The sequence below is a fragment of the Carettochelys insculpta genome, chromosome 2 (genome assembly GCF_033958435.1).
Source record: "Carettochelys insculpta isolate YL-2023 chromosome 2, ASM3395843v1, whole genome shotgun sequence".
NCBI classification, from domain to species: Eukaryota; Metazoa; Chordata; order Testudines; family Carettochelyidae; genus Carettochelys; species Carettochelys insculpta.
This window is the reverse complement of record NC_134138.1, coordinates 230150466-230400990: the sequence shown is the minus strand read 5'-3', so window position 1 is coordinate 230400990 and position 250525 is coordinate 230150466. Positions and strand designations below refer to the sequence as shown.

General features: G+C 44.8%; 2 protein-coding genes across 6 annotated transcripts; one reads left to right on the top strand and one right to left on the bottom strand.

Moving 5' to 3' along the window:
* The first annotated feature begins 39739 nt into the window (after positions 1-39739).
* C1GALT1 (core 1 synthase, glycoprotein-N-acetylgalactosamine 3-beta-galactosyltransferase 1) lies at positions 39740-55307 on the top strand. 4 transcript variants are annotated; one of them, XM_074984704.1, is made up of 5 exons: positions 39740-39909; positions 44632-44871; positions 49062-49729; positions 50622-50734; positions 52425-55307. In XM_074984704.1, exons 2-5 carry the CDS (start codon positions 44649-44651, stop codon positions 52501-52503), a joined length of 1083 nt encoding a protein of 360 aa, XP_074840805.1. In that variant the 5' UTR covers positions 39740-39909; positions 44632-44648; the 3' UTR covers positions 52504-55307. The 4 variants fall into 4 exon arrangements, with proteins under 4 accessions (XP_074840805.1, XP_074840804.1, XP_074840803.1 ...); XM_074984703.1 differs by having other exon boundaries at positions 39744-39980; positions 50622-55307; XM_074984702.1 differs by having other exon boundaries at positions 39744-40450; positions 50622-55307.
* Positions 55308-75190: 19883 nt separating this feature from the next.
* COL28A1 (collagen type XXVIII alpha 1 chain) lies at positions 75191-223988 on the bottom strand. 2 transcript variants are annotated; one of them, XM_074986210.1, is made up of 36 exons: positions 223852-223988; positions 222969-223131; positions 221854-222413; positions 215985-216005; positions 214616-214672; positions 212482-212535; positions 211568-211609; positions 210773-210799; positions 208546-208590; positions 201571-201615; positions 195471-195524; positions 185057-185125; positions 183186-183254; positions 178300-178368; positions 171862-171930; positions 169202-169270; positions 168367-168435; positions 165321-165389; positions 164549-164620; positions 161605-161673; positions 160632-160703; positions 159774-159842; positions 156087-156155; positions 126258-126326; positions 124248-124316; positions 113037-113105; positions 107543-107611; positions 104489-104557; positions 102315-102395; positions 102188-102223; positions 100778-100814; positions 88126-88677; positions 84921-85108; positions 82871-83120; positions 79846-80022; positions 75191-75916 (listed from the first exon to the last, which is right to left on the bottom strand). In XM_074986210.1, the coding sequence occupies exons 2-35, from the start codon at positions 223093-223095 to the stop codon at positions 79850-79852; spliced, it is 3528 nt and encodes a 1175-aa protein (XP_074842311.1). In that variant the 5' UTR covers positions 223096-223131; positions 223852-223988; the 3' UTR covers positions 75191-75916; positions 79846-79849. The 2 variants fall into 2 exon arrangements, with proteins under 2 accessions (XP_074842311.1, XP_074842313.1); XM_074986212.1 differs by lacking the exons at positions 75191-75916; positions 82871-83120 and having other exon boundaries at positions 79854-80022.
* Between the last annotated feature and the right edge of the window lie 26537 nt (positions 223989-250525).

Genomic DNA, 250525 nt, shown 5'->3' with positions numbered 1-250525 from the left:
AAGGCAAACCGACTTATTTTTTTACTTCTCTGCATTTAGGTGGCTAACAAACGGCTTTATTGACTTCAGTAAGGCAACAGATGAGCCAGACCAGACACTGGTAAAACCAGGTCCAGCAAGGCTGCTTGATGCAGCTAACTCCAGTATTTTATACCCTTACACAAACAAGTCCAGTGCCAGAGGCAATTAGTTTGAGAAATGTAAATCATTTTTCAAAGAGAAACCGTTAGCAGCAAGGAGGAAGAGGTACCAGGGAGCTGGAGCCCCAAATCCAAACAGTTCATTAATGTATTCCATGGAGCTCATCCTCTCTGCTATTCCCAGATAGATCAGGAAGAGTTCAGGCTCTTGTGTATGTGCAGAAGTAAGATATGTGAAATGGCTTCTATATAAGATGGCTTTCCCCCAACACGTGCGCGCACACACACACACACACACACACGCGATAAAATAGGGCTTAAGGAGGAGGGATGGAGGTTGGGGTAAAAGCCCAGCTGCCGTTGCACCTATCAGGTTCAATTAAGGCAACCATCCCTCCGGCATCGGGCAGGACAGTCCTGTATTTGAGATGCCAAAAAGGCATCCCGACTTATTTTTTAAAAGGGACTCATTGTCCCGTATTTGGGCCGTCGTCCCTGCCACACCAACCTTTTCCGCCAGCAGGAGTCACTTCCCTGAGCCTCCAGGAAGCAGGAGGAACGTAGCAGGGCTCTGGAGGAGGGCTGGTGGCTGCTGGTTCCCCGGAGCTTGGGGAATGCTGGCAGCTGTCATTTTCCCAGGCTCCCGGGCAGCACTGGGAGTTGCCACTTTCTCAGGGCTTTGGTGGAGGCCCAGCAGCTGCAGCTTCCCCGCGGCTCTAGGGGATCACCGGCAGCTGCCACTTCGTTCCCGGCTCTCTGGGACTTGGGGGAACCAGCCCTTCACCCCATATCTCCCTGTCCCGTATTTGGGTCAGGGAGATATGGTTGCCCTATATTAAATACAAATATTAAAACAATAGTATTAAAAAGTAACGATCAATGAACTGACCATGCTAGGGAGAGATCCACAGAGAACGTAGTCAGCTAATGGTGCCTCCCTTTATAGCAACAAGAGAGGCTATAAATATCCCAGCCAGAGCCATGTGGTGTTATAACAGGGATAAAGGAGAGGTGACAATTGAAGAAGGGAATCAGTATCTTAAAGGTCTGTATACTAATGTGAGAAGTATGTGGAATAACTGGGAAGAGTTAATGCTAGTAAACAATGGCAACTGGTGACAGGACTTCTGGGGGAAGCAACAGGAAACTGGCCATGTGCCCATGGCCTGTTCTGACCCTTCCTGCTCTGCTTTGTCCCCTCCCTGTTCTCTCCCCCATGCTACACCTCCTCCCACCTCTTCTTCTGGAAGCACTGCAGTGCTTCTGGTGAGCGCAGCCACAGTCTTGCCCCCACCCTCACCGGAAGCCCATGGCACTGACGGTGAGTATGGGTGTCAGGATATGGCCTTTTTCTGTAAAGCAGGGAGTCATCTTCACATTGCATCTAAATTGCACTGAAATAGTATAATACCCAGCGGTTAAGGAGACCCTGTCCTAATTGCACTCAGTATCACCAGGGCTGTGTCTACACTAGCCAAAAACTTCGAAATTGCCATGCAAATGGCCATTTCAAAGTTTACTAATGAAGCACTGAAATACATATTCAGCACCTCATTAGCATGCGGGCAGCCGCAGCACTTCGAAATTGATGCGGCTCGCCGCCATGCGGCTTGTCCAGACGAGGCTCCTTTTCGAAAGGACCCCACCTACTTCAAAGTCCCCTTATTCCCATCTGCTCATAGGAATAAGGGGACTTTGAAGTAGGTGGGGTCCTTTCGAAAAGGAGCCCCGTCTGGATGAGCTGCGCGGCGGCGAGCCACGTCAATTTCAAAGTGCCGCGGCCGCCCGCATGCTAATGAGGTGCTGAATATTTATTTCAGCGCTTCATTAGTAAACTTTGAAATGGCCATTTGCACAGCCATTTTGAAGTTTTTGGCTAGTGTAGACATAGTCCAGATAGAGGAACCGGTCTTAAGATAGTTAAAGAAAACTTAGGCTGTTTATACTAGGCAAAGTAAGGTGATTACAGATATACAATTCTAGCTACATTTCTGCTGTTGACCTCCCTTACTCCATGTCTCTCATGAGGAGTACAGGGATCGACTGAGACCCCAGAGAGGTTGATTTCGTGCATCCTCACTCGGTGCCTGAAATGAAACCCTAGAAGATTGACCCTGAGTGGGTCGATCTTCTGGGCTAGTGTAGACGTAGCATTAGTTTGATAGCATTTCATCTGGCAATAAACTCCTTATCAATGATAGTTGGGGTAATGGATTCCTCATTCTGTGATTCTGGCCCTCACTTTCCTCTTGTTTGTTTGTGAGGTCTCTGTTTGATTTGTAGTTGTATCTGTCTGCTGTGCAATTAATTTTGCTAGGTGTTAATCAGTTAAGGTGGTGGGTTATGATTGGTTAGATAATTCTGTTACAGTATGTTAGGACTGGTTAGTAAAACTTTAGTAAATAATTGGTTAAGTTATAGCTAATTGGGACTCGAGTTTCACCATATACATTGGGATCCAAAAGAAAGTTCTTTGACAACCAACTTCAAGACAGCTCCAAGATCAGAGCTGCCTGACCTTAACCCCATGCCAGTGATATTGTGCAGAAACTGGAGTCCCCCCAAGTGGATCTGATACTGACTGGCCATCAAGACAAATTCATCTGTCTTATTGGGAGTGGTGAGTGTTGTATGCTTAGCATATGCATTGTTTGTTTTTTAAGATGGTTAATAAATAAGAGATTAAGTGGGATATTACTGTGTAAGGCTCTTTGAATGGTAAAAGACCCCACAAACCTGCAAGATGTAAAGATATCCCTGAGCCCTAGAAATGGGTGAGGGTGGGTACCCCTAGAGCTTGTGAATGACCAAGAATTTTGTGTAGGAAACATGAGGGGGAGATGCTTTGGGGCGGTGCACCCACCCAAGTCACTCTTGCTAATAAAAACACAACTATAACATTGCTGGCATCATGGAGACTTGGTGGGATAATATACATAACTGGAATATTGGTATGTGTACAGCTTGCTTATGAAGGACAGACAGGGAAAAAAGGGAGGAGGTGTTGCTTTATATATTAAAAATGTACACACTTGGACTGAGGGTAGAGATGGAAATAGGACACAGACTTGTTGAGGAGTAAGGATGAAAGAGGTAAAAAGCAAGGGTGATGTCATAGTAGAGGTCTACTAGAGGTCACCTAACCAGGAAGACATGGATGATACCTTTTTTAAGGAACTGACGAAATCATCCAAACACAGGACTTGGTCATGGGGAACTTGAACTACCCAGACATCTGTTAGGAAAATAACATCGCAGGGCATAGAATATCTAACAAATTCTTGGATTGTATTGGGGGTACTTTATTTCAAAAGGTGAAAAAAGCTACTAAGGAAGAAGCTGTTCTAGCTTTGATTTTGACAAATAAGCTGTCTCTGCACTACAAAGTTATGTCTACAGAAGAGGCCTTCTGTCGACAAAACTAAGGAACGTGCACATTACAAATGTGTTCTGTCTAGAATCTGTTGACATAACACAGACTTTTTTCCCCGTCAGAGTTATGTCTTGAAAGTTGGAGACATAGCACCTCTGTAGACAGATTCGGTTGACAGAAAAATAATGTAGATGCTGGTGGGGGTGTGGGGCTCTGTTGACAGAGAGAGCTTCCAGTTCACTGGGCTATCTTGTTTACAGAACTTCCGATTGGCTGTTCTGTCGACAGAGGGCTGGGCTATCTGGCCACTTTCTGTTGACAGAGTGTTGACAAGGGGAGCCTGCATTAGGTGTGGACATGTTCTGTAGACAGAGGTTCTGTTGGCAAAACTCTGTCGACAGTGACTTCTATAGACAGAACTTTATAGAGTAAACCCAGCTTTAGAGAGAAACTGGTTAAAAATTTGAAAGTGGAAAGCAGCTTGGGTAAAAGTGATTGCAAAATGATAGAGTTATAAGGAATTATAGGAAGGTATACAGCAAAATTAAGACAATGGATTTCAAGAAGTTTGGCTGTAACAAACTCAGGGAATTAGTAGATGAGATCTCATGGGAAGCAAGTCTAAGAGGAAAAACAGTTGAAGACTGTTGGCAGTTTTTCAGAAACATTGCTAAGGGCACAAGAGCAAACTCTTCCACTGAGTAGGAAAGATTGGAAGTCTGCAAGAAGCCACCCTGGCTCAACCACGAGATTGTGAATGATCTAAAAATCAAAAAGAAGTCCTACAGAAAGTGGAAACTAGGCCAGATTACAAAAGATGAATACAAACTATGAGTACATATGAACTCAAACTAGCTAGAGATATAAATAGTAACAAGAAAACGTTTTACAAATAAAACAGAAGCAAGAGGAAAATGAAGGATGGGTAGGCCCTCAATGAAGAGGAGAAAACAAGAATAGAAATGTGGTAGTGGCAGAGGTGCTTCATGACTTCTTTGTTTCAGTTTTCACCAAGAAGGTTGGTAGTGATTAGACACCTTCCATAGCGAATACCAATGAAACTTGGTAGGTTCAGAAGCTAAAATAGGGAAACAAACAAGTTAAAAGATACTTAGACAAGTTAGATGTCTTTACATCACCAGGGACTGATAAAATGCAATCTAGAATAGCCCAGGAGCAGAATGAAGAGAGATCTGAGCCGTTAGTAATTATCTTTAAAAGTTATGGAATATGGGAGAGATTGACAAAGACTAGAAAAGGGCAAATTTTGTGCCCCTCTATAAAAAGGCAAATAAGGATAACCCAAGGAATTACAGATCAGTCAGTTCTGTACCAGGAAAGATAATGGATAATTATTAACGAATCAATTTGCAAGCGTGGAAGATAATGATGTGGTAAGTAACGGTCAACATGGATATGTAAAGAAAAACACGTCAAACCAACTTGATAGCTTTCTTTGATAGGGTAACAATCCGTGTGGAGCGAGGAAGTGGTAGATGTGGTATATCTAGACCTTAGTAAGACATTTGATACAGTTTCATATGCCATTCTCATTAACAAACCAGGAAAATACAACCTAGATGAAGCTGCTGTAAGGTGGATGCATAACAAGCAGATAACCATTCTAAGAGAGTAGTTATCATTAACTCACAGTTGTACTGGAAGGGCATTACGAGTGGGGTTCCACAGGGATCACTTTTGGGACTGGTTCCAGTCAATACCTTCATGAATACTTAAATAATGTAATAGCATACTTATCAAGTTTACAGATGATACCAATATGGGAGGGGTTTGCAAGTGCTTTGGAGGATAAGATTATAATTCAAAAAAATTATCTTGACAAATTGGAGAAATGGTCTGTGGTAAATAGGATGAAATTCAATATGGACTAATACAGAGTTGTCCACTTAGGAGAAAAAAGCAATCAGTTGCACACAAAGGCTGGGTCTACACTTGAGAGTTTTGTTGGCAGGAGGGGCCTTCTGTCGACACAACTCAGGGAACATCTACACACTTAAAGCATTCTGTTGACAGAGTCTCGACAGAACTCTGCATTCTCCTTGACAGCATTATCCCTCAAAAATGTGAGGCATAACAATCTCTGGACAGAGTACTGTCGACAGATAGAGCTTCCAGTTCTTCACTGTATACAGTAACTTCTGTCGACATAGAAATCTCAACAGAACCTCTGTCAACAGATTGCATCTACACACAGCTTGCTCTGTCGACAGAGGACTGCCAGACTGCACTGCCCTCTGGTGCCAGAAAGGGGAATGGCAGCTCTGCAAAGAGGGCTGCCTGGCAACCCGAAGCCGTCTCTGTCGATAGAATGTCCACTCTCCACTTTTGTCAACAGTACAACATCCATAGATTTTTATGCCTAGAATTTTGAGAGAGAATACTGTCGAGGCAAATGCAGAATTCTGTCGAGAATTGAGGCCCCTTCTGTCGCCAAAACTCTCTAGTGTAGACCCAACCAAAGGGAAAAGACTGCCTAGGAAAGAGAATGGTGGAAAGGGATCAAGGGGGTCACTGTGGACAAGCTAAATATGTAGAGCCCTGCATATTCGCAGGTATCCACAGATGATGGAGTAGATCCCCTGCAAGGTTCTCCTCCCCACTTCTGCCCAGCCGCCAAGATGGCGGGAGGCAGTATGGGGTGTGGATACCAAAGGCAATATCTGCACTACCGTCAGGGAAAGGACACAAGAAGCTTCAACCTAAATCTCCTTGCAGGAAGGGCTGAGTGCTGGCCCCGCCTCTTCCCCTATCTACTGAGCACTGACCAATGGAGCCGTGGCCCTGGGTCACTGCTGCCCCTTACCCCGGTCCCTACTGCTCTTTACACCCAATGCCTGCTTTTGTGCTGCCTGCCTCTTCCCTACACAATCCTGCTCCTTCCGCTTTCCTCTCCAGATGTGTGAATGTTAGGTAAAATTGGGACTGCAGGTTAGAAGAAAAGTTGAGCCTGGCCAGTACGGAGGCAGATGCACATTTTGAATCCGTACAGGGCTCTGTAAGCATGAGTCAACAGCATAACACTGGGTCAAAAAAAGCAAACATCATCATTCTGGGATGCATTAGCATACATAAGAAAGTCATGAGAAGTCTATAAGCAAGTCATGAGAATTCTACTCCACGCTGATTAGGCCTCAACTGGCGTATTGTGTCCAGTTCTGGGTGCCATTTTTCAGGAAAGATATGGACAAATTGGAAAAAGTCCAGAGATGAGTAACAAAAATGATCAAAAGCCTGGAAAACATGGCCTATGAAAGAAGATTGAAAGGAATGGATTTGTTTAATCTGGGAAAGAGAAGACTGAGAAGGGGGCATGATGACAACTTTCAAGCACCTGAAAAGTTGTTAGAAAGAGGAGGGAGAAAAATTATTCTCCTTCAGCTCTGATGATAAGACAAGAAACAATGGGCTTAAATTGCAACAAGGGAAGTTGAGTTGGGATATTAGGAAAAGCTTCCTACTTCCTGCCTGTCAAGGTTGTTAACCACTGGAATCAATTGCCTTGGCAGGTTGTTGGAATCTCCAGCACTGGAGATTTTTGCCAGTTTGATAAACACCAGTCAGGGATGGTCTAGATCAGGGGAGGCGAATCATTTTTGATGGAAGACCACTCCCAAAATGTTGGTAAGTTCTCAAGGGCCACACTTTCCTATGGATGGGATGCAGGGTCTGGGACAGAGATTGGGTGCAGAAGGGAGGCTGGGGTAGGGGACTGGGTTGCAGGAGGGGGAGAAAATTTGAGAAAAGAAGGGGCTTGTGATCTCAGGCAGAGGATTGGGGTGCAGGAGGGGATACAGGATCTGGGATAGGGTTTGGCTGCATGTGTGGATTCTGATTTGGAAGAGGTATGTAGAAAGGGGTGCAGGATCTGGAAGGCAGTTGTGGCTTGTGACCAGGAGCAGAGGTGCAGGAGGAGGGGTATAAAATAGTAGTTAATATACATCTGGAGCAAGAGAGGGCTGTAACCTGGGGCAGGCGTGTAGGAGCGGGAGCAGAGGGTTTCAGTTGTGATCTGGGACAAGGAGTTGAGATGCGGGAGGAGCTGGGGTACGAGGTGCAGGTTCTGGCTGGCAGGCGCTTATCCTGGGTGGCTCCCAGCCAGCAGCCCAGAATGATCCTGGGGCAAGCCTCCTGTCTGATGTGCTCCACACGCTGCTCAAATCAGCTGGCTGCTAGGGCCATATGCATTTTTGTGCCACTCGTCATGGAGAGGGGCCACCATGAGCTGCTCATACCTGCATTTGCAGCGCAGACAGCTTCCATTGGCTCATTTTCCTACTGTAGATAAGAAATTTCTCAGGAGCTCAGATGTATAGGTGATACAGTGTGTGTTGCAGACATGGTAGGTGTCATAGCAAATAGCTCTAGTGTAAACAAGGGCCTAGAGTGAAGAGATTGGAATCTCTAATGGTGGTGTCCAAATAAAAGGCTTGTCTTTATGGAAAAGTCCTAGAGAATTAATAAAAAGCCTCTTTTGTATAACTCTCTTTAATTTAATCACTATCTAGATTATAGTAGAATCCGTAGCAGATATTTTTTTCTCTCATTTAAAAACCCGAAAAATTATCATATATTTGATACATCTTTAGAGTAATTTCTATAGATCAATATTGGGCTCATGCCTATTTAATTCTATAGTACTCTTTCAAAATGGTGGGTAAGATTTGCAGCCCATCTGGATGAGCGTTTAGAATAATTATTTCACATCATATGGGAGGATTAACTTCAAAATAGAATATCTTCAATTCACTACTCCACTGCAGCTGAATGCGCCATTGCCTTTTGAAGTTCCACTCATTTGTGTGGATATGCTGTTAAAAATTAACTTTCGCAGCTGGAGAGACAAAGTTAATTGGTATAGGCCTGTGACTGCTGAATCAATATTACAATTGTGTAGCAAAGAGCCAAAGATACACAGAGCCAAATGCAAAAGTGGCACAATGGGCACAATTCCAATAAATTTAGGCATCTCAGTCCTGCATCTATTTCCATTAATGGCAAAATTCACAACAGCTTCAGTGATGCAGGAAAGGACTTCTAAAGTGTAAGGGATGCAGTTACTCCTTACCGTCACAAGGTACAGCTATAGTCTCAGAATCAGAAGTTAGTTCATAAACAACAAGAAGTCCTGTGGCACCTTATAAACTAACATGTTTTGGAGTGTAAGCTTTCGTGGGCAAAGACCTGCTTTGTCAGCTCACAGTTAAATGAACAGTTCATTAGCAGCTACTAGTCACAGGCTACATCTACACTGAGATAAAATCAAATTTAAAGCAGTTAGCTCGGTATTACCACAACTGTCTTCACTGTAAATAACATTAGCTCGATTTAGGGAGCACTAATATCATTATCATAATATTGTCAGTACCAGCTGTGTATAGCGTCAAGCTTGAATTCAAAAGTTTGAGTAAAGGCCAGTGTGGAAGTGCCACATCTTAAAATCAAATTTATTAGCCTCCAGAGGTGTCCTGGATGTAACCCACAATGCTCCTTAGTGCTCTGCTCTGGCCACTGCTCTCCAGGTGTGCAGGAATTAGGTAACAGGAAGACCGTGAATTTCAAATTGGGACCAGGAAGCCTGTGGCTGGAGAGTCATGTTTGTACGAGAGCCTGAGAAATGTCTTTCTTTCTTTCTTTGCTATTGGCTATGTGAGCGCATCTACCTATTACAAAGAGCCCCAGCATAGAGGTCATGGTTCTGTCTCTACATCTGGTATTTTTTCTGTGCTGCGTGGTGCCAGCCACTGCCACGTCACACCAGGTGGCAGCAAGATTGTTGTGGGGGTCATGAAATTTCTTCTCAGCAGTTTACATTTGTGCATGGCCCCTCCTTCCTTCCCCCACAGGAACCACGCTGTTGGGGTCTTTCCCACGCTCAGCCACATCTCGTGAGTAGCCTCCAGCCCAATAAAAGGACGTGCCTGCTGTTTGGTGCTGACCATGCTGCCAAACAGCACCATGTCCTAGTGTGCACGCAGTTAGGGCGCCAATGGCAGGAAGGAATTTTGGGGGCTTGCAGCCACTGGGGGAAGTCTTCCCTGGTGGCTAAGATTTTCAGGGGCTTGCTGCCGCATGAGGGGACTACTTCAAATGGCCCCCCCACCAAAAATATTCTCAGGACCTTTCTGCCACTGGGAATAAGTCTTCCTCTGCGTCTAAGATATTCAGGGGGACTACTTCAGCTGCCCCCCCCCGAAACCACCCCATGCCCCAACAAGGACCAGGGGGACTTGCTGCCAGCATGGGGAAGTCTCCCCACCGGTGGCTAAGATTTTCAGGGTCAGGGGCACATTTCAACTGGCTCTGCAGCCACAGATCACAGCTCCTCTCACCCCACCAAAAATATTTTGCAGACTCCTGCTGCTTTTTGCAAAATCTTTGATATTTCATTTATTAAATCTTTTCCTAACCTTTCCTATCCTCTTTCTTCATGGTTTGACCCTCCCCAAAAACACAAGTAACAATGGGTGGAGGGCAGGTTGAGACTCCTGTGTCCATTATAAGTTGAGTGTGTGAAATTTCACTGCCATACCCCATGTTGGTCATTTCTGTGTAGTGAAGGGGGAAGACAAAAATTTTTCTTGACAGCCTTTTCTATCCTCTTTCTTCTAACTTTGCACCCCTTCGTGCAGGGAAGAATGGGTAGAAGGCCGGTTGAGAATACAGACTGTGCACAGAAGCTGTATAATGAACTGGGAAGCCAAATGCCCTCCCCTCAGCAACTCTCTTTTTTCAAAAACTTTTCTATCAACTCTTTCTTCATGCTTTTCATTGTTCCTGTTTTATTTTCAGGGATCAGATGCAGTCAAGGGACAGGGGACAGTCAGTCAATGGCCAGCTGAGAAGACACACGCTGATTTTTATGAAATCCTTCATAATTCAGTTACATAAGAAAGAGATTTCTGTTAACTTTGCCGTCTTTGTTAATGCCCTACTTTTCCTTCCTTCCAACTGGAAAAATGGCATTTGCTTAACACCGGTGCGGAAATGACTGCAATGCAATGTGAGAAGATGATGTCAAAGATCAGCGAACATACTCAGAATGCTATGGGGATGAGGGAACTGTGGGATAGGTTCCCACAATGCACTACTGCAACAGTCGATATTTGCCAATTGAGTGTGGCAGCAAGAATTTGACTTTGTGAGGAGCGTGTGGGGAGGTGAGGATAGTCAAATTCAAATTTATAAAGTCCAGAGTTACAAAATCAATATTAATAAATTCAGTTTTATCTTGTAGTGTAGACGTAGCCACAGAGAGGCAGCCACGTTAGTCTGTATCCTAACAAAATGAAAAGGACTCCTGTAGCACTTTAAAGACTAACAAAATCATTTATTAGGTTAAGTGCTTTTGTGGGACAGATGCACTTCTTCAGATCTGGAAGATCCTGAACAATGTGGCTAATTGTCCTAATACGAACTATTGCCTAATGTACATCTAAGGACACATCTGCACTTACCAGAAGGTCAGGGTCAAGCTTTTAGGGTTCAGTTTTTCATGCATAGTGGGGACATGTGAAATCAATATATCAGGGGTTGATATTTGTCCCCTGTACTCTCCATTCTTGTGAGATTAAGGAAGCTCAACAGGAGAAACTCTCCCATTGACCTCCCTCAGTGAGGACAGCCAGATAAGCCAATTCTAGACACATCAATTCCAGCTACGCAATTGCTATACCTGGAATTGCATATCTAGGATGGACTTTAATGTCTAGTGTACACATGCCCTAAATCTACTGGGAATGGTAGGGGAAAAACCTGTGGTGAAGGCTTCTCAGCTAATGAGTCATTAGCAGAGGCGCAAAAAGTACCCAAAAAGCAACTTGAGTAAAAGTGCAGTTGCTGGGGGAATGTACTTAAGTACAAGTCACTAGTCTCCATCTCGGAAACCACTCGAGTAAAAGTACACGTGCCTGAGCACACATCTGCACCAGTGCGTGCACACACACATCACACCTTTATTGTACGCAAGGGCCGTGTCTGCACTTACAAAAAACTTCGAAATGGCCATGCTAATGGCCAAATTGAAGAATACTAATAAGGTGCTGAACTGAATATTCAGCACCTCATTAGCACACCGCCAGCCACGGTTCGCTCGCCCACAGCTCATCTACACGGGGGTCCTTTTCGAAAGGACCCTGCCAACACCGAAATCCCCGGGAATAAGGGGATTTCAATGTTGGCAGAGTCCTTTCGAAAAAGACCCCCATGTAGACGAGCCATGGGCGAGCGAACCGTGGCACTTTCCAAGCGTGGCAGCCGACGGCATGCTAATGAGGTGCTCAATGTTCATTTTCGCACCTTTTTAGTATTCTTCGATTTGGCCATTAGCATGGCCGTTTTGAAGTTTTTGTTAAGTGTAGACATAGCCAAGTATGCAGAAGTGAAAGCAGATACGCTTTTACTCAAGTAACTTTTTGGGTACTTTTCCCACCTCTAGTCATTAGGGTTATTTTACAGCGTGGAGAATAGCTAACCAGCATTAACATGTAAACTGGAATGGTTGTTTTAAGTGAAGATATGTTAACAGTCAAAATCCAGCATTTTTACAGACATATATACAGGTTGAACTTCTCTCATCTGGCACCCTTGGGACCTGACTGGTGCTGGACGAGAGAATTTGCCAGACCATGGGAAGTCAATATTGTCTAGCACATGATCAACCAGTTAAAAGTGAGGAGGTCCAGGAGCTGTCTTCCTCAGTCCCTGATGTGTGTGTTTGGTCCTCCCTTTGCAGGTCATGACAGTCATGAACACAGTCCTGCTGTGGAGGGTCATCTGTCTGGCAGAGGTGGACCCCTCCCACGGTACCCCCAGCGGGGACCTTGGGCCCACAACCTCTCCTTTTCCCCTTTGCCCCTCTCTGACCTCTCCCCAATAAACAGGGATGCAGGGGTGGGTGTGGGGAGAGCTGCAGAGGTGGGGGTATGGTGGCAGCAGCCACAGGTGGCTTGTCCAACAGATTGCAGCACATGCTGGTGGCAGCATCAAAGCGGGACAGCAGTTGGTCCCAAGCCTATGACTTCCATTCCTGGTCCCACGACTGCCACTCCCAGTCATCATGCAGCCACCACTCAAGAAGGCCAGTCAGCCTCCAGAAGGAGGCAGTATGGACACTCTGGAGGTCATCATTGGCCCAGCAATGTCATCTTCAGCTGTGGGCCTGCCCTCTTGGTAGGTGAAGGTGTTGGCTCGCCCCGGTGCTGCCTCGGGGCTGGCTCCTCCAGTGCTAGGATGCAGCTGGCTAGCTCTGGTGGGGAGGTGAGGCTGGCTCAGCACTCACTCAGTGCAGGTCTAGCTGTAAGAAGGATGAGGGAAGACAGCGAGTTATTCACTCAATACAACCCCTAAGGCCCTGCCCCCCACCGTTAGTAGCAACCAACACCCGCCTGGGACATGGGACTGGGATGTCTTGGTAGCACAGGCACGTGTGGCCTGCACAGCAGGCCCTGGTGCACTTTAGGTGCTATAGATATTAAATAAGGCTTCATGGGACCCCCAACAATGTAGGTCCACTAGCCTGTTTCTGTGACAGCGAGTGTCTGACACCTGGTGATTGTTGCCTTAATAATAAGTAAGAGGATTCAACTTCATGTAAACAGAAGAGGTGAAATTTGTTAGGGGTAAATTTACAAATAAAGGGAAGTAAAGGGGTTATTGAAAACTACATAAAATAATAAACTGAATATGGTAGTCCGTCCCAGAACCTAATATATATAAATCCTCGCCTAAGGAAATGAATAAGGTAAGTAGAAAAACAGTTCATAAAAACCTTCTTCCTAGTTCCTGTAGGTTGCTCAGGACCTCAAATGCATTGGCTTGTGGGGAGCCTAATGAGAGGAACTCTGAGTGATCCAAGAATGGAAAGTTGTCTCAAGAGTGGCAAGCTGAGTGGTGAAGTGGCAAGCTGAAACGGAGTCTACACTTGGGTGGATGGTTAGCTGGAGTCTGTGAGGTGATCTTGAATGAAGGCCTGTGCTATTCTGCCCCTGGGATGGACAGCATTTGCCTGCTTTATAAACATTTTATGGCACAAAAACTCCTGACAGAAACCCTATGCAATTTGCCTCTGCAAGGAAACCCCATAGGATTTCTGCTTAAATCTAGCCTGAACTGTAACTTGTTTAGTAGGCATCCTAACTTGTTTACTACGAAGAAAAGGCTGGAAAACATAACGGACAAACAGACAGTCTCATGACCCAGATGCCATTTTGTTTTACAAAATAGATTCCCTGCATTAACATGAATTCAACAAATTTTAACAGGAAAATCCTAGCATTTACAGATTTACCAATCTCCTCCTTGAAGGATGATGACTGTAAGGAAGAAATCCTTCACAATAGAAGAACCCATCAATCCTAGTGTGTTTTGCTCTAACACAGATTTAACCTCTTGAGTTGTCTTTGTTTTCATTGGTTACAAAATACACATCCAGTTAACACAAATAGGTAGATCTTGAAAAGCCCTGAATAAGTAACAATACAACAATGGGATATAATAACATTACCCAAGCAGATCTTACTTCCCCTAAGATGCTGGTGAAAATAATTTCCCACTACTGAGAAGCCTTAGTTTCCGCCTTTATTTTCTTAGCAATACTTATTCCTTCCATTGCATGTTGTACTGTAATTAGTGTACTGAAACCTTCTTGCTCGAGTGCTTGCAAATACTTGGCAAGTTTCTTATGAATTAATAACTTTTTTAAGTCTTCCAGTTCAGCACTTGTATGCATTGGATATAAAGCATTGTACAAATTGTATACCTTAACAGCATCATCTGCCTCCACACTATGCACAGATTACATTTACACTGCATCCTGTACTGATAAAACCTTACATAAATAAAGATTTCCCATTTCTGTGTTGGAGACATTATAGCATTGGTTCACAATGAAATTATTACATTTGCTTCATATACAAAAACAACTGGTAGCTGTTTGGAGCCCAGCGGATACAGAAGATACAGGGTTGTGAAAGCTTTCATATGTGCAAATGCCCTGTGATGGATTCACGTGTGAACCTTCCTCTTCCCAGACTTGAGTGGTACAAGCATAGTCTAGTTTTTTGACTGGTGTACACAGGCTTGCAAATTAACAGGAGTACAATTTTCATAATGCCCTATGTGAACCCATTTATGTTTGATAGGCATGAACACTGTTTCTTTGGAAAACATCCCAAAGGTTATAGTAGGATAAATTTGTTCCATTTTAGCAAATGTCAAAATCAAGATGGCTGCCACCATAGTATGGTTATGGGTAGAATATTTGAATGTGAGCATTTCCCACCAATCTGAATACTTTTATTCAAATTGAGAGACATGATCACATAGGAGCCTTTTTTTTTCATTTGAGATTTTCTGGTTAAAACCATCCCTAATAATTCCTTTTGATACTGATGGCAGCCATTGTTCACCTTGAATACACAATAAGGCCTCAGAAGTGTTTGCTTGTAACACTCTGCTGTCTCCATGAGCCCCTTCCTTTCGAAAGGGACATGTTAATGGGCATCATTAGCATAATGGCGACTACGGCGATTTGAAAGTGCAGCTTTTCAAATTGTGTGCCACCCGTGGAGGCGGGACCTTCCGAAAGAACCCCCCCAATTTTCGAAAGCCCTTCTTCCTATCTGGTGTTAGGAAGAAGCACTTTTGAAAGCGTGGGGGGGTGTCCTTTCAGAAGGTCCTGTCTCCACGCTGCATATTCATTGCAGCGCCTCATTAGCATATTTCAAACCCGCTCATTAACACGCCCCTTTCAAAAGGAAGGGGCTCGTGTAGAGACAGGGTAAGTGCATTCACAGTGCTGAAGTGGTCTTATTGATCATTTTGGAACCAAAAAGGTAAAATTTCAGTAGTATCTTCTGTAGTTCTATATATACTCTTAAAAGTAGAATCTAGTGGTTCTGAAATACTATTAATATTATGATATTAATACTATTAATATTATGACCAACTGTCCCTTTGGGAGAGATGCCATTAAGCAATCAAATTGATCATTCCCAGGCTCATTCTACTCTTCCCAGGAGTTTAGCCCCTACATCGCTTCACTTTCTAGAATAGACTGATGGCAATATTCCTAACAACCACCTACGCCAACCCAATATTACCTGTGTAACGTAAAAGAGCACATGAATTCCTGATTTTTGCAATTGAAATTTGCAGTTTCATCCTCTTTATTCAATGTTGGCGTTCTATCATGAAGGTGCAGACTACAACTCTTTTGATCATTATTGGTACTACCCAATAAATAGATGGAGGCGGGCCCACTTGAATTTCTTTAACTATGAATGTTTGGTGTGGTCCTCTGAACTTCCACATCCCTATATGTTAAGTGTGAGGTTTAGGGTTATGCTACTTGTGCAAGATATATTAAAAACATCAGTAGGTTAGTTTAACATACAAAACTCAAATTTAGTATAGCCAGAGGAGGTAGCATTATCAATATACCTTCTGGGAGCACATAAAGTTAAAGTTATTATGGTGTTATTTGGCAGGTGAATGGATATGGGCACCTTTCTTAGGCTGCTGGTGGGGGGCTCTCTCTTCTGCAGTGTTCGCAGGGGCAGGCGGAGGATAGGTGTCATCACCCCCCACCCCCAGGAGGTGGTGGAACTCCCTGTAGTAGGGGCAGATGGCCAGTCCTGCCCCTGATCTGCACTTTGTGGCACCAGCCTGGGTGTAGCCCTACCTCAGTTTTTTAACTTTTGCCTTGCCCCTGCTCCATGGTGTGGGCGTGATTGTTCCCAAACAGTGCGATTAAGGGCTAAATCCTGCCCAGGACACAGGTTCTGCACCTGTCCTGTATCTCAATCATCAGGCAGTAACCACAACACTAATTAAAGCTAAACAAAACAGTTATGAATTTATTAAACAGAAGAATAAACACGACAACACTTATAATCTGGTTGTCATAATATGAAAATAAACTAAGGTAAGTAATCAAAACAAAAAGCACTCAAGTAGCACTTTAAAGACTAGCAAAATAGTTTATTAGGTGAGCTTTCGTAGGACAGACCCACTTCTTCAGACCATAGCCAGACCAGAACAGACTCAATATTTAAGGCACAGAGAACCAAAAACAGTAAGCAAGGAGGACAAATCAGAAAAGATAATCAAGGTGAGCAAATCAGAGAGTGGAGGGGTGGATGGGGAGGTCAAGAATTAGATTAAGCCAAGTATGCAGACGAGCCCCCCTATAGTGACTCAGAAAGTTCCCATCCCGGTTTAAACCACATACCAAACCCCCTGATGTGACAGCTCTACTCCCCTCCCCTCCCCCGCACCAAATTCCATGCTAATATTTCAAGCCAACAAGAATTTGGAACACAGAGAAACTTGGTGGATTATTCTCAGGCATTTATTACTACAAACTTCTTTTCTCCTTCATTTTCCAAAAATACAATCATTTACACAAACCATATATGTTTTCCAGAAACAGGAAAAAATACCCCGTTTGACTTACTCACTTTCTTTTAATAGAAAGTCCACTGAAATCCATTAAAAGATTGACTGCAATGGGCTTTTGATAGACCTGTACCTGAGATGGAAACTGTCTGAGAACAAATTTTCATTTGAGGGTTTCCAAGCATCTTCTGGGTCACATATATCATACTCCATTCCCATTGATATTTCCAGCCTATGCCAAAACCAGAAAACTCAGGCTCTGACAAAATAAATAGCAAACAAAGGCTAATTCTTTCAAATTTCAAAAGTTCTTTCTTAATCTCTTCTTATTCAGCTCAGTCTGCCTATCCCAAATAATTAAATATTTATATAGCTAGAGGTTTAATAAATATCCAGTATTTATTCTAGTACACGTACAATATTTATCATGGTTTTGACACACATTAGGTATTTATTCAGTACTCCACAATGGCTTGATTACAGTAATTAATCAACCATGAAAAGGTTTACTACAGCATGAAAACTAATTTAGAAATTGCAGGTTTACCCACAGATCAGTGACCTGCAGGTATTGTGACATGGAATTCCAGTCTGATGCGAATCTTTAGATGGCAGAATGCTTTGTGCAAAAAACCTCATTGACAAGTTTCAGCCTGCAGAAAACTTTTTATGCATAAATTGAAAATGGAAGCAGAAGAGGCCATTCAGACAATAAGAACATTGTGTTAATTTTGATGGAATAAAAAGGGGCACTGGTAATCAAAAAGTTTAACATGACTCTGTTACCGTACAATACTAAAGAGTAAAACAATGGGTGGTGTTTCAAATGCAGAGACCAATGCCTGCTTTGTTCCAGGCAAGAACCATCAATATTTTTTTGGAAAATGATCTTTCATTACAGACACAGAAAAAATAAAAACAGCTAAAACATTTGAAATGTAAAGTGATAAGTAAGGCTCTCATTTTCACAATATTCTTTATTCTATTTCCCTTTAACTGTAGACAGGCTCCAACAATCCTCACCACCCAATTGTGAGTGTTTCAAATGGTATTAGGGAGAGTTATAACTGTCCCTTTTTGAAAGGAAGAGGAAAAAGTTAGTTGAGATATGGATGAGTGTTGTTAAAGTCAGATCCCATTACCTGGAAGACAAAACAAAACAAAAGGGGTGAGAAAAGAAATAGTCACTTACAGTAACTGTCTTTCTTTGAATGATGCAGACCTGTATTCCTTTTAGATGTGTGCACACCCAGGGCTTCAGAGCTAAAAGTTTTTGACTAGCAGTACCTATAGAAGGGCAGTGTCCATGCCTTGTAGCTGTGTCCCCACCCTTGGCTATAAAAGGTGATGGCTCCCCAGCCTTCCTCCCCTCTACCTCTCCCCCACCCCTCTGCCAGATTCTTTAATTCAAAAGACCACAAGAGGAGACTCTGGCTATGTCTACACTAGGCTAAGAAAGTCAACTGCAGATATACAATTCTAGCTACAGCAATTGTGTAGCTAAAAATCAACATATCTGCATTTGGCTAAGTTGTCTGTCTATAGTGGGGAAGGTGACAGGAGAGTTTGTCCCATTGGCCTCTGTTACTCCTTACATCTTCAACTGCCACCTGAGAGGTTGATTTTACTCTTCCATACTAAACGTGCAAAACTGAACCCCAGAAGATCAACCCCCTGAATGGGTTGATCTTCTGCGGTAGTGCAGACCTGCCCTCTAATACAAAGGAGGAAAGAGACTGGATGGTTAAATCTACATCCACATCACATCTCAAACAACCTGTTACAGTAAGTACCTCTTTCTTCTTTGAGTAGGTGTACTCTGCTTAGGTGATCCCCAAGTCCAGGAGTGGAGTCTCAGAATCCTCCCAAACGTGAGCTGCCCTTCCAAGGACTGTCTGTTCTGAGAGATAAGGTAATAGAATATTGACCTGTAAATGCATGTATGGATGACCCTGTGACCATGCAACACATCCCATATGGAAATGTTGCTGATGAATGCTATCAACATTGCTTATACTCTCATAAAATGAGCTCATATCTGCTAAGGAGGCAAAGCTGAAGATATCTCTTATGCAGTGTTAATACAGGATGTTATCCACCTAGAGAAGGTCCTTGCAAAGACCACTTGCCCATTCGTGCAGTCTGAATAAGACATGAAGAGGCAAGGCAAAGCACAAAATGGTTCAGTCCTATCTGGATAAAAGGCTAGACATTGCCCTGACACTCAAAGTATATGAATGCTGTTCCTGAAGGGATGAATAAGGCTAAAGGAAAAAACAGTAAATACACTGCTTTGTTCAAATGAAATGGAGAGACTGCTTTGAATAAAAATGTTGGGTGTGGTCATAAAGTTACCTTGTGTTTGGGGAGCTATGTGTAAGGAGGCCCTGCCCTCAAAACCTGAACCCACACCCCTCCTTGCAGATGTAATGGCTACCAGGAACACATTTTTCTGACACAAGAGGGGCAGTGGACTGGTCCTTAGGTGTTCAAATGGAGCCTCACTAGAACTACCAAAAGCGTGCTTACATCCAACAAGAGCTCCAGTTCTCAGACAGGAGAGTGTAAACACGGAACGCTTTTCAGAACTCTCATCACCATTGCATTGGCAAAGACCAATTTTCTCTGAACAGGGGGATGAAATGCTGGTATTAGAGCCCAATTCATGATCAGTGAACTGAGCATAAGTCCAGATTTCTGTAAAAGTGGCAAGTACTCCAAGGTGTCCTGAATAGTAGTTAGAGTTCGCTGGATCTCACAGACCAAGGACCACACTGAAAACCTCTTCCACTTTGCTAAGGAAGTCATCTTGGAAGATGATATCCTACTATTGAATAGGACTTAGAATTACAGAATCATAGAATCCAAGGGCTAGAAGGGACCTCACGAGGTCATCGAGCCCAGACCCCTGCCTAAAGCAGGATCAACCCCGTCTAAATCAACCCAGCCAGGACTTTGTCAAGCCAGGACTTAAAAACCTCTATGGATGGACATTCCACCATATTGCTAGGTAACATATTTCAGTGCTTCAATGCTTCTCCACCCTTCTGGTGAAATAGCTTTTCCTAATATCCAGCCTATACCACCTCCCCTGTAACTTGAGACCAATGCTCCTTGTCCTGTCATTTGTCACCACTGAGAACAGTCTCTCTCCACCCTCTTTAGAGCCTCCCTTCAGGAAGGTGAAGGCTGCTATCATTCTCCTCTGAAAACTAAATAAGCCAAACCCCTCAGTCTCTCCTCATAGGTCATGTGCTTCAGCCCCCTAATCTTTTTCATTGCTCTCTGCTGGATCTCTACAATGCAGCCACATCCTTTCTGTACTGGTGTAGCGGGGCCAGAATTGGATGCAATAATATAGATGTGGCCTCACCAGTGCTGCATAAAGGGGAATAACAACTTCTCTAGATCCGCTAGAAATGCTCCTCTTAATGCTCCCCAATATGCCATTAGCCTTCTTGGCTACAAGGGCACGCTGTTGACTCATATCCAGCCTCTCATCCACTGTAATGCCCAGGTCCTTTTCTGCTCCACCGCTACTTAGCCAGTCAATCTCTAGCCTATTACAATGTGTGGGATTCTTCCATTTTATGTGCAGGACGCTACACTTGTCCTTTTTGAACCTCACATTTCTTTTGACCCAATCCTCCAATTTATCTAGGTCACTCTGGACCCTATCCCTATCCTCCAATATATCTACCCTAGCTTAGTGTCATCTGCAAATTTGCTGAGGGTGCAATCCATTCCCTCATCCAAGTAATTAATACAAATGTTGAACAATATTGGCCCCAGAACTGATCCCTGGGGCACTCCACTTGTAACTGACTGCCAACCAGACACTGAGCCACTGACTGGGCCCGATCATGTAGCCAGCTTTCTATCCACTTTACAGTCCATTTATCCAATTCATACTTCCTTAACGAGAAGGCACGAATATTGTGAGAGACTGTATTGAAAGCTTTGCTAAAGTTAGAGCCAGTTACCTCATCATAGAAGCTAATCTGATTGGTCAGGCATGACTTGCCCTTGGTGAATCCATGTTGACTACTTTTGATCACTTACCCCTCTTCCAAACACTGCAAAATGGATTCCTTGAGGAGCTCCTCCATGATTTTTCCAGGGACTGAGGTAAGGCTGACTGGTCTATAGTTCCCCTGGATTGTACTTTTACTTTTTTAAAGATGGATGCTATATTTGCCTTTTTCCAATCATCCAGGACCTCTCCTGATCTCCATGAGTTTTCAAATATAATGGCCAAAGGCTCTGCAATGACATTTGCCAGTTCCCTCAGTACTCTTGGATGCATTAAATCCAGAACCATGGATTTGTGCATGTCTAGCTTTTCTAAATAGTTCTTAACCTGTTTTTTCTGGCTCCACACCTCCTTCCCATAGTGAATTGCCCAGTGCAGTAGTCCAGGATTTGAGAGAGGCAGAAAAAGCATTGAGTACTTCAGCTTTTCCCACATCACCTGTCGCAAGTTTACCTCCCTCATCTAGTAACAGCCCCACACCCTCCCTGATTACCCTCTTATTGTTAACATGCCTGCAGAAACCATTCTTGTTACCCTTCACGTTTCTTGCTGGCTGCAGTTCCAGTTGTGCTCTTGCTTTCCTGATTATTCCTCAGCATTCTCAAGCAATATATTCACAGTAAACCCTTGATTTAATGGATGAATGGGGGAGGGGTGTCCATTAAACCTGAAAGTCCATTAAATGCCAGGTTTTACCGCCCACTGACTTCCGCCAGGCTCCCCCAGCCCCTTCAGCCCCCTCAAAAAATGCCAGTGACTCACCAGAGCAGCTACCATTGGAAGAGCCACTGGGGTTCATTATCACACATGGCTGGAGAGGCTGGAGCCTACCACCATGCAGGGCTGGAGCCATCTAATCCTGCCGTGGCTGAAGCTGTTAGAGTGGTCCTGCCTCCGCATGGGGCTGGAGCTGCCGGAGCCCACCACCATGCGGGGCTGGAGTGGCTGGCCCACTCTGCTGCTGGAGGATCCACCCCACGCACCTCCTACTAGTAGTGGGGCACTTACATGAATGCCATCAGCCTGCATACATGCCCCAGCCCTGGTGAGAGGAGTATATGGCAGCTCCGGTGGCAGTGGTCCAAGCCACGGTGGAGGACTCAGCAACAGTGGCTCGGGTAAGTCGCCTGACTTTTTGGGGTGGAGTGGGGTGTGGGATTTAGGATTTTATGCGCCCTAATTAAGCAGGCCTAGGGAACAACGGAGGGGCTGGCAGATGCTCGTTGTTCCCGAAGTCTGCTAAATCAAGGTCCGTAAAATTTGAGTGTTTACTGTATACTTCTCCTTAGTCATCTGTCTAAGGCTACGTCTACACGTGAACGCTACATCGAAATAGCTTATTTCAATGTACTGACATCAAAATAGGCTATTTCGATGAATAACGTCTACACGTCCTCCAGGGCTGGCAACGTCGACGTTCAACATCGATGTTGCGTAGCACCACATCGAAATAGGCGCTGCGAGTGAACGTCTACACGCCACAGTAGCACACATCGAAATAAGGGTGCCAGGCACAGCTGCAGACAGGGTCACAGGGCGGACTCAACAGCAAGCCGCTCCCTTAAAGGGCCCCTCCCAGACACAGTTGCACTAAACAACACAAGATCCACAGAGCTGACAACTGGTTGCAGACCCTGTGCATGCAGCATGGATCCCCAGCTGCAGCAGCAGCAGCCAGAAGCCCTGGGCTAAGGGCTGCTGCACACGGTGACCATAGAGCCCCGCAGGGGCTGGAGAGAGAGCGTCTCTCAACCCCTCAGCTGATGGCCGCCATGGAGGACCCCGCAATTTCAATGTTGCAGGACGCGCAACGACTACACGGTCCCTACTTCGACGTTGAACGTCAAAGTAGGGCGCTATTCCTATCCCCTCATGGGGTTAGCGGCTTCGACGTCTCGCCGCTTAACGTCTATGTTAACATCGAAATAGCGCCCAACACGTGTAGCCATGACGGGCGCTATTTCGAAGTTAGTGCCGCTACTTCGAAGTAGCGTGCACGTGTAGACACAGCTTAAGTTTCCACTTCTTATACACATCCTTTTTGAGTTTAAGCTTACCAAGGATTTCCCTGGTAAGCCAAGCTGGTTGCCTACCATATTTGCTTTTCTTACTGCACATCAGGATCATTTGTTCCTGTGCCGTGAATAAGGCTTCTTTAAAATACTGCCAGTTCTCCTGGACTACTTTCCCCTTTGTGTTGGCTTCCCAGAGGATCCTGCCCATGAGTTCTCTGAGGGAGTCAAAGTCTGCTCTTCTGAAATCAACCGTCTGTATTTTACTGCTCAGTTTTCTGCCTTTTGCCAGGGTCTTGAAATCCACCACCTCATGACCGCTGCAGCCTAGGTTGCCACCCACTTCTGTTTCTTGTACTTGTTCTTCCCTGTTTATGAGCAGCAGGTCAAATTGTGCATGGCCTCTGGTTGGTTCCTTCAGCACTTGTACCAGGCAGTAACCCCTAACATTCTCAAAAACTTCCTGGATTGTCTGCATGCTGCTGTATTGCTCTCCTAACTTCTCCTCTCGAATCATTGTCAGGGTGATTAAAGCCTTCCATGAGAACTAGGGCCTGTGGTCTTGAACTTTCTCTTGGTTGTCTGAAAAAAGCCTCATCTACCTGATCTAATGGTCTATAACTGACACCAATCACAACATTACCTCTGTTGCTTCTACCTCTAAGCTTAGCACAAAGACTCTCAACTGGCTTTTCTCCCTCCTTATACTGGATCTCTGAGCAATCATACAGCTCTTACATACAGTGCAACTCCTCCTCCTTTTATCACCTGCCTATCCTCCCTGAACAGTTTATACCCTTCCATGACCACGCTCCAGTTACATGAGTCAGCCCTCCAAGTCTCCATTCTTCCAATCACCTCACGCTCCTTTGACTGTGCCAGTGCTTCTCATTCTTCCTGTTCGCTTCCCAGGCTTCTTGAATATGTGTACACACACCTTAAATTAGAGGATTAATCTAACTTCTCCTTTCAAAACAAAGGTCCTCTTTTGTTGTTCCTTCTTCCTTGGCTATGTCTACACTAGACCAAAACTTCGAAATGGCCATGCAAATGGCCTTTTCAAAGTTTACTAATGAAGCACTGAAATACATATTCAGCACCTCATTAGCATGCCAGCAGCTGTGGCACTTGGAAATTGTCGCGGCTCGCAGCCACGCAGCTCATCCAGATGGGGCTCCTTTTCGAAAGGACCCCGGCAACTTTGAAATCCCCTTATTCCTATCTGCTGTTAGGAATAATGGGATTTTGAAGTTGCTGGGGTCCTTTCTAAAAGGAGCCCCATCTGGGCGAGCCACGAGGTGGTGAGCTGTGGCAATTTTGAAGTGCCGCAGCAAGTTCGAAGTGCCACAGCTGCCGCCATGCTAATGAGGCGCTGACTATGTATTTCAGCGCTTCAGTAGTAAACTTTGAAATGGCCCTTTGCATGGCCATTTCAAAATTTTGGGCTAGGGTAGACACAGCTCTTGTGTTTCTTCCCAATACCCCACTTCTCCTCTCACCTCAGAGCTTATGTCACCATCCCCCAATGAACCTACTTTAAAGCCCTCCTCACTAGGTTTGCAAGCCTGCCTGCAAAGATGCCCTTTCCTCTTTTTCTAAGGTGGATCCCATCTCTTCCTAGGAAATTCCCAAAACAGAATCCCATGGGCAGAGAAACCAAAGCCTTCTTTCCAACACCACTGTGCAATAGCGCATTTACTTCCATGATTCAGCGATCCCTGCCTGGACCCCTTCCTTCAACAGGGAGGATGGATGAGAACACCACTTGCACTCCATGTTCCTTGATCTTCCTTCCCCGTGCTACATAAGCTGCAGTGATCTGTTCAAGGTCATTCTTTGCTGTGTTATTAGTTCCTACATGTAGCCGTAGGCAGGGGTAATAATCCTAAGGTTTGTCACATCCTGGATTCTAGCTCCTGGTAAGCACCATACTTCCTGAGATTCCAGGTCTGGATGGCACATCCCTCTCAGGAGGGAATTCCCAACCGCCACCATCTTTCTTCTCTTAGGAGTGGTGGTCATAGAACCCCCATCCCTAGGACTATGCAACCCATGCCTTCCAGTCAATGGGATCTTCTTCGGATCCCTTCCCTGAGGGGTCTCTGCCACAGCACTCTCCACCACAGTGCCCATGCAGATATCCTTAAAGTGGTTACTTACCTCCACCAGAACTGGCGATACCTGAGTTGGCTTTCTTCTCCTGAAGGTTACATACTTCCAATTTTCTTCCTTGTTCTGTACTACCTTCACTGGTTGCCCAGCCTGCTGTGCCTGCAGTATTAAATGCTGCCTTCGATCAAGGAAGTCTTCATCTTCTCTGATGGGCCAGAGGGTTGATATTTGAGCCTCACGTCCTCTCATCTTTTTCTCCAAGATGGCAACCAGCTTGCACTTGGTACAGACAAAATCCCTTCTATCTTCTTGGGTGAAGACAAATATGGCACATGCTATGCAGGTCACAACAGCTGACTTGTCACTATCCATTTTCCCCTTTCTTCAGAGAGTTCTCTCAGATAATTTAATTGCCCCCTTGAAGGGCAGGAGAGAAACAAAACTATAAGAAAGAGACCAAACAGTATGGGGATCCCCCAGGGCAAACTCACAGGCAAACTACCCTGTTGGCCACTCACATTGTTCACAGTGGCTGCCTTTTTATAAGGCAGCTGGCTAGGCCTGGCTCAGAGCCTTGCATCCAATCCAATCAGCCCTCAAAGGACCACCTCTAACAAAGCACTCCCAATTCACACATTTCAAACTGCCGCTCTTTCCAAACTGCTAAACAAATGCTCACACGTAGACACTTGGACAGTCACCCCACCAGTTAACAACACAGCCTTCCAAAATCCAAACTTACCCGAGCTCCTCTTGGATGCTTCCCAACCAAACTGCTCTGTTGGCTGCTGCCTTGGACAGCTGCTGAGTGCTGCTCTTCTTCCTCATTTAACCTTGCAGCAGCCATGCTATGAGGTGCAAAGAATTGAGCACAGAATGGCAAATGCAGCCATGGATCTAGCTGAATAAGTCAGGATGGGAAAGAAACAGTACAGGAGGCTTAATCAATAGCATAAAGATGTCACAGAACCAGCACTGTCTCAGCCACATCAGGGCTATGAGGATAAGATTGGCCCTATCCACCTTGAGCTTGAAGATGACCAGATGAATAATGGGGACAGGGAGAAGGTATCTGAGAGATTTGACTGCCAGTTGCAGTGGATGGCATTGGAATGGGACGCCCCACCCCACACCCTTCCCCTGGAGTACTGCCCTACTGGAAGGCCAGGAGCATCCAAACCTGCTGAAGGGGGCTTGCTTCCCCCGTGCCCCCGCCTGGGACTTGCCTATTATGAGACTAGCTTGGTAAGTGGAGACCCCTGCCTTTGGATGACCCAAGGCAGCGAAAGGGCCACTGTGAGTCTCTGAGGCACACTAGAATCTGCCAGGAAGCACAGAACCCAGAGCGGGACTGCCAAGGGACTTGTCAGTGCTTAGGAACCCTTCTTCTTATCTCTTTTCTGAGAATTCCTGAAGGCTCCCATGGCAGACTTTTTGCAGTTTGCAGTTTCATGACTCTTCCATGATGTGATTTGTTACTTTAATAAAAGTGAAAAGGCTTCCAGCTTCTCAGCCCTATTCACATAATATTGAACATGTGAAAGAGACATTAACTGGCTAATGAAGCTATTTAGCAGGCATGTATCAATCCTGAATTTACTGACAAAAGCAGTTGTCTATTACTATCTCTGCAGGACCTTAGTTTAAAATTTGCTTTTTTTCCTCTAGTTTGTGACGGACGCTTATGAAATCACATCTCTAAAAATTCTTGTATAGATATTTAGAGGCACAATCTGAGTATTCAGCTTTAGCCTTAAATGCTTGGATCTGCAGACATTTTCTTAATAGCCTTCAAAAGATCACCCTTATATAAAATATATATTTTTAATTACTTTTGAAAAATTTGCTTCTAAAAGTCATCTTGTCCTCTCTATCCATCCCTCCTCCTCTTTTACCTTTCCTCTTGAAGAGAGCCCTTAAATGAACAATATTCCTTTCCTTTCAGATAGCTGGACAAATGAGTTTCCCTTTTACTTCTATTTGGTGAACTAGTTTTAAGAAAATCACCAAAATCAGTACCTGAGATATAAAAGAATTTGTGTCTAAAAATCTTTGACAGCATTTTAATGTAACCCTTCTATTAATGCCAGATGCCTGCCAGAAGGGTCGGGTTCAACTCCTGTGGGGTTTTCCTGTCAAGGATACAACCAACCAGCTCAAGCTCCCACCCAGTGGCCGGGGACAATTTCACCCCCGTGCTGGGTGCCTGTAAGGCGGTTCTCCCCCCCGCCCCTCGCAAGCACAGAGTCTGAGATAGAAATGGCTTGTTTAATGACCATAACCTACCCCAAGGTTACAGTGACAGATGCAGTATATCTAAGCAAAGAAGAGACAAACCCCTTTACCAAGATACCATCCCCATGTGCAGTAGAACCAAGTCTCTTGTTGGGGCTCCTGGCCCTTTACCCCACACACAGTTACAGGGTGTACCTTCTGCGGTGCACTCCCAAACCCAAAGCCCACAGATACATCACCAGGGCAGTACTAGCTGTCCACTTGTCTGCAGTCTCCCCTTGCTGCCACTGGCCGCCCGCCAGTCGCCGTCATCTGCCGCTCCTCCTACCAGCCGCCGTCATCCACCGCTCCTCCTACCGGCTGCCCGCCGGTCCGCCACCGCTCCTACCAGCCACCCACCGGCCACCATTGTACACTGCTCCTCCTACCAGCCACCGTCATCACTCCCAACCCCACTGCTTAGGATCGCCCTGAGGCAGAACCCTGTGATTTCAGCTCTGCATGGCCCCAGCTGCCACTCTGTGATTTCAGCTCTTGATATCTCTAGTGTGGGGTTTCACAAACACCCTAGTATCCAGCTCTATCTTTCAACAGGTGAGAAGGGTTAGTCAAGTCAGTCTTATAGCTATATGGCCAAGGCACTCAACAAGCTGGCTCAAGCAGTACCCTTCCCCTCCTCCCTTACAGTGCTTTAAACCAGGGAGCCTTGTGTAATCAATATCTTATACAGCTATGGCGACTTCCCTATCCCCCCGCCCCCCAACAACCCAGAGCATTCGTGAGATCCCACAACTCCTGCACTGTCAGCTTAAATTGTGATTTTACAGCTAAATGTTTACAATAGACCAAATCTTATGGCTTACTTGCTACCCATTAGGCTTTGCCTGAAAAGGTATCACACATGCACACCTTTGCATTCTCATGCAAATGATCTCTGGGAGACACAATCCTCCCAGCCTCAGTATCACACCTGCAGCCCTTTGCATTCTCATGCAGATGACCTCTGGGAGACACATTCCTCCCAGCCTTCAGCAGCATTGCGTTCCTTCTGCCACATTCCCTACATTAACATATAGGCTGTGTCTACACAAGCCCCAAACTTCGAAATGGCCATGCAAATGGCCATTTCGAAGTTTACTAATGAGGCGCTGAAATGCATATTCAGCGCTTCATTAGCATGCGGGCGGCCGCGGCACTTCGAAATTGACGCGGCTTGCCGCCGCGCGTCTCGTCCCGACGGGGCTCCTTTTCGAAAGGACTCCGCCTACTTCAAAGTCCCCTTATTCCCATCAGCTCATGGGAATAAGGGGACTTCGAAGTAGGCGGGGTCCTTTCGAAAAGGAGCCCCATCGGGACGAGACGCGCGGCGGCAAGCCGCGTCAATTTCGAAGTGCCGCGGCCGCCCGCATGCTAATGAAGCGCTGAATATGCATTTCAGCGCTTCTTTAGTAAACTTCGAAATGGCCATTTGCGTGGCCATTTCGAAGTTTGGGGCTCGTGTACACGTAGCCATAGTGAAATTTCATAAACTTGTCTGATTATGACAAAAAATCACACAAAATAAATTAGTGTTCCCTTTTCCCAAAAGCACAGTGAGCTTTGTTAATGAACAAACTAAACTGCACTAATTAATTTAAAATAATGTCTTTGTTTCAGTGAGTTTAAATATGTAGTAATCTGGAATGATTTCTTTATAAAGAGCTTAAGAGTATTTTTAAAATATAAAATCAGTTTAGAAAAACTGAAAAAGATATAAAACAGAGAAGTGCTGCATCATGTATTCCATAATATTTAATACTGTATTCAGCTGGACAACTGTCTTGCTCTCACTACAGAGTCTTTGCACATAAATTTCTGACAAACTTCAAGATATATCAATAAACCTCTGACTGAGAATTTTATTTCCCAAAGTAGTACTTTTAATCAAATACCTTCTGAATGTCCATTCATTGTACATTCGTTACAATCCAGCATGCAGTGGAAACCAGGCTTCAATCTCTTCAGAAAATCTATAAGAAGTTTCTCCCTCTCCCCGCTACCCTGCTGCAATGTCATTTGCTGCATTTGGGTTCAGGGATTTGGTTGTAATGGAACAGCAGAGAGAAATGAGAGAGTGGGAAGGGAGTGGGGCAGTGAGCAGGGTCTGGGCAGAGCAGGGGTGTAGAAATGAACAGGGCCACAGGCTGGAGAGCTTGCCTCCCCAAGCAGCAGCTTCACTCCTCATCCATGGGCTCAAGCCTGCACTGACACTGTGGAGTAGAGGAATACCATGCTGCAAAGAACAGTTTGACCATACTCAGGTAAGTATTAAACCTTCTGTAAAACTTCCTCAATACTTTTGGAAATGAAAACAAGCCTAAAAAAATTCAGCCAAAAGATCTTTTTCCCTAACCAGGCATAAATCATCTGAAAACACAGGAAAATATGCCAAACTATAGAAGCATTAATGCAAAGCTTTATCCGAAGTGTTCCTAAAACTTTAACGGGAACAGTTCACATAGTATGTACTTGAATAGGTCAGTAAACAAAGCCACTCTCTATTTGTCGAACTGTTCAAATAATGGCAATTCATCTGTGTGAACGTGAGAACCTTTAAACTTCAGTTACTGTTTAAACACCTGCCTCCCTCTATTCTCTCTGTATATCTTGTTGTTCTTAACTGAGACAAATCTTTGTCCAGTCTCTGCCAATTTCACATGCCGTGACAAACTAAACTCACCTTCTTGATTTCATCTTGGGCCTCAAACATTTTCTCTTGTAAGATTCATTTCTTTGGGAGCAAATAAGCAGCAGCCAAAGCTCAGTTTGAATCAAGAGTTCAAAGCAGAGCATATTGGTTAAATAAAGTTGTTTTCATTTGAAAATCTGTAAATATGGTCAGAAAAAGATTGTTGGGAGAAGGGAAGATGTTTTCCTTCCTAAGAATACGAGAGTGATTTTTGGAGCAATACCATAGAGGCTGCAAAATAACCCCCCCCACTGTGCACTTCCACACAAGCAGCCTCAACACAGCTCATCTCTGCTCCATGCACAGCTGCCCTCAACCCCAAACTCCTCTCTTACTGTGCAGTGAAACTGCATCATACTGTTGCTAAGACAGGGGAGAGGTGCATGTAGTAAGGAAGATAGTGGATATCTGAGAGTACAGTTGTGGTCAGTGTAACCAGCCAGGCTCGGGTTCCCCAGAAACGAGGCTGCACCCAGAAGGCGAGTGCTATATTTGGTTTATTGAAAGCGTGACACCCACAACGGGAGCCCCCGAAACGCCGCAGTCACCAGTGGGGGAAAACCCAACGCGTCGGAGCTTCGCTCAGGGGAGAGGCTCTGTAACGGGCCTCCTAACACTAACTAATAAAGCTTGAACTCATTTACATAAAATTGCTTATGCACTACTCTTACTATCTTTTGTGGCCTACTGCCAGCGTAGCCTTGAAGTTTTGGCAATCGTACTTTGTTTTGCAGTTGTTCACCTCGGCAGGATTACTTGTTTTGCAGCTTTCCACCTTGCACAGACTGGTCTGTTTGGAATTCTCCTGAGAGTTCACAGAGGGGTCGGACTGCACTCTTGACCATCACAATGTCTTCTCGCACCCTACACTCCTCCCCACGACCCCTTTGTGAACTCCGAGGCTAGTAGGAATCGAGTGAGGTGGTTGATGCTCTTCTGGCAACACAGCGTGCACCCGTGGAACAGACTTGACAACAGCATATGAGACCGATATACCCGGCGCGGAGGCATAAGAGTCCAAGGAATAGGATTTGCACCAAATGGGCTGCCCAGCCCCTCCGTAAGCCTAACCAGGACCAAAGCCAGTTACTTTCCTGGCTTTGTTGGATGCCCTGAGCCAGGGCTTCCAAACGATTTAAATTGGTCTCCACTGTGTTACTGACATTGGTGATACTGAAACAACACATACCTTCAAACTCAGAGCACTTGTGTCCATGTCGCAAAAGGAGATAATCTATAGGCATGCGGTTCTGTATCACTCCTTTGCGCACCTCCCCAAGTTCCTGATTGAGGGCCGCAATGAGAATGGAGGTGAGGTTGATAGTTTTAGCGAGGCACACGCAAGGTGGGTTATAGCATAATAGTCATGGCCCAAGAGACCGGAAGAACCTCCAAAAGCGAAGATTAGGGCTGCTGCCTCTTTTTCGGCAGCCAGTCACCCTCGGGTCGCATGTGGGTGGCAGGGGCAGGGTTGGTAGGTCACGTGCCAAACGGCGTCGGGCCCTGCGTTGCGACAGATAAGGGCTGATAAGGGGCACAATTCTGCCAATGGTACAAGGGCCGCCTGAGCTATTCATGGGTATGTATGTGCAGGCCACACAGCCACATAACAAGAACCACCCTGTCTGCAGCAAAAGGGGTTTACGGGCATACGAGACAAGCTGGGTCTAAGTACATTGTAACTCAGTGTTGTTAAGGTCTACTTGGGGTCCTGATGCATTAACAAAAAGCATGCAATGTGTAGCTTGCATTACGTTTGCTACGCGGAACGCATAAGTGCGACCGTCTGGGGCTGCTAACACAGTCCCCATATCATAAAGATTGGCAAAGCCAGCAGTGAAAGCAAAGTTTTGCAAAAGGGTATAGTTTTGCAAGAGAGCAGGAGTAGCACTGACACCTATAAAGCATGTGTCCATGAGCTGTCCCATGGCCATACTGTGGGGCAGACAAAAGGCAGACATGTTGATGGCAGTTTGTGCCAATGTTACCCATACGTTGGAGCTGTCACTGATGGGGGGGGCCCCACTCTGAGGCCGTTGCTACAGCAGTCCAGAGGTACCAGCGCCACAGCCAGGCCATGGTTACAGGGTCCGTAGCATCAGTCTGCGGGAAGAAACACATTGAGGATAGTCCTCTCCTTCAGGGAGGACCACGGCCATGCCCGAGCCTTCTGCTAGGATAGTAACTGCTTGTATAGCCCCCAAGGGCGCACCACGGTGCCAGGCACTAATCAAAGGTGCACTGGTCGCTGGTGCGAGGGCACATTCTACGTGTGCCGTCATGGGTGTCACAGGGACCAGCTCAACTAGGGCTTTCCCCGCTTTCCAGACACCCGGCTGGTCGGTGTGGTTGTAACACTGTAGTTCAGCCAGTGGTGGGCCAGGGACTGACCAGTACATTGGGATCCAACTCAACCCAGGTACTCGGGTACAAACAGCAAAGAGGATCTCGGGGGTACACTCAAGTACGTCCGCTCCTGCCCAGGGTTCGGCAGTGGTTAGGGGTGCTACAGTCTCCAGACTCCCAGCAAGGAGCACCACCCGGTGTCCCTCCACTTGCACCTGGCCCAGGAGTGAGGCCTGCCTGACACGTAATACAACTCCTTGCTCAGGAGCAAGGCGCAGGCGCTCATAGGGAGTAGTGGGTCCAACAGCCCGGTTGTTAAGAAGGAAAACAGCACAGTGCACCGCTTCCCTTCACCCTTTTAGGGAGTTCGTGGGCGTCAGTTTGCATATTTGCTCTTTCGGGAGTCCGTTCATCCGCTCAATTAACCCACTCGCAGTGGGGGTATATGGCATGTGGAACGTCCAGGTTACCCATAGGTCGGCCGCCCAGTCACGGACACATTGGTCTGTGAAGTGTGTGCCCTGATCACTTTGTATTGCCAGGGGGATGCCATACCGTTCACTGAGCTGGGTGAGTGCTGTAAGCGTAGCAGCAGCGTCCGCATGCTTGCAGGGATGTACAAACAGCAAGCCAGTATAGGTATCCACGGTGGTCAGCACATAGAGCCACGAGCGCGATGGAGGTAGTGGTCCGATATAATCTATCTGCCGCTCACTACAGGGCAAGTGCCCGCGGCATACGCTTCCTGTGGCTAACGCTAGTGCTACTGGGGCCAGTTTGGTGCAGACAGTACATTTCAGTCGGGCCGCCCAATACACTACCGGGGGAGGTTCCCACCCTTGGTCAGGCCATATAGGTGGGCTGCGTGGGCGCCTCGGTGCCCTGACTCCACATGTAAGGCCACGGCGCGTTCTGTGATCGTATGTCCTGCCATCTGATCCATGGCTGCGTTGAGTTGCGTCTCCCAAGTCGTCTGTTTGGTATGGGCGTCAACATGCCGCACCGACAGGGGCTGCTGCTGAGCAAAAGCTAAGAGTTGTTTCCATAAGTCGGCGCCCCAGAGGGGGCGATCCTCTATCTTCCATTCCTTGGCTTCTCACATCGCCACCCAGGTGCACAGATTCTTGTAGACTACCCAGCTGTCAGTATATATAAAGGTCTCCACTTGCCCAGCTTCCACCGCCAGCATTGCTGCCCGCAACTCTGCCCATTGGCTCAAGTTACCTGTTCCCCAGGCAAAGGCGATTTCATCCTTATAGGAGGCATATGCTACTGCTCGCCACTGTCTCTGTCCCGTCAGGGTGTACATAGCGGACCCATTGGTTACCCAGATGCTTCCTCTCCTCTCCTCAGGCACGGTATCCGACGGAGGTGCCTCCGCTACCGGCGAGGGGGCTACTGGCGGGTCGACGGCGGGTAGCTCATCCATTAGCTGGGGATCATGCTGAAAAGTAAGGGTTCCCAGGAGAGGGGTGTGTGGAGCAGTAAGTGTGGGGGCTCCCAAGCGCATGCGCTACTGTAAGTAATGTTTCCACTTGAAGCAGGTAGCTGCTTGGGCCATTCCCATATGGTGCATGCTCAGAGGTATCTGTGACCCACCCCATTAAGGGGATCGGGCTCCGTACAGTAACAGGGGTGATGCCCGTGACCCGCTCAATGTCCTGCAAAGCCCACACCACTGCTAGGATCTACTTTTCCAGGGGGTTATACCCACTTTCAGCTTCACAGAGGGTTCATGACCAGAATCCGATAGGTTCTTTTCGCTGGGTTCCTACCTGCTGCCACAGACTCCAGGACGCCACGTCACCGATGGTTGTTACCTCCAGTTCAAACGGTTGGCTCTGCAGCAGTGCAGTGAGGTGGGCGCGTGCCACCACCACCTCTTTGCAGAGGTCAAAAGCTCGTTGGTGCTTCTCTGTCCAGTTCCACAGGGTGGCTTTCTGCACAAGCTCCTGTAAAGGACGCATAAGAAAAGCAAGGTGCGGAATAAAAGCACGCCAGAAACCGAGAGGGCCCAAAAAGGTTTGCAACTGCTGTTTAGACGAGGGTGTGGGGAAGGCTTGGATGGTATGCTGCACTTTTGGCAGAATGCACTTTTCCATACCCATCCACAGTACACCCAAGTAGACCACACTAGTGGCTGGCACCTGCACTTTCTTGGGATTAATAGCCCACCCCCGTTCCTGCAAACCTGTTACGATGGTGTCTAGGTCAGCTTGAACAGTTGGTTCATCTGGTCCCGAGATCATAACATCTTCAATGTAGTGGTAGCAGGCCATTCGGTCGGGGAGGTCCAGGCGGTCCAGATCGGCCTGCACTAGCTGATGGCAGATCGTTGGGGAGTGCGTAAAGCCCTGTGGTAACACAGTAAACGTGTACTGCTTTGTTAGCCATGTGAAGACAAACTGTTCTTGACTCTCGGGATGAATGTCAATAGAGAAAAACGCATTGGCCAGGTCTATGATGGCATGCCACGGCAAGGCTGCCACAGTGATGTGCTCCAGGATAGTAACCATGTGCAGAACTATAGCCATAAGCTCCGGGCTCACCTTATTGAGTTCCCGATAGTCCACCGTCATGCGCCACGATCCATCCGGCTTCTTCACTGGCCAGATGGGGCTGTTGAAGGAGCTCAGCGTGGGGTGAATAATCTCTGCCTGTAGCAATGCAGCAATAGCGTCACTAATCTCGTGCTCTCCACCAGGAATGCGGTATTGCTTGAGTGACACCAGGGTCTGGGGGACTGGCAGGTGCACAGGGTCCCATCTGGGATGTCCCCGCAGTAGGGGTTCCACAGTCCTGATTGCCCAAATGTAGCGGGGCTGCCCCCAGGCAAACAGCCCATACCGCGTATCCACACACCAGCAAGGCAAGACGTCCATTCCAATGATATATTCACCCAAAGGTGCAGCCAGCACAGTTGCCCGAAAGGGAGGGGCTTTCCCCAGTGTTAGGGTGATCTCCACCGCATAAGCGGTGGTCTCCGCTCCTCCGAGGCCCTGCACAACCACCGCACGACCAGCAGTCTGGGTAGAATGCAGAATGGTCACCTCAGCTCCAGTGTCTAACAGAGCTAACACATGCTGCTCCCATCCCCAGGGCCACTTTATGGTTAATGGAACAAATGGGCGCCGGTCCCCTGCTACCTGTCGCACAGCCACAGCCCGTACTGCAGGGGACCCGCCTCCCTGTCACTTCCTAGGGGGAAGGGTCCAGTCAACGGGGGTGCTGGGCTGTGTCCTCCCCCGGGGACCCATACCTTTTTGTGGTGCCTGGGTCTCACCCGCCCTCTTGGAGGCACTCTCATCCTCGCTCTGCTGGGTAGGTGGCAGTTGTAACCAACGTTTGTACAAGTTTGGTGTTGGTAGACTATTGATCTCCTCACGGGGGACTCCTGCCTTCAGCAAGTCCATCCACATGGTTCTCCGGGTCACCCTAGCGTGCCCTTTTTCCTGCCCAGGTGCTCCCGCCCGACCACCTTTTCCTTTTGTAGCGTGGACCACTTTAGCGTCTATGACAGTCTCTAATTGCATCAACGTTCCAACCAAGTCACCTGTGTGCCCATCCGCCGCCATGACCACAGAAATAAAGGAGGCCTTCAGCTCGGGGGGGCAAGGCGTAACAGAGTGGCCTTCATGGATTTGTGGACCCCTACATCGTCCGATCCCGTCTCTCCCCCGAGAGCCACAGCCCGAGCCATGCCCAGCTGCCGCAGTGCACTCACCCCTTCTGGGATCGTACGCCAGGGCCTCACCAGTGCTTCCAGTTCCCCCGGAGAGGGTTAGACCATGTCCACTGCCGCAGTCAACCAGCGGTACAGGGACGGCGCTTCCTCGGCGTTTCCCTGTGCATCGGTAAAGCCTTGCGAGTTCTGCAACGCCTGTCGGACCTGTGAATCCTGGGACAACACGCCCATCTGGCGGAGTTCCTCAAGCAGCAGCAACACAGTGTTGCCCACGTTGTCCCACACATGCATCAGCCAGGCCAAAAGGCCTTCCCCTGGCTCCTGCTTAAAACTCTTCACCATCTCCTGCAACTCACTTGTCTTAAACGTCCGCCAGACCTCAGGCCGCAATTTGCCTCCTTCTAACCTCATCTCCCGAATGGAGCGTGCCTGTCTTGGGACGGTTTGCACAGCCACCCCGTTCACCTCCTCCTCCTCCTCCTCAGACGAGGAAGAGCTCCAAATGTTACTATCCCAGGTCTCAGGGTCCCCAGTGGTTAGCGCAAGGACCGCACACACTTGGGCCATCAACACCGGTTCTTTCCCTAGCTTCGCGTGCCACTGATTCACCACTCTCACCGTCAATACCTCACAATGATGGGTGAACTCTCGCGTCCTTTCGGACTGCGAGGTAACCACCTCCTGCGCTATTGCGCGTGCATCCGCCAAATCACGACATTCCTGCTCCTTCCGCGCCAGCACCTTCTGCAAGCGGAGAAGCTCATCATCCAGGACCCGGAGGGCAGTTAGGAAAAGCCATGCTACCTCTCCCACCGCCCTTTTCTCCGTCCCTGGCCAGCAGCTCAGCCGCAGCTGACGCAACGCCCCTTCTACCTGTACTGGCGTCACGCCTGCCGCCTCCCGCAACTCTGGCCAGTCTGCCGGGGCTGCCCAACAGGCCACCATCCGCGCTACTGGCCCCCATCACTCCGTTGAGGGCCATCCTGGTATGCGCTGCAGGGCCAGCTCTGGCTTCCCTGCCTCCCCCACTTTCGACCAAAAAGGCATCATACCTGGAGAACCCTGCTCGCTGTGCCAAATGTAACCAACCAGGCTCGAGTTCCCCAGAAACGAGGCTGCACCCGGAAGGCGAGTGCTATATTTGGTTTATTGAAAGCGTGTGACACCCACGACGGGAGCCCCGGAAACGCCGCAGTCACCAGTGGGGGAAAACCGGACGCGTCAGAGCTTCGCTTGGGGGAGAGGCTCTGTAACGGGCCTCCTACCACTAACTAATAAAGCTTGAACTCATTTACATAAAATTGCTTAAAATTGCTTATGCACTACTCTTACTATCTTTTGTGGCCTACTGCCAGCGTAGCCTTGAAGTTTTGGCAGTCGTACTTTGTTTTGCAGTTGTTCGCCTTGGCAGGATTACTTGTTTTGCAGCTTTTCACCTTGCACAGACTGGTCTGTTTGGAATTCTCCTGAGGGTTCACAGAGGAGTCGGACTGCACTCTTGACCATCACAATGTCTTCTCGCACCCTACAGTCAGGATTTGCCCCTAAAACACCTAGATCTTACATGGTGCATTTCATCGGAGTATCACAAAGCACTTTTACAAAGGAAGAAAGTATTATTTCACAAATAGAGAAACTAAAGCATATTTCCGATAATGGAACAGGAAACGTATCCTGGATTGAAAAACCTGGATGAGGCATGGTGCTGCTAAGCACACACAGGTTTACATGTAGATTAACATTCATATTTTCTAGAGGTGCCTAAACTTCTTCATGATCCAGCCCCCTATACACATCTCTTGACACCAGTAGAACAGTATAGCTGCAATGAATATGCAGTGCCTCATTAGCATAACGGCAGCTGTGGTAATTCAAAAGTGCCACTTTCAAATTGCATGCTGCTCATGTAGATGGGGGCCTATCTGGTGTTAGGAAGAAGGGGCTTTTGAAGACTGGGGGTCCTTTTGAAAGGCTCCCATCTACACAGGTGGCACGCGATTCGAAAGTGGCACTTTCGAATCACTGCGCCTGCCATTATGCTAATGAGGCACTGCATATTCATGGAGTGCCTCATTAGCATCTTCCGACCTCGCTCATTACCATGCCCCTTCTGAAAGGAAGCGGCTAGTGTATACACAGCTTATGTGTTTAAATTGTGGTGTCCTCACTGTATTCAAACTTATCATTTCCTGTACTAACACAAAGAACAGAAGTCCCGTAACACTGGTCCATGGTCTTCTAATGCAAGTAATGCAATAAATAAAGTGACTACAAGGGAGATGCTCTCTAATAGACACCTTACTCATGATTCATATGAAAAATTCTTCATATGCCATGAAGGCAAACAGGATCTTACTGGAGTCCAGGGTACCTGCGTTTGGCTTCAAGAGCCAAGGAAACAAGGGGTAAGCAGCATCACCATGAGTCACTGTGGGCATTTCAACACCTTCAATATTTATTTTCTGGTCTGGGAAGAAATCTCCACTCTGGAGCCTTGTAAACAGACCAGAATTCCTAAAGATTCAAGTGTCATGCACCCTTTCCAATCACCTCATTTTGATGTCAGTGAAATGACCACTGTGAACCACCAATGCCTGCAACACCATAAGGAAGTACCCCGATGGTTATTGTACTGTGGTCCGGTGCCAGGATGGGGGGGTGTGTTCCATCTGTGACCCCACCACAGTTAGGGAACCCCATGGCAGCAAGTCTGTCCACTATGTCTTGAGAACAAGAAGTCTTGTGGCACCTTATAGACTAACAGATATTTTGGAACATTAGCTTTCGTGGGCAAAGACCCACTTCATCAGATGCATGAGTGGGGGAGCAGCTTCAGAGGAGCATTTAAAGAGTGGGGTCCCAGTAAAAGGGAGGGCCAGAGCTGACAAGGTCTATTCTGCAAGGTGGAAATGGCCCATTATCAACAGTACCTATCAAAAGACAAAAAAACAAGTCAGCTCAGAGAGGGGGATGTGAGCCTTTGTCAGAGTCTAATGGGGAGATATTTGCACCCAAAGCAGAGAAACTGCCTTTGTAAGCTGCGAGCCACTCCCAGTCCCTGTTTAACCCATGGTTAATGGAGTTAAATTTGCAATTAAATTGCAGCTGTCCTGGTAAAACCAGATTAGCTACCTGGTCTAGGTGTAGGAGCTCTAGCTTCTGATTAAATTACAGTGTGACGTGTACATACCTATTCTGTCTGCTCATTCAGCTGTTCAAAAGCAAGGAGGAAATAAAAGGCACGTTTAAAGAGGGAGTAGAGGTATTTTCAGCACATTCAGATAGGGGATGAAGGGCTTGCTTGTCTGCAACACAGCGAATATGGCAGTACTCTCTGACCTGTGGCACCGCAACACTATCCGAGAGCAGCAGGACATTAGGTTTGGCAGCTGAGGTGCGCTAGGTCAACGCACTGACACGAACAGACTGAACGAGTGACGACTGCTTACGCCCCAGCCATTCAGCCCTGACCCCCTGCTCTCCCGCAGCCCAGGGGCGTGGCGCGCTGCCGCTCGAGCAGCCACGCGACAGGCACGCGGGGCGGGGCCACCCGCGGCCGCTCGGGGGCTCCACAGTGGCGCTCCGCGCTCAATAACGGCAGAAAGCAGGCGCACGCGCGCCCGTCCCCCCCCCCACTCCCCGCCCAATGAGCGCGGCCGGGCTGGGGCCGCCCTTCTAGAGGTGACGTACGCGGGGCCCCGTAGGCCTGCGGAGCTCAGCCCGCCCGGGCCTGGCGCTATGGTGCCGGCGATAGCGGCTCCGCGGGCTGCTTCGCCGCGCGACTAACAGACGCCTGGGAGCCGGGCTCCGCCTGCGCTGAGCCGCGCCGGTGAGAGGGGTCCAGGCCTCGCGGTCGGTGTCTGCAGAACAGGGGCGGAGGCCGACGGGGCCCGAGCCTGGGTAGGGCCCGGGCGCCGTAGGCTGGGTCCAGCCGAGGCCGCGCTTGTAAGCCGGCGGCAGGCCGGGCAGGGCGCTGGGGGCTCGGACCGGGTTAGCGAGCAGGTGCCGCTCGCTCCCGCACGCTCCAGGCCGTTCCCGTCTCACCACCTGTGCGTGGGGAGAGGGGGCGAAATGGGTCCCAGAGACAGGCGGAGGCCCCGGCCGCGGGCCCGCCCCCAGGGTCGCTCCCGGATCGATCGGGTTCAGAGAAAGGCCTGAGGCGTTAATGGGGGTGAATTTCCTGCCGAGAGAAAGATGCCAGAGTTAGGTCGATGGAGGAGCAGAATGTACCTAACCAGTGGGGATTAGTCCCAGCGAGGTAGGCGTGTTAGTCTGTGCCTTCGTGGAACTGAAAAGCAGCCCAGGGCCACCTTAAAGACTAACTATCATTTATTAGATGATGAGCTTTTCTGGATCAGAGCCACGTCAAGGTACTGCCGGACTCTTTTCTGAAAAGTGGGGTTACATTGTGGGTGGTTATAGGCTGTTTATTTCTGTAGACTTTTAGTTCTGAAAGCAGTTTTAAAATAAGTCTCAATTTTTTTAATTCTGATTCTTCGTGTTTATGTCAGGTATGACTGTCAGCTACCCACATTTTCTTAGAAAATTTATCCTCAGATGATTTTGAGTAAAGCTTTTTTCATTATCCTATGATTCGCTCTGAGACTTATTGCAGATGACTAAATGTTGTGAGTTAAAGTGATTACACACGTGGTGGAATTTGTGTAATTTAATTCTAATATTTTATGCTTCTGTATATACAGTGTTGTAGTTTTTTAAAATAATGAGATGTTTGATAATACAAACACTCAGTTAATCTTTATTTAAAAATGAAATCCTGTTCATTATTATTTTGGCATTGACAAATGGCAATATTGACCATTTGCATTTGAAAGTATGCTACACTTAAGCAGAATTATCTCAGGGTTAGTTGTGTGGGGGTTTTTTGTAGAAATAACATCAAAGAGAACCTATACGTGTATATAATGTTTGTTTTTTAAGTTGCTTTGGTCCATTAATTAAATAGTAAGTTGGATTTAATGTTCCAGCTAGTCATTAACCGTTAGGAGATGCCCAACTCAGAGGTCCTCATTGTAGTTATAAGCTTAATGGAATGTCTTTTTTCTATTTCATCTCAAGTTATGCATTGCTAACATATTTTTGTTTTCATTGTCTTTTTTTTTTTCCCTAGCAGTTTATTAAAGAAACTTCAAGATTGTATTAAGTAGCTGTCTAGTTTGGTAGGAACCCAGTGAAAAACAAAACCAAACATACAATAAATCTTTTTTCTAACATCATACATATTTTCAGTGATTATAAGTTGCTGATTCTGGAAGCCGGAAAAGTGTGACACTCCTATATGACTAATAAGTTATAGTTTGCATCCACATTAAAAAAACAGGTTGATCGTCTGTAATCTGGAACTCTCTCATCTGACAAAATCTGTAATCTGATGTGATTTTAATTAACCAGATGACTGCTTATCATGGTTATGACACATATTCCCATGGTCCTGTAAAATTTGTTTACAGCATCAGTCTTGCCTCTCAATGTTCTGGGCTGTACTTTGCTTTAATTTACCCGTGTAAGTCTTTTAAGAGCCCAGTAGTAAGCAGTACAAGTGTTGGTGATGCTGCTAGACAATATTGACATTCTGTGGTTCAACAAGTTCTCTTGTTCAGCCCCAGTCAGGTCCCAAGCATGCCAGACTAGAGAGGTTCAAGCTGTATTTTATTAGTTTTTTCTAATGTCTTTTATGTTAGTTTACAATAGTTGCTGCTCATAGCTCTCTTAGGCTGTGTCTGCAGGCCCCCCCCCCCCTTCAGAGGGGGCATGTAAATACAGCAGTTCTAAAATGCTAATGAGGTGCTAATGTGAGTATTCAGCATCCCATTTGCATAATGGCAGCCATTTGCTGCATTGAAAGTGCTGTTTTCGAAATGCAAATTAGCCATGTAGACGGGGATTCCTTTGAAAGGATGTCTTGCTTTTGAAAACACCCTTCTTCCTGGAAAAAAAAAAAGAAGATTAGGAATAAAGGTGATTTCAAAAGCCGTGCTTCCTTTTGAAAGAACCCTGTCTACACAGCTAGTTTGCATTTTGAAAGCAGCATTCATGCATACTTTTGAAAAGCATTTTGAAAGCAATGTAGACGCAGCCTTATGAAAAAAATCACAAGCTGTTGTATATAGTTGCTCATTCTTACAAAAAATTCAGCTCTGTATAATTTAATGTTTAGTGTCTTTTTATATTTTTAGAACTCTGTTTTTCTGTCAAGTTGACCAAAATACAAGGAATTGAGGTTGCTTGTACGAGATCATAGTAAATGGCTCACATAGTCCTTCCAAGTGTTGCACATATGTCTAACTTTATATACACGAATAAACCTAATGATGTCAATGGGACTACTCAGATTGTAAGCTCTCTTGGGAAAACGGCATCTTTATGTGCTGTATAAACAGAACAAATACAGTGGGGTTCTGGTCAAAAACACAGTATGCTACAATAATGCAAATAATAACCAATAGTTTTGCAGGATCAGAAACCCCTTGTATTCTGCTTCTCTAGTCAGTTGTGTATAAATAGTAATTATAAACAACAGAGCAATCACTTTAAATGCTGCTCCACTGTAAGGAAAGGAAGTGGCACAGAACCACCATTGCTAGGGAACTGCTTGATGCCATGTATTTGCTGTTCAGAGTTCTACATTTGCTTCCAATTGAATTGTTCATCCTTACAGTTTGGGCTTAGACTATAGCACATTTAAAATTTGCCTTGTTTTGAAGTGAAGTCACATAGAAAATTTAACTTCTTAACAAAACTACGGATTTCCATACATCATCTTTCTGTAGGCTAAGCTTATCAAATCTAGTTGGGGCTCCTTGCATTCTTCCGTAGTCCATCATGTGCACTTTGCCTGCCACCTTCATATTTTCCCTTGTTTCAGGTATTCCTTGAAATCCCTTCCTCATTCTGATCTCTGTGTTCCCTATACACCTTCTATCACTTGTATTTTTGTTTTTTAATGCAGGTTGAACCCTTCTAGTCCAGCATTCTCATGCCTGGCAACATCCATCATCCAACATGATTTTAGTTAGCCAGCTGTCCACTTACCATAATTGTGGCCTAATTTCCCATGGTCCCATAAAGTTTCCAGCTGTCTGTCCTGGCTCTGTGTTCTGTGCTGTTATTTACCTCTAATTTACCCCAGATGTCTTTTTAGAGCCTAGTAAGCTGTGCAAGTGTTGGTAATGCTGCTAGACAATATAGACCTTCCATGGTTTGGAAAGTTCTCAGATTTGGCATCAGGGAGGTCCCAGTAGTACCATACTAGAGAAGTTCAGCCTGTATCTACAACTCACATTGGGGCAAAAAATATTTCTTAAAGGTTTGGTTGTGAATTAAGAGCTGTTATAAAGTTGGCCTGCACATTGGGATCATCTAGGAACTTCTATAGCATTTATGAACAGCTGAGAAATAGAAGCCATTAACCTTGTGTTTGTAAGAAATGGCGGGTGGCGGGGTAAGGAAATTTTTCAGAACACCTTTACAGATCTCAAGAAGGTGGGGAAAAATACACTTACACATATACACAAGGATTTCTACTCCAGGACATTTTGCTATTTAATCTCCCATTAATTGTGTTTAAATGACATACACTAGTTTATTGGGAATTGCATGGTGATATTACATTTATTCATAAATAGTTATCATGCTTGCTTTTAGGAATTTTATTTATGCTTGCATATAAATATCATATACCAATTTTGTTAGTCTTTAAAGTGCTACATGACTGCTTTTTTGTTTTGATATACCAATAGGGTTTTTAGACTTTAAAGTTATTTTAATAAATAAAGAGACATTCAAGTTGATCCTGCAAAGAAATAAGCACCCAGTAATCTACTAGGTGAATTTCTGCAGATGCACTATAGGGTTGATTTTGTCTTGTAAATGACAAAGTGGACACCTGAGCCCCACACTGGCGGGGCCAGCTGCCATCCTGAGCAGCCCCGAGCCCTGTGATACCGAGGCCAGCCACCCGAGCCCTGTGAGTCCTGCAAACCAGCTGGCCACCTGAGCCCCGCAAGCCACCAGCCTGAACTCCTTCCCTCCCACAAAGTCAGGCACAACCAGCCCCCTGCTCTTACCCTATCCCCCTCACCTGAGCCAGGCACCCCCAGACCCCCATCGAAATCCCATCCTCCTCTTCCCCCCCAAACTCACGCTCATTCAACTTCGCAGGAGGCAGCTAGCTCCACATGGGCCGCCTTGCTCCACATGGGTCTTTTGCTGGCCGCCTGCTTTTTATAGAAGCTGTGCTGGGTCACCCACGTAAAATAGCAGGGGCTTAGAGCCGGAAGCAAAGGCCAGCTCTTTCTTCGGGTGGGGGGAATGATGTGGGGGGCTGGATCACCTCATTGCACGCCCCCCCCCCAAATTTCTTTACGTGCTGCCCGGTTTGGGAAACCATGATTTAGATAATGGGAATGCTGTGTGAGTAAGGTTTCTAGAATCAGGCACTGAGTTTGTCACTTGTCATCTCTCTCTCTTCTCCTTATGTTCCTTACTTTGCTTAAAAAACAAATTAGTGTTTTTCTTTCGTTCTTGACAGAACTCTAGGTTCAGGAAATGGCCTTTTCTAAATCTTTGCTGAATCTTCTAACCTTCACATTTGGATCAGCAACTGGATTTTTTGTGTGTTACATGCTGTTTAGCATAGTGTTGGAAAAACAAGTTGAGATCCAGCCTCATGTTCTTCACAATGATCCCCATGGTGAACACTTGGAAGAAACTGGAAGTGACCAGCTAGAAGGACAAATGAACTTCAATGCAGATACTGGGCAGCATCAAGGTATTTATGTTTGTACAATGTAAAAGGAGAAAGAACATAGTGTTCCAGTTAACTTTTCTCTTTCTTCAGAACCAAGTATTTATACACAAACGTTTCTACTTAATTTTATATTCTGGATGTGGAGATGGGGGACGAAAAGTGTGTGTATAAATACTTTGGTTATGAACAAAGAAATATGTTAATTAGTCCAGCATGATTTTAGTTAAATGGATGACTATTTATCATGGCTGTGGCCAAGTTTCCCGTGCTTCCTCAAAGTTTAACAGTCACCAGTCCTGGCTATTAGTGTTCTGTGCTGTTATTTTGCTGTAATTTACTCAGTTCTTAGAAGACATTTAAGGGTAAGCAGAAGCACTTGTTAGGTCCTGAGGATGCTGGACTAGTGAGGTTCAAATTGTACATGCTGTGTGTTGTGTCCAGACTTAGAAATGGAGGTAGTGGTTTAGAATTTGGCTCCTGGAGCTTCTTAAGTGGTAAACTGGAGCAAATACTTTTTTGTTCATTTGGCACACTCATAATACACTCATCCCTTTAGTTACAAGTATTCGCTAAAACGAGGGACACGTATACCTATGCTTGCTCATTAGATGAGTGAACTTTCCCCCGCAATAGTAGCCTTACCCCGCTCCTCATGGCTCCAACCTGCCACAGCCTGACCCTGTCGCCAGCTCCGTGGCCCCAACCCGCCGCAGCCTTAGGATCCCCCCCACCCCCGCCAGCCCCACAGCCCCAACCCGCCACAGCCTGAGGACCCCCCGCAGCCCCAACCCACTGCAGTCTGCCCCCATCCCTTCACCACCCCCCCACAGACCCAACCCACCTCAACCTTGTCTGTGCCACGGACCCAACCCGCCACCAAGTTCTAACCCTCCGTCCCCCTCATGGCCCCAAACTGCCCCCAGCCTTTAACCCTCTCCAAACCCCCCACCCCCTCCCAAGGTTCACTTACCTTTCAAAAGCAGCGCTGCTTGCTGCCACTTTTTCACCGAATTAGGAGCACTTGGAACCAATCAGGGACTTTTACATGTATTTTAATGGGAATTTAGTGCCCCTTTTATGAGTTTTTGGCTACGAGCAGAAAGCTGGGAAGCAATTTGCTCCTATAGCAAGGGATGGGTGTACTTCATAGGCACCCAAATAGCTTAAATAAAACTAAAGAGCAGATTAAGGAGCTTCTCTAAGTTGTGATTAAGCTTTTGGAATCAAAATGAAACTTTAAAAGCAGCCCACTATTCTTTAAACCTGATGAGTCAAGCTGTTTACATTTTGGCAGGGGAAAATATCTGAAACATAGTACTATAACATTATATAATTGTTGAATATTCTTGCTTGAAAACTTCAGCGTAATTTCAGAGTGCTTCATAAACATTAAAACGCTTAAATCCTGAGGCAGATAAATGCCTATTTTCAGCTATTAATACTTAAGCATAGAAAAGTTAAATGACCGGATTCAGCTGAACTAACTGTAGTGTAGACCAAGCCCATGCAGGCACTGGGGTGCATCTCCTTGAGTCTAGCTGCAGAATTGGTACATGAGTTTTAAAAATGTTAAAATCTGCACCTTAAGTAAGTGTAGCTCAGGTATCTCAAACACCCTGTTATGGGATCACATGCGGACATACTGCCTTTTTTTTTTTTGTGGCCCACCAGCTACATGGTAGCGAAACATCTAAATACAGCCTGCCAGGCCACTCACAGACAGTCCAAGGACCCCTGCCACTCATATGGAGAAGCATGGGGTCTTGGCAGGGGGCTGAACTGGAGGACCACCTGAGGTACCTTCCAGCCCTAGATTCTATGATTCTGTGAAAGCCGCTTGCTGCCGCCACGCAGGCTTTCCCCATGCTGGCAGCAGAGGTTACAGCGGCCGGGGGTAGTCAGTGAGAAGCAGTTGTATGTGTGTGTTTTCTCTTCCCAGCTGAACCCTGCGTGTGTTACTGTGCCCCCCTGTCCCTGCCCCCCAGTGAGAGGAGCAGGTGTTGTGTTGGTTTTGTTTCCTGGGAGCAGCCTGGGGCCAAACCCCCTGCAGCCGAGGAGCACCAGGGTACTTCTGTGGGGAGGGGAGGGACAAGTCTCTCTTCTCTCCCACAACCTAGCACTGCCCACTCGACTTCCCCCTGCTGCTTATGCATTCCAGGAAAGGCTATGGGACTGCTCTGTGGAGCCCAACTTGAAACACACGCTGAGGTGGAGAGGGATATCTGCCTGTGGCAGCTGCAGGTACAGGAGCCGTGGTGGGTGGAGCAAGGGGTGGAGGAGGATGAGGCAGAGTTATATGGTTGGGGGGGTGCAGTTCAAGCCTCGAGGGACCTAAGGTCTAGTGCATGGAGGATGAGCAATGCAAGCCTCAAGGGGCCAGTTCATGGAGAAGGGGATGGTGCAGGCCTCAAGGGACCTGAGGGCCAGTGCGTGGGGGTGGGGTGGGGAGCAGTGCAGGCCTCAAGGGGCCCATGGAGCTAGTGCATGGAGGGAGAGCAGTGCAAGCCTCAAGGGGCCTCTCTCCCTGCTTCCTCTATGCAGGGAAAAAAATGTTGGATTGTGATTTCTTTGTTGACCCACTGAAAGTGGCGGGGGGAAAGGGGAATCTATTGGGGAGGGTTTTCTCTGTTCCCACCCTGTACAAAGGGGAGAGGGAAATGCATAACATCAGCCAGAGCTTGATTTTATCAGTAGTAATTAGAGTAGTATCGTCTCAAAATAGCAAAACAAACATGGAAAAATTGGTATCGCAAAAGTTGTGTCAGCTCTCTTGAAAGAGTGCTCGGGATTGAAATGCTGCCGGTTTTAATTTAGTGCTATTTTGTTTTATTCCTGTGTTACTGTAGTATTTGCTGCTTAATGCTGCATTGTAAAAAATGTGATTTAATATTTTGTTTTTATTTATTCCCAAATAAAATCACAAACTGTATATTATATTTATAGCAATTAATGTCCACTTTTTGCAATCACACAAATAATTGCTTATGAAAAATCTCAAACTTAAAAAGTGTCTGATTTTCACACAAGCCTATTCTATTTGATTAACCTATGCTTTTTTCTATTCGGCAAAGAAGTTACGTATTATATAACAATTAAAATACCTTAAATTGATGTTTAAATTAAAAATTATTATATGAGCAAATACCTTTACATGTCAAACTTCATGAACTATTAATAAAATTATAAAACAATAACATTCATATTAAGTGTTAAATTATCAGTTAAAATTATTGTATTACATTCAAACTAGACCTGAGAAAATATTATAAAATATATCTAAAACATAATCTATAGTCAAAAATAATTACGACTTTGGTAGAAGAACGTTTTCTTTGGTGGCTCTGAAAGCTATCCGTTTTCATTTGTGCTCTCTTCAGTAGGCTTTGAGTTTGACATGCCTGGTGTTGCTGTGACAACTTAATCGGAGAATCTAGAAAATACAAGGATTTCAGATACAGCAATGACTGTTTTTATTTTTGTAGTGCAGAACCTGTTTCTTCTTTCCATTCAATAAATATTTTTAATTTGGTTTCTGGCAAAAAGTGGCCTTTTATAGCTTAGTGGCTGCTTTTAACTTGAAAACCACTTTTAGTAGTTGATAACGGTTATTTTAAAATGCAAGTTTAATTCTTAACAGTAAGTATCAAACATTTAAATATCTAATTTTCTTTTCACCATTAGTAGGGCATGGTTTTTTTATCTAAGATTAGACTATAAAAATTAACTGGCCTTGAACTTTCATATGTAGTCAAATCTTTAAATAATTTTCATTAGCTTCAGAAGATTACCAGAGAATTTATTTATAAGTAAGTTTGAGTCAAATATTTTAAAATTCATGTTAGGTTTTGTAAACCATGTTTTTTAATGAGAAAATAATAGTCTCTCTTTCACTTCTTTTGTAAAAGTAAGTAGAAATAAGTATATGGAAACTTTTAATATTTTTTCATTCCTGAATCTCACTGACCTAAGAAAATAAGAGGCCAGATGTTGGTTACCACACTTCATGTAGCCTGTCTTCTATTACATATGACAGAAAAAAAAGTTATTCAAAACAGAAGCCTCATTTGATTTGCATATATGCTGTACTTTTTCCCATTCATCTCTACACTTCCGTTATGACTAGCAAAACATTCTTTCATATGCTTAGCTGAATCTTTTATGATGTACTCTTCCATTTTATATTAATACATTGGATTTTTTTCCCCCTGTAGATGAGGACAAAAATATTGCAGAAGAACTGTATCAGAAGGTAAAAATACTTTGTTGGGTTATGACTGGTCCTCAGAATCTGGAGAAAAAAGCTAAGCATGTTAAGGCTACTTGGGCCCAGCATTGTAATAAAATACTGTTTATGAGCTCTGAAGAGAATAAAGACTTTCCAACTGTGGGACTAGAAACCAAAGAAGGAAGGGACCAGCTATACTGGAAAACTATTAAAGCCTTCCAGTATGTACATGACCATTATTTTGATGCTGCTGATTGGTTTATGAAAGCAGATGATGACACATATGTTATTCTGGACAACTTGAGATGGCTTCTTTCAAAATACAGTCCTGAACAACCTATATACTTTGGAAGAAGGTTTAAGCCTTATGTGAAACAGGGTTATATGAGTGGAGGAGCAGGATATGTATTGAGCAAAGAAGCTCTAAGGAGATTTGTTAATGCATTTAAAACCAACAAATGTTCTCATAGTTCTTCTGTTGAAGATCTAGCACTCGGAAAATGCATGGAGACTATTAATGTAGAAGCTGGAGATTCAAGGGACACAAATGGTAAAGAAACTTTTCATCCCTTTGTGCCAGAACATCACTTAATCAGAGGATATCTACCCAAAACATTTTGGTATTGGAATTATAATTATTATCCTGCAGTAGAGGTAAGTTTTTTTTTTGGAAAGGCTATGTCTATTGCGAATTACATTTCTAAAGTTTTTTAATATGTACAATGATTTTAGGCTGTTAACTGACCATTATCAAAATGTTCTCGGAAAATAAAATTTTGTAGTGGATGCCTGAGACAGACTTATGGATGAAATCATTAGCTAGTCCATTTATAAATTAAAACTTGAAAGCAAATACCCTGTGTTCAGTGAAAACTTATTTATCTGAAATTATTTTTACTGTACTTACATTGTAAAAGATGGACTGGATACCGTAGTGGGTCTCTTCTACCTAGCTCTTGTGCTGTATGGGGAGCTGGTTTACCGCAGGATGCTGGCCACTTTTTGTTTCTTGCAGCTAAATCACATTTAAAAGGCAACTAAAATACAAAAATATTGTTTCTAATGTTACCTTTTTATGTAAACTGTTACAGTAGTTGCAACAGGGTGGTTATACATTTATGAGCAAGAGGCAGTAAGTGATTCATCAAACAATTTAAGGTGTGGTTCATCCTAGTTTGAGTATCCCTACAAAGGGTTTTTCTGTAATTTTATAGAAACATGATAGAACACTAGAACAGAAAGGGACCTTGAGAGGTCATGCAGTCTGGTCCCCTGCCACCAAGCACTGTGTAGACCATTTAAACCTTCCTGAAGAAGCTAATTTCCATTTGGGAATGATGATCAAGCAAAATGTTACGTCTGGGTCTGAGAACTTTTTATTTTTGCCTGACAGATGTAGGCTTTGAAATACATGAATTATTTATGAAAGTGAATTGTTTTAGTGAAGCCAAGTATGTATTATTAACACTCAGTTAATTGTGTTTAACATTCTGAGCACATTTTGAAATATTCTTTAAGAGTTTTTGTTTTATTACTTCATTTTTAGGGTCCTGGATGTTGTTCTGATCTGGCAATTTCATTCCACTATGTTGATTCCACAACTATGTATCAGCTGGAATACTTGATTTATCATCTCCGACCATATGGTTACCTATACAGGTACAAGCCTGAGTCACTTAATAGTCTAGAAGAGCAAATCAAAAACAAAGCAATGAATAATGATGAAAAAGCTAAAGCAGAAAGCTCCTGAAACTGAATCAGACTTCTATTCAAAAATAAGATGTGGAACAATGCACTGAAAGAAGTAGCATGGCGTGATGGACTGCTACGCCTAGTTTGGACAGGATTCTGGAACTGCCACTAGTAGTTCTTTTATGTATTGAAAGTTCTATTTGTGGGTCTTTCTCCATGACTACAAACTATAGGGTTTTATTGTGCAGTTCTTGTTGATGGAATGTGTTGTGTAGCTTTTCACCTGATTTGGGGCTGCAGAATCAGGCCCTAAGACTTGTACGTGATCTGTGAATTCTACTGAGGTTACTTGATTACAGTAATACAAATATGAAGAATTTATAGTAAAACAAATGGATTGTGATGAAGTTCCAGCATGATTACACAGTATTTTGTAGTCATTTTCCTTTGTGCCCTTGTTCCCTTCCTATTGTGTTTGGTAAATACAAGTGTTAGACATTTGTAGCCCATTATTTCTATCACTTTGCGATGGCGATGATGCAAGAGAAATTTGACATGAAGTAACAAGGCTGGAAAGAGGAAAATAGGTCTTCAAAACTACTCCTGTTGTAAAGACAGACATCAGACTATTTGGCTTAATTAATAATACCCTACCTATTTAAATGTAGAAATCTGAATTATTTCCCACATGAAGTGAACTTGTTACTCTTGATCTCAGCATAAAGTTCCTCCTAGATACCGTCGCACAAAATCACCATTTAGTTGGATTCCTCTGTTTTGGTGAAAAGCCCAGGAATAGCTAAATTTATCTTGAAGTATGTTGAAGATGTGTGGAAACTTGCATACTTGTCCACTCTATACCTCATACTATCTCATGGCTTCTACTGCTTTTTTTGAATGAGCACAGCATTCACCGAAGAGCTTTTTAATGTACATGTGACAGAAATAAACCCCCTCTCATAAGTGCAGTTTCCTCCCTTTGCGTTCATTCTGTAATCCAAAAAAAGTTTGTGATGAGTCATACAATAAACACTTGTTGCAAACAAGAAGGCATTAATGCATTAGCATACAGTGATTGACCCAGCATTACTATTAATTTATTTCTACTTAATTTACACATTACTATACTTCAGATTTTGGGGAGGGAAGGGAGGAAGGGGGTTTATATTGTTGTTGAAATGATTTAGCACCCAAACAGGTACTATTTTAAAGCAAAGTGTAGGTTCTCTTTCTATGATGTTTAGAATGTTCCCTAAAAAGGCGTTTGTTTGCCTGTAACACGTAGTTTCACTTCGAGGGTTTTGTCTGGCTTACGGTGTAGTTTTTAATCTGTCTTCAGTTTAAGATTTTCATGCATTTTAAATGCTTGTGAGTGTGTTATGCAGTTATTCAGGTAAGCCAACCTGAATGCAAGGAGCTCTTCGAAAAGTGCATTTATTTCATCCAGTATGTGGCTATGGGGAGCAGATCTATGCCTAATTAATGAAAAGGATCCACTTACTATCTAATGTGACACTATGAAAGATTATCAATATGGTAATATACAATCAGTGATTAATAACTAAATTTTTTGCTTAGAATAATGATTCTACCTATCATTAGACAAGTTTTTTATGTTTTGCTGAGCTTGACACATTTAGCTCTTTTTGGTCCCCAGCTTTTCAGAAGCCTCCTTATCACTCTTTTTCATCTTCATAACATTGGTGAATTCGGCCAAAACCTGTCTGTTGTCTTAGCCATTATTTTGATGAAGGCATGTTACTGGGTCTAAATTGCCTCATTAAAACAGTTACTACTGTTCTCAAGGATGTTACTAGAAGATTTTGGAAGACTCTGAAGTAGTATGCCTGACTTTGGGAGAAACTAAACGGGATTTGCCAACAAACATAATGACTTCTCTATTTTCTTCTGCCTTGTGACATGATGTAAAGAATCACGTTCCTTTGTTGGTTGATTTTCTTAGAACATACCTTTTGAAGTGCAGGGATACAGAATGACTTATTCCACAGTGCTTATTCATGGAGCGACTGGATCATCTTGTTACTGGATCATTATGTGCAGTTGTTCCACGAAGACATGAGAGGAACCATCCAATATGACGGCGCATTATCGGATGCTTCCAGAATCAGAAGCAGCGTCAAACAAGGGTGCGTGCTTGCTCCGACATTGTTCGGGACCTTCTTCCCACTCCTCCTGAAGTATGCCTTTGGATCTTCAACAGAGGGCATCTTGCTGCACACAATATCTGATGGGAAACTGTTTAATCTTGCAAGGCTGAAAGCTAAGTCTAAGGTGTGGGAAGTCCTCATCAGAGACATGCTGTTCGCAGACAATGCTGCTGTAGTGTCTCTCACAGAACACCAGCTTCAAAAACTGCTGGATCAGTTCTCCAAAGTGTGCAAGGACTTTGGGCTTACCATCAGCCTATAGAAGACACACGTACTCGGTCAGGATGTTGCTGAATCCCCATCAATCAGCATTGACAACTATACATTAGAGGTCATCCATGAGTTTGTTTACCTCGGGTCCACCATCACTGACACCCTGTCGTTGGACACTGAGCTAAATAGGAGGATCGGAAAAGCGGCCACAACTCCGTCCAGACTCAACAAAAGAGTGTGGAATAACAACAAGCTGTACCCTCACACCAAAATGCAAGTCTACAGAGCCTGCATCCTCAGCACCCTCCTTTATGGCAGCGAGACTTGGACCCTGTATGCCCGCCAGGAAAAGAGGCTGAACGTCTTCCACTTGCGCTGCCTCAGGCACATCCTTGGAATATCATGGAAGGACAGAGTGACCAACACCGCCATCCTCGAGCAAGCCGGAATCCCAGCCATGCACACCCTCCTCTGGCAGCGTCGACTCCACTGGCTTGGCCACGTCCACAGGATGAATGATGGAAGGATTCCAAAAGACATCCTGTATGGTGAGCTAGCCTCTGGCAAAAGACCTCCCAGACGCCCCCAGTTGCACTACAAAGATGTCTGCAAGAGAGACCTCAGAGAGGTAGACATTGAGCTGGACAACTGGGAAGAGCTAGCAGATGACCACAGCAGATGGAGGCAGGGGTTACACAAGGGCCTTCAGAAGGGCAAGATGAGGATCAGACAACTAGCAGAGGAGAAGCGAGCGCATAGAAAGCACACTAAGGACTTGCCAGACACCCACCACATCTGCAAGAGATGCAGCAAGGACTGTCGCTCTCGTGTGGGTCTTCATAGTCACAGTAGATGCTGTAAATGAAGTCCTCAATTGAAACTATAAAGGGCGCGATCCATAGTCTATGCAGACTGAAGGATGCCTACTACTACAGTGCTTATTACTCTTAATTGTTTTTAATTTTAAAAAAACATGATAGGTTTCTGTAGCTACAATGCAGTGAGTGAAACAACCCAATCACCTAATTCTACTCTAAATTTCTTCTTCTTCTTTTACAGTTCCTGTGGTTTGTATTGAGAATCAAACATATGGGTTTTGTTCTTTCATAGTCTTAATGTTTGAGGAGCTTTGTTTTTTTAGAACAATCCATTAGACATGCATTCATTTCCAGAAGCATGAGAATATCCTCAAATAATCATATTCTCTAACCTCTTATTTGCGCACTGGTATTGAATATTCATTTTGAGAGGAATGACTCAATTGAACTTTAATCTTTTCTCTTTGTTTTTCCTAATTCAGTTTAGCAGTTTTTATTTGCGTCCAACATGCTAGCCACATATGGCCAGTTGAATATGGCTAATTGTTTTAAAAATATATTTATTGTTCAAGCCAGTATGGCGAATTTGCAGTAGTAGTAGCCTCTATGGCGGCTACTGCTTCAAAACTGATTGAATACCATGGGGCCACTGGTGCCTTGTCTGTGCTTTTGCTCAACTTTTATTTTTCCCTTTTGATTTATTTTTCCTGACCTTTTTGGGAGTGGTTGTGTACCCTCACCCAGCAAAGCAGTGTTGAAATAATCTTTTCATATGTTGTTAGTAGCTCAGTTAAGCTTTCATAAGTGAAAGTCTCAGTTACTTCATTTGAACAGGTTACTTCCAGTACAGCTGGAGGCCACTTTTTTGTTTACTCTGATAATCTTGGGAAGACAGGTAGTGTCTTGATAACACACTACCACTGATATTCATGGTTTGTGGGTGCACACAGCACGATGAGGATGATCAGAATAGTCACCTTAGGAAATTAACTTTGACTCTGGCAAGAAATAAAATGTGTGAACCCCAACGGATGAAGCAGATCTTCATCTTGTTTCGGAATACTCTGCTAAATGAACTGCAGGTGTTGGTTTACGAAAAATAATTGAAGGAAGACTTATGTTGCTGCTGAGCAGTCTGTTCCACTAAAATCAGTGAATGTTCTGGAATTTAAGAGACTAGAAAATAGTTCCAGTTGTGGTAGACAATGTGTGGTAACTTGTTTTAAAGTGATCAACATAAACAAGTTATTTTTCTATAACTTTTTTGAAGTGCCTTTGACCATTTTTCTACTAATGAATGTAAAATGAGAACTGCAGAAATAAAATGATCACACATATGAACTTGGCTTGTGTTCATCTACTCATTCAATACAGGTGAGCTTGATAGAGGCACAACTCTACTTATTTAGCTGCTTCCTTAAATTTCTTTCAATTAAGTAGATACAGAAAGGCTATTTTGAAAAATGAAAACCATCTCACTTTGCTCTTGTTGCTCATCTGTGTTTTTGCACTGCATAAACATACATGTGGGTATTTTCTTTACAGAATAGAAAAACTTGGTTTTGTATGCTTCAGAGTGTGAAGTTAGGCCCCAACAGGCCCACATAAGCAAACCTTTGTTCCTGCAGTCCCGTTGACTTGATTATCATTGTGTGCACGCAAGTGCTTGTCTTCCGTGATTCAGGTTATAAGACCCAGCCCTAATGTTTGTATATAATTATCTCAACCTTAGACTAGAAATGTTAGCAAATAACACCCCCTTTTTTTTTGTGAAATGTCCTGTGTTTTTGTTTCCACGTGTTTGAGTTCTTGTAATTATATTTTCACATAAAAATACCTACAGTTTGTGCTTTAAATTCTAAAGATCTGCATGTTTCATCTAAGAAAATGATCAGTTTAAATTGACCACTTTTCACTAAGAGCTTTCTAGATTCAGCAGAAAACCCTTAGAGCTTTTTTTATTACATGGAGTTTCATTGTCACAGACTAAGCAAGAACAGTCTGGTCAAACAGCAGGTCTGGTTGAACAGCTGTACCTAATTTGTTCGTGGAGCAGGACTGCAAAGTTAGGTAAGCCATTACACAGAGTAGGGAAGGAAAGCAAACAGGAGGGTGAGAAGAGAGGGTGTTCTTCCCTGCTTGTGCAGGAGCTGTAGGCTCCTAGTTCTGTTAGAGCAAAGCTTTGCATATATTTAGGGCCCTAACAAATTCACAGTCCATTCTGGTCAATTTCATGGTCGTAGTTTTAAAAATCCTAAATTTCATGATTTTATTTATTTAAATCTAAAATTTCTTGGTGGTATAGGTAGTAGGGGGTCCTGACCCCAAAAGTTGTTGGAGGGAAGGAGGAAAGTGGTACTGTTACCCTTACTTCTATGCTGCTTCTAGCACTTGCTCTGCCTTCAGAACTGGGCAGCTGGAGGATGGAAGCTACTGGCCAGGAGCTCAGCTCTAAAGACAGAGCCACCTTTACCAGCAGTGCAGAAGGGAGGGTGGTACTACTATGCAGGCAGCACAGAAGTAATGGTGCCATTATTGTGATCTCCCTGAAATAACCATATGGTGCACACACACCCAACAACTCCCTTTTGGGTCAGGACTCCCAATTTGAGAAATGCTAGTTCCCTTCCATGAAACCAGTATAGTGTAGGATACAAGGCAGAAAAAGACTGGATTTTGGGGGGGGCAGAATTTCACTGTCCATGATCATTTTTCGTGGCCATGAATTTGTTAGGGCCTTATGTACATCTCCTGACAAAATCATAGTGCTGCTGCCTCCTCCCATATCCAGTGACTATTTTAAATCCCTCCAAGAATTTAAATGTGTCTCACTCCCAAGGCATTTCCCTGGCGGAGCTGCTAAGAAACAGAACAAGATGATGTATTCTGTCTGCATCTTTTGGTTCCAAGATTGCACTGCCAGTAAAAATCATCTGGCAGACGCCAACTACATCTCCACCTCCTTGCAGAAGATTAGCTAAGAAGTATTATGTCTCAGCTAAAGGAGCTGAAATTTTGTTCAACACCCCACTCACACACACACTCTCTCTCTCTCTCAATCTCTCAATTCACTGGTGATGGAGGGGGTTAATCAAAGAGGAAAGCATCATCTGGCTAGGACTACCCCTTATGACAAAGACTGGAAACACACCTAGACCTCTGGCAGTAAGGCCTGTTCCTCAGCAGCTCTCCAGTTTTGCTTGGCAAACTATTTTGCATAACTAAAGTATGCAAACAATACTTTTGCAAAAATGATTACTTTTATTGAACATCTTCCAACAGATATAAGAAAAGCCCAATATAAAGCTAACAACAGAAGGATTCGTTACACACTCTGCTGATGTGGCAGGCAGCTCCATCACCACATCCATCGTCATATGGAAGGCATCTTAGCATTGGAGAAGGGAGAGTCTTTCAGCTCTCAGTCTACGAGATGCCTATTTCCACATCACTATTCATCCAGGGCACAGAAGTTTCCTTCAATTTTCACTTGGGAGCTTTCTCTGCCACTACAGAGTGCTCCCATTCAGATTGTCCACAGTTCCCTGAGTATTCTCTGAAGTCCTTGCCCTCATTGCATAACATCTCTGCATGGAGGGTGTGATAACACAGATCATCAAAATTGACTGCTTCCTGGAAGCTTCAGCCCACCAGGCTACAGTTGATGCTCTTCATATCCCAACAACCCTCTTCACAAGACTAGGGTTACAAATCAGCTTTCAGAAATCCACCCTAATTCCAGCTAAACAGTTGGACTTTGCAGTTGAATAGGCCGATTATGCAATGGCATTGACATGACTGCCCTCACAAACCTCATTTACAGTGGTAAACAACTACCAACAAATTTCTCTCTGCCAGACCCTACTTACAACTGCTAGGGCACATGTTGGTCTCCAGGTTTGTTGTAAAATATGCCAGACTTCGTGTGAGGTGTCTACAAATGTGGATTAGGACTGTAAGCTTCTCTCAAACATTTCAGCCACAAACCTCTGGCACTGCCCAGCATAGTCAAAAGCCTATTCACTTACATGGTGCACCAAACAAATGAACATTTGCACAGATGTTACATTCACACACACCCTTTGGTAATTATCACCATGAATGTTGCTTTCATGGGATGGGGAGCACGTTTGTCCAAGAATACCATCCAGGGCTGTTTAGTCCTTTGCAGAATCCACTCTTCACATGTCTGTTGGTGCTTAGGGCAGTTTGAAATGCATGCCAACACTTTCTGTACCTGTTATTTAATAAGACTGTACAGTAAACCCTTGAGTTATGTGGGGGTTGTGTTCCTGCAACCCCTGCGTAACTCAAATTTTTGTGCAAGTCAGGGTGGGAGAGTCAGGCTGGACAGTTTCATACCTCCCAGAGTGGTAGGAAGCCAAGAACCAGAGGCAGCCTGGTTCCCCTCTACCCACTGCTTGCAGGACCCAGGAAACTGAACAGCCCAGAGCTGGTCAGTTTCCTGGTTCCTGCCAGTGCAGGGCAGCTGAGATCCAGGCTGCCCCTTAGTTTCCAGCTCCTTGTTACTTGCAGGACCCGGGAAACTGAACAGCCCACCAAGGCTGGTCAGTTTTCTGGCTGCTTCTCTCTGCCTTCCCCCAGCTGTGCAGCTGTCAGTCTGACAATGGTGCCACTGGGGGAAGGCAGGGAGAAGGAGCTCTTAGCCTGCCTAGACGCCTGCAGAGGTGGGCAGCTAGGCAGTCTGACAGCCACAGAGTGGCTTCAAGTTCTGCTTAACGTGCATTAAAGTGTGTTACACACATCTTGAAGCTGCATATTTAGAGGGCTTACTGTACAGATCCCAGCAGACAATTTGGCTGCTATATTTCATATAAATCGCCAAGGAGGGGCTGGATTTTTCTTGCTTTGCACAGAAGTAATCTCTTTTTTCCTCCTTTTTGCTAGTGTTCAGTTGCTTTATATGTCACCCTGGAGCTCTCTCCTGCCTTCTCAGGTCCCAGAGAGACTGTCAGGAGAAAGCAGAACAGAAGTGAAACTAAATGTGCACTTAAGGGACCTCTGTGAAATGAGATACAACTAGTGTTTGCACATTTTCAATACTGTAAAAGTAAATAAAAGGTTGGCTGGCATCAGTAAAGCAGCCAACATTAAGGTAGTATAGATGCCTTGGTAGAAAGGGCAGCCTTAACTGCATTTCTTGGTGTTCTAGAATGTGGCTTTAGACAAGAGCATTTGAATATAACAACAAAATTAGCTCATTCTCAGTGTTGGGTAATCAGCAAAATGTGACAGGAACACCAGCTGCAGATCTGATGTCTTTGTACATTAGTATTGAGATTTGAGTTGAATGAGGCAAACTGAATTTGAGACTTTCCCCTTCCTTTTGCTCCCCTTTCCACACTAACTAATTTTGGGGGTAGCAAAGCCATACCCAGAGGTAACTTTTTTCTTGCCCACTTTTCATGTTTGAAAGGTGTTTTATACCAGACTTCACTGATTCAGCCTTAATGTGTTGTATCTTTTTTCATATAAGATGTGGAACGTAAGGAGCTGTAGCATGAGTTATTAGGTGGTATTCATCATGAGCAACTGCCCTAGCTTTATGTTGGGGGGCCTCCTGCTGAAATATGAAGTGTTTGGGATGCCAGAAAATTATAATCCTGACCACTCATAGCTTATTAAAGATTTTTTGCAGTTGAGACTTTTCTGCCGCACCTATTCCCACTAAATACCATATGGTACCTGACTCATTGCTCCTACAGATGCCATTAAATGCAGTTTCTCTAATCCTATGCTAAAGTGCGTGCGTGATATTACTTTGGCAGTGGTCACTTTTCATATCAAAGTTGGCTGCATTTGACTTCCAGACCCATGTGTATTATATTTTAACTAATATGATGAGGAAGGTTTATTAAAACACTTTAGCAGTGGCTACACTAGCCCCTGCCTTTCGGAAGGGGTATGCTAACGAGCCACTTCAGCACATCCTAATGAGGTAAATGCTGGGATTGCAGGGGAAGCAGTTGGGGAAGGTTAAGCCTGGGGTGGGTTGGGGCTATGGGAGGAGGGAGGCGGGTTAAGCCTGGAGTGGGTTAGGGCTGCAGGCAGGTGAGGGAGTGGTGAGTTGGGGCTGCGCAGCCCTTATGGGGTTTGAGCTGGAGCTGTGCTGGGGCGGGGGGGGGGGGGTGAGCCAGAGCTGCATGTGTGTGTGGGTGGGGGAGAAGCCAGAGCTGGGAGGGGTAGGGGGGCAAACTGGAGTTGCATGTGGGGGTGAGTCAGGGCTGTGGCCACATTACAGGTGGGGGGTGTGGTGAGCTGGAGCCAGATGCAGGGGTTTGAAATGGGGCCATGTGGGCTGCCAGGGTGTTGAGCCAGGGCCGGGGGAACTGGGATTTGAGTTGTGCTTAAGTCGCATTAATACAAGTTAAGAGCAACTCAAAATCACGCATTTTGAGGAATTACTGTAATCGGTTTGCCCATCTGTTATTAGAACAGTGGTTTCTCTCACCATTTGTCAGGCACCTTGAAATGGCTGATAGATTTTTTTTTTATAACTGCAGCTGTGTATGTGCCTTATGCACTTCATTGTCCTAACAGGAAGTTTTAGGTGACGAACTGCTACCGGGTGCCTTATTGTGGCTATACTTGTTAAGGCCAACACAAATAGAAATCATCAGTATTTGTGACCAGTTTCACTGATTTTTTTAAATCGAAATTCCCTTGTCCAACGCTTTGAGAACAGTCACTTAGTGTGTACAGCAGTTAGAGCTAGACAAAGCATTATAAATGTTTGTAAATATAATTGACATGTATCACAAGTTGAATTTGCAGCATTCAAGTTATTCTCTCATAATATCACACAGTGTTCAAAAAAGTCGAGCAATTTAGCAACTGAGTTGGCTATCAATATTGGTTCTTCCTATCTATCAATACCATCCCTGTTACATCTTAATGCTGAGTAGCCAAATGAAATCTGACTCTTAGGGTGCGTCTACATTAGCCGGCTACTTCGAAGTAGCTGGCACAATGTTGAAATAGTACATGTCACGTCTACACATGCTGTGAGCTATTTTGATGTTGAAATCGACTTTAGGCGGGGAGACGTCAAAATTGCTATTCCTATCCGAAGATGGGAATAACGCCCTACTTCGACGTTCAAAGTCGAGGTGGGGCATGTGTAGACTATCCGCATCCCGCTACATCGAAATAGTGGGGTCCTCCATGGTGGCTATCAGCTGAGGGGTTGAGAGACGCTCTGTCCAGTCCCTGTGGGGCTCTGTGGTCGCTGTGTGCAGCAGCCCTTAGCCCAGGGCTTCTGGCTGCTGCTGCTTCTGCAGCTGGTCCATGCTGCATGCACGGGGTCTGCAACCGGTTGTCGGCTCTGTGGATCTCGTGCTGTGCAGGGCGAGTGTGTCTGGGAGGGGCCCTTTAAGGGAGTGGCTTGTGGCTTTGCTGGCCCCTTATTTTGATGGGAGCTCTTGTGTCTGTGGACGCTCCACATTTCCTTCCGGGGCGGCTCCTTTTGATGTTTTCCGTCGCTACTTTGACATTGAACTTCGATGGCACCAGCCCTGGAGGATGTGTAGACGATATACGTCGAAGTAGCCTATTTCGATGTTCTTACGTCGAAATAGGCTAGTCCACATAGTGTGCTAGTGTAGACGTAGCCTTAGTGATAACCCAAAACCTGATGATAAATGTCTGCAAGAATAGATGTTTAAAATTATATACTCTTTAGACTTGGAGCATTGTCATCATCTTTTGTTTGGCAAAGACATAATTTAGTAACTGTTAGGGTTTTTTGTGCCACCAACCTACCATTGGCCATTGAATTACTCTCCCATCAGACCCTTCTGTCTTGATTGATACAAATATCCTTGTTCTCTCTGAAAGATATGAAAATTTGTTTATATTACATTCTGTATGTCTTTTTCCCAACTCCCACAAAATAATGTAATATTAAACACATATTAAGCCAAAAAATATATAATGCAGAGACTTTGGCAACTCAATGTAGAACTTAAAACACAGTAATAACTAATGGGCTTGAATCTGTATATGCACAACTTTTTATTAGACCTCGATCATAAGAGGACTTGATTTGTGAAAAATATTAGATCTGATTCTCATATTCACTTTAATCTAACAGTCCTTCAGTTCTCATGTAGATTGCAGTGATCACAACACGTCTTCAATTCTCTTCATATCCTAGCCTTCCTTCTCCACATGCAGCCAGGCTTCTTCCACAGTAAAATCTTACCAGCTCTTTGGAGATCAGACGTGGTCATTTCAGTTTCTCTGGGTAATGTTTGGTGACCGCTACAGTCCATTGATTTTCAGTGAGCCTCGCCATATACCCGACTCTTTGCATTTGACCATATCTGCTTTCATCAGTGAGGTCCTGCACTCCGTTCTGCTGTCTGAGCTCTTCATTGGGGACTGCTGTAAAATCTTACCTCAATGCCTCAAAGCAGTACAGCAGCGACTCTGGCTTGTCTGACAGCAAGGATAAGAGAGTGTATTTGTCAGTAGGTTCAGCCATGCTAATATGATGTCAGACTGCCAACCTAGGGAGAGGACAGCTGTCCTCCTTGAGGTTGGGTGCTAACTAAGTTGAGGAGGTAAATATGCCACTGACAGCATAGCCAGTGGGTGGAGAAAGAAATGGCTGAATGAACAACATGAATAAACAGGTCATTTTGTTGATATCATTCTAAGACATAAATAACACATATATTTATGCCAATGTAGGAGTAATGTAGGTTAGGTCAGATCCAGGGCTCCAGACTCCCCATAGGCATGTTCAGTCTTGCAAGCTCTTCTATCAGTTGGGTAGCACAATTGACCACCCCACCCCCAGAGATCTTCCCAACAGTGTTCTGATATGTGGGTAGCTCTGCCTGATTCTCCTTTTCCCACCTCCTTAACTAAGAACCGATTAGAACTGCCTGAACTCTACCTGTTTTGACTTTGTACCAGATTCTTTCACATGTTCTCTTCTCCACCGGTGCATTGTTAGCAGAAGCAATCACGTGAATTTAAAGCTGTTAAACATCATCAGTTCTGCTTGCCATAATGTTTATAAACATCACTAGTCAAGATTAATCTTAATTAAGGCCAAAACGTAAGGATTTTTAATGACAACTTCCAACAACTGGGTTAATATTTTTGGAATATTTTGCATGCCTCTGTACTTCAGGGTTCTAGTTGGGATTGGAATTAGGAATACCACAACAATTTCCAGAAATCTGTTGTGTTCAGTGCAACTGGAAGGAGGATATGACAGAAGTCTTGAGAATACTTATTCTTGCTTGATTTATAGCCCAGTTTTGATCATCCAGGACACTCAGATAAACATCTTAAGAGATGTCTCGAGCACCACAATTTTTGGAGTGTTCTCTCAAGTAATAAATACTACTTCCTTTAAGATACACATCTAAAAAATGGTTGATTTAAGAGACAACCTATCTGGGATTTTGTTGATATCGTAACTGAAAGTTATGAGTGTCAAGAATGGATAGATTCATTTATAAATTTATTTCAGGAAAACTTGTGAAACAAAATTAATCTTCCCCCTGTTTCAAAGCTAGTGGCTATCCCATGCAAATAAGTGTCTTTGTTCATATTTGCCAGTGTTGCCTTGGTCTTAAGAAAAGCCAGGCAGTGTCTATTTACTCAGAGTAGAATGTCTGTTGTCAGATCAAATATCAACATCCTGTTTCAGAGAAAAGAAGAATATAAATCTTTATTAATTTGCTTAGAATAGAACTCAGTTCACAAAACTTTCATTAATTTTCAATTCTAATGAACCAAAATTTCACTTCAATTCAAATATGTACTGGACTTCAGAGCCAGATTGGAACTTGCCCAAAATTCAGTGATGTTTGTGGCTTTGAACGTAAATTCAATGACTTATTTTAAAAGTGGACACTTCCAGAGTGGTCAGTGTGACCATTTGGGGTGCACTCCAGAAAAGTGAGTGGTGGTGTCCCTACCTGCCCTGTAACTTGGGATGCCTCCCAACATGGCTGTTCACCAACTGCAGGCAGGGTCACACCCAAGGGTCTGTGTTTGGCCATGGTTCTGGTTCAGAAACTCTGGTTCTAGCAGCCTGTCAGAAAGCAGCAGTGATGTTCTGGTTTCCGCCAGCCTTGATTATTACTTTCAGGGTGAGCAACATGCTCCTAGGCCCAAATTCCCCTTCTGTGTTGGACAGTTCAATATTTTTTTTAGGTCCATTGTTCTCCAAGAGAATAATTTACAAAAACTGACCACCTTAAATGGAGTTACCTGCACAATTCAGAACACTGTATTAATTTAGTTTGTATAATAAAAAAAAGTTTAATTACATTATACATTTTAAGCAACCATTTCTGACTTCAATATGCTAATACAAGATAAAACACTTCCTGGTACTAAAACTTACAAACCAGGCTCAGTGCAAAGTAAAATTCTTACCACATGCTTCTAAGAGCATTCCTGACCAATCTTCAGGTCAGGATCCTTCCCAAAGGCAAGAAGATGAAAGAGTCCAGTTTTTAGGATCAAGAGACATGACTAGGGAAGGAGAATGTGGTGGTTTTGTCCATTTTTGTAGTTCAGTCATCCTTTGGAATGCATTTTCCTAAGAGTGACCCCTACTTCTTTCCAACTGAGAGCAAGGAGATATGGAATTGGATGGGGAGACTGTGTACTCTGATATACGTATATTCTTGGTCTTCTGTCTTTGTTCTTTTGCAAGGACTGTTTCCAGATTATATGCAAATTGAGGTTAACAAATCCCATTGTTTAATAAGACAGTCTTGCTTGGTGAGTTCTACCTGTTTGGAGCTTCTTGAGTTTGAACATTTGTCTTTAGCATATGGGTGGGGAGGGGATTTCATAATTTTAAACATAATGAGTCCAGATCTTTTACAGTGTAAGTGATTTTGAAAGCATAAAAGCAATTACAAGCATCAAACAACAGAGCAGAAGAAATATTGATGCAATGTGCTCCGAAGAGCCACTCGGCATTGATATTACTTTATTGGTACAGCAGTCACAACCTTATTTTATATCTAATGGACTATTTGATAGTGTTAGTGTAACAGAGTGGTACTCACTTCTTTTGCCAGCACTTTCTCTCCCTCTAGCCCTCCTTGGTCTTAGGTCCTTAATTAGTCCTGCATCATATCAAAGATCTCAGTCCTGTTATCAAGTGGTACACTAAGCCTTCCTCTGGAAGCATTATCCTTACCAGGCTGGCTGATGAGAGGGGCACAAGAGAGGCAATTGCCCCTGGGCCCAGCCTTTTAAGGAGGCTCAGAGTTCCAGTTGCTGAGTTGTCAAAGTAGCAGCGGCTGGAGCTCTGGACCCCTTTGAACTGGTGCTGCAGCACAGTTCTGGCTACACGGGGCTGGCGTGAGGGAGGTCAGTGCAACAGTCCTGCTGATGCTAAGGGCTGAATGCTCTAGGCCCCGCCCCTTCCGCCATTGGCTCAGCTCCTTCCAGAGTGTGGAGCCACGTCCTCCCTCCCACCTTGCACCAGAGCCCACAGCAGCTCTAACCAGAGCTGGTCCTGACCCTCTCTGGGCCTTTTAAACCCCATTCTTTTGTTGGGTTGCTAAAGAGTTCAGTTTCCCTTCAGGTGGGCATCAACGTCCAGCCCACTTCCCAAGTGACTAATGGGGAGAAGAGGGAGGTGACAGAGACAAACCCACCCACTACTCCAAGTCACAGCCCAAGTACTCTGTAGATAGCAGCTGTCCACCATGTCACTTAAAGAAATTACTGCTGTGCTTCCCTGGGCCATTTCTGCCTCGCTTGAGCACATTTTGATCCCTATTCCAGGGTCTGGTTCTTGTTGATCCCACAAACAATTGAGATCCTTCTCACTTCCTCTGCCAGTGGTCCTGTAGCTCCCTCCTCCAATCAGGCACACCATCCACACTCCTCTAGCTCCAGCAAGTGCTAAGTGACTCTCCCAGTACAGCTCCTGCTGGATCCTCACTGGCTGCTACCTGTGGCCTCCCTCACCGACTGCTTACCCACAACCATTCTAGGTTGCTTGGAGAAATTCTGACATTCTCCGGAATGGGGTGTGATTTGACTGCAGGGCCTTCTGGAGGGCCTCAAAAGAGTCTGCTACACCCATCACAATTACCTGCTAAAATAATGACACAGTTTGTTAAATAAAGGCCATATATATAGCATTTTCTTCTGGCCACACGTGCCTGAGGCTGGAAGCAGATGCAGAAAAAACAGATGTGCTGCATTTTAGCCAGTTTCAAAACTGGTGTATTATTTCACCTACTGTTCCTAAATAAGGTTACTGGCTTGTCATGAATATCCATAAGACTTTCTTTAGTCTCAAATAAGGGAAAGAACAGAGATTCATCCATGAGTAAGAACTTATGGAAATAACTAAAATAACAGACTTGCTGACAGACCTGAGAATATTCAAACATTGGGCAAATTCAGTTGGGATACAAACGATAATGTATGTTACACATTATCTTAGAATAGTCCAATATAAATCAGTGTAATTGAAATGGCCAAAGGATGAGATTATGGCATGGAAAGCAGCTAACAGAAAGGTGCAAGGTAAAGCAGGCTGTATGAAATTCAACTGGTTCCATTCATTGGGATGCGTACATGGGGGGCTTCTGAATCACAGGAGAGACGTGAAGTTACACAGCTAGACCTACACAACCTCTAGCACAACAGCCTGGGATTGTCACTCTTGGCTGGCGTCGAGCTGGTTGGGCTGAGGGATGTCGTCATAGCTGGACCACAAAGTTATGAGCTCACTTATGCAATTACTGTATAGAGGCCCCAAGCCTTCCCTCCCCCATCCATGAATCAATTCTAAACTGGTTAGTTACTATTCTAACTCAAACTGGCACAGGAGTTATAGAAGGCTTGTGTTGTCCTAGCTACAGCCTGGACAGGTGAATTCAATCCTAGTTTAGTTCTCCAAACAAGTACATGAAGGATTGCTCATCTCACTCATGTAATTAGTTAACAGGACAGTTTGTGCAAACAAATCATGCAAAATACAGAGATCAGTAAATACCACACTATTAATTCTAAAACATTCAGTGGTTTACTGATTTGACCCGTATACAGTAACTCACATAAAACTTGGCCAACTATCCTTTCCTGTATGATTTTACATAGATGTAAGAAGGCCAAGCTGGGAGATCGTTGGTGTTGATCTTGGCTATAAGGCTCAGCTACTCTACTGGAAATTAGAAGCCTAGATATAGTGAAGGATGAGAGCCCAAGATCACATTTTTAACTAAATGGAAAAAATAGAAAATAAAAAGTCAAAAAAAGTTGAAAGTACTATGTTTAGAAGGCCACAAACCAATGTTACCAAGGTACCAACGCAGGTATCAAAGCACAAAGCAAACAGGCATGAAGTTGTTAAGTACTTGATAGCAAAGGCTTTAGTAGTTTCAAATGACATGAGTAGGTGCAAAAGCCATCCAGCCACTCACTCAACTTTCCGGAATCCAAGAGCCCCTCATTACAATTGCTGCTCCCCGCCAGAGAATGACAGAAAGAGCAAGCAAAATATTGGTTTGTTACAGTATTAAGCATGGCTGTTTTTAGGTGCACCTTTCAGGAGAGCACAATTATCATTTTAATACTCTCCTGTAAATCCAAAAAATGGAGAGGTTTCAAATATACACTGCAGCTTTTTTTTACACCTCTGTGTAAGTGCATGTCAGTAGTTGAACCATCTCCACTCAGTCACTATGGCAATCCTCACTGCCATAATGAAACCCACTGTAGCCACAAAATATAGTCAGAAAGTCAAATAAACACATTCTGAAAGTACTTACAGGATGAGAACTACGGGCAGAATCTGGAACCAGTCACAGAGGATGCAGGCATGTTTCCCAGTACAATTTTGCTGGTGCATTTCATTTTTTAAGTTGCAGTCAAAGAGTAGAAATTAGACCAGTTGACTTACAAAACCAACCACACATCACAAATAATAAAAGGCTAATAATTTACATCGTGCAGGCAAATTTCACCCTTTCTCTTTATTGAATGAGTCTGACAAATAATAAGTAACATATGGGTACAAAAATCAGGATTGGGCTGTGAACAATTTATAGACATAAATTCACATCTGTTGTTATTCAGATTTGTTCATCTGGTTCTGTTAAAAACATCCCTGTACAACAAATCTCTGAAAAAGGTAATATTAGTGGTGATCTTGTTGAATATATATTTTTAACTTGCTCCCTTGTGCATTGGACCCAGCAGAACCACTGGGCCCTGGCAAACAGGGGACTTTGAGAGGGAGTTTGCAGAAGGCAGTCCTCGTACAACTGGTATGGGCTGCATCACCTGTTCCAATACTGCCTCCTGATACCACTGCCTGTGCCTATAGTCAGACAGACTGCCTGAACATGAATGCCTCTACCCAGATCCTGGTGTGGTTTTGCACAGCTTCTGGCCTGCATTTCACAGTAATCCAGGCTTGTGGGTGGAGGGTGGGGTTGACCATCCCTTGTGAAAGGTGATTGTTGGTGGAATGTCTCAGGCAACTGGTGGAAAAACAGCAGGAGGAGGTGGGTAGGGTAAGGAGCATCTGGGACCATGAGAAATTCCTTGAGAGTATTCGTGGGGCAACACCCAAGACTGAGGCAGTGATCCAGCTACAGAAAACTGATAGCTCCATCTCAGAGGCGGCGGCATTAACCTCTGATTAGTTATGGCAGCACACAATGCTCCACCCCTGCTCCCAACCCACCCCCCATGGTTTTGGAGAACTTTTATGCTGCCCTATCTATAAGAGATAAGGCATCATGTGAGAAAGAGAAGCTATGTACCCCCAAGGCTGGGAGGTCTGCAGCCCCTGGTCCCAGGAGGAAACCTAGGATAGTGGTGGTTGGAGACTGTTTCTGAGGGGCATGGATGCACCCATCTGTTGCCAAGACATGATATTCCGGGTTATATGCTGCCTGCCAGGAGCCCATACCTGAAACATTACAGAGTAATTGTCAAAGATTATACATCCATGTGGGCAATAATGACACTATTAAGTATCAGCAGATCTAAAGTGATGACAGTGCTCTGGGAGTACAGGTGAGGGAATTTGGAGTGCATGTGATGTTCTCTTCAATCTTTCCAGCCAAAGGAAGGGGCCCAGACAGAGATGTCCTGGAAGCGAAAGCCAGGCTGTGAAGATGTTGTCACCAGCAGGGCATTGGCTTCCTTGACCAGGGGATGCTGTTCCAGGGAGGACGTCTAAGTAAAGATGGTGCCCACCAATCAAAGTAGGGGAAGACAGTATTTCGATACAGACTGGCAACCTAGTGAGGAGGGCTTTAAACTGTGTTTGATGGGGCAGGTGACCAAAGCCCACAGCTAGGTCATAAACATGTAGGCTTGGGAGATGGGTCAGGTATTGGAGGGAGCATGGGCTATATTAACAGGGGTAAAGGAGAGACAAGGTGGAATTGGGGTGAGGGGCAAAATCCAATCAGTATCTTAGTTGCTGTATGCTAATACAAAAAGTATGGGAAATAAGAAAGAAGCATTCATAATGTTAATAAATAAACACACCTGTGACACAGTCGGCATCAGAGAGCCTTGGTGGGATATACTCATGACTGAAATATTGGTATAGAAGATGTGGCTTGCTCAGGAAGGACAGGCAGGGAACAAAGGGAGGAGGTATTACCTTACATAATAAAATAATATATACAATAATAACTTTAAAATATGTACACTTGGACATATATGAATATGTATGCATATGCTGGTTCACTGTAGCTCAGGAGTTCCCAATCTTTTCCACATAGGGACCCATTTTAACAATTCAGGAAGACTTGGTGACCCAAGGCAATTCTAAAAGGGGAGGGGACGAGGGGAGAGAAGAGCCATAACTAGCTAAATTTGCACCTGAGGCAGGAATATAAAATTGTGCCCCCTCGTGTTTATATATTCATAATAGTTATTTCATACAGAAGGGGAAATATACTAATAAAATAATACCATTATATTTACTATGGTTAATCAGAACTGTGGTGATGGAAAGACACATATCCCCAAACTGCTCCCCTGGGTTAAACCCCATAATCAGGGGCTTGAGGAGTCACTCTCAGGGGCTGGAATGGACTGGAGGGGGCTAAGAGAGTTACAATGAAGATCTAGGAGTCACTCGGGCTGCAGGGGGCTAGGGAAGTCACACTCAGGAGCTAGAGTGGGTTGGGGAGTCACACTCAGAGGACGGGAGTCACACTCAGAGGACAGGAGTCACTCAAGCTGAAGAGAGCTAAGGGTGTCTCACTCAGGGTGTAGAGGTGTCACACTGGGGCTGCAAGGGGCTAGGGGAGTCACATTCAGGGGCTAGGAGTCATTCATGGGATGGAGAGAGCTAGGGGAGGCACAGGGACCCCTGTGGCTGCAAGCTGGCTGGGGCACAGAGCTCCAGCTGGCACCGCCAGCTGCGGGAACCCTCCTGGGGCCTGGGGTGACTCCATATTCTGCAGAAGCTGAAAACCAGGGAGCTGATCAGCTCTGCCCTCCCTCCCAATCTTGGACTCATGCCCCGACCTTACCTGAGCTGGGTGCTGCTCCTCAGGTATGTACTTCTCTGCTCTGCAGGTGACATGGTTCTCAATGGAATTGATTGTCTTAACTGCCTGATGGAGTGGTCTGTCCCATGAAAGGTCATCACCAAATAAAGCATTTTGTTCATCTTAAAGTGCTACATTTCTGCTGCTTTGTTTTGCCTAATGGCTGTTAATCCATTAAAGATGTTGAGCACCACTTCAGGAGTGTGAATGGCTTCTTAATATCCACCTGTGTAGGTGCCCAGCCCAGCCAGTGACCCTTTTGAAATGTAATCATGACCCATGTTTGGGTCCCGACCCATATGTTGGGAAACCCTGCTGTAGAGGCATTATCCATTTGTTCTCTCACAAAATATTATAATAGCTTTGTATTAAAATTGTTGGCTAGTTGACAACCATCTTTCAAAGCTAAATTGTAGTTGGTACTTGATTTTTTTTTCAGTATTTCCATTAAAATTTCCTTAGATGGGGAGAGTTAGCATCTTCTTCATTATCAGGAAACATTTATTTCCCTCTTTCAAATTATATTTTGACGGAGGTCTAGTCCAGTCTCATATATACTCCATTATTAAATATCCATTTGGACTTATATGACAATGCAGTGGGTCCCAAGCTTTTCACTAGTGCTGACTCAAACTGTTCGTAGACCTCCAATCACTCCCCCAAAACCATTTGCAGCCCCGCATCTAAGCCAATTCTAGCTATTATGTATACTTCATTCAATGAAAAAGGAAACTCTAACATAAATTTTCAGACAACAATTAATAACATTATTGGAAGATATTTAATTTTAAAATAATAATTGACTTTAAATCTTATTTTCTATGATCATTTTTACTTATCTTTTATTTTTTTCATGGACTCCCTGCAAAACCTTCGCAGACCCCCAGGGGTCTGCAAACCCCACATTGAGAACCACTGTAACAATGTATAAAGCAGAACAACAAGAAGTCCTGTGGCACCTTACAGACTAACATATTTTGGAGCATATGCTTTCGTGGGCAAAGACCCACTTCATCAGATGCATTAACCTAATATATAATGTAGACAGCACATTAGCAGTTACGTTTCAGTTTAATGGAAATCAGGATTTAAAATACCAAGGATACATTTGTAATATGCCATCTTAGTAATAGTTCATTGGTTTCATGGTGTGGTCACTAGGCAACTTGAAATTACCAAAGTATAACATCCAGAACATATGAAAGCGAGCCTGGGAGAGCCTATTTCACGTAAAACAGACAAGATGCTGCCTGCTTGATGTTTTTCAGAACGTAAAAAAATTAACGGCTGATTACTTAGAATAGCGCATCTGTGGGCATTGCTTTGTTTTCACACAAATCTCTGAAGAAAAAGACCGAATAGGCTGGTTTCCCTGTTTGTGCCATTGTGGCAAAGACTGAAGTTTCCTTAATAAGAAGCAGTACTGTAGCACCTTAAAGACTAAGAAATTTATTAGGTAATGAGCTTTCATGGTTAAGAGCTGACTTCCTCAGATTATTGGAGAGACAATTAGAATCTAGGATTTATATGGAAGGAGAATAAAAGGGGTTATCTGTCACTAATAGGGGTTACCTGCTATTTCCTTAGTATTCTTCCACTTGAACTGTATTTTAATTGCTAGCCCTTCACTTGCTGCACAGAGAGAACTTCTTGTCCTCTGTCTTTTTTCTTGATATGCTGCAACAAGAAACTCCTGAACTGGAATTCATATGCAAATTTGACACCACCAAAATGAGTCTGAATAGGAACTTTGAAAGTCTATGTCATTATAATATGTAATCTTCCACTTAGGTATTGTTACCTTATCCACTTTCACCCTGACTGAATTAGCTCTGATGTAACAGTCCTATCTCTGTATCTGTTTCCTTCTTTCCCTTATGCATCTGATGAAACGAGGTACAACTCACAAAAGCTTATGGTATCATAAAATTGTTAGTTTTTAAGATGCCACTGGACAACTTGTTTTTGTAAATCTTGTTCATAGTTGCCTCATCTGGTGGTACTTGAGGAGATGGCATATAAAATAGAGTTCTGTCCTGAATTATTAGAATTGATGTGTAATTGTGCCCTGCTAAGTGTGGTTATTTATCCCATGGGGCAGTAAAATCTTAGTTTCCACAGTTTCTCTATATCATTTGCTGTGCATTTGTTTCCAAAAGAACAGTAGACTTTGGTGGCCTCATTAATACATTTCAATATATTTTAGAATAAGAAATGAAGAGGATTGTTTGCAGAGGGGGGTCGAATTCTGTGAAAGAAAAATAGTATTTGAGCTTTTAACAGCTTAATTTTGTTTTAAATCCTTGACCTCCTGATATTTAAGTAAGCAATACTGTTTGCCTCTCCTTGTTTTTGAATTCTGCACTCTAATCAGACATTAAATTATTCATTTTTCAGGATGAAGCAATCACTAGATCATATTAGTTCTGTACAAATAGAGCAACATTTTGAACATGACTGGTGACTTGGGCTGATTCCTTTTTGGATATCTAACTTGAAACACATTACCAGGGACAAGTTTTCAGAAATGGATGAACATCTTTTTCTGAATATGTCCTGTTGTACATCTCTCAGGTTGGGGACACAAAATCACCAGTCCTTTGCAAAAGTCATGTGCTCCAGCATTTCTTTCAGTGAAGTCTGCTTAACACCTGAGGTAAATAGCAATATCCCTTTTGATATCTTTAGGGCTTAGGTAAGAGGAACTTAAAACTGTGTAAGCAACAAGAAGACCTGTGGCATTTTACAGACTAACAGATATTTTGGAGCATAAGCTTTCATGGGCAAAGACCCACTTCGTCACATGCATGAGTGGGGATTCCAGAGGAGGGTTAAAAGAGGGAGTCTCAGTCAAGTGGAAGGCCAGAGTTGACAAGGTCTGTTCAGTCACGTAGGATGTGGCCCATTATCAGCCGTTAATGTGGAGTTGTGAACATCAAGACAGGAGAAATCAGGTCAGTTCAGTCAGGAAGGATGTGGCACATTATCAGTAGCTAATGTGGAGGTGTGACCATCAAGAGCAGAGAAAGCGCTTTTGTAACTGGCCGACCACTCCCAGTCTCTGTTCAATCCTTGGCTGATGGTGTGAAATTAGCAAATGAATTGCAGCTCCGCAGTTTCTCTTTGGAGTTTGTTTTTGAAGTTTTTTTGTTGTAGGATTGCTACTTTTAAATCTCAGAGAGGTAGCCATGTTAGTCTGTATCTTCAAGAACAAGAAGTCCTGTGGCACCTTATAGACTAACAGATATTTTGGAGCATAAGCTTTCGCGGGCAAAGACCCGCTTTGTCAGATGCATGAGTTTTGCGGGGGCGGGGGTGGGCAGGGATTCAGAGGAATATTTAAAGAGGGGATCCCAGTAAAAGGGAGGGCCAAAGCTTAAAAGGTCTATTCAGTCAGGTGGAAAAGGCCCATTACCAGTAGTATACATCAAGAGAGGAGAAAAAACAAGCCAGATCAGTCAGGGGGGTTGTGGCCCATTGTCAGATTCTAATGTGGAGGTGTGAACTTCCAGAGCAGAGAAACTGCTTTCGTAAGGGGCTAGCCACTCACAGTTTCTGTTTGATCCTTGGTTAATGGAGTCAAATCTGCAAATGAATTGCAGCTCAGAGGTTTCTCCCTCCATTTTATTTTTCAGTTGTTTTTGTTATAGGACTCCTACTTTGAAATCTGTTACTGAGTGTCCAGGGAGATTGAAGTGTTCTCCTACAGGTTTTTGTATGTAACCGTTCCTGATGTCTGATTTGTGTCCATTTAGTCTTTCATGTAGAAATTGTCTGGTTTGGCCAATGTAAATTGCAGTGGAGCATGACTGGCACATGATGGCATATATTATATTAGTAGATGTGGAGGTAAAGGAGCCCCTGATGGTGTGGTTAATGTTAGGTCCTGTGATATTATAGCTGGTGTAGATATGTGAGCAGAGTTGGCAGCAAGGTTTGTTGCAGGGATTGGTTCTAGGTTTAGTGTTACTGTGGTATGGTCTATAGTTGTTGGTGAGAATTTGTTAAAGGTTGGCAGGCTGTCTGTAGGCAAGGACTGGCCTGCCTTGAAAAGATCTGTGAGAGGGAAGGATCATTGTCCAGGATGGGTTGTAGATCACCGATGATGCGCTGGAGAGGTTTGAGTTGGGGGGCTGTATGTGATGGCCAGTGGTGTTTTCCTTGTTGGGCTTGTCTTGTAGCAGGTAGCTTCTGGGTACACGTCTGGCTCTAGCAATCTGTTTTTTCACTTCCTGAACTCTGGCTTTCCCCTTGACTGAGACCCCCTTTTTAAACCCTCCTCTGGAATCCCCACTCGTGCATCTGCCGAAGCGGGTCTTTGCCCACAAAAGCTTATGGTCCAAAATATCTGTTAGTCTATAAGGTGCCACAGGTGGTCTTGTTGCTTTTGAAGATACAGACTAATTTGGCTACCTCTCTGATACTGAAAACTGTGTAAGCAGCTATTTTATCTTCCATTGAACGATAATAAGCATTAAGTCAAAGTCTGGCTTGAATGCCTGTGCAGGTGGAAGCACTGTATTTCCAAATAAATAACAATGCAAGACTGCTTTATAGGTGGTGCTTTCTAATTTAATGAGAAGCTCTTCAGTTTTAGCTTATGTAGTATTTTCAAGTAGGGTTGTGTCTGAAAGTAAAGAAGCAGTATAATAGAAATAAAGATTTCTGTACAACTTCCAGTGCTTTTTCCCTTTTAATTACAATGTAATTAATTTTATTTAAACAGTAGTCCAATTTTTCATTTCATTCTATTACAGAGGGGACCTGAGAAATCAAAATATTTTGCATAGTGTATGAGTTGAAGACTCTCAGATATTACCCTAGCAATATAATAAAAACAATTGACAGAGCTTACCTTTCTTACTGACATTTTTCTAGTGTTGAATCCAAACTAGCTTCAACAGAAGAAAAAAACCACTAATTCAGATATATCCATGGTATTTAAATGCACAAGAGATAATCAATGACAAATTTTAATTTGCTGCTCTCAGTGATGTAAAAAGTAACCATTTCAGTCACCACTAATTTGTTTAAAACTAGCATATTTTACATTGCACACAGATTGAGGCCTCTAGCGTTAGATGCTGAGGTTCAAAGTGTTTGATATCTTAATTCTAGAACTGGAATGATATTTGCCATATACAGTATCATATCAAAGCAACAAAGTTGGCAGAAAAAGATATATTCCTTTTTATGCATAAAAAGTTATTGCTGTTATGAGCTATACAAGATATGCTATACATGAATGTTTCCACATCCTAGTTAACATGACTGTCGTACTGTGAAAAACTCTAAATGGTATGCTAGTGGTGTGTACACTGGCACATCATTCTGGATTATTCTCAAGTGTTCATTCCTTCACACGCTCCAGAAACATTCAGCTTCACCAATTCCAAATGGCAGTTTCTAGAGGTAAATACAATTAATGTAATTATTATATAGCCTTGAGGAATGTAATTGCTGCAGTTCAATGTTGCTTGTTTAAACAAAAGCTCAAATGTAATCTATTTTCTGTGATTTACATGAATATGGAATATGGAAATAAATATTTTCCTAGACTCACAAACAAATATAAGGCAGTTACTTCTGATACCAGACATAATGGCTCAGATGTTACTCTGCTGGATTCTATACCACGTAGTTAATAAGATGTAGCCACAGTTGTTTAACTGTAAATACTTATGCTACTTGCAGCAAAACCTTCATTTTTAAAAATGTGTAAGATATCAAGAAAATATCAAAAACATCAACCTATATAGAGAGAGCTATTATAGAGAGGTTTCTGGAACAGAATAGGCCCACTGCTCCTCCTGTGTGTCATAAGAAGCATCTAAAAGGGGGTTGCCTGGAGACGGATGAGTTCCACCAGGATAGAAATCGGCCCAAGACACACCGTATGTTGAGCAAGTCAATCATGTCCACACTGGACTGTTTGCAGACTGGGTTAACGATGGTTGCACCATTTGTCTCCCACTAGGGTGGACATGACACATATACTACCAGTGTAACCCCTACAAAGACTATCCATGGAACAGCTAACCTCACCTTACCCACAAGGAGTGTAAGAACACTGAGACAAATAGGGAGGTTGAAAGAACTCATGAAATGGAACAATACAGCTGGCACTCTAGGAATCTCTGAAGTCAAATGGAAGAACTTTAGTGAGGCATGAATGGAAGAAAGCCATGTATGCAATTACAGTGGAGAGGACAAACATGTCAATGGCATAGGATTTCTTGTGCATAAAGATATCAAGAATTCGGTATTAAGATGCCACCCAGTGTCTTGCAGGCTTATTTCCATTCATCTAATGCAGTACCATTCAATACAACAGTATTACAAATTTACGCCTAACAATATATTATAATGATATGCTCATCATTGTAAAAATCTTAAATCATAAATCAGCTCCAAGACATCATTGATAAAGGCACACAAAAAATATCCTGATTGTACAGGGCGATTGGTGAGATTTTTGTGGCCCGTTCTCTAATGCAGTAACCAGTGACAGAGGACTGAGATTTTTGGAGTTTGCCAGCTCTAACAATTGCGTTCCTGCAAACATAGTAGGAGCACATACAGCATCCAGACAATCAATGTGGCATGCATCTGATAGTCTACACCACAGACAGATCAGCTACATCATAGTGGAAAACTGACTTTGTTCTGGAGTCAACAAAGCCAAAATAAGGAGCTTTTCCAATGCTGATATTGGAAATTATCATGACTTTGTGATGCTAAACTTTAGGTTGAGGCTAAGGAAAATTTTCAGACCAAAGTTCACAAGCTCAAGTTTGATTTAGAAAAAGTCAGAGACTGAAGCATGGCAGAGTCATTCTGAGCAATGAGCAGTGGAAAATTTGCCCTGCTTCTTGCGGTAGAGGAAGATGTAGAAACACTGGTCAACAATTTTAACACTGTAATGAATGACGCCACAATGGATATCCTCGGGAAAAATTGGAAGATGATAAAACCTTGGATCACAAATGAAACATTGCAAATGTGTGGTATTAGAAGAGAACTCAAGAGAGACAAGACTAGCACCAAGGAAACTGATAAATACACAACAATTGGCAGAAAGATTAAGAAGGGAATGAAGGTGACCCAGGAGATATAGATTGAAAAGCAATGGTCTAAAATTGAAGAGTATCAATAATGAAAATAGTAAATGAGCTTTCCAGGCTCTAAAGATCTGATGAAGGAAAGGTGGATCAGAATTTAAAACAAAGAAGGGGGTTGTCTTACAGAAGAAAGGAATTTCATCAATAGGTGGATAAACTTCTGCTCTAAGCTATATGACCACCAAACAAAGGCAGTTCATAGTGTCCCAGAGAGCCCAAATCAACAGAGGAGGATGACTTTCCAGTACTGCATGAAGAAGAGCAGACAGGTGTGAAATTACTTAAGAATGGAAAGGTTACAGGTATTGATGACATCCTAGCCCAACTGATGAAATACATAGGAGATATAGTAATATATGTACTCATCAAGAACTGCAACAAGATCTGGCAGACCGGGCGATGGCCCTTCATGTGGCCACATCATTAATTACCCTTCTACCAAAGAAAGGCAACCTGCAATTGTGTCAAAATTCTGGACCATAAGCTTAATTAGCTGTTCCACCAAAATGATGATGAAAATCATATTGAACAGATAGAAGCCACAAGTAGAAAATATCATCATTGAAGAAAAATCTGCTTTTGTGCTGGAAGAAATACCACAGAACAGATTTTCAAACTCTGTGTTCTATGTGAGAAGTATTTACACCACTGGCAGGACTTCAGCCATGTCTTTGTTGGCTTTAAGAAAGCGTTTGATAGAGTATAGCATGAAGCTCTCTGGTTAACCATAAGGAAGTACAATGTTGGTGATAGGTTTATTCTTACTTTTAAACAACTATATGCCAAGGCCAACAGTGCAGTTCTCATCAATGGCACAATAGGAGAGTGGTTTTGCATCACTTTGTAGTCCATCAAGGTGCCCTGCTTTTGCCAATGCCATTCAACATATACGTGGAGGGCATAAAGACTGATACCCTAGAAGATCCCATAGGCACAGTCAATATTGAGGTGCATGCAAACAACCTCATATCTTTGGTTCACTGATGACATTGATAGCTTGGAGAGCAGGGAAGATGAACTTGGCAACCTTGTGAAATGATTGGATAAAACCCCTGCAAAATATGGCATGGAAATCAGTTCAGAGAAAACCGAGTAGATGGCAAACTTGACAGGATCATCTCACGTATCATGGTCAGTGGACAAGAGATGGAGACAGTGAAACAGTTCAAGTATTTTGGGGCAGTCGTCATTGCTGAAGGATGAAAGGCAGAAATTCTGGCAAGAACTGAGCAAACAGCTGCAGCTAATTTGGAGAAACAAGAACATCTCCCTAGAATCCAAACTGAAACTGCTGCATGCTCTGGTCGTCTCCATTTTTCTGTATACACATGAGACATAGACCTTTACAGCAGAACTTGAATGGAAGATACAGCTACGACTGAGATGAGATAGTGCTGTAAAATTCTGGGCATCTCCTACTTTAACCATATCGCCAATGAAGAAGTCTGCAACATCATCATCCAATGCACTGGATAATATGAAGAATTCCTGGTGACCATGAAGATGTGCAAGCTGAGGTAGTACAGCCATTTAACAAGCCTATCCGGTCTATCCAAGGAACAAAGCAGGGGAAGGGAGGAAGAGGGAGATATTAGAAGAGATGGACTGGAAACATACAAAAGTGGACAGGAATAGACTTCCTGGAGATTCAAGCACTGGAATACAACCATCAGGGCTCTAGAGACATTCAGTTGACAGCTCATCAGTTATGATGCCCCAACAACCAATGAAATTGTGGTGGTGGTGATGGTAGTGGTGGTGGCTATAGAGCTTTAGCTATGAGATGCAGTTTTTTTTCTTTGGCGATATTAGACTGTGGGCAGTCCTATATTGCCACATGCGCTCCCAAGTAAATTAGGTAACATTACAGCACCTCCATTTACCATGATATGATAATGCTTACTCTCCTGCTGTAAAGCACTTTAAGATTTATGGATGAAAAATGCTACCTAAGGGCTAGAGATTATATTTCTTTGTGGAAGCGCATGTTAAACAGTGTCTGGGAAATATTCCGCGTGGCAACAGAACAACTTAATTACTGTAGTATGTCTATAAATCAAGATTGCATCCTGTTAGAGGGTTGTACTTGGTAGACCAGGTTGAATACCTCTGGTCCCTGCATGCAATATGCTGCACAATTAATTTTCTTGTCTTTTCAGCTTGAAAAATGAATATGGATTTGTGAGTACAACCACCAGTATAAATGTGACTTACTTGTTCATCCATAGACACAGGTTTCTTGACATTCTTTTGCTGTCTTAAACCTATTTCTGTTGCCATTACAACCTCCATACCAGAATTGGGCACAAGAATTGGCATCCTCGGCATAATACCACATCACCTGATAATTTCGACAGTCTCCTGGTGTCAGAGGATCCAAGCACCTAGGATCTGAAAACACAAGCTAAGATGGTTGGGAGTTTTCTTCCATATTGTGACAAATTGACTTTCATAAAAGAATTGTCTTCAGTAAATAGACACCGCTTTCTGTTCCACCCACTTGATCTCTTGGAGTCCCATACAGTCCTCAGTCAAACTCCCATTGATGTTGATGATTGGTATGTGAATGGATTGAAAGCTATATGGACTAATGGCTCGCTTGTCAAATTTGGGTGCTTAAATCCCTATTTTTGAACCTAAATCAGTGTTGAGGCACTAGCATTTGGCTCTTATTCTAGAGAAGGGGGGGGTCTCAACATTTGTCTTTCTGAGCCCTTCCCCCTACCTCAGCATGCTATAAAAACACTATCGTCACAGCTGTTTTTTCTGCATATAAAACTCAAGTTCAACATTACGGGTTAGCAAGCAGGGCAATTGCTTGGGGCTCCATGCCACAGGGGTATCCATGAAGCTAAGCTGCTCAGGCTTTAACTTCAGCCCTGGGTTGCAAGGCTCGCAACCACCACTGTTGTGCTTTGGCTTTTTGCCCTGGTCCTCAGAGAGTATAATGCAGAGTCACCATGGCCGTTTCTACACAGGCCACTTTCTTCAAAAGTAGCATGGTAATACACTGCCCGAAATATGCTAATGAGGCATGGATGCAAATTCCCCACACCACATTAGCATATGGTCACATCATTTGAAGTCCGGAAGACCCTTCTTCCAGACTCCACAACGCAGTGTAGAAGCGCAGCCCCTGGGGAGCTTCCAGAAGGAAGTCCTTCTTCCAGAGACCCCTTCTTCCTGAAAACTTTTGGGAAAAAGGGGCCTCTGGAAGAAGGACTTCCTTCTGGAAGACCCTGCAGGAGCCGCGCTTCTAAACGGCATTTTGGAGCCTGGAAGAACGGTCTTCCAGACTCCAAATGACGTGACCGTATGCTAATGAGGTGTGGGGAATTTGCATCGATGCCTCATTAGCATATTTTGGGCCGTGTATTACCATGCCACTTTCAAAGAAAGTGGCCTGTGTAGAAATGGCCCATGAGGCCAAATGCCAACCCCACAGGACCCTGTTCGCACTTGGAGGAAGCTGAAATATTGCTTCCCGGTCCAAACGAATTGGTGGGGACCCCATCCCCACTCCTGTGGCAAGGGGGATGGAGGAAGGGAGAGTGGGAATGGGCTGGTAGGGAGGGGAGCCTGCTTTCAGTTGTTACTCATTTGCTCCACATCTGTAGCATGGCACTGAGCAGATTTGGAAAATGTGCCAGTGCTCGCTGGCTAAGACAGTGTATTCTGTGGTGGATTTGAAACATGAATGCATTTGACCCTTGTTTAGCTTGTTATATGCACTGCTATGTTGCAAATCCCTTGAGTAAGGCTATAACAATAGTAAATGTAAGTAAATGTGGCATTTATGAGCAATTGGTTCAGCTGAAGAAAGTGGGTGTGCAGTGGAATTGTTTCACTGAAGACAAAAGGTTGGGAACCAATGATGTGGGGACTAGCAAATATTAAGCTTTGTTAATATTGCTTAAACTGAAAAATAGAGGAGGCAAGTCTAGTGAGCAGAGTACCTCCTATAACATTGTGAATGCCATTCATCATTGACTATAAACATCTGCTACAAATCCAGGCCCTAAGTTTGCCTGAGCAGAGGTTGCCAGCTGTTCTCAGTTGTGTGTAGAGCTATCATTTTTCTCTAGGGCCATTTCTACACAGGCCACTTTCTTTGAAAGTGGCATGGTAATACATGGCCCGAAATATGCTAATGAGGCATGGATGCAAATTCCCTGTGCCTCAGCAGCATAACATCACATGATTTGGAGGCTGGAAGACCGTTCTTCTGGACTCCAAAAGACTGTTTAGAAGTGCAGCCCACAGGGGGTCTTCTGGAAGGAAGTCCGTCTTCTAGAGGCCCCTTCTTCCCAAAAATTTTTGGGAAGAAGGGGCCTGCAGAAGAAGGACATCCTTCTGGAAGCTCCCCAGGGCCGTGCTTCTGCATGGTGTTTTGGAGTCCAGAAGAACAGTCTTCCGGACTCCAAATCATGTGATGTTATGCTAATGAGGCACGGGGAATTTGTACCCTTGCCTCATTAGCATATTTTGGGCCATGTATTAGCATGCCACTTCCAAAGGAAGTGGCCTGTGTAGAAACGGCCTAGCTGGGCTAAGTTACTTGAGCTTATGCTTCCATGCATGAAAAAGACTTGTTCACTTAACCCACTCTACCTCCTTATACTGCCTACATTTGGCACAATACAATTTTTAAAATAGTTTGTATTCAAAGTGTTGTGAAAAGTAGTCAGCATGTAAGTGAAAAAAACAATAGCCTTAACAAACCCTAACAAACACCTAGGTTGTGTCTTCACTTGCATTCCTCTTTCAAAAGAGGTATGCAAATGAGGGAAATCGAAAATGCAAATGAGGCACAACTTTGCATATCTGGTGCCTCATTTGCATATTCTAATTTCAAAATATCCTCTTTCAAAATAAGAAAAAACAGTGTAGATGCTGCTCTTTTGAAAGTAAACCCCATCTTTGAAAAAAATCCTTCTTCCCATAAAAAAGAGGAAAGCAGGATTCTTTCGAAGCTGGGGTTTACTTTTGAAAGTGCAGTGTCTACACTGGTTTTCTTCTTTCGAAAGACATTATTTCAAAATTAGAATATGCAAATGAGGTGCCAGATATGCAAATCTGCATCTTATTTGCATTTTTGATTCCCCTTATTTGCATACCTCTTTCGAAAGAGGAATGCAAGTGTAGACACAGCCCTACTGTAAAACAAAAGCCAACTGTAACAAGACAAGAATGAGAGCTTTGTTCTTTCCAAATTCTAGCAGCTGCATTTGCTCCTTACCTTTTTTAGTTGCTATTACTTGAGGCGGCAGAACTGCTGAAGGCCGTTCTACATCTGTGTTTATATGGAATGGCAGAGGTTCATCTCGACTACGAGTTTTAGTTTGCAAGTCATCATGTCTGCCAGAAAGAGAAGAGGTCCCTGGCTGTGTCTGACTATCAGGAATGTTCCTTTGCAAAGGAGTGCTAGCACTATAAGCCAGTATGAAAGGGAACATCTCTGTCTCTCTGTCAGTCCTTGGAGGGCTCAGCTACAAAAGGATTCAAAATTTTACATTAATGATAAAATTCTACTGAAACTCGCATACAAAGAAAAAAATTGAGATGATGTAGGAAGCTAATTCTAACTTTCTCACGTGATGTGTGGCTCTCCTGGCTAGGAATGTCATGCCTCTCTAACGAATTGTGGACCTCCCCATCTTTCTGTTGCTTTCTGCAGATTTAGAACATCTGAAGAAGTTCCAGGGCAAAACCATAGGGGATAGCAGCTAATTCCTGGCTTTTATTCTTGTCTCTGATATTGGCTCAATGGCTGCTGCTGGTTTTCACTAAACAATTTTTAAATCTTTATGGGTGCTGATTGACCAAGAAGACAGTATTATGCTTTCACTTAATTCAGTCACTGGCTAGGTTCAACCTAATTCCAGCTAATCAGTGCTGTAGGAACCTCTGTATTAATTTGTACTTTGGTTTCTGCTCTAAAAATCCTGTCAATTCAAATTTGTAAACTGAAAAAAGGCAAATTGAGTCTTAATAGGAAGGTGCGTAGCTGTGCTCCCTTGGCTGCTTTTGATACAACACTTCATGCAAACAGGTATTTATTTGACAAAAAATTGACTACTTCAGAAATTCTGTACTGAGTCAAGGAGAAAAGTAATCTTGACCGCTTAGCTGTACACATAAGCAGTGACATGACACTAAATAAATCAATGCAAACAGGAGTATGTTAGAGAAAGAGTATTAACGTAAGGACTACATACCAAAAATCCAAATCAGAGGCCACTCAAAGCAATCTGCTGCACGAGGCAACATTTCATCATGCTCATCCTTAACTAAACAAATTTTGCCTGTTTACCCCAGAGTGGAGGGGTGGCTTGACCAAATTCAAGTGAGTGGCATTGTGACTTGGCACACAGGGGCCGTGTCTACACTAGCCCCAAACTTTGAAATGGCCATGCAAATGGCCATTTCGAAGTTTACTAATGAAGCGCTGAAATGCATATTCAGCGCTTCATTAGCATGCGGGCAGCCGCGACACTTTGAAATTGACGCGCCTCGCCGCCGTGCGGCTCGTCCTGACGGGGCTGCTTTTTGAAAGGATCACACCTACTTCGAAGTCCCCTTATTCCTATGAGCTGATGGGAATAAGGGGACTTCAAAGTAGGCGGGGTCCTTTTGAAAAGGAGCCCCGTTGGGACGAGCCGCGCAGCGGCGAGCCGCGTCAATTTTGAAGTGCCGCAGCCGCCCACATGCTAATGAAGCGCTGAATATGCATTTCAGCGCTTTATTAGTAAACTTCAAGTTTGGGGCTCATGTAGACATAGCCAGGGTGCCACATTGCTCAGGCTATGGCTATGCTAGCAACTTATGTCAGTACACCCACAATATTCTATAGATTCATAGCATACATGTGCTACATATATTTTCTTTTCTTACCTAATTCTGTTTTCCAATAGTACTTTTCCATGTAAGAAATTGTTCCAGTTGCATTCATAAAGTGTTGCTGATTTATATAAAATATGAATTAGAGAACAGAGACCCACAAAGTTCACTTTATAGTGTGTCCATACTATGAAAAGTTTGAAATCTCTTCCAAATCTCATTAGATTCTAAGATTCCAGCATCTACTTCTTTTAGTAAACAGCTCTTTCAATAATTAACATTTAAGTTCAAGTTCTACTTTAAATATCCTTTGTTCAAATCTTCTGTCTATTGAACAAATTTATGGTTTGATCATATTGCCTCTTATAAAGATAAAAATTTAAGAAATTACATTTAATGTAAACAAGGGCTTATCTCTTTTAAAAGATCAACAATTATTCTTTACTTACAAAACTGGTAGTTTCTTGCGTTGGTGGAGGGACATAAAGTTCTGGAGTCTGAGTTTTACCAAACTGATCAATATCTTCATTTGGTGTTTCAAATCCAGAGTGAGGAGTTGAAAATGAACTGAGGACTGTGGTGAAATATGAACTGGAGTCATTCTCACAGATTTGTTTGAAGAGATTATTCTCAAGAGCTGAAAAGATTAGCAGAAATAGGAATTTTGTAGAGGCAAACAAAAGAAAAGAGAAACTTGGAACCTGATTCTAGTCATACTTGTACCATGGTATAAAACATGAATCTTTAATTCCAGAGGTTCATGAAACATTGACAGCTAAGGTCATATCAGAATTGCCATGAGAAGGAATAAAACAATGTAGTCTTCAAGATGATATGACTTTGAACCTCAACATTTGATAGTGTTAGAAACATTTAGTTAAAACAGTACAAATGCTTCCAGGACCAGAAACTTTTCCCACTTCGTCTTGGGTCAATGACCAGAAGGAAAAAAGTGTACATGTTAGCGTTTGAAAGAGAGTGAGAGAGATGAAAACTGCCACACCTGACTTTGATTCTGACAGGAAATTCAGTGCATAAGCGGAACAGTTGCCCAAGTTTCTCAAAAGTGATCAAGGACATGAACAAAAAGAAATCTATAACCCAGGGAAGTGGCTCTCACCCTTCTTCTCACGGAAAACCCATAGTGTCTAGCTGGGATCCCTCTCCTGGTTAAGAATATGGAAAAAAACAGCGTGATTATGACACCTGATACCCATTCATGGCCTGAGTTTGAGAACCCTTGCTCCAGTGTCTGTAGCTTTGGTTGGCAGTCACCTATTTGTCTTGAAAGTGTCTACATCTAGCATATCCCTGAAAACATGGTGAATTAATTAGGAAAATGACTTGAAAATTATCTTAAGAGAACTAATATAAAAATGAGTATTTCACATCTATTTATTTTTGTTGCTTCATATAGCAATGATCTCTCCCATTTAATGACTGAATGGAACTACAACAAAGTGCTGGGCAGGGATGCTTTATTAGTATCTAAATAGGGACAGTTAAGTAGAGAAAATTGCTGAATCTGTGTCTCAGTTCTGAAGTCCCAATCCTGCTATGAACGCATCATGGTCTGGCCCCTGACCCAAGAGGGAACACAACTGAGTCACCCCTGACTATAGTTTGCATCAGAGGATAAGAATGATGTTACCATGTACTCAGTAAGGCTCCAGTTCTGCAATGCTATGTTTGCAGGCAAATGTCATTACAAATTCAGGGGCTAACTGAGTACCTGATCATCTGTCACACCCTTCTGATGTAATGATACCAGTGGAGTTGAAAAAAAGATGCAGGCCTACATTCACAAAAGGTATTTACGCTTCTCCTTTCCATTGAAGTCAATGGATCTGGACCATAATATTTTAATTTACCAAAGAATAATCTCAATCTTATGAGTTTGTATCAAGGGGTGCTGGTGCCATCAGGCAGAGTACAGGCCTAGCACAAGCCTTAGAAATTTCAGTTTAGAACACTGGCTTTCTGGAGATTATAGCTCCTGTGGGCTATGGTGACTACAAACGTGAGAGTCAGGCCTGCTGGGAGGTCCTTTATCCCCCATGTGAAAGAGACATTGGTGGGAGCAATATCAGTGAAGACAGAAGGCAGGAGATACTGAAAGTGAACTACTGTCTAGGCAAGTGGTGTCCTATTTCAATTGCTTATGAAAATTAATAAAAGTTAATCACAAAAAATTGAAGAGGTTGTGAGCAGGAAGAAGACCGTTCCTGAGACAAAGCTATCTGGATCACATGGTATAGGCAATGTAAATAATAAACACTCTAATTAAGCAAGCTCAGGATTAATTTCACTTACCCATTTAAAAAAAGACATTAAGGGCAAATAAAACACTCACCAAGCAGACCATCCGTGTCAGGAGAATCAGAACCAAACACCTCCCAAAGCACCCAGCCAGGTTCAGGACAATGATTAGTAAAACTGTATGTCTTCCATGTGTGAAAGTCTGAACAACTTAAAAAGACATTCTATTATTTTTCGCTTTGGTGTTGTGTAATGTATGTTTTTAAATGAAAAGTCAAGATTATAACTGGAATGCGGATTATCAGTTACCAAGTGTTTGTAACTCTAGGAGATTAATCTAGGTATTTTATCAAAGTTTAAGTTTAAGGTTTAAGTCTCAACGGTAGTCAATTATTTTTTGTCAAAGTCTAAATTTCTTTCACAAGGTACAGTCAAAGTCCAGAATGCAGAGACGATAATAATAAAAAGAAAATGATACATAAATAAAAAGATTTTCGAATCCATTCAAAAGTCTCTGGTCCAGATTTGGCCCATGGTCCACCTATTGACCACTTACAGTCTGTAAGTACTTGCAAGGGAAAGCAATATTTGATAAATGGACTCTTCAGTCTATCAAAGAAAAAGATACTAGTATCCAACGGCAAAAAGTTGAAACTAGACAAATTTGGACTTGAAATAAGTTGTAGCTTTTTAACAGTATGGATAATAAATCACGCCACAATTTACTATGGGTTATGGTTAAGTCTCCATCACTTGCTATTTTCAAATCAGTATTTGATGTTTTTCTAAAAGACCTGTTCTAGGAATTATTTTGTGGAAGTTTTGTGGCCTGTGTTATACAGGAGGTCAGACTAGATGATCAGAGCCTGGCCTTGAAAATGTTGAACCTATAGAGGGGAGAGACAGAGAAGAAGTAGTTTGTGGTGGAGCCTATGGGGAGGGGAGTTTGGGAAATGTTGTAAGCTCCTTTATAGCTCTATGTGACACTGTGAGAACTCAGAGTGCGGAGAATCCTCTTCTCTCTCCTGCACAAAGGACAGAAGACTTCACAGACAATGTAGTTTTGACCCAACACTGAAACATTCTGGGGAGTGGTTGACAGTCTTCAATGGAGGGCTGTTAGCCCACAGACCAGAAGAAGCTGGTTAAAGAATATGGGAACTCTCCTTGTTTGTATTAGACATTCTTTTACCCTGGAAAGCATGAAGATTTGATTTGGCCAGAGAACTAAACTACACAGGAAGTGAGAAACTGAGGAACAAATTGCATCTGAAGGTAAGAGGTAAGCCACTTCGCTACAGAAATATACTGAGTAGCTTTAGTTTCAATGTCAAAGGCCTAATTCCATCAATGTCTTATTTTCACGGCCCCTGTTAAAGAGGTAGTTTCTCTTACCTGGAAGTGTGATGAAGTCATCTATCTGGTAAACATGTTCACTGTCAGGGTCTGTAGCAATGAGCTCCAGTTCTTCCAGAAAATCCTTGAAGTTGGGGTCAGTCTTTTGAACCACACCAATTGCAAATATCTCAATGTTGAGAGCATGTGCATTCCTCACAACAACATCCAGCGATTGATCACGAGAATCGGTTTCTCCATCTGTTATTACAACAGCCACTTTTCTTATCCCTTGCCGTGCAACCTGAAATACCTCAATGGCTTTGTCAATAGCACTAGCTGTGTAAGTGCCTTCCCCTAGGTACTGCATGTTATCAACAGCAAGTTTCAGCTTCTCTTTGGTTGTGTATTGCTGCAAAGTCGAAACCAGCTCTACTGTGTGGCTGAAGTTGATAATGCCAATGCGGACTGTAGCTTGGTTGACTGTTACTCTGTCAGTGAGTGTTTTCACAAAATCTTTGACAATTTTGAAGTTTTCTGGTCCAACACTTTCTGAGCTGTCAATCACAAATACAAGTTCCAGTGGAGTTTCTTTACATTTGATGCCACAACCTAAAATATTAACAATTTTTGTCAAATTTTATAAGAAATGCCCTTTCAATTACACAATTAATGCAGCTGAAAAAAATAACGTATCAGATTTTCAGTCATTCAAGCCAAGGGTAGGAATAAGTGGTAAATTTTCACAGTGGAAGGAGGTAACTAGTGGCGGTCCCCAAGGGTCAGTCCTGGGACCACTCTTTTGAACTTATTCATCAATGATCTAGAGAAGGGGATAACCAGTGAGGTGGCAAAGTTTGCAGATGACACCAAACTGCTCAGGATAGTCAAAACCAAAGCAGACTGTGAAGAACTTCAAAAAGATCTCAGCAAACTGAGTGATTGGGCAGCAAAATGGCAAATGAAATTTAATGTGGGTAAGTGTAAGGTAATGCACATTGGGAAAAATAACCCCAATTATACATACAATATGATGGGGACAAATTTAGCTACAACAGATCAGGAAAGGGATCTTGGAATTATGATGGATAGTTCTCTGAAAACATCCATGCAGTGTGCAGTGGCAGTCAGTAAAGCAAATAGGATGTTAGGAATAATTAAAAAAGGAATAGAAAATAAGATGAAGAATATCTTACTTCCCCTATATAAAACTATGGTACCCCCACATCTTGAGTACTGTGTGCAGATGTGGTCTCCTCACCTCAAAAAAGATATATTGGCGTTAGAAAAGGTTCAGAAAAGGGCAACTAAAATGATTAAGGGTTTCGAACAGGTCCCATATAAGGAGAGGCTAGAGAGACTGGGACATTTCAGTCTAGAAAAGACGAGACTGAGGGGCAATATGATAGAAGTATATAAAATCATGAATGGTGTGGAGAAAGTGAATACAGAAAAGTTGTTTACTTGTTCCCATAATATAAGGACTAGAGGACACCAAATGAGATTAATGGGTGGCAGGTTCAAAACTAATAAAAGAAAGTTTTTCTTCACACAGCGCTCAGTCAACGTGTGGAACTCCTTACAAGAGGACGCTGTGAAGGCCAGGACTCTAACAGAGTTTAAAAAAGAGCTCGATAAATGTTTGGAGGTTAGGTCCATAGATGGCTATTAGCAAGGGGTAAGGTATGGTGCCTAGCCGTTTGTTGAAAGCGGGAGATAGATGGCAGGAGACAAATCGCTTGATCATTGTCTTTGGTTCACCTCCTCTGGGGCACCTGGCATTGGCTACTGTCGGCAGACAGGCTACTGGGCTAGATGGACCTTTGGTCTGACCCAGTATGGCCATTCTTATGTTCTTATGTTCTTATGACTTTTCTGAAAATAGAAAACTGAAGTAATCCACTCTTACTGAGATTTTTTTCATAGGAAAAGATAAGCCAGATACAGAATGGAGAGAAATGGATGGAAGATTCTGATTTCCCAAATTTTTGAAGTATTTATCTCTGCATTTTTATTATGAAGGTGCTCTGATTTCTTGTTTACATTTTGTTTATTTACCCAACATCTACTAAACCAACATCTACTAACTATAGATGAGAACATAAGAATGGCTATCATGGGTCAGGCCAACAGTCCACTGGGTCCAGTATCATATCTTCTGACAGCTGCTTCAGAGGCAGTGAACAGAACAAGAACTCCCCTGTCATCCACTCCCACCTTCTGGCAAATTGAGGTTTAGCAGTGCTCAGAGCATGGATTTGTGTTCCTGACCATCTGGGCTATAGCTATTGATAAACCTGTTCTCTAAGAATATATCTAATTACCATTTTTAACCCAGTGATTCTGTTGGTCTTCATATAGGCTTGCCAATTCTGACTGAAGCTATTCTGGGAAACATTTCCTGCAACTTGAAGTAATGTCATTTTCTTAAAATACCCTATTAAAATCTCCAGGAGTCACCAGGAGATTGTGGCTGATTCTGGGAGACTCCAGACTATTCCTGGAGGGCTGGTAACCCTTTACAACATCCCCTGACAGTGTGTGAAGAAATACTTTCTTATGTTTAGTTAAAGCCTATTGCCTATGCATTTAATTGGGTGACCCCGGTTCTTCTGTTACATGCAGACGTAAATAAATAACACTTACCTATCCACGTTCTCTACAACATTCTTGATTTTCACCTCTGTTCTAAGATGAATGATGCCAGTCTTTTAAAACTATTTTCATATGAAACTATTCCATAGTCACAATTTTTGTGGCCCTCCTCTGTACCTTTTCCAATTCTAATATATTTTTGAGATGGGGCAACCAGAATCATAGATGATGTTCAAGGTGCGGGCATACGATGGATTTAGTTAGCGCACTATGATACTTTCTCTCTGATTATCTATCCCCTTCCTATAGTTCCTAACCCTGTTAGTTTTTTCACTGCCACTCCACATTGAGCACATTTTCAGAGAACTAGGAGCTATTGTCTACACAGGAAACAAAGTATTCATAACGATATCAATTTAATAACTTTCAGTGGAATTATTGTTTTAAAATAAATTAATGAATAGAAATGTTCTTATTGTGTTTTGCTTTTATAATTTGAACTTCACTCTGTCTTACAGCACCACCATGTAATTACTGAAACCCTAACATTTTTTTTCCTGACTGTTCAGTTAATATTTTCTGAAACCTTTAAAATAAGACATGCAACTACATTGCTTTGGCCTCAGATCTCCCAGGTTTCCACAGTTTTTAAAGGCAATGTGCCCAAATTCTAGGGCCAGTCACCCCTTCTGCAGACAGTGTGTAGCACAGAGATAAGGGAAGACATCTTTGGCTGTGTCTACACTGTGAGATAAAATCAAATTTCAAGGAGTTAGCTCGATATTAAAATGTCACTGTCTTCACAGTTAACACTATTATCTCAATTTATTGAGCCCTAATACGGAATACAAAATATCAACATTATGGGACAGATGTAGCATTAATTTCAAATTTAAATTTCTAAATCAAGGATAGTGTGGAAGCCCCATGTCCTTAATTCAAATTTATTAGCCTCCAGAAGTGTCCCATATGTATCCCACAAACCTATGCGGTGACCTTCCATGTATGGCCACTTCGTTGTATGCTGCTCTCCATCCGGGTGTGCAGGAAGAAGATTACAGTAAGCCCATAAAGTTTTGACTGAATCTGAACTGGAATTGAATTGGAATTCAGCAGTGCCCAGCCCTGCAAATATAAAGGGCGCCCATTATGAAAAAATTCCTTTGCCTATCACATCACACCGCATCGGTAGCCATCGTACCACATCAGTAGCAATTGCATCATGAGCCATCTACTGAAATCATGAGCACTCAGGGTAGTGATTTGCCTAGTACTTCTCAGGGTCAGAAGAGAGCCCCAGCGTGGACCCACCAGGAGATTCTGGATCTTCTTGAGATTAGGAGAAACCACTTGGTGGTGAAGAGACTTTGGGTGGCCAAGAGAAATGTGGCAGTCTGTGATCAGATGTCACGCAAGATGACTGCCCGAGGTTACTGCTAGGACTCAATTCAATGCCAGGTGAAGGTGAAAGAACTCCAGCAGGCCTATCAGAAAGTCCAGGAATCACAGAATCACAGAATCATAGGGCTTGAAGGGACCTCAGGAGGTCATCTAGTCCAGCCCCCTGCTTCAAGCAGGATCAACCACTACTAAGTCATCCCAACCAGGACGTTGTCCAGCCGGGACTTAAAACCCTCAAGGGCTGGAAAATCCACCACCTCTCTAGGCAACGCATTCCAATGCTTCACCACCCGCCTGGTGAAGAAGTTTTTCCTAATATCTAACCTACACCTTTCCCTCTTCAACTTCTGACCATCACTCCTTGTTCTGCCATCTGACACCACTGAGAACAGTTTCTCACCCTCCTCTTTAGAGCTCCCCTTCAGGAAGTTGAAGGCTGCTATTAAATCACCTCTAAGTCTTCTCTTCTGTAAACTAAACAAGCCCAAATCCCTCAGCCTATCCTCATAGGACTTGTGCTCCAGACCCTTAATCATTTTTGTTGCTCTACGCTGAACCTGCTCTAGCAAATCCACATCCTTTTTATTCTGGGGGGCCCAAAACTGGACACAATATTCCAGATGTGGCCTCACCAGTGCCGAATAAAGAGGAATAACTACTTCTCCAGATCTGCTCGAAATGCTCCTCCTAATGCACCCCAGTATGCTGTTAGCTTTCTTGGCTACAAGGGCACACTGTTTACTCATATCCAGCCTTTCATCCACCATAACCCCTAGGTCCCTTTCCATCGTACTGCTGCTGAGCCAGTTGGTCCCCAGCCTGTAACAATGTTTGGGATTCTTCCGCCCCAGGTGCAGGACTCTACACTTCTCCTTATTGAACCACATCAGATTTCTTTTGGCCCAGTCCTCCAATTTATCCAGGTCACTCTGGATTCTCTCTCTACCCTCCAACGTACCTACCTCTCCACCTAGTTTTGTGTCATTCGCAAACTTGCTGAGGGTGCAACCCAGTCCCTCATCCAGGTCATTAATAAAGATGTTGCATAACACCGGGCCCAGAACCAAGCCTTGTGGCACCCCGCTTGAAACAGACCGCCATCCAGATATTGAGCCATTGACCACTACCCATTGGGCCCGACCATCAAGCCAGCTTGCTATCCATCTTATAGTCCAAGGATCCAATCCATATTTCCTTAACTTATGGACAAGAATGTTGTGGGAGACCGTATCAAAAGCCTTGCTGAAGTCAAGGTATATCACATCCACTGACTTCCTCATGTCCACAGAGCTTGCTCCCTCGTCATAGAAGCTGATCAGATTGGTCAGGCAGGACTTGCCCCTGGTGAATCCGTGTTGGCTACTTTTGATCGCTTTCCCCTCTTCCAAGTGCTTCAAAATGGATTCCTTGAGGACTCCCTCCATTATTTTCCCAGGGACTGAGGTAAGGCTGATGGGTCTATAGTTCCCTGGATTGTCCTTCTTTCCTTTTTTAAAGATGGGCACTACATTTGCCTTCTTCCAGTCATCCGGTATCTCCCCTGATCTCCAAGAGTCTTCAAGGATAATGGCCAAAGGTTCAGCAATGACCTCTGCCAATTCCCTCAGTACCCTGGGGTGCATTAAATCCAGAACCATGGACTTGTGCACATCTAGTTTTTCTAGATAGCTCAGAACTTGTTCCTTCCCCAGAGATGGCTGCCCTCCACCTTCCCATACTGCATCATCTAGGACCGTCATTGGGAAGTTGACTTTGTCCGTGAAGACTGAGGCAAAAAAAGCATTGAGTACTTCAGCTTTTCCTGCATCATCTGTCACTAGGTTACCTCCCTCATCCAGTAATGGCTCCACACCTTCTCTGATAACCTGTTTATTGTTCACATGCCTGTAGAAACCCTTCTTGTTACTCTTCACATCCCTTGTCAGCTGCAGTTCCAATTGTACTTTTGCTTTCCTGATTACTGCCCAGCATTCTCCAGCCGTTTGTTTAAACTCCTCCTTAGTCAACTGTCCTCATTTCCATTTCTTGTGTGCATCCTTTTTGAATTTAAGCTGACTAAGGATTTCCCTGTTAAGCCAAGCTGGTTGCCTACCATGTTTGCATTTCTTACTACGCAGCGGGATTGTTTGTTCCTGTGCCTTCAGTAAGACTTCTTTAAAATACTTCCAGTTCTCTTCAACTCTTTTCCCCTTCATCTTCGTTTCCCAAGGGATCCTGCTTATCCGGTCTCTTTGGGAGTCAAAGTCTGCTCTTCTGAAATCAAGGGTCTGTATGTTACTGCTCACCCTTCTTCCTTTCGTCCGGATCCTGAAATCTACAATCTCATGGTCGCTGCAGCCCAGGTTCCCTCCCACTTCTATTTCTTCTATTAGTTCTTCCCTGTTTGTGAGCAACAGGTCAAGTTGTGCATGGCCCCTGGTCGGTTCCTTCAGCACTTGTACCAAGAAGTTATCCACAACATTCTCCAAAAACTTCCTGGATTGTCTGTGTGCTGATGTATTGGTCTCCCAAGAAATGTCCAGATGATTAAAGTCTTCCATGAGAACCAGGGCCTGTGATTTGGAAGCTTCACTAAGCTGCTGAAGGAAAGCCTCATCTATCTCCTCTCCCTGATCTGGTGGTCTATAACAGACACCAACTACAACATCACCTCTGTTTCTTCCACCTCTAAGCTTAACCCAAAGACACTCAACTGGATTTTCTCCTTCCTCATACTGGAGCTCTGAGCAGTCATACTGCTCCCTCACATACAGCGCAACTCCTCCTCCTTTTCTCCCGTCTGTCCGTTGTAAACAATTTATATCCTTCCATGACCGTGCTCCAGTTATGTGAATTGTCCCACCAAGTCTCCGTTATTCCAACCAGGAAGCTAACTAGCAGTCAGGGGGAGCTCCACATATGTGCTGTTATTATGAACAGTTGCACAAGCTTATGGGGAGTGACCCCACCACGGATCCCAGTCTGAATTCGGACACTTCTGAAGGCCCTGGTATGGAGTTTCAGGTGAGCCAGGGGGAGCTGGGTGGCCTGGAGGAAGAAGGCAATGGAGAGGAGGAAGGGGGCAATGAGCAGGGGCTCAAGGAAGTTCTGCCAGACAGCCCAGAGTACTTCCCCATAGACCTGAAACCAGTCCCCTCCATGGTGGCCCCTCCACACTGGTCCCCAAGACCCCTGGACCAAGTAGTTTGGGTGAGTATTTATTCTGCATGCTCGGAGTGGGTTGTGGGTGGCTATAGCTATATGGTTGTGTATGGGTACAGGTTTGCTAGCTTTGGTTCTGTCCCCCTCAGAACACCATGTTAATGTATTTTGGGATGGAGCACATCTTTCTGAAGATCACCTCAAAAGCCTCATCCAGGCACTCTGGTATATTTTTCATGAGGTTCTTGGGCAGGCCTGACTTGTTGCAGCTTCCATGGTAGCATGCCTTGTCATGCCAGGCAACCAGATAGCAATCTGGTGTCATGGCGCCACACAACATTTTAGCAAATTTTCCAGGCTTTTGGTCACACAGCAGGAGCAGCTGTTCTTTCTCCATATCTGTTAGTTTTAGGAGGGTGATGCCTTCTTTGGCAACCTGTAGAAGCATGGGAATTTGCATCTGTTTTTTCCTTAACGTGCTTCCTGCTCCTTTACATTTGCCTGCAGCAGCTAGCAGGCTCTCTGTTCCCCACCCACCCAACGTGGTTTGAAGGCTCAGTGGGGCTTCTCCCCCACATGTCCTTTTCCAACCACCATTTCTTTTCATTTTTCAGGAACCCCTCATGCCCCATGGCTGCCGGGTTCTGCTGGGTGTTTCCCCTCCCATGTCCCTTTCCCTCTAGAATTTCTTTTGATTTTTTAGGACTCTACGGTGCCACATGGCTGCCATGCTCTGATGGGCGTTTCCCTCCCATATACCTTTCCACCAGTATATCTTTTTATTTTTTAAAACTCCCCAGTGCCAGGCAACTGCCGTGCACTGCTGGGCATTTTCCCTCCCATGTCCCTTCACATCCAGCCTTTCTTTAGATTATTTATTTTAATTTTCTTTACATTACTTTTATTGTACATCAAACCCCCACAAGCAGCCGTCCATATGGATGTAATTGAACCCTTCCCCCCACATGGCTTGATCATTGGGGAGGATGCGCTAGGAAGAGTCAAATTTTTTTTTCCCTGCCACAGGACACCCCCAGGACACCTGGCCGGACACTTGGTGGCTACCCCTCCTCTTCTCCCAGAAAGTGGACAATTGCTTATAGTTTACCATGTCCACAAAGAAATGTGCTGGATAAGTGATGGCAACTGATGTATTGTGAAATGCATGCTTACTATCTCATCCTTAATAAGCCGGCAGTGGCATTCAAAAAGTTAACTTTCCCTGATAGTAGACACAGAGGCCCCTTCATTCCATTTCAAATCACATTATGTGAATTATATCTTAATTTGGACCTTCATTTTCCTGAGCCAGTGCCCAGTGTAACAGAGAGTAGCAGAAGAAGGAAGAAGTGCAAACAAGATTTATTCTGCAGCACATGGAAAAGACTGAAGCAGAGCACACCAAGCTAACAAAGGACACTGATCAGTGGCATCACATAACAGCTCAGTGGCATCAGAGTCAGGCTGAGTTTAACCAGAGAATTCTTGACTTCCTTCAGCAGCAAGTGGCAAAGCAGAGTAAGGCCACAGCAAATCTCTTAACAGCAGTTATGGAGCAAACTGAGGTCCTGCACTCCCTACTGCAGCTGCAGAGGCACTCCCAACACAGCAGTGCAGGAGCCAATACCTGCTGGCCATAGTCCCCTGAGGAGAGGTCGCCCAACCCCTGTCATTGTGCTCCCTGAATGCGGGGTGGGAGGGCAAGGGTAGCCTGCCGCTCCAGCCCCAAGGGCCACTGCAAAAGGCTATTCAATCACCCTTGAGAAGGCTTCTTTTCCCTGCAAATTAAACCTCTCCTCCCCTCAAAATGAAATAATTCCTTTGAGCTTGGTGTGATTTCATGCTGTACAGCAGTGGACAGGGGAAACACAAATCAAACTGGGCAGTTGAGGAAGGGCTCAAGGCACAGCTGCCCACTGATACTGCCTGGTCCACAGTGGACGCATGGCTGAGGGAACCAGGTGGTTGGGGGAGGGCTGAAGGCACAGCTCCCACCACATGCATTCTACTTAGCTCAACTTAACGCCCTTGCACCAAGTAAAAGCATTCATTCATTAAGACATGGTTTGATTTATTGGTATTATGTCAAATACATGGGTAGCATGTGTGCTACAGCTCATTCATGAAGCTATTTTTTACAGCGTTATTTATTGCTTCTGCCTCACAGTGGCTACTGGTGGATGGTTATGTAGGCAGCTGTGAGTAAGCCCTGCCTATGGCCTCTGATTCGGAATTCCAGATGGACAGGAAAGTCTCCCATCTTGATTCGCCTGTGTAGTGCAAAATAGCCCATGCTGTAATCACAGTGGAGATGTTAGTTTCAGAGAGGTCCAAACACATCAATAAGCATCTGAACCTCACTTTTAAATGGCCAAAAGTGCATTCCACCAAATTCTGCACCTGGTGAATCTGTGATTGAAGTTTTCCTTGCTGGGGTCCAGAGCTCCTGTGTAGGGCTTCATAAGGCAAGGGAGCAGAGGGTAAGCAGGGTTGCCCAATGTAACAATAGGCATCTCCACATCACCAGTCATGATTTTCCAGTCAGGGAAAACATCCCATCCAGGAGCTTTCTGTACAATCCAGAATTTAGGAAGATGTGTGCATTGTGAACCCTCCCAGACCAGCCAACGCTGATGTCAGTGAAACGACCTTTGTGATCTATGAACCCCTGCAACACCATGGAGAAGTGTCCCTTTCAGTTTATATACTCAGAGGCCAGGTGGTCTGGCGCCACGATGGGGATATGCGTGCGGTCTATTGTCCCAGCACAGTTAGGAAACCCATGGACAACAAAGCCATCGACTACTGCCTGTATGTCTTCCAGGGTCACAGTCTTCCTGAGGAGATGCTGACAGATTGCATAGGCCACCTCCATCACCATGGACCCCACTTAGATCTGCCCATCCCGAGCTGATTTGCCACTACCTGGTAACTGTCGGGTGTTGCAAACTTCCACAGTGTGATTACCACTTGCTTGTGAACCATTCAAGCCTGCCTCATTCTTGTGTTGCTGCTCTTCAGGGTGGGGGGCCAGCACATCACAAAGTTCCATAAAAGTGGACTTGCGCCTGCAAAAGTTTTGCACCCACTGCTGGTTGTCCCAGGACTCCAGATCGATGTGGTTCCATCTGTATGTGCTGGTCTCACAAGTCCAAAACCGCCACTCCACTGTCACCAATGCATCCAGGGCAGCCAGCAGCTTTGAGTTCTTGGACCGCAGTTGGGAGCCTTGGTCTTCCAAACTGTCTTTGTCATCATCATCATCAGCAGCAGCAGCACCATTATGATACTGAACCAACACTGAGCTTTGTAATTGAAGGAAAAATTGCATGACAGCCAGTGTGGTTGATAAAATGATGCGTGCTTGAAGCATTTGGCATCCATGCTTGTGCTGGAATGCCACAGCAGGAAATGGTGCAATCTCCATCTTGTTTTCGTGCAGTTACTGGTGCTCTGAATTCTGGGACAGTGCTTGGAATTCTGGGATTCAAACATGAAACACCCACAGACAACTGGGGCTAAGGCACTGTGGGATAGGTACCCACAATGCACTACTCACATTGTTGAACTTGCACAGGGCAATGGGGACACAGAGACTTGACATGAAAAAACATAAGAACATAACATAAGAACAGCCATACTGGGTCAGAACAAAGGTCCATCTAGCCCAGTATCCAGTCTGCTGACAGTAGCCAATGCCAGATGCCCCAGAGGACGTGAACCAAAGACAATGATCAAGCAATTTGTCTGCTGCCATCCATCTCCCGCCTTCGACAAAAGGCTAGGCACCATACCATTCCCCTTGCTAATAGCCATCTATGGACCTAACCTCCAAACATTTATCGAGCTCTTTTTTAAACTCTGTTAGAGTCCTGGCCTTCACAGCGTCCTCTGGTAAGGAGTTCCACAGGTTGACTGTGCGCTGTGTGAAGAAAAACTTTCTTTTATTGGTTTTGAACCTGCCACCCATTAATTTCATTTGGTGTCCTCTACTTCTTATATTATGGGAACAAGTAAATAACTTTTCTGTATTCACTTTCTCCACACCATTCATGATTTTATATACCTCTATCATATCACCCCTCAGTCTCCTCTTTACTAGACTGAAAAGTCCCAGTCTCTCTAGCCTCTCCTTATATGGGACCCGTTCCAAACCCTTAATCATTTTAGTTGCCCTTTTCTGAACCTTTTCTAACACCAATATATCTTCTTTCAGGTAAGGAGATCACATCTGCACGCAGTACTCAAGATATGAGCGTACCGTAGTTTTATATAGGGGAAATAAGATATTCTTCATCTTATTTTCTGTCCCTTTATTCAATTATTCCTGACATCCTATTTGCTTTACTGACTGCCGCTGCACACTGCATGGATGTTTTCAGAGAACTATCCACTATAATTCCAAGATCCCTTTCCTGATCTGTTGTAGCTAAATTTGTCCCCATCATATTGTATGTATAATTGGGGTTATTTTTCCCAATGTGCATTACCTTACACTTACTCACATTAAATTTCATTTGCCATTTTGCTGCCCAATCACTCAGTTTGCTGAGATCTTTTTGAAGTTCTTCACAGTCTGCTTTGGTTTTGACTATCCTGAGCAGTTTGGTGTCATCTGCAAACTTTGCCACCTCACTGCTTACCCCTTTCTCTAGATCATTGACAAGTAAATTGAACAAGATTGGTCCCAGGACTGACCCTTGGGGAACATCACCAGTTACCCCCTTCCATTGTGAAACTTTACCACTTATTTCTACCCTTTGTTTTCTGCTTTTTAACCAGTTCCCAATCCGTGAAAGGATCTTTCCTCCTATCCCATGACCACCTAATTTACATAAGAGCCTTTGGTGAGGGACCGTGTCAAAGGTTTTCTGGAAATCTAAGGTGTGTCAAATTTCAAGACGTTCTGTGGACACAATTTGAATTCATAAAGTTGAAATTAAATAATCAAATTTATTAAAAATTGAATTTATGCCCTAATGTAGATGCAGCCTCAGTGAGGTTATCCTTCCAGTAAGTCTGTGCAGAGAACAGGTTCTTAGCCACTTCTGGAACATTCTGCGTGGCTCGGCCACAAACCATGCAGAGCCCAGAGATAAGCAGAAGGCCTGGGCTCTGGTATTTTCTACTTCCTTTTTGCTTCCAGCCCCCATTGCTCATTCCCCTCCCACATTCCCATACTTCTTTTCTTTGACAGTATGGCTATGCTGTCAGGACTTCCTCAGCTGATGTCTGCCCCAGAACCCATTTTATACTGCTGAGATATTTCTCAGGACATACGATACATCCTCTGGATGGCTTATGCTTCCATTGTGAGCTCTGCTGGATTTCTTTTTCATTTGCAAAATTCCTCTTGCTAACCCACATGAGGTGCTTACTTTTCAGCTGGAAGTCATAGCCTCTACCCAACTTTATGCCTTTTCTGTAACATTTTTTTAACAATGTTTTACTGCTGGCACTGTACATGTGTTCCATTACAATTGAGATCATTCCACATGGAGCCTCACTTGTGCCAAGATAGTTTCAATGTGCTTTATTAAAAGTTGACGTTTCTTTTCCATAATATAGATCTTACCACATATTTCCATGATAAGTTTGATAATTTCTTCTTTCTGAAAAAGAGTATTTATTGTTACATTTATTCTAATCCTGAGGCTTATTTTTAATTTTGTTTGAGCTGCTAGTTCTGTCCCTTTCATTAAAGTTTTGCTGTTTTACAGAGCAAATTGTATTGCACTTACAGACAATTATAAAGTGGCTGATCCCCAAATGTCTGACAGGAGGCTTTTAAACAGTAGTCCTAATTGAAGTCAGTTTGTTGGTCTTAAAAATCTGCATAATATGTGGCCCAAAGTATTTAAATTGTTCCAGATACTAATCATCATTCTCAAGGAGTTGTAACCTGTTTTCACATGTCAAGTATTAGGTCCTTTACTGCACATTTAAAAAGAAACTCTTGCAAAGATGATACAGTTTACTCTATGGATGTGTTCACACACGCCCCCTCCTTTCGGCAGGGGCATGTTAGTGAGGCAGTTTGGAAGACGCTAATAAAGTGCTGACATGAATATGCAGTGCCTCATTAGCATATTGGCAGCCACGCATGATTTGAAAATGCCTCTTTCGGAACACACGCCGCTCATGTAGGCCGGGGCCTTTCAAAAGGAGCCCCTCTCCCCAGACTTCAAAAGCCCCTTCTTCCTAAAACCAAAGAGGAAGAAGGGGCTTTTGAAGTCAGGGGGTCCTTTCAAAAGGCTCCCATCTGCATGGGCAGTGGCTTTCTGAAAGCAGCACTTTTGAATCGCGCAAGGTTGCCATTATGCTAATGAGTCAGTGCATATTCATGTCAGCACCTCATTAGCATCTTCCAAACTGCCTTATTAACATGGCCCCTCTAAAAGGAGGGGGTATGTGTAGACACAGCCTATATGGTTATCTCAGAGAGTACACAGTCCTTTATTTTATTATCCTAAAATAACTTGTATATACAAATAAATAAAGAATGTATGAAAGAATATTATGTGCTTTAGACATTACAAAGGTAATTACTACATAACCTACTTTTCCCTGAATACATTTCTATCCACCCCAATGTACGTTCACAGCAAATTTCATACAGAACAATACATGCGTCTGTCTATCACATGGAAAGGTTTGGCAACTCTCCAGTTTGGCCTACGTAGATTCTTCAGGAAATGATGTAGTTAGCAAAGACTTTCTACCATCACAATGAGCAGCAAAAAAGAAAACAGCACAGCTGAACCTGTCCATGACACAAATTCTACCAGAAGATTATCATCTCCTTCCGCACGCCTTACACATATACTGCCAGTGTGTCTCTGGATTCTGGGTCAGCCCAGTTTATAAAAATTTAGTTGAACTCTGTAGCAGCAGGATTAGAATTTCTTCAAATTAGCAAAACAGGCAAAGTTTTTGCAATGGGTAAACTCTTGACTGTTGTATATCCATTCATGTCCATACTTACTGTAAGACTAGGTTCACCTTTTCTTCCTACAGACCCCTACAAATGTGTAGAATGAGATCAATTAGTCAAGGCCACTTTGTCTCATTTCCATTCTGTAAAATTAAATAATCTAAAAAATATATTTTACCTTTAGTCCTGCAGGTCCTGGTTCTCCAATATCTCCTTTGTCACCTTTTCTTCCTTGATCACCTTTCTCCCCATAATCTCCCTGTTAGAATGCAGCAGAATAGTGACACACGACTGGATCGGTGCTTCCCCAGTGTTTGTGCTCCTTTTGCTAGCACATGTACCCCACAGAAGAACTCTACCAGTTCATAAGAGATACTGTCAAAGGATTTACACTTATTTACATAAGCTGTAAACATGATCCACAGTTTAACAGTGGTCACTCTATAGGAGCAGCAGAGACAGAATGCACTACACTACTGTCTATACTAGTGAGTTTTTTAGAAAAAAGCAGGAGCTTTTTCAAAAAATCCCATGGAGCGTCTACACACAAAATGCATTTTTTCGATATTAAATCGGAAGAACGTGGCACTTTTTCCAGGGGCCCTCTGCCACTCCAGAATGAGGAAGAGCACCTTTTTCTGAAAGATCTGTAGATGCCACAGGGGCCCTTTTTTTCAAAAGAGCATTCCTCCATGGCACCAGATTTTCCAATCCACGGCATTTCCTGACCCATTCTTTTGCAAGAGCAGCCGGGATATGGCTGCTCTCTATCAAAAGAGCAGACTGATTTTTCCATCCCTTTTTTTGTGTGTGGTTGTGATCTTTCAAAAGAAGTTTTTTTGGAATAGATCTTCCAAAATAACTTTTGAAGGACTGCTGTAGTGTAGACATAGTCCATGTGTATGAAATAGGCACCAGCTCATTTAGGGCCAGCTTTTGCACCCCTTATACAAGTGAGTAGGCCCTTTCATTTCAAATGTGAGTCAGGACTGCAGGATCAGCCCTACCATTGGGTTTTGAATGAAAATGAACATATAATGCAGCTCTGAAAGGTACCATTAGAATGTTAAGGAACTGAATTTGATATTTCTGCAAGATAGGAATAAGGATAGAGCAATTCCATATAATTGTAGGAAAAATCTGTGCCAGCCTGCATGGCAGGCCCTAGAAGTCTCCCAGCAGGACTGTGATTTATCAATGCCCTCTCACACAACTACCAAACCCATGGAATTTTATTGATAGCTGCGGAATTTGGCAAAGTTTGGATTTGCATGCAGAAATAGATGGTTTTACAAGGTAATTTTTTTAACCCTTTCCCTAAATCGATCTCATGATGCAACAGACAAAGGCTGCATCTACACTAGCGAGCTCTTTTGAAATATTTTCGAAAGAAGGGGGCTCTTTTGAAATATCCAGCAGCGTGTGTACACACAAGAAGTGTTCTCTTGAAAGTAAATCAAAAGAACATGGCACTTCTTTCGAAACCCCTCCTCCACTCCCGTTTCACGAAGACCACCTTCTTTCGAAAGCTTCTTTCAAAAGAAAAGGTGTGTAGATGGTCCACTGGCCCTTATTTTCAAAAGAGCATCCTCATGGCGCCTGATTTTTCAGGCCCCGTCATGTTCTTTTGAAAGAGCAGGGACCATGTGGATGCGCTCTTTTGAAACAGTAGAGCTCTCTTTTGATCTGCTTTTTTGTGCGTGGACATGCTCTTTTGAAAGAAGTTCTTTCGGCAGAGATCTTCCAGAAGAGCTTCTACTGATAGATCTCCGTAGTGTAGACATAGCTAAAGAGTGGATCTGATTAGCTCTCGCTTGAACTGGTACAGATCAGGAGATCTCACCAGGCTTCTCAGCTCCCTGCCAGGAATGGGGCTTCTAAGATCAGGAGCTCGCACACTGGGCTTCTAAGCTCCATGCCAAGGAATGGGACAGCCAAGTCCTCCCTTTCCCCACAGGCTCCCTGCTGCCTACTGGGAGCATGGCTGTACCTGGTGTGGCAGGGGGGTCGGGGGGGTCGGAGGAAGTGTCTGACCTCTTCCAGGCTGGGAATTGGGTTATTGTAGGGAGCTGCCAGTGGAGTTGAGCCTCTGGAGCTCTGTCCCCCAGCTGCCTCTTTTAATTCAGTGTCAGCGCTCCTTGTGAGGGTGCACGCCACCGGTAGGAGGACAGTGTGGACATGAATCACTGCAATAATAACATTGGTCAACTCAAGTTCATGGTGTAGATTTGTAGTATCAGGCCCTTAGACCACAAGTTCTCTGTAAAAGTTGGTCTTTTGTTTATCTGCATAGAACCAGTCAAAGCTTATAAGAAAAAGTCATCTTTAATTAACACAGTGACTAGGATTTACCTTTGGGCCAGGAAGACCATATCCCTCTGAACCTCTAGGTCCTGGTAAACCTGGAATTCCTTGTTCTCCCTGAATATAACATGGAAAGCAAATTTAACTAAAAGTGAAATTAAGTTGTGGAAAGGATACATTCCTGTAGCAGCATTCTGTGTCATAGAGAAAGACAGAGTCTTTTCATTATGCAATGTCACTAACAATTAGAAATTGCTGCACTTAAGTAGCAGTAATAATGCATGGGTTTGGCTATAACCCTTGTAAAGTAGGTGTTGCTGTAGTGTTCATCTCTTGCCCTGCTATATGTATACAATTCTATAAAATGCTTTGTGATGGTGGCACTGTATTTCATATAACTGTAACCATGGAAACAGGACATTAAAAACTTCTAATTTTTAGCTAGATGTGGATTTGCTGAATGCACAGCAAATCCATAACAATCCTTTTAATGCAGGGATGTTAGTATTTTTTGACTGAGCCATCATGTCAAATGCATGCAACAATCCCAGGGCTTAGCCAAGCAGCCACAAATGATTCATAATGGGAATGTTTATATACAGAGCCCAAAGGAATAATAAACACGTCTCACTAGTGCAGCCACACAGAAAGGAAGTAATTTGTCTACTTTACAGCACTGCTTCCAGAGCCACAGGGAATGCTACAATAGTACACAATACCTCTAAGGCCCAATGAAGACTCAGTAACTCATACCTATGTTAGGGTATAGTTATACCACAATCCAAAGAATGACTGCAGCACACGTGCACATAACCATTAGCCATGGCTGAAATTAGTAGGGTGGCCACAACAGTACAGGTTTCAGTGCAGGCTACACAAGCTCTCTAGACACATATGTTAATAGCCTATGCTGAAGGTTTTGCTGCTACATCCACACTGTTGTTTTTCACCATGCTACCATGGATTTGTCAGCTCATGCTACAATCATATGAGATTGCAAGGTAGAGAGTCCCTTAGCCTCTGAAATAATGCTTTACCCGTATAAAGACTAAGACTGGAGCAGGGCTGGCAAACAGAAATTCTGTCCTGGGAAAAACTGAGTTTTCAAAAACATGCTTGGCTGTGCAAGCCTAATACTATATTATTGCACACAGCTCTTGCATTTCATTTTACTATGTTCCTGGAAGTCTTCATATTTGTCATTAATCTAGGCCAGAGGCTTTCAAATAAGGGCCATGCTCCCTTGGGGGATGAGGGAGGTGGAAGAAAGGTTCGGGGGCATGATGCTAAAGGCGTCTTTTACTTTTAAAAATTATTGTTAAGACCTTACTCAATTTGTGATAGTGCAGAAATTGCAGATCCTGCAATATTAGACTTCCACTGCAATTTTGTCAGCCAGGCAGCTGACAGTAGGAGACTCAGCAACAGATTTTGGCAGAACAGCTCTTTTTTCCCCTTACTTGCAAGCTACTCTGAAGGCTCAGCTATACTTATACCCTCCCTTCTCTGATTTTAGCTTCACACTGTGGTGACCAGCTTCACAGCCAATTGAGGGCTGAATGTTACTCTTTATATAACTTGTTAATATCATTCTGAGTCATGTAGACAAAAGGCTAGAGAATTCTGAGAGCTTGTCTACATAACCACTTACTGGGATATAATGTGTTCCTCAAGGGTGTGGATCACAGTCATCACATTAGGGTGTATACTTGTCTTAATCTAATTCTTGACTCCCCCCTCCCCCTTCTACCCCTCTGCTCTCTCATTTGCTCACCTTGATAATTTTTTTCTGATTTGTCCACCTTGATTACTGTTTCTGGTTCTCTGTGCCTTAAATATTGAGTCTGCTCTGGTATGACTATGGTCTGAACAAGTGGGTCTATCCCACAAAAGCTCACCTAATAAATTATTTTGTTAGTCTTTAAAGTGCTACTGGACTGCTTTTTCGTTTTGATAGTATATAGACTAGCACCGCTCCCTCTCTGTTACTAGAGTGAAACTGTTACTGCACATCTCAAAACTACTGCCTGTTCTAAATTTACCTCACATTGGTGTAGCGGCAACATTTAAAATGTGTGTATACATGACTACTGCTCTTCAGAATGTTTTGGCTACCTTTTAGCTATCAGAAAAGAGGACACCCTGAGTTTCTTTCTCCTATCATTGAAAAAGTGTGGCTTTTTCACAAATACTGTGTATTATGATTTTTTCCCGTGTATCTTTAGCTGCATTTCAACCACTGAAACATTTCCACTTGGTTTGGCTGATTCCTTGCTTCAGGGTAAACCCTCTGCAACCACAAGCTTTAATCAGCTGGATTCCACATGCTACCTTCTGGAACTGCTGGTAGCATTCACTACAGCGAGCGGTGGTACTGGCAGGCACACTTCTCAGCACAGCTTTGCCAGTGCACTTCATTGGTAGGGCCTTAATCTTGCAAGATGCTGAACATGCAGCTCTTGGGACAGCAAAGCACTTAAGAATACGCAGAAGCATGTGTGTTGTCCCACTGATTTAGACAATTAAGAGGTACTTGGTGTGATCTCCATTAAGGCCCTAGACCTTTCAAACTTGCTTCCCTACCTTTGTTCTTAACAGCCAGTTCAGCAACCTTCACAGGGCCCTGAAAGGCTCATTTTGCTCCCTCACTCATAAGCGATAGCTAGGGCTTGATATGGAGTGTGTGTGTATGGTGTTGGTGGTCAGAATATTTTCAGAATACCATGATGCGTGCTTAAAGCAGTGAATACCCGCCTTCTTATTGCAGAGCAGGAAAAATCCAAATAAATAAATATATACATAGCATCCATCAAATTGACTGACTTTTATCTATTGGAGAGCAGGCACAATTCAGATTAATATAGGTGACTAATCATGCACCACAGGATACAAAGATAAATAATTAGTAAGTAAATAATTTATAAACAACCCATCAACAAAGAGGTTAAATTCACAGCTAATATTTACCAGGAGAGCTTCACAGGGATTAACTCAACAGGTGACATTAAAACAGCCCTCTCCATTGAATTTATGCACAACAAAAAAAGGAAACAAATAATCTCAGCAAAAGCTCTCTTGGCTCTACATCACAAAATTGGTTACCTTGCTTCCTTGTATGCTATCCCCCTGAGGGCCAGGTGGCCCCGGCAAACCCTTCTGTCCGACAGCTCCCTGTTAAGAGTTGAGCAGCACAGTGAGAAGCAATAGCGTAAGGACTCTCAATTACTAACATTACTTTATCAACACACATTTATGACAAGCAATAAGATGAGTAGAAGCATCTGAAAACCATAAGGGCTTCCACACACTAGCATGCTAACTAGGTGCCACCACAATCACACAGTGGTGTCAATCTAGCAAGTCTGGGATGACACAATGTGTCAAAGGCAGAACACTCTCCTGGCAACTTTAGTACTCTACCTCCCTGAGAGGTGGAAGCAAAGTCAGTGGGTGAGTGTCTCCTGGGCTACGTCAACACGAGCCCCAAACTTCGAAATGGCCACGCAAATGGCCATTTCGAAGTTTACTAATGAAGCGCTGAAATGCATATTCAGCGCTTCATCAGCATGTGGGTAGCTGCGGCACTTCAAAATTGACACGCCTCGCCGCCGCATGTCTCGTCCCGATGGGGCTCCTTTTCGAAAGGACCCCGCCTACTTCGAAGTCCCCTTATTCCCATCAGCTCATGGGAACAAGGGGACTTCGAAGTAGGCGGGGTCCTTTCAAAAAGGAGCCCTGTCGGTATGAGACACGTAGCTGCGAGGCGCGTCAATTTCGAAGCACCGCTGCCGCCCGCATGCTAATGAAGCGCTGAATATGCATTTCAGCGCTTCATTAGTAAACTTCGAAATGGCCATTTGCGTGGCCATTTCGAAGTTTGGGGCTCGTGTAGACACGGCCCTGCTGACATAGAGCAGTGTGGACCCCAAGTTAGGTCAACATAAGCCACTTCACCCTAGAGCAACATAACAAATATCAACTTAAGCACCAGAGTAGACCACGCCTATGATTCTGACTCTGATTTTCCTCTGGTTGACACAGTTTGCACTGAGATAATTCTTGAGTACTGTCGACAGAAGTAGAGTGTAGACAGAGATCTGTCAACATAGGTTCTGTCAAGATTTCCCTGTCGACAGATGCTTCTAGTATAGACGTAGCCCAAGGGGATAACTCATGCTAAAGTTTCAAAGAATGAATTATACCAAGAAAGCCAAGCCTGATTTTCCACTGCTTTGCCTCTTAGGTAGCCAGTTAGGCCAGTACAAAGTGGGTGTAAAATGTTCTGATGGGGTGGCATTGCACACTTGTTCTATACACATCTCAGAGGGGTAGTCATGGCAGTCTGTAGCTTCACAAATAACAAGCAGGCAGACCCAGGAAAGCTCAAGACTTAACAAATGTGTTAAGGTGCTGCAGAACTGCTACAGAACTACAAATCTAAGGTGCTACAGAACTGCCTGTTATCTATACACATGTGCAACTGTCAAAACAAAAAACCAGTCAAGTAGCACTTTAAAGACGAACAAAATAATTTATTAGGTGAGATTTCGTGGGACAGAACCACTTCTTCAGACCATAACCATACTAGAACAGACTCAGTATATAAGGCACAGAGAACCAAAACCAATAATAAAGGAGGACAAATCAGAAAAAAATGACCAAGGTGAGCAAATCAGAGAGCAGAGTGGTAAAAGTGGGGGAAGGTCAAGAATTAGATTAAGCCAGGTGTGCAAATGAGCCCCTATAGTGACTCAGAAAATTCCCATCCTGGTTCAAACCACAAGTTAATGTGCCAAATTTGAATATAAAAGACAGCTCAGCTGTTTCCCTTTCAATAGTGGTGTCAAAATTTTTCTTCAGTAACACGCAAACTCTTAAGTCATGAACAGAATGGCCTGCTCCATTAACACATTGACTAACTGGTTTGTGGATCTGGAGTGTTTTTATGTCTGTTTCGTGCCCATTAACTCTTTGTCTAAGGGACTTAGAAGTCTGTCCAATGTACAAAGCATCTGGGCATTATTGGCACATGATGGCATATATGATGTTAGCTGAGGAACATGAGCATGTGCCTGTGATTCTGTGAATAACCTGGTTAGGTCCAGCGATGGTATTTCCAGAAAAGAAATTCCAGAAAACATGTTTTTTTATTTCTCCTGGTGGGTAATTCATAAACCTGAATTACCCACCAGGAGAAATAAAAAAACAAATCAACAGGGCCAGATGAATATGCAGAGACCAGCTATTCCAGGATAGGCCCAAAAAAGCCAAGAACACCACCGGTCATCACCTATAGCCCCCAACTCAAACCACTGCAATGAATTATTAAAGACCTACAACCTATCCTTAATCAGGATGCCACACTCCAGAAGGCCCTATGTGACATGCCTGTTCTCTCCTACAGACAACCACCCAACCTTATGAGGATCCTCACCAACAGCCACAATCTATACCCCAGGAATACTAGTCCTGGAACCTTTCCTTTCAACAAAGCCCACTGCCAGCTTTGTCCACATATGTTTCCTGGACCTAACCAGGTTATATCATTGAATCACAGGCACATTCTTATGTTCCTCAACTAACATCATATATGCCATCATGTGCCAATAATGCCCAGATGCTTTGTACATTGGACAGACTTCTAAGTCCCTTAGACAAAGAGTTAATGGGCACAGAACAGACATAAAAACAATCCAGATCCACAGACTGGCTAGTCAACATTTTAATGGAGTGGGCCATTCTGTTAACGACTTCAGAATTTGCGCGTTACTGAAGAAAAATTTTCGCACTACTATTGAAAGGGAGACAGCCGAGCTGTCTTTTATATTCAAATTCGACACATTAACACGTGGTTTGAACCAGGATGGGAATTTTCTGAGTCACTATAGGGGCTCATTTGCATACTTGGCTTCATCTAATTCTTGACCTTCCCCCCACGCTTTTACCCCTCTACTCTCTGATTTGCTCACCTTGATCATTTCTTCTGATTTGTCCTCCTTAATTACTGTTTTTGGTTGTCTGTGCCTTAAATATTGAGTCTGTTCTGGTCTGGCTATGGTCAGAAGAAGCGGGTCTGTCCCACGAAAGCTCACCTAATAAATTATTTTGTTAGTCTTTAAAGTGTTACTTTAGTACTTTTTTGTTTTGATAGTATATAGACTAGCAGGGCTCCCTCTCTGTTACTAATGTGCAACTGTATACACAAAGGGCAAAGGAGTGGAGCTATCAGATGCTCTGTAAACATAACTGTAGGCTGATGTGCACTTTAGCCTGTTGTGTGGCACAGCTCCAGATACACCAAAAGTCACTATTGTGCCACCTCTGGTGGAGCTTAAGCATGCTGTTTCAGGGCTCCATTCTGCCTGGTCCTTACACAACGGTGGGAAAGGTGTAAGGGCCAGAAAGAATGCAACCCTTGTGCTCTATGCAATACAAGGGCTATTCTCGCCTTACTCCCCTGGGGCTTCTCAGTACCCCAAATGGGACAGAGGGGCTACAGTGCTGTAACTCTGAGAAGTTGGGGAGCAAACCTTCTAGCGAACCGTCGGATTCCGTGCCTCTGAACTACCCCTTATTATGGGTTTTGTGTGATCTAGATTGTGGGTCTCATGTGCTGCGTTTTCAATTTGATATGTTCAGTAAAATCCCGTCGCTTTTAAATGAAAGCTATTGATTGAATACAAATAATAAATGGTGATTAACAAAGACCTTAGGTCTAAATTGTCTTAGTTCATTTTACTATTTCGTTGTTTCTCCAGTACAGTAAGGCTACATATACACTAGTGAGTTTTTCCGAAAAAACTGGGGCTCTTTTGAAAACTCCCAGGAGCATGTACGCACAAAATGCACCCTTTTGATATTAAATTGGAAGAACGCAGCACTTTTTCTGGTGGCCCTCTTCCTTTCCCAGATGAGGAAGATCACCTTTCTCTGAAAGACTCTTTTGGACAAAAATTGTAAGTAGATGCCCCGGGGGCCCTTTCTTCGAAGGAGCAGTCCTCATGGCGCTGAATTTTTCGATTCCTGACCTGTTCTTTCGAAAGAGCAGGAACAGTGTGGATGCTCTCTATCGAAAAAGCAGATAGATTTTTTTGATCTGCTTTTTAGTGTGTGGACGCACACTTTCGGAAGTTTTTTTTTTGGAGGAGATCTTCTGGAAGGACTTCTTTCGAAGGATCTCTGTAGTGTAGACATAGCCTAAATGAAGTATCTCCAGTGTTGTGTGAAGTGCCTGCAGGCTGCTGATGCTGCTTAGAAGTTCTGTGTAACTTAGGGTATGTCTATACAGCAGCCTTATTTCAAAATAAGCTATTCCAGAAGAGCTATTCTGAAACAGCTCATTTAGAAATAACAAAGCTGCACACAAAATGCATTTTGAAATAGCACTTAGCTATTTCAAAAAACAGCATTTACACCCATAGAGCCTATTTTGAAACAGAGCCATTGGACACCCTATTTTCCCGGTCTTAACAGCCCCTATTTAGAAATAGCTATTTCAAAAAAGGCAATATTGCTCGTTTACCTATTTTGAAATATGCTAACCACTATTTTGAAATTACTTCAAAATAGTGGCTGGGCCATGTAGATGCTGGGATAGTTATTTTGAAATAATGGCTGTTATTTGAAATAACCTTGCTAGGTAGACCTACTCTTAGATATCTTAAGTACCTGTATACACAGCTGTTTAATTCACAAGTCTTCCAGCTGTTAGTAACCAGTGCTTGCTATAGTGTGTGGCAAGAGATGTTCAAGACTGAAGACAGATTTATTTTAGTTTAATTAGGAAAAAAATAGAACATGGTGGTGAACAGATTTCAGAGATAGGTAGGAAATGCATCAATTGTTGGCACAAATTCTTAAAATGATTTTCCTCTTTCCATTGAAAACAATTTTTTTCATTCTGTTACTCCTTTTTAAGTTTACTGTAGGTAGTATATCTTCTTAGGCTGTTTTTTGCTGGCAATTTTTGTTCTCAAGCCATATATCATTATTTTAAACTATAGTTTGCCATGTTGTGGTAGCCTTGTTGGTGCCAGGCAATGTTGTGTGTAAGCTGAGCACTTGGGCGGCCACCCAGGAGAGATTCAGGTGCTGCCTGGCTGATTAGCAGAACACCCACAACCACCCACTTCTAGCTGCATGTGTTTCCATTGGTGGTGCACATCCATACATCCCTCAGTGCATATAACAAAATTTATTCTGCCCATGGCTGGAAGCAATTAGAGGGAACACTTTCCCCAGGATGTTAAAAAGAGAAAGTAGGTAAGAAAATATCTATTATTCATTAATATGGTGATGTGGGTTTAGATTTAATTGTGTGAGAATTGCAGAATGCATATACATATATATTAAGCTCCTCAAAGGAAACTCCTAAAAAGAAACAGTGCAAAAATAAAGGAAAGCAAACACAATCTGTATTATTAAATTTAATTAGGGGCTTAATGTTTGGTTATCAAGGCCTTAATCTTTTGGGCATGATTCGATCTCAATCATGCCAGGGTAAATAGTTTAAAAGTTACACCAGTATAGGAGAGATTAGAGTGAATTCTCGGGCATTCATAAAGATCACTAATCCAAAATATGGACTCTTACAAACCTTTGGACCAGGTGTTCCTATACCCCTAGGTCCAGAAGGTCCTGGTAATCCCCTTGCTCCAAGCTCTCCCTGAAAAGAAAGACATACATTATTTATCATTTATTAACTTATGAACTGATATATGTGAGGTAGAGACCATTCCTTCATTTCAAACTTCATTACTATTTTGTATTTATTATACATTCTTAAAAAAATCCAGGATGACTTAGTCAGTGAAGGTTATACAACATCTTAAAACTTATAACTATTACCTGTGATGTCCCTATTCTGAAATTAAAGGACTTCTGATACCAAGGATGCCAAATCAACACCTTTTATGAGAAATAAATTCATTCATTAAGGCTACGACTACACTAAAAGCATCTGCCAACAGTAACATCTGTCAACAGCATTGTATTGACAGAAACTCTGTTGACGGAATGCATCTACACACAAAGGCCACGTCTACACTAGACCCTTCCTTTCAGAGGAGGTATGGTCATGAGCGAGCTGGGAAAATGCTAATGAGGCACTGTCATGAATATGTAGTGCCTCATTAGCATAATGGCAGCCACGCGCTATTCAAAAGTGCTGCTTTCGAATCGCGTGCCACCTGTGTAGACGGGGGCCTTTCGAAAGGAGCCCCTGGACTTCGAAAGCCCCTTCTTTCTAAAATCAACTAGGAAGAAGGGGCTTTCGAAGTCCAGGGGGTCCTTTTGAAAGGCCTCTATCTACACAGGCAGCACGCAATTCGAAAGCATCTCTTTCAAATCGCGCACAGCCACCACTATGCTAGTGAGGCGCTGCATATTCATGGCAGTGCCTCATTAGCATCTTCCCAACTCACTCGTTACCGTGCCTCTTCTGAAAGGAAGGAGCTAGTGTAGACATAACCAAAAGCAGATCTACAGAGCAATCTGCTGTGACAGAGCAGCCAGACTGACCTGCCCTCTCTCAACAGAATGGCTGACTGGAAGCTTTGCAAACATGGTTGCCCAGTGACCCGGAAGTCCTCTCTGTCAACATAAGTGCCTACGCTGCACTTCTGTTGACAGAACTTTGTTGATAGAACGTTACTCCTCATATTTTTGAGGAATAATGCTGTTGAGACAACTGCAGAGTTGTATTGAGACTCTGTCAACAGAACTCTTTATGGCTATGGCCACACTTGGCCAAAACTTTGAAATAGCCATGCAAATGGCCATTTCAAAGATTACTAATGAAGCACTGAATTGAGAAGAATAAGGGGATATTGAAATGTGCGGGGTCCTTTTGGAAAGGACTCCCGTGTAGCCATGCCGAGCCGCTCGCATTTGAAAGCAGCACTTTCGAAGCGCCACGGCTGGAAGAATCCTAATGCTAATGAGGCACTGAATATTGAATTGAATATACTGAATTAAATATTCAGTGCCTCATTAGTAATCTTCAAAATGGCCATTTGCATGGCCATTTCGAAGTTTTGGCCAAGCATGGCCACCACAGCCTATATGTGTAGATGCTCCCTGAGTTATGTCAACAGACTGCCCCTTCTGTTGACAAACCTCTCTACTGTACACACAGCCTACCTGTTTTCATACAGATAGAAGATTAAGCCATCCATTTATTTTAACATTATTGCTGAATTGTTAAAGGTGACTTATGCACCCCCTCTTCACTATTTGCAAGGAATGCTTTTTACTGATGGATATTGTACATCTTCTTCATTAGTCTGTTTCTAAATCTCAAAGATGTATCTGTCCTGAGACCAACAGTACTGCTTTGTAATTTTTATTAGCTTCACAGAAGAGAAGGAAAGGTAGGAGTTTGGGAGGTTTTATTTAGGATTTAGAGTCTTATTTTGTCAGTCTTTTCAGCATAAGACATCATTGTAAAAATGACAAAATAGCTTTCAGACGCGCAGACCATCACTGGAAAATGCATGCTGGTTTGAAAGACAAATAGATTTTGCACACAGGGAGTGCACATATGGAGCAAATATCAGAACTGATGAATCAAGATTAATAAGTAACCTTTTAAAATTTATAATCTGAGTGCAACTATGTGTTTGTGCATACACACAAGCAACAGAATGGAAGAAAACCTGTTGCTAAGCTACTAATCATTCTACATATTAGCCTCAGAGACTGGAAAAAGATACTGTACTTTTAGGGAAACGAAAAACCTGTGGTAGTCCTATGACTTTCTTAGACAAAATTCAATTAACTGTGTACCAGTTAGAACATTTCAGTCTACTTACAAAAAGTAAAACTGACATGGCCTGTAGAGGGAGCACTTGCATTAGAATAACCAGAAGACAATGTTACACAGATTCAAAAAGTTCCTTGAGTAAAACTGCAGCTTCTTGTGGGGAGTGTACTTAAGTACAAGTTATCAGTGCCCCTCTGGAAAACTACTTGATTAAAAGTACACACACACACACACACACACACACACGCACATCACATCTAGATTATACTCAAGCATCCAGAAATGAAAGCAGCTGCGCTTTTACTCAAGGAACTTTTTGGGTAATTTTTCCACCTCTGATTATTTGACAAACAAGAAACTGATGAAGTTTTTAATTCACCTACCCACCCCCAACACACAAACACATCTGAAATTAAAGGAGGGGAAGCTATTTTTTAAAAAATATTTTGTATATATGAGATCCACCCTTCAGAACACATAGAAATTTCACTCCAGAATAACTCACCACCTTCATCTTCCATTTGTTGACTGAATAATGTAGCCAGCAATGATGACATCAGTTACTATAGTTATCAGACTCATGGCTGTAGTACAATGATGGGTATTAGTTTCTCACCCACCTCTTTTAAAATAATCTTTCTTAGAAACAGTTTGGCTGTGGCACACTACCCCTCCCTTTTGGAAGGGGCATGTCAATAAGGGATTTTGGAAGATGATATGAATATGCAGCACCTCATTAGCATAATAGTGGCAATGGGCAAATAAAAGTGCCACTTTTGAAACGCATGATGCCTGTGTAGCTGGGGGCCTTTGAAAGGACCCCCTGATTTCAAAAGCCCCTTCTTCCTAAAACCAAATAGAAAGAAGCAGCTTTTGAAATCAGGGGGTCCTTTCAAAAGGCCCACAGCTACACAGGCATCATGCGTTTCAAAAGTGGCACTTTTATTTGCCCATTGCCACTATTATGCTAATGAGGTGCTGCATATTCAGGTCAGTGCCTTATTAGCATCTTCCAAAATCCTCCATTAACATGCCGCTCCCAAAAGGCAGGAGTAGGGTGGCCACAGCCTTTGAGTTTAAAGTCCTTCCTTACGTTTTATAAGTGCAGTGCATTTCTTTTCTACGTGAGCAGCAGGTAAGATTCCCTGGGTTGTGTAATTGATTGTGTGATATGTAACATGTTGCAAAAGTTCACTTAGGCACTTCACCTGTGTTTTGTTTTTTTTAAACAAACTTCTGTTGCAGCAGGAGGTGGTGTGGATTAAATGATACCATCATGAAAACAAAATATGCAGAGAGTGCACAGGAGGGAAATAGTCGGTCTCTTCTTTTCTGGATTTATTTCTGAGACAGAGGGGCCAAGGTCTGGATGATATTCTTCCTGCAACTGATTCTGGCTTCATTGTTTGTACACGAGGGACTGTATTGGAGGTACTGGCATTTCCTTTGTTATTTAGTGAGTGGTGGTTTGGCTGTTTCTAATGTTCTGTTGCCTAGGATATTAATTTGTTTAACCTTTCCTTCAGTTGGCAGTAATTCATTTATACCCACTTGTAATAAAATGCCAGCTTTCTGTGCCCACGCTGTCTATGCTATAGAAAAATTCCTGCTGCCTATACTGAATACATTCCACGTTTCCATTGTGTTTTCATGTGAATTAGGCCTCTGTTCCATACCATTCCTGTTCTTTAGCATGCACATATGTAAGCCATCTCTGAAAGCAGGGAGAACAGAGCGGCAATTCAGATGTATGGGACATTCTTATATAATAGTACTCAGTGGAATTTCAGATTGACTAGCATGTTAGTTTATGAATGAGTTTCTTTTGTGAAGCAAGTGTGCTTAACTAGTACATAGAGGTTAGCGTACTATTTGTATGCATTTTTTCGTGTGGAGGGGATTGAGTAGGAGGGCCGTTGTGCCAAAGTTTTATTGCTAGTTTGACATTTTAAAAAAATTATTAACAAGTCCCCAAATTTATGGGCTCACTTTTGTGTGTGTGTGTGTGTGCGCGCACGCGTGTGTGTGTGTAGGTCAGATGGCATTTCAGATGTCTTTCCTCCCCACTCCCCACTTCTATAAGCTACCTAAAGCTAGGAATTCCTGCACATGTACATACAGGGCAGAGAAACAAAGAGCTAATCCCTTGGTCAAGCTCTCTCTCTCTCTCTTTCTCTCTCTCACTCACTCTCAAGGCTGGGAATAACCTGTAATATTTGGAGTAGATTGTTTAAAGAGACTATTTATCACTAAATCCAGTTTATCTGGGTGGCAAGATAGACTGAGGAATCTGAAGGGACTGTCTGTGACTCCATGGTATAGTTATAGCAATGTTATAACAATCCAGGATTTCGTATTTGGTATAGGCTTGGTGGTATCAAACATACCACCAGCTTGGGTGGTCTGTCAGGCCTTTGACAGTTTGTCCTCAGGTAATGCATTCTAGCTAATGCAACAGCATGTGCTTAACTTGCCTCTTATGAATAGTCCAAAAGGCTTAAATGGGGATATTCACAAGACAAAAGTTGCTTGCAGGATCTGATTTGATGCAGTATAAGTCAAATGATTTCTCTCTCTCTCTCTCTCTCTCGCTCTGTCTATACATATGTATATAATGCATGGCTAGAATAGCCATCTTCTCCATTGAACACTGTCTTGTAGTTGTGGAGAGGCTTGCGCATTTCAATGACCCCAAGAGTGATGCTGCTTGGAGTCGTGTACTCCTTAGGGTCACCCATGGCAGAATGGTCAAGGGTGAGGTTCTGGACAAAGTGTGATCCAAGGAGTCCTCAGCGGCAAAGCAGATGGAGTATAACTGCACAATGGAGGTGCAACCATTGTGTAATGTTGCAGCTGATAGGGGATTTCCAATCGCTGTGGTGTCCATGCCATTGCTCAAGGACAATGTGGTGACTATTTGTGCACCAGTCTCCCCACTTTAGAAGAAGTCCCACACAGGTATCTTCCAGGTTTGTGAAAACAGCACTTGCACAAGTCAAAAGTCAGGTGGCGATCAGTGAGTTGTGACAGGAACAGGACAGTGTGATCCAGAAGTTCCTAATCACAGATTGATACATAGGCAATGGTGTGTGTGTGATTCAGTCACCTTGCTCAAGGACTGAGGCAGGTCCAGAATTTTGGCAGATGCACCCATGACTGAGCAGTGCTTTTCAGGACTCACTCTGCTCATTCAACCAGAGGCAGAGGCTAGAAAATGTACTTTAAAAATAGTATTGTCTCTGTTCCTTTTGGCTGTATGGCTGTATCCATCAGGATCCCTGTCCCAGCAGTTGAAAATGTGAGAAAATTTTTCATTTTGGAGCTTGGAACGTAGGTACTCTGATGGACAACTCAAAAGCAACCAATAAGAATGACATACAGACATCATTGCTCGTGACTCGAGTCACTTTAACATTGATATCGCTGCCTTGTCTGAAACTAGAAGAGCAGCGAAGGACAATTGAGGGAGGAGAAAGGAGAATGCACCTACTTCTGAAGGGAAAACCTTTGGATGAAGCTTGATTGAATGGAGTGGGCTTTGCAATAAAGAACAAGCTCGTAAGGCACCCCTCACTAAAACCCAACAGGCAATTAGTTATTGTGAGCGCCTATGAACCAACACTGGATGCCAATGATGATGATTTAAGACAGATTTCTACTCTCAGCTGGAAACCATCACTTCAGAGATTCCCTAAAGAAGATAATATCATCCTGCTGGGGGATTTCAATGAACCTACGGGACGAGACTCAGAACTGTGCAAAGAAACAACAGAGAAAGAAGGAGTTTGCAAAACTAACTCAAATGGAATTCTGCTCTTGACCAAGTGTGCTGAATATGAACTTATCATCATGAATACCCTTTTCCAACAAAAGGACAAATTCAAAACATCTTGGAGACTGGCACCTTCTTGACTATGTCATAGTTTGTGCCCAAATTTACAGGGATATAGTTCTCACACGAGCAATGACAAATGCCAATGATTGCGGAATTGATCATCACCTCATTCAACCCCTAATGAAAATTAAGATAGCTCCCAAATGAAGGCTGCAAAAGAAGCAGGTCAGGTGCAAGCTGAAGGTTTCAAGATATGAAGGATGACATTAGGTGTGACCACTTCCAAACAACCTTAGAAGGAAAGCTTCCATTAGAATTTCCAGAAGAAATTGAGGAACACTGGAGACAGGTGAAATCATGTGTCATCAGTGCCCGTGAGGTAACCATAGGCTACCAATCCAGAAAACATCAGGACTGGTTTAGTGCGAATGATGTTGAAACTGAGCAACTCACCAATGAGAAGAGAATGGCATTTTGAGCCTACCACAATGATGAATTATATTACAAAGAGAGAAGCCCATGCCAAGGTAAGGGCAGAAGTCCAACATAAAACCAGAGAACTCAAGAACAAATGGTTGACTAAGAACGTGAAATAACTCCAACATCTCATGGACATCCACAACACATGTGGTTTCTTCAGTGCCATTAAGGCTGTCTCTGGGCCAGCTTGTTATGGCCTGAATCCTCTTTTCTCTAAGGATGAAACCACACTTCTGAAGTACAACAAAGCCATCAATTTTCACTGGAAAGAACATTTTGAAGATCTTCTTAACCGGAAATCCATGATTGCAGATGAAGTCCTTGAGCAAATCCCCCAACAACCTCCTAGTGATGTGGTTGGAGAACTCCCAATTTGCCTGAGGTACACAAAGCCACTAAGCAGATGTAGAACAACAAAGCAGCAAGTCCAGATGAGATTCCTACTTAAATTTTTAAAGATGGTGGACCAGAGCTAATTCATCAGCTTTACCTGCTCAGCCTTAAAATCTGGATAAAGGAGGAGATATCCAGTGACATGAGGCACCCTCTGCAAGAAAGGGGCAAAAACAGACTGTGGATGATATCATATTATCTCTCTCCTTGTTACTTCAGGCAAAGTTGTGGTACAGGTCCTTGCAACTTCCTTCTGTCCTTGTCAGACGAAATATTACCAGACTCACAGACTGATGTCCATCTATGTCACAGAACTGTGGATATGATATTCACAACACGGCAGATGCAAGAAAAGTCTCGGGAGGAAAATGGACCACCATATATGGCTTTCACTGATCTTCAAACTCCCCTGATTGTGTTTTCTGATGCTTACATAATTCTTGGTCTCGTGCTCAACATCAAGAAGACCAAAGTGCTCCATCTACTACTGGTACTACTAGTACTACTACGACTACTACTACTTAACCCTTCCACTCCACATGGAGCATAGGTCACAGAATCACAGTGCTGGAAGGGACCTCAGGAGGTCATCTAGTCCAGCCCCTTGCTTCAAGCAGGATCAACCCCCACTAAGTCATCCCAGCCAAGGACCTTGTCAAGCCAGGACTTAAAAACCTCGGGGGATGGAGAATCCACCACCTCTCTAGGCAACACATTCCAGTGCTTCACCACCCTCCTGGTGAAGTAGTTTTTCCTAATATCTAACCTACACCTCTCCCTCTTCAACTTCAGACAAGTACTCCTTGTTCTGCCATCTAACACCACTGAGAACAGTTTTTCACCCTCCTCTTTAGAGCTCCCCTTCAGGAAGTTGAAGGCTGCTATTAAATCACCCCTAAGTCTTCTCTTCTGTAAACTAAACAAGCCCAAATCCCTCAGCCTCTCCTCACAGGTCTTGTGCTCCAGCCCCCTAATCATTGTTGTTGCCCTCCACTGAACCTGCTCCAGCACATCCATATCCTTTTTATCCTGCTCCAGCACATCCATATCCTTTTTATTCTGGGGGGCCAAGAACTGGACACAATATTCCAGATACAGCCTCACCAGTGCCGAATAGAGGGGAATAATCACTTCTCTAGATCTGCTCAAAATGTTCCTCTTAATGCACCCTAGTATGCTGTTAGCCTTCTTAGCTACAAGGGCACACTGTTTACTCATATCCAGCCTTTCATCCACGATAACCCCTAGGTCCCTTTCCATCGTACTGCTGCTGAGCCAGTTGGTCCCCAGCCTATAACAATATTTGGGATTCTTCTGCCCCAGGTGCAGGACTCTGCACTTCTCTTTGTTGAATCGCATCATATTTCTTTTGGCCCAGTCCTCCAATTTATCCAGGTCACTCTGGATTCTCTCTCTACCCTCCAACATATCTACCTCTCCCCCTAGTTTTGTGTCATCCGCAAACTTGCTGTGGGTGCAATCCAGTCCCTCATCTGGGTCATTAATAAAGATGTTGAACAACACCATCCCCAGAACTGAGCCTTGCGGCACTCCGCTTGAAACTGACCGCCATCCAGATATCAAGCCATTGACGAGTACCTGTTGGGCCCGACCTTCAAGCCGGCTTTCTATCCATCATATAGTCCAAAGATCCAAACCATAGTTCCTTAATTTAGGGGCAAGAATGCTGTGGGAGACCATATCAAAAGCTTTGCTGAAGTCAAAGTATATCATATCCACTGACTTCCCCATGTCCACAGAGCTTGTTACCTTGTCATAGAAGATAATCAGATCGGTCAGGCAGGACTTGCCCCTGGTGAATCCATGTTGGCTACTTTTGATCACTTTCCCCTCTTCTAAGTGCTGCAAAATGGATTTCTTGAGGATCCCCTCCATTATTTTCCCAGGGATTGAGGTAAGGCTGATTGGTCTATAGTTTCCTGGATTGTCCTTGTTTCCTTTTTTAAAGGTGGGCACTACGTTTGCCTTTTTCCAGTCATCCAGGATCTCCCCCGATCTCCAAGAGTCTTCAGAGATAATGGCCAAAGGTTCAGCAATGACATCTGCCAGTTCCCTCAGTACTCTCGGGTGCATTAAATCCAGACCCATGGATTTGTGTGCATCTAGTTTTTCTAGATAGCTCAGAACTTGTTCCTTCCCCAGAGATGGCTGCCCTCCACCTTCCCATATTGCATTGTCTAGAACCGTCATGTGGGAGTTGACTTTGTCCGTGAAGACTGAGGCAAAAAAAGCATTGAGTACTTCAGCTTTTCCTACATCATCTATCACTAAGTTACTTTCCTCACCTAGTAACGGCCCCACACCTTCTCTGATAACCCATTTATTGTTAACATGCCTGTAGAAACAGGAGGAAGGACAGACTCACTTTCAGTCATGGTCATCAGCCTCCTGCAATACCTGGAAACATCTGTCCTTGTAACAGAACTTGAGGTTCAAAGATAGGCCTTATCAGCCATCTGAGGATCCACAACTCCTATGGAAGATGATCATACTCAGCAACAAGTGATCACCATTACAGAATAGCCATGTCTTTTTCTAGCTCTTCTTGTACGTTACTTTCAGGAATAATCAAATATTAGATGCATACCACAGTATCTTCCTTTAGCCAGGTTACAGTTAGCCATTGTGCTTTAGATGCATTTTACCACTGATTTAATAAATCTGAACAATGTTCAATATCTCATTTCTGTTCAAAAGAATTAAAATAATTTTCTTAATGTTTGTGTCTGTCTAAAGAATTAAATTTTTCTTGCACTCTCAATGGAATGCAGTTTAATATGCAGATGGCTTACTTTTTGAAACGAGTTTACTGTTAATGAAACATGCCAAACAGACAGCACTGCAGACAGTCATGCAGAATGAAGATGCTAAAGACACATTTCCTACATACTGCGAATGTGCTTCAGTTCTGTCTAAAATGAGAGGGGATGGTTTCAATGCCCCCTCAGTCCATGGCCCATAGGATGAGATTACAGATTGGAGTCAGTGCCGACTGAGTTCTTTAGGAAAAAAGTATCTAACTGTTTCCAGTTGATGATTTTTTATATTTACTTCCTGAGAGCCAGATTTTAATGGGTTTCCTGCAGGTGAAAGATAATCCCCAGAATGTTGTTGCAGCCCACTGGTTCTCAAACTTTTGTACTGGTGACCCCTTCCAATAGCATCTTTCTGAGTGTGACTCCTCTTATAAATTAAAAACGCTTTTTTCATATATTTAATACCATTATAAATGCTGAATGCAAATCAGCATTTGGGATGAAGGCAACTGCTTGCAACTCCCCATGTAATAGCCTCACAACCCCCAGCCTGATAAGTGCTGTGAACCGACAGTCAAATTAAATTACATATGCCATGAGTTTCAACATTGTGAAAATGTACAATATTTGGAATAGTTTAGATTAAAAGGATCTCCTAAAAATACCAGTTGGGTCTGCTGTCTCCTAAACAAATCTAGAAATTAAGGGGAACCACATGCTCCTATCCCTGTGGGTCCTAGGAAAGAATAGTTAATATATAGAATTAATGAGACTTTTAAAAATTTCTAACTGAAAATCAATGGACTAATGACATATTAAGAAAGTACGTCAAAGGCATCGCACCTGGCGAAAACTAAATGTGATTAGAAATGTAAAGTTGAAATGCTTCCAAATTATTTACACCTGAAGTATTTTAATAGTCTAGGCAATGTCATAGCTGGACCACAGAGCTGCAGTGCAATTGCTACATTTAAAAACAAATCTGGAGGAAAGAGAATTAAGAGCAACTGTTCTACAATCTCCCACAGGGTGGTGTTTAATTATTTCCACATTTTAAATAGGAAATAGAAGGCAGGGGGGAAGAGTTGATGGATGAGGAGAGAAACAAAAGAAATGTTGCATCCTCCAAAATCACACAGTTTCCCCAAATCAGGCAATTTCATCCCTACTCTGGGAACATTTACAGATTCTTGTCAAAGACATAAGTATGTTTATCCTCAGTACAAGATATGTTGTATTTTCTAGGCCAGGCAATGCATGAGACGTAGTTACGAGACAGATCTCTGCCTGCATGAGATTCTGCAACTAACTCTGCATTATAAATGAAAAGTCCAATACTCAGACGAGATGTCCAGGAGATTTGTGTCAATTCTCTGTGGGATTTATATAAAACAAGGAAGGGTGTTTATTCTGCAAAAGATGCTAGACTCCACATCTGACACAAGGCATCAGAATGGACTGCACCATTTCTTCATACATGGCATGCACGCAAGTTTTGCTGGACTCATGATTTGGAGATGCCCAGTATTTTAACTGTATGCATTACTATCCCATTGGTACCTTTTGTCCAGGATCTCCAGTGCCTTTTGGGCCTCTTGGTCCTGGAGAGCCTGGCAGTCCTGGAGGTCCCTAGTACAACACCAGAGAAATAAAGTCAATAGTTTCCCAAACCATGAGACACAAAGAATGGAGTTTCATCCCTACCTTTGTAGTTCTGCTTTTTTACTGTTGGATATTTTTGTCTGAATCTTAACATTATTTACTTGCACTGAAGAGTGGCTTTCCTTAAATACCCTGAGAGGAGACAGAACAGTCACAAAATCCAAAGGAGGGCAAGGGTAGAACTTGAAGGAACAATGTTCAATAAGTATAAAGAAGACCAGGAGAAGGGAGATGGATTGAGCTAATGTGGGGGAGGGGCTGGGTCAGAACAAGAGTAGTTTTTGGCTATGGGAAGCCATAATGTCCTTGACATGTGAGAGGAAAGAGGAAGTTAATATGAGAGCGGAAAGGTTGTGGGGCTGAGAGGGTGAGCAAAGGAAGTCATGAGTAGGGTTCCATGTCTGTCATGCAAGTCAGGGAAGTCACGGATTCTGGGACATTCATGATGTCTGCAGGGTTCAGTGTAGCTGACCATAGGGGCATGCAAGCATCTGGCTCTGAGGCCAGGGACAGCCACATCAGTTCCTGCTCCAGCTGCTCTCAGCAGCAGTCCCAGGATACCAGAGCACCTGTTGTCTGCGGCCCCATGGAGCAGTCCTCAGGCAGCCAGCTGGAGCAGCCACAGTCCACTGTCCCCAGCAGCAGTCCCTGGGTAGCTGGCCAGAGCAGCCACGATCCCCTAACTTGGCAGCAGTCCCTGGGTGGTTTGTCACAGCAGCCGTGGTCCAAGGTCCCCAATAGCTGATGCTACTGGCCCTGGGCTCTGCCTGAGGAGCACCCCTCAAGTCTCTTGAATATCCCCTTCAGCAGTGGCCCTCCATGCCCCCACCATCTGTCAGCATTTAATCACAGGTGTTTTTGGAGTAAGTCGTGGACAGCTCACTGGCCATAAATTTTAGCATATTGCCCATGACTTTTACAAATGGTGCCTGTGACTAAGCCAGCAGCAGGCAATAATTTTCGATGGTGGAGGCATGCCAAGGTTCTGGTGAGTGGCCAAAGGCAATGCTTTTCTGTGGAGGCAGTGCAGGGTCTGGGATGGAGGTTGGGAGCAGAAGGGAGCTCAGAGTAAGGAGGGAGTAGGGGGCAGATGCTAGAAGCAGGCTCTGGCTGGGAAGCACTTGTCGAAGCAGCTCCTGGCCAGCAGGACTCTCAGGCAGGCTTCCCTGCCTGCCAGCAGTCCCAGCCCACTGACTGTTTCATATGGCTCTCTATGCTCCAGGGAGAGGCCTTCCCATGCTGTCCCTTCCCCCAGTAAAATCTCTTTGCTCCTACTGGCTGGCAACCAGCCAATGGGAGCTGAGAAATTGTGCTGTGCTGCCTCCACACACCAGGAAAATCTTAGCTCCTATTGGCCAGTTTCCAGCCAATAGGAGCTGAAAGATTTTGCTGGGGGCTGGAGCAGCACCCCAAGCTCTCCCCACTCTGTAGCTGTACGGCTGGATGTGGGCTGAACGAAAAGGCTTTGTGGGCTGGATCTGCCCTCCCCCCCCCCAAAAAAAAAAACCCTTGGACTAAACTGTAGCTTTAATCATGAGGCAGAAGGGAGTGAAGGATCATTTGCTTTCTAGCACAAGTCCTGTCACTAAAAAAACCCAAAATATTATGCCCAGTGGTAATCATTTGCAGGAGTACGCCTGCTTTTCTGACAGGAAAGTGGGTGGATTGTGTGCTTTCGTATGATAAGCAAGGAAGCTGGGAAATGAGAAACCCCCAAAATGTAACCAAAATGCTTCTCTTTCTTCAAATGAGAGAGAAACCTAACTGGGCCTGGACACTTCAAAGCAGCAAAGCTCACCTTAACTCATAACTACACAGCTGTTGTTCAACAGGAAAATATTCATGCTACATGGGACCCCACATACACTATCTAATTACCAGTCAGAAAATACATGAAACACCACATACTGGTGCACCTGGATAGCCGTCTCCTTTTGGTCCAGGGAGTCCACGTGCTCCAGTTAGTCCTGGGTTACCCTGAAGAACAAAAACAAATCAAGCATTTCATCAGCAACTGGACTTGTAAGTAACACTGACATGCACGTGATACTGATAAACATATAGGAACAAATCATTTTTTGTTATTTTAGAGACAATAGAACATGGTACTGGCAATTCTTGAGACTTTATTGCAAGTCTCCTAACATTTGTGGGGCTTTTTGTTGTGGTTGTTGTTTGTCCTATAGCCTCTGCTTTTGGAATTGAAAGATTCCTGGAGAACATCAGGCTTCTTCCTTTCTTTCTTTCTTTCTTTATGTTCCTAGACAGAGCTGTCACAGAGAAGAGCTGTCAGAGAGAAGAGCTTGAAAATGTGAAGTGAGTACATTCTAATGGTTCAGAAGCCAGGAGGCCAACAAAAGAGATTTTTTTAAAACTTCATTATGATTTTATTAATCTCATGACTATTTGGGGCTTGACTCATGAGGTTCTAGTGGTAGAAGCTGGCAGTACTAAGAACATGAAAGACCAGCCCTCAACTTGTTTTGGGTTATGTGGTACAGTGTGATTTTTTTTCAAGTAAATTAGCCTCCAGGTTGAGCAGTATTCCAGAGCAAGACAAGCTTTTGTAGGGAAGAGAAAGAAAGAAAGATTCCTGCACAATCTCCTTGGATTCCAGGGTGAAATGCACTGAAGCAGGAGACCAAGAGTTCTTAGCTCATGTCTTCCACTGCTTATATTTCTGTGCATTTCAAAAGCTTTATTAATGAGTAATACCCAAGGTAGGAATATAAATCTCTTCCTCCTTCCCCAGTGCCATTTTACAAGTAAGTTTATTGAATCTGCACATCTTGCAGAACTAAAGAAAGAACCCAAATTTCCTTCATTCAGCACACTGTCTTTCAGAATAAATGGCAAAATCAATGTACTTAGCCATCCTGACAGTAGCTACTAGAACTCAAACCCTGTTCAGGGACAGACATGGATCTTGACCCTCCAACTTTCTACTGCCAGCAGTTGTGCAAACTACAGGCTGAACCTCTCTTATCCAGTGCCCTTGGAACCTGACCAGAACCAGACGTGAGAACTTGCCAGATGACAGGAAGTTGATATTGTTTAACACATTATCGACGCTTTCATTGCTAACTGACTCTTAGTAGACATTTAGGGGTAAACTACAGCTAAATAACAGCACAGAACCCTGGGAGCCGGGACTGGTGGCTGTAAACAAATTTTATGGGACCACAGGAAACTTGGCCACACCCATGATAAGTGGTTATCTGGCTAACAAACATCATGCCGGATTACAGAGTTTGCTGGACAAGAGAGTTCCCGATTAGAGAGGTTCAACCTGTACCTGTAAAGCATAGGTGTTGAAACTAGATGTGGTAGGGGAGCTGCCACTCCCTGTGATTTGAAGCCGTTTCCTATATATTCAGAGTTTACAGCTTGGTTCAATGGCTATCGGCACCCCACTATACAAAATGTTCCAACATTCATGCTGCAGTGTGCTAATTCCTTCTTTTATTCCTTGGGCCATATATAGCATAACAGTAAATCTTTAACTCAAGCAGTAAAAGTGTGTGCAATGAATCTAAAGGTGCGAATTCTGTTGCTGATACTTAGGCTATGGAGGGTCATTGCAAGAGGGAGTTTTTGTTTCTCCAATTTTCTTTCTAATCTGATTTATTTCATTAACACATTTTGGGCATGTCGACACTACAGAGTTATTCCAGAATAGTTTATTCCAGAGTTCTTATTCCAAAATAAACTAGCCTGGAATAAATGTGTCCACACTACAAGGAAGCCCCAGAATAAGCATAAATGTATTCCGAATAGTATGCCAACACACAATGGAGCCTATTTTGGATTAGAGCTCCCAGAGACACTCCAGGCAGGGCACAGGGCAAGTATTTCCCATGGCTGTTTGGTCATGGAAGCTTCTCCAAGCAACCAACTCACAAGTCACTCCCACCATTGCCTTCACCACCCCAAGGCATAAAGGGGAGACTCTGGGCATGTGAAGCCTTATGCCCTGGTTGCCCTTGCAGATCCCACAGCCCTCAAAGCATGGAGCCAGAGTGGCTGCAAACCACTGCCAGGCTCAAGCTTTGTGCTCCATCACATGGCACACTTCCTCCAAGCCACCTGCTTATTGATCCAGCAGGACAATGATGAAGGCCAACTTCCAGGGCCTCTGGAAGGTAAATCAGCCCTGCCCTCAGGCAAGAGGCCACCCCCAGGAGACCTGCCATCCCTTTGCAGAAGGGCATCACCACCACTTTGTGGAAGCTCATCACCGCAGACAGCTACCACTCTGTTGGGAACCAGTTTGGTGTGGGTAAATCCACCATTAGGGCCATACTCATGCAGTTAATCCATGCCATCAACCAGGTTTTGCTGTGCATGGTCATCACTCTTGGAAATGTGGACACCATTGCGGATGGCTTTGCCACCATGGGCTTCCCCAGCTGCAGGGGAACCACAGATGGCATGCACCTCCCTATCCTGGCCCCCACCCAGCGGGATGCAGACTGTGTCAACTGCAATGGCTATGTCTATATGGTGCTGCAGGCCCTCGTCAACCACATGGATTGCTTCAGGGATATCAGTGTGGAATGACCAGTAAAGGCTCACAACACATGCATCTTCTGGAACTCCTGCCTCTTCCAAAAGAGGCACACCTGAACCCTTTCTCCCAGCCTCACCATAAGAGTTGAGGAGGTGGACATGCCCATCATCCTTGTGGGCAATGGAGCCTACCCCTTGCTCCCCTGGCTCACACAGGCAGCCTGGACCTAGCAATGAAGACCACAATGCTAGACTGAGCAGGTGACACATGGTGGCAGAAAGCACGTTTGACCATCTCAAGGGGAGATCCCAGTGTCTCCTCATCTGGCTGGACCTCAGCAAACACAGCAGCCCCTTTGTGATGGCAGCCTGTTATGTGCTACCCAACGTGCGTGAGAGCAAGGGAGAGGTTCTCCTGCCAACAGGAGGGGCTGCAGCAGAATGTCTGGCCAGGGTTTATGAGCAGCTGGACACCAGTGCCATATGCAGAGTATATCAAGAGGCCATGCTCATCAGGGAGACCTTGAAAGACTGTTTTCTGCAGGGCCATTTCAGAGACTCTCCCATTATGCTCCACAAGGAGCCCCTGCTTTTACATGTGGGCTTTTCAGCTCCTCCCCATCCCTTCCCACTGTACTTCCCCCCACTCCCTCCCCCCACAGAACAAACAATAAAGGACATTTTCTGGAACAAATGGAATGTTTAAAGGGGGGCGCACAACATGTGAGGGCAGGGGACAGGAACCTGGAATGCAGAAGGTGGCTCAGGTAGGGGGCTGAGAGTGCTGCTGCCTTCAGGTGGATGGGAGGCTGTGGCTGCCTAGAAGGTCCCATTGCCCTGTGATCTGGGGCCCTGGTGGCCCCTGTGGAAACTAGGAGGGGAAGGTTGGGGGCCATGGACATGGCTGGTGGCCTGGTCTATGCAGGACACCTGGCACTTCATTGCTGTGGCCATGGTGTCCTGCTGGAGCAACAAGTGGTCCCAGGCAGCCTGGCTGTGCTCCTGGTATGCTCAGCCCACCACTCTCTCCTTATCCAGGCCCTCCATGATGATCCACAGGCAGGCCATGTGCTCCTAGATCAAGTTGTCCCAGGAGTGTTTCTCCTGAAGAACCCACACAGGTGGGTGGATGGTGTGGGAAATTGGGGATTCACCATGCTTGCAGCTGGCCCAGCTGTGAAGACTAGTTATGAGGGCTGTCATCATGGGAGACTCCATACCTGATGTCCAGACCCAATCCCTGAGCCAACACTGAAGGTCTTGCTTCAGATGCAGCGATGTGCTTCAAACATGACCATATGTTATCCAGACAGTGGCCCTGTCCAGCAGAAGCACAGACATCCCAGGGGACCATCGTGACAACCATGGCCTAGGGATGAGCAGGCATGGGAACATGCCAGCCAGGCCATGGTCCTGCAGGCAGGAGAGGGGACTGAGTGGTTCCCCTTTCACTCAAGTCCTACACACCTCAGGGCTGACACTCACAGCATCCTCTACAGGGAGGATCTCTATCTGTACCTGCTTGAGGGTGGGTGAGGCTGAGGGAGGTATGTGTGAGTGGCAGAAACCTCTTGTTGGCCACCTGCTGGGAAGAAGGCCACCAGGTTCCCCTTCTCTTCCTCCTCCCTGGCAAGTTCCCCTGCATAACATCGGTCTCCTCAGCAGCACTATGCCACAATGGAAGAAACTGCTGCCTGAGTGTGGGCCCGAGCCTGGACCATGAGCAGCACTTCTGTGTGGGTCATTGACCCCATATACCTTACTGGGGGCTTGTCATGGGAAGGTGTCCTACCACAGAGGCTGGAATAAGGCAGGCCCCTGAAGGAACCTCTTGAGAGGGATCATGGAGTCCCTGTGTGGGAGAGTCCTGCAACTGATTGCTCGGGACTGGCAGGCTACATGCAAACAGGTGATGGGGCTGTTCTGTTCTGCGACCCCCAGGCTGTGTGGGCCACGAGAGGAGTGAGCCCACAGCCTTTGCCTGCCCTCTAGGTGATAGGGAAATATGTCTAATTCACCTGAGATGCCCTTGCCAGGATCCTGGGGGGCATCTTGGGAGTTGGGGAATGGCTTCAGGGTCAGCAGGACCTTCTGGCTTGCAGGTGGGTGGTGTAGCTGGCCTCCTCCAGTTCCTCGTTCAACCCATCACCATCCTTGCCCCCCCGCCCAAAAGGAGACGTTAGGTATGTCCCACCCAGGCAGATGCCACAACTGCAGGAGGGCAGTAATGCTGCCCCCCACCGCAGGATGATGTCCAGCTGCTCATAATAATGGCACCTGTGGGGTGCTGCCTGACCATGACGGGATTTCTCCCAGCCCTTGTGGTAGCCTTGATGCAGCTCCTTAATTTTTAGCCAGCATTGCTCCAGGGTCTGGGTGTGACCCTTTTCTGCTAGGCCGGTGGTGATCGAACCACAGATCTCAGCATTCTGCTCCCTGGTGCGGAGATCCTGGAGAGTGCCATACTCCCAGAGCTCTAGGAGGTACAGGATCTCTGCATCTGTCCAGGCAGGAGCTCACCTGTGTTCTATGGCTCTATGTGCCATGGGAGCAGCTCCAGCTTGGCTCATGGCTCCCTCTGTCTCCCCTGCAACTCAGGGCTTCAAGGCAGGCCATGTGCAGTCAGTTCTTCTGCCTGTGGCCAGCTTCCTTAAGGCTCTGCAAGGCAGGGAGCAGTAGAGTTGGCTGCAGTTGTGCTGAGAGTGGTCAGGCCTGCAGCCATGCCAGGCCCTTGGAGGCCAATTAATTTGGAATAAGAGCCCCTGCCCCTGCACACAGGCTTTATTTTGAATAACTATTTTAAAATAGGCTTTTATTCCTCCCAATACCAGGAGAACATTATTTCAAAATAACTCCCAGTTATTTTGAAATAACAGGTTGTCTAGTGGTTGTGAACAACTTATTATTTCAAAATCACTCAGGTTATTTTGAAATATCCCCTCTGGTGTAGACCAGGGCTTAGAAAAGATGCCTAAAAACAAGGTATAATCTAAAAATGTAAAATATTAAACAAAGCATGTTAAACAACAAAGCAGAGTTGTTATCCATGCTGGCCACTTGTCATATTTCAATTTCTTCTGTCCCACAAGGGCACATTTTAAAATTGAGAGGTATGTTGATAAGAAGAGTGGAAACATTCTCTAAATAAATAAAATGTTCACAAGCAGGAGAAAAGATGATGTAAGTTGGGAGGAAGATCACCACTAACTGAGACAGATGAGTGCTGATGATGAAATTCAAGGTGATTGATCCAACTCTGGATATGACTTATGGCAAAGGAGACTTGCAATAGTCAAAGCTGTAGAATCACAAAGAGGCTATATTGAAATCTAAAATCTGGAACAGTTACAGCTAAGAAGGAATTGATCAAGTAGGCCCCTATGAGTTTTGTAGTACTTTACTCAATGACAGAGCTGAGCTATCCAGTGATAAAACAGAACAACAGCTTGTAACTTGGGATAGAAAGGAGGATGGAAAAGTGGGATTTAGGTTTAGAAGTTCCTACTTAGATACAGGGAGTTAGCTCCTACTCAGTGAACAGGGAGGGAGTTAGAGAGGAAGTTCTCCAGGCAGGTAAAGGAGAAGCAAAAACTGGATTCTTAAGAGGCTGTCTGAGTGTGTGTTGTGTTTGGGGCTTTTTGGCTGTGGCTGTGGTGTTTTTCTGCTCTGTGGTGTGTGATTGTGGTTTTTTTTCCCTGCCCTACCCCCCGCCATGGAGGGTGGACTGGGACTGGCAGTTGGAATCTGTTGGCTTCTAAATGAGCTTGTTATCTAGAAGCCTCTGCTGATTGGCTGAGCCTCAGTAAGGGAAGGGACTTGGAGGCAGTTCAGGGATTTATAAAGCAGTGTCCAAGCGAACAGGTGAGCTTGCAAACAGGGGATTGAAAACAGGGAGTTTAGAGTGGGAGTTTGGAAGGGGCCAGGGACCCTTTCCTTTCTTTTAAATCACTGTTCTAGGATGGCAGGCATGGATAGTGACAGGTCTGCTGCTGTTACCTGCTCGGGATGTGCCATGTTTGTCTTCCTCCCTGAGGAAAGAAGGGATTTCGTCTGCACTAAGTGCAAGCTGGTCTCCATTTTAGAAGAAAAAAATAGAGGACTGGAGGCTTAAGTGTTGACCCTGTGCTCAATCAGGGAGGATGAAGATTTCCTTGACAGAAGGGAGTGTTTAATCTTGCAAGCAAGGCAGGCGGAAGAACCGGGGAGGGTGGTAAGGGATAAAGTGGAGAACTGGCAGCATGTAACTTCTAGAAGAAAAAGAAGGCCAGTACATGAGTCCCCCATTGATACAGAGATAAGTAATTGCTTTCAGGCAATCTCCACTGGTTCTGTGGTGGTGAATGTTTTGGAAGGAGCCTCACAGGAAGAAAATCGCAAGAGAACTGCTTCTACTGCAGGACAGCGGATGTGTAGCCCTAGGGGTGGGGGTTCAATGACCATCACCCCGCAGAAGAAAAAGACGAGTGGTGATGGTAGGGGACTCCCTCCTAAGAGGGACTGAACCATCCGTCGACCAGATCTGCAATCTCGTGAGGTGTGCTGTTTACCGGAAGCTCGAATTTAGGATGTGGCTAAGAGCCTTACAAAACTGCTAAAGCCTTCGGAGTACTATCCCTTCCTACTTCTGCATGTGGGAACTAATGATACAGCCAAGGATGACTTTGAGTGGGTTACTGTGAATTATGTGGCACTGGGAAGAAGAGTCAAAGAATTTGGAGCGCAAGTGGTGTTCTCGTCTATCCTTCCTTTCGGAGGGAAAGGGCTAGGTAGGGACCATCGAATTGAGGAAGTAAATACATGGTTATGCAGGTGGTTTGGAGAGAGGGCCTTGGATTCTTTGATCATGGGATGCTGTTCCAGGCACAAGGATTATTGGGAAGAGATTGGGTCCACCTAAGCAAGAAAGGAAGGAGCATTTTCGCAAGTAGGCTTGCAAACTTAGTGAGGAGAGCTTTAAACTAGGTTTGCTGGGGGAAGGTGACCGAAACCCTGTGGATAGAAAGGAACTTGGAGGCCGGGAAGAAATGCAAAGAGGAATGTACAACAAAAGTGGACCCTTGGTTCGAGTAGTGAGGGCGGGAAGATCGACTGGTTATCAAAGGTGTTTGTACACCAATGCCAGAAGCCTGGGTAACGAGCAGGAGGAATTAGAAGCCCTGGCTCAGTCCAAGAACTATGACTTGATTGGAATAACAGAGACTTGGTGGGATGACTCGCATGACTGGAGTGCTGCCATGAAAGGATATAAACTGTTCGGGAAGAACAGGCAGAGGAGAAAAGGAGGAGGGGTTGCACTGTATGTAAGAGAGCACTATGATTGCTTGAAACTCCAGTACATAGAGGGAGAAAAGCCTGTTGAGAATCTATGGGTCAAGCTTAGTGGTGTAGGCAGCACTGGAGATGTACTGGTTGGTGTCTGCTACAGGCCATCAAATCAGGATGATGAGGTAGATGAGGCTTTTTTTAGACAACGGAGAGAGGTTTCCAGATCGTGGGCTCTCGTTATAGTGGGGGACTTCAATTACCCTGACGTCTGTTGGGAGACCAATATGGCAGTACACAAGCAGTCCAGGAAATTTCTGGAGAATGTTGGGGATCACTTATTTTGAGGCCCCCAAGTATAGGAAGGATGTGGACACACTGGAGAGGGTCCAGCGGAGGGCGACCAAAATAATTAGGGGGCTGGAGCATATGACCTATGAAGAAAGGTTGAGGGAATTGGGTCTGTTTAGTCTGCAGAAGAGAAGACTGAGGGGGGACTTGATAACAGCCTTCAACTTACTGAAGGGAGGCTGCAAAGAGGCTAGAGAGAGGCTGTTCACAGTGGTCACGGATGGCACAACACGGAACAATGGTCTCAGGTTGCGGTTGGAAAGGTCCAGGTTGAATATTAGGAAAAACTTTTTCACTAGGAGTGTGGTGAAACATTGGAATGGTCTACCAAGGGAAGTAGTGGAGTCTCCATCCCTGGAGGTGTTTAAGTCTCAGCTCAACAAAGCCCTGGCAGGGCTGATCTGATGGGTTTGGTCCTGCTTAGAGCAAGGGGCTGGACTCGATCGCTTTTTTAGATCTCTTCCAGCTCTATTGTTCTATGATTCTATGATATGTTTAAGTGAGTTGCACTGAAATGCATGGGCTCCTAGTAATTACAGGTTGAATCTCTCTCATCCAGCATCCTCAGGAACTGATTGATGCCAGATGAGGGAATTTGCCAGATCACGGGAGGTGAATATTGTGTCGCACATTACTAACACCTCCACTTCTTATTGTACTCAGAGAAAACATTTAGGGGTAAATTACAGCTAAATAACAACACAGAACCCTGAGAGCCAGGACGAGTGGCTGTAAACAAACTTTATGGGATGACAGAAAACTTGGCCACATCCATGATAAGTGGTCATCTAAAATCATGCTGGATTATAGATGTTGCTGAATGAGATAGTACAGGCTGAACTTCTCCAGTCCGGCACTATGTCTAAAACTTTGCTCTTCCAGTACTTGCACTTAAAGTCTGTAGACAGATATAGATAAAATCCATCTACAAATCCACCTACAGATAAAATCCATTCTCATCTGTCCTCCCTGTGGAAGGAAGGGGTCCACGTAGGCATCATCAAATCATGGAGATAAATGCATGGTTGCATAGGTGGTGTAGCAGGGAAGGATTTGGTTTCTTTGACCATGAGATTCTTTCATGAACAGGGATTGCTGGGAAGAGATGGATCCACCTAATAAAGAGAGGAAAAAGCATCTTTGCGGACAGGCTTGCAAACCGAGTGAGAAAGGCTTTAAACAAGGTTTGTTGGGGGGCGGTGATACAAGCCCTCAGGTAAGTAGGGAAGGAGGAGGGAACAATCAAGCAGGATTCCTGGGTGAAGAGGAGAAAGTGGGCCAACCAGCCATTTCTCTAAGATGCTTGTACACAAATGCCAGAAGCCAAGGGAACAAAGAGGAAGCATTAGAGGCCTGGACACAGTCAAAGAAGTATGAGGTGGTTGGAATAACAGAGACTTGGTGGGACGATTCGCATAACTGGAGCACGGTCATGGAAGGTTATAAACTGTTTAGGAAGGACAGACACGGGAGTAAAGGAGGAGGAGTTGCGCTCCATGTGAGGGAGCAGTACGATTGCTCAGAACTCCAGTATAAGGAGGGAGAAAATCCAGTTGAGTGTCTTTGGGTTAAGCTTAGAGGTGGAAGTAACAGAGGTGATGTTGTAGCTGGTGTCCGCTATAGACCACCTGATCAGGGAGATAAGGTAAATGAGGATTTCTTAAGACAGCTAAGTGAAGCTTCCAAATCACAGGCCCTGGTTCTCATGGGAGACTTTAATCATCCAGACATTTGTTGGGAGACCAATACATCAGCACACAGACAATCCAGGAAGTTTTTGGAGAATGTTGAGAATAACTTCTTCGTACAAGTGCTGAAGGAGTCGAACAGGGGCCATGCACAATTTGACCTGCTGCTGCTTACAAACAGGGAAGAACTAGTAGGAGAAATAGAAGTGGGTGGCAACCTGGGCTGCAGCGACCATGAGATCATAGATTTCAGGATCCGAAGAAAAAGAAGAAGGGTGAGTAGTAACATACAGACCCTTGATTTCAGAAGAGCAGACTTGGACTCCCTGAGAGACCTGATGAGCAGGATCTCTTGGGAAACAAAGATGAAGGGGAAAAGAGTTCAAGAGAACTGGCAGTATTTTAAAGACAACTTACTGAAGGCACAGGAACAAACCATCCAGCTGCATAGTAAGAAATGCAAACATGGTAGGCAACCGGCGTGGCTTAACAGGATAATCCTTAGTCAGCTTAAACTCAAAAAGGTTGCATACAAGAAAAAATGGAAACGTGGACAGTTGGGTAAGGAAGAGTATAAACATACAGCTGGAGAATGCCGGGGAGTAATCAGGAAAGTGAAAACACAATTGGAACTGCAGCTGGCCAGGGATGTGAAGAGTACAAGAAGGGTTTCTACAGGCATGTTAACAATAAATGGGTTATCAGAGAAGGGGTGGGGCCATTACTGAATGAGAGAGATAACCTAGCGATAGATGATGTAGGAAAAGCTGAAGTACTCAATGCTTTTTTTGCTTCAGTCTTCACAGACAAAGTCAACTCCCACATGACAGTCCTAGACAATGCAGTATTGGAAGGTGGAGGGCAGCCATCTGTGGGGTAGGAACAAGTTCTGAGCTATCTAGAAAAACTAGATGTACATAAATCCACGGGTCTGGATTTAATGCACCCAAGGGTACTGAGGAAATTGGCAGATGTCATTGAAGAACCTTTGGCCATTATCTTTGAAGACTCTTGGAGACTGGAGAGATCCCAGATGACTGGAAAAAGGCAAACACAGTGCCCATTTTAAAAAAAGGAAAGGACAATACAGGGAACTATAGACTGGTCAGCCTTACCTCAATTGCTGGGAAAATAATCCATTTTGGAGCACTTGGAAGAGGGGAAAGTGATCAAAAGTAGCCAACATGGATTCACCAAGGGCAAGTCCTGTCTGACCAAAATCATCAGCTTCTATGACAAGGTAACAGGCTCAGTGGATATGGGAAAGTCAGTGGATGTGGTATACCTTGACTTCAGCAAAGCTTTTGATACAGTCTCCCACAAAATTCTTGCCCATAAGTTAAGGAAATATGGATTGGATCCTCGATCTCTAAGATGGATAGAAAGATGGCTTGACGGTCGGGCCCAACGGGTAGTGGTCAATGGCTCAATATCTGGATGGCAGTCAGTTTTAAGTGGAGCGCCGCAAGGCTGAGTTCTGGGGCTGGTGTTGTTCAACATCTTTATTAATGACCCAGATGAGGGACTGGATTGCACCATCAGCAAGTCTTTGGATGACACAAAACTGGGGGAGAGGTAGATATGTTGGAGGGTAGAGAGAGAATCCAGAGTGACCTGGATAAATTGGAGGACTGGGCCAAAAGAAATCTGATGCGGGTCGACAAGAAGTATAGTGTTCTGCACCTGGGGTGGAAGAATCTCAAGCATTGTTATAGGCTGGGGACCAACTGGCTAAGCAGCAGCATGATGGAAAGGGACAAAGGGGTTACGGTGGATGAAAGGTTAGATATGAGTAAGCAGTGTGCCCTTGTAGCCAAGAAAGCTAATGGCATATTATGGTGCATTAGGAGGAGCATTTCGAGCGGATCTAGAGAAGTGGTTGTTCCCCTCTCTTCAGCACTGGTGAGGCCACATCTGGAATATTTTGTCAACTTTTTGCCCCCCAGTATAAAAAGGATGTGGATATGCTGGAGCAGGTTCAGCAGAGGGCAACAAAAATGATTAGGAGGCTGGAACACAAGACCTATGAGAATAGGCTGAGGGATTTGGGCTCGTTTAGTTTACAAAAGAGAAGACTTAGGGGTGATTTAGTAGCAGCCTTCAACTTCCTGAAGGGGAGCTCTGAAGAGGAAGGTGAGAAACTGTTCTCAGTGGTGTCGGATGGCAGAACAAGGAGTAATGGTCTGAAGTTGAAGAGGGAAAGGCGTAGGTTAGATATTAAGGAAAACTACTTCACCAGGAGGGTGGTGAAGCGCTGGAATGTGTTGCCTAAAGAAGTGGTGGATTCTCCATTCCTCAAGGTTTTTAAGTCCCAGCTTGACAAGTTCCTGACTGGGATGACTTAGTGGGGGATGATCCTGCTTGAAGCAGGGGGGCTGGACTAGATGACCCCCTGAGGTCCCTTCCAGCACTGTGATTCTATGATTCTATACATTTCTTGGATGAGTTCTTGAAAGACCTCATGACCAGAACACCAAGGATATACATACATTGGCTCAAAACACCAATGGGTTTTTAGAGGCTTTGTACCATTACAGAGTAATTCTCAGGTATAGAAATTTACTAGTGGTTTAGATAAGAACTCTAATTTATTACTTTAAGTTCAATTTATATAAAGGAAAAACCATGCTCATCCAAACTTTCATTTTTCCTCAGAGAACGTATCTACTTAGCTTGTACTTCTAATATTTGTACAAAATAAAGGATGCAGTAATATATGTAGTAATCCAATTCTTTTTTATTCTTTTTAAGAAAAAGGAAATCATCAATTATAAATTCTTTTCTCTATTTTTATTTCAAATTCCCATGCTGTAAAGAGCTGCCAAACAGATGTTTCCATTTAATCATAGCAGATCAGTACAAACATGTCAACATGTTCCCTTCTGTGAGAACGGGAGATTATGCCAAGCAACTGGTTGCTGCTGTTAAAAATACAGCTCAGTTATACCCCTGTGCTTCAGGATATTCAATTTATTATATCCCAGATCTTTCATAATTGCACAATAAAGCTGTGTCTACACGTGCACGCTACTTCGAAGTAGCGGCACTAACTTCGAAATAGCACCCGTCGCAGCTACACGCGTCAGGCGCTATTTCGAAGTTAACTTCGACGTTAGGCGGCGAGACGTCGAAGTCGCTAACCTCATGAGGGGATTGGAATAGCGCCCTACTTCGACGTTCAACGTCGAAGTAGGGACCGTGTAGACGATCCGCGTCCCGCAACGTCGAAATTGTGGGGTCCTCCATGGCAGCCATCAGCTGGGGGGTTGAGAGACGCTGTCTCTCCAGCCCGTGTGGGGCTCTATGGTCACTGTGTGCAGCAGCCCTTAGCCCAGGGCTTCTGGCTGCTGCTGCTGCAGTGGGGGATTCATGCTGCATGCACAGGGTCTGCAACTCGTTGTCGGCTCTGTGTATCTTGTGCTGTTTAGTGCAAATGTGTCTGGGAGGGGCCCTTTAAGGGAGCGGCTGGCTGTTGAGTCCGCCCTGTGACCCTGTCTGCAGCTGTGCCTGGCACCCTTATTTCGATGTGTGCTACTGTGGCGTGTAGACGTTCCCTCGCTGCACCTATTTCGATGTGGTGCTGCGCAATGTCGAAGTTGAACATCGACGTTGGCAGCCCTGGAGGACGTGTAGATGTTATTCATCGAAATAGCCTATTTCGATGTCGCCACATCGAAATAGGCTACTTCGATGTAGGCTTCACGTGTAGACGTAGCCTAAGAGAGATGTAATACAAGTGGAGTTAGCCTCTATGACTGCTTCACCACGGCATTCCCATTAATCTTCAAAATTAACTGCCAAGTACCAATGTTTGTATCTGTGGAGTGCCCTAATTAAGAATTGTGGAGGTCTCCTTTCTAGTTATTATTTTAACTTGTACTAGCATATTGCTTAGGAGACCATGGATCCAGAGTGTCAGGTGCTACACCAGCAGTTCTCAACATATTTATCATTGCGGACTGCGGTGCCAGGTGGCAGGGCAGTGGCTGCTCAGATCTCAAAACTGGAACCCCCAGACTCCTGCAGGGGGCTGTCTGACAGCCCTGGAGCCCCCATGTTCTGTGGCCAGGCAGTGGCCAAACCCCAGAGTTGGTGGGACAGGGTGGCAGCCCAAGACCACCACTGTGTGGGGCCAGGTGGCAACCTTCCACCTCTTCTGTGTGGTTGCCCTGGGCCCTGGCCACAAAGGGCCACCTCGCTGCCCCACCAACCCTGGACCACGTGGAGCATGCTGGCTGCCCTGCTGAACCCAGACTCCAAGTCAGAAGGGGACAGGAGTCTGGCTGGCTGCCAATCCTGGACTCTCACTGCACAGGGAAGGCTGGCTGTCTTGAGGTGCTGGGGCCAGGTGGCAGCCCCAGGCCCCTGTTTCATGGCTGCCATGGATTGCAACCCTGGAGATTGAGGCTCCAGGATACAGTCATGAAGCCCCACCCCACACAACTGCCCTTATAGCTTGTGGGTCTGGACCTGGGACCCTATGGGGCCAGCGGCAGCCCTGGAGCTTGTGGCATGGAACAGAAGCTCCAGGACCTCATCCCTGCAGGACCATCTGAGAGTCCCAGGCTTCCAACCTCAACCATGTGGCTCCCTTAAGTTCCCCGGGGTCTGGAGCTGGCAGGGCTGACTGGGACTGGTAGCTTTTAATACACTGCCGTAACCCAGTTATTTGTTAATTAGGCCACATGCAGCCCATGGGCCACACGTTGAGAACCCTTTTGCTGTATAAACACAGAACCAAGGGACAGTCCGTAAGTCAAAGGGCTTACAGTCTAAGTACAAGACAAGAGATCACAGATGGCTACAGACAAAAAGGTAGTATGTGGGAGCAGTGAAATTGGTCAGCGGGGAAAGTAGAGTTCCAGCATGCCTGGGCATTGTCAGAGCAAAGTAGAACCGTAGAAGAGTGAGTGAAGGGAAAAAGCAAAATGCCTTTACAGGTATTTCCAGGGATCTCTTCCAAACCATGGGGGGAAGTGAGGGAGAAAGCACAAAGATGCTTGTTTGAAAAATTAACAAGCAGGCGATGGAGGCAGGGGCTCCTTGTGGGCAGGGGTCATCTACCTTATTCCATTTATTCCCCAAATCAGTAACACAGGGACAATGTAGGGATTCATCTCCATTGCCTCGCACCCTCTCTAGTCATGCCTACCTGTGCACAGTAAGTTAAAACATTACAAGTGGTATGATTTGACATGTCTGATTTAGACGTATGTTATGCCAACTTTGGTTTTATTTTCCTCAGGAGTAAATGATTACACGGGTACAAGACAGCAGAGAATCAGAGCTTATTGATTTTAAACAGAAAATAATCTCACACCAATAGGCATTTATGGCCATATGTTCACCTGGTGGCCCTATGTTGACTTAGACCAGGGGTCAGCAACCTGTGGCTCCGGTGCTGCATGCAGCAATTTAAGGAGCTGCCCATGGCTCTGAGCGCTGCTCCCACTGACTCCATTGGCAGCTCCAGAGGCTGCCGCTGCTGCCGCTTAGTTTTTTTGTTGAAGTGACGGCAGCCTCTGGAGCCGCTGAGCAGTCAGCCATGGTGGAGGGAAGCCGGCAGGGCAGGGAGTCCCAGAAGAGGAAGCTGGGGCAAAGTCAGCCTGCAGGATAGCTGGGAGGCAGCCAAGCCTGCACTGCCAGAGCTGCGCAACTGTGTGGAGAAAGAGGCGGCGGTGGGAGCAGTGGCAGTGCGCAGAGCTCCTCGGCTGAACCAGGTAAATCCTGGGGCTGGGGGGCAGCTTTGGGGGTGAAGGGGTTAAACCTGGGGCTGGGGGGCAGGTTTGGGGCTGAATTGGGTTAAACCTGGGGCTGCGGGGCAGGTTTGGGGCTCAGAGGGGTTAAACCTGGAGATGGGGAGGCGGGTTTGGGGCTCAGAAGGGGTTAAACCTGGAGATGGGAAGTTTGGGGCTGAAGGAGTTAAGCCTGAGCATGCAGGGGTGGGTTTGCAGGATGTGGGGTAAAGCTGGGGGATGGGGGTAACTTACCTTCTAACTGGTACAAATCATTGTGTGTGCGCTGTTCTTAAAACGGGTTACAAAAAGTACAGTTTGGCTTTCGTTATTATTTTAATATATTTATTACGGGCTGTCTTGTATTCATGTGCATTGTGGCTCCTGAAGTATTGATTTTTGTAACTGAATTTGACAAAATGGCTTTTGTTGCTTTTTCGTTTGCAAACCCCTGACTTAAACCTTGCAGAAACTCTGGTCCTTAGCATATTTCAACTTCACTGTGGAGGAAGCTCACCATATTTGGACCCTTCATCATTGTGGACCAATTTTTCAGATGTGGTTTCTTAATCTGTATTCCCAGTGCTGTGCACCCACACTTTTTGGAACTGCAACTTCAGATGCTCAAGATTTTGCATTTCGGAAATTGAAAATGTGTGTATGAACTGATTAGGCAGATTATCAGCGTGAAAGCTGACCCTTTACCAGTGCTTCAGCTCAGGGCGTGTTCCAACTGAATCCAAAAACAGTGTATCCTGAGTCATGTAGTATAAGAAGTGTTCCCTGTAAGCTGAGCACATGGGCAGCCACCCAGTTGCTACCCAGCTGTTTAGCAGAGCACCCATAATATCCATAGTTGGCAGCATGGGTTTCTCTTGGTGGGGCATATCCACACATGCCACGGTGCACATAACAAAATTTATTTTACCCATGGATAGGAAAAAAGAGAAAACATTGAGTAAAAGGGACCTGGAAGCCATAGTATGGACACAAATGCATGGTGGGAAAGGGCTCAGTATTATGAAAGTGCTCCTTTTCAGCCAGAAAGGAAAGACCAGGGAAGAAACTACACCTATTTTGGAACGCTCCGTAAGAAAGGGGCGTGACCTGTTCAACATTTCTGGGCAAAAAAAAGCTTAGCTGGGAGGCAGGAAAAGCTTGGGAAAAGACCAAAAGAAAACGTCTAAGATGTGGTGAAACTTTTCAGAGGAGGGGCTAGTATTAAGGATGAGAAACGGAGGGGCTGAGGGTCTGCAGGAGTTTTCTCTAGATCTCCAGAAAGGGTTGGAAAATTTGAATGGTAAACCCATGGCTATGTCTACACGAAAGCCCCGTGTCAACAGAAGTCGCCATCAGAAGGGATTTCTCGGCAAAACATCTGTCAACAGATTGCGTCTACACATAAAAGCAGTTCAAAAGAGCAATCTGCTCTGTCAACAGAGAGCAGCCAGACTGCCTGGCCCTCTCCTGACAGAATGGCTGACTGGAAGCTCTGTCTGTTGACAGAAGGGCTCTGGACTGTCTACACGGCTGTTTGGTAATAGAACACTGTTGAGAGAGGTCTTATCCCTCAACAGGGAGAGGTATAATGCTGCCAGCGGATGTGCTGAGTTTTGTCGACAAACTGTTGACAAAGTGCATTTTGTGTGTAGATGCTCTGCAGTTTTGCTTTGTTGTTTGACAAAAGCACAGTTTTGCTGGGAAAAGCCTCTTGTGTAGACATAGTTCATGAGTGGAGAGAAAGAGAGAGAGACCCTGAACCAAAGGGTGAAGATTTGGAATTCTGTTTACCCCAGAACAGGAGACGGTCTCTGGGAATTGGACCTGAGAGCTAAGCTGCCATACCATGAAAAGAAAAGCTGGGATTCTCTCAACATGTATTACCAGAAAGAGAAGGTAAGCCACTGCTATAGAATCATAGAATACTGGAACTGAAAGGAACCTCAAAAGGTCAAGTCCAGGGCCGCGTCTACACGTGCCGGCTACTTCGAAGTAGCGGCGCCAACTTCGAAAGACAGCCTGTCACGGCTACATGTGTTGGGTGCTATTTCGAAGTTAACATCGACGTAAGGCGGCAAGACATCGAAGTCGCTATCCCCATCAGGAGATGGGAATAGAGCCCTACTTCGACATTCAGCGTCGAAGTAGGGAACGTGTAGTCGTTGCTCGTCCTGCAACATCGAAATAGTGGGGTCCGCCATGGCGGCCATCAGCTGAGGGGTTGAGAGATGCTCTGCCCAGCTCCTGAGTTCAATGGTCGCCGCGTGCAGCGGCCCCTTAAAGCTCCCTGCCCCCTGCCTTCCTGTGCAGGAAGCTGAGAGAGCGTGCAGGCAGCAGCATTGCCACGCGGCTAGCCCTGCACGCTCTTCTGCAGCCGGAAAACACCCCCAGCGCTGCGATGGCTGCCCCCCAGCCCCCTAAGTGGCCCCAGGGCACCCCCCCCCCAAGGGGAGCCAGGGCTCCCAGCCCAGCAGCCAGGCAGGGAAGCAGCAGCGGGGCCCCTCCTGGACGGAGGCCGAGCTTCGGGACCTGCTGGGGCTCTGGAGTGAGGAGGTGGTGCTCCAGGTAATGGGGAGCAAGAGGCGGAACACAGATGCGTTCGCTTGGCTGGCCGAGGGCCTGGCTGCCCGGGGTCACCCTGCCCGCACTCCGGATCATGTACGCAGTAAAGTGAAGGAGCTGCAGCAGGGTTATGCCCAGGCCCGGGATGCAGCCGGCCGATCTGGGGCCGCTCCCATCGCTTGCCCCTTTTACAGGGAGCTCAGGGACATCCTGGGCCCCCAGCACACCTCCTCCCCTCTGGCCACTCTTGATACCTCAGTCGACGAGCCCCAGCAGGCCCCAGAGTTGGAGTCCGCCCCGGAGGCAAGCCCCGCACCCCGGGGCCCCCCCCAGGGGCCCACCCCCGGGGCACCGGAGGAGGAGGAGGGGGAGTCCTCCTCCACCGACGCCGGCCTCCGAATCGCCATCCCATCCTGGAGCTCCAGCAGGGTGTCCGCCCACCGGGTGTCCCCCAACCATGGGAGTGGACCATCAGGTATGTACCCCCCTGGGGTTGAGGGGCGGGGGTAATAGATATGACCAGGGCCCTCCACATGCCCAGATGACCATGGCCCCAAGGACAGCAGTGGCATGTCCCTCACAGGAGTGCATCAGCCCCTGCCCCCCAAGCACGACAGTGCCATGCCCCATCCCCGGAGCTGGGGGGAGCGGAACCGCTAGGGTCCCCCGGGGGGAGGGGGTGGGACACCCATCAGCAGCAGCAGCAGCATCTCCCAGGGACGGGGATGGGGAACCAGCAGCAGAGGGGTGGGGGGACAAGGGCCACAGCTCAGGGCCCACACTAACGGCTGTCTCCATTCTTCTTCCCCCTCCATGTGCCACAGCTGCACCATCGGAAGGACCGGAGAGCGCCGGCGAGGTGTCAGTGGTCCCGGACAGCCCACCGGGGCCATCACTCTAGGCCAGCCCCTTGGCGGAGGACCGACCAGCCCCACGGCGGGGACGACGGCAGACCCAGCACCACCACCTGACAGCGATGGACCCCCAGCTGCTGGCCATCCATCGTCGGCAGCTGGAGGTCGCCAAGCAGCGGCTGCGGGTGGAGGAGCAGCGCCTCCAACTACAGGAGCGGGCGCTGGCCTGGCGCCAGGAGGCATGGGGGGCCTTTATGCGGACATTCAACCATATCGCAGACTACCTGGCCCCCCATGCCACGCCGGCCGCCGCTGTGCCCGCCCTGCCTGCTCCACCCGCTGCTCCACCCGCTGCACCATCCGCTGTTGCACCGCCACCTGCCACCGAGGGCCCTTCCGCTGAAGGGGACCTGGGGCCAGCTGACACCCGCCGGCCATATGTACTGGTCCGCCTGGCCCCCAGCCAGCCCCGGCCAGGGCTGAGGCCGAGGTGTGGGTCGCGGCCGCCCACCCCCAGTGCTGGACATTAGGGGGTGTGGGGCCCAGGACGTGGCCCCCCTCCCCCTTTGTATATAATCCCCTCAGTTTAATGTTCTTTTGTAAATAGTTTTTATATTAGACCCGTGTTGTTATGCTGATCCCTGCCCCCCCATGTACATAGTTGTCCCCTTCCTTGTCTTCCCCTTTCATCTTATCTTATTTATGATACATATATATAATTTTGATTTTGCCTGTAAATAGTTAGTCATGATAATAACAATAATGAGTTCAACAGATATTTGATTTGACGAACAAATGTCTGCTTTTATTTACAAGAAAAGTGGGGGGGTGCTCTTGGGTGCTCTGTGGTGTGGGCATAGGGGCAGGGAGTGTTGTGGAGGATGGGGGTTGCAGTGGCGGGTCTGCCAGCGTTCACCCCGTGGCCTCGTTGAACTGGGCCTGCAGGGCCTCCTGGACCAGGATCCCTTCGGGGTCCACCTGGCGACTGGTGGCAGCGGGTGGCTGCACATTGGCCCTGCCGGCCTCCACAGCCCAGCCCTGAAAGAAGGCCTCCCCCTTGCTCTCCACGAGGTTGTGGAGGGCACTGCACGCGCCCACAATCTGGGGGATGTTGGTGGGGCCCGCATCAAGGCGGGTGAGGAGACACCTCCAGCGCCCTTTGAGGTGGCCAAATGTGCGCTCCACCACCTGATGTGCATGGTTCAGGCGCATGTTGAAGTGCTCCTGGCTGGCTGACAGGTGGCCCGTGTACAGGTGCATGAGCCAGGGCCGGAGGGGGTATGCCGCATCTGCGATGACGCAGAGGGGCATGGTGGTGTCCCCCACAGAGATCTCCCACTGGGGGATGTAGGTCCCCGCCTCCAGCCGGCAGCACAGGCCCGAGTTCTGGAATACCTGGGAGTCATGGGTGCTGCCAGGCCAGCCCACATAAATGTCCAAGAAATGGCCCTGGCTGTCCACCAAGGCCTGGAGGACCACTGAGTGGTAACCCTTCCTGTTTAAGTAGCGTCCTCCACTGTGCTCCGGGGTGCGTATGGGGATGTGGGTCCCATCCAGAGCCCCAAAGCAATTGGGGAAGCCCAGGGTGGCAAAGCCCACTATGGTGGCATCCGGGTCCCCAAGCCTCATGAGCCTGTGGAGGAGCAGGGCGTTGATGGCGCGGACGACCTGCAGGGGAAGCACATGGGAGAGCACCAATGAGGGGTGTGCAGGGTGTGTGTGGCCCTCCCATGCCAGGGCCCCCCTCCCCTGCCAGGGCTGCCTCCCCCTCCCCCCGTGGGTCCTCTTACCTCTGTGAAGACAGCCCCGACGGTGGCCTTGCCAACGCCAAACTGCTGGCCCATGGATCGGAAGCTGTCTGGAGTGGACAGCTTCCAGACAGCGATGCCGACCCGTTTCTCCACAGTGAGGGCACGCCGCATGAAGGTGTCCTGGTGCCTCAGTGTGGGGGTGAGCCACTGGCAGAGCTCCAGAAATGTCTGCCAGCTCATGCGAAAGTTCTGGAGCCAGCAGTCGTCGTCCCACTCTCTGAGCACCAGCCGCTCCCAACAGTCGGTGCTGGTGGGGTAGCTCCACAGCTGGTGGCATATGAGGCGGGGGGGGGGCGGGGTGCTGCAGGGTTGGGGTTTGTGTCCTCCTCCCCTGCGGGCAGCTCCTCCTCTGTGGCAAGGATGTGCTCAGCTGCCTCCTGCATGGCATGGAGCAGGGTGAGCACTGCTCCTACAGGGGCGGCTGTGTGGACCTCTGGGTGCTGCTGCTGATGCTGCTGCTGCTGGGGGTCCATGACTGCATCGCTCGAGGTGTGCGTGCCTATGGCTCTGCAGACCACGTGCTGTGCAGGCTGAGTGTGTCTGGGAGGGGCCCTTTAAGGGAGCGGCTAGCTGTTGCCCCGGAAGTGCTAGTCCGCCCTGTGACCCTGTCTGCAGCTATTCCTGGCACCCTTATTTCGATGTGTGCTACTTTGGCGTGTAGACGTTCCCTCGCAGCACCTATTTCGATGTGGTGCTGCCCAACGTCGACGTTGAACGTCGACAGCACCACCCCTGGAGGACGTGTAGACGTTATTCATCAAAATAGCCTATTTCAATGTATCGTGCACGTGTAGACGTAGCCCACGCCTTCTTCTCGTGGCAGGACTAAACACCATCTAGATCATCCTTGACAGATATTTGTCTAATGTGCTCTGAAAAATCTCCAATCTCTAATCATAGAATCATAGAACACTAGGACCGGAAGGGGCCTCGAGAGGCCATCGAGTCCAGTCCCCTGCCCCGATGGCAGGACTGACCACTATCTACACCATCCCTGATAAACAGCTATCTAATCTGTTCTTAAATATCTCCAGCGAGGGAGATTCCACAACCTCCCTTGGCAACTTATTCCAGTATTTGACCACCCCGACAGTTAGGAACTTTTTCCTAATGTCCAACCTAAACTTCCCTTGCTGCAGCTTAAGTCCATTGCCTCTTGTTCTCTCCTCAGAGGCCAAGAAGAACAAGTTTTCTCCCTCCTCCTTATGACACCCTTTAAGATATCTGAAAACCGCTATCATGTCCCCCCTATCTTCTTTTTTCCAAGCTAAACAAGCCCAATTCTTTCAGCCTTTCTTCATAAGTCATGTTCTCCAGACCTTTTATCATTCTAGTTGCTCTTCTCTGGACCTTCTTTAATTTCTCCACATCTTTCTTGAATTGGGGTGCCCAGAACTGGACACAATATTCCAGCTGAGGCCTAACCAGCGCAGAGTAGAGCGGTAGAATGATTTCTCATGTCTTGTTCACAACACACCTGTTAATGCATCCCAGAATCATGTTTGGTTTTTTTGCAACAGCATAACACTGTTGACTCATATTTAACTTGTGATCTACTAGAACCCCTAGATCCCTTTCTGCTGTACTCCTTCCTAGACAGTCTTTTCTCATTCTGTACGTGTGAAACAGATTATTCCTTCCTAAGTGCAGCACCTTACATTTATCTTTATTAAACTTCATCCTGTTTACTTCAGACCATTTCTCCAATTTATCTAGATCATTCTGAATTATGACCCCATCCTCCAAGGTAGTTGCAACCCCTCCCAGCTTGGTATCATCTGCAAACTTAATAAGCGTACTTTCTATGCCAATATCCAAATCATTAATGAAGATATTGAACAGAACTGGTCCCAAAACAGACCCCTGCGGAACCCCACTTGTTATGCTTTTCCAGCAGGATTGAGCACCATTAACAACTACTCTCTGGGTACGATTAGCCAGCCAGTTATGCACCCACCTTATTGCAGCCCCATTTAAGTCGGACTTGCCTAGTTTGTCAATAAGAATATTATGCGAGACCGTATCAAATGCTTTACTAAAGTCTAGGTATACCACATCCACTGCTTCTCCCTTATCTACGAGTCTTGTTATCGTGTCAAAATAAGCTGTCAGGTTGGTTTGACATGATTTGTTTTTTACAAAACCATGCTGGCTGTTCCCTATCACTTTACTACCTTCCAAGTGCTTGCAGACGACTTCCTTAACTACCTGCTCCATTACCTTTCCTGGCAGAGAAGTTAAGCTGACTGGCCTGTAATTTCCTGGGTTACACTTAATCCCCTTTTTGTAGATGGGCACTATATTTGCCCTCTTCCAGTCTTCTGGAATCTCTCCTGTCTCCCATGACTTTCCAAAAATGAGAGCTAACGGCTCAGCTACCTCTTCTATCAGCTCCTTGAGGATTCTAGGATGCATTTCATCAGGCCTTGGTAACTTGCAGACATCTAATTTTTCCAAATGGTTTTTAACTTGTTCTTTTTTTATTTCAAAAACTAACTCTACCCCTTTTCCACCAGCATTCACTATGGCAGGCATTCCTTCAGACTTCTCTGTGAAGACCGAAAGAAGTCATTAAGCATCTCTGCCATTTCCAAGTTCCCCATTACTGTTTCTCCCTCCTCACTGAGCAATGGCCCTACCCTGTCCTTGGTCTTCCTCGTTTCTAATATATTTGTAAAAGGCCTTCTTGTTACCCTTTATGCCTGTAGCTAGTTGGAGCTCATTTTGTGCCTTAGCCTTTCTAATTTTACTCCTGCATTCCTGTGTTATTTGCCTGTGTTCATTCTTTGTAATTTGTCCTAGTTTCCATTTTTATAGGATTCCTTTTTTAGTTTGAGATCATGCAGGATCTCCTTGTTAAGCCAAGGTGGTCTTTGCCCATATTTACTATCGTTCCTACATAGGGGAATAGCTTGTTTTTGGGCCCTTAATAATGTCTCTTTGAAAAACTGCCAACTCTCCTCAGTTGTTTTTCCCCTCAGTTTTTCCTCCCATGGGATCTTACCTACCAGCTCTCTGCGTTTACCAAAATCTGCCTTCCTGAAATCCATCATCTCTATTTTGCTATTTTCCCTCCTACCAGTCCTTAGAATTGTGAATTCTATGATTTCATGATCACTTTCACCCAAGCAGCCTCCCACATTCAAATTCTCGACCAAGTCCTCCTTATTTGTTAAAATCAAATCCTGAACAGTTTCTCCCCTGGTGGCTTTTTCAACTTTTTGGAATAAAAAATTGTCTCCAATGCAGTCTAAGAACTTATTGGATAGTCTGTGCCCCGCTGTATTAGTGTCCCAGCATATATCTGGATAGTTAAAGTCCCCCATCACCACCAAATCCTGGGCTCTGGATGATTTTGTTAGTTGTTTAAAAAAAGCATCATCCACCTCTTCCACCTGGTTAGGTGGCCTGTAGTAGACTCCTAACAGGACATCACCCTTGTTTTTTACCCCTCTTAAACTAACCCACAGATTCTCAACATGTCCATCTCCTGTGTCCATCTCCACCTCAGTCCAAGTGTGTACATTTTTTATATGTAAGGCAACACCTCCCCCCTTTTTTCCCTGTCTATCTTTCCTAACCAGGCTGTAGCCTTCAATAACAACATTCCAATCATGTGTATTATCCCACTAAGTTTCTGTGATGCCAATGATATCATAGCTGTATTTATTTATTAGCACTTCCAGTTCTTCCTGCTTATTACCCATACTTCTTGCATTGGTATATAGGCATCTTAGATATTGATTTGAACTTTCCCCCCAGTGTTTTCCTGGCCCTCTTTTTACTCTGACATTGTTGTCCATGCTCCCTCCTACTTCCGACCCATCTCCCAGGTTTCCATGTTCTCCACTTACCTGCGGGCTTTGCTCCCCTGTCCCCAGCAAACCTAGATTAAAGCCCTCCTCACCAGGTTAGCAAGTCTGTGTCCGAATATGGTCTTTCCCCTCCTCGAAAGGTGAACGCCATCTCTGCCTAGCAGTCCTTCCTGAAATAGCATCCCGTGGTCGAAGAAACCGAAGCCTTCCCGGCGACACCATCCACGCAGCCAGGCATTCACCTCTAGGATGCACCTGTCTCTGCCTGGGCCCCTACCCGCAACAGGAAGGATTGAAGAGAATACCACCTGCGCCCCAAACACCTTCACCCGTGCCCCCAGAGCCCTGTAGTCACTCTTGACCTGCTCAGCATTACACCTCACAGTATCATTAGTGCCCACATGGATGAGAAGCATGGGATAGTAGTCTGAGGGCCAGACAATCCTCAACCCTAATGTTCAACCTAAACCTCTCATGCTGCAATTTCAGCCCATTACTCCTTCCTCCATCTTCAGAGGTTAAAGATAAACAGTTTAAAACAATTATTTGAAGAGAATAAATCCAATACAGCTGAGGGAAGCTTCTCATGACTGGATCTGGGAATATCTTCTACAGGTTGAATCTCTCTAATCAGGCACCCTCAGGACCAGACTGATGCTGAATGAGAGAATTTGCAGAACCACAGAAGGTCAATATTGTCTAGTATTACCAACACTTCCACTGTATTCTGGGCTCTTAGGATACATCTCTACTACGGAGAAGACTGACACAGCCAGGGCATGATTTTCAAAATTTTCCATGTCCATAGGATACAGAAGCAAATAAAGGATTTTAAGGAGAAGAAAGGATTGAAAGAGACCAAAGTCTACAGCTGTGGGACAATAAGCAATCATTAGTAAACCTTTCTCCTTGAGATAGACACGGAACTATAGCGTGAAACAAATAAAAGGAGATGATTGGTAAATAAACATGATACAGCAAATAAATATGTATGTGGTAAATGGGGGCACTGTAACCTGGGGCAGGCAAAATATGGCCCACAGGCCAGATCCAGCCAGCTAAACATTTGGATCCAGCCTGACGCAGCCCAGCGGGACCCTTTGGCAGGCTCCCTAGCTGCAGTGGCCCCACACACTGCTCAAAGCGGCTGGCTGCTGGGGCAGTGTGTGTGTGCGTTTTTGCAGCACCTGTCCTTTAGGAGGAGGAGGGCCTCTCTGTCCTGCTCCACTCACAGCACCATCCTTACAGCCTCCCATTGGCCAGAAACATTTGCTCCAGTTTGCGCTAGAGTGCCTCCAGCACCCAAACCTTCTACACTCCTCCCTGTACCCAGGCCCCAGGTCAGAACCTCCTCCTTCATCAAACTCCCTCCCACATCCCTCTGCACCCCTGCCCCAGCTCAGAACTCCCTCCTGCATCCACCTCCTCCCAGTCCACTTGCACCTCTCCCCCAGGTCAGAACCCATCCTGAACCCAAACTCCCTAACAGAACGCCCCGACTCCATCTTCACCGCAGTCCTCTACCCAGACCTTGCTCCTGTATCCAATTCTGTCCCAGGTCCCACATTAATATAGTAGAAAAGTGCAGCCCATTACCACTTATCTCATTTGTGGAGTGCCCCCCATCAGAAATATTGCTCACCTCTGTTATAGCCAGATAGATACAGATGACTCCAAAGGAGAAGGAACAAAAAGAATCAGACCAGCCTTCCTCATGCCCTCACTCAGATTTAGGAAAGCCATAAAACTATCTTTGTATCCATCTTCACAGCTGACTTAACAGGGATTAAGCAGAAAATTGGGCTTTGGACAGGTGGCCAGCTGCCACAGTCACCCTCTTTGATTCCTTATCAAGGCTGCAGACAATTTACAGTGGTAAAGCTGACAACAAAAATGTTCTATCAGGGATGGTCTAGACAGTACTGGGTCCTGCCATGAGGACTCAATGACCTCTCGAGGTCCCTTCCAGTCCTAGTATGCTATGATTCTATGAGTCTTCTTCATGGAATATGACTGCTAACAACCACACTGGTGCAACTGGCTTTAACCATCGTAATAGCTTGGATCCCAGGGCATTCAAGGATACAGGCCCGCTGACAGGGAGGTGGGGGCAGGGTGTATGGGGGAATTGTCCTGGGGCCCAGCCTTTCAAAGGAGCCTGGATTTTGGGCCACAGCTGCTGCTGAAGTACCAGCAGCAGTAGCTGGAGCTCCAGGCCCCTTTGAAAGGTTGCAGAAGCACAGTGCCACCACTTTGCACGCAGCTCTGAGGGAGCATGGTGGGGGCCCCAGGGATGACTTCTCTAAGCCCTGCACCTTCCAGGAGTGGGAAGCCAAGCCCCCCACTCACCTTGCCCCCAGGCCCACAATGGCTGTCAGGCCTGCTGCAGGGATAGCAGGCAATGAATTAATGGATGAGCAGGAAAAGTGCTAATAAACACAAATAAGCTGACCAATGAATACCTTTATGCAAACTGGAATTGCAACATTTAATTAAAGATGAAGGAAGGAGGGAATGGCACAAACTGGGGAAACAAAACCAAGGGGAGAAATGTAAGAAGCATGCTCAACAGTTTCAAATCTGATATAATGCAAAATCCCTGGAGAAAGAATGAATGGGCTCTATTTAGAATTCTAATAGAGCACTGTGGATTAAATAGTCGTTTTTTAGATCATAGCCCTTGGAATTGTGAACCCTGTGCCAATGAAGGCCAGCTTTGTGTACAAAACTAAGAGGCCCTAAAGTACAGTAAACCCTCAATTTTATGGACCCCAATTTAGCGGACTTGGGGAACAATGGCTGCCCCCCATTGTTCCTGAAGTCCATTGGGGTCTGTAAAATCATCCCCCAAGCCCCCTAAAAATGAGACACGCTGCCGCAGCCTGGAGGAGTCACCATCTCCTCCGTCAGAGCTGCCACGTTCTCCTCTCCCCAGGGGTGGGGTGTGTACACAGGCAGACCGGCAGTAGCATACCTTGTACCAATGAAGGCAGTATTTGTATACAAAACTAAGAGCCCCTAAAGTAATTCAATTTTCCTTGCAGCATCTATCAAGAATCCAAGGAAAAGAGGGTCCAATAAGAAAAGCTCTTCTGCAAGTCTTTAAGAATACCGGGAAAGATGAGAGTATGTGGCAGTCAGAGAATCAGGAGGTGAGTCTGCTATGCCACAAAGGGAGAGAGAATAGAGAGAAATCTGCAGAGAGAAGGTGTGCAGTCATTCCCTAGAAGGGGGAATTGGTAAGGGACAAGGGGGAGAGCAAACCATCAGGTCCTGCCCTGGACTGAGGAGTCTAATAAGAGCCTGCAAGGGTGAAGTAGCCACTGGAAGCAGAGGAATCTCCAGTGGTAAACCCAGAGATAAAGGAGATGGAGATGTGGGTTAGCAAGGAGCAGAAGGAAATACCAACAAGGTATGAGATTGAGCAGACTTATGCTGCTAATAGCAGGGTCCCTGGGCCATAACCTTGAGTATTGGGTGGGCCTGGGATCTCCTACCAGCCACTGGAAAAGTGGCAGAAGGCCTAGAGATCAAATGTCTGACCACTGAAGGCAGCATCTGGACAGTTCGTCCAAAAGGACTTTGTTTCCTCAGAACAGCTGGACAATGTAGTGTCCTGACCAGGGAATTGAGACATGAAGAGGGAGAATCCTGAGTCATGGAATGAGAGAGGGGTCCCAGTGCAAGCAACTCCTAGACCTAGCCATAAGCAGGGCACCTGTGATGAATGGACCCCTTTGCACTAGTCCTCATGATTATACAAAAGCTTGAAAATTTGGACCAAATGCCTCCTAAAGGCTCTGTGACAGAATATACCCCTCTTCACACCCTACACACTGTTGTTGTAACCTTTGTACAGAGTACGCCTTGAAAGGTATCATTTGAAAACACATAACATGCTGATCAGTATTGTCTAGGTAAAAGGGTGGCAATATGGTATGTGAAATTATGAAGTTCCGCACTCTTGAGTTAAAATATGTTCCATATCCCATAGCACTGCCCAAACAGAAGTTGGCCTGTCCTAAACAAAGGAACATGGCTGCTTTAATTAGCATTTAAGAAGTAAACAGAGTCACCAAGCAGGAAGGGAAAATAAAGGACCTTCGAACAGGGCAAGAAACCACAACATGGGATGCAGTGTCCTTCCACACAGGACTGGTCCACACTTACAGCACTACAGCTGCAGACTGGTAGCACTTTAGCAAAGATGCTACCTATGCCAGTAAGAGAGTTTCTCCCATTGGCATAGGTGCTCCACCTCCCAGAGAGATGGGAGCATCTGCACAGGGAAACTGGTCAGTATAACAGTGTCATCTGAGTGTGGATTTTCACTACCCTATAGTAAAAACAGAGTCTGGTGAGAGCAAAGGTGCAGGTGGCTGGCTGCAGCTGCACAGAGACTTTTAGGACGTGGCTTGCATGTGGGAAGGCTCTTTGCAAGCACCCCAAGTAGAAATTACTAGAGCAAAGTTGCAGGGCTGGACGGACATAACCCCCACCCTTCCCATGCACACATGCTCATTTGAATTATACCCCTGGTATGTCTCAGGTACCAAAACCAATGGCAAATAAAGAGCCCAAATGTTTACATTTTAAACAAAATCTGACTTTTTTTGATTGTTTGGAATTGCAATACTGCAACCTAAGAACAGCCATAGTGAGTCGAGCCAAAAATCCATGTAGTCCATTATCCTCTCTTCTGTGATCATGAAATCCATTCCCTGTTACCCATCTCCAGCTTCTGGCAAGCAGAGGCTAGGAACATCATCCCTATCCCTCCTGTCACAACAATAGCTGACATTTGTCACAAGCTCCAAGTGCAGACAGGCCTTAGTGGGAAGGGGGTAACTCACAGGGACAGAAAAAATGCCATGTGAGAGAATGAAATGTAGAGAAACATGAGGGATGGAACTGGTAGAAGAGAGATCTCTTGTAGTGGTTACACGGAGACAGCTGTCTGCCTTGCATTTCTCATGCAAACTAATAAGATGCTTATCAAATAGCTAGATTCAGTTTTGAATGATGGAGTTAAGATATCAGCCAGTTTGGGGTTTTCAAAACCATTCAAACATTTTGTCTTTCATTGAAACAGTTACCATTTCTCACATTTCTTCTCAACCAAGCATGAGATGAAGAAACATGCTACATACCATTGGCCCCATTATTGAATCTCCAGGATTTCCATCATTTCCTGGTAGTCCAATTGCTCCTGGCTCCCCCTAAAAACAAAACACAAAACAAACAAAAAAAAGGATGAATTACTGTCTTTCCTCTAGGTTTTTCAAAAAAGCACCAGCCTTTACTTGAAACCAAAATGACAGCTACTGAAGGTGTGCATGGTAAGCCACAAATATTTTAGGAAAAGCTCCTTTGACTTCAGTTCTGATCCCCCTTGACACGTTATTTTGTGAAAAAAGTAACATGTCAAAAGTCCTAGTTCTCCTGTTGAAAATAAATTCCAAAGACTTCGCTTCATTACATAACGAGGGTTAAAATATAATGCTAATCAACCAATGGACCACATTCACCTGTGTTTCATGCCTGTTTCTGTCAGTGTAAAGCAGGGCATACGGCATTTGACAAAAAGTTGTGGTGTTGGTTCAAAGTGTTCAAAATCTTTCTCCTGCCAGATGCTCCATACTGAGGGAGGTGTGACAAAGAAATCTAGGAACTTCAATGGTTCAGCTCACTTCTGTTTCAGACACCTCATATGGAGTTTCTGTGGTGCCCAGAAAGAAACATGAGTCCAGTTGAATACCGCTTGCAATAGTTGGTGAACTTCTCACCTGTACTTACAGATTAAGGTGGTTTTCAGGGTACTACCAAATTTAGCTTTGAGCTTTTATCATATAATTAAGATAGCAATACTTCCTTGTGTCAAATGTCAGTCAGGCCATATCAGCACGACTGGCCTCGGGTACATAGCTCAGGCTCTCTATTTTTAACCTCGGGTAAAGAAAATGGGGAAGTGTCTCAAGAGACAAGGAAAAAGGGAAGTGGTGGGGGGGCTCTTTAACCGTATGTGATAAACACGGAGCCTGGAGTAGCAGGAGCAGTTAGCAACACATGACGCAATGAATATAGTGATCAAGCTAAGGCTGGTGAGCCCTCCTCATTACATATCCCAGATAAGGAACCAAGTAAAATGTGTTCAAAATACACCTCCCCTGGTATATCCCATATAAGAAAGAAGCAAAATGCGCTGTAAAATAAGTGGTGTATAGATATACATGGGGACCAAGTGAAATGTATTGTAAAATGATTGGCATACAGACATGCATCAACCCAGGAAGCAGTGACATCAAAAGTCCTATAAAGCAGCATAACAGCAACCCACCGGGGGGACTCCTGATGCCCTGGAGGAGCCGAGTACTGCTTCCGCCGAGGACTGATCACCCTACGCCGCCGCCGCCGCCCCTCCCTCCCCCCGCCTGCTCATGAGTTAGATAGAGTAGTGTGCGAATACCTGTCAGTACGGCAAAGAAATCTGTATGGCTACGTCTACACGTGCAGCCAACATCGAAATAGTCTATTTCGATGAATAACGTCTACACGTCCTCCAGGGCCGGCAACGTCGATGTTCAACTTCGACGTTGCTCAGCCCAACATCGAAATAGGCGCAGCAAGGGAACGTCTACACGTCAAAGTAGCACACATCGAAATAGGGATGCCAGGCACAGCTGCAGACAGGGTCACAGGGCGGACTCAACAGCAAGCCACTCCCTTAAAGGGCCCCTCCCAGACACAGTTGCACTAAACAACACAAGATACACAGAGCTGACAACTGGTTGCAGACCCTGTGCCTGCAGCATAGATCCCCAGCTGCCGCAGAAGCAGCCAGAAGCCCTGGGCTAAGGGCTGCTGCCCATGGTGACCATAGAGCCCCGCAGGGGCTGGAGAGAGAGCATCTCTCAACCCCCCAGCTGATGGCCGCCATGGAGGACCCAGCAATTTCGACGTTGCGGGACGCGGATCGTCTACACGTTCAACGTCGAAGTAGGGCGCTATTCCTATCTCCTCATGAGGTTAGCGACTTCGACATCTCGCCGCCTAACGTCGAAGTTAACTTCGAAATAGCGCCCGACGCGTGTAGACGCGACGGGCGCTATTTCGAAGTTGGTGCCGCTACTTCGAAGTAGCGTGCACATGTAGACGCAGCTTATAAGTATAGCTTTAGGAACATAATGCAACAGCTTATTGTTTTATCTTTGTACCTGCTCAACTGCATAAGTAAAAACTACTGTTTGTGTTAAATTTGTCTATGGCTTGTTATTTGTTTGTCACCCGTATCCACTCTTTTATCCAGTATCCTGACCAGTGGATAAAGGGAGAGGTACCCTCAAATATGTATTGTGGTGTGTTTATGTTTTAGTTCATGAGCCTGTACGTGCCACGTGTAAGGCTGAGGCAAAGATGCCCCAGGACCCCTGAAAGGGCTCCGGCCCTATGACCAGGAAGTTCTGACAGCAAGCCGCCTCAGCTGGGAAGCCTGTCCCGCTGAACCTCCATGTTCTACAGGACAGAATGTTGTGTGTTTGTATGTAAGTACTGACAGGTGGGCTGCAGGTGGACCCACTACTGGGGCCCCTTCCTAGTTCACTCCTTCTTAGTTCACCCCTTTTAGGTATCCCCCTTCTTAGTTCACCCCTTGTAGGTAACCCCCTCTTAGTTCAACCCCTTTTTTAGTTTACCCCTTTTAGGTAACCCTTCTTAGTTAGCCCCTTCTCAGTTAACCCCTTTTTAGCCAACCCCTTTTTAATTAATCCCTAATTCCAACCAAACCCAGTTAGAGAGCGCTAGAAGAATCTGGGAATCTGTGTGCGTGACAGTAGAACCCTAAAAAACACACACACGTCACCTTGTACCCCTGGGGCTTAATCTAGATCAAACAGCTGTATTCCCACTGCCCTCTGGGATCTTACTACCATCTTAATTTTCAGCAGAACACATGCAATTTATCAACACCAACAGAATGCACCAGTAGAAGCTCAAGCAACATTCTTACAAGATTTGTTGCTCGCATAAATCAATCACTGAGTTGCTGCAACCAACTTCAAAACTGTGAGGACACAGACTATTCCACAGAGTGCAAGACCATTATCTAATTTTTCATTTCAAAGCTACAGTTGAAGTTTCTATCTACAAGCCAACAACAGGCAGGAAACTTCCTTTGCCAAGAGACAATAAGAACTGTGTTCCTAACTTTTGGTTCTAATATACCTGTCCTATGAACACTACTAAATTTGTCCCAGGTGTTCAATATACACCAGTTTCCAACAATGTCCAAATATTTGGGTACGAACTGGAATGACCTCTGAGAGCCAGAGACACTATCAAATTTGAATGGTATGCAAACTCAGTGTGTTGGAAACTACTTCATCAGACTTCACAACTGTAGAATAATGGGATCCTTCCAGAACACAAATACTACTCACTGGGCTTGCCAAAGAGGTCAGTCCACCTGGACTTCTGTTCATCCCAATATAGCCGGGATGATAACAGCAGATGGCCTAGCAAGAAATTTCTGTAAGTGATAGACAGTGAGAAAAAGGTTTGTCCGTTTCCTAGAAAGTTCTCCTTGAATGAATATCTTGGTTTTTACAATTTTCATAAGCAGTTTGTTTCTGTCAGATCACATCACTCTAAGGAGATACAACAGTTCAAGTCAAATCAGTAGAAAGACTTCAGTGTTGTAGGGATGGACTGACATACCCGCTGCACAAACACACACACAATTGCAACTTCAGCTCCATTAACTTGAACAGAGAAATGTAAGTGCTACTAAGTGCAAAATGTTCAATATCCTGGCTCCAGCAGACACATCTCAAATGATTTACCTTTGGTCCAGGTGGTCCACGAATAGATGATCCAGGGTTACCAACAGAGCCTTTATTGCCAGGTCCACCCTACAATAAAACCATTTATGTATAAAATAAATACTTCTTGTAAATGTACTAATTTATCTACTGTTCAACCTTAATATAAAATAGTTAAAACATTTCAGATCAAATGAGTAACACCTGATGAAAAAAACATATATCAGCCTACTTTGCAACAAATTTACAAACATGAACAAACCTCCTGAGGAACCTGGACTGAAATTCAGGTCTGAAATGAGCACTGGTTGAACATCTTATCCGGAAAAAAATAATGCTAACTCTTATAGTGGTGGTTCTTTCTTTGCTAAGCTAACAAGCTAGTTTACTATGCAAGTGTGAGATTTGGATGGAGGTTTCAACGTCCAGGGAGATCTATCTATCTACCTCTCTATGTATCTCTCTCTCTCTCTCTCTCTCTCTCTCTCTCTCTCTCTCTCTCTCTCTCTCTCTCTATATATATATATATATATATATATATATAGAGAGAGAGAGAGAGAGAGAGAGAGAGAGAGAGAGAGAGAGAGAGATAAGCTATACATTAAAAGAATGTTTAGGTTGCAAACACTAACCTTGGGAAATGTCTGAATTAACAGTACCTTTGCAAAGCTTAATATGGCCCCTTAAAGATTGTGTTCAGTTACATATTTGCAAACTATTTTTCACAGAGCCCGTTTCATTCAGTACAAAATATTCAAATGCACTTTTCTGGTTTGCCAGATTCATATCATCATCTCAGAGCTTCGGGGTCATCAATGAATTAACTTCCTAAAAAATCCAGAGGTGTTGGTATCGTGTGGGAAAAGGCATAAAACCTACTTTTGGTCCTGGAGGCCCTTGCAATCCTCTAGCACCAGCAACTCCTTGAGATCCTTTTTCTCCTTGATCACCCTGACCAAAACATAATGGGTTAGTTTATATATCACTACAAAGATTTTACACTGGACAGTTAAGACAAAATAAAAACAAAAAACAAAAAACAAAAACAGAAAAAAAAACAAAAAACAAAAAAAAACCCACCACCAACAAAAAATCCCTGTGTGCCTAAAGTTGGGGGAAAAATTCAAAAGTATTTAGATACCTAAATTTCATTTGTCCCTTTGAATAGTTCCATTTGGGTTTCTAAAGCCATATTTAGGTACTAAAAAGTAGTCTGATTTCCACATACTTCCCACACCAATGAGCTGAGTACATTTACTTCCACCTGACTTTAAGGATAGTTTTGAATTTTACTTTTAATACCTGTATTTCATTCTGCCACATACTCATATTGAGCACTCTCAAGTTCTGTTGAGTTTTAACATTTAAACTGGTTAAACTATTACTCAAGAAAGACCATAATAAATTTATATAGAACTTCTCTAGCCCGACACTCTCTCATCTGACATCATCTGTAGTCGGGCATGATTTTAGTTAACCTCTCTACTCTGGCACTCTTATTCAGCAATATTGTAATCCAGCATGATTTTAGTTAGCTGAACATTTATTATGGGTGTGGCCAAGTTTCCCAGGGTTGCATAAAGTTTGTTTACAGCCACCAGTTCTGGCTCTCAGTGTTCTGTGCTGTTATTTAGCTGTAATTTACCCCCAAATGTCTCCTAAGAGCCCAGCAAGCAGTGGCAGTGTTGGTAATGTCCTAGAAAACATTGACAAATTCTCTCATTCTGCACCAGTCAAGTCCTGAGGGTGCTGGACAACAGAAGTTCAACTTATACCAATCAATGAACTGTATTGGAATAAGATCATTTTACCTTGTTATGTTTCTGTAAAGATGGATAGTATTAACTCATACCTTTCGGCCAACATCTCCTTTCCCAAGTGGTCCCTCTGGGCCTCTTAAACCAGGTACTCCTTGTTCTCCCTAATGAAAATTGTATCTGTTTATTAATTCTCACATCTCATGGAATCAAAATCCTAATTATTAATGTTCTGAGAACTAGGGTGGGTCAATATGCTTTTCATGGCTTTGGCAAGATCAAGTATTGAGCATACCAAAAACATCTGTTCTCTCAGTTATATCCAGCATAGCTGAAACAGACAGCCTTGAAGTAAAACAGTCTTGGGGGTGGGAGGCAGGGAAGGAAACAGCCTGGAGATTTTTTCATCTTAGTTTAAAGACCAAACAGTTTGAATAATCTGGAATTAGATGTTTAGATCACAAAGCTGCAGGTGAATTTTCAGGCAGGCCCTTGTTCCTATCTAGAATGCCACTGAAATCAGCAGGACTCTGTGCAGGCATAGATGCCCGCCCACATAGAATCAGTTGCAGGACCAGGGCTTGATAGGCTTTTGAGATTCTCCCATGGACAGTTTGGCAAATATTGCAAAAGAGAATCTGAAAACATTCTAATGAAAAGCTGCACATTCATTTTTGTGCTACATGTGACTAGTTCTTGTGAGAACCTCATGGGAAAGGAAATTTGAGCCAAACAGAAGATAATCAAGCTGGTTAGAAAACAAAAACAAATGTTAGCAACTTTTTGTTGTATTTATTTATGTAAATACTCATAGGAGTGAGTTTTGTCTTGCATGAATTGTTGTCAAAAATGCTTTCTGCAGATACAGTCGTAAAGGAAATACCAGGAGTGCTTGCACAGCTGTCTTGAAAGCTCCTTGTGGGAGAGATTGTGAGCTATGCAGTTTGAGAGCAAAACCAAAACCATTTAGCAAATATTTGAACCAATGGGTGTGACAACTAGGTAATAAACCATCTGCAGACTGAAAGGCTTTCAGGAAAATCCTTCATTTAATAGTTTTGAATCAAAACAAATTAGTAAATAAACATGACTGTAAGTAATTCACAAACAGAAACAAGGGTTAAATACCTTATGTTTATGTCAGCTCTTGAAAAATCCACCTCTGATCCTCCTGAGGTGGGCACTGCACTGGCTGGAGCATCGTCGCAGGGAGCAGGCTGTGCAGCAGCCTGGGCTCCCTGCTGCCTGCACGCTCTCAGCTTCATGCTTGAGGGTTTCTGGGAGCCTGCATTCTTAGACGCAGCCAGATGCCGGAGCCACAGAGCTCCACTTGTGCTGTGAGCAGCGCTGCCACCTGCCAGCTGATTGCCACCATGGAGGACTCCCTCTTTCGAAAGGGCGGGCCGCAGAGCATCTATACTTGCTCTCTTTCAAAATAGTCTTTTGAAGGAGGGTGCTCTTCCCATCCCGGGAACGGAGGACCGACTTCAAAAGAATGGGGGAGTTCTTTCAAAGCTAATTTTGAAAGAGCACCATGTACGTGTAGACGCTCCACAGGTTCTTTTGAAGGAACTCAGTCTTCCGACCTGAATGTCTAATGTACTTGCTAGTGTAGACGCACCCTTTGTGTTCACAATACATGGCAGGCGCAAACCCTTGTTAATATATGGAGATAGAGCTATCTCATAGAACGGGAAGGGAGCTCCAGAGGTCATTGAGACCAGTCTCTTGCCCTCACAGCAGAACCTATTACCATCCCTGATAGTCCCTCAACCCCGCAAACAACTCCCTCAAGGAGTGAGCTTACAACCTTGGTTTTAGAAGGCCAATGCTCAAACCTGTGAATAGCATCTCCAAAAAAATGTTGCATGAAGTGAAAAGTGGACTTATACCCTTGCTCTTGTACATGCTTACTCATCCAGACTGATAGACTGAACTAGACCTTGCAAAGAAACCTAGATACCAAAGGCCACTCAGATCTTCTGGTGGCAGAATATCTGAATGGAAGAAGGGTTCAGTGGTACGAGAAGTCTGTGTCTTCACTCTGATGGAGTGTGTATAGTAGGTAGGGCTGAGACACCAGAAATCCAGAGCTGGCCAGTACAAAATGGATGGGGACAGATCTAGGATTGTTACCTCCAGTGCTTTTTTTCTAGAAAAGAAAGGTGCTAAATTCCTGGCCAGGGGATGGGCAGGACCCCACAGCCCCATGGTTGGGAGCTGGCAGGAGTACAGAGCAATGCCAGCAGCCTCAGCTGTGGACACCCTGGGTAGGGGTTGAGGGGACCCCACAGCCCCATAGCTGGGAGCCAGCTGGGGTACGGAGCCATGTCAGCAGGCTCAGCTGTGGAAACCGTGGCCAGGGGGCAAGGAGACTCCACAGCCCCATGGCTGGGAGCCAGCTGGGGCATGGAGTTATGCCAGCAGTGCCAGCCGTGGGTTCCCTATCCAGTGGGTGGAGGGGACCCTGTAGCCCTGCAACTGGGAGCTGACTGGGGTGTGAGGCCCTGCCAGCAGCGCCAGCCATGGGATCCCCAGCTGGGGGAAAAAGGGTTCTAGAACTCCATCCTGATGTGTTCTGAGAGAAAAAACCCTGGTCACCTCTCAGGTACAAAAATAGAGGGGGGAAAAAGGGGAAATCTGAGGTGATCCTGAACCCATAAGACTGGACAGCTGGAAGCGTGTATTGAGCACCCCGACAAGAGCTCCTGAGACAGCTACCTCCAGAAAAGAGATGATCCTGGGAAAACCTGGACAGGTGGTCACCCTTGCAAGGGCAGCTACGACAGTTGCAGATTCAATGCCCAGTGTCACTCTGCCAGTGAGGCTCTATGGAAACTTACCTGGATTTAAATTTGTCTTACCTCAATAGAGCCTGTAGGCAAGAACAAGTAATGGTGTCTACCTCACCCAGGAAGAACATCTCTCGATTGTGCACCTGCTCTCTTGGGAGCGATTCAATTTGCATTGAGGTCTGAATTTGATCTTCCTTATCTAGCCTAAAGCTTTCACATTCAGCATACAAAAATTCCGGCTTGCCTTTTTCCCATCTTTTCCAGTTAGTCCACTCATTCCAGGTTTTCCTGGTTCTCCTGGTGTTCCTGGATCTCCCTTAAAAGACAACAAATTCTCATTTCCCAAAGGCTTAGTAAACTCATGCAATTTGTACAGTAAGGGACTTACATTTTGTTACAATAGTGGTTAATGGGAAATATTTCTGTCCAACAATAATCTCTTCCTAATTAATACAATAAATCCCCAGCACAGGTGCCAAGAGTGGGACGTGAGCTGATTTTCTTCAGCACATGAGGTAGGAGCTCAATCCTGGCCCTCCTCTCCCATGCATTTACCTGGGTGAGTAATACAAATGTTACATGGGGTTTTGCTTGTTTGTTTATATATATGACTAACTTGCAAGGCTCCTTGAAGTGGGTTTTGAGAAAGGACATAAAGCAGAATAGAGTGAAGTCCTGGCAATTCAGCCTAGGGATGAGAGCGTATCGGGGTGATAGACAGGCTGCATGAGCAGCCCTTTCAGTGAGAGCTCTGTTTGCTCCTCCCAGCTCATCTTGCACATATATTATTCAGTCTGCATGATCATTGTTCTCCCGTTTGCTAGCACCATGGCATCATGTCACCATAACTTGTTTACAAGGGTGAATAATGGTTGACACTGAATTTTACACCACTGAAATTCACTTCTCTGTGGAGACTTAGTGAAGTCCATGGACCTAACCAATTTTGTATTACAATTGGTCAGACATGTTTTGCAGAAAATCATGCAAGTTTTTTTTTTTAAAAAAGGGCTCACTTTTGGTCCAGGTGCTCCATCTCCTGGTGGTCCTGGATCCCCCTTTTGTCCCATTTCACCTTCTTTTCCCTAGTAATGTAAAAGGATTTCTGTTTAGCATGACTACAGGTCTTATCTTTATTTATTTGTATAGAAACACAGCTTATTGAAGGTTTAAAACACAGAGAACTGCAGCAGTTGCAGGTTTTCCATTTTATTTCCTCACACAGAATGAGCTAGAATGAGCCAAAACCAATTGAGTTAACCCCTAATGATCTAACACAGTGGCTACATTGGAGTACCTTGGAACGCAAGAACTACAAAACGATTGCCATAACGAGTCATCTAGGTAAGGTGCTGGTGATGATATTGACTGAGAGATTAAGATCACAGATAGAAGAACATATAGCACACGAGCAAGCGGGGTTCAGAAAAAATAAAAGTACCATACAGCAGATATTGGCACTAAGACTGATAGCGGAGAAAGTCTGACGAAAGAACAAGAACGTATACAATTGCTTCATTGATTTTCAAAAGGCATTTGACAGTATAGATCTGAAAGTGACTTGGGTGGTGTTGAAGTCATACATAGTGGATAGCAGACTGACACAGTTGAAGGATATCAGTGATAATGCGGAGGCAGCAGTAAGAACAGGTAGGGAGTTGGGAAGTTGGTTTAAAACAAGTAGAGGTACGAGACAAGGAGATCCAATGTCTCCAAGTATCTTCATCGCACATCTGGAGAGAGCGATGGACAAGATCAAGGAAGAGGTAGAAGGGATATCTGTGCACGGGAAAAGAATTAACAACTTGAGGTTCGCAGATGATATAGTTATCATTGAGGAAGATGAGGAGAAGCTCACGAAAACAGTGCAGGTGTTAAACGAAAAAGGGAAGCAGTACAGGCTGTTTATGAACATCAATAAAACAAAAACAATGGCATCTGGAGATAAGGAAATAGGAAGGAAGATCAGTGTTGATGGTATTGAACTAGAAAACGTAGAGAAGTTCACATATCTGGGGAGCAACATAACGTATGATTTAGACCGTAAGAAGGAAGTAGCGACTAGAACAGCGAAAGCAAGAGCAAGTTTGAAGGCAATGGATAAGATCTGGAAAAGCAAAGCAATTAGCTTAAAAACAAAGCTGAGCATCTTAAAAATGTGTATTCAGCAGCATGTTGTATGGATGTGAGACATGGGTGATAATGAAAGATTTGAAAAGAAGAATATTGGCATTTGAAAGGAGTTGTTATAGAAAGATTCTGAGAATAGGATGGATGCAGAAGGTCACCAAGGAGGAATTATATAGAAAGATACAGCCAGAAGATAACCTGCTGCAGAAAGTTATAAAATGGAAGCTACAAGTATTTGGGCATATTTGTAGAATGAATGACGAACGAAAAATCAAGACCCTGGTATTTGGCACAATGGATGGTTCGAATAGGAGCGGCAGAGCCCACAGAGAATGGATAGATGATATAGTAGACTGGTGCAGAGCTAGTCTACAGAAACTAAGCCACTATGCACTGGACAGGGAAAGATGGAAGCAAATAGTGAGAAAGGCATCAGACACCAACGGGCGCTGAGCCCATTGTATTGATGATGATGACAATGATGATAGTGGCTATAAGAATTACAAGCTTTATCACTCTGGCAGCCCAATACAGAACAGTTTAAAGCAGAAATTCACAATCAGAGATGGTTGAAAATTGATGACAAAACAGTCTTTCATCAGAAAACGCAATAGTGTCAGATAAATTGTCTTGCAGGAACTTGTCTGTTTCAATGAACTCTTCAATAGAAATAAGTCAATGGACCCTTTTGACTTTCTAGTTTTATTTGGATGGTGAAACATTTTTTCACTGTATTCTTTTGATTACTTTTGGTTTTAGTTTTATATTCATATAGAGAAATTTACATTATTAATATCAAATATTCTGACATAGTGAAACAAAAATGTCTCGAGCCAAATCAATTTTTCAAGAAAAATTTTTCCCTCTCCAGAAATGTTGACATTTTTGCTTTTCAGCCTGATTTGGAACAAAACCGAATTTTGAAATGGCAGAATGAGCCCCAGGATCAGGAATTCCATTTCTGAGCAGCACCATACTTGAGCCTTTCATATCTCTTGCTCACCTGTTCTCCCCTGCACAACCCTAAGGCAACTACAGCAACTGCTTACATTAAAAAAAAAAAAAAAAAAGATGTGCAGGAAGTATTTACCAGGCTACTTTCAATAAAAGCATCCTGTCCTCTTGGGGAAGAACTTAACCACAATGTCTACTTTTGCCTTTCACATTTTCTGCTCCTGCCATATTACTTGTTCCCCTGCCCATCCCGCCTTTTCTCTTTGCCCTTGAACATTCCTTCCCTGAAATACCACTCCAGTTAGTGGCTCTGGTTATGAGCATGGCTGCCGTTTCACCTAAGTGTAAATGTAGTGAGGCTGACTCTTTCCTTCTCCATTTATGTTTGCATCTAATGACACAGTCCTCCATCTTCTCCCAGGAAGAAGATTCAGGGCTGGAGAATCAGATTGGAAAAAGAATGAAAGCCAGCACCATATGAACAATAAGTTGTCTGAATACCTGATCAGAATTCACAGGGGGAGAGCCATTAGTTTAGAACTTCTCGGTAGAGTATGACATTTATGTACAGTGCCTATACACCACCAAACAAACACTCTGTAAATCAGCATTAAAAAAAAAAGCCACCACAAGGTCTCTACATACACTATTAGGTGCTCTTTGGAAGTGTTCTCTTTTAGGAAGTACAAGGTCAGATGTGTGCTTCCAGAGTAGAAAGCTGTTCCTGTGCTCCTAACAAGCTACTAATATTCTACTCCAAGTGCTCCACCCACACAACACGCTGTCAGGGGAGTTTTCGTATAAAGTCCAAATATGGATCCTCATCCAAAAATGCTCAGCTTTGACTTCTTTCCATTGTTCCCACAACAAAATGTGCTTTAAAAGCAGGGGGATGTCTAACTTTGCTGAGATATATTCCTGGTCCCTCAGGGTGGCCTTTTTTTTTTTTTTTCAATTTCCGATTCTCTGGAAAGTTACCTTCGGACCCTGTACACCAACGCCTAGAGACCCTTTTGGTCCAGGTACACCTTTAGGACCTTGAATGCCCTTGAAAAAAAAAGGAAGAAGTTATGAAAGCTACACTCCAATGGTTCATTATCCAGGGCAATAAACTATATACTCCAAAGGAAAGAAACCTAGCTGTCTGCCTATTCTAGGGCCAAATCAGGAGCTCCTTGCTCAATTTTCCCTCAGTCATAAACACGTGGATTTCATCCAATGATCATAAGGGATTCCTGGGTAGTGGTGGAGAAAGCCAGGGAAAGCATATTTGTTTTCCCCTGTACAGTGGGAAATCACTCATCTCTGAGGGGATAGGGACTCATCACTTCAGATACATCAGTTTTTGAGTGTCCACTGTGAAGCCTCTGTTAATGTTTTTAATTTCATCGGCACTGAGCACTCACCCTATAAAAATGTTGCCTAACGCATCATCCCACGTGGAGATCTCATGAAGTCCGCTAGACAGATTACTGCATGGATTCATCCAGAGAATGCATTTTTTCAATTGATCTCAAGATGATTGAAATGAGTCTTTCAATTGATGTCAATAGCTTTGGATTGGGTTCTGTCTGGCATTTTTACGGTACTGTGGTGGTTTTTTTAAAAAAATCAGACAATAGGTTTAGATCTAAATTTTGCTGTATCTCCAAATTTAGGGCTGGACGTGACTCTTTTCCTACTGAAATCAACAACACAGCCATTCATTTCAACACAGAGCGAATGGATTTTGTTTGGGTTCCAGTCATCTAATAATAATGCACTATTTTTATGACAAAACTAGGCATTTAACTGAATGTAATGTCAGATTTACCTGGATTCCTTGACTGCCAATTCCCGGTTGTCCAATAGGCCCTTGTGGTCCTTCAGGGCCCCGTTCACCCTACATGAGGAAACCTCGTGTTTTGTAAATCAGTGATTTATAACATCATTGTAGGTCTGAAATGCTTTCCTCACATTCTACCATATAAATTAACTTGCAAAGCATCCAAAAGAAACAGCCACCAAGAGAGAGGGTATGGGATATGGAATATTTGGACTAACTTAGCCGTTATTTTTCCAAATAGCTGTTCTGGTTATGTTACTGGCATTCAGGGCACAGAATTATATTGAAAACTTGGTTCAATAGTAACCAATACACATATATGTTCCTGATTCTCTTGAAATATTTTTTGAAACATGAAAAGTCACTAAGAAAATGTGTCTAATTGTTCATAGACATCAACTTAAAGAAAATAAAGCAAACAAAAATATAATTCTTCCCCCCAACTCATATAGCAATGCAGTTAACAAGATTCTGTTATAATAAAGAAGAGTAGTAATACATGTCAGCAATGCATACAATGAGAAGTTTTCTGAAACTTGCCTTCAGCCAACATACAAGGAAATTAGAATGAGAAAGCAGCCAATTGAAGTATACATCTGAGAAAGATGACCTCTACAGTATGTCACAGAAAGCTAAAGTCTGTAATGGAGGTTTGAGCAGCCAAGCTAATATTTGGCTTCCAGCTATATTTTAAATTGCTCAAAACTATTTTTGCAGGTCATATTATATGTATTAGCCACTATTGAACCAAATTTTCAACATAACTCTGTGCCCTAAATGCCTGTAACTTGCAAACAGCAGCAATGTAGATGACATGTGCATCTTTCAGTACTTCCAAGGCCATGCATGGGAAATGTTAGGCATAATAACAGATTACCCCTGCCTTTTGAGTGTACATGAGATGGGAGGAAGGATGCAAGAAACCTACCCCTGCACAAAGACCATGAACAACTGTAGTTCATATGCTTGGGAAACACATTGCCTTGACTCTGCAGGGAGGAGGTAGGATGAGGACATCCTAAAAGACAGTGTAGACTACTGCACATCCCCCCTAAGCAGTGGTCATGGCACCTAGCAGAATAGCCCTTCTCTATTTTCCCACAGAGGTGGGATGGTTCCACATTGTCTTCTAACCAGAATTTTGGATAAGTTTTTCAATTTAGCCTGTAGAAAGAGTTAATTCAGAGTGTTGGGATAGGATGTTATGTAGAGCACCACGACAACCTATGGCATGTGGTAGTAATGTAGCCACAAAGTGACTTCTATGTCTCTGCTGAGGTCTCTCAGGAGTTAAGAGAATTTATTGTCTGACTTTTGGCTGAATTTATTTTGCCAGCAGAGGAACATGAATTCAGTATCTGCATGCTAATTAGTACCATACACCAGATTCTAAGCCCAAGTTTTCAAAATTAAGCACTAGAGTAGCTCTTCAATACACATTTGGATGTCTAAAAAGTGTCATTATTTTCAAAAGGGCGAGAATCCATTGCTTGTTGCTAGATGATCTCATTGTCAGCACATGTTTTGGAAAATCATGGCCTTTCCCATGATACAGTCCATTTGTATCGCTCTACTATGGCAACAGGGCAATAAAGCATCTGAGCCAGTTTTTGGGAGATTCCTACCTGATAAAGGGCTGGCAATTCATTGCATTCTAATTCCTTGCACTGTGGCTTTGCATTCTAATTCCTTGCACTGTGGTTAGGGCATGGACAAAGCAAAGTGATCCCTGGCTGACAGAAATGCCAAGTTATGCTGGAAAGGTGCCATGAAAACCAATGGAAGCTAGCCAGTCCCGGGATTTGGGAGTTTAAGGCTACATCTACACTAGCATTCCTGTTTCGAAAGAGGTATGCAAATTAGGGAAATTGAAAATGCAAATAGACACAGACTTATATATCTGACACCCCATTTGCATGTTCTTTTGAAAGAAGAAAAGCAGTGTAGACATGGCTCTTTCCAAAATATACCCTGTTTTCAAAGGAACCCTTCTTCCTAAAAAATAGGAATAAGGGTTCCTTCGAAAATGGGGTTTATTTTGGAAAGAGCCATGTCTACACTGCTTTTCGTCTTTCAAAAGAAGAATATGCAAATGAGATGCCAGATATGCAAATCTGTGTCTCATTTGCAGTTTTGATTTCCCCCATTTGCATGCCTCTTTCGAAAGAGGAATGCTAGTGTAGATGTAGCCTAAATGTGGGGTAAAGTCACCTTCGTCCAATTCTTCCCCTCACTCTCAACTGCTCAGAGCACTGCCTGGCTGCAGCTGGGACCTGAACTGCATGTGTCACCAATCAATAGATTTAACCAGGGGGACAGTCATAAATATTAGAATAGCATAGAATAGTTCAGCCCATATCCAGTATAAGGTGTTTACATACTGCTTCTAGATCACATAAAAAATTAACAGAGGGGTAGCCAAGTTAGTCTGTATCTTCAAAAGCAACAGGAAGACCTGCAGCACCTTACAGACTAACAGATATTTTGGAGCATAAACTGTCTTGGGCAAAGGTCTTATGCTCCAAAATATCTGTTAGTCTATAAGGTGCCACCAGTCTTCTTGTTGCTGATAAAAAATTAAACAATCAGTACTTCAGTCATGGATCATATAGAGGTGATTTTTTAAAAAAAAATCTTATTTACTGCACCTTATCACCTTTGACAGATTCTCCTGCTATTCCAATCGGACCTGCTGGGCCCTCTGAGCCTTTTTCACCCTGGAAATAGAGTTTTGATAGAAGTTAACTGGCTTTAGAACTTCATACATATGAATTTCTAAACCAAAGCAACAAAAAGTCACGATAGAATATGTCTGCACAGAAACAGTTTCTTCAAACAAAGCAATCTATCAAAAGAGTCTCTTGTCACAAAGGGAAGGAGCTTCGCTATAGTTCAGAAACTACCCTGTTGGCATTTACCCTGTTAGAACTATTTTAGCCTGAAAGGGCTTTTAGGTTTAGGTAGAGTAAGAAGGAGGAAAAGCAATAACAGAAAGGAGACCAGGACACTTTGGATGTTTCACCTTTTCAATATTGTAAAACGTGCTTGATAGAACAGTTTGGTATATACCAGGTGTCAGTAACCCCCATCACGGATGTAAAGAGCGGCAGGTGAGCTGATTTTCAGTAGCATGTGTGGTGGGAACTCAGCCCCCCCTCCTCCCCATGCAGCCAGGACCTTGTTCTAAGCCATGCTGCCTGTGGATTAATATAAAACCAGCTAATTAATGCTACCAACCACCACCTAAACAAGTGGTTCCCATATTTTTTGGCATTGCGACCCACTCTTGATTTTTGAGAAACCCTAACGCCCTCCCATCTCTTCTTTACCATCATCCAACCCCCCTTTTACCAAAAAATTCAATTTGTAATTTAAAATAAACATAAAAACTTGATATAAAAATATTATTTAAATTAAAAGTAAGAACAAATACTTTTTCTTGGCGCCTTGTGGTTGCCTGTTGCAGCCCCAGCTGGCCAGCTCCTGAGCCCTGTGCCAGCCTCCAGAGCTACCCACGCCAGCCGCCTGTCAGCCTGAGACCTGTGCTGCCAAAGCCACCCACCCAAGCCCCACACCACTGGGGCCAGCCACCCACTCGCTCACCAGCCGCTGAGGCCAGCTGTCCACCTGCTCACCAACTACCCAAGCTCTGTCCTGTTGGGACCAGCCACCCACCCACCAGCCACCCACCCCAGCCACAGGCTAGCCTCCCACCCAAGCCCCACGCTGCCAGGACCAGCTGCCCACCCATCATCCTGAGCCTCCTGAGACCCACACTTCTGGGGCCAGCCACATTCCCAACAGCCCAAGCCGCCCAGTCCCAATGCTTCTGGGGCCAGCCGCCCAAGCCCTGCTCTGCTGGGGCCAGCCGCCTGAGCCCCACAAGCCCTGCAAGCCGCCCACCTGAGCCCCTTCCCCACCCTCCTACAAAGCCAGGCACCCCCAGTCCACCATCTAACCCCATCCTCCTCCTTTTTCTCCCCCCCGCCAACCCTCACTCACTCTCATTTGCAGAAGGCAGCTAGCTCCATGTGGGTATTTGCTGGCTGCTTACTTTTTATAGCAGCTGCACCAGGTCACCCATGTAAAATGGCAGCAGCTGAGAGCTGGAAGCAAAGGCTGGATCTTTCTTCAGGTGGGAGGAATGATGGGGGGGCTGGGCCTCCTTGTGGCCCCCCTGGAATTTCTTCACACCCCCCCAGTTTGGGAAATCATGACCTAAATGGCAAAGCTCTATATCTTTATTTATTTATTAATGAAGCTGTTGTAAGTAGGACTACTAGTGATTTTAAAAAGGATTACCAGCAGTCAAACCATACATAGAGGTCAAAAGGTCAAATTTTGGCACTCTGCCTCGGAAAGGTTGCTGACCCCTGCTGTTGTAACAAAGTGACTGTCTGACAGCTTTGCGTTTATGGGGAAGATCCCATTTCAGCAGTTAAGGAACCAGGGAACTGTGGAACCAAGGAAATATCTCAGTTAGTATGGTATTATGTGTGTCTCTTGTACAAAACAGCAGAAAGGGGATTATATGGGACTGGGGTGTGAAATTCCAGTTCAAGTTCTACTGCTAATCATTATGCGTTCTGCTTTTGTAGTTTACTAATCAGCACACTCATATATTTTAAGATGCTGATCGTAGCTTATACTGAGGAATATGCCAATACAAACTCTTCCTCACATTCTGAATGCTATTCAGACCTCTGAGAAGTTGTGCCACAGCTTATCCCACCACCCTGAGTGCCTTAAAATGTTCTGCTGCTGTGGAGCAAAGTGCCAGTGAGTCTTTTGGAGAAGGTTTCATGCTTGTTTCTTCCCCACAGGTGCTTTCTACAATTCAAATTAATCTGTCCCTAATGTTTCTGATCTGCCATTTGACTGTCATTGCCAACTGGCCATGATTGCACTTGGATGAAGACATCATCCTTTCCTTTGTCTGGAGAAAAAAAATATATTCACAGCCCAGATTTGTCTGGTTCAAATACATTTTAACTACATCCTATAGAAGGAATGTATAACTCCATATACAACATAAACACATGCATTTTGCAATAATATTAATAATCAGCACATTATTAGCTTTTATATGCCACACTGCATGAAGCATATTTTGTAGAAATATTAATCCACTAGGTTTTAGGTTGTGAATACAGATGTGCCTAAAGTCACACTCAAATAATCGCTGGGTATATCTACTCTTAAGAAAAAAGTCAATTTTGACACTAGATTTTATCAAGTCAAAGCTGAGTGTCCTGACCAGCTCAGAAAGTCGATTTAGTATATCCCCACATGGTTGCCTGAATCTGACTGTGGTAGCAGTGCATTGTGGGCATCTATCCCACAGTTCCTGCAGCCCTGTTGCATTTTGGGATTTTGTGCTGGTGTTTTCTGGAAAAAAAAGTTGCCACAAGTGATTCTAGGTTTCTGATGTCATCATCCCAGGATGCTGGGGAGGGATATGCTGTTTCCGTGCCCTTCATGAAACCCCCCAATCAGCCGTGAGACAACCGTCACCACCCACCCACCCAACCCCACAGCACGTTAAACAATAAACAAAACTCTTCTAACAATAAGGAATGTTTTATTTAGGGGACATGAATAGAAGAGTGTGGTGAAAGGTTGTTGAATGTTCGCCTTCTAGTGGTTGTCGACTGTCTGGGTCTATGAAGCTGGGCTTTCCATGGTCTTCTCCTCCTCATTCTGGGTCCCTGTTGATAGGAGGGTGCTGAATGTGTGGAGGGATGACGTGTGGGGGTGGGTGCATTGATTGGATGGGGGATGCAGATCCAGGAGCTGGGGACTGTGGTGACTGGATTGGGGGACGTCTCTTGTGCTGTTGCCTGGAATGACTGGGGAATGCAGGGCCAGGAGTTGGGGAGTGGACTGACTTGGTTGTGACAGGTCTAAAATGATGGTGCCTAGAGTGGCTGAGGGATGCAGTGCCCCATCCAGCGGAGGAGAATGAATGCTGTAAGGGCACCATGTGTCAGCGGTGCCTGGAGTGGCTTGGGGATGCTGTGCCTCTAAAAGGGGAAGGTAATGTGTACAGATAGGGGTGCATGTAATGGGGCATTTGTGAGCAGGGGTGCATGGATCACTGACTGTGATTTCTCTAATAACGACATAATTAATTCTGTCTGCCAGCCCAAAACGGAGCTCATTGATTGTTATTTCCCTATCACAGAATTAATTTTTCTGTCTGCTTGCCCATAAAGGACCTGATTGATTCATGCATTCTTTCCTGAGAGTCCATCATTTTCTTCCTTCAGTCACAAAGTTCACTCTTCTCCTTTGTAAGTACTTATATGGAATTCTCCAACAATTCATTCTGGCTCTTCTTCTTCCTGCACATCATAGGGAGCCTCCTATCTGCTGAACTGGGCCCTCTCATTGTGTTTTTTCCAGGGTCATTTGCTGATAAAACAAATTTAGAAATATTCATGTCATTAGCAACAGCAAGATTTTTATCTGCACTAGGAAGAGTGACCCTAGTGACAGAAATCCTGGCTGCCTATCTCTATGGAAGAACATATTGCAACTGCAAGGTCACACTTAAGACTGAAGAATGCATGATTCCAAGAATGATTTCAGCTCTTCCATGGCAGAGCTTTCCCGTCAATATGATGATAAGCTAACATCGGTTCCTGGCAAGAAAAAAACTTTCAAAATGCAATGCCGGGGCAGGGGGTAGTGTTGGCGAGGCATGTCCCAGAGATGCTGTCCCATGGGGGAATGGATGGCAGCTTCATGGCATTCTTAAAGCATGCCATCTCGGGAGGCAACAGGGCTTGCATTGAGCATATGCTACTTAAAGCAGTGCCTGGATTTTAAATTCCAAAGTGTCTGCTTCATGAGTTCAAAATTAAGACCTCCCACAACCAAAATCATCCAACTGTATACCGACCCTTGAAGGAGGGTGGAGGCTGCCACATGTGCATTTGCACACTGCCCTGGGAGGAGGGGATCTGCCTAGACAGATTACTGATCACTTTCTGGTGGTTCGGCACGGTAAGGTGTCTTACTGCAGAAGCAGGAATAAATCAGGTCTCTCCAAAAATCTCATGATGAGAATCCACAAGTGCCTGTCTAAGACCTTCAGTTTCTTGTCCAAGCAGGATCTGCGCTCTATCTGCAGGTACATTATCAAGCTGTTCTAAGGGGCATAGACTCTCCACCACAGGATTGCAACTTACTCTTATCAGTAGAAAAAAAGCCCACTTACCAGAAGTGCCCTCTCCAGGCTCCCGGTTGGCCTCTGAAACCTCCTCATGAGTTAAGGAGACAGGATTCACTGGTTCAAGCTCGATAAGCAGCTCCTAGGATCCACTTCTAGGATGGAATGGACCCTACTGTCGTCCACTCCTTCCTCATCAGGATGCACTTCAGCATTCTTCTTACAACCACAGGTGTTGATGCAGCTTTTGGGGGAAAAGGTTGTGTCTGTCTCCAAAAGAGCGTGAAGCTCATTGTAGTATCAGCATTTCTGGGGAGGTGCCCCAGACCGACCTTTCTCTGTCTTACATTTCTGGTAGCTGTGCCTCAGCTCCTTGATCTTGACTACTGAGTGTTCCTGTGGTACTCTTTCGCCATCATGCCTCATGCCGTTTTCACATAAATATCACAATTCTTTTTGCTGGATTTGAGCTGAATGAAAATAGTTGCTTCACCCCGCTTTGAAATGAGATCCAAGATCTCTTGATGGCTCCATGCTGGGGCCCTTTTGCGACCCTGGGAACTCATGGCTACAAGGTGTGCTAGGCATGCTGCAGAGACATGATCCACACATCTGTGCACCTCGCTGACCAGAGAGGAAAGGAAATCTAATCAAAATTCCCAGATTGATAAACCCCACTTCCTGTCACCTACTTCCAGCTCACCTAGAGAGCAGTGGGGGTGGAGTGATGACCAGAAAGGACACCTTGAGGGACATTGTGGGATAGTTTAAACGGTAATAACCTCAATCTTAATAAAGCTGCAGCCTCCACATGTATCGTTTGACTTTGCAAATTTGACATCTCCAGTTATTTCATTGGGAAGTCAGCAGTACAAAAGTCATCATTACAGCCCCTTAAAACTGACCTGTTGTGCCCTGGTTTGTGCATGCATAGATTATAAAATCCAATTTACACCATTAAATTCGACTTAATCTCCTTGTATAGACCAGGCCTATAATAGAATTTCCCAGAATGGCAAGAAGAATCAAACTACCTTTTGAAAGGTTTCCTCCAGCACTGGGCAGCAGTGTTTGGTTATTTTACATAGAGCTTCTCAAGAGATACTTTTTTAAACAAATAATACTACCAAGATAAAAACCTCTTATTAAGCCAGTCCTCAGCACTAACTGAGACAGTAATTTATAGAGGATCCTCGATATACTTCAGGGATAGGGACTGTAAAACTGTGAATTAAAGCAAAACAACGTATAATGAGGAATTTTCCCCAATAAGAAATAATATATGTAGAGGAGGATAGAGACTATAAGAGTGTAAATTTTGCCTATGTGGCCATTTAAAACCTAATGTATCACTCACTTACCATATCATCCATTGAAAGCAGTTTAAGCAACGTTTAAAGAAATGATCCTAACCAAAGTACATTTTTAAACCATTTTTATCCTATTTGCAGTATTTTACTTGTTGTTACCAAACATAAATTTAAAGCATTTTAAACAACATTTAAAGAAGTGATCCTAACCCAAAATACATTTTAAATCATTTTTATCCTATGTGCAATATCAGACAGAGGACAGTCACAAAAATGCTGCAAGGTTACCTTAATTTTCCATTTTCTAAGCGATGTAAAAACTAAAGTGTGAGGAATTTTTACACTGTGTTCCTCAAAGTTTCAATGGTGTAAGTCTGAAACTACTTATATAGGAGCAAATTATCCTGAGGACCGACTGTATTACTTTATTTTGGGGAAGATGACATTTCTTTTGGGAGGACTTTAAACTTTTTAAAAGAAGCACCTAAAATGTCTTGGAGAATATGCTCGATTTCGGTTTTGTGGGTATTGTGTTTCCAGATCACCTGGGCACTTCTGAAAACCCCACTCACAGTAATTAAGAATTTCACTGTAACATTTACCTTCTGGCCTGGAATGCCTTCTCCTGGGGGCCCTCTTTCACCTTGTACACCCTCAGGACCACGAGGCCCCTGATGTTAAAAAAAAGAGAAAACAGCATCAGATGTTATGTGCAATTAAATGGTTCCTTCCTGCTGCTATTTCAAATACACCAGTGCCATCCCATTTCATTTGCCATAGAAGCGAGAACTGCAAAGGCTATGAGAAATTCTGCAATAGCCTACTTAAAGCAAACTATTAGAACTTGATGGAGAAGCCACTTTAAATGAGTTAACGTAACACTGGGCCAATGCTGAAATAATGTGAATGATATATAAAAAAAGATATTTTATGGGATCAATTTCTGCTGGTGAGAGACAAGGTTTCAAGTTTACTGAGAGCTCTTCTTCAAGTCGGATGAACCTCAGACATTTGCCTTTCACCAACAGAAATGGGCCCAACAAAAGGTATTACCTTACTCACCTTGTTTCTCTAACAGAGTAGAACATAACTACAATATTATTGCATACCTAGTGTGATCTACAGAGGTCTCAGGATCTTTGCTCGTCTCCTTTCTGTAAGGAGAAAAGTCAGCAGTGGAATCACCTCATTTTTCTGGATAGCACTGAGCCTGTATTAATCACTCTACAGTTCTGTTTGCTAGTGTAAGCTATTTTAATTACCTCCATTGTTTGTATAGTGGTAATCCCCGGAGGGATTATAGTGCACAGGACAACAATGTAAAATGAGTTACAACTAGCAAGGGACAATAAAGATAATTAGAGGGGGTTCTTTAAATACATTAAGAGAAAGAGAAAGAGAAAAAAGTGTAGGTCCTCTACTTAGGGTGCATCTACACTAAGAACTAATTTCGAAGTTAACTTCAAAATTAGGCACTACATTGAAGTATCCAGCAGAGAGTCTACATATAGTTTCCCTTACTTCAATGTTAACTTCAAATTAGGGAGCCCGGCTTCGAAGTCCTTACTCCCTTCCTGGGAATGGAGTAGTGTGTGTAGACCCTAGCAGCTTCAAAATTATTTTTGTAGTTGTAGACACAGCCTTAGTGAGCAAGGAGTGCTCAGTGATGACATTGAGAAGGATAAGGTATTAAATGCTATTGTGCATCATTCTTCGCTAAAAATCTAAATGATGACCAGACACTCAACATAGGTTAATATTAACAACAAGGTGGCAGGCTGGAAACCAAAATAGGGAAACAACAAGGTAAAGAATATTTAAATAAGTTAGATGTATTCAAGTCTGTAAAGCCTGATGAAATTAATCTAGAATATTTAAGGAACTTGCTGATGGAATCTTAAAATCATTAGCAATTGTCTTAGATAACTCCTGGGGGACAGGGGATAGCTGAGAGGATTGGAAAAGGGCAAATGTTGTGCCTCTCTTTTTAAAGCGGAACCAAAAAGAACCAGGGAATTTTAGTTCAGTTAGCCTACCTTCAATACCTGTGAAAATACTGAAATAAATGATTTAATAGGGTCATAAGTAATAGCCAGGATGGACTGATCAAAAACAAATCATGCCAAACTAAACAAAAGTCCTTATTTGACAAGATTACTGGCCTAATACATAGGGACAAAGTTGTAGAGATGATATATATTAATTTTAATAAGGCTTCTTATACAGTCCAATACAACAGTCTAAAAAAATTAGGGAAATGTGGACTAAACTAAATTAGGATAAGATGGATGCACAACTGATTGCAAGACTGTACACAGAGAGTATTTATCAATGCTTCTCTGTCAAGCGAGGGAGGCATGTCTAGTGGGTTTCCACAGGGGTTAGTCCTGGGTCACGTATTAGTCAATATTTCCATTAATGACTTGGACAAAGGACTGAAGAATCCCCTTGTAAATTTGCTGACATCACCAAACTTGGAGGAGTTGCAAGCACTTTGTGGGACAGGTTTAAAATTGGTCTGAAATCAACAAAATCAATACAGAAGAATGTGAAGTGCTTCATTTGGGAAGAGAAAAATCAAATACACAACTACAAATGAGAAAAAAATGGCTATTAGTAATGTTGAAAAGGATCTGGGGTTATAGCGAATCACAAATTAAATGAGACAACAATGATGTCGTTTCAGAAAAGGGTAATATCATTCTGGGGTGCCACCCTTTAGCAAAGGCCTGGTCTACACTAGGGAACAAAGTTAATCCCAGATACGCAATTCTAGCTATGCCATTAGTGTAACTAGAATTGATGTATCAGAATCGACTTTCTGCTCTAGTGTAGATCGAGGCTCTTTGGGCTCACACTGCTGTCCCTTGCTTCACACTGTAGCATGGAGTACAAGGTTGACAGCTGAGCCCAGAGAGATCAATTTCACCACATCTTCACACACATGGCAAAATCAAACTCCCAGAGATCAATCGCTGCACGTTGAACGCCCTGTAAGTATATACATACCCAAAGATGTGAACATATTGGAGAAGTCCAGAGGAGAGCAGCAAAATTGATTAAAGGTCTAGAAAATGTGACCTCTGAGGAAATACTGAAAAATTGATTTTGTTTAGTCTGGAGAAGAGAAACCTGAGAGAGGATGTGATAATGGTCTTTAAGTATACAAAAGGCTGTTATAAAGAAGAGGGCAAAAAACTCTTCTGCATGTCTACTGAAGGTAGTGTAGAAAACAACAGGAAGGACAAGAACACCTGTCCTCTGCCCGTAGGTAATTTGTCTCCTCCCAGCCATAGAATGGCTGGGGCAGCTGCCACAAAGCCCCTAAAGTGGCAGTGCCTGTGGCAGCTGCCCCACCTCACCTTGTGAGTGAGACATCTCCAGTCGTACACGTATTATCATTAGGATTCTGAAGATCAGCAAGGTGGCAATTACTTTTCTGCTTTGTGTGGAAAAAGATCTGTACAAAACCCAAATGCGAGAGGGTGATTATACAAATTGAGAATTTTTTTTATTATTATTCATGTAAAATAAACTCAGTGCCTATTCTCCTATATGAGTAAAACATGTCTACACTAGCAAGTTCTTTTGAAATATTTTTTTGAGAGAAGGGGGCTCTTTTGAAATGTCAAGCAGAGCATCTGCTCACAAGCGTTCTTTTGAAATTAAATCGAAAGAACATGGCACTCCTTTCAAGAGTGCTCTCCTACTCCCGTTTCAGGAAGAAAGCCTTCTTCTGAAAGCTTCTTTCCAAAGAAAATGTGTGTAGATGGTCCATGGGCCCTTTTTCTCGAAAGAGCAGTCTTCATGGCGCATGACTTTTTGATCCCTGTCCCATTCTTTTGAAAGAGTGGGGGCTGCGTGGGCGCTCTCTTTCGAAAGAGCAGATCACTCTTTTGATCCGCCTTTTTGTGTGTGGATGCACTCTTTCGAAAGAAGCTCTTTCGGAAGGGCTTCTTTTGAAAGATTTCTGTAGTGTAGACGTCGCCATGATAAAGCTGAGCAGAAGTGCATGGTTTTCAACAGAGACATAGCAACTTATTACTGGAGAAATAATGGAATAATAAAATTATTTTAAAAACTGGCAAAGCATAGAAATTCAGCTGCTGCTCTTTAAGAAAGGAGCCAATTTTGCCTTAGATATATCTTGAAGTCAACTTCTACTTGGCACATTCTTTACTCTTTCATAGAATTCAACCTTTCTTAGTTAATTAAGGAGAGTGATGAGGTTTTTAAGGATGACCACAGTGCAGTGTAAAGTTCCTGTGATTTCTGTGGGGAAAGATAATATTCTGCTTGTTCCAGTTATCAGCTGACTTTAAAGACAAAAATAATATTAGAATGAAATATTAGTGATTCACCATTGTTGCTGCCCCAGGTCATTTTATTTCTGTAAAATGAATAATCTATCTCTATGATATTTAACAATGGAAATATAACCTATTTTATATTTCTTCCTATATAATTAGTGCCCAGTTATAGAAGCCAATGGACATAAACACAGAGCTGAACAGAACCACCTAAATCTGGGTAAACTAATTGAAGGCACTGACTACTGGGGAAATATTGGAAGCATACAAGAACAGTTGTTTCACATGCTTTGCTTTGAACAGGCTTTGTAGAGAATGTCAGCAGAGAATAGGAAAGAAGATTTATTGTGGTTAAGAGGAGACTATGGGAAAATATTTAACAAGGAAATTAACAAATTACAAGTTTCTTTGCTTGTTCTTTATAACCCAAGAAATGTAAGAATTAGTTTAAAACCAGGAACTAAGATCCTGAAACAGACAGTGGCATAGACAAATTAAAAATGCGTAGCATCTAAATAACCTTCCCAGAGCAATAGTGTTGCTGATGCATTTAAGTTACATGTAGGTACACAGGAATGCTCAACTTTTGATTCTTTAAAGATTTATATTTTATTTTTGACAGTTGTATAAACTGGTGGGAGGAAATATACCTATCTCATTGAGCTGGAACAGACCTTGAGAGATCACTGAGTTCTGCCCCCTGCACTTACAGCAGGACCAAGCACCATTCCTGACAGCTTTTTTTTTTTTAAATCTATTTGCATCAGATCCTTAAACAGGCCCCTCAAGGGTTGAGCTCACAACCCTGGGCTTAGCAAACCAATGCTCAGACCACTGAGTTATTACTTCCCATGATAGTCTTGGTATCATTTAGACGAGATGTATACATATAAATGTACCTCTGAAAATCAGGACCTAAGAAGCTGTGTAGCTGGGATCGGAAATTCAAATTTCAATTCAGTTTTATATTCTTTATAGATGGCAGTGGCTCCTGGCTTAGCTCTGCCCCATACAGTTATTGCAACGTTTACTAGCACATATCCTCACTCTCATTATCCCAGCAGCAGGTTCAGAGTGGGCCAGACCATATGACCATCATGTATTGGACAAGTTTACTTAGCTGTCTTGAATTGTTTTTAATTTTTAACACACTATACAGAACTGTCCTGTCCACTTACAGTTAATCCTGGTTCACCAATTCCAATAGGTCCTGGAGGCCCACTTCTTCCTTCTTGGCCTCTGTCACCCTATTGAGAAGGAATTTTGGAGATGTTACCTGTTGTTTTCTTAGAGTGTCACTTTCAAAAGCGCCCAAGTGACTGGCACTAGATGGCTTTTGGAAATGGGACTTAGGCATTTGGGCATCTAAGTTTCATTCAACATCTCTGGGACTTAGGCTCCCACCCCTTTTAGGCACTTTTGAAAATTTTACTCTTTACTCATTGCTGAGGTATAGCGCACCATATAATGTCCCTTGGCGGCACTGAGATGAAACCACTAGCATCTTTTGATGAACAATTAATATAAGATACAATTTAGGAACATAAAAGTCATCTTCATTTATCCTTAGTGCTCGATTGTCGCCCATCCTACATGCCAGTGGCAACACCGAAAGCGGGTAACAGGCACTTCCTTCTACTCTTGCACCAGTACGTGGTACCATCACAGCCAGTGCACCGGGAATATCAGGCTCCAAACAGACACTACATTCCCCACTCTATACAAGGCAATAGGGAGCTGGCACAGCTACACCAGTGCACTGGGAGCATATGCCACAATGGGGATGTGGCCACACTAGCCCCTCCCTTTGGAGGGGCTATGGTAATGTGGCACTTCAAGATATGCTAATGAGGTGCTGCCATGAATATGTAGCACCTCATTAGTATAATGGTGGCCGTGCACACTTCGAAATTGCCAGTTAAAAAATGCAGCTGCCTGTGTAGCCAGGGGGGGCCTTTCGAAACAGCCCCCTGATTTTGAAAGCTTCTTCTTCCCTTCTGGTTTTGAGAATAAGGGGCATTCAAAATCAGGGGTCCGCTTCGAAAGGCCCCCTGGCTACACAGGCAGCTGCGTTTCATAACCAACAGTTTTGAAGCATGCACGTGGCTGCCATTATGCTAATGAGACATTGCATATTCATGGCAGCTCCTCATTAGCATACCCCAAAGTGCCACATTACCATAACCCCTCTGAAAGGAGGGGATAATGTGGCCACAGCCTGGGTGTAAATCTGATGCAGTGTAGTCCATTCACATAGCATCATGGAACCTGGGAAGAAGATTGACTCAGTAAGCCACAATTTCTTTCCTGGGCTGCTCCCAGTGCAGCACAACAACATTCTGCACCTTCATCTGGGCAAATTACAAAATGATTATTTAGCCATCATGACGCACACCTAGAATGCATTCAACATCTCACATTGTTCCACAGCATGAAAATTCCCATGAGTTCCATGGATGCAGGGAAAAGAGCAATAAAACCTTAAAGGTATGTTGTTCTAGGCATTAGCCCTTTACCCATAAGGTATCAAAGATACATGATTTAAAGGAATTTTTGAAGAATTAACACCAGAAGTAATCTTTGGCTCAGGAATGCATAGGTGTGTGTGATAGAAAATAGCAGAGAATCTCCATCAGTCATTTATTCTCCAACAAGGTTTAGTTCCCTTATCTCTGGCAATGTATAATTTGTGTAAAAACAGCTAACATATATTTATATATGTTATATAAATATACATAATGGTGCAGATTGGAGGCTGACCATGTTTAGCTCAGGCATGAAACTGATCTTGCCTACATTGATTTCGATGGAGTTACTTTGAATTTTCGCTGCTGTAGATGAGATTATAATCAGACTTTGGGTGGGTGTCAAGCAACTCAGCTACCTCCATCCTATTCCACTTTGTAAACTTCTAAAAGTTATATTCTCTTCAGTTCACATGATAATCACCCACTTGTTAGGGCATTAACTCAAGCTAACTTTCATTAAAATACACCACGAATTCACCTAGAGACTTCATCATGATGGGAAATGGATTATTGATGATTACCTTAGGTCCCTGAAGTCCAACACCAGGGAGCCCTGTGGGACCGTATGGACCTCTGGGACCTGGCTCTCCCTAAAGAAACAAAAGTAGTTAAGAGACAATAAAAAGCCCATACTTTGGTAATATTCCCCACAATATAAGCCTTGATTTTGATACCAAGGGGAACATGTATTTACTTACAAAGAACATTTCTGGTTTAAAGAAATGAGCTCCAAAATTAATAGATGTCATGGGTGAAATCCCAGTCCTGTTGAAGTCATGGGGAGTTGCAGCATTATCATCACTGAAGTCAGGATGTCACTACATAAATATGACGAAACTGAGAACAATACAACCACAGGATTTCCTCAGGCTCCAAATTGTACCCCACAATCTTAGGGACCAAATTCCTTTGTTCTCTCTCTACCAACAAACTCCCACTGACTTCAGTGAAAACAAAAGTGCTTTCCCTTAGGCATGTAGCAGCAGCTCACTAAGTCAACATTCACCCTCTGCAACAGGGTATGCATACTCCACACTGGGTCAGAAGAGGTTAATACACTGTGGGCAGAAGAAGTCCCACCCCCTAGGCATACTGGGCATGTTCCAAGGGCTGCAATAGTATCAAGGGGAGCAACTCAGCTCAGTCTGGGCTGGGTGTTGGAGAAGGAGAACCTGCATCAGGAGCTCCAGAGGAAGACCAGACATCGATCCAGAGACAGGACATCAGGAGCCAGAGATGTGGAAGACTGGAATGAGTTGATGGAGACCTGGGGAATGACTTGCACTGAGGAGCCTGTGGATCCTGAAGCCTCATGGATTATGCTGCCACCAGAGATAGCGGGAAGTGATCCAGAGAGGCTGAGCTAGTGGTACCACTCACCTGACTGAGCTCAGCAAGTTTCAGTGGGATTCCCCACTGAGCTAGAGTCTTGGGTCTGGGCTCAGTGAAGTTGGGTGGGCTTGGGCCTGAGCCTGGACCCTACTGTGGCTGCCACCCCACCCCCTCCATCTAGTCACACACCCCTCAGTACTGGCCATTAGGCCATTTTATCCTGCAACTAAGAGGCTATTCTATAGACTCTGGCCATTAGGCCATGCTGCCCTGCAACCAAGCAGCTACTACGTAGACGCTGGCCATTCAACTGCACTGCCCTGGGGTGACGAACTGACTTAGATCACTGACAGATGGTGATCAGTAGTAATATGGTCCCTCACACCTGGGTAACATCCCTTCTCAGGACAGGGTGTGCATGCAATGCCACACTCTTCCATTGTCTTCTGACCACTGAGCTGCAAACATACCAGCAGAGAGCCTTCTGTGTTTGCAACAGAGACCAAATAGAACAAGCCTTTTGCAAAGCATGCTGCTTCAGGGTCATAGGATCACAGCCGGATTTTGGTGAATCTCTGGTGCAAAGCCAGCATGACTACAGACTTCAGTAAGAGTGCCAGGAATGACCACACATGCCAGCAAACAGCAGGATGGATATCAGCCTTGTGAATTTACAGCACTGGTGACCAGTGCCAGGAGAGGAGCAAGTAGCAGGAAACAGAATCACACCTGGGGCTCCTCTCTGAGATCATGCGTGTTTTATATGAGTTTGACTGGGTGCTGGCCACCGGACCCAGTTCTAAGCCAACATTCTAAGCCAACATTCATGATGACCTGGTCAGCCAGGATGGCTTCCTCCTGGCCTTAGAACCCAGCATGGGCACTGATGGGAGCCAGCAGCTGGCACTGTACAAAGACCATGAAGTCACTCTGTTGCTGGAACTGGTCCCAAACCAGGCTTTGGAACCGGAGCAGCATCAAATTCTGGGTCCATATGTTGGGGCCTGTTTAATGGATTCGTGAGGAATTGTCCATTGCAGAGCTTACAGCACAGACAGATGAGAGAGAAACTGCTTCTGAGCCCACTGTGTTTCTGGATCGAATGTAAGGTTTGGTAACACAGCAATAGGATGGATTCCTGTTTTGTGAACCAAATGCAAAAGTCATGACAAACCCTGGCTAGAAATATGGATCCACTAATGGCAGATAGTGTCGAGGCAGCCTGGTTCTAGCCCCACACCACTATGGTGACCGGGAAATGGAAACAACGAAGAATGCCTTGAGAGTAAAGGCTTACTGGAAAGTCCCATTTTCTTTACTAGAGCCCCTCCTACTTAATTCCTTAAAGATAATACACTCATCTCTTGCTATACGAGCACAATTGGTTCCCGACTTTCTGCTCATAGGCCAAAACTCACTCTTATTAAAATATACCTAAAAGTCTCTGATTTGTTCCAAGTGCTTGTAATTTGCCAAAGGGGTGGCAGCACGTTCTTATTTCAAACTTCGGTGCCATTTGTATGGCACCAAGTTTGAAATAAGTTATCTCAAAATAACGTAGGCAATTTGCATTGCAAAAATTGTGTGAATTATTTTGCGTTAGAACTGCAGTCTAAGAGAGCAGCTGTAAGTAACTGCTACTTTTCAAATTCACCATACTATGGCTGTAACTACACTACCTCCCTACTTCGAAGGGAGGATGGTAAGTAGGGTGTTGGGAGTTTATTAATGAAGTGCTGCGGTGCCTATGCAGCACTTCATTAAGCAAATCCCCCCCCAACCCCTGTGACAACTTCTAAGTGTTAAATTTCAAAGTGTCAGCTCGTGTGTAGCTGTGGCTCACCCACTGGTGCTTTGAAGTGCCCAGGGTACTTTGAAGCCCCTTTACTCCTCAAAATTTTGAGGAGTAAAGGAACTTCAAAGTTGCCCAGGCACTTTGAAGTACCAGTGGGTGAGCTGCAGCTACACATGAGCCAGCACTTTGACGGTTAACACTTCGAAGTTGCTGTGGGGGGGGATTTGCTTAATGAAGTGCTGCATAGGCACCGCGGCACTTCATTAATAAACTCCCAACACCCTACTTACCATCCTCCCTTCAAAGTAGGGAGGTATTGTAGACCCAGCCTATTTGCCTGGAAAAAGAATCATATATATCATTTTTGTTGTATCCATACCTCTGTCTGCCTGGGCAAGGTTCTACCATGTTCCCCGCCTTACACTGTGCTGGTCCCAGCTCCACCCCTGGCCAGTGCAGAGCGCGGCCCGGCCCCCCAGTGGAGTTTCCCCCACTCCCACACCATGCCATCCCCAGCCCCTCCCCTCACCAGGGCAGGGCCCAGCCCAAGCACCTGACAGAGCTACCCCCGCACTGTGCCAGCCTGTCCCTAACCTAGTCCGGGCCCAGGGCCTGGCCCATACACTTTACAACAAGTTTCTGTCTAGAACTTTCTTCCAGCCCAACTTCTGCTTGCAAGTGGAGGTGCAACAGGACCTCTAGTTTTATTTTTTAAAAAAAGTTGCTCAATCATCCTACTATAAGGATAACAGAAGTTGAGAAGATTGTTACGTGTCTGGCTATCATAAATGTCAACTAGAGAAGGCCCAGTTAGAACTTTGCTAGCTGAATGAGTGGTTATTGAGTTGTGAACAATTATTCATTGTCTTATGCAAAAAATATAAAAAGTATTACTCAACTCAGATAAGTTGTGCACAGACACAAAGCTTAACTGTGGTGTAAGATATTTAAAGTAGGTGGTGTCTATACATTTGACTTTCTACACTTAAATGCTATAACTAGATTTAAATCTAGATCATAAATAGTGGGATTGTACAAAATATAAATGAGGGCAGAATTTGGCCTGCAGAATCTTTATTGTAAGTGATATTGTATAAACCAGGAACCATTTTGTCTGAGATCTCAGGGTGATTTTGCAGAACTGGCAGTTTAGAAAAAAATTTGAGCATACATTGAACAAATTTAATCTCAAATGAGTGAGAGACAATTAATTTTGAACACTCAATGCTACTTTTTTACTGTGTCTTTTTGTATTAGTACTATACTGGTCCAAGGATGAATTTTGCACAACCTGCGCCTCAGATGAAATGCAATTTTATACATATTCAAATACAAATATATGTTACACACATGCACACACACACACACAAAAAGGAAAGCATCAATGTAGCACAGAAGAAGTCAATGCAATATACAATAGCTGGGTCCACTTGTGCACAAAAAATTGAAATATGTGGCCCTTTTTCAAAAGAGCGGGAGGAGCGTCCACACGTGTAAACCCGTCTTTCAAAAGAAAATTGAAAGAACAGGGCGCAGACTTCAAAATCCGAGCCCTGATCCCAGATCAGGAAGATCGGCCCCTTTCGAAATACTACATGGAAAGAGTACATGTGTAGACGCTCCACAGTCCGCTTTTTCAAAATATGGGTCCGCCCTGGCGCCAGTCAGCTGGAGCGTGGGGCAGCTCCAGCTGGCAGCAGCGGGGCTCTATGGTCCCTGCTTTTGGCTGCCTTAAAACTGCACGCACGCAGGAAACCCGTGGCAGGAAGTTGAGGGTGTGCTAGGAGCAGCCTCTGCATGTGCTCCAGCTGCACGCTCCAGTGCCGCAGCATGGCCAGCAGCCAGCCCCCACGCGAGCCCCACGGCCCCCCCTCCAAGCCCCCACAGGGTTCCCAGGGGGAGGAAAAAAGGGCCCCTGTCTGGACGGAGCTGGAGCTGCAGGACCTCCTCAGCCTGTGGAAGGATGAGGAGGTCCTGCACCAGATGGGGATCAAGAAGTGTAATACTGCCGCCTTCGGCCACCTGGTGCAGGGCCTCCACACCAGGGGCCACCCGGAGCGTACTCTCCAAGGTAAAAGAGCAGTGCCAGGGCTATGCCGGGGCCAGGGACGAGGCCGGACGATCTGGGGCAACTCCAGCAACATGCCCGCACTATCGGGAGCTCCAGGGCATCCTGGGGCCCCAGGAGAGCTCCTCACCCCCCTTGTTCCTGGACACCTCGGCCGAGGAACTGCAGCCAGAGGAGGAGGAGGAGGAGCAGCCCGGATTGGGGACCCAGGAGTGGTCGAGTGAGGAGGGGGACCTCATCATCGTCCTCCCCTCCCACTCCTCCAGCCAGACGACCGGGAGCCAGACATCCCCGGACGTCACCGAGGGAACCTCCAGTACGTACGGGGACAGGCGCACGCCTGGTCCACAGGGTAGGGGCAATGCAATGGCAAGTCACCCACACACGGGACCGGTGGTCCCGGGCCGCACACAGGCCTCCTCCCACATGGGATGCAGCACCCTGCGGTGGCGCACCAGCGAAGCCCATCACCTGCCCTCAGTGGACAGCACCACGAGCCCCCCAGGGGTGGCAGCCGGTCGGTGCCAGACAGCACCTGGGGCCTGCACACCGCAGGACAGGAAGGGCCACCTGCATGAGAGACCCCTGGATGCACCCCCAGGCTGGGAGGCCCAGCCCATGGGGGGCAGGCTGGTGCCCGTTGGGGGGGGTCAGTGTCTTTTGTGTCCTTTGGGGGAGCGGGGGCCCCATGGGGTGAGCTTGGGCGGGTGGGCCACAGCCTGGTCCCCTCCGTCAGGGGCACATTACTGACCTGCTGTCCTCCTCTCCACACAGCCACACCATCCATGGGCCGGTAGAGCCATGCGCTGTTCCTCATCCCCAAGAGCCCCCCCCGCAGCCCTTGGAGGCGCCCAGACGCCACCCCAAGCAGCGCACCATCAGGGCCGTGGCCGGAGGCCCTCTGCCAGGCTGAGGAGGACCCAGCCAGCCAACTCCAGGCCAAGGTGGTCAAGCAGGACCTGAGGCTCACCCAGGCCAACATGAAGTGGAGGAGGGCAGCCTGGGAGAGGCTGCTGACCACCCTGGAGGACATTGGCCACACCCTCCGGAACCATACGGCGACCATTGCCCACCCCCTGGCCATCCCAGTAGCTCCCCCACTTAGCCTGCCTCCCCGCCCCCACTGATTCCTCACCCTCTGCCCCCACCCAGCCCACACCCTCCGCCCCCACTAGGCCCACTCACCGGCATTATCTGCCTGTGCTACCTGCACCCTCTCCTCCCTGCCAGGGACCCCGCATCCGGGGAAGCAGGGATTCCAGGGGCTGACGGGGCTCACAGCCCACCACCCCTGCCCCAGAATGAGTGCCTCACCCGCCTCCAAGTTAGGTTCCCACCCCTTGCACATAGTTAACAATGAGAATAGTGTAGATAAGTGTTTATTTTACTGTTCACCACTCTGTGCTGTGCTCCTCAGGGAATGGTGGGTGGTGGATGTGTGGGTGCAGTGCTGGTGGGGGTGAGGGTGGCGGGGACGGTGGGTGGCAGATGTGTGTGGGATGTAGGTGTGCATGTGGGTCAGAGGTGGCCATCGGCAAAAGCCTGTCTGAGGGCCACCTGGATCCGGTGGCCATCCCAGTGGGTCTGGCAGATGGCAGTGGTGCCGGGCTGCTCAAAGCTGGCACCGGCCAGAGGGCCCCCCGCCCCCGGGGTCATAGGCGTCTCCCTTTTCCTCCACGACATTGTGGAGGACGCAACAGGCACCCACCACCTGGGGCACGTGGAGGACCCCAACCTCCAGCCGCGTGGAGGCACCTCCACCGCCCCTTTAGGCACCTGAAGGCCTGCTCCACAATGTTTCAGGTGTGGCTGAGGTGCTGATTGAATGCCTCCCAGGTGGGGTCAAGGTGTCCCGTGTATGGCCTCATTAGCAATGGCTGCAGGGGGGAAGGCTGCATCTGCCACCATGCAGAGCAGCATGATGACATCCTCTGCCACTGGGATCTCCTGCTGGGGGATGAAGGTGCTGGCCCCCATGCACCGGAAGAGGCTGGAGTTCTGGAAGACCTGGGCATCATGGGTGCGGCCGGCCCAGCCCACATAGATGTCAGTGAATCAGCCCCTCACTTTCACCAGGGCTTGGAGCACCACCAAATGGCAGCCCTTCCTGTTTATGTACTGGCCAGCGCTGTGTGGTGGGTCGTGGATGGGGATGCGTGTGCCATCCAAAGCGCCGAAGCAGTTCGGAAAGCCCAGGTCCTGGAAGCTGGCGATGGTGTTGTCCAGATCCCCCAGGCAGACGAGCCTATGGAGCAGCATCACATTGATGGCTCTGACGACCTGCAGGGGGAGAAGGGGGACACGTGCTCTAGTGTGGGTGTGGTGGCCGTCTCCCCCCATGACAGGCCCATTCTGCCCCCCTCCCATCCAGCCCCCATCCCGACCAGCCCCCTGACCCCTCCCGTCCAGCCCCTGCCCCATCTGGCCCCTTGCAGTGGAGGGTTCCCCTTACCCCAGCCCCTCCACCCACCCAGCCCCACCTTACCTCCATAAGTATAGCCCCGACAGTGGCCTTGCCCACCCTGAACTGCTGTCCCATGCAGCGATAGGAGTCCGGGCTGGCCAGCTTCCAGATGGCAATCGCAACCCGTTTCTCCAGCATGGGGGCTGGCCGCATGCAGGCGTCCTGGTGCCGGAGTGCGGGGATGAGCCAGTGGCAGATCTCATTGAAGGTCTGCCTCGACATGCAGAAGTTCCTCAGCCACCTTTCCTCACCCCACTCCCCCTGCACCAAGCTCTCCCACCAGTCTGTGCTGCTGGGGTGGGTCCAGAGGCGTTGGGGTACCCAGAGGGGGTGCCGGGCGGTGCCCTGGGTGGGGGAGCCCCACGGCCCCAGGGGGACCACCCAGCCACCCAATGAGATCGGGTGCAGCTGCAGTGATGGTGCACAGCACTGCCAGCAGGGCATCCATAATGAGGGCATCCTCCTGCAGCAGCTGTTGCTGGGCCTCCATCGTGGGCAGGGGTGGGCTCTGCCTGGCTGGGAAAGGCTGAGCAGCACTCAGCTCGTGAGGAGGGGAGGGTGGAGGGAGGGGCCCGTTAAAGGAGGTGGCTGGCTGTGGCCCCAGAAGGGCTTGTTGGCCATGGACCCCATCCACGGCATTTCCTGCCTCCTTTCTTTCAAAAGAGGGCTTGGAGCCGTGTGGACACTCTTTCGAAAGACCTGCGGTGGCACCTCAAAAGAGTGGATCAAAATGCTGATCCGAAAATGGCGGCAGGTGCTCCCTTTCGACGGCCACTATTTCGAACACCAAACTTCAATTTTTGCCTTTTTGAAAGGGCGCTCATGTGTAGACCCACCTAATAAGATTAGCTGGTAATACTATTCAGGAACTGCCAATGTGAAATTACAGAAAGAAGCCAAGACTTCTGTCACACAGTGTAAATCAGGCTTATTAGAAACATTGCTGTTTCGCCAGATGCATGAATAGTTTCTTTCAGAACTATTTGCCTTTTTTTGTTCCTGCTTAAATAATCCACTATGGGCTTCCTTAATTGCATGTTTTTTTCCATGAAAGATGGACAAAAAAGAAAAAGAAAAGCATTTGTCAGGAAAGGAAAAAAATAACTGGCAAAGATTTCAAAATCATTTATACCATAAACATTTTCCGCATATACAGCCATTTTTTTGTGTCTTCAGCTGGACTTACTGCCTCAGGAACAAAACAAATTTTGTGCCAAGTTGTACGCCCAATTCTAATGGAACCTAAACATGGTATTTTTGTCAGTTGCCTACCCCGGTTCTGGAGTAAAATTAGTAACTTGCAGGTGTTAAGCCTGTATATTTTGAAAGAGATGCATGAGAATTTAACTGTACAACACTCATTGAAGATATTAGAAATTTTATGAGTAAACCAAATATATTTGCATAAATCAGTTTGCTAATAAGGAAGAATGCCTACTGTCCTCAGATACTGGGACCAACGAATTCTAATCAGTTTTAGTCGCAACTCCGATTGTTTAGAAATAATAGCTTAAACATATCAAAGACATTGGTCTTAATTCAAGACCAAATCCTTGTATAGTATTTTAATACCATTTTTTGATCCTCTGAATACACACAGGCTGTGTCTGCACTAGCTCCCAACTTAGGAGGGATCATGGGCCGTGTCTACTTGTGCCCCAAACTTCGAAATGGCCACGCAAATGGCCATTTCGAAGTTTACTAATGAAGTGCTGAAATGCATATTCAGTGCTTCATTAGCATGCAGGCGACCGTGGCACTTCGAAATTGACGCGCCTCGCCACCACGAGTCTCGTCCAGACGGGGCTCCTTTTCGAAAGGACCCCGCCTACTTCGAAGTCCCCTTATTCCCATGAGCTGATGGGAATAAGGGGACTTCGAAGTAGGCGGGGTCCTTTTGAAAAGGAGCCCTGTCTGGACGAGACGTGCGGCGGCAAGCCGCGGCAATTTCGAAGCACCATTGCCGCCCACATGCTAATGAAGCGCTGAATATGTATTTCAGCGCTTCATTAGTAAACTTCGAAATGGCCATTTGCGTGGCCATTTCAAAGTTTGGGGCATGTGTAGACGTAGCCATGGTAAGTAAGGTGTCGGGAGATTATTAATGAAGTGCTGTGGTGCATATGCAGCACTTCATGAAGTTAATTCTCCCTCGCAGCAACTTAGAAACTGCAAACTTTGGAGTGCTGGCCTGCGTGTAGCCACGGCTAACCGTCGGTACTTCAGAGTGCCCAGCCTACTTCCAAGTCCCTTTACTCCTCAAAATTCGAAGTAGGCCAGGCACTGTGAAGTACCAGCAAGTTAACCGAGGCTATACAAAGGCTGGCACTTTGAAGTTTGCTACTTCAAGGTTGCTGCAGGGGAGAATTAGCTTAATGAAGTTCTGCCTGTGCACCTCAGCACTTCATTAATAATCTCCCAACACCTTACTTACCCTGCTCCCTTCAAAGTTGGGAGCTAGTGTAGACACAGCCACAAAAAAAAGGATCACATAAATATTTAACTCTTTTAGGACGTGTCTACACGTGCCTCAAACTTCGAAATGGCCACGCAAATGGCCATTTCGAAGTTTACTAATGAAGTGCTGAAATTCATATTCAGCGCTTCATTAGCATGCGGGCAGCAACGGCGCTTTGAAATTGACGCGGCTCGCCGCCGCGTGTCTCGTCCAGACGGGGCTCCTTTTCGAAAGGACCCTGCCTACTTCGAAGTCCCCTTATTCCCATCAGCTCATGGGAATAAGGGGACTTCGAAGTAGGCAGCATCCTTTCGAAAAGGAGCCCCGTCTGGACGAGACACGTGGCGGCAAGGTGCGTCAATTTCGAAGTGCCGCGGCCGCCCACATGCTAATGAAGCGCTGAATATGCATTTCAGTGCTTCATTAGTAAACTTCGAAATGGCCATTTGCGTGGCCATTTCAAAGTTTGGGGCACGTGTAAACATAGCCTTAAAGAGATTTTTCACTTCTGAGTATCTCATAACAGAAACATATCACAACGGAAACATATCAAACTACTTCAACAATATTCAAAAGCAAATTATTTCAGCGTAAAAGGTAATTATGTATGAAACCATCTGACAGGATTTAGAACCAGAGAGCCTTGTCAGTAACGTTAAGATTTAATATCCCAATGACGCTCCCCCATTCTACTTTATTCTCATGCTGATGACACCTTTGTCAAGAAACTCATGACATCACAGTGATGGAGACTGTAGTCCGGCACTCTGCTATAGCTTACCTTGCACATATTCCACACAGACAGGCCTACATCTTACCTTATTTCCCTGGATGCCTTTTGGACCTGGCTCCCCTGGAGGTCCACTGATTCCCTATACCAAGATAAATACCACAGAATTAGTTTCATAGGAGTCTTTTAAATGCTGTCTGGAACACAATACAATAAAATATCTTTGAGACCAGAAGCTGCCTTTGTTATATTTTTGTACATGTAGTAGTAGGCATCCTTCAGTCTGCATAGACTATGGATCGCGCCCTTTATAGTTTCAATTGAGGACTTCATTTACAGCATCTACTGTGACTATGAAGACCCACACGAGAGTGACGATCCTTGCTGCATCTCTTGAAGATGTGGTGGGTGTCTGGCAAGTCCTTAGTGTGCTTTCTATGCGCTTGCTTCTCCTCTGCTAGCTGTCTGATCCTCATCTCGCCCTTCTGAAGGCCCTTGTGTAACCCCTGCCTCCATCTGCTGCAGTTGTCTTCCCAGTTGTCCAGCTCGATGTCTACCTCTCTGAGGTCTCTCTTGCAGACATCTTTGTAGGGGAACTGGGGGCATCCAGGAGGTCTTTTGCCAGAGGCTAGCTCACCATACAGGATGTCTTTTGGAATCCTTCCGTCATTCATCCTGTGGACGTGGCCAAGCGGAGTTCCCTGCCAGATGAGCCTTCAAGGGCTGATTAGACTGGAGGCAAGGCTTTGAGCCAGGCCTAACCAGCTAGCAGCTCCCTCTGTAAGAAGGGAGCTTTCAGCGAACACTGTGAGCAGCAAACTGGCAGCAGCTAACAGGGAAGGGAGTTTGCCTCTGGGAGTTTGCCGAGGGAGGAGCCCCGAGTTTGTTGTCCTTTTCAGGTATGGTGCTCCACCTGTGCCCTGCAAGGCAGCACTATCAGGAAAGGAGTCTCTGAAGAGAAGAGCCTGAAGAGCGATGGGGGAAGGTGGACCTGGGGGCACTGAGAGCAGCTGGGAGGAGAGGGGTCAGTGCAGTGAGGAAGGTGGACATGTGAGCAGATGGGGCTAGTGGGTTGGGGAGGGTCCTATGGTGATGGTAGCTGCGGGGGGTGAAAGGTGGGGAGGAGGGTTCCAGGGATATGAGGTCATTGCTCCACAGGGAGCTATGGTGACTTGTGGTGACAGGGAGGTATGAAGTAGTGGGATCCTTAACTACATTCTCCACACCCCACTGCCTTGTGGGTTATCCTGGGAAGAAGCAAGGCTAAGGGAGTAAACCGTGACAGAAAATCCGGAGTGGAGTCCAAAGGCGGTTCAGTGTCAACTTCTGGCACTGTCCCGGCAACCCCTGCAGCTGAGCTGTTACCAGACGTGGAGGTTATCCTCTCCTTTGGACTATATCAGTAAAGCAGAGAGGGGGACGCTGGTGTCTGGGCAGCCCAGAGTCTCCATAATAAGTGCCCAGGCTCGCGCCCGGAGAGGTACTCCAGCATCGCTGAACAGCGTTGCATCAACATGGGAGATACTTTTGTACAGTGCCTAACACAACAGAGCCCTGGCCTCAAGGTACTATCATAATACACATTAATAGTAATAATCAGCCCTACAGAAAGACTATTTTACTTCTATGTATAAATTGCATGTGTTTTATTTCAAGCTTTCTTTTCCTCTCTTTCTCCCACTCCTTACTCTGTGATACTTCCATATCACTCCCTCTGCCTGTAATTGCCTTCCAAAAAAAGTTCACTATGCCACCCCCTTCTCTCTCCATTCAAGTCTGTAAAGTAACCACTTCTCTGATGCCAGCTATCTGCTGCTGAGCTGCAACTGATTTTGATTTTTCTGAAAAAAAAAAAAACATTGCCAACTGCAAGATATTTTCCAAGCTAGTTGTTACTGTGGCCCCCACTGTGTTTTCAGAGATAAGGAAAACATCCTCCAGTCTCTGTGAAGGGTATATAAGGTGCCCAAGATGACCAGGACTTTAACAGGGTTGAAAAAAAACCTACATAACTATTAGCCAGGATGGGTAGGAATGGTGTCAGAGACTGGAAATGGCTGATAGAAGAAGGATCGCTCGATGGCTACCTGTTCTGTTCACTCCCTCTGGGCATCTGGCACTGGCCACTGTCAAAAGACAGGATACTGGGTTAGATGGACTTTTGGTCTGACCCAGTATGGCCATTCTTACGTTCTTAATCTACAGCACGTATAGAAAATGTGTGGCATGAGTGTGTCTCTATCCAAAACAGGTGGGCAGGCCACTGGGTGTAGACTGACTTTGAGAAACAGAAGAAATGTGGAACTAATTGTTATACATCCTACACGTGCAGCCCTTGAAATGGTCCTTGACACCCAAAGATCTCTGTCACCTTAGTCAGATCCAAATCCGTGACCATTTGGCAGGCTTCCCTTAATGGTGTCATGCAGTGCAAGTCATTGTGGCTCCTATCAATAGAGTGCATCATCAGAGGTGTGATTGGGCAGAGGTCTGGCAAATCTTTATGCCTTTGTTTATATCTACACACACACATACACACCCCCCCCAAAAAAAATAAATTAAAAAAAACCAAATCATTCCTGGCTAGCCCATGACAGCTGGGGCTGTTACATTGCTGTATAGACATCCAGGTGTGGAGTGTACCCCAGGCTATAAGACCCTGTGAGGCAAAAAAGTCCCAGAGCATGAATGAAAGAGCCCCACAGCCCAACCCCTATATGCTCGAGTCACCTGGCACAGCAGCAGGTATTTCTATGCTGTGTAGAGATACCCTACGAGGCATCGTGGAGTTTTCCTGTTGGATGGGAAGAGATATTCATGAGCAAAAAAGGAGGTTTCCACCATGAAAAATGCTCTTTATTATAGTAGAAAGTTTGGGAAATATTTATGCTGGTAAAAGGAAAAAGAACTGGAAAGAATCCAAAATGATCATTTTCTCATTTTCCCTGAGATTAGTGCTATACTCACCACTAGCGCTGGCAGCTTGATGCAAATGAGCAGTCTCAAAAATGCAAAATGGCTGCTTATTTGCATATGCAAATGGATCATTTGGATATTCACAGCAGAAAACAAGCAGTGAAGATGTGGTTCTGCTGGCAAAATCCACCTTTGTTGGCAGCCCCTTATCCCTGATTTTTTTCCAGGGCTGGCGACAGAGGCAGTTTTTACCAGCAGAACCATGTCTTCACTGCTTGTTTTCTGCTATGAATATGCAAATGAGCCACTCAGATATGCAAATGACAGCCTTTTTGCATTTTTGAGACTGTTCATTTGTATCAAGCTTCCAGCACTTAGGGTGAGTGTAGCACTAGCCTTAGAGTGAAAATAGGTGATTTGCTCAGGTAAAGATGGTGACCATGTAGGTTTGTATGTGTGAGAAGATGATGTATGTAAATATATGCATTTATTCTGTATTTCCTGAGGTTTATGGGTTTGAGTTGGTTATTATTTTTCACTAAGAACCTTAATCAGTGTTATTCAAACTTTTGTGTGCTTAAATAAAACCAGATCCTATGCTATCCTCTTAAAACATTAGGAGCTTATAAAGAACAAAATAATTTTAAGCCTATTAGAAAAATACATGAAAAGAATTCCTCACAGAAGTTTTGGAAATCACATTACTCTTTTTCATGTATTTCTCCTGGTGAAAAATAGATTACCAACGAGTGAGCTGAAGAAATGTCTGGGCAATAGAAAAAGTGCATCAGGCAACACAGCAGAGACTCTATAATGTAATTTTTTGTAAATGAGATAAATCACTATCCACTTCATAGTTTGGCATGTTCCCTTTGGTCACTGAAGGGACTCTAATCCAATTAGTAATTAACCAGTTGACATTGTTCATAGTTACAGTAATTTGCTGAACTTCCTTGGATTAATCCTGTATTTCAGCATAATACTCATCTGTTTTATTGCCTAGCAGTTTTTTGCATCACAAATCTTTCAGACAAACTAAATATACACCACTGTAGTATAATATTAACAATACCCAACATTAGTTTTGAAACAAGGGCATCAGAACTACAAAGTACATTGACAACTATACAGTGAAAGGAAAAAATTATTCAGTTCCTTATTTCTTCACTTAAAAGTAACAGGGCTTTTTTCCTACTAAGTTGCTCCGAAGTTAATTTTTTTGCAAGACTTCAGAAATTGCTGTTTATAACAGTTAGTAGCTGGGTATTTTACAAAGGATGAATAACTGAACACACTTTACATGGAGAGTTTAATTTCTGTAAGGGAAGAGTGACTATTTGATTTGTTTCATTTTATAATGATAGGTCTAAATTTCTCTGGCCGTTTCTATGCATGCCACTTTTTCCAAAAGTGGCATGTTAACAAATGGCCCGAAATACGCTAATGAGGCGCAGATGTAAATTCCTGGTGCCTGATTAACATAAGGTCACATGATTTGAAATCTGGAAGAAGCTCCTCCGGACTCCAAAATAGTGTGTAGAGACACAGCCCTTGGGGGATCTTCGAAGGGCCCTCCGGAAGGAGGATTTCCTTCCAGAAGATCCCCCAGGGGCTGTGTCTCTACATGCTCTTTTGGAGTCCATAAGAGCTTCTTCCGGACTCCAAATCATGTGACCCTATGCTAATCAGGTCCCAGGAATTTACATCTGCACCTCATTAGTGTATTTCGGGCCATTCATTAGTGTGGCATGTGTAGAAACGGCCTCTGATTCATGGTGTTTCTGTCCAGAAATAGTTGGGCCTAGTGCAAAAGTGGAATGGAAAAACTCTATGCACTGTCCACAGAATCAGCACGTGGAGCCACTACAGAGACATGGGTGACTTCCAGAGGTCCCTGCCGTACTAAGTAACTCTCCCAGACTTCCGTCCCTGCGCTCTCTAAGAACCACCAAAGTTACTGGAACCCAAGGGTACCACTAACTCTTTCAAGAAACTACAGAGGCCACAAGATCTGGGCTTCCTACAACAGATAATTAAAAATGAGTTAGCTTGGAACTGAGGAACTGGCAGCCATGAAGGAACTGTCTACCATCTTTTTTTTTTTTTAAGCAACAAGAACCATTTTCTTCCTAATGAGATAGGATCTTATTTTGACTCATCACCCTTGATACTGAAGTTGACACGTCCGTGTTCAGGATCTGTTGAACCTGTGCACTGCCTGCCCTGCTGTACAGTTTGGAAACCTCTTACATATGGAACTGGAACTATTAGAGATACACCATAGGTGCTGACCATGCTAAATCCTCAGCCTAAAGTGGTTCGACTTGGTGTGAAATGCCAAAATCTTGCACAGATCTGGTCTATCTCCAGTTGCTCATTACATTCAAAGTGGCTGTGCATGCTCTTTAGGCATGTCATCAAGATGGACAAAAATATGCCAAAACTCCATGCTCGTATCCACATGCAAAAGAATGCATGCATGGCCCCTACATGTTGTCACCCGTGGGGCTTTTCCAGAGATTTGTGGACTTGCAGGACTGAATCAGATCTCAGAACTTCATTCTACAGTGTCTGAGATGATGCTACCATCTGTGGTCACTCTAGCTGATGCGGTGGGTCCTCAGAAGACTATGCACATGTGATGATGATGATATTGGCGTTTGGGGTCATCAACCAGTTCCATCCCTCCAGCCATCATTCATCTGGGCAGCACACCGCCAATCTCACTAGGATATGTGGGAGGCCTCCATATATGGTCACTGAGAGGTGGAGACTTAGGTTCTAGCTAAGTGATTTGGTAGTTACATAGGGTCTATGCAGGCAGCCTAACAAGAAAAACACCTCATATGGTATGTGGAGAGCTCTACAGTTGAAGAGTCCAACTGAGCCACACAGCACTGTCTGGGCTGTGTGCCAGATAAACAGCAGGAACCAGGATGTGACCCATAAAGAATTTTCTGAAATGCAGAGTTGCCATCATTTACTTTATTTGTCAAAATGTGCAACTTTGCAGATTTTAAAGTAAAACAGTGTGTGCAATGAATATAGACCAAGATTACATAGAACAGCATAAGAAGGAGTTCTTATCATTTATCACAAGAGTAGTTGGGTTAGTCTGTGTTTGCAAAAACAACAAGAAGTGCTATGGCACCTTAGCAATTAATAGATATTTTGGAGCACAAGCTTTCATGGGCAAAGACCCACTTCTGACAAAGGTGCCCCAGGACTTCTTGTTGTTTCTGTTACCATTTAATAATTTTTAGTTCACTCACTTGTGGTCCACGCGGTCCTTTTGGTCCAAAAGGGCCTTCTAATCCCTGTAGGAGGGAGAAAAGTAGCAATGAACAGTTCATTAACTGACTGCATTTAGAACATTTTTTTCACACTCCTGAGAGACATTGCTATGCTGATATACAAGATGGCTCAGGACAAAAAAGCAGTCAAGTGTATAGACTAGCACGGCTATCTCTCTGTTACTATTCAAGATGGCACAGGGTATGTTTACACTGCAGTGTAAGTCCATAGTTTGAACTAGGGCTCAAGCCTAGTCAAGGGTGCTATTTCAGCAGGTTGAGGGTGGAGGGAGGCATTGTAGCTGCACATATTGGGAAGCTTCTTGTTCTTCTTCCCCTTCCCCTTTGCCTCATGAACAGGGAGCAAGGGGAAAGTACAGAGCTTGAGTCACTTACTCCTCTCCTCCTTCCCCTCACCTGCTGGGAATGAGAGCAATGCATTAAGGTTATATACCTTCCTCTCACTTCCTGATATGAGGTAAAAGGGAAAGGGGAAGAAGAGCAAACAGTGTCCCAGAACATGCAGCTGCAGCTCCCTCCCACCCCCAGCAGCCCTGCCAAAAAGGCCTCCTTGCAGAGCTCAATCTCCAAAGGGATGCATATAAGAAATGGAAACTTGGACAGATGACTAAGGAGGAGTAGAAATATATGGCTGGAGAATGCTGGGGTGTAATCAGGAAAGTGAAAGCACAATTGGAACTGCAGCTGGCAAGAAATTCGAAGTGTAGCAAGAAGGGTTTCCACAGGAATGTTAACAATAAGAGGGTGATCAGGGAGCGTGTGGAGCCGTTACTGGATGAGGGAGGTAACCTAGTGACAGATGATGCAGGAAAAGCTGAAATATTCAATGCTTTTTTGCCTCAGTCTTAATGGACAAGATCAATTCTCAACCTATGGCACTAGGTAATGCAGTATGGGAAGGAGGTGGGCAGCCCTTGGTGGGGAAAGAACAGGTTAAGAGCTACTTAGAAAAGCTAGTGGAACACAAATCCATGGGTCCAGATTTAATGCATACAAGGGTACTGAGGGAATTGGCAGATGTCATTGCAGAGCCTTTAGCTATTATCTTTGAAAACTCATGGAGGTCAAGAGAGATCCCGGATGATTGGGAAAAGGCAAATGTAGTGCCTATCTTTAAAAAGGGAAAGAAGGACAATCCAGAAAACTACAGACCGGCCAGCCTTACCTCAGTCACTGGAAAAATCATGGAGGGGATCCTCAAGGAATCCATTTTTGAGCACTTAGAAGAGAGGGAAGTGATCAAGAATAGTCAACATGGATTCACCAGGGGCAAGTCATGCCTGACCAACCTGATTAGCTTCTATGATGAGGTAAATGGCTCTGTGGATATGGGGAAGTCAATGGATGTGAAATACCTTGACTTTAGCAAAGCTTTTGATACAGTCGCCCACAACATTCTTGCCATAAGTTAAGGAAGCATGGCTTGGCTACAAGGGAGAGGGATAGCTCAGTGGTTTGTGCATTGGCCTGCTAAACCTAGGATTGTGAGCGCAGCCCTTGAGGGGCCATTTAAGGATCTGGGGCAAATAAATATAAAAAAAAATCTGTCAGGGATGGTGATTGGGCAGGGGACTAGACTTGACGACCTCTGAAGATCTCTCCCAGTTCTATGAGATAGATAGGACTGTAAGGCTACATCTACACTAGGGGAAAACTTTCTAAGTGCCAACTTGGAGAATACTAATGAGGCACTGAAATGTATATTCAGCGCCTCTTTAGCATGCTGCTTGCCACAGCACTTTGAAAGTGCTGTGTGTTTCACTTGCTTGGGATTGGCCATGCAGGGGGTCCTTTTCAAAAGAGCCCTGCAAAAATCAGCTGATAGGAATAAGGGGATTTTGGCTTTTTCAGGATCCTTTTGAAAAGGACCCCCATGTAGACAAGCCACAAGCAAGCAAAATGTGACACTTTCAAAGTGCCATAGCTGGCAGCATGCTAATGAGGCGCTGAATGTTCATTTCAGCGACTCATTAGTATTCTCCAATCTGGCCATTAGCATGGCCATTTCAAAGTTTTCCCATAGTGTAGACATAGCTTAAGAGGGATAGAAAGCTAGGCTGATGGACAGGCCTACTGGGTAGTGGTCAATGGCTCTATGTCTGGTTGGTGGTCAGTTTCAAGTGGAGTGCCCCAAGGACTGGTTGCAGGGCCAGCACTGTTCAATATCTTTGTTGATGAGTGGATGGAGTCCACCCTCAGCAAATTTGCAGATGACACTAAGCTAGGGGTTCAGGTACATGTATTGGAGGGTAGGGAGGGGGTTCAGAGTGACCTAGACAAATTGGAGGACTGCGCCAAAAGAAATTTGATGAGGTTCAACAAGGAGAAATGCAGAGTCCTGTACTTGGGACAAAAGAATTCCAAGCACTGTTACACGCTGGGAACCAACTGGCTAAGCAGCAGTGCAGCAGAAAAGGACCTGTGCATTATAGTGGATGAGAGGCTGGATATGAGTGAACAGTGTGCCCTTGTAGCCAAAAAGGCTAATGACATATTGGGGTGCATTAGGACAAGCATTTCCATCAGATCTAGAGAAGTTATTATTCTCTTCTACTCGGCACTGGTGAGGCCACATCTGGAGTACTGCATCCAGTATAGGAAGGATGTGGACATATTGGAGCAGGTTCAGCAGAGGGCAACAAAAATGATTAAGGGGATGGAGCATATGACCTATGAGGAGAGGATGAGAGATTTGGGCTTGTTTAGTTTGCAGAAGAGAAGGATGAGGAGTGATTTGATAGCAGCCTTCAGCTTCCTGAAAGGGGTCTCTAAAGAGGATGGAGAGAGACTGTTCTCAGTGGTGACAGATGACAGAACAAGTAATGATCTGAAGTTACAAGGGAGAGATGTAGGTTGGGTATTAGGAAAAACTATTTCACCAGGAAGATGGTGAAAGACTGGAATGCATTACTGAGACAGATGGTGGAAGTAAAGGGAAGAAGGATTCTTTTGAAGATGGGTTTACTTTTGAAAGAGCAGCGTCTACATTGACTTTCTTCTTTTGAAAGAAGCTCTTTCAAAATTAGAATATGCAAATGAGATGTCAAATATGCAAGTTTATATCTCTTTGCATTTTTAATTTACCTCATTCGCATAGCTCCTTCAAAAGAGGAATGCAAGTGTAGACACACCCTTTGTGTGTATCCAGACATATGAATGTCTTATTCTTCAGGAAGTAATGGCTGACTATAGCGCTTGCTACCATAAGTAGCCACATTGATTTAAGGCACATTTGCAAAATTAGATGGATATGACAAAACAACCACTAGAATGAAACAAGAAAATTATAGTGTGTATAGAATCAAGCCTACACTGAGAATATGCACACATGGTTGGAAACAGGTCTGATTTCAAATCAAGTTTCCTGCATTTGGAACCACTGTGTGTATTCTAGTTTGATTTGCACTTAGGGAAACCCAATTTACAGCCAGTGGGAAACATCAGATGTGTGGTCAAGCCAGTGTCATTAATTAAATAAGAAGGAATGAAAATAAAGCCTCCTCCAAAACAGATAACAATATGGCCTATTATACTCCAGTGCCAATCCCTGAAGCTTCTAATTTTGTTTCTGAATATTGGAGTTGTGTTCTTTATACTCCTCCTATGTGTGTTTTCTGTCTGAGGATTTTCCAGTGACACAGATTTAAAAAAAAAATGTGGAGAGGTGTTTGGCAGATCTTCATCTATTTTTGCAAATGTTTATTGTGCTGACAATTCTATTCATGACTAACTGTTCATTAACTGGTCTGGTCTGTTCATTAACTTCTTCAAGTGCTTAATCCATTAAAATTTCTTTGCAGATCGTTTGCAGCTCTCATTTTTTTTATCACTGCCCTTCAGAGAAATTACATAACAGAGGAGCACTCTACTTAGCTTTCCATAGTCTCGACATATGGTTTTTATGACTGATTTCCTTGGCTGCTTTGTCCATGTTATTTGCCAGCTTCTGAACAACTTCCTTTTTACCATAATACACATTTCACTTAGCCTCCTACTTACTACTTTTCATATGTTGCCCAAACTCACACTTGTTTTCATGTGAGATGTACAACTCATTTATTACTTCATGTCATTATCTCTTCTGATTCATTTGTCCTTAAAGAGATTTCTTCACGCCTGCTGTTTCACATGATCTGGTATGTCTTCTATCTTCATGACAAATATTATTGCTTAAAAGTATGTCCTAACTGCCGATGGACATGTTTCACCAACATCTGCTTTGTTATGTTAAGCCAAAGGACTGCTGTTTAGGCACTAAACCCCACCAGTTTTGGCATTGATGAGTTTTACATGTCACAGAATATAATACCAAATACATTATATATAAATATGAAGTAGTTACAAAGCTAATTGACACATCTTAAGAGTGACTGCTATGCCTTTTATGTCAATGGATTTCTTATATAAAATTTCTTATATAAAAGTCTAATCCTTTTCAACCTTATCATCATGTATGTTTACAGAGAAAGGGCTAGGCTATATTGCCTTTCCACAGGCCTGATTCAAAAATCAGGCAAGTTAACCAGATGATTGCTATTGTCTTCACTGGTGTTTGCCTGTAATTCGCTTTACAGGATATATTTTAAAAGAGATACAGGCTATGGTTACACTTCAGCGATCTGTTGACAGAAGTCACTGTCAGAAGAGATTTCCCAGCAAAACTGCTCTCGACAGAGTGCAGCTATGCACAAAAGCCAATTAGAAGAGCGCTCCACTTTTTTGACAGAGTGGCTGGACTGCCCAGCTGCTCTCTCAGCAAAACAGGCACCCAGACGCACAGCAGACAGGGCTGTCCAGTGTTCTGGATGCCCTGTCTATCGAGAGAAGCCTCCCCTGGCTCCCCCTTCCCCGAGGGTCCAAACAGGTTTTTTTTTTTCAACAGAACATGCCAGTAAAAGGTGTTCTTCTCAGCTGGGAGAAGCAGAAAGTTTTTGGCGAAAGCGATGACTTTTGTCGACATACTGTCAACAAAACACATTTTGTGTGTGGACACTTCACCAGACTTGTTGACAAAACTTGGGTTTTGTCAACAAAACTTCCTAATGTATCTGTAGCCAGTGTGTTTGTATGTGTATAATTAGGGTTATAAATGAATTAGGTGAAGTATGATGGGAAGTCTTTAATTCTGCACATGTATTTCAGTGTTACAAAGCGAGTATTGAAAAATCATCAAAAAATGTGTTATGGAATTTATGGGCAGCCCCTTATAGACAGAGTTAGCAGCAGTTTATGTTATGGTTGCCAAACACTAGAATTATAAAATTCAATTCCTTATAATTTTGCTCGACTCTAATTGTTTGGGCTGAAAGTTTTCATGCTGGATATCTGCCTCAAACATTTCCACTCACTCTGAGAATGAGGGTGGGAGGAAATGTATTACTTTACCATGTGAAAAAGCTCCAGCAACATTCTCTTTGAAATGTTCTAGCACTCCCACGACTTGAAATTTGCATGGGGAATGGAAGCTTTGTGTCAGAGATGTATCTTTTCTCATCCCCATCATTTGGCCAAATGATAAATCTTTGAATAAATTGTGGTTCACACATGCTGAGTAAAGACTGCTTAGATTTTTGCTGCTAAAAGCTAAGATTTTGGGCCTATTCTAGCCCAGGGCTGAGCAAGACTTTGTTAGTAATTGCAGCTTAGGGCTGCTGTAAGTGGACCTGGGGCCAGACACTGGAGCTGAAAGCAGAGAGACCCTCTTCCTGTGCTGCCAGCCAGACCTAGTCAGCGTGGAAGAAGACACATAATTTGACTTCAGAGGGGACAAGAGACAGACTTGTGGAAATGCAATAGGAGCAGATTGGAAAAAGGAATGTGGGGGTAGAAGTGGGACTGTGGGCTTGTATCAGGTTGATAAATGGGATGTAGGGAAGATGGAACTGAGAACCGGGAGTGGTAGTTGTGGGAGTGATGCACTGGGAGCCTGAGGAGTTATGGGGGACTGAAATTGAACGATGAGATGCAATAGGAATCTCAGACTGGTAACCAATGGGGCAGCAGGTATTGGAGGTGGTGGCAGAAGAGACCAGTCTGACAAGGCACCAGGGAGTGAGGGAGAGAATTGAGACTCTCAGAGCAAAAAAGACTGAGCCCAGGAGCTGGAATGGGCTGGACAGTGCATCTGTATAAGGAGAGGAAGGCTCGGAAGAAAGAGGGAGATCAGACAAGGAGTTGGGAGTAGGTAACAGAACTGATTGGACAAGAAAACTGAGGTAGGGTCAAAAAAATCCTTTAAGATCTGAAAAATGAAAAACCTGAGGAGTGGAGTGTGGGACAAATGAAGTGAGCAGACTAGGAGTAAGCTGAAGAGCTGGCATGGGGAAGAGATGGGACTCTGACAGAGAGAAGTTGGAGGAATAGGGCAAAAGTGATCAAGCTTGTGGAGAGCAGACAGAAGGGTCTAGAACACTCATTCCAGAGTTTGGAATGGAACACGAGATTCCTGAATCTCACCATTTCTCTGATGTCAGCAAATAGTTGTGAAACCCCCAGGCCAAGTCTCATCCCTCTCTCATACTGGTCCACATGGTAGATAACAACCTACTAACACTACCAGTTACTCCATTAGGTCAAGTGGCAGAGGTCTGTGAGGTGGATCTGAGAATTACAGCCATGCTGGTGAGCCACGTGGGTTCTAGAACATGATGGAATTTCTGGGAATTTTTAGTTTGCTTTTTGAAAAACAAGGGAATGGCACAAAATACTATATTAAAAATAGCAGTTTTAAGGTTTCTAAGTCAACGAGTCAAAAGTAATGAAATTCCAGATTTAAGAGTGCCCTAATTCAGCCTCCTATGTGTATGTGATTAAAGATAGCCCTTAATTACATGATCCCCACCTACCTCTTGAGTGTACTGGTTGGTAGTATTTATACATGCACTCCACCATTTGTACTGTGGATAACATTTACATTAAAAAAGTTGTACTTACTCTGTCCCCTTTCAGCCCTGGCGTCCCACATTCTCCTCTTTCACCCTATAAAAATTTAAATGTTTTGGTTAAATAAAATGCATTATATGTTATGAGGATAAAAGAGTTTTGGTATTTTCTGAAGGCTTGTTAGCATTGTAGTTATAACAAGTTCTGAAGAAGTTCAGCTCTACTTCACATATGTAAATTTCTTTTCCATAAGATTGTCATACACATGGTTAGGGAATAACATATTCACTACCCTGTTACCCAGTCTTGCAGTCTTTATTCAGGCAATACTCTATGGCTATGTCCACATGTTGCTCCACCCAGCACCGCTGCCAGCAGAGCTATGCAAAATGAGTTCCTTGGGGTTGTAAATGGCGTGTCATTTGCATACTCACAAAGCTCATTACCATAGCCCCGTGAGAGTTCAGCATCAGCAGGAGCTGGTGCCGGTACTGCAGAGGCCACGTGAATGTGTCTCTGCTGGCTAAACCCCCTCTTCCGCCAGTCCCTTGTGCCTAAGGCCTGAGGCATAAGGGACTGGTGACAGAGGGGAGTTTAGCTGGCAGAGGCACATCCACACAGCCCCTGCAGTGCCAGCACCTCTTTCTGCTACGCTGAACTCTCACAGGGCTCTCGTAATGAGCTTTGTGAGTATGCAAATGGCACACCATTTGCAGTCCCAAGAAGCTCATTTTGCATAGCTCTGCTTGGAGCTGTGCTGGGTGAAACTCTGAGTAGACCCAGCTTATGGTTTTGTACCATGCTTATTAGTATGGAATCCGTGAGTTTTGTCTATGTAATGTCTGCAAGACTGGGCCCCAGAATGAAGTAAAAGAGATGAACAAATAACTCCAAGTGAATATTTCACAAAAACTGATTGTTTTCCAGAAATCAGATTCCATAGAATCAGGAGTAAATTAGAGAGTGAAGAAAAGCATTTGTGTCTTGAGCATATATTCATGAATGAATATACTCTGTTTGTATGAAGGCACAGAGAGGCACTTTCACTATTATTGCATTAATAATCCTTGTGGAATGACCAGTTTCCAAGCCAGATTTGGGAGACACACACACAGGGTAGCTCTGTTTCTATTTTTGGCTGTCCATGATGACTGATGTTAGACATGTTATTCTGGACTCTCATATTTTTCAGCCATTTTGATCTGCACCGTGTTGAAATCTTAGTGACAACTCTCCAGACTAATTGTTATTTGAAAGCAAACTTCCATAACATATGGCCAGTTCTTTTTTATCAGCACCTAAGATTGTTACCTCTTTATTCATAGTGACGTATTTAATTTTCTTCCTCCTTATCCTCCTATCCAATCCTAATACTTCCTTCCACCGAATTTATTTTGTATCAACTATAGTCTCCTACCCAACTTTAAAAAAAAATTGTAATAAGGTTATCAGCCCCACTTCAAGCAAAGGCAGAAGGGAAATGGGAGTCTCTCCAGCCTACAAGCACATGGTCTGACAGAAGACAACTACCAGTCACAAAGCAGGCACCCACATCTGTAACCAGGGGGACCAACAGAATTGCAGGGGGACTGTGTGCTCCTGGAAGGAGAGGGGCCTCAGGCAGAAGAACTAGGGAAGCCAGACCTCGGCACCACCCAGACCGTGCTGACCCCTCACCCTTGCCAGCCCTCAGAGCTGCTTGGACCACACAACACTGGGCTCTGGGGCATGTTACTCAGAGCTCTGGTGGTGATTTAAAGACCTGGGGCAATTGCCCCCTTTGCATACCCCAGCCTAACTGCAACCAAAGGGAAAACAAGCTGTACGGAGAGAGAGCTCAGAGAAGGAAGAGAGGCAGAAAGGCCTAGGACAACAAAGGGGTGACACCCCTGTATCAGGCAGCCTCCAGAAACACAACCCAAAGTGACTGGAGCAGACCATTAGGCCTAATGAGAGAGTCTAGGAGCCAAGAATTGTCCTGATCATGGACTAGCCAAAGAAAGACAATCAAGAGGCAGTGTAGCTCTCCTGAAAGATCACATCAAGAAAAAGTGACAGCCCCAATTCTCCAAACACAAACAATTCATTTTACTGCCATGAATACTCCTATTGATTTCAGTGGGACTGCTCATGAGAGTAACATTAATATGTATGTAATATGTGGGTGAATATTTGTCGGCTCAGGACTTAACATAGAATCTTCTGTTGACTCTCCTGTGTGAATTTTCACTGAATGACAATCTGGCTTTAGGCTCACCACATATTTTTATGATCTTACCTTTTCTCCCTTGTTTCCAGGAGCCCCCTATTTAAAAAAGTTAGATTAAAAATTAACTGAAGATACAACACATATTTAAATTACTAAGCAGAAAAATGTAGTTAGGTACTGCATTCAATAATCTTATCAAGTACAATGAAGATTACTTAGAGTTGTGAGAAATCCATTTAAACTGTCATCCTTTGCAGACTTGAAGATATGGAGTTTTCCCCATCCACATACACCCTTCCAGATACACCATAATAGTAGATAGACAAATATGTCCTTCACCAGAAAAAGTTTCTACCACATTCCTATCCAACACAATCTCACCACTAGCTTGATCTTCAAATGAGATTGAACTATTGCTTTAACCGTTGATCTTCAAGAGTTCAAACTAAGGGAATACCAGATAAGGGACCTTTTGCGACAACTATCTAGATGAGATCCTTACATGAACTTCACTTCTCCCTTGCAGATAATGCTGTTCAATACAACACTCTTCAAAAGTTTGTACTGAGGAAAGCACTTAAGCACATGCTTAGCTTTAAGCATGCTTAAGTGTTTTCCTGAATACAGACGTTTTTCTGAATCCGGTGCTAATTCAGATACATATTATAAATGATAATCTGAAACATCTGCATAAAAATTTTAAAATCTAAGGCCAGATTCACAGCAAGTGAAAATCAACATGGCTGTCATTAAGTCACTGGAGCTATGTCAGTTTACGCAAGGTAATGATCTTTCCCTAACTTTCTGAACTGTGATATTCTGAATAATAGATCTTACTAAGGAAATACTGAGTCTTCTTCATACCTCTTGACCCTTTTCTCCACGTTCTCCTTTTTGAGACTCACCCTGTTCAAAAACAATGGAATCCAATGAGAATATGCATCACTATTGTACCAAACGTTATCAAATTAGAACCAAGATATAGTAAACTTTCATATCCAGCAGTTCTGGGACTTTGAGGTTGCCCAATATTCAAATATTCTGGATAGTACAGAGGTAAACCTAGCAATGCATAAAACACTAAAGAAAAATAGGATTAGATATTAAGAAACAAACAAAAATGTATGCAGAATACTTTATTTACCAACAGTAGTACTGTAAACTGTAAACTTACACTGTATTTGCTGTATTTATTTGTATTTACTTTCACTACTTTCCTTTACTTATGGAAAACATAGCTAAAATTTACTTATGGTTAAAATGCTGGTTATTTGAGAGTTCTGGATAATAGAATTATGGATACAAAAGAGTTTACTGTATACTGATTGAAAATTAATACCACATCTAACTTAACGGGCTCTAATGTTTCTTCCACAATGAAGCACATACAGTGCAAAACTGAGAATACAAAAAACTAACGCACTGTTATCAGATGCCTGTTATGTTAGGCCCCATCCTGCTAACTGTTCCTAATAAACAGGCACCAGTGGCTGCACAGAACCTCACTGATTTTAACGTGGCTCCATAAAAGTGCAGGAGTCTGCCTGTAGAGAAGAGCTTGAAGAGCAGGGGTCTTGTCTTCTTCTACCTGATAAGGATTCAGATTCAAATACTATCTTTATGGGCAGCTCTGTTAGATCTCAACAGGAGCCTCTGAGGGCAGAATTCGTGGTAGATGATTTTATACTGTCCCTTCAGTTTGCTTTCCTCATTTGCATTGTTTGAATAAAATAGAAGAAACTGGTGTTAATTTTAAAGAGAGAACTCTGTCAATTTACCTTGCCTCCTTTTGTTCCTTGCTCACCTTTATCACCCCTACTCCCAGGTGCTCCCTTAAAAAAAGAGGAAAACATCATGAACATCCTAATGATAGTACATTTTTGCTTTCTTTAAAACTATAGTTAGAAGGCAGGCAACAAAGGCAATGGGAAAGGTTTAGACAAAAGTCCTACAGTGAAGCAGAAAGAGAAATAGGACCATTTGCAACAGGCAGACCACTTTTCATTAGTCTGATAAAGTTCCTCACTTGGTATCAGAAGATGGGATTTTAGCTGTGATATTTTACCCAGGGCCAGATTAAATATGTTTCCCAACTTCAGCACTGACAAACTAGAATCCTAGGAAACATAGTGAACTAAGGTGTAAAAGAAAATATAACATTTCCGTGCCACTACCTTTCATTGTCACATAAAGAATATGAACTGCTTTAACCCATATGGCTGCCTTTGTTCATTATATATTGCACAGCATAGATTAATAACAAAATTCTTCAGCTCTAAACCCACAAGAGTTCTTCCCACAACCCTTCTGGTCTGTGAGCAAGAGCAAAGGGCTAGATAATAAAAGGAAGCAGAGGTTCTGGGATTCTTAATACATCCTGTACTGTGTTCTGATAATTTTGGACTGAATAATCTAAATTCTGATTAGAGATTACAAAAACGTTCAGGAAGGCTCACTTCTTGACCTACACTATTATGGGATGGTAGGCCTATTGCCATGGAGCTGACAGCCTGGCCAGGCCCCTGGGCCAGGGACAATGAGTGTACCACACCAGCCTCCCCACAGCCTTCAGCACCACCCAGAGCACAGAGCACCCCCTGAACAGCTCTCAGAGCTGCCAGAGCCCCAGGCCCTTTACAATTGCTGAGCCTCAGGGCAATTGCCCCCTTTAGCTCCTACGTAAGCCTGCCAGCCAGTTAGTCTAGTGGACAAGGTATGGGATGGTTTAGGTTAAGAAATAAGTAAAAAGAGCACAAACTGGCAGTTTTCACAAGTTACACATGAAAACCCTAGAGTCCTAGACAACATTTTTTCTCATTCATCGTAAACAGGTTCTAATGTTCCAGGCTCTGAACACCAGATATATAATGACTATCTTGTTCGCTTAAACAGTCACTGCTTTACCAATATCCAACTAACTACTGTAGAAAGTACTTTCTGTTCAACTAAGAACTTGAAACCAAATTCTGTTTTGATTCTATTAATTAAAATTGCTTCAGGTCTAGATTGGATTCTGCAAGCAAGAATTGTTCCAACTCTAGCTTTATTTCTATTCTATACTGCACATAAAATGCATCATTAAAGGCTACCCAAATATCGTATTGGGTAGACTAAGTAATACCCAGGTTAACACATTACTTTGACAATCCCAACCTCATCTTTTTACTGCACAAATATATCTTTAAGTGCTTCATCATCGGATCAACATGGCATCTGGCTAAGATTATCCAGAAAAGCTGTTATGTTAGGCTGTGACTTTAAAGGCAATCGCTTGGTATCTTATATTAAAATTTAGACCATTCGGACATCAGATGCACCCGTTAACCAAGGAGAAGCCAGTTTCTACAGAAAGATGGTAAAAGAGACAGACATTGCTTAAACAGCAAAGCTCAGCTCTGATTTTTGTAGTCAAATTGCCACAGATCTCAGGATGCTCAGATGCAGACTTCTGGGATGGGCCCATTTCTGTGTCACTCCTTTGTGATGTCCTTCTAAGTTGCAGGAGACAATATGCAGGGTTATGTAGAACTGATGTCCTACCAACCTCCCATCACAACTAGGATTTCTTGATTTGTCCTTCAAAATCAGGTACCAGTTTAAACAATCTAGTCTATTAGACCATACTTAGGGTTTCATACATCTAATTCAATATATATGAATTCATTTCAAAAGATCACAAAAAAGATTTTGTGTTTAGAAGTTTCAGGCCTTCATTAGGGTATATGAAATCCATAATTTCAGAAATCATAGAAACAAAATTAAATGTTGATTACAGCATATGTAAGGATGAGATTTGTGCATACTGTGACCATTTTAAGAGACTATTCTGGCAAGCATCTGTAATGTTCAGCCTTGACCTCTAATTAGAATTCATATTTCTGAAGCTTCTGAACAAAAGAGATATATACTTACAGAAGGGCCGGGTGGTCCCTGGTCTCCCTTTCGACATTCACACGACTTTTGCTCACACTGAAGGGTTAACAGAAACATTACTGAAAAATATTCAGATTTAGCATTTCAAATTTTTAAGCACTGTTAAATCAATATTTTTATCTAGGACATGAGCTAGACAAAGCACAAGAGTCAAGCTGCCAGAAAATAAATGAACTTATAAAATGTGCCTTTCTGTAACAAAACAGACCCTAGTTCAACATTACAAAATCTCCATTAAGATAATTCTTTAAGTCTGCTCCATCTCAGTCTTGGTTTTGTACATACTATATTATAAATATTTTGAAAAATGTTTTTCTTAATAGCCAAATATGTTACACAATACAAATATTTCAAGTGGTGGGCACATAGTATGCAGCAGCATGAAATGTTACCAACCAATTTTCACCATGAATCTCAATTTTAAGCCGCGCAGGCAGCCACATTTAATGAGATAAGCAAGTAACTTGTGGCCTTTCAAAGGAAAAGTTTCTTAAATTGTAAAACTTGAATATTGGTCACAAAGGATCAGTGTTTGCAAATTTATGGGAAGAAGAGTTGGACGGAATGGATGAGTTAATATAAAAGTAACCACACTCTATAGAAATAATAGGTATTATTCAATGTATGTAAGAGTGACAAAATCTAGCCCTTATTTCCACTCATTCCAGTGATTGTGCTCAAGGAGTATTAGTCAATGAAAATTAAGGTAGAAGAATCTGACCCGACAATAAACATTAGTAGCCATCTGCTTTCTGACACTTTGACTGTGTCGACACTACCTCCTTACTTCAAAGGGAGGATGGTAAGTAGGGTGTCCGGAGATTATTAATAAGGTGCTGTGCTGCATATGTAGCACTTCATTAAGTTAACTCTCCCCCACAGCAACTCCAAAGTTTTAAACTTCGAAGTGCTGGCTCACATGTAGCTGCGGCTAACCCACCGGTATTTTGAAGTGCCTGCACAACTTCGAAGTTGCCCAGGCACTTTGAAGTACTGGTGGGTGAGCCATGGCTAGACACAAGCCAGGACTGTGAAGTTTAACACTTCGAAGTTGCCGTGGGGGAGGGGAGAGCAGAATTAGCTTAATGAAGTGCTGCATATGCACTGCAGCACTTCATTAGTAAACTCCCAACACCCTACTTACCATCCTCCCTTTGAAGTAGGGAGCTAGTATAGACAAGCCCTTTGGTTTTTGAGAAAAATTCATCTGTTCTGTGAGGAAATAAAAACATAACACTACTACATCTGTATTTGGATGTCACCAGTGAAGGCTATAGCTCACCTTGATGTGCTGACTAAAATGTGTTACTCTGATATACTGATAATAGTCAAAGCTTGTAAAACTTACCCGCTTGTCAAACAAGGCAACCTAGAAAGGAAAAAGAAGAAGAAAAATATAATCTCTGGTAAAATATACTACTTTATTAACTGACCAATTTGTTTCCTACAAAATATATTATTTGCAAGTACCATTCCGAAAACAATAAATTATGTGAATGGTTAGCTGTCACCTTCAGAAATTCCCAAAGCAAATGAATTACCCACATTTTTCTTAGTAATGGGAGGGGTAGCCATGTTAGTCTGTATTCTAACAAAATAAACCATCTGTCTTTTAGCACTCTGAAGACTAACCAAATTATTTATTAGGTGATGAGCTTTCATGGGACAAGCCCACCTCTTCAGATCTATAGAATTTCCAGTCCTGACCCAGTTATATCTCACAGAATCACAGGGATGGAAGGGACCTCAAGAGGTCATCTAGTCCAGCCGCCTGCTTCAAGCAGGATCAACCCCCACTAAGTCATCCCAGCCAGGACCTTGTCCAGCCGGGACTTAAAAACCTCAAGGGATGGAGAATCCACCACCTCTCTAGGCAATGCATTCCAATGCTTCACCACCCTCCTAGTGAAGTAGTTTTTTCTCATATGTAACCTACACCTCTCCCTCTTCAACTTCAGACCATTACTCCTTGTTCTGCCATCTGACACCACTGAGAACAGTTTCTCACCCTCCTCTTTAGAGCTCCCCTTCAGGAAGTTGAAGGCTGCTATTAAATCACCTCTAATTCTTCTCTTCTGTAAACTAAACAAGCCCAAATCCCTCAGCCTATCCTCATAGGTCTTGTGCTCCAGCCCCTTAATCATTTCTGTTGCCCTTTGCTGAACCTGCTTCAGCAAATCCACATCCTTTTTATACTGGGGGGCCCAAAACTGGACACAATATTCCAGATGTGGCCTCACCAGTGCCGAATAAAGAGGAATAACTACTTCTCTAGATCTGCTTGAGATCACAGAGGTCCAAAAAAAATTGCAATAAAAAGAGACAAATCAAACACATGGAACTGAAAGCGGGGGGGATATTAAGTGTTTTGTCTGAGATAATTACAAACATCAAAGAAAGGGAAGCAGTCTCTGTAATGTGTGACATAATTTCTGTCCATGTTCATACCAAGTGTTAATGTGTCTAATTTGAGTATGAACCCCAGTCCACAAATCTCCCTATGTAATCAGCTTTTAAAGTCTCTTTGTGGTAGGACGCACATTCTCAGGTCTTTAACAGAATGGCCCACTCCACTGAAATTCTCACTGACAGGCTTACGTGTACTGAGATTCCTAATGTCTGCTTTGTGTCCATTCATTCTTTGGCAACGTGTTTGCCCAGTTTGTCCAATGCACATTGTAGAGGGGCATTGCTGGCACATGATGGCATATATAATATTGGTCAAGGTACATGAGAATGAGCCCCTGATCTTGTAGTTAATGTGGTTAGGTCCAGTGATGGTATCCCCAGAATAAATACATGGACAAAACTGGTAACAGGGTTTGTTGCAAGGAAATGTTCCAGGATTAGTACTACTGTGGTGTAGCCTGTGATTGATAGTGAGAATCTTTCTTATGTTAGGAGGTTGTCTATAAGAGAGGACAGTCTTGTCACCTAAGGCCTTCCAGAGCACACCATCATTATATAGAAGGGATTGTAGGTTTTTAATGATGCGTTGCAGGAGGTTGAGCTGGGGGCTATAAGTAATGATAAGTGGTGTTCTGTTATTGACAGCATTTTGCTGTTTACCTTCTCGCAGGGTATATCTTACACTGCATCTGGGAGGATGTTTCACAGCACTGATACACAGATACATGCTAGCTCTGCTTAAGCTAATGAACTATGTCAGCCTCAAAAACCCTGTTCTCTAGTGGGCCATCAAAGAGCTCATTTTTTGCTTACATTTCCTTAAATCATGACTCTGATCCTACCCACCTTCTAGAGGAGAATGGGACCCACAGAATGGGTGGGAGAGGAGTAGAATTTTCAGCTGCACATACTGATATCTAGGAATAAGTACCAAAAATGTGTGTGTAATGTAATACAAGCCAGAAAGACACCACCAATGGGCCACCAGTGCTAGTATGTAATATCTAGACAGATTTCTTTAATTTAGAAACTTAATAAAGATTGGAAGGATGAAGACTCAAATAGCTGAAGCTGAGATCTTGTTTCATTGCACAATGTATAAAGAGATCATGAAAATGCTGTCAATAACAGAAAACCCTTACTGTGTATCTTCTCATATAGTTAATGAAAAGCTAATTAATTGTCAACATTTTCATTTTAATTATCTTATCTTATTATTTATAGCAGTGGTGGGAAACCTACAGCCTGTGGCCTGTGTCTGGCCCAGTGGGGTTCTGTATGTGGCCCAGGAGACATTTTTTTACCCCTGTCCATGCACATGACTGTCAGATTCCACTGGTTTTTATTTGCATAATTTTTTCCCAGCAATATTACTAAAATGACATGTGCAGAAACAGGGGCACATGAAGTGAGGAGTGTGCAAAAGGCACATAAAATTGACTGTGAGAGCCATGCACTCTCATCAGAGCACTGCTACAGTTCTATCAGCACAACCTGCAAATTCTAGGTCAACAAGTGCACTTGGCAAAACTGCCCTATCACGAGAGAGCATTTTGATTACAACAATTTTGTGGTCCACTGAAATGTGGCCCACTCACTAGCCTGGGTTGTCCATCACTGATTTACTGCCTCCTAACTTATGTGAAAATACTTTCCTTAGTTTTGAAAAGTAGTCTCACAGTAGCCTTGCCAAACTTCTTGCTGTGTCTCCACTTGCATTCCCCTTTCGAAAGGGGTATGCAAATGAGGGAAATTGAAAATGCAAATGAGGTGAAGATTTATATATCTGATGCCTCATTTGCATATTCTTCATTCAAAAGAAGAAAAGCAGTGTAGACTCAGCTCTTTCAAAAGTAAACCCCATCTTCAAATGATCCCTTCTTCCCATAAGAAAAGGGAAGAAGGGTTCTTTTGAAGATGAGGTTTACTTTCGAAAGGGCTGTGTCTACACTGCTTTTTGTCTTTCGAAAGAAGCTCTTTTGAAACAAGGATATGCAAATGAGGTACCCGATACGTAAATCTGCACCTTATTTGCATTTGCGAGTCCCCTCATTTGCATGCCTCTTTCGAAAGAGGAATGCAAGTGTAGATGCAGACCTTGACTACCTCAGGAGAATTCACAAATCAGTGCCACTAATTCCAGCCTACACTAACTCTATTGCTGTGCTCGTCTTGACTCTCAGCTATGAAAACAATTTTGGACATACTATTCACTGTATGTGTGCACTACATTGGATTTTTTTCATGTGCCTTCTAAATGAGAACAATAAGAGACTTACAAAGCTTTTAAGCTGTGTATTGCCACTGCAGAGAGTAAAATACTTCTACTGACTGCGATGGGCAATGGATCAATCCCTTAGCACTGGGGTAGGAAATAATTATTGATGGTGGACTGCTGCAAGATTTTGGTAAATGGAGGAGGTGCAGGGCCTGGGGTGGAGGTTGGGTGCCGAAGGGAGCATGGGGTGGAGGACTGCAATGCAGGATAATGTGGAGTCTGAGAAGCAGTCTGGGTGAAGGAGGGGGTTGTGACCTTGATTAGGATATTGGACTTCAGAATTTAGGAACAGGTATGGGTGTCAGAGAGGATTCTGGCCATGCGGAGGGGTGTAGGTATAGGTGCAGGGTCTGAGAGGGAGTTGGGATCTGGTGTCAGAGCCAGGAGGCACTTACCTAAGAAGCTCCTGGCTGGCAGCTTTCTCAGCCAGGCTTTCTGCCCATTTCAAGTGGTTCTCTGCACTGGTGGGGGGCTTCCCACGTTGCCCCCACATCCAGCAAAATATCTTAGCTCCTATTGGCTGGACACTGACCAATGGGAACTGAGAAATTGTGCTGCGCTGCTCCCCGTACCCAGCAAATCTCTCAGCTCCCATTGGCTAGTTTCATGCACTGTCTCCATGCCCAGCAAAATCTCAGTTCCTCTTGGCTGAAAACTGGTCAATGAGAAATGAAAATTTTGTTGCACTGCCACTGCCCCCAGCATCAGTTTCCAGCCAGTAGGAACTAAGATATTTTTCTGGGTGCAGGAGACAGCTTGTGAGACCAGCCAATGGGATTTGAGAGGTTTTGCTGTGGGTGGGAGCAGCACCCAGTGCTCTAGCTCAGGGGTGTCCAACACATGGCCTGTGGGCCAGAATCCAGCCCTCAGAGCCTTTTCATCCAGCCTGCAGAGCCAGCAGTGGCACCATCTTTAAAAGACTGCTGAGTGGCTCTGAGCTGCATGTGGCTCTTTAAGGACCCATTTGTGGCTCACACCAGTCACCTGACTCCTCTTGCCAGCCACTCTGAAAGCATAGCACTTTAATGCCCATTAAACCAATTAAATTAAGTCCAAGTGTTTCAGCGTGGCAGGGCACTGAGAGCTATCCCTGCTGTGCTCTACATGTGGGGAGCCAGAGGGCTGCGGGAGCCATGCAGCTGTGGTGAAGAGGAGACAGGGAAGGAGCAGCAGAAGGTGGCAGCACATGGAGTTCCTGTGCAAGGTAAGTGAATCCTGGGTTGAGGGGGCAGTTTGGTGCTGCAGGGAGGTTGAAGCCTGTGGGCAGCTTGGGGCTGCAGTGGGGGAGGTAAGACTGGGGGTAGCTTGGGGCTGCGGGAGGCGGGGGTTAAACCTGGGGGTGGCTTGGGACTGTGGGGAGGGGTTAGCGTGGAGGTGGCTAGAGGCTGCGGGGGGCAGGGGCAGGATTTAAGCCTGGAGGCAGCTTGGGGCTGTGGTGGGATTAAGCCTGGGAGCAGCTTGGGGATGTGGGGTCAGTTAAGCCAGGGGGCAGCTTGGGGCTGCGGGGTGGGGGTTAAGTCTGGACACAGCTTGGGGCCGTGGGAAGTGGATAAGCCTGGCAGCGGGTTTCGGGCTGAAAGGGGTTAAACTCAGGGATGGGGAGGAGATTTGGAGCTATATTGTGTTCAGCCCCCAGAACATGTAAAAAATTACCATATGGCCCCCGATGAACAAAAGCTAGACACCCCTGCTCTAACCTGTCCCGAGCTCTTGGTGCTGGTCATGGAGCAGATGAAAAGGCTTGGGGGTGTGCTGGGGAGGGTAGATCCAGACTGTGAGCCATATCTTGCCCATGCTTGCCTTAGCATGTGCTTCAGAATAATCTTGTTCACATCAATGGAAATGTACACAATGCATAATGCTATGTCTTTGCCACAGCAGGGCCATAGTCTCCATAATTTTGTGTGTGAAATCTTATAATTAGATCACAAAGAAAATGTTGATCGAGCTGAATTACTAGTAACTTAACATAAAAATTACAGGACTGGAATCTAAGCATTCTAGCATTTTGGAGTACAAGGCTATACTGGTAGCACCTGCAAGGGTGGCATTAAGTTTTGGTGATCTAAGTACAGCACAGTTCCCTGAAAACTAGAAGAAACATTAGAATTATGAGCAACCATCCCTCAAATTCTATTGAGGGATGGCGTAAAATTCTGCCTTGCTCAAAACGTTGGGTGGAAGGCTCGGCCTCTGAAGTGAACTGGATTCATGTTGCCTCAGATCTTTTTCTGAAGCATTGCTTAAACTTACGAATTCAAACGCAGTCCTGAGAAAGCTCCTAAAAATCAGATGAATTATTTTTAAAGATTTTTTTAACATTAGCTTTTTATTTGCTGTTTGGTTTTTGAACTTTTCAGATGCACTCAAGTAATGTCTTAGGACGTTTAGCTGAAACCAGGAGGGCTAGAAACTTAAGGGGAAAAAAGACTACCTTATTTGCTGATTCATATGTGACTATATCATCATCAACAGCAAAATCTTCCACTGATAAAAGGGAAAAGAAATGTAACCGTTCACAGTTACTTACCAATTGCTCTTTTATTTTCTCTGACAGATCTGCATCATCTAGGATTAGAACAGGGTCATTAGGAGAATTTCCAGATATCAAATGTAGGTTTGATTTACTGGCCTTTTTACGAGACAACCCAATGGTAATGAATGATATTCCAAGATCTCTAGCCGAGGCAGATATCTCCTGGATATCAGGACTCTTTGGATGGTCAATTCCGTCAGTCATCAACAAAGCCACTTTTACACTTCCCTTACGACCTTCAGTTTTAAACAGTTGAGTGGCATTGGAAATTGCATAATAGGAATAGGTGCCATGCCCAATATAGTTCATTTTCTGGACTTCCTGCTTAAAGTTATTCAGGTCTTTCCAGGCTGCAAAGGGATGATCAATTTTGACTGTACTGCTGAACTGCATGCTTGCCAGTTTGACATCATACTTCTGGAATTTGCGGGGTTTCATTAAAACAATGTTGTCACTTAATCTGTTAACAAAATCTTTCTGCTGGGCGAACAATGTATGTTTTGCACTTTCAGAACTGTCCAAGATAAAGACTATGTCAATGAAGCACACAGGATCTGTAATGGAACAAGAAAATTACAATAATAATTCGATCTTAAGGTTGTACTCTTGCACCTAAGTTTTAAATTAAGGAAACTAAAACCCTTCTTCCCTTTTTTGCGGTGAGGCAGGGGGAAGGAAAGAGACACAAACAAATTCTTGTCTGTAGTACTTCAGTAGCCTAATATTTTTTATTTTAGGTCACACTTAGAGATTACTTGCATCATATTACTATTATATCACATATACATTTTATGATAGTAAAGTCAACATAAAATTGTTGTTCAATTTCTCAGAATGTATACAATTTTGAAATGATATATATTAAGATAAAAACAATAGATCACATTGCAATACAATGTGGATGTGACAAGCACTTCCATATATTCCAGGACTGGTTTTCAAATACAAACCAAACCAAACCAAACCAAACCAAACAAACAAAAAGTAATCCTACACAGGTATAATTGCTCATTTTCTTGGAAATGATAATGAAAACTTCAGGAAACATTTCAGGAAACTTTATGAAATGTTTCACAAAACCTATTGCAATTTCCAAAATAAAGTTTTACCCTGAAAATCATCTTTTCTTGCTCGAAGATTTGGCTTTTGTCCCTTCTTTCTGGTTTGTCCATAGACTACATGATCTGTTGCGACAGCCAAAAATAAAAGGTGAAAGACAAAATGTTTTTTCCACATAGTGACTGTGATCCAAAATCAGACGACTTACTACTCCTATTAACAGAAAACAAAATATCTATTAATGCTCCAGTAATAAATTAAAAGAGACAGGGTTTATACGTAAAACAAAATTTTGATTTGAGCAACTTTCAGCTTCTAGGTACAGTATTTCAGAAAGATTTATTAAGGAAGAAGTTAGAACAAACTACTGGCAAGTGCGTGACCAAGTAAGAAAACAAAGTTGCCTCTGCAGGATCAGCTATACATCGCATATCCTTGACATAGGTGACTTGTGGTAGCACTAGTCAATTCTACAAGAATGGATACAATGCTGCTTATGAAAAAACCTACTATGGCATTGTATCTATGATATATGATGGCAAACTGAATATATCATTAACAATTTCCTTCAGTCAGTGTGTTTACTAATTTCTACAGTGCACTGATAGCTATTGAACCTGAATCACATAAAAGTCTACAATTTAGAGCAGTTCATTTTAATCATCAGCACCAAAGATTACTAGCTAATGCATAATGCATAATAAACATCCTCGTTAAATAATATTTTTGAACTCCATTCAGTGCCTCCACATTTAAAATCATTAATGTACTCCTCAAAGATAAAAGGGAAAATGCACATAATAAAGTAAGAACAGAATGATTAGTATTATAATAAGTAATAATCTTTAATATGAGTTTTACACAGTTTCTGTTCAGGACTCCAGTGATTTTATTTCAACATGATACAAGAGTTCTAAACTATTTATTGCTTACCTTATAAATCATGCAAACAGTAAATTGAGGATTAAAACATCTGTAAATGAATGTGACCGAAAAACACATATCTGATAAGAAAATAAGGCACTTTGTAACTAAATAGTCTACCCAGTTGTAAATAAGGGTTATCTTGCATCTGAATCTTTAATGGTCCTTTATTCATATTTTGTTTGTCAAAACTGAGTCCAGAGTGGTCAGGCATTTAGCCAGGATTACAGATCTGGGTGGGAGCAGTTTAAAGGGACAGCGTCCTAAGAACTTGTTGATGTCTTACAGGTTATTTGAAGAAGAACTTGAGTGATTTTTTTGTTTTCCATAATTAAACTTTTAAATAGAAATATGATAATGATAGTGATATCTTTCAAAAGATAGTGACCACACATAAAAATCAGATTGAACCTTTGATCCACCCTTTCGAAAGACCACTGCATTCTTTTGAAAGGGAGTGTCCACATGGCTCCAGGCACTCTTTCAAAGGAAGGGAGCTGCAGACACTGCAGATGGGATCATATGGCAGACAAGCTCTGCCAGGGTTGCAGCCAGCCGCTTCCTTAAAGGACTTTTCCCCAACATCCCCAGCCTGCATGACCGGAGTGCTGCCCAGCTGACCGCAGCCAAACAGAGCTCAGCATGCACCGGCTGCTCCTGGCTGAGGACACATTGATCTCGGAGACTGTGTTGGCACTGCTGTACAGTCGTCACAGCTGTCCCCCATCTGCTCAGGTGACTGAGCAGTCCCCCTGGGGCCATGGAGTCTCCCTGCCCAGGTCCCCATGGCCCCTCCCTGGGTGCCTCAGCACTTCTAGAGCCACCCCAGCAGCACTGACTGGTGGGAGCACTGGTGCTGGGGGAGTGAGAAGATGCCTGATGGATCTGGAACGTTCACTTGAGCAGGCAGACTTTTCACGAGATCTGCCACTGGCTCACCCCCACATTCAGACACCAGGACACCTGCATGTGGCCTGCTCTCTCCCTCAAGAAGTGGGTCACCATAGCCATATGGAAGTTGATCACCCTGGACTCCTACCACTCCTTAGGCCACCAGTTCAGGGTGGGCAAGGCCACCATCAGGGCTCCTACTCATGGAGGTAACCCATGCCCAGGTCACAGGCCCTACACGGGAAGCAGAGAGAGGGCTCCACGGTAAGGGAGACCCTCGGCAGCAGGGTATGGGGTAGGGATTGGGGGTGGGGGGGGCCAGGAGAGGTCCAGGGGGGCAAGGAGGAGGCAGGGGGCCAGAAACGCCCCTCCACACCCTCACAAAAGTGCATATTCTCCCTCCTGTATAGGTTGTCTGGGCCATCAACAACATGCTGCTCCACAGGGTCATCCAACTGAGGAATCTCGATGCCACTATCATGGGATTCACTGCACTCAGCTTCCTGAACTGTTTCAGAGCCCTGGAAGGGATGCACATCCCCATCCATGCCTTGGCACACAGTGCTGGCCAGTACGTGAACCCCAAGGACTACGTTCGATGGTGCTCCAGGCCCTGGTGGAGTCCAGAGGCCAGTTCATGGACATCTATGTGGGCTGGGCCAGTCGGACACACAACACCCATGTGTTCCAGAACTCTGGGCTCTGCCAGCACATGGAGGCCAGCACCTTCGTCCCCCAGTGGGCAATTCCACTCAGGATGTCACCATGCTGCTCTGCATGGTGGCAGATGCCGCCTACCCCTTGCAGCCCTATATGGGCCAACTCGACCCCACGCAGGAGGCATTCAACATCCGCTTCAACCAGGCCTGCAATGTGGCTGAGCAGGCCTTCGGGCGCCTTAAGGGGCAGTGGTGGTGTCTCCTCTCACGGCTGGAAGTTGGGGGGCTGAACACGTCCCAGGTAGTGGGTGCCTGCTGTGTCCTCCACAATATTGTGGAAGGAGGGAGGGATGCCTTTGTGCACAGATGGGCATCCAAGTCCAGCCCTGGGTATGAGCAGCTGGATGCTGCCTCCATTCACCAGGTGCACCAGGATGAGCTCCACATCAGAGAGGCCCTCTGACAGATCTTCACTAATGGGCTCCAGTGACTCCCACCCACAACCATCCCCCACACACATCCACCCCTCACCATCCTCCCACCCACCACCACACCCAAACATCCACCGATCACCATCCCTCCACAAAGATCACAGCACACCGGGGTGTTTGTCAAATAAAACATTTACTCTCTGCTACTGAAACTGTAATTATGAGTGAACATAAACCTCCGTACAGCAGGGAAGGGGGTGAACGATATACCTTAGGGAAATGTGAGGAACCTCAACCTGGAGGGGGGATGGGAGGGGTCAGTCCAAGGCTGAGGTGTAAGGCCACGAGCCCTGTCAGCCCTGGGATCCCTTCCGTCCCCAGGGACAAGGTCCTTGGTGTGCTGGGATGGGGTGCGGAGCACTAGGAGGTATGGTAGTGGGAAGGGCTTAGCAGGGGGCTCAGCGGGCAGGGTGGCAGGAGACTTGGCGGGAGGGCGCCGGGGGAGCAAGGAGGCAGACCAGTTTGGCTGTGTGCTCCTGCAGGATGCCACTGATGTCCTGCAGATTGGCCATGAGCCTGTCCCAGCCTACCCTCCACCATGCCATATCAGCCTTGGCGAGGCAAAGGTGCTGCTCAGTCACCTCGGCCTGGTGGTGGCTGGCCATGTCACTCTCCATCTACTGAGGGGATCTCTGGCTGCAAACCAAAAGTTGTGCTGCATAGCGGGCATTTCTGGGCACTCTCCATCACCACCGGAGGACTCTCCAGGACAACGGAAGGCACAGGGCTCTCCCAGCTCTCGGATAGCATAGCTGTATGGAAAGAAGGACAGTGTGTCAGTCCCATATTACGGCCCTTGAGGCTGCAACCAGGGGAGCACATCCCTCCCTGGGGACAACCCGCCCTCTCAGGAGCCACGTACCTCCCCATCGGGGCACCATCCCTCCCGGGGGCAACACTTCCCAACCAAAGGCACGGCAGCCATGGGGTATCTTGGCCAGGTAGGAGTTCCCAGCACATGTGGAACAGTCTCCGGGTGCTTTCCAGCCCCAACTACCTCTCACCACATGGGTGGGTCACTGCGTTACCCACAGGGGCAGGTGCTGGCTGTCCCACCAGCAGCCAACACAGTGTGCCAGGTGCTATGCAAGGCCACGAAGTGTCCAGCCCAGGACCACTGGTCATGTGCATGGCCAGCTGGCAGCTGCATCACCCCCACCCTTCAGGCCAGGGTATGCACCCTACCATGTACTTATCAGAGGGTCCCTTGCCAAGGTCTGGCAATGCCTAGCTCCCAGTTGCCCAGCTGAATGACCGGGAGGGCACATCAATCACAAGGCCCCATTCCTTGCTCAATCACTCAGCGGTGGGGTTCGGCTCCTGGCTCACTGGTCCTGGGTACTCCTCTGCCTCCAGCTGCAGCTCACCGCAGATGTGTCAAGGACAGCGGGTGAAGAGGAGCTGTTCCAGGCCCCCAGGGTGGCCCATAGCTATCTATATTAGGGGCAGTTAGACAGACCTGCCCTGGAGTGGCCAGCCTCATCCCAGGCTGGGCACAGCCCTGACAGAGCTCCTTGACCTACTTGTGGACTTGGTGAGGGCCGGGTACCCATGGGTGAAGAGGCCCTGGGCCAGGTGGGCAATTGCTACCACTTTGTACCACTTGACCCCCATTTCTTTGAGGACTTCCTCTTCCTTCCAGAGACCCAGGAGGTATCTCAGCTCCCACGCCATCAAGGAGGGTGCCCTTTTTTTTCTCTCAGTTCTGGGCCCCTGTAAGCCCTGTGAGGGCCCAGGGGGGGGAGGGTGCTAGGGCTTCTGCAGTGGGCAGCTGTTGGCCATTCTCATAGTTTTTGGTTTTGGAGGGTGGGTGAGAGGGCATGCTGCAGTCAACTCATGGCCATGCAGCTAGCACACTCTCAGCTTCCTGTGATGGGGTTTCTGGGTCTGTATTGTTCTAAGGGTAGACGGACTCAGGAACAATAGAGCCCCGCTGCTGTGGGCTCGGGCATTCTTGCACTCCAGCTGGCTGGCATCATGGTGCACTCCTCTTTCGAAAGAGTGGGCCGTGGAGCATCTACACACATTGTCTTTTGAAAGAGTATTTCGAAAGGGAACGCTTTTCCTGATATGGGATCAGGGTTGGGATTTTGAGGTCTGCATCATCTTCCTTTTGAAAGAGCATGTTTCACGTGTAGATGCTTTTCATGTTCTTTTGAAACAGGGTCAGATATTTCAAAATTTCTTTCACATGTAGACTCAGCTCATGTGATGTAGAATTTACTATGTTCCTTTTACCTATTCCAGTGGTTAATTGGCCTCATTGAAAAAACGTGCACTTTTTTCTACAAATCATCAAGATTCAACTTGCACCCATTTTATCTTGTGATGTATTTATGTGCTAGGTTAAAAAGCCTTCTATTTCTAGCATTTCTCCCTGTCCAGGTACTCAACAGTAAAACCGTTCAGAAAATCTTTGTTTTCTCCCACAGAAAATATCAACTATTCACAGAAATAGTTCAGCCAAGAAATGAAATGTTTTAATTCAAAGCCACACTATGAGATTTTTAGTTTAGGAGCCTTGTTCTCCTATTCACCTCTATAGGCTGAGCTCTCTGGGGGAATATATTTTCCCATAATGCAACATTTTCTCATTTCAACTTACTGAAGGTAGGTTGCAAAGAAGCTGGAGAGAGGCTGTTCACAGTGGTCACGGATGGCAGAACATGGAACAATGGTCTCAAGTTGCAGTTGGAAAGGTCCAGGTTGAACATTAGGAAAAACTTTTTCACTAGGAGGGTGGTGAAGCATTAGAATGGTTACCCAGGGAAGTAGTGAAGTCTCCATCCCTGGAGATGTTTAAGTCTCGCCTCGACAAAGCCCTGGCAGGACTGATCTGATGGCTTTGATCCTGCTTAAAGCAGGCAGCTGGATTCGATGGCTTTTTTAGGTCTCTTCCAGCTCTATTGTTCTATGATTCTATGATTTCTTAGTGAGGGGAGATGGTGCATAATAGGAGTCCTTTCTCTTTTCAAAAGTAAATAAATTGAGCTCCTAAAGTCTCTCTGAGCAGGGTATGTTTTCTAAACCTCAGATCATCTTGGTAACTATTCCTGAATCATTTCAATTATTTTAACATCCTTTTTAAACAGTGGATACCAGAACTGGATGGAGTGCTTCAGCAATGGCATCACCTGTACAATAAAACAATAATTTCATTTTCCTGCTCCTCAATATTGCTCTGTTTACACATCCAAGGATTATGTTTGTCCTTTTTGCCACATCAGGCTGAGATCTTACAGTTAGCTGAGTATCTACCCCTAAAGTCATTTAGAGGGGGTCTTATCCCTGCTGTTCAGAATACAGTCCACCACCTTGCAAAAATGGCCACTATTCTTTATTACTAGGTGTGTGGTTTAATTGTCCCCTGCTTACCAAGTGATCCAGCTCACTCTATAAAAATGATTTGCATTTGTCATTCTTTGTCACTCTGCTCTCATTCTGTTATATACATACTTTATCAGCAATGACTTTACAGTTTTTTCCAGATCAATGATTAGTGTGAGTCTGAGGAAAACAGCTTACTCCACCAAATAAAGTAGGGAATCAGTATTCTGGGTTCTGTCTTCAACTCTGCCTCTCATTCATGCTGTGACCTCAGAAGACCTGACAAAATTTTGATATTGTAAAAGAAAATGGTTTGTTTTCCCCAACAGCTTTCGACCTTAATCAAGTCACGTAAGGCCAAAGTTTTTTAAAAGAATTTACTAATTTTGTGTGCCTCACTTTTTACCTACCTCAGAGGTGACACTTCGACTTGAAACAGTGATTTTGACTACAGCTACAGGTGCTCGATGCCTCTGAAAATCATGTATTCTTGAACTGGTTCTCTGAGGTGCTGAACATCTGATCGATCTACTGATCAATTGAGCATCTATTGATTTCAAGTTTTCTACTTCTGTACACCATAAATAAGAACTGAAAGATTTGGCCCTTTCACAGAGTGACTGACCCTTTACAAAGAAGCAGAGTCCCTGTTACTGGTGACTTGTCAGTTGCTTCCCAGCTAGGTTTAAGAGAAGAAAGATGGCCTATACAAACAGAGAGAGTGACACAGTGGAAAGCCTCAGGACAAGTTGGAGGGCCATATAGGTAACAGCTATATTGTAGAGACAAGGACAGTGCCAAGAGTTGAAAGCTCTGCAGACTGTACCAAGGAATTGCCAAGAAAGTAGCAGAGGAACTAGCTGGCTGTCCTTCTGGAGCCAGGCAGCCAGTTCCAGAAGCCTATGTTTTGGGTAGAAGAATCATAAGACTGGTCACCCACCAGTAGCTGGCTGGGAGAGTAGGGCCCTGGAACAAGGACAGAAGGGTACTGTGAACAGCTTGCTGGTGGGTGACCTGGAAGTGATGACAATGAAGAGGAGAATAGCAAGATCTAAGTATTTTTATGCTTCTGTGGGGAAACTGGAAGAATGGGTGTTCTATGGGTTACTGGAAGTGTACACACATATATTTTGCCCAGGGGTTGGACTTTGATTTGGACAGTCTGAAAGACTGTGTTCTTTTAACGGCTGGACTGAGGGGAAACTGAAGCAGGTTCTCTTGTTGAGCCATGGCCTGAGACAGGAGGGTGCCCCAGTTGAGCCTGCCAATGACAGGCTCACTATAATTAAACTAATGGTTAAATAAAGAATTAGGTTATATTCAAACAGAATAGCTGTGTCTACACTAGAAAGTACATTTGGAAAACCTGGCCCTCTTTCAAAAAAGCCCGTGGAGCATTCACACACAAAATGCACTCTTTCTAAAGGAAATGGAAAGAATTTAGCACTGCTTTTGAAAGCACTCCTCCAGTCCCACACAAAGAAGAGCACCCTCTTTTGAAAGATTATTTCAAAAGAAAACATGTGTAGATGCTCCACAGGCCACACTTTCAAAAGAGGAGTCCTCCATGGTGCTGGCCAGCTGGAGTGCAGAGATGCCCTGGCCCACAGCAGTGGGGCTCTATGAACTCCGCATCCAGCCACGCTTAAAGCTGCCCGGACCCAGAAACCCTATGGTAGGTAGCTGAGAGCACGCTAGCAGCAAAGCCATGATCTGCATTCTGCATGCTCTAACAGCCACCCCAGAACCTTGCCAGGCAGCAATGGACAGCAGCACCAGGGTCCCCCCTCAGAGCCCTCACAGGGCGAGACCAGCCAGACCCCCCCGCCCCAAACGGGCTCCCTCCTGGACTGAGCCAGAGCTCAGGGACCTCCTGGGATTCTGGAAAGTGGAGATCCTCCACAAGATGGGCGGCAAGCAGCAGAACACAGCCACATTCGCCCACCTTGCCAAAGGAATGGCCACTCAGGGACACCCTGCCTGCACTCCTGATCAGGTGAAGACCAAAGTTAAAGAGATCCAGCAGGGCTACCCTGGGGCCTGGGACAAAGCCAGACACTCAGGGTCAGGTCCTGTGACCTGTGACTACAAAAGGGAGCTCCAGGACAGTTCACAGCCACCTGCTGTCCTCAACACCACAGCAGACAAGGCAGACCCAGATGCCAAGAAGGAGCTGGCACCTGAGAGCTGCCACCTGCAGGCTTCGAGGTTTTTAAGGCCAACCTTGAAAAAGCCCTAGATGGAATGATTTACTGGGGTTTGTCCTGCTTTGAGCAAGGGGTTGGACTAGGTGGGCAAAAGTGGACCATTGTATTTGTAAGTCAGTTTCCAACAACTCCAGCTGCAATTTACAAGTCTTTTAAAATGTGATATACTGACACTATAGCTTGCTAGGCAATATAATAACTAAAAAGGTCAAATGGATCCAGCTGTGGAATAGTCTCCCACAGAAACAGTGGAAGCCCCTTACCTGAACCCCACTCATATGGGGAAACATTAAAAATGCACTCTAGCTAACAATTCAACCCTGGCAAGGAGAAGGCCAGGAGGAGCTTTTATCCTTCTTTTACTTATATGGCCTGAATGATTTTCCTGCTGCCAATTAGGAATGCATACAATGTACTTTTTCACTTAAAATGTAGCAGTTTACTGTAACCGTGCAATATTTTCTCCTACCTCTTTATCCTTCAGTTATTCATTTTTCCTCCTCCTTTATTCTGTTCTAAAGAGTGTTTAGCTCATGTACAAATGTATGCTGATCCATAAATATTAATTTGCCTCAAATAGTAAATATTAGTTGTAAGCTGAGCATGAATTGTTTCACTATTATGCTGTAGATCCATTTATACTACATAAGCTATGTCTACACTAGCACACTACGTCGAAGTAGCCTATTTTGAAGTAAGAACATTGAAATAGGCAACTTCGACGCGTATCGTCTACACTTTTTCCAGGGCTGGTGCCGTCGATGTTCAACGTCGAAGTAGCGACGGGGAACGTTGAAAGGAGCCGTCCCGGAAGGAAATGCAGAGCATCCACACGCACAAGCATTCCCTGTCGAAATAAGGGGACAGGAAAGCCTATGGACCGGGCCACAGGCTGGACTAGCCCTTCCGGGTCAACAGCAAGCCTCTCCTTTAAAGGGCCCCTCCCAGACACACCCAGCCTGCACAGCACAAGGTCTGCAGAGCAGTAGCCACACTCTCGCGGACCAAGTCACGGCAGCTATGGACCCCCAGCAGCAGCAGCAGCAGCAGGAAGAGGAGGCCCTCCAGGTAGTCATTCAGGGGGCAAGTGCCCTGCTAGGTGCTGCCTGGGAGGCCGCCCAGTGGTTCCTGCCAGAGGAGCCCTCCCTGGAGGCAGACGGGGACGCCCCTGACCACTGGGCTCCCCTCTTCCTCCCCTGCCGGCTGCTCCCCCGCCTCTGGAGCTACCCCACCAGCTCCAAGTGGTGGGAACAGCTCGTCATGTGGTAGTGGGATGACAACATGTGGCTGCGGAACTTCCACATGCGCCGGCAGACCTTCCTGGAGCTCTGCCAGTGGCTCACCCCTGCACTGAGGCCCCACAATACCCGGACGTGGCACGCCCTCCCCATGGAGAGGAGGGTCGCAATAGCCGTCTGGAAGCTGGCCACTCCAGACAGCTATCGCTCCATGGGACACCAGTTTGGAGTGGGAAAGGCCATGGTCGGGGCCATCATCATGGAGGTAAGGAGGCCTCTGCATGCACCCACTGGGGGGTAGGGGGGACAGGTATGGGGCTGGGGAGGGAGGGGCCTGGTGTGGGGCTGGGGAGGGAAGGGCTGGGTAGGGGGGTACCCAGGGAGGTGCCCGGAGGGGGGCCTGGGAGAAGGGCCCTGGGGCACCCTGCACACCCTCATGGGCGCCTGTGTTCCCTCCCCACAGGCGGTTCGTGTGCTTAACGCCATGCTGCTCCAGAGGGTCATCCGACTCGGGGACCTGGATGCAGCTGTCGCCAGATTCACCGCCATGGGGTTTCCGAACTGCTTTGGGGCCCTGGACGGGACCCACATCCCCATCCGCACCCCAGACCACAGCGGAGGAAGATACATAAACTGCAGGGGCTACCACTCCGTGGTCCTGCAGGCCATGGTGGACAGTCAGGGCCGCTTCCAGGACGTGTACGTGGGCTGGCCCAGCTGCACACACGATGCCCATGTTTTTAGGAACTCGGGCCTGTGCCACCGGCTGGAGGTGGGGACCTACATCCCCCAGAGGGAGATCCCTCAGGGGGACACCACCGTGCCCCTCTGCCTCATGGCAGACACGGTCTACCCCCTCCAGCCCTGGCTCATGCTCCCGTACACCAGCCACCTCAATGCCAGCCAGGAGTGGTTCAACGCCCCCCGAACCATGCCCACCAAGTGGCAGAGAGGACATTCAGCCATCTGAAGGGCTGCTGGTGGTGCCTCCTTGCCTGACTGGACGTCAGCCTCCAAAACATCCCCCAGGTTCTGGGCGCATGCTGCACGCTCCACAACATTGTCGAGAGCAAGGGGGACGCTTTCATCCAAGGGTGGGCGGTCGACGCCGGCACGGGCATCCCCCAGCCGGCTGCCACACCCAGCCTCCAGGCCCACCATGAGGAGATACAGGTCCATGAGGCCCTGCAGGCCCACTTCAATCAGGGAGACCCCTGAGCACCTCCCTGGCCTTCCCCGGAAGACCCCCCACACACAGCCCGCACACCACCCCCAACACCCGCACGCCACCCCCCCAACAAGCACACGCCTCCAGTTTTTTTGAAAATAAAACCTTTTTTTTCTGAAAACTGCTAACTTTGTTTTGTGCACAACAGAAACTGCAACCAATATACAAAAAGGGGGACAGCTATATACATGGGGGACAAATACATACATGGGGGCCTGCTGGATGGCTCAGCCGTTGGCCCATCAGTCTGGGGTGGGGGTAGAGGGGCATGACCACTGGTGGGTATGGCTCGCGACCCCCCCACATGTCCACGGTCCCTGGCGTGGCCAGCTGGGGGCTGGGAGGGCCGGCAAGTACGGCCGGGATGCCTCCACTGGCCGGTCTTCAGTCCCAGTGGGCTCTGAGGAGCTTGCAGGCGGCACGGCAGGGGGGCTATCAGGTGAGGCAGCAGATGACGAGGTGGGTGGGGCAGCAGGTGTGCGGCAGGGGGTCCTCAAGTGGAGCGGCGGGGAGGGTGGCCCGTGGGGCAGTGGGGGACAGGAGCCGGGTGATGGCCTCCCGGATTGACCCAGCTATGTCCTGAAATACCCCCATGAAGTCCTCCCATGCCGCCCAGCACCAGGTGGACTCCTTCTGGTCAAAGCGGAGTCTCTCCTCTGCCACCTCCATCTGCCGCCGGACAGCTGCCAGGAGCTGGGGGTCCACAGGGGCCATCCCCAGGGTCCAGCAGTGGCGGAACCATCCCACTGGCCTTGGGGGTGTCTCCGGGTGCTGGCGGTGGCTGACCTCTGGTGGGCTGGTGGGGATGACGGAGGGTGCCTGGCTGCTTGGGGCGTCGGATGCTGCAGCTGCTGGGGGGTGGGGGAAAGGCTGTTAGTACAGTGCCCTGGCACATAGCCCGTTCCCTCCACCCCACCTCGGGTGCTGGGTCTCCGTCCCCATCGGTGGGTGTGATGTCCCTGTTGGCTGTCCCCATAGCATTGTCCCCCTGCCCCTGGGGTTAAGGCACAGTGCTGTCCATGGGTGCGGGTGCTGATGGGCGCTGATGGCCATGCCGCTGTCCTGGGACCGTGCTGTGGCTGGGCGGTTGTGGGTTGGGGTCTGCTGGGGATGTGTGAGGCTCCCGGTCGTGTCTGGTGCCCCCGTCCCGTGGCCCGTGGGAGTGTGCCCTGTGGGGTACATACCTGACCATCCATTGCCGCGGCTGGGGGAAGCCCGGTGGCCAGATGCCCGGCTGGTGCTGCAGGAGGGGAGGTCGATGAGGAGCCTCCCCTCCTCGCTGCTGGACCCCTCCTCCACTGTCCCAAGGGGGGGCTCCTCGGGTGGGCCCCGGGGTGTGGGGCTGGTTTCCGGGCCAGACTCCAGCTCCGAGGCCTTCTGGGGCTCGTCAGCCGTGGTGTCAAAGGTGGCCAGGGGCGAGGAGGTGTCCCGGGGGCCCAGGATGGCCCTGAGCTCCCTGTAATAGGGGCAAGTGATGGGGGCAGCCCCAGATCGGCTGGCCGAGTCCCAGGCCTGGGCATACCCCTGCCGCAACTCCTTCACCTTACTCTGGATGTGATCCGGAGTGTGGGCAGGGTGACCCCAGGCGGCCAGGCCCTTGGCCAGTTGGGCAAACACCTCTGCGTTCCGCCGCTTGTTCCCCATCATGTGGGGCACCTCCTCTTCACCCCAGAGCCCCAGCAGGTCTTGGAGCTTGGCCTCTGACTAGGAGGGGCCCCGCCTCTTTTTGGCCCCCCGCTTGGCTGCCGGGGGTGTCTGGGTCCCCTCAGGAGGGGAGCCCTGGGGGCACTCAGGGGGCTGGCTCGATGCCATGGTTGGTAGCAGTGCAAATTGGGGCCTCTGGAAAGCGTGCAGGGCTAGCACATGCGTGTGCTGCTGCCTGCACGCTCTCAGCTTCCTGCCACAGGAAATCTGGGTCTGTGGTGCTTTAAAGGCTGCTGCGCACGGGGACCATAAAGCCCTGCAGCGGCTGGACAGAGCGTCTCAACCCCTCAGCTGATGGCCGCCATGGAGGACCCTGCTATTTCGAAGTAGCGGGACACGGATAGTCTACACACACCCTACTTCAACATTCAACGTCGAAGTAGTGCGCTATTCCCATCCAAAGATGGGAATAGCGATTTCGACGTCTTGCCACCTAACATCGATTTCAATGTTGAAATAGCACATGGCGTGTGTAGACGCAACAGGTTCTGTTTTGACATTGTGCCAGCTACTTTGAAGTAGCCAGCTAGTGTAGACGCACCCATAGTAATATTAATAGAGGCAAGAATCCAAAATCTGTTGGGATAACAACATTAATGATGATTTAGGTACAATTCATATAGCTAAACAGCATACATATCACCTGTGCCATCAACATATTTTTCTTCTCCTTTATGGGTGCATTCCTGTATCTACACATATGTACATAGCCTTCCCATTCAATCAGTTCAGCTCTCAAGACTGTTTTCAAGAGTTGTCTGTACTGTCGACAGAGTCAAAGGGGAGTGGTTTAATGGATTTTTGGGTGTCTCCAATAATTTTTAGCTCACTTGGGGCACACAAAGCTGTCCCTTAATCACACACAGGTCAGGAAATATTAAAATTTACAATTCTTGGACATAATGTCCTCCATCTACCTGAATGCTTGTAAAATCTGGCGCCCTTCACAAACATCTGATATTCTGGCAACATTGATTGTATTGGTGTATTTGTGGCTGGGAACTCTGTAGACCTGGTTCACATATCTGGGTCCTCTTTGTATTTTATGAAATCATTCCACAAGGGTAACCCCAACTCTTGCTCTTGCTCTTCCTCTCAGTTTGCTACTCCAAGGAGCTATACACTACAGACCTTGATTGTTAAGGAGGAGAACTTTATAGTTCAGGACTTTATTTTCTTCACCTCTGGGCCTGAACAGTCCGAGAACTTTGCATGTAAAAAATATCAAATCTGATGTGTGAAAAATCCATCTCCTGGTTTATGAGCTGGCTTCAATATTATTAATTCTGCTATTAATTCATTTAACATTATCAAGTAGATTAAACACATTTCCAATAGCCAGAAGGCAAACACATAGGGGCTACGTCTACACATGAAGCCTACATCGAAAAAGCTTATTTCGATGTAGCAACATCGAAATAGGCTATTTCGATGAATAACGTCTACACATCCTCCAGGGCTGGCAACGTCGATGTTCAACTTCGACGTTGCGCAGCACCACATCGAAATAGGCGCTGCGAGGGTATGTCTACACGCCAAAGTAGCACACATCGAAATAAGGGTGCCAGGCACAGCTGCAGACAGGGTCACAGGGCGGACTCAACAGCAAGCCGCTCCCTTAAAGGGCCCCTCCCAGACACAGTTGCACTAAACAACACAAGATACACAGAGCCGACAACTGGTTGCAGACCCTGTGCCTGCAGCATGGATCCCCAGCTGCCGCAGCAGCAGCCAGAAGCCCTGGGCTAAGGGCTGCTGCCCACGGTGACCACAGAGCCCCGCAGGGGCTGGACAGAGAGCATCTCTCAACCCCCCAGCTGATGGCCGCCATGGAGGACCCGGCAATTTCGACGTTGCGGGATGCGGATCGTCTAGACGGTCCCTACTTCGACGTTGAACGTCGAAGTAGGGCGCTATTCCGCTCCCCTCATGAGGTTAGCAACTTTGACGTCTCGCCGCCTAACGTCGAAGTTAACTGCGAAATAGCGCCCGACGCGTGTAGCTGCGACGGGCGCTATTTCGAAGTTAGTGCCGCTGCTTCGAAGTAGCATGCACGTGTAGACACAGCTAGGGTGACCATATCTCCCCCAGCCAAATATGGGACCAGGGGAATGATGCCATCCTGGCCAAAATGGTCACCCTACCTGGGAATCAGGCAGTGGCTGCCTTGCTGTGGGGGAGCGAGGGGCAGCTGCAGCTTGTGGCTGTCCGATGACTTGGGGCTCCAGGAACTAGGCTGCCACCCCACCAGCAAAGTTCCCGGCTCCTCACAGCCAGAGGCAGTTAGGTGGTAGCTGCGCCAATGCGTGGGGTCCAGCTCCCGGCTCCCCCTCAGCTTGTGGAAGTCTGGCAGCAGCCACGCCACCAAGTGGGTCTGGCTACCAGCTCCCTGCACCCATGGGAAATTGGGTGGCAGGGCTGTTGCACCCAAAATGGAACGGATGGTCACCCTACAAACATATCTTCAGCTTAGCTCATCTACCTAGGGCTCACTGTATACTCAGATTATACGATATTATTAAGCATCTTTCATCCACATTGACTAGAGGGTTATGCTGCTACAAAATTCTGCTTCTCCTGCATCAAATGCATAATGCAGCCTCTAGGTAAGAAAAGTTAGTTTATTTCCCTTTACTTCTGATCGTATTTGTTGCCTTGTTATTGTTTGCCTTGTTTTTCATAATCCATTTTTGTTTAAATGTACACTTGAATTACATTTTTTCACATATAGGTTATGTGAAAATATATCATATACTGCTTGTAGCTTTCCTCAAGCCCCGCTTTCCTCGTTTCCTTCTTTCTGCCATACTTAGATCATATCTGGATTAGATATCTGTAACATATGACCTCCACTCTCCTCCATTCCTCTTCTAACTTCTAGTTAGCAACTGTTAGTGCCGTTATTCTGATTTAGTCTTCTAACCAATATATCATTGATAAATCTTTAGGGGTAAGATCCATTAAACTGCCTAAAGAAAGCCCTAAGGATTTAAGTCTGTTGGGCACCTAGATACTATTTTTCTTGCAACCAGTGGCTTTTATTTTTATATTTTGGCATGAATGATTCATTTCAGGATTGGTTTGTCCTTGATTTCACGGAGCAGATATGATTATGTAGCTCAGTCAGATACAGATCTGTCCATCAGATTAAACTGAATTTGCAGATAACTTTTGCAGGTCCTAATTTTATTGCCAGTTAAATTGATGGTTAAACTCTCAAGGGTTTGTCTACATGGGCACAAATCTTCTAAATGGCCATGCTAATGGACATTTCAAAGATTACTAATGAGGTGCTGAATTGAATATTCAGTGCTTCATTAGCATTAGGACGCCTCCGGCCGCGGCACTTCAAAAGTGCTGCTTTCGAAAGCACGTGGCTTGGTGTGGCTACACGGGAGTCCTTTTTGAAAGGACCCTGCACCTTTCAAAATCCCCTTATTCCACTTATTGAGAGGAATAAGGGGATTTCAAAAGGTGCAGGGTCCTTTCGCAAAGGACCCTCGTGTAGCTGCTTTCGAAGTGCCACAGCTGGAAGTGTCCTAATGCTAATGAGGTGCTGAATATTCAATTCAGCATCTCATTAGTAATCTTCAAAATATTGCCATTTCGAAGATTTGTGCCCATGTAGACACACCCTCACTGACCTCAGTAAGACAAGGCTAAGACCCTTCCTTAGATGAGCTACACACTGCTCATCAGGGTAACCTCTAGCTGTTTACCTTTTGTCTTCAGGTACAACAGCTCACAGCTCCCTGACTGGGATAACTGTGGCAGTCATATCTGTGGACACAAGTTTAAGCAACCTGTATGGAAGCCCACTAGTGGCTGACCCTGATGAGCTGCGTGTGGCCTGTGGGCTGCAGGTTGCCCACCTCTTGTACGAGGCTCAGGAAAACATCAAGACAACTGTAAAATTACAGTCTCTGAAATCTCTCCTCCTTCCCGTTCAGACTAAGAGCTGGGGAATCTGATACTTTCACAACATCAGTTTTAGGACATCCTGAATTTTATGTCAATTTATATTTTGCTGGATACTTTCTCGAATATCCAAGACTGCAAGATCAAACTCACTAGTAAAAAAAAAAAAATGCTTACTCAGTCTTTCAAAAGTAGATTGGGGCTCCATCTTGTGGGCTTAGATTGTATATAATTTCATAATCAGGTCAGTGATTTAAGAGCCTTTCAAAGATTAAAACAAAAAGCAGTCAAGTTGCACTTTAAAGACTAGCAAAACAGTTTATTAGGTGAGCTTTTGTGGGACAGACCCACTTCTTCAGACCATAGCCAGACCACAACAGATTCAATATTTAAGGCACAGAGAATCAAAAACAGTAATCAAGAAGGACAAATCAGAAAAAAATGATCAAGGTGAGCAAATCAGAGAGTGGGGGGGGAAGGTCAAGAATTAGATTAAGCCAAGTATGCAGACGAGCCCTATAGTGACTCAGAAAGTTCCCATCCCAGTTTAAACCACGTGTTAATGTGGCGAATTTGAATATAAAAGCCAGCTTGGCTGTTTCTCTTTGAAGAATGGTACAAAAGTTTTTTTTCAGTAACACACATACCTTTAGGTCATTAATAGAATGCCCCATTCCATTAAAATGTTGACTAACTGGTTTGTGGATCTGGAGTGTTTTGATGTCTGTTTTGTGCCCATTAACCCTTTGTTTAAGGGAGTTAGAAGTCTGTCCAATATACAAAGCATCTGGGCATTGTTGGCACATGATGGCATATATGATGTTAGTAGAGGAGCATGAGAAAGTGCCCGTGATTCTGTGGGTAACCTGTTTGGGTCCAGTGATGGTACTTCCAGAGAAGATATGTGGACAAAACTGGCAGCGGGCTTTGTTGCAGGGAAAGGTTCCAGGACTGGTATTCCTGGGGCATAGACTGTGGCTGTTTGTGAGGATCCTCATAAGGTTGGGAGGTTGTCTGTAGGAGAGAACAGGCATGTCACCTTGATAGTGTATAGACTAGCATGGCTCTCTATCTCTGTTACTTTCAAAGATTATTCTTCACAAAATTTCTTTGTTATTGGTCTAATCATGAAAGGCTTAACTCACCACCATACATGCAAAACTTTATTTGTTCAGATGCACAAAATAAATTGCCTGAAAATTAATTTGAGAGCTCAGTCCATTACAGCAGATGGATTTAAAGTTTTATGTCAACATGCATTTATACTGAAATTCTTTTAATACCTGTGTAAGGAATGTGCCAGCAGGAACTCAATGCTGCTGAAGGCTGGGAGGATTGTGTCTCCCAGAGATCATTTGCATGAGAATGCAAAGCTGTGCATATGTGATACCTTGCAAATGAAGCCTGATGGGTAGCAAGGAGGCGATGAGATTTTGTCTATTGTAAGCATGTTGTTGTAAAATCACAATTTATGCTAACACTCAGTGTAAGAATTGTGAAATCTCACCAATGCTCCAAGTTGTTGTGGGGGACAAGGCAGTCATCATAACTGCATAAGACATGGATTACACAGGGCTCCCCTGGTTTAAAGCATTGTAAAGCAGAAGGGCAAGACAAGAGGCGTGGCGTGGCGTGGCGTGGCGTGGCGTGGCGTGGCGTGGCGTGGCGTGGCGTGGCGTGGCGTGGCGTGGCGTGGCGTGGCGTGGCGTGGCGTGGCGTGGCGTGGCCATGTAGCTATAAGCTTAGTTTGATTCATCCTCCCCACCTGTTAAAAGATAGAGCTGGCTACTTGTTTTTGTATTTTGTATGACTCTTTACTTTGGTAGATACTGTAAGCTGAAATCACTGGGTAGCAGCTAAGGCCACTAAGAGCTGAAATCAGTGGGTGGCAGCTAAGGCCAAACCCACAACAGACAGTGTGACTGGTAGTCACCCCGTGGGAGCAGCAGTGAATGGACAGCACAAGTGGCAGATGGCCATTAGGAGGAGTGGCGGCAGATGGCTGGTAGGAGCCTCAGCACACAGACGGTGTGGCAGCTGTCAAGGAGCAAGCAGAATGCCGGACCAGCACAAAGGTGGCATTGGCTCAGGTTCCATGAGGGAATGCATCTGTGTGAGGTGTCAGGGCCTGCACAGACTGGACCGAGTTGTAAGTGGGGCATTTGAAGTGGGGGTACAGAGAAAGTTGGGTGTGTGGATTGGCTGTTTACAGTATTGGAGTGGTGAGCCTGAGAAGCTCAGGACACTGCTCACTCCATTTGAGCTGGGACAGTTACTTGAGGATTGGTTATGAACTTTGGGTGTGGTATTTTCCCAAGCTTATGCTAATTGACTTTTCTGCCTCTTTCATTAAAGTTCTTTCCTACCTTCAGACTCTGTGCTTGCGAGTGGGGAAGCATTGCCTGTTCGAGGCACCCAAGGGTGTGTGAATTTCCCAGGCTACTGGGTGGGGGCTTGAGCCGGTTCTGTGTGAGATGGATGAAAAGGAACCCCTAGACATTGAACCCGGCCCTGATTGCTGCCAACTCCTTCAGGCAGAAGGGTTACACCTGATTAGTTTAATAACTGAATGTGAACATGGATTAATTGTATCCCCATTTAAAACATAATGTTATCTCATCTCACTAGAACATGTTCAAAAATATCAGTCAGTTTGGTTCTTTGGTATATAAATGTGAAGGTCAAAGTTTGGGTTATGTATTACCAGCAGCCCACAAATAGTCCCTTCATAGAAATAATAGAAAAATTTGCTAAATTCCAGGGTCAATGGCATCCTTTAGCAATGAGTTCCCAAGCTAATTCCACATAATGGCTGTGTCTACACCAGAAGCATCTGTTGACAGAAGTTACTGTCTACAGGGAAATCTCGATGGAACCTCTGTCAACAGATTGCATCTACACACAAAACTGCTCTGTCGACAGAGGGCTGCCAGACTGCAGTGCCCTCTGGTTCCAGAAAGTGGAATGGCAGCTCTGCAAAGTGGGCTGCCGGCAATCGGAAGCCCTCTCTGTCAACAGAAGTGTCTACACTGCACTTCCGTTGACAACACTCTATTGTGAGATTGTTATTCCTCAAATTTTTGAGGGATAATACTGTTGAGGAAAATGCGGAGTTCTGTTGAGACTTTGTCGACAGAATGCTTTAAGTGTGTAGATGCTCCCTGAGTTATGTCAACAGAAGGCCCCTTCTGTCGACAAACCTCTCAAGTGTAGACCCAGCCAACATGGGAAAATATTTCTTTTTATCAATATTGAATTGATGGTCTTTCAGTTTCATTCACCTGCCACTTGTTTTTTGTTGAGAGCTTTTCTTCTTCCTGTTTACCTTCTCCAAAACATTATTTTATATATTTTATTGCGTCTTCCATTATTTGTTTCCTTTGCAAAGAAACAATCCTAATCTCTCTACAAATGTCATTCCATATCCCTAATCATCCTTGGCACCTTTTTCTGAACCCCCTTTAATTCTGCCTCTGTAGCTGACCAGAGAGGGATGGCCTTGCCTCCTGGGAGGTAGAGTCTATGATCCCCAGTATGTATTTGTACTCAGCTGCAGACTTTCCTCCTGGGCCCATGAGGACCATGGCTATTCTGTAAAAGGGCAGCCCTATAATAGGCAGTGGTACCATTGTGATCTTTTACTGACCTAGCACTCAGGAATGATGCACAAAAGTCCTGTTCCTCTGAGTGGGCCCCTTGTCAGTAGAAATGCAGAGTCATACTGAGGAGTCTTTTCTACTCTCTCCAGCTGGCCCTCACATAGAATCTCATGGGCTAACTGGAGAAACCTTGTTTAGAACTTTCTTTGTACCATTAGCTGCATTCTCACATCCCCAAATAGGAATCTTTCGCAGCCTATGTCCTTTCCTTGCCCATCTCAAAATGGGACCACTGTTTCAATTGCTTAGTGTCTAGTACTGCATCCTCTGTAGGGGCAAGCTGTTCATAAACTTGGCCCAACGATGGGTCATTTTTTTCTTCAATTAAGTCTGCCTTGCCAGACAGCAAGTCCATGCTGAGGGCTGCCATACTGAACCAACACCCCCATTTCCTGTTTGTAATGTTTCAGAGATCAAAAAGAAATATTAACATTTAGGTGGACTTACTGGTGTAATATTAACTCTGCCATGAAGCCACTGAGAGCTCCATGCCAGTCCCAAGCCTGGATGAAGGAGGAGGATTGGTCAGATGCGTGTCAATGTGCTGACTGTCAAACAACAATCCGAATGAAATCTGATGCCAGTACAACTAAATGTTAAAAGATGCCAGCTCGGCTGTCGCTCGGATAAACAAGGCCTGTGATACCAATAGAGCACTCGGGGTTGGGTCGATAAGTTGGCTACTGAAAGAAAATTACACCTAACACATATGCTATCCATTGGAACATGGAATGTCCAAACACTGTGGGCAACTGGAAAATTAGAGCTGCTTCAGAAGGAGATGGAGAGATACTGATGTGATATACTTGGACTGCCAGAGATTCATTGGACAGGATCAGGAGAGATATGCGATTGTGAAGTCATTTGGTCAGGAAACAAAACGAAGCATGAATCAGGAGTTGGATTCCTTCTTAGCAAAACAGCTAGAAGAGCATTATTAGGATACAAACCGGTGAGTTCAAGAATGATGGTTGCGTGATTCAAAGCAAAACCCTTCAACATCTCAGTCATTCAGGTGTATGCACCCATGTCAGACAGTATTATGGAGGAAGAGACTGAGCTATTCTATAAAGACTTGACAAAGATGGTGGAGGAGACAAAGGAGGTGGTGGATTCTCCATCCCTTGAGGTTTTTAAGTCCCGGCTGGACAAGGTCCTGGCTGGGATGACTTAGTAGGGGTTGATCCTGCTTGAAGCAGGGGGCTGGACAAGATGACCTACTGAGGTCCCTTCCAGCCCTATGATTCTGTGATTCTGTGAACATGTGTTGATCATCGGAGGAGATTGGAATGCGAAGGTTGGAACAGATAATGAAGGTTGGGAGAGAGTCATGAGAAGGTCTGGATATGGATAAAGAAACGAACGAGGTGAGAAACTGTTAGAGTTTGCTACAGAGCATGAGATGGTGATTTGCAACACAAGATTCCAACAAAAGGACTGTAGGAAATGGGTGTGGCAATCAAATGATGGGAAAGACAAGATCATGATAGATATGATTTTGATAAGAAGAAGATGGATAACATCAGTACAACAGTGCTGAACTTTCCAAGGAATGGATATAGTGATCCATCCAAAGTCTAGTGATCGCAAACATCAATATAAAACTCAAAAGAAAATGTAAAACACAGTTTAAGAAAATAAGAAATGTAGCGAGGCTATGTGAGGAAGGAACAGGGAATGCATACAGAACACTGCTTGAAGAGAAGATTCAGAATGTAACCACAGAGAAAGATCTAGATAAGAGAGTCGCAGGGATAGCCATCACTATAGAAGAGGCAATTGAGCAGACTGTTCCAGAGGAAGAAAAGATTAATAATAAGTGGATTACCCAGAAGACACTGAAGTTGGTTCAAGAGATAAGAGCACTGAAGATCAGAAGAGATGTTTCTGAGATGGCAAAACAGCAATATAGGATGAAATGCAATGAGGTAAGGAAAGCAGCCAGAAAGGATAAGGAGAAATGGTTAGAGGAGCAATGTCAAGATATCGAGAGGTACTACAGCGAACCTAAGACCAGGGAGGTGTATAAGACAATTAGGAACATTAATAGGAAATGGCAACCGAAGCAGCTGTTGATCAAAGATGAGAACAAAGAAGTGCTCATGAACAGGGAGAAGCTTGTGCAGCGATGGATGAGATATTGCATCGAACTATACAAAGCACAGTTGGACCCAAGTGTCTCAGAGAGACTGACTGAAGAATTGAAAGAGGTACCTCCCCCGAGCATCAAGAGCGAGACTGATATTTTGAAGGAGGAAGCAGAAAAAGCAATGAAACGACTAAAGAACAAGAGCCCTGGAAATGATAAGATCACGGGATAGATGATCAAATATGGTGGAGAAAGCACGATTCAGGAAATACACTGACTATGTAATACAGCATGGAATGAAGGGAAGGGGCCTAAGGAATGGACAAGATCTGTGCTAGTGACAATACCCAAGAAAGGAAGTAGATTGGAGTGCAAGAACTACAGAATGATTGCCCTAACGAGTCATCTAGGTAAGGTGCTGATGATGATACTGACTGAGAGATTAAGATTGCAGATAGAAGAGCATACAGCAGACAAGCAAGTGGGGTTCAGAAAAGATAGAAGTACCATACAGCAGATATTGGCACTAAGACTGATAGCAGAGAAAGTGCGACAAAAGAACGAAAACGTACACACTTGCTTCATCAATTTTCAAAAGGCATTTGACAGTATAGATCAGAAAGTGACTTGGGCAGTGTTGGAGTCATATGGAGTGGATAGCAGACAGATATGGTTGTTGAAAAATATCAGTAATAATGTGGAGGCAGTGGTGAGAACATGTGCAGAGTTGGGAAGTTGGTTTAAAACAAGTACAGGTACGAGACAAGGAGATCCAGTATCACCAAGTATCTTTCTCGCACATCTGGAGACAGCGATAGACAAGATCAAGGAAGAGGTAGAAGGAATATTTGTGCATGGGAAAAGAATTAACAACTTGAGGTTTGCGGATGATATAGTTATTGTTGAGGAAGATGAGGAGAAGCCAGCGAAAACAGTACGGGTGTTAAACAAAAAAGGGAAGTGGTATGGACTGATTATGAACATTGATAAAACAAAAACAATGGTATTTGGAGATAAGGAAATAGGAAGGAAGATCAGTGTCGATGGTATTGAACTAGAAAATGTAGAGAAGTTCAGATATCTGGTGAGCAACATAATGTATGATCTAGACTGTAAGAAGGAAATAGCGACTAGAATAGCGAAAGCAAGAGCAAGTTTGAAGGCGATGGATAAGATCTGGAAAAGCAAAGCAATTAGCTTAAGAATGAAGCTGGGTGTATTGAAAATGTGTATTCAGCAGCATGTTGTACGGATGTGAGACATGAGTGATAATGAAGGATTCAAAAAGAAGAATATTGGCATTTGAAAGTTGTTATAGAAAGATTCTGAGAATAGAATGGCCACCAATGAGGAATTATATAGGAGGATACAGCCAAAAAAGAACTTGCTGCAGAAGGTTATAAAATGGAAGCTACAACTATCTGGACATATTTGCAGAATGAATGATGAACGAAAAATCAAGACCCTAGTATTCGGCATTATGGATGGTTTGAATATGAGAGGCAGACCCCACAGAAAATGGATAGATGATGTAGTAGATTGGTGCAGAGCTAGTCTACAGAAACTAAGCCACTCTGCACTGGATAGGAAAAGATGGAAGGAAATAGTGAGAGAGGCATCAGACACCAACGGACGCTGAGCTCCCGGTTATTGACGATGATGATGACTGGTGAAATATTGTCTTCCTTTCCCTTCAGAATTTGTAACTCCACATTGTACAACTCTGAACTGCCTGAATGATCACCTTGTGCTAATGAAGACAACTAATTACTGGTATTTGCCTAGGCAATAGAAATTTACTTCAAAGCAACAATGCATATTGTCTATTTTTCGTCTAAGGAAAGCCTTCTGTCATCACTTGTAACCAACAGGTTTATCGGCTGAGTATTAGCTATAAAAGAAATTTGGAACCTGATCTTTAGTATCTCAGATCTCCTTAAATGTTGTGAGGGATAGTTCAAGTCACAAGACTGAGGTCCCTAGGTCTAGCCTGGAGTGTCTCTTCAAATGCTTATGGAAGAATTTGAACAAACTCTGAACCTGGACTGCCTATTGGATAGTGGCCTATTCAACTGACCTTGGAAGGATTTTTACAAATTAAAACAGCCTCATCTCATCTGCTATGAACTGACTTCTGAACCATGATGTAGTCAGGGGCAGAATACAAATCATGGACAAGTCACAGAGCTGTGAATTTTTATTTACTGCCCAGGACCTGTCTATGACTTTTACTAAAAATACCCGACTAAAACAAAGCCTTATTAATGATCCTTCAACCACTGTAACTTCATTTTCTTTTAATATAAATCATAGATTTAGTTAGTAAGAATTGGTTGTAATTGTGAATTTGACAAAGAGCTGAAATATTCATTGCTTTGGTGGGTAAAGCTTTCAATCTTCTGGGATTGGTATATCTTTATATAGAGTGAACATGGTTTTAAATAACCCTCACTATACAGACTTGGTTGTCTGGGTGGGAGAGAAAGGACTGGACAGCTCAAAGGGAGCTGTATTTTAGCTTCTTTGTAACCAGTAAGGTGTTACAGAAACTGTTTTGTTCCTGTCTTGGTGAATCTAATTATAAAAGCAAGTCTCCAGTTTTGTGGATCATCTGCCCTATTTATTTATTTATTTTGCGGTTTTGATCATTGTGAGTGTGGCCTTGGCAGTGACAAGGAACAAAGGATAAGCCTTACTACTCATATCACTTTGCTTATGTAGAAATCCATGGTATCCATATCCATGGATATGGCAGAGGGCTAAAATCATAACTCGTGCCAAGAAAGTAAACTAGAATGTGTTATTAACATCTGCTCAGAACATATGAACAAGGGTCACAAATGAGATCAATAGGGTCAGGTTTAAAACAAACTAAAGAAACAATTTTTTTGAGTGGGGATGTGGGGGAAATCTGCACACTCTCCCTCCCAGCACTCTGGGAGTGGGGAATATGTGGCAGCACAGTGCACTCTCCCTCCCAGTGCTCCAGGGCGGGGGGAGGGAGGCGGGCTACAAGAACTGGCCAGACTGAGGAAGGAACTGGCAGCTGCATGCCGGGGGGGGGGGGGGCCTCTGGGTTCTTGGGGGCATTAAAGGGGCAGGCCACAGGTGGAAACAGGGGCTGGGGGCTAGCCTCCTCCAGCCAGCATTTCACATCACCCATGAATTTCTCTCAATCCATTTCTGCTTTCCCTCACCTTCCTCACTTCTCTGGGTTACCTTCAGGTGTGGGATGCCATCCTGCCTGCATTCTCCACCATGTCTGCTTGGATGCTCAGAATGTCAGGCAGCCTAGCAGTTAGAATACGTGGTCTCTAGCTTCTCACCTTTCTATCAGGGCAGTAGTCCAGGTCCCAGGCCAGGGCGCTGGAGGAAGCTATAAGAGCAGGTTCTTCCCAGCAGAGTGTAAATCCACTGCCCTGGACTATTTCCTACTCATATGTCCCATAAATTTGTAGCATGACCCCTTTAAGTCCAATCAATTGCTTAATAATAAGAGTCCAAATGATAAATTGCCCAGAGAGGTTGTGGAATCTCCATTACAGGAGATATTTAAGAGCAGGGTAGACAAGCGTCTGTCAGGGATGATCTAGACCCATGGCGTCCAACACACTAACCACATGCAGCTGTTTGACCGGTTGAGTGTGGCTAGTTGGCTTGAACAATAAATGCATTTTCAGAATAATGTGGGTAGTTCTCCATAGCAGTAGTTCTCTATAGCTTCAGAACTAGTTGGACACCACAGGTTGGTTTGATTTGTTTTAATGTTGGCATATTACCTACCATTTTTATAAATTCTTTTGTTGTACTGCTAGTGACAGCATGAGACCTGCAGCCTGAGACCTCCCTTCAGCACGGCACGCAGCCTGCCCCTGCCTCCAGGTGCCCTTTGGGCACACAGCTGCTTTCTTTGGGCAGGGTGGCTGTCTCCTCTGCCTCCCCGTCTGCCACCTGGCTGCACTCTGGTACAGTACAGTATCTGTACATGTTGTACCTCTTATCCAACACCCTTGAGACCTGACCCAAATTTTCCAAATGAGGGAAAGTCATCTTCCCTCAGCCCCCGCAGCTGGATCCTGACTGACTGCAGGTCCTGGCAGCCAGGTCCCAGCTTCTAGCTCCTCCTGGGCCCTAGCAGCCACTGTCTACCCTGACTCCCCACCGTCCACCTTCGCTCCCCGCCACCCACAGATCCAGGCAGCCTGCAGCTGTTCAGAGCCGCCCACCTGGGTCCCCACTGCCCCGTCTTCCCACCGCTCCCTGATGGCTCCCTGCAGTTCTCCCCAGCTCCCCTCTCTTCCTGCAGCTTCCTGCTGGCTCTCTGAAGCTCCCCCCAGCTCTCCCTCCTTCTCACAGCTCTCTGCCAGCTCCCCCTGATTCCTTCCGGCTTCCCACAGCTCCCTGCCTCCCCCCACCCCCAGCTTCCCACAGCTCCCCGTTGGTCCTCCATGACTTCAGAGCTCTCTTCCAGGGCTCCTGCAACACAGCATCTGCTGCCCAGCCACTGGCTTTTGGTCCCTTGACCCCCAAACAACATAAGTGCAGATCAGTGCGACTGTGTCCCTTCCTCTGATGCTCGTAATGATCTCAGGCAGGACAATTAACATCCCCGCACCCCTCAACCCCCGCCTTCAGTCCTATGTATTTGATTTGTCAGTCTTTATTGCAATGTTTTTTGGTCCTCTGCACTAACAAATGTCAGTCTGTACTGGAAATGAAATTGATCTGATGAAGTGTGCCTGTCCCACGAAAGCTCATCACCAAACAAATCATTTTGTTAGTCTTTAAACTGCTACATTTCTGCTGTTTTGTTTTGTTGGAATACAGACTAACATGGCTACCTTTCTGTTACTATTCAAAGTACATATGAAACAACTTATAATGAGGACCCCCTGTACACATCTAACATGCACTAACACATATACTTCCACATTATTTAATTTTATAACTGTTTAGTGCCTACAGACCTCAGCTAGGATCAGGGCTCCCCTTGTATTCGGGCTTCAGGAACAATACCACAGAACTGGTTAGCAAAAAGAGGAAGGAAGGTGGGGAGAGTGAACCCTGCAAACCTTTGTGAAAGTTTGCATTTTAAAGAATTACCCGTTTTGACTATTTTGCTGCCACTAGCATTCTGTGACCCATAAAACTGGAACTTAGCAGACTACATCTACTAAAACAATAAATATGCCTGTTTGGCCTCGTAGTGAAAATGAGCACCTAAGAGAAGGGGGTGAGGAGAGCAAGTGATTGGGGGAGGGGACCTCAGGAA

Excerpts from the sequence above, each read along its gene's own strand:
- C1GALT1 (XM_074984703.1), top strand. The coding sequence starts at position 44,649 with ATGGCCTTTTCTAAATCTTTGCTGAATCTTCTAACCTTCACATTTGGA. Across the intron at positions 44,872-49,061 it reads AGATACTGGGCAGCATCAAG|ATGAGGACAAAAATATTGCA; the intron begins GTATTTATGTTT and ends TTCCCCCTGTAG. Across the intron at positions 49,730-50,621 it reads ATTATTATCCTGCAGTAGAG|GGTCCTGGATGTTGTTCTGA; the intron begins GTAAGTTTTTTT and ends CTTCATTTTTAG.
- COL28A1 (XM_074986210.1), bottom strand. The coding sequence starts at position 223,095 with ATGTGGAAAAAACATTTTGTCTTTCACCTTTTATTTTTGGCTGTCGCA. Across the intron at positions 185,126-195,470 it reads AAGGCATCCAGGGAAATAAG|GGAGAGCCAGGTCCCAGAGG; the intron begins GTAAGATGTAGG and ends TTGTTTCTTTAG. Across the intron at positions 124,317-126,257 it reads ACGGCTATCCAGGTGCACCA|GGACCTCCAGGACTGCCAGG; the intron begins GTATGTGGTGTT and ends GTGTTGTACTAG.